The following is a 288,358-nucleotide window of genomic DNA, read 5'->3' on the forward strand; positions in this document are numbered from 1 at the left end:
CTATTGAGTGAACTGGGCTGTTATAAGTACAGTCATATCTCGGGGTAAATACGCTTCAGGATAAGTATTTTCGGGTTGCGCTCCGCGGTGATCCGAAGTAACGGAGCGCATTACTTCCGGGTTTCGCCACTCGCACATGTGCAGATGGTTAAAATGACATCACGCGCATGCGTGGAAGCGGTGAAACACAACCCGTGCACGCGCAGACGCGCTGTCGCATCTTACGTTCTGTTCAGGATGTGAACAGGGTTCCAGAACGGATCCCGAGGTACCACTGTACTCAAATGTATCTTCATCTCCTGAAATGATGGAGGGAAAGGTGACATCATGTGGTAACTTGCAGGTGGCGGGTTTGTACAAAGGTTTCTGAAGCAATCTATGGGCACCACATCAATCCCTTTTTCCTTGTCAGTCATAACCTGTTCCCATTATACCTTAATTCCCTGTTCTAAATCCCCCTCGTCATGGTTGTGCTTGTTCTGTTGGAAACAAAGCTGGAGAGACTTGTCAGGAGTAAGCATGGACCAATGGTACCAAATAGTATGGGAAACAGCCCTACTAGAAAAATTAACCAGTAAACTGAAACTGACACGGGGACAAACAGAAGAAGACGCCTTTACCCCGGTATGGCTCCCCTTTATCACATACACAGCCCAACAAGACAATGACAATAATTCACCAACAGCATACAAATCAATATGACTAACCTGATCCAAAACACCCACCCACCCCACTCACACACGAAAACAAAGATCACCACAGCCAATCACAACCAACCAACCACACCCTAGGCCAACCCCAACCTCTCACCACCAAAGAAACACAAATGAACAGCAGAGAACCTGCATGAGCAACGCTGACACCAAACCCTACATACATTAAGCAAAATAGAAACATTGCCACCCGACCCCACCCCCCATCTTCCCCCCTCCACCCCCTTCCCTTCCCAATGTCTCAACAAATGAAACTGATTTGTAAAAATGTTACATGGAAAAAATACGAGAGACATTACACATACTTCTGTAAAAGAAGAAAATATTTAATATGAAAAAAAATTAAAACAAAGATGGGGAAGCTGTGGCCCTCCAAATATAGTTCTGGGTCTAAACTCCCAGTGCCTCTGTCCCTTAGCTATGCTGGCTGGGACTAACAAGAGTCCTACCACATCTGGGAGGGTCACAGGTCCCCCAGGTTTAAAAGAAAAAAAATTCAGAAAAAAGGCAGGTAGGCAGACAGAATAACAACTCCATGGACAGTTGCATTTAGACTGTGTTGCCTTTCCTGACCCAGCTAAACTTTCAATCTGCCATTTGGATGAGAAGTGCAAGTTTAGTTGCTGTAAGGCTTGGGGGTGGTGTGTTTATACAATCACTGAGCCTCATGCCAAGCAGTTTCTCCAACCAGAGGGAAGGCTGATCAAATAAGGCTTAGGGTCTAACATGGCACCATAGTTGCTGTCAAGAGGAAATTTTCCTTCTTGTCAAATTGGCTGATAACCACGGAGGCTTAAAAAATCCCAACCCTTATGTTGTGAATGGCTTAATTGCTTTCAGTAACTAGGAACAAGCAGCTTGCATTGCCACGAAGAAGACACAGGTAAGATGGAGCTAACTCATAACCCTTTAGAAGTGCACTTTGTATGTGCCGAAGTGTGACTTTTACTATGAATGCACAACTCTGTTTAGATTCTATTTTATTTCCGAAAGTCAAACTGGCATGTCATCAAATCCACATGTCTGCTTATGAAAGAATTCTGTGCTTCAGTTCAAGTGAAAACAAGGTCATTTTTTTAAAATAAAGTTTTTGGCTCCTGTACTCTACGTTGGGGTCTATTCAGAGCACCAAAACTACTGCTTGGGACAGAGCCTTTTTTGAGCCATCTGAAAGCATTTTAATACAGTCCTTGTTTGTGCCGCAGGCTTTGATGATACAGTGTTCCTTGGTTGCTCCATCCTTCCTTTCTCTGTAGTTTATTATAATAAATATGAGAATTAAGATTGTTTCATTTTGGATATCTGGTCTTGACTGGATGAGGAATAATGCTGAAGGTGAGTCTTCAGGCAGGCACAACAAATACTCTGGGAAAGTTCTGGGGAACGAGATCAGACATCTGGCTGAGCAAAAAGGAATGCCAAGCTAAGAATGGCAAGTATATTGGAACAGACCCTCATGTTGTTTCTTTGCCTCCTGGGGGGTAATGATCAAGTCTGGGACCTAAGATTGTTCTGGGGTTGGGTAGCCAGCTGAGTGCAGATCTTCCAGCACTGTACAAACCGAGCAGGGCCCAGTTGATGTTCTTTTGCAGAAGGAAATAGAGTGGTTACTTAAGCGTGCAACAAAAAATTGGCAAAATCGTATTAGAGTATTATTGACTCTGATTCAAGACAACTGAGCTGACCCTTTACAAGGGCCCCTTTGGGCCAACCTAGTTTGGACTGTAGTTGAGTTCCTGGGTTTGCTGAACAACACCAACTGAAGGGGTGCACCACCGTTATATATAAGCCGTTCAGAGTCTGCATGTTGTGATTTATGATGAGTGATGGTGATGTTGCTCAAGCATCCTGTTTGATACATCCCCTTCTTTTAGCCAAGGATGTCCAAGGAAGGATTGTTTGTATGTGTTAGTGGTACTGTGCACGATGAAAACCGCACACAAATTGTTGTGTCTTTTATGTGGTGATGCATGACGAGCATGGCTCACCTAACTCAAGTGCTAATCTGGAAGAAGATGCTTCAGAAATGGTGGAGTCATTCTCTGAACTCTTCAGTATTGGTTTCTAAGTTAGGTAGCAAGATCATTAGTAAATTACCGGTAACAGCTGAAGATTCACAGTATTTGATCACTGCTCTTCCATGCTTGCTAGCTTCATCTTCAACCTATCTTGCTCATGCTTGCTCAGTGCTGATTTTCTTTACAGGAGGGTGGGAACAAGGGAGTTGGTTGTGTGTCATCATTAATACATCACAGAAAAGGACCACTTGAAGTACAAAGGCTCTCATGCTGGGTGGAATCAAGGAGGGGGGTCTGGTAGGTGGGGCTCTTCTTTTAAACTGGAAACAAATTGTCCCTCTGCGCCTAAGCTCTGTGACTCTAAAGTCATCACATGCTAGAGAAAAAAGAGGTCCCCTGGCATGCAACAAAAAGAGAGACAAAGAGTAGCTACCACTAAACATCCGTGGATTGAGACCTCACATTGTGCTTTTAGGCCAACTTTTAACCAAGTCTGCTAGAAATTAAGCTTCAAAATATAAATTTTCCTATGAGAAACAAAACTCTGCAAGCTACCTTTTGTTCTTTACTTTGGCACTCGGCTGTAAATACAGCATTGCCATACTGTTTTCATAGACTAACCCGAAACAATTAGTTCTAATTGACTTTTCAGGCTTTGTAATGTTGGATCTTGTGTATTTTTCCTGCTTCCAATAATAAGAAAATCCTGGCGGTCTGAGGAGCAAGAGAATGAAAACCAATATGAGAGTTGAAGGCATGCTTCAGTTGAAGGCCTTCTGTGGTCTTAGATGATAAAATGCAAAGCGTCATTAAAAGAGAAGGAAAGAGTATTAGCTTCCCTCCTTGCCTAATATATCTTGCTGGATACAGTATGAAATACTAGTGACAAGTTATGTGCTGTTTCACCGAGGAGCCCTTTTCGAATGAATAACACTTATTATTAGATGTCTAGTCTAGTTTGTTTGAATTGAGCTGCGGTCAGGGAGACGAATGCATACTCGACATTTCTCTGAAGTAAAATGTCTAAAGCGATGCCAGCTCAAATGTAGTTATGGGAAGCTAGTAAAATCAATTTGGTATGGTCATAATCAACAGTAGTAACTTTTAATAAAAGTACATGGATTCACATGCTCAATTTGAAAAAAAGATAAAGCTCCTGGACTTCTAAAAAAGGTGAAAAACACAGAATGGTTCATTTTCCATCCTTCAAGTTTACCCATGGCCATATTCCATGGGTGAAATAGCAAGTGCAGTTGCTGAGGAGGGGTGACCTTTCCCCAATTCCTTCCCAATTTGTGTGTGCTAGTTGGGATACAAAGTGGAAATGGCATCCCATCTTTTGTCATATTTGGTGAAATAACTCCAGCCTCAGCCCAACCATTAGGCAAAGTGGGGTGGTTGCCTCAGGCAGCTGATTTTGGGCACCATGAAAAAGCAGCAATTGTTAGTTATTCAATTTATCGCAGTTGTATTTTATTCCCAAGGAGAGACACTTTTGGTGTTTCCCACTTCATGTACCCAAATAAGATTGGGTTTGATGTGGTTACAGCACCCAAAAGGGCCCCTGCAATCTCTCATTAAAAAATGGAATGTTCCATGTTTTTTCCTGGAGCACTTGGCAGGTATGTCATAGACATAAAGTCGTGTGTTACGTGGGCATTCCTCATGGAGTGGGTAGACCTGGTGACTAAAATTACATTTTTGCAACTAAATTTACATTTTTGTTGCACCTTTCAGCTTTTTTCTTTTTTTAAAAAAAAACTTTGTAGACATAGGCTGAAATACAACCTGGGCACAGAATTCAGCAGCCCACTGAATGGGTTCATAGTTCATCAAATCACAGAGATCCATTCAACTTACGTTCTCAGCTTACCAATTTGATTACATGCAGTGGTTGGTTTTCTAAAGTGAAATTATTCTGTGTTAGAGGAAGAGAAGATTGGTCAGCAGAAGGGTTTAGAATCACTGCTCTTTGCCTGCTTGCCTGCCTGCCTGGTCTCACACATTTCACACATTTTCAGTCAACGGATGAAATGAAAATGTCACTGTAATTCTTATTATTGAAATAATATGATTCAAGCTGAAACTCAAATCCTGCAAGCTTTAAAGCCATTTCCTGAAATTGCATTGAGAAAGGATTTATAGCAAGTTCCTATTCGCTTTATTTTTTCTCATTATGATTTTTTATTATTTAATTTTTTCAACTGGCTGTATGATTTTCTTTTACATCCAATTGTCTTTTGAGTTTAATAATTAGCAAGGATGCATTTCTGATGCTGTGTTTTAGCACAGTCCCCCTGGGCCCTGTTGTTCATTACCCTAGTATTGATGTTATACCCTTAAGAGATCATTCCATTCATGTACCACAAATGGCTCTGTGTTTCTTTTCAATGCTAATTAATGAGGCAGCTGTCCGTCCTCTGTTTCTGCAATGCAAGAGCAACAAAGCTTAGATACAGAGCAATCAAGATGGATACTGGTTATTTCCATCATCTGGGCACTCTTTCACTGTGTTTTAGCTTTCAGTAACAATTTACTATATATCCATTACGGGTAGATTGCACCAAGAGCTCTTTGAGATCCTATAGCTTCTTCAGCATTTAATTCACTGGGGCCTTGCTTCTGAATGAGGCAGAGAACCAGATGGTGAATAAAATTTCCAAAACTGCTTTTAGGTGATCTCTTTTAAGTAGTATGTCATCCCTCCCTCATAGGCAGTTCAGTACATAAACATCCCACTGATGTTTGTAATTTTAGCTGTGCTATCTGATAGAAATGCCATGCAACCTATAGCCCAGGCATGGATGGATATACTTTGATCACTGTGCTCTGATTGTTAGGAGCAAAAATTCTGAATGGTTGCCACATAGCCAGTGAAGTGGAGAAGAGTGGGCAGAATGCATACCTGCTTCAGAGCATCTCTGCTCCTTTCTGTTCTTCGGCAAAGGAAGCAGGATGTGGTCTTGAAGGCAACTCAATGGAATCTGAAGCCATTCCTACTCATGACCTCTGGAAGTGAAGAACATTATATAACACAGCTGCAAACAGCCGGAATCTCCTGCGATAGTCCCTGAACAGTGATAGAGCCCTTCACTGAAAGTAGATATAATACATAATGGCCACTGCTGTATAATCCATCATATTGTCATTCCTATTGCCTTCTTTAAAAAAAATTATCAGCCTACATTTTTAAAGGAAAGGAGTCAAGGAAGTGATAATTGTTCTGTAATATTTAGTTGATGGTCTCTGATTTTATTTTTTTAATGTGTTCTGATTTTGTAATGATATTGCAGCTATATAAATAAATTTATAAATAAACGATAATTAATAAGTAACATATAGTTGACAAAGGTCCCCTTCACCCATTCTTGTCCTTTATCCTTGAGAGGACAATTTTCATTGACCATACTAGACTGAGTCTAGAAGCTGTTGTGTAGCCTCAGAGGCATTGGCCCTTTGCTGCATGAAATCTCTGGCAAAGCCTCCTTCAAGACCATGAACCTGGAAGCGTTATGAAGCTGCCCATTGCTAGTAGTCCCACAGAGACTACAGTGGTACCTCGGGTTACAGACACTTCAGGTTACAGATGCTTCAGGTTACAGACTCCACTAAACCAGAAAAAGTACCTCAGGTTAAGAACTTTGCTTCAGGAAGAGAACAGAAATCGCCCTGTGGTGGCGCGGTGGCAGTGGGAGGCCTCATTAGGTAATCATAATAATAAATAATAAATTTTATTTATATCCTGCCCTCCCCAGCCGAAGCCGGGCTCAGGGCGGCTAACAACAGTAAAGTGGTACCTCAGGTTAAGAACAGTTTCAAGTTAAGAACGGACCTCCAGAACGAATTAAGTTCTTAACCCGAGGTACCACTGTACTTCCAAGAGCAGAAATAGCAACAGTAAACTTTTGGAAGACAAACATCAGAACATAGACTAAGAAAGAGCAACAAGAATACTAGCAGAATTAATCATGATTGGCATCAGCACCTGCCATCCTTGGACAGCTACCAGAGCCCACCGCTGACATTACTCTCCCATTATTATTGTTTTTAAATAAAGGTTACAATCTGGGTTGAATTTTCCACAATGCACCTGATGCAGCATCATTCCTGGACATTGAGTTGCTTCTTGTGTCATTGTTTAGAGCACAGCTACCTGCTACCAACCAGGTAAGCTCAAGGGGAATATGCCAACAGAGGACAAGGCCCACCTGAAGCCCTACTTTGCCCAGGACTCCTTTAAACCTGAAACCAGCCTTGGGAAGAGAATTCCAAAGAGAATGGCTAATAGCAGAGAGGTGGTCAGCAGGAGGAAAAGCAGAAGTGAACTGCACAAGAAGAATGGAAGTAAACATACAATTTCCAATTAATATAGGAGATGAGCAGGAGCTAATGAAGTTCATGGACAGAAATGGAGTGCCATGTTCAAAAGAGATAACAACAGAAAATTAACAAGAAATTAACATTTTTAGAAAGCAGAGGTGAATGGAATCCACCCAACAGATTCTCAGATTGAATGGTGGGCCCCAGGCTGGCCATGCTTATGGGTGTAGCTAGGATTTTTGTTGGGGGGGCAGGCCTTTTGTTGGGGGGGGTGAACAGAACCTCAGTTAGCAATGTATTTAATTGATTTTTATTGATGAGGGACAGCTGCCCCTCCCCCTCCTTGGCTATGTCCATGGCCATGCTTAGTGCAATGTTTTGAGGGGGAGGTGTGAGGACTCCAAGACACTTCCAGAAGTTTGAAGTCTCACTTTTGAAAATGCAAGGACCCCTCCAGACTGGTGGTTTTTTGGGTTGTTGTTTTTTTGCAGGTGCATTCATACTATTGATGCACTAAAAGGACATTGGTAGTGGATTTATATTGGACCATCGGCACATCATTTCAGTTTATTAGTTCTGCAATGCTTCCCCAATGTGATTGCTGTTTGAAGGAGCAGCCTTGTGCTATAGCACAACACGAATAGGATGCAAAAGGGCATTCACTGTATAAAAAGCTACAGAATTTCGTCATGAAGCTACAGAACACGCACCAGTCGAAAACAAAGCTGCATGTCTGCCCTGAAACTTGCAGGCACAAACAGTACTGAAAATGGGACCCCGTATAACTAACTCCATAGTATTGTGAACACACATCATCATGAAGTAATAATAAAAATGACATCTGGAGTGGATAGAAAATGGCTGGTGCCCTTTGTCTTGGTAATGTGGTGACTGTGGTGAATTAATAATGTAGAGTGGGGTTCTTGGGAATTTTTCTGCTGGGCTCAAATCTTGCTCATTTCTGACCATTTTTACATTTGACACTTTACAGAAGAATGCACTTTATTGCCACATTCTTTGTGCTTTTTCAAAGCATGACGTGTAATGTTGGAAGCCACCTTCCCATATCCATCCCATCAGCCCCTTCCATATGCATTTCTCAGCTTCCCTGGTCAGCCCCTGAGCTCCAGTTGAGTAATGAGGCGCCACTGTCTTTGAGCCAATCTGGATAAGTACTACCCATGTTTTATTAGCGCTCCGAGTAGCAGAGATAGTGAATGCAGAGAGGGAAGCCGTCTTCTCCTACCCTGAGATCCTCTGAATGTACACTTAAAAGAACAAAAGAACAATAAGAAGCATCCCAAGTTGCTGTCGGAGAAAGACGTCAGATTAATATTCTTTTCACGTGGCTGCAGGAAGAAAGAACAGAGACTCCTGAGAAAAGAACTGCCTGCAAATTCTCCCCCCCTTTTTTTTGTTTAAAAGAATTTGCTCGAAGCCGCAATCCATTTTGGAAGGCAATGGGATAATATTTCAGTCTTGGAGTTCTGACACATGTTGTGACAGCCTGTGGCAGACATGCCAAGAGCTTCATTCCATAAATCACATATTGAAAAAAGGAGGCCTCTGTGCTCGGTAGTTGTGGTAGTAGTAGTAGCACAGGCAGAAGCAGCCGTTGTTGCTTCTTTTTTTTGGCTGCCTCGCTTGGATGGGGTAGAGAGAGACTTAACCTTTGATCAGGAGGACCAAGAACAGTGCATGTGAGAGCTCCAGCTCTTGCCTTGTTAAATGAAATGCAATCCATGTGAAGACCTCCATAATAGATACTGTACATATATTCTGGTAGTGCTGGAAATGTGGGAGACTATGTGTTATTCTATTGTTTAGTTTTCTGGAATCTTTTAAAATGTTTTGTACCTCTCAGACCAAGCAAATCACTGAAGATGGAAATAATATAAAAGGGGGGGCATGCCGAGGGAGTATTTACTTACTAGGCTGTTTTAGCGGGTGGGTTTCTCTGCTTTGAGCTGTGTTTGTTTGTTTGTTTAGTATTTCTGCAAAATTTAGGATTCCCTAATGCTGCCTGTTGATACCTCCCTCTTGTGAGTAGCTGGTGCCACTAAATAAGCTGCTTCCTTTAAAAAAAGTGAAATATAAAGAATTATATCTAATAGGAGTTTTTCTGGAAATGTTTTATTAGATATGCAGATAATAATGTATTCATTGGTGTTTCGTTTCATGCTGAGTGATGTTACTCCCATTTAAAATATTTCAGACATTTCAATCATTCTACGATGGGCCAGAACTTTTTGTCTGCGTGGAAGGCTTAAGTCTCTGACAAAACTCTTTTAAAGGAAGAGAAAATGGATAGGGTGGTCATTTATGTATTGCCAAAAGAAAGAAAAAAGAGGTAGATATGTATACAAACAAATAAATGAGGAGAAATTGGATAATTTAAGAAGCTATAAGTCATTTGATACATTTTGGAATAGCAACCTTTATGAGAAGATAGTAAATGAAATTTAACATTAGTAGAATTAACGTCTAACTCAGCTGGCAAAATTTTGTTGAATTATTTTGATTTCCTTGGGTCTACAATGTTGAGCGTAAACAACATTGGATATCACCCAATGACATTACAAAAATAATGATTTGTGCATAGGGTTGTATTTTATGCATAATATATTTTATACACGTGTGTGTGTGTGTGTGTGTGTGTGCGCGCGCGTTCTCTGGCCAGGGCAAATATTGTAGTGGCAAATAATGGGGCCAGTGTGGTAGGGCAGAGATGCAGAGCCCCCTTTGCACTTGCCAGCATCCCTGCCAGGGCAGGGGAGGAGCACAATTTGGGCTGTGTGGGTGGCCTGGAATCAGCGCTAGTTGATCCATGCATCCCCACCATGCACTTGCCCTGTGCCTCATCCCCATTCATGTAAGTTTTGGTGATATCTGTGTTGTGAGGCTGACTCCATAGCTCTGCCCCACTACGCAGACCACCACTCAAAATACCAAATGTCAGAGAGGCTGTGCTCTGGCAGGGTGAGATCAGAGTTGCTATTCCCTTAATACCCATTTCATAATTTTCTTACAGTGGAGAGGAGCAGGTAAATGAAAAAATGAGTGACATAAGCTTGGGTGGAAAATGGAGTTGCTGCTGTTGGTTTAAAAAGAACTGGGTCAGGTTTCCTCCGCAAGTTTCATTCAGCAAGGGAACACCCAAAATCTAACACTTTCTTAAAACAAAACAAAACAAAACAGAAAGAATGTAGATAATGGCATCCCTGTCTTCAGGCAGTTTTCAATAGCTGCCAGTGACATTTGTACAAGTGCACAGCAATCACAACGGTGTTGCTGAGCAAGTTGTGCTTTCCTCAGTATTGCTTGTCGACTGCTTAGAAAACGCAACCTGCCTGCACCCGAAGCAGCCTCTTCTTTAGTGAAGGCGCCTGGATCCCACGCACAAAATAAGTAGCAATTGTGCAGTTGCTGTCAGCAAGAGAAGACTGTCTTGTTCTGTGACGTGCATTTGCTCTCTGCCTCTTAAGGCACCCAGTGAGTTAACTTGGCCTTGTGATATCATTTTTCAGAGTTGCAAAGTCTCTGCTTCTTTGTAAGAATGCCACCCACATGACAGAGGAGAGCTGTCAAGCTGCAACATGCAGGAGCTACTTCGACACACCTATTCAAGCACCACTTTGTCTGCCCTCGTAGTGCCTCGTGCTCCTCAAGCCTCTGCGTACTGAATGGAGAAACAGAGACCAGGTAAAGTGACATTTATTTTTGAACTGTACTTAAATGGGCTCTGCGCTGCTGTGTACTAAGGTCCCCAGGCAGAGCCTCTTGATTGGACATTTCTATCAGGATGGAAACAGCTGCTGGCCACAGTATGCTGCTGCCTGCCTTTGTATTTTGACTCTGCTCTCGATGTAAAATTGCTTCTGCTGCTGCTTATTTGATTTTGTTTACCAAAGCGTGAGTCATGCAGGGACCATGTGGATGCCTTACTGAGCTGGCTAGGCAGGATGCAGAGGAAATGATCTTGCGGTTGGCTTACAGTGGTTTGGACTGAGAACCAGAGACTCCCTAGTTCTCATCATGCCTTGCTTTGTGCTTCTTGTTGAATATGTCATTCTTCTAAAGCAGTGGTGAGCATCCCTTCTCATTCAGGCATCTCTCCCTATCCAGGCAAGCAAGAAGCAGCATTGCATAGGTAAAAAATCCAGATAGGCAAGGGGAGCATTTGGTCTTCAAGCTGTTGCTGGACTACAACTCCCATCATCCCTCACCATTGGCCATGCTGGTTGGGGCTGATGAGAGTTGGAACCCAATAACAGCTGAGCAGCTACAGATTCCCTATTCCTGTGCTATGACCTGCTTCTCTGTATCTCATAACGTGATGTGAGGAAATATGGATGGGTATCCCAAGGGATTTGGGAGATTCTGCAAGGCAAAACCAGTTCAGGTAACATTAGGCCAGTGGTTGCCAACCTGCTATGCTCCAAAGGCTAGCCATCTAATTTGACTCAGGAGTCATGGAGTTGATATGACCTTTTAAAGTCTTGGCTCACATAAATCTTTCCTTGCTGATGAGAATGTTAAGTTAAAATGAAACATGCTTCTTTTATGAGACGGTATTTCCTGCCTTGCAACTTAACATTTCTCACAGAGCTTATTACAGTGGGCTTGTTGTTCGCTGACTAGACTGAACACAGGTATAAGCTGTCTCTGTGCATGTACAGGTGTTTGTGAGAAAGGCTGTCCATTGGTTGATTAGTATAGCTCAGTTGCCGTGTAAATAAGTGCACAGGTACATAGAGTGTACACTCACTGACTGTAACCTGCAGTGTTGTATCCGTGTTTATGTTCAGGTTTTCCAAAAAAATGGAACAGGTGTTAAAACACATGAATTACATGGGGATGGTATTCCAGGGTTAACCACCAGCATCTGCAGTAGCAGAGCTTGGAGATATTTTTACCTGATACCAGTGCTTTTTTTCTGGGGGGATGCAGGGGGACACATACCCCTAAACATTTTGTGAATCTAATGGGAGAAGAAACTAAAAAAAAAACAACTTTTAGTTTCTTCTCTAGCACTGTGAATCGCCAGTTTCGTTGCTACCCCTGATGGCGGCCTCATTTCCTGTCACAGTGTTTCCTGAGTCTCAGACGGAAGCGAACGTTTAATGTGTGAAGCAGTGTGGAATGTGGATGTGTGGTGTTTTACTGATGAAAGTTTGGCCTCATTGAGGGGCAGTATTTCAAAATGAGTAATGCATGTTCTTTGTACTTTTGTCCATTTACTGTATTTATTTTCCCCGATTTGAACTATAAAATGTTGATTTTCTTGAATCAAAATGAGAGTACCCTTAAAAAAATTTTAAAGAAAAAAAGCACTGCCTTATACCATGGGGACTTGTTTCCACTCTGAGGTGACTAAACTCGAATCATCTAAATCATCTAAGTACAACCAATATAATTAAGGCTCTGGTAACCTCTGGCTTTTGAGTACAGTGGTACCTCAGGTTATGAACTTAATTTGTTCTGGAGGTCCGTTCTTAACCTGAAACTGTTCTTAACCGGAGGCACGCTTTTGCTAATGGGGCCTCCTGCTGCCGCAGCCGCGCAACTTCCGCTCACATCCCAGGGCAAAGTTCGCTACCAGGAGCCCCTATTTCTGGGCTAGCGGAGCTTGTAACCCAAAGCGTGCGCAAGGAGCGTACGTAACCCAAGGTTCCACTGTGCTGTAGTGTATTGGTTGTGGGGCGGCCTTTGAAGACTTTTAGAAACTGTAGTTCAAAATACAGCTACCACGTTCTTGACTGAGATCTTGACCATCTGGTAGGAATATATTTTACCACTGGTTTCTGGTCCATATGTGAGCTTCATGAATGTTTAGGGAATAGGATTTGAACTCATATCACTCCTGCTCCAAACCACTTCCTAATTGGTTTTCTATTGTGATCTAAAGGCCTTTGGTCTGATTTCTGTGTCCATTTTTGTTTTCTCCTTCTGAAATACAGACCTTTTGTTTGCTACCCAGTCTTTCCTATGAGGAGAAGTTCCAACATTTGGGGCTTTTAATTTCAAGAAAATGTGAATAATAAGTGACACAATAAAAGTGTATAAAAAGGATGACTGGCGTGGAAAAGTGGCTAGAGAAAGGGCTTTCCCCTCTTTCTCGTAACAAGAGAGCTCATGGTTATCCAATGAATCTGAATGTTGGAAGATTCAGGGCAGATAAAAGAAAGTACTTCTTCACACTGTGCATAATTATGGAAGTCACTCACACAAGAGACAGGGATGACCAGAAACTTGGATAGTTTTGAAAGAGGGTTGGACAAATTCATGGTGGATAAGGCTATCCTTATCCTTAAGAGCCATCATGGCTAAGCTCTGCCTCCTTAGGTGGAGGCTGTATGCTTCTGAATATCAATTGCTGGAAACGGCAAGAGGAAAGAATGCTGTTCTGCTCAAATCCTGCTTGTGGGCAGAGTAGACGGGCCACTGGCCTGATCCAGCAGGCTCTTCCTAGGTTTATCTTACCGTGTTTTTTAATGGTTATGTTAATTATATGGTATGCTTTTATTTTAAGTTGCTGATGTTATCTGCCTGGAAAGCTTCACTTTGGAACGGAGGGGTGGGATGAAAAAATACTGAAAGAAATAGTGTGGCTGAGGTGATTAACAATGTTGATTAATAAGGCTTAAGGGAAATCATGAGGCTTAGAGGTTCCCCCTCACAGGGCTGCAATTTCTGGCCCTCTTAAACTACAGTACCCAGGATTCCTTGGGAAGAAGTCACAGCCTTTAAATGTGTGTTGGATGCACTTTAAATATATGATGTGGATATACAGGGACTATACGCCTTGGAGAGAACTTCCCTCCAAGCATTTCACTTGAAGAAAAGACATCTTGGCCCACTGGTGACTGGAAAGCTCACCGTACCGAGCCAAGAACAGAAGGGTCAGATGGCTGAGGCAACCTTTAGCGAAGACTTGTAATGCATTGTTTCCTCTGAGACTCCCTGAGCCTTTATTGCTCCTTTAAAATGGAATTTGCAGCCCTGAAAGGCAGAGGGATTTATTTTATTGTGAACATATTTTCCTACTGAAAATGGTCCATATGTTTAAGTATTTGATGAATGCTGCAGTACTTAATAATACTATTTACTACAAATATAGATAGATAGGGAGTAAGCAGGCAGTGTGTGTGTGTGTGTGTGTGTGTGTGTGTGTGTGTGTGTAGCATCCACACGCAAGCTTTCCAGTGTCCAGATGTTCATGCTCATTGTGATTCCTCCCATGTAAACATTTCCCCTGCAGACAAGCAACCTCTTAACGGTGACAGGAAGCAATGAATTGTTGTTGCTGCTAATTGTGAACTTCATTGGTTCTTGGGAGAAGATTTGAAGATTTGGGGTAGAGAATAAGGCTAAAACAAGGAAAGCCATTAAATGGACGCTTTTCTGATGGTAAAATCTATAAGTGATACAAATTACTTAGGAAAGTACTTTTGAGTGGATTGTAATTCTGCCACCACCAGAGCCATGAGTGGGCAGTCAAAAGTCTGAGATGAAGCGCCATCTATTTCCTTTTGTCTCGTGTGATGGGTTTGCAGGGGGCAAGGATCCCCTACCATTTCTGTGTTCTAGTATCCCCATAATTTATGAAATTAGGAAATGGTGGGGTTTGATCAATGGATTTAGCAAGGCCTAAAATTTTTTAAGTCAAGCCAGCTTCCTCAGGAGTTTGGTTAGAGAGGTGCTGTCAAAGAGCAAAGGCAGGTGATGACAAAGTCATTGCCCTGACAAAAGGTGAGACATTCAGCATCAGAAAAGAAAGGAGAAGGCTACCAGGGTTACACAGGGTGAGATGTCACTGCCTTTGAAATTAAGGTTGCCAGGGTGACAGGGGATGGATGCTGGAAGCAGAAGCGGAGGAGTTTTCTTGCAATGACTGTTGGGAAGAAGCAGGTGGAAGTAGGCAGAACTCCATGCAGGGACTGAAGGGCAGCAGCCATACTGGCTGGTTGGAGCAGGCTGTTACAGAGAGATGGGGCTTAGGATGCCTCTGAATCCAATGCTGGGCTGCTAGGAAAGGACGAGCCCCCCCCCCCCGGATTTAAATGCTGTGAACTCTCTCTACGCTAAAACAGGTTGTAGATATGTGCTGTCAAAGAACAAAGGCAGGTGATGACAAAGTCATTATCCTGACAAACCATATTTGTCAATCATATTTACCCTGATAAACCATATTTCATAAAGATGACAGTCCCCACTGTGTCTTGATTTTCCAACAGAAACACAATCCTAGTTAAGTACCAAGACCACTGGAATTTTGCTACTGCTCGGCAGGGATTGGGCTGGCCTGTAACACCTTTACCCCATTTGGTAGAGTATGCCTTACTGAAAGGGTCCCTTCCAGACATTACCATACTGCCAGGTCTACAATGCTATCTTGCAGATTTCATTATCCTTAACCATATCTCCTCTTGAATACCAGTTAGCTATTTGCATGCGTGTCAAGTTTTCCTTGACGATTGCTTTGACCTAGCAATTAGCATCAATTTTGCTGGTCTCCACATTTGCAAATCTGACATTCTCGCATTGAACTGAGAGCAACCCTTGGGGTGGGGAAGCATTTCATATAGATCCTAACTACTTATCAAGATAAATCACGCAGTGGAATGCCCCTCATAACAGATCAAGAATAGGGATCTTGCTCCCAGACCATTGCCTAAGGCATATGATCCTGTCCATGAGTCCAACAGGATTGCTGCAAATACTGCCTTTAAACCACCAAGCCTCTTGGGCTTGCCAATCGTAATTACAGCAGTTTGAATCCATGTGATGGAGTGAGCTCCTGTTGCCCTGTCCCAGCTCCTGCCAGCCTAGCAGTTCAAAAGCATACCAGTGCGAGTAGATAAATGGGTACTGCTATGGTGGGAAGGTAAATGGAGTTTCTGTGCACCTTGTCTTCTGTCACGGTGTCCCGTTGTGCCAGAAGCAGTTTAGTCTTGCTGGCCACATAACCCAGAAAGTTTTCTGGGGACAAACACCTGTTCCTTTGGCCTGAAAGTGGAGATGAGCACCACACCCCATAGTCAAATTTGACTGGACTTAACCTTTACCTACTGTGAATAACTTTATTTAAGTTTGATATAAATGTTGTGCTCACTTCTATTTTGTACAACTATATTTTAGTACATTTATTTATACATCAAGACTGACCATGAAAAGGAGGCAGTTGATTTTGACAGAGGTGGAATCTACACACATATAAAAAACATTCTGAAAATGCCTTTTTAAAATGCTTTTTAAAAAATATATTGAATTTCCATAAATTCACCATAGCCATCTAGTACCACATTGTATATTGCACTTGAAACACACTTAAAACATTTTATTTGCAGCTGTATAGCTGAGTCCTGAGTGAGTTGCCTGTTGCAGCTTTTATTAATGGTGGTACTGATTGAAAGCCCACCTGAGCCATAAGTTATCAAACTTAATTGGGCTATGTCTGTAAAGTACAAGCCTCTGAGTTGACTGCTTTATACCAAATTGGCAAATAAGTTGTTTTTTGCATTGTTAGTGTTGTTAGCGGCATTCCAGTTTCTCCCCCATTTCATTGCTTGTTTCATTAACCAGCAAAGAAATTGCCCCGCTAAATACTAAATTCTCTGGCTCTCCTTCATTCCTGATGTGATTTAAATGAATTACCAAGTACATTATAACTATTAATCTGTAAAGTTTTATAGGCATGAACATTAAAATTTTGGCTTATGATTTGTTTGAAGGAGAGCCAAAGTAGGAGTTGCCTATGGAACTATCCAAAAACAGTGTTCTGGATGACGACAATGACGTTTTACCCACCCTTCACCCTAAGGTCCCTGGGCGAGTTTCCACATTAACACACAACATTAAAAACAGTTTTTTTAAAAAAAACTTACACTCACAAAAATAATGTTTGTCCTTAAAATATACACCTCAAGTGTCAAAAACCAGTGCAAAGAGATGTGTCTTCAACATTTGCCAGAAACAGTGTAATGAAGGTGTCAGAAGTACCAGGGTGCTTTATGGAATTAAGACAATATGAATAAGAACATAAACATTTGATTTTTGAAAATCAAGAATGCATTCATTAAAAGCAGCAGAAAATTTCAATCAAGGGAGCAATTCTAATTTTTTGGGGGAGGCAGATTTGAGGTTGTTGGATGCTGTGGGCTTCCTTCTCTGCTGGTGGCAAGGGAGGTTCATGGGAGAAGCAGTAGAGGCTGGTCCATGCAGGCAAATGAGGTGCTGCCCCACCAGTCTGTCCTTAACCAGCACCTACCTGCCTGGCTTCTAACAACCAGTTGAGGTGGTAGCACTGGCTTCTCCTCCTCCTCCTCCTATAAGTGTTCCCCTTGTAGAACCTGTGGGGAGGAGGATGGGGACAAAACTAGAATCAGTTGGCTTTGCCTGTCACTGGCCATCTACTGTTAGAAGCCTCCTGTTGCAGCAGCAGAAAGCTCCACCGCCATAGCTGAACTGCCAAATGTTCATCTCTGTTTTATATAGTTGGACATTTTAGCAAGTGAGGAATAAGTGGAGTGGCTCTGCCAGTTTCTTGGAAATATTGGATTAGCCTTTATTAGAGTGAGGATCAGTAAAGTTGTTTTGGAAATGTGCTGATGAGTGGACCCTTCTGGCTTTCCTGCTGAGAGGAATCTCAAAGGGGTTATTTATTTTACCCATGGCATGCATGGGATAGATTAAGTCACTTAATTCTATTGGAGAGCTGGCTTTACTCCAAAGACAAGGAAGATGTGGGTTTTATTAGTCTCTGGTTTGAGATTCTACTGTTTAAAAATGGTTTAGTGGATCTGATTTCTGTATCTTAGTATTATCAATGGCCATTGTTTGTCTGTGAAATAAGAGCACCCAAGTTTGCTCAGTGACATCAGGAGGATTTCAGCACAGCCTAAATGTAAGGTGAGGCTAGGGGGGTGGGAAGCTGAATATATCTCTAAAGAATTTTCAACTGCTGGTCTGATCATGTACTCCGTTTGGTTTAAGCTCCATCAAACTCTTTGAGACAAAAGTGTGGCTAGCTGTACTTAGGAACTGCAACTTGGGTTTCTAACCCTTGAAATTGGTTTAAATCATTGGTAATTTAAGTACTTCTAAGGTAGCATTCATAAAAGCGGGGCAGAATTTCAAGGGACCACTGTGAACAAAACATGCTGGAACATTTGGTTTGTGCATGGGTGTTCTTGCAGAACTCTAGTAACCTAAATGATTATTGGTACTAGCATTAGCGTTAGCTGGACCACATTGAATTATATTGTGATGGCACACATTTAAATTGAGGTAGGTGATTAGCTGTGGGAGGAGCTTATCAGAGCTTGCAGTTTGAGCCATCTTTTAGATTTAGGGGAGCTAGTCTCAAACGTTTGTTGGGGGAGACCTAGGTTTTTTGGGGGGGATTTATTTGCCCTGTCTTCACGCTTTTTATGATGGAGGACCGCTGTAGTCACCCCCAACGACACATTCTCAAGATGGAGGGTGAGGGAACAGCTGCAGTCGCCTGTGGTTCCTGCGCAATGTTTGCCATCTTGCCAAAGGTTGCAGGCAGCTTTACCTGCAGCAATTGCATGTTGATTGCCCTCTTAAAAGACAAAGTCCAGCAACTGGAGGAACGTGTAGCTACGCTCCAAAGAATTAGAGAGCTGGAGCTCTTCTTGGAAGCAACAGAGCACACCGTCTCCACCAAGGAGGAGACAGGGGACTCCCCTGAGAAGGAGGCTAGTTCACCAACACAGGAGCCAGATATATGGAGAAACCTGACTCAAAGAAGTAGGAGGCCCAGGGTTCGCTCTGATTGTTTAGAAATACGCAATCGCTTTGAGGTCCTTTCCCCTAGCATGGAAGATGAAGAGCAGACTCCATTTGAGGATCTCTCCCTCATTACAGTCGATCAGGTATATGAAGACGAGCAGCAAAGGCAGTCCTCAGGGAATGTCCAGGCGACCTTGGAATGGACAGCTCACGGAAGAACCCCGACCAGACCTAAGAGGAGGCGTGTAGTGGTGATAGGGGATTCCCTACTGAGGGGAACAGAAGCAGTGATCTGTGGGCCTGACAAGATGTCTCGGGAAGTGTGCTGTCTCCCCGGGGCTAAGATCCAAGATGTAACTGAACGACTGCAAAGAATCATAAAACCCACTGACAAATACCCCTTCCTCTTGGTTCATGTGGGAACCAATGACACTGCAAGCAATAGCCTCCAGAAGATCAAAAGAGACTACGAGGCTCTGGGCAGGAAATTGAAGCAATTAAATGCACAAATTGTCATCTCATCTGTCCTCCCAGTGGCCGACGACGTGGCCCAGGGAGAGAGGGGAAAATAGTGGAAGTGAACAACTGGCTTCGCAAATGGTGTAAACAGGAACGGTTTGGATTCTTAGATCACAGAATGCAGTTTCTTGAAGATGGACTTCTGGCAAGCGATGGGCTGCACCTCACAACGGTTGGGAGGAATGTTTTTGCAAAAAATCTCAGAAACCTCATCAGGAGGGCTTTAAACTGACTAATGTGGGGGAGGGAGACAGTGCTCCTGAAGGTAGGAGTCTATCAATTGATGAAGATGATCATCCAAATGTCATAGACCGAATGGAGCAAACAGCACGCAGACCTAGTGGTGGGAGGAAAAAATCCTTAAATAAGAGACATGGGGGAATGATTAATGGACTTCAATGTCTGTACACTAATGCGCAAAGCATGGGAAATAAACAAGATGAGCTTGAGCTCTTGGTACAGCAAACTAAATATGACATAATAGGAATCACTGAAACCTGGTGGGATAAGTCCCACGATTGGAATGTAATAATGGAGGGATACAATCTATTTCAGAGAAACAGACCAGACAAGAAAGGAGGAGGAGTGGCGTTATATGTCAGGGATGTGTATACCTGTGAAGAGATCCAAGATTTAGAACCTCAAAGCCAAAGTGAGAGCATTTGGGTCAAAATTAAGGGAGAGAAGAATAACAGTGACCTCATTGTGGGAGTTTACTATAGATCCCCAAGCCAAACGGAGGACATAGATGATGCCTTCCTGGAACAGATGGCCAAGCATGCAAAAGGAAGGGAGATAGTAGTAATGGGGGACTTCAATTACCCGGATATTTGTTGGATGTCAAACTCAGCCAAGAGCATAAGGTCAAACAGATTCCTCACTGGCCTTGCAGACAACTTCATTGTCCAGAAAGTGGGAGAAGCAACAAGAGGAACAGCCATTTTAGATCTGGTCCTAACCAATGTTGATGACCTGGTTAGTGGGGTAGAAGTGGAAGGATCATTAGGCGCGAGTGATCATGCTCTTCTGAAGTTTACTATACAGCGGAAAGGAGCAGCCAAGCATACTAGGACTCAATTTCTCGACTTTAAGAAAGCCGACTTCATAAAACTTAGGGAAGTGCTGGGTGAGATCCCATGGACAGTAATACTAAAAGGAAAGGGAGTTCATGATGGCTGGGAGTTTGTTAAGAGGGAGATAGTAAAAGCACAACTTCAGGCAATACCAATGAGACGGAAACATGGAAGGTGCCTAAAGAAGCCAGGGTGGCTATCTAAAGAACTTTTAACTGAGTTAAGATTAAAAAAGGATGTGTACAAAAAATGGAAAAGGGGGGAAACCACCAAAGAGGAATTCAAACAAATAGCCAGCACGTGTAGACACAAAGTCAGAAAAGCTAAAGCACAGAATGAACTCAGGCTTGCTAGAGAGGTTAAAAGCAACAAAAAAGGCTTTTATGGGTATGTTCGTAGCAAAAGGAAGAACAAAGAAACAGTGGGGTCACTCAGAGGAGAAGATGGTGAAATGCAAACAGGGGACACAGAAAGGGCTGAACTCCTCAATGCCTTCTTTGCCTCAATCTTCTCTGATAAAGAAAACAATGCCCGACCTGAAGAATTTGGAGCAAAGGATTCAGCAGAGGAAACACAGCCCAGAATAACTAAGGAGATAGTACAAGAATACTTGGCTAGTCTAGATGTATTCAAGTCTCCAGGGTCAGATGAACTGCATCCAAGAGTATTAAGAGAACTGGCAGATGTGATTTCAGAACCACTGGCAGTCATCTTTAAGAATTCCTGGAGAACAGGCGAAGTCCTGGCAGACTGGAAGAGGGCAAATGTTGTCCCTATTTTCAAAAAGGGGAAAAGAGAGGACCCAAATAATTACCGCCCAGTCAGTCTGACATCAATACCAGGGAAGATTCTGGAGCAGATCATTAAGCAAACAGTCTGTGAGCACCTAGAAAGGAATGCTGTGATCACCAATAGTCAGCATGGATTTCTGAAAAATAAGTCATGTCAGACTAACCTGATCTCGTTTTTTGACAGAATTACAAGCCTGGTAGATGAAGGGAACGCAGTGGGTGTAGCCTACCTTGATTTCAGCAAGGCATTTGACAAGGTGCCCCATGATATTCTTGTAAAGAAGCTGGTAAAATGCGGTCTTGACTATGCTACCACTCAATGGATTTGTAACTGGCTGACTGACCGAACCCAAAGGGTGCTCATCAATGGTTCCTCTTCATCCTGGAGAAGAGTGACTAGTGGGGTGCCACAGGGTTCTGTCTTGGGCCCGGTCTTATTCAACATCTTTATCAACGACTTGGATGATGGACTCAAGGGCATCCTGATCAAATTTGCAGATGACACCAAACTGGGAGGGGTGGCTAACACCCCAGAGGACAGGATCACACTTCAAAACGACCTTGACAGATTAGAGAACTGGGCCAAAACAAACAAGATGAATTTTAACAGGGAGAAATGTAAAGTATTGCACTTGGGCAAAAAAAATGAGAGGCACAAATACAAGATGGGTGACACCTGGCTTGAGAGCAGTACATGTGAAAAGGATCTAGGAGTCTTGGTTGACCACAAACTTGACATGAGCCAACAGTGTGACGCGGCAGCTAAAAAAGCCAATGCAATTCTGGGCTGCATCAATAGGAGTATAGCATCTAGATCAAGGGAAGTAATAGTGCCACTGTATTCTGCTCTGGTCAGACCTCACCTGGAGTACTGTGTCCAGTTCTGGGCACCACAGTTCAAGAAGGACACTGACAAACTGGAACGTGTCCAGAGGAGGGCAACCAAAATGGTCAAAGGCCTGGAAACGATGCCTTATGAGGAACGGCTAAGGGAGCTGGGCATGTTTAGCCTGGAGAAAAGGAGGTTAAGGGGTGATATGATAGCCATGTTCAAATATATAAAAGGATGTCACATAGAGGAGGGAGAAAGGTTGTTTTCTGCTGCTCCAGAGAAGCGGACACGGAGCAATGGATCCAAACTACAAGAAAGAAGATTCCACCTAAACATTAGGAAGAACTTCCTGACAGTAAGAGCTGTTCGACAGTGGAATTTGCTGCCAAGGAGTGTTGTGGAGTCTCCTTCTTTGGAGGTCTTTAAGCAAAGGCTTGACAACCATATGTCAGGAGTGCTCTGATGGTGTTTCCTGCTTGGCAGGGGGTTGGACTCGATGGCCCTTGTGGTCTCTTCCAACTCTATGATTCTATGATTCTATGATTCTAAATTCTGCAGCCTGCTCTATATGGTCCTCTCTAAGTTTTAATTAAGACTCAAATCACAAACCTTCAGATTCTGCCATTTTGGATATTTTCCAATGCTATCTGGCCTTTGGTGTCTGCATAGGCTGCTCAGGCAGTTTCTGGCAAGATATGTGATACAGACACCTTGTTGAAGCTAAGCAGGTCTGGGTCTGGACAGTGCCTGGAGGACTGACTACCAGGTGACTTTCCCCCCAAGCAAACTCCCTTGAGTTCTATGATGGAAGAAAGGTGAGATATAAATAATTGTTTTTTAATCATATAGAAATAGTGGGGAGTAGTGAACATGGTTCAAAGCAGGAGTTATTTTCCTGCTACTGTCCCTGCCATGCAGCCCATTATCTGGCCTTATTGTTTGTGCATAATTTAACCATGATTGAGCTTCAATATATCTTTGTCCTCACTTGAGGAGGGGTGTTAGATGCTCAGCCAGCCATTGCTGCTTCACCTGAGGGGCAAGAATCCTGGAATGAAATCAATGCAAATAATAAATGACTGAATGAGCTACACTTTACATGTAGCTCCTCCTTGGGCTTCCCTTCCATGCAGCTAGCTGCTGGCTACCCGGGGCAGCATGGAGAGAAAGTGGCGGTCCCACTGTGCAAGGGCAATAAGACTGACTAGCTTCTAGAGACTCTGATTTTTCCACACAGAGTATTTGGTGTACCATCCAAAAATAGGTTTGAATGCCAGTGCCATGTTCTCTCTTCACGTCTCTCCTATTTGGAGGCTTAGGCTGGAACATACAGACCTGGATACACTTGTGTGACAGGCAGCAAGGAACAGCGCTATTGCAGACATCATTGTGCTCATGCAGACGTTGCGAATTTGGGAATGTGTCGTTTCCCTCCCTCTTGAAAAATCACAGCAAGTCATTTTTGACTGGCAAGAATGTTAGCTGTTAATAATACCTAGAGCTGATTTTCCAAGTCAATTATTTCAAATAAACAGATGATATGCAATCGGTTCAAATGCTTTCCTGTTCTCTACTTCCAGTTGCAAACTTGAACTAGCTTCAGAGTGACACTGAATAGTGAGTAATCACATTCTCTCCGCCCCCCCCTTCTAGTAACGTACACTACAATGGGGTTTGTTGATTTCCCCCAGGATCAGAGCCTTCCTTGTTTAGTTTGGCTGAATAGAGCAAAACAATAGGTTAAACTCTCATTCAGCGTTCCAGCGATAAGTTAGCTTTTTGTCCACTTCTTTGCTTTGTGACCTGAAATGCCACTAACATAATGTTCATATCACAACTCTGGGTTACATGTAAGAACACCAGCTCTATCCTAACACTTCCATAGTATATGACCATTCATAGCTGAGATGCCACTGGGCCATAAAATCTTTCCTACCTCCCCACTATTTTCAAAGTTGTGAGAGAAATGCAAAATGCAACCCCTTACAATGTGTAAGTTTTGCACATTCAGTTTTGCACATTCTGCATTTCTAGCATAAACTCCAGAGACAGTCTCACCACCCATTTTCAGGGGAGGAATAACACAAAGGCATAACGATGCAACATCCCGTGAAGATTGAGAAATCGTGATAAAATGTTGCATGGTGTAATTCCTGTTTGAAGTTCAAACACTTGCTCAACCCCATACACCGGCCTTCTAATCTAAGGTGTCTACATATTATTTTACAATATTGAAATGTGTTACATGCCTCTGAGATAGATGGCGCAACCGGGGGAGGCACGTGGGATCTATCATCAGGATCGGCTGTGAGTTTTTTAAAACTCGAAAGAGCAGCCACTATGATGAGGAGATAGTTTTTGACCCATTTCCCCATGCTGCTTTCATGATCTAATTGGAACACCACCTGCCAAAGCTGCTATTTGTGATGGAGGTGGGGAAGGGAAGAAACACACAACACCTACCAAACATTTGAAGCTTCACCATCAATGGGCTGGGGTCATTGAGGATTGGTGTCCATAAAACGTGAAGGGAGCCAGGTTGCGGAATAGGACATATTTAATAAATGGGCTATAGGGAACCAGCACACTGTCTGCATCTTCGACTGGACTGTGCATCCATTGCATATGCAAACTCTTTTCGGCGCTTCTGTGTATATTAGTGATTTGCTATACTAGCAGGCCAGAAGAATTTTTTTCCTTGTAGCTATCTGTGGCCTGATATTGGGAAAGGTGATATCATTTACCACCCAAGCGGTCCCTTGCCTCAGTGATTGAGACGGAGTCGAATATCACACTTTGTCAAAATGTTTAATTGCGCATTCCTAACTCGTGCAGCCTTGGGCTCCCCCCAAGGCAAGGATGCTAATCTAATTGCTATCTAAACCACCACCATAAGATCCTCCCCCGCACACTTGCTGCACGTTTGTTTCAGTCTGGTTTGGCAATCCCTTTGAAGCCTTAGAAGAGGTTATCTATGTTCTCTCCAGCAAACGCAGGCAGGGTGTGTCACTGCGGAGGTGCATGTGATAGCAGAATGAGTTATACAGGAATTTCTCCCAGAGGCCACAGTTGCCTCTCTGTTTGGTCTGAGTGCCAACAGATAGGATCATTGGATAAGTATCCAAAATGCAATTACAGAAGTTTTGAGACAAGGGGCTGCCTTCGTTCATATTAATGGCACAATTGAAAGCAAGCATTCTCCGGCTACAATCTTAAGTACCCTTACAAGAGAGCAAAGCCCCACCAAACATTGTGGGACGTATTTCAGACTAAAGACATGTAAGATTGCACTGTCAGGCTTTTTGGTAAGTGTGAAGTGTGCACTAAAGATTATCTTCTCAGTCTTATCTTCCTTTGTACGCTCATGCTGAACTCCTCTATCTATAGCTATCTGCATAGAGGGAAGGCTTTGATGGCTCGGGCTTAACTACGATTTGCAGGGAGGGGAAATCAACATACAGGATTTGTCCAAAAAGGGATCGGAAGGCACTCCAAAAGGACCTCTCCAAACTGAGTGAATGGATGGTGAAATGGCAAATGCAATTCAGTATAAACAAATATCAACTGAAGCATGTCATGACAATAAAATAAAATAAAATCTTAATTTCACCTATACACTAAAGAGTTTGAACTGGCGGTGACTAACCAGGAACGAGACCATGGGGTTGTAGTAGATAGCTCGATGAAGTTGTCAACCCAGTGTGTGGCAGCTGTGTAAAAAGCAAATTCCATGTTACGGATCATTAGAAAAGGAATTGAAAATAAAAGTGCCGGTATCATACCGCCATTATACAAATCTATTGTGCATCCACATATGGAAAACGATGTACAGTTCTGGCCACCTCACCTCAAAAAATGATATTGTAGAGTTGGAATGGTTCAGAAAAAAGCCACCGAAATGATCAAGGAGACAGAGCAACTCCCCACGAAGAAAGGTTGCACCGTTTAGGACTTTGTAGTTTACAGAGAAAAGGTGAGTATGGAACAGCATGATCGAAGGTTACGCATGGCACAGAGAAAGTGGATAAAGAAAAGTTTTTCCTCTCTCACACACATAATGCTGGAACTTATAGACACCCAATGAGGCTGAATGATGGAAGAGTCAGGGCAGACAGAAGAACTTCACACAGCGTGTTGCTAAACTGTGGATCTCGCTCCCCCAGGAGGCAGTGATGGTCCCCAACTTGGATGGTTTTAAAAAAAGGATTGGACAAGTTCACAGAAAAGAAGGCTATCAATGGCTACTAGCTATGCCCTGCTTCCATGGTCTTATAGAAATGTATGTCTATAATTCATAGCAGTTAATAATACTAATGTTCAGAGGCAGTAATGCTCTCTGAAGGGCAGAGGGCTCTTAGGCCCAGGTCCTGCTTACAGGTTTTCCATAGTCATCTGATCCAGTCCTGATCCAGGAGACTTGGCATAAGTCCCATGGTAAGCAGAAGGATGCTGGGTGATGGTGGCTGTCTCTTTAATGTTGTGTTATGCCACACCCCCATGTAATCCCACCCCCCATGAAATTCATTTTTGAGACTGGCACCCCAGCCTGCTCTCAAAATTTTAAATGCACCCCCACCCCACTCCAGGAATGTTGGTGACTCAAGCTTACTGGAACCATGCAACCATGTTAGCTCCTAGAAAGGATATTGTATCACTATTGCTCCTCCCTTGTCGTTTTAACACAGCATGGGATGGGAGCTAAGCAAATATTTGGCTTAGTAATATGTCATCTGAACCCAGGATCATTAGACCAATGATGACTAATTCACCTATTGCCACTCTTCTTTGTAGCCTTTCCCATCCTAGTGTCTTGTGGACGTTGTTGCAATACAATTCCCATCAGCCCTGACCATTGGATATGCTGACCACAAGAGCATCTGTTAGGGAAAGGCTGGCTTACTTGGTGAATGAGTCCTCTGAAACTATTGTTGAAAGTTTGTGTGTGTGTGTGTGTATTGCTAGGAGGTTTGGAGTGGTCATGTTTGTGACAAACAATTCAGATGGTCCACAAAATGGGATGGGGGAAGCTTGTAGCCCTATGAAAAATGGAGCCTTGAATTTCTGGCACAGCTGCCCTGTAGAGTTTTGCTTCATTGCATTTTCACACCATAGCATTGGAAGCTCAAGCTATCAGATGGACAGGAGAGAAAGATCCTGAGAAAGTGTTCAAAAGCTTTTAAACATGCCATTCATCCACTGGAAGTGAGGGAGGGAGAGTCAACAGGATCGGGAAGTTTTTTGGCAAACCACCTGCGGTCTGCAGATCACAGGGTGAGAACCAATAATTTAGAGCAAACAAATAAACAGATCAACCACAGGTTCACCACAGAAACCTCTCCCACATCCTCTGGAGGTAATCAAAATGTGTGTAGCTTTTTAAAAAGAGAAATTTATTTCTGTGTTGTTGTTTTTTTAAAAAATACAATCCTACTGCAGTGACCCAAATAGCTTGCTATCATTCAAAATCGTAATAGGCCTACATAGAAAAAAAACAAGAAGAAAACGGAATCTTTTGGATATGTTGAGATGACTAAAGTAGTGTAATTTCTGGGGATCATTGAAATTTTAAGAACATTTTTGTATCAAATAATTAAAAAGCACAGCAATGTGACTAGAAGCTTGATTGTAGCGGAATCTTCCTGCCATGTGATCCTGGAGATAATCGCCATAGGAATGATTGGTGAAAGTTCCATGGATTGACTTCTGCTTGTCCAAGGGAGCTTCCCCTCTCTCTCCTCTCTCCATTTGGCTTTTGAAACGGCTCCCTCTTCTGTTCTGGGGTTTCCTCCAACCACCTGGGTCAGATTCAGCGGAGGGGTGTTCCTGTAAGGAGGTGAGGGAGAGGAAGTTGTTGGAGTCAATCAAATGTCATCATTTACCTCTTTCTGGTTTAATACATGATTTCACCTGCATCCCTTTTTCTCTGAGCTGGAGAGCCTTTCTCTTCCCTGAACTTTATCACATAGTTCATCCACTTTAGCTTATGAAGGAAGCCAGACAACATTTGAATCAATAAACAGATTTTGTTGTAAGATTCGCCGCTATGTGATGGTCATCTTCTAGATTATACAAAATTCAAGTTAGGGGCTAAATTTTTATCTTTGTACCTTTTATTTGGAAAGTAATCTCAGCTGCCTAAAATGACCTTTACGGTGACAACACTGAAACTTTGGGATTTCCTATGTTAGGGAGGTCCCAGCACACACCCCCTTCCATCAGCAAGTGAAAACTTTTATCTTCTGGTCAAAATTTGACCTAGCGGGTTGTTCTATGTTTTAATTCTTCTTAGCTTGCTAACTTTGGGGAAATTATCCACCATCATTTCGTATTGCTTTATTGTGTTATTGATTGGTTTTTAATGTTGCGAGTAGCCTTGGGTATATTTCAAAGCTATTGAATAGCATAGGAAGCAGCTGTTACACATTATGGAGTGGATTCCATCTTTCTTTGCTTACCTGCCTGGATTTCTCTTCCCTGGCACCCTCACTTGTTGGCATGGTTGTTACTTTTGACTTTTGTGTCTGGAGTCCTCAGGTAAGGTATCTGTTAGGGATCTAGGCAGATACTGCTGGACTCCTACTCCCACCATGCTTGACTATTGACCATGCCAACTAGTGCTGATGGAGTTGAAATCCAACAAGAGCACCATTTTGGCTACCCCTGGCCATGGTTGCACCATGCTGCACAGCATACCATCTGAATTATGGTCTCCCTGTGTGAGGTTCATATCATCATGTGTTTTGGGGCTTAGTCTGGATTACATCTGAACAGGCCCTGATTAGTGGGTTGTGCCCAACTGGTTGCACCAGTAGAACTGCCAGAGACAATCACAGTGGCTCCGACTGTTTCCCTTGTTACAGAGATTACTCTCTACCTGGATTCCTTGGAGGGAGAATGGGAGAAGAGGGCTTAATCCTTTCTGTCTCCTTCCCTATAAGGAATGTGCTAATTTGGTCCTTATAAAACGAGAACAAAAGAGAATAGCTAAGAAGCTTCAGCTGTAAGACAAAATCAGAACTAAGCTAGGAGCACCTTTAGGGCACAGAGAAATCTTGAACTCTTAACAGGGAAGAGGAATCTGTTGGGAATGTTAATACTGTGAACCTTCCACTTCTGCTCAAGCCTCCTGAGACCACCTTTGAAAGGAAACTGAACTATGAATGAGTACCATTCTTTATCATGGTAATATGGGCGACGTAGAGGTGTCAAATTTTGGGAGGGAAATTCTGGGTATTGGGCCTGTGGCTGATGTAAAGCAATGCTGTCTATGGGGATGTGGCTGTCAACTGAAGTGGTATAGGATCTGGCATGAATGTACTCCTTGTGCCACCTACATCCTGCCCACAACTCCAGCCCATTTAGCTTGTCTGCCTGTATAGCTTTGCCAGTGAAATGGCTCATTTATGAAAGCATTCCACCAGTGTGTCTGAGGTGCTTCACCGGGGTAAATCTGTTATGATGGCAGTGGGACTATTTCAATGGTCTATCGGGGCTTCCACCAGTTTCTAATAATGACTATTGTTTGCCTGGATGGAAGCTACAGAAGAGTATGTGGAGAAATTTGCCCAGTGTACAATGATAAAATTTATATCCACTGCCTCCCCCTCACTTTTGTCTCTGGCCTTGTCCACCAGTGGCTTGTGGTCCCTGGCAGGTTACCCAAAAGGGAATGTGGCCCTTGGGAGCAAAGGATTGCTCACTCCTTCTAGCTTCTGAATGCCCTACATAAAAATTACTGGTTGAGTTCTGTAAAATCTGGCAATGCAAACTGATTCATCATAGGATTTCCATCATTTCCAAACTTCCACTTTAACCCTTGACAGTAATGGGGTGATATGATCCTTATTTTGTGACAAGTGAACATGAAAAGAGATGGAGATGCTTAGGAGAGAAAAAGAACAGTTAAAACAAATCAGAGAATAAGCCAATATTTTTTTGTAAATATGGCCAGTAACTTGTGCAGTCTGAACCTAATACCCACTGTTGTCTAGATTTGTGCTCTGTTCAGGGGTGCTGGGGAGGCATTGCAGCATTATATGAAGTACTTATCGAACAATTAACCTTTAGCTGATTACCCAGATATTGCTTAGTATTGATGACACTTTTGTTTAGGCAAAGGTTTTGTGACATCTTTGCATTGCTTGCGCCCCGTTACCTTCTCTCAACTTCATCAGGTTTAAACTTCTGAAGGATGGGGTGAGAATAGAAAGCTTTAGGTTCGTTCACAAAATACGGATCACACAGCCAGCTGCAAACTGCTTTCTCTCGCCCTTGCTGAAATAATTTAATTCTGACCTTCACTGGATGACTCTGTCCATTTTCACAGCTGGGAGTCACAGTTGTCCATATTCCATAAACACATCTGAAAAGTCCACATGGATTGCTTATTGTTACATTATTCTTGCAGTTTCTTTTGCTTCTTTAGATTCCAGGTATAAAAAGAGAAAGGGTGTAGTCTTCTGTTTGGCTGACTCTCTGGCTTAAGCCTTAACCATTCTGCTTGTCTCTTGACATTCCTCTTCTATTTTTCATTTTTCAATTATACCGTCCCTTTTAAGGAATTTGTCATCCTCATTCCTCCCTACTCGCTTGGAGAATGCAGCCATTTCTGTTCAAGATGTGTCAGCTTCTCTGTTTTCCAGAATGTAATTGGCAGCTTGTTTCTACATGCTGAGTAGGTGGGAAAACAGATTGCTGAATGTAAGGCTTTAGGGAATATAACTCACAAGCGAGAAATTGTCCTTTTCTGTGCTGCAGCTTTTTAAATTGCATAAATAGTGTGAACCTGCATATTCTTCTTTTCTCTGAAGAGCTAGATCGGTGAATAATGATATCGTGTGTGTACCAGCTTGGTGTTTATCATTTTTTGGTGCATTCCTATATTTTAAATTACATTCTTTAAATTTTTTATTTAAAAGGCATAGCAACTATTTTGGATCCTGCTGGCATTTTTATTAGTGAGAAATGGCTTTAAGTTTATTGTGAATGTATTTTAAAATGCGGCATGGTATTTAGAAATGGCAAGCTATTTAGAAATGCAGTCATAGTTTTTCTAGCAGATTTGATATTTACTTACGGTCCAAGAGCTTCCCTCTTTATTGCTTTTCAGAGCAAAATATTTTAAAAACTAGTGCATTGCTTGAAATTGCTCTCTCTCCCACCCATAATCATGCATTACAACTTAACAATGAAGACATACCCTCCAGTGAAAATAGGTACGTCCTATTCCTTATCCTCCAACATTTCTCTGATGAAGATAGGGACGCCCTAAGGAAAAGCGGACATTCCAGGATTAAATCAGAAACTGGGATGGCTTCTGTAAATCTGGGACTGTCCCTGGAAAATGGGGACACTTGGAGGGTCTGTGAGGTAAATGCTCTGAGCGTAGAATTTACAGCACACAACAGCCATACATTTAATAGAGGCTATGGCTGCATACGCACCATACATTGAAAGTGCATTGAAAACACAATGTTTTCCCCAACAAATCTTGAGAAATGTAGTTTACCTTCCCCAGAATTACAATCCCCAGCACTCTTAACAAACTACATTTTCCTGGATTCTTTTGGAGCGGGGGAAATAATGTGCTTTAATTGCATGGTGTGAATGCAGCCTATGCCCAGAATCCCTGGGACTTTTCCCTTTCGTTTCTTTGAGTGGCAGATCACCATGTCATGTTGCAAGGTACTTTGGGAAGATGTTATCTGTTATGTATTCAGTGGTCTGTGTTTGCCTGAGTTTGAGTCTGGACTAAGAATTCTGAGCTCCTGTGTTCTGATTCAATACATGATATCCAATCATAGAACATTTCAGGATTCGGGCCTCTGCCATTGGCCCTTAAACTCTGAGTCATGATTCGCAGCTTGGAAGTTTAGACAGCCAATCACATTGGGAGTGGGAGTGGCCCGGGCCTTCGGAAATGTATATAAGCAGTTGCTTTGCCGCTGTTATTCAGTTCTGTAGTTCAGTATAGGTTATTGCTGTTATCACTGTGCCTTGCCTTGTGGGAACCCACCTACACTTCATTCTCCATTCCAAAATAGAAGTGGTAAGTGGCATGAGGGGTTGTGGCATAAGAAATACAAGTCTAAAGTTCCTATCGGCATGTGGAACTAGGTGTGTGAGTCTTTGGATCCAGGGCCACTAAAATTTCCACTATGTCTTAAAAATAAAAGGACAGGTAAGAAAAAATGAATTCTACAATGTCCTATTTAAAGAGCTGGTATTCTATAGGTTACTGTTGGAAATTCCTTGGATTTATTATTTTACCCACAGTTTCAAACATCTGTATATATATATATTTATTCTGTAAAATTTAGGAGAAGAATTTATTCTTTCCCAGAAGGAAATCAACAGACCATTCTATTGTCATATTGCATGATGATGCCTTGGCTTACCAAGATGGACAGCTTGTTGTGCATACTCCATAAAACCTTGTGAAGCCCGCCAGGTTTCTTTTTTCCCCATTCAAAATATACATGCAGAACAAAAAAAAAACTAAGCACAGCAAACAACATACTCTTGATCATTCAGGTTGTGATGGGGCAGTGTTGTGATTTTTCAAAATGGATTGTAGGTTGCTTATGAGCAGTGCTATTTTCCTAGAAAAAGAGAACACCCTTGTTCTCTTATAATGGCAATGGTGCCCACCTGAGAGGTGCTGGAACTGAGTTCTGGTGAGTTCCAACTGAAAAAAGCCCTGCTTATGAGCAATATGAGGACTCTACCAGAAGACCTGCTCATATCACAGTATGTCATGGCTGATCCTGCTGTGGAGCCATTGTAGTGGTACACATCCAATCACAATGGGATGATATCCACCATAAGCAATCTTCAATTTGGGTGGTGGAGGAAATTTGGCTCACAATAATCACACTGTTGGGTGATTTGGCCTCTAACGCAGGCATGGGGAACCTCCAGATTTTCCTAGACTACAACTCCCATCATTCCTGGCTATTAGCTATGCTGGCTGGGACTGATGGAAGTTGTGACGCTTCAGCTGTTGTTAGACTCCCAAGTTCTCCCTCCCTGTTTGTGCACTTATATATTATATTATGCAGAGCTTGGAAATTTAGTACTCTTGCCCACAATCTCCTTTTAATACTCTCTTATTTCTGGCCAGTGGCAAAGATCCAAATAAACAGTTTCGCCATATTGATCACATTGATCTTATCCGTTGACTACTGTTGCTGGATTCAATGCTGGGCATTTTGCCACCAGCAGCCAGTGGGAATGAAAAAAATGCATGTAAATTGATGTAAACGTTTTGCCTGACCCACAAATCTATTGTACAATCAGCACTTGTCTCTTTCTTAGGACTTGGCAGGATTTTATATAGGTTACTGCTGGGAATTCCTTAGAGTTGACAGAGACTCTGAGGGGAAGAAACTATAGAAGTTGGATTGATTTCCAAAATTTACAATACAAAGCATTTTCTTTCTTTTTGCTGATTAATATTACACACAGACACAGACAGACAGACAGACAGACACACACGTATCTGAAAGACTTTCTTGCTTTGGTTAACATACAACTTTGACTCTAAACAACGCTGTAGTCCTTCGATGGAGGCCTGGTGGCTACAGAAACTGTTTTCTGATAAACAGGTCAATAAATGTCTACACACATGAACAGATCTGGCATATCCCTTCCACTAGAGGGCCATGTGAAGTGCTCTTATTAACAGATGAGTAGTGCAAAGACTTGAACACATCCAACCAGTTAATTCTGAGGCCAGTTAGTTTCTAGGCCCAGCACCAGGTTCAGGTGCTTAGCTTTAAACTCCTTCAAGGTCCGGGACCAACATCTATTAGAAACGTGCCGTCCCTATCTAAGTCCTTATGCCATGCACATTCAGCACAGACCATGAGCTTTACTCTGTGCAAAGGGAAAGCATCAGCCACAAGGAGAAGATTCTTTCCTATAATTGCCCTGAGGCTGTGGAATTCCAGCTCTAGTGAAGTTTGCACAGGGGTGTAGCATGGGGAGGACTGATTGGAAGGGTGTGTGCTTGCCCTGTTGCATCCTCCTCATGTCATCCTTCCAGCCTGCACTATATATGTTTGACTGGGGCAACCCAGTCAGATGGGCACGGTATGTATGTATGTATGTATGTATGTATGTAAAGGTAAAGGTACCCCTGACCATTAAGTCCAGTAGCGGACGACTCTGGGGTTGCGGCACTCATTTCGCTTTACTGGCCGAGGGAGCCAGCGTACAGCTTCGGGTCATGTGGCCAGCATGACTAAGCCACTTTTGGTGAACCAGAGCAGCGCACGGAAACGCCGTTTACTTTCCCGCTAGAGTGGTACCTATTTATCCACTCACACTTTGACGTGCTTTCGAACTGCTAAGTTGGCAGGAGCAGGAACTCAGCAACGGGAGCTCACCCCGTCGTGGGAATTCGAACTGCTGACTTTCTGATCGGCAAACTCTAGGCTCTGTGGTTTAACCCACAGCACCACCCACGTCCTTATGGATGGATGGATGGATGGATGATGTATGTATGTATGTATGTATGTATGTATGTATGAATAAATAAATAAATAAATAAATAAATAAATATTGAATAGGATGTCCCTATTTTAATCAGAGAAAAGTTGGAGGGTATGTCTATGTATTAAATCTGATACATAAATAGTGACCAAATAGACGGACTAACCACGGACAAAGTGAATCCATGGATCTGGAATGCCAGCGCCCTCCCCCTTTTTCATTTCTCCCCCCCCCCACATCCCTTTCTCACTTAGTCCATATGCTGAGAGGCAGCACTATTCCTTCTTTTGAAAGTTGTGGTGCAGAGGGGTAGTGGGGTCCTAATTTTCCTTATTCCCTCTTGATGTATCATTACCAGAATGAAAAAGGACGTCTCAAGAGCTTTTTTTAAACAGCGACTACTCGAGGCATTTTATAAAGGGGGAAGAAACAGCAAGATAATAGGGTTCGGTTGGGGGTAGCCAGTTTCTGAATGGGCGCCTTGTCTGCCTTTTCTTTGGCTTGAAACCTGGAGCTGTTGTTCCTATTTCAGTTCAAACTGTCACCTTTAGCTCTTGATGGCTTTACTGCCCTTGCTGCTGAACCTCGACAGATTGGGGCTTATTTACCTATTCACACTCCGCTGTGGAACCTCATTAATAGGCTTATTAGCCACACTATTCACGTGCAGAATTGACAAAAAGGATTCTGGCCACTTTGAGAAGAAGAGGGGCATGGTGATGATGATAATAATATATAAAAAAAACCCCCGTAAAGAGATTATTCCTTCATTCAGCATCCTAACTAGTGTGAAAAGCTTCCTGGGCTTTCTGAGATCACTTGAAGCCTAAATATGATGACAGCATTGATTTTTTTTTTTAACTGCCAAACATGTTTCTGCTTTTCTTCAACTGAGAGGGTTGTTGTGCCCAAGCTTGAAAATTGGCTCATTTAAATGAAGAGGGTGCTATTGATAAATTGTTGTCTTTTCATCACCCGAAAGAATAAATTCTGAAAACTGCTTCCAGACATAAAAATTAAGTATCTATATGTTGTCATCTTTGGGGGAGCTTTTTCTTTTTTTAGAGGAAGCCAACTTATTGATGAATGGAGTAAAGCTATTGCTACTTCCTGTGCTCTCCGGTAATTTATGTGAGAATGTGTTAACAATGTTTTCAATGGGAGAGAGACACACTTGGAGCTGTGAAATCTGTACCATGCTTGTGACATGTTAATTTCTGAATTAGAAAACTCAAAACTTGTACCAAGATGTGTGGTGATTAAAAAAAAAATGAAATAAAGGTGCAGTTCAGCAAAAGCTTTTTGTGCAAAAGGGGCATAAAGTTGCAGGAGTGGAATTCTGGAAATTTGTAAGGAAATTTGTGGTATCTGCAAGAATGCAAATATAGAGATGGAGTCTTACTAAGTTTAGTAGGAATCTGCATTGGCTTTATTTCAGTTGAGAGAACCAATCATTTTGCAGATTTGTTGTCCTTGAAAGTTGCATTTATCTGTTAGCATTGAAGACATGATACAAAATGTTCAATTGTATTAAATAGCTGCAGAATAAATTAAGGCTCTTGTTTAAATGTCACTTTGCTTTAATTTAATTGATTCATCTATGTCCTTTATTTCCAGATACACATTTTTTTTAAGTTGCAGTCTAGATTTGGATTACATTTTAAGATTATTCCTGATGGAGCATTTCTTTTTAGATAACTGTCTATCATGGCTCAATAAGATATGCAATTTGTTTCTGACATCGTAAATATTTTTCTTACTTCCCAAGATGTTTATAATTTATATTGCTGATGACATTATAATATATGCTATTATATACACTCATTTTTATCTCTTGACCAAAGTACAGTATTTTAGAATGTTAGACCTGGTAAAGATACAGATTCCAGAGTCATGGGTCATAAGGACATAACTGTGGAGGTAGAACATAGCCATCATGGCTAATAGCCACTGATCAATGTCTTTTCCATGAATTTGTCTAATCCTCCAAATTGTTGGCCATCACCTCATCTTCTGGGATCAGATAGCATAGTTACGTATGCACTGTTTAACCAAGCTGTTTAACCAAGATCCAGGACCTAAGAAGAATTAAGCCCTGAGCCCTGGCTTGCTTGTAGCCATTAGATAGTGGCCCTGTGATGAGCAGGTGTTGGGTTCAGTTCAGGAAGTCCCTTCACCTCCTGGGCACCACCTTGGCGTCCACTCTTAATATCACCTGTGGGTGCTGGGATGCTGCAGGCCAACTTGGTCACCGGTGGGGAACTTGGAAGCCTTGGCCAGTGGATAAGGGGCTGCAGGCACCTGATCAACTTCAGAACATGACTGGGACCAGTTGGCAGGCAAGGTGGGTGAGTGACAAATGGCTGAGTCAGGGAGAGACAGAAGGGGACAGGTGAACAGAACGAAAGAAGGAGAGACAGCGAGAGCAGGAGGGACAGCCAGGGTGGATGGAGGTGGGAAAAGGGAAGCTTTCCACAGGATGGAAGGAAGAGCCACAGAGACAGGAAAGGGAAAGACAGGAGGAGGATTAGGCGGCTGCAGTTCCCTGTAATTTAGTGTATGTTCACAGTACTGCTTACTCCACATCTATGCCCCCATTCTATTTTTTGAAATTGCATTTGCACAACATTAGCCACAATACATATCAGCCCTTGACAAATATGGCTGTTTGATCCCCCCCCACCGCCGCCCGCCACCAGACCAGCTTCAATCTGATTAGAAAACTGGATGTGGAGTAGGTGTTAATGTGAACATATATAGCCTAACAGCCAGCACACAGATGAGCACCCAAATGCAGATGATAGTTAGGTGGTGAAGGACTCTCCTCCATTGGAGGTTCTTAAACAGAGGTTGGCTGCCCATCTGTCAGGGTTTCTTCCGCTGTAATTCCTGCATTGCAAGATGACCCTTGGGATCCCATCCAGTCCTACAATTCAATCATTCTAATGAATAGTAGTTCTAGGTGGGTTGCAGGGGCTGGGAAACAAAAAAGGTCATGTGCATCTGGTGAAGACATCCCTGCTTCCCTCGCTGATGTGAACAGCTCCATACAATACTGGTTGAAATGCAGATGGGAGCAAGAAGCTCACTGCATTTTACATCCCTGGCACTGCTTGGTTCATCTTTATTTTTATATGCCTGAATTCATATCTCATTCTGTTTCTCCTGAATAAGTGTTCACCCTTTAAGGCAAATCTGGGGAACCAAATGCTTTTGAACTACAGCTCCTGTTATCTTGGACCATTGACCACATTGGCTGGGGCTGATGGAAGTTGGAGTTTAATAACATCTAGAGAGCCACAGATTCACCATCTTTGCTTTAGGCTTAAGGCAAACCAATTTTGTCATCGGCTACTCATCAGCTCTGCCCTGAACTCACCGCTGATGCCACTTGCATAATTTTCATAAAGTTTAGGGGATAGATAGTGGGATTGGAAAGCCTCTATTTGAGATGAAAGAGGTAACATAGACTTTATTGAAACGTGATTCCTGTTTGCCTTAACCTGTTATCGTTAACTATCTGAACATAAATATGGGCCAAAGCAGTGCAAGTTATCCCGAGTCAAAGTGAAAGCAGTTTAAGTTGCTTTTCTTTTTCTGTTATTGCAGAGCTGAGACTGAATTTGAGAAGGTTGTTGGCTCTGTTAATATGGTATGCACTTTTGTGACCATGTTTTATAAAGAAGTAAGAACAGCAGAATATGATGCCTACCTTTAAATAATATTGTAAGCACAAATGTCAAATCATGATTAGAAATATGTGTTGCCTTAATAGTGGGCTTCTGACTACCCAAAACAGCATTGCTGGTGAGGGTTTTGGAGGAAACCAATTCATATGTTTATCAACGCTGGGTATGTGCTTTTCCCCAATAAAGAAACTTATTGCCTTCCTTGTCTAGTATATTTATATGTGGAAGGCTATTTCTCTGCACGCGGATGAGTGAATATGTCAGGAAAAATTAAATAGATTTATTTCAGAACAGTCCATCTTAAATGTTCACACTGGACTCTGATATTCTTCTTGTTGAATTACAATTCATGAGCATGTGTAAACTGACACAATCTAACAATTCAGTCTTATGGACTTACTCTCACATAAATGTGTGGCTAAACTTCTCCATTTTTGTATTTAAATCATGCCAAACACTTATCTGGAATGATAAGAATTAGATTTAAAACAACAATTCTGAAATCCTCATGGTATCATTAAGGATTTCATCTGAAATTGAATATCCACCATTAACTCATGAAAGCAAACACTTTCTCAGGCTTTGTTTATCTTTTAGTGATGGCAATAAGGTTGTAGAAATAATTTAATTGAGATTGTTTAGTTAAAATCATTTCAAAATAGGTCATAAATAAAGAGGAGTTTAAAAATGATAAAATGTGGTTTTGATTTGCTGTGGTATGGGCAGATTTTATTTTTCCTCCTTGAAAATGTGTTTTTGCCAACTGCCTTCCAAAATGCGCATGTTCTGCTTTCAAAAGAAAAGTGGCTAACAGTGAAAGAATAAGTAAAGGTTGGAAATAAAGAAAGATTAAACCAAAATATTGAAAATAATTTAAAATGAAAAATTCTCCTCAAATGGCACAAAATAAACATCATTTTATTTATTTATTTTTTAGATTCTCCACCTCAGCAATCATTTTTGTGCTGTTAAGTGACGGAAAATAAAATAAAAAACAATGGGGGACTGGCAATAAACTTTCTTATTTTGGCCTTGGCCTTTTCTTGCTGCACCTATTCCCTATATTTGAAAACAGGGTACTTTCTATCCAAGGTGAATGTTTGGATTGTCTCCCCAAAACAATGTATTGTTTTACTGGTGAATATTCTCTAAGAAATGCTGTCAGCAGTTCAGCAGTGAAAAGATTTTGTAAAAATCTTGAACACGTTACAAAAGGGACAGTGACCTTTCCATTGTAATAATATATTTGGTAACAGTCTTCCCTTCATTCACACTTAAAATGTTCCCTGAGCAATATTGGCACATGTGTGTCAAATTGCCTCTATCAAAACTGATTATGCGTTTGGCACTCTGGAGAGCTCTTCTTGGTAAAAAAGAAACCGCACCACCATCACCCCACTGTCATGTAGAGACAATACTCTCAATAAAGTGCAATGCTCTCAATAAACATACTGATGTGTCTAACATTCTTTCTTATTTCACTTTTTAAAACATGCATCTTCTCCCCCTTTTTTCTTTATTGTTACCTCTACACAGACACCCACCCACACCAATTTTGCTATGTTTTGTTTATATTATATTTTCCTGCCATTTCAAAACATGAATGTTTTCTGGGTGTAAGCAACCTACTGTTTTGCCCCAACTTATTGTACAAAGTTTCTATAACCTGGTAAGTATGTAACACAAACCAAAAGTCACCTTGAGTCCCAGACTGGGAGACAGGTGGGATCTAAATAAACTTATAAACTTATAAACAAATCCTAAATAAAAAGATATAATAGTAATAGTAATGATAAATCATGGTTGAGCATGAATGTGTGGATTCCAGAAGAAGAGATTAAGTTGCTTTGCTCTACCTCTGGTCCTGATGCGGCTGCGCTGGAGTGAGGTAATCCATTTCTTAGCGCAGCATGGCACCCAAGTCCAGATGTATAGTTTGTTTTGCCCCAGATAAAGCATAAGCTGTAACCATGGTTTGTTCAGAGGACACCTTAAGACAAACCATGGCTTAGCACACAGCAGGAATATTAGTAGTAAAGTGTTCAGGGGTTCACACACTCGTACTATGATAGTAATATCTACTTTGTGTGACAACAGTTTCAGTCTATTTGAGAAATGTCCCTTCTTCCTATTCTTGTTGCCTTTCAAGTACAGTGGTTTTATCAGTATGCAGTGTCATAATTTTGCCCTCCCTCTCTCTCTTCCTTCCCCTATGGATGGCCAACTATCTCCTATCAGTTTCCTCCTAAATTCTTTCTACTCAGTCTCAGAAATTGGCCTGTGGTCCCATGGGTAACTCTCATTTTCCCCACCTCTCTTTCTCCAACAGCTCTCCATTGTTAGCTGCATTTTTCAGACCAACTATCTTTTTCTACTTTATTTGTATTTCCCAGCTATCAATAGCCTCCCTCCCATCTTCTCCTTATCATCACTTCATGACAGTTTCTATCTTTTTGTCCCTAGGAAAGGAATTTGCTCATATATAGCCCTTGTTGGGGAGGTTCTTTGGGTGTCTCTCCCCCCCCCCGACACACACACACACACACAGCAAATTCTCCATACCCTTGAATATGCATAAATCCCTATGTTGTGGGTGGGTGCTTCATTGCCCTACTAGTTCCTGCTGAGCTACCAAGGTTAATATTGGAGGGACTAGAGACTGAGAGTTTGGGGTACGGTTACAACGTGATTAATGCTTTCATAATATATACAGTGGTACCTCGGGTTAAGTACTTAATTAATTCCAGAGGTCTGTTCTTAACCTGAAACTGTTATTAACCTGAAGACCACTTTAGCTAATGGGGCCTCCTGCTGCCGCCGTGCCGCCGGAGCACATTTTCTGTTCTTATCTTGAAGCAAAGTTCTTAACCTGAAGCACTATTTCTGGGTTAGCGGAGTGTGTAACCTGAAGCGTATGTAACCTGAGGTACCACTGTACAAAGAAAGTTAAGCAATTCTGCAAGTTCTCATGATGTACCCCTCAAGTTACTGGCTTACTCAGGAGTAGACCCACCATGCACTGGTACTTGCAGTCTGCAGGATCATGGCAGCAATTCAATGTAGAGTTATGGACACTGAGGTCCATTGCTTTAAGTAGGTTTAAGTACACCTAATTCTGTGATGGATTGTGTTAGGTTTAATAGATGGTGACAATGAATGAATATGATGTGGTCATTTAGTGTTGCAACTTGGATTTAGAAGTGTCTGTTTCCATATGTATTATTCGTCCTGTCCCCCCCCCCCCCAGTGTTTTCATGTAGGAAACCTAAAATCTAAACTAGTCTTTCCCCAACTTGGCACCCTCCAGATGTTTTACCCAACAAATCTCAGCCCTAACCATTGACCTTGCTGGCTAGTGCGATTGGGAGTTGTAATCCAAAACATCTGGAGGGCACCAGGTTGGGGAAAACTGATCTAAGGCTGTTCTGACTTACTTCTGTGCAAATCCAACTGGAAGTTTTCCTTTAAACATTGAGATTGAAATTAACAGAAACACACTAATTTCAACAGACACATGAGAATTTCCCAATAGATTATGGACATATGGGACATACTGGGATAGCTCAGCCAGTGGAGCATGAGACTCTCATAATCTTGGGGTTGTGGGTTCAAGCCCCACATTGCTCAAAGATTCCTGCATTGCAAGGGGGTTGGGCTAGATGACCCTCATGGTCCCTTCCAGCTCTATGAACCTGTGGTCGGTGTGCCAATATTTTGGTAAAATTTGTTGGGGTGGGTGGGTGGGAGGCAGGGAGAGAGATTTATCTTTTCAAATCTGATTTTCCCCCCTTCCCCTGTTATCAGGAACCCTTTTTTCCTCTTCTCTGCTTTCTCCTTAACCCCCTCACATCTTGGCTTCTACAAGATGTTACTAAGCTATGCCATGCTAGCAGAATGCTGCATCCATTTCAGTATTTGTTCTGTGACCATTTATGCCCAGTGATGCTACAACAAGAAATTAATTACGGATTAGTCATCTTCCCAAAACGTTAAGATGTGTCCCTGCGGACTGGACAAAAGTGATCTTTGCTGCCACACAAAACATCTCTATTTGGTCTTGATGCGCATGTGTTTGTGTGTTGACATCTTCAGTGGGTCATCCTGCGCCCACCAGGTGGTGGAGATTCCAGAGGGCAAAAAGTGATGACTCAATTATCTGAAATCTCTTCTTTTTAAAGCATCTACAGCATAAGATGTTGGGCTGCAACATCATTTCCAAACTCCAGTCAAGGCTGTGAATATCAGCAATACATCAGGAGGCTGTGTGTGTGTGTGTGTATGTGCGCGCGCGCAGAGATGACATTTTATTTTACTTCTTTGCTTGCTGGTTTTGTGGTGCCGCTTGGAGGCGTTTTCCCCCTGAGTGCTTTCTATGAGGTTGCGGGAGAGAGAGGCAGAGAGAAAGAGAGAGAAAGAGAGCCCTATTCTCCTTAATGCATCTCCAGTGCGAGGGGAAGAGCCTACGGAGTTCAACTATTGCTGAACTGCTGTGATTGGCAGAGGAACTGTCCAGGAAATGGCTCAGGTTTCAACTTCGGGGGAGTGACCAGAGGAAGGAGGGGGAAGAAAGAGAGAGAGAGAGAGAGGGAGAGGGAGAGAGAGAAAGGGCTTGTAGACCTGATAAAGTTTTCGAGTTTGCTTGCAACAGGGATTCTGAATGGACTGGATCTGGACTTAAAGGCAGCTGTGCTTTTTCCTTTTTCTGAGCAACGACAACTTTTGGGAAAGTTCTCCCTAAACCTGGATCTTGAGAGAAGTGGAGAAGAGCAAAAGAAAAAGAAAAATCGCGACACACTGCTTGCCTCCTTTTTCCTCAACCCTTTTAGTTTTTCCTTCTCTAAATAAAAAGAGCAAACGCAGCCCCGTTCTGCTGCTCCGTCCAGCTTTTTTTAATTTTTGGAGAGGTTTGGGGGCGCCGGAAAAGAAGGCAGCCTTTGGCTCGCCAGCGGTGATGGGGGCGACGGTGGCCCAGTCTCCCCGCGCGGGTCCGGGGCTTCGCAGCGACGGGTTGGAGCGGCTGCGCGCGGAGTAAAGGCGGAGAGGCGAGATCGTGGGGCTTTTATTTTATTTTTTTTACGGAGAGGTGCTCCTCTCCTTCTCCTCCTCTCCCCGCTGCGGGGAAAAAGAAGGCTGCGGGCGCCGCCGGGCTTCATCCCGCACACACGCCTGCTGCAAAGGAAGAGCGGATCGCTTACGCGGAGCCTTTTCATACCAGGTAATTGGACCAGGCTTGGCTTGCAGTGGAGAGGAGAGGGGGGCCGGGGAGGAAAGGAAAGGAAAGGGGGGCGATCGGGGAAGAGAGAGAGAGAGGAATCCTCAGGATCTCCAGGAGTGAGGCTCCCTGGGCCACCTCCGTGCGATCGCTTTGTGCATTTGTGCAGCAACGTGTGTGCCGCTTGCGCGATCGAAATTCGCAAGAGCTTTCCCCCTTCAAAGCCGGGGCATCTCCCGGAGCGGCGTCGTTGCGCAGCCTGGCATTTGGGATGTTTTCGCCGAGCGACATGTGGCAACTACCGAGGCGTAGTAAGCGCACGCCCTCAATATTTTGCGTGGGTCTGATCGGTGGGCCCCCACAGGTGGCGTGGGACCTGGCGCGGGTTTGGATCCACCCGAAGGGCTGGGAGCGCGGGAGCTCCTTTTCGAAAGGGCGCCCGCAAGGATCCTTCCCGCTCCTCTTGCAGTTGACAGTTTGCACCCCGTCGTCAGCCTCTACTTTTTAGCCCTTCGCGAACGGCGCTTTTCGCTCAGAGGTCTTCCGTGGTGATGTGGTTTAGATGGCATGGCAGGCGAGGCTGCGGTTTAACACATGGATTTGGAAGTGCGTAAATTCCAAGGGTTCCTGGGGGCTTTGCGCCCAGGTGGAAGTGCTTAGGATGGCAAAGGTGGTGACAAGGTTGTTGCTTTCTTTCAAGAAGCAGGCGAAGTTCAGAACCACTTCTTCTCCCCTTCTACTCCATAGTAAAAAAAGTTTAAATAGTATTGTTATGCATATTTCATCCTCGTCTGGCGTGTTAGCCTATTGAGTTCAATAATCTGAGCAAAGGTGTACCTGCATAAAAAACTGTTGCCAGGGCTTGGGACATTGGAAAGATGACAAGATGAACTATTGAGCATGTGCAGAGTGCCTCCCCATGCTGGCTGAGCTGCCTTAAAGGACAGTTGTTCCTAGGTCAGAGGTTTTCACTTGGCAGCTTATTTTTTTTAGGCTCTAAACCCCGACTGAGCCCCCATCCCTGTTTAAATTTCCAGATAAGATGATATGCAGAATGTGTTCCATAAAGAAAAGGAATCATTGTGGATTTTTTACGGTTGTAACAGGACCCAAATTGTAGAGCTATGATTTAATTGGCGTGGCATTAAAGGGCTTTTGTTTGAAGAGGGGGGGAATTGGAGGGGATCTAGTTTATTCAGTTGCAGGAAGAAGGGGAACCGAGCTTTAGCGATGCTGAACACAGCAAAACCTGTAGCCTGTGCAGATTCTTTCACCAATAGTGCTGCGGAAGGACCTAGTTAGGCAAACCCCCCCCTCAAACCCCCTCCCAAAAACCCCCACATGGAATCCTTTAGTGACTGTTGCAACAATCTGTGCATATGGAGAGAAGTGATTTACATGGAGCTTAGGGGAAACGTGATGTACAAGTAACACAAACCAAAAGAACAGGAGGTTCTTCTCGTGGGGAGGTTGTGTGTGTTAGTGATGCGATCCAAATTTTTCCTTCTTCTAAAAAAAAAAAAAAAGACGAGACCATATATATATATATATATATATATATATATATATATATATATATTCTGTGTATAAAACTGCCCTTCAAACAGGGGCCCATTATGTGGCTGGTGTGAAGCGCCATCAACATTTCAAACCCCATTGTCTCTTTTGTACCAAATCCCTGTAAATCTTCTACTTGCCTTTACTCATTTTCATCTGAAAAGCCTGTTTGGTTTGAATAGACTGCAATAAGCGGCCTCTGGACCTCTGTGGAATGTCAATTAAAATGCAGATTTCCCCCTCTCTCTTTCTGATCCGCAGAAGACTTGGAGAAAAACAGGCTAGTCCCCAAGAAAAGTGAATGAAGGAAGTTCAGACAAAGCAAAACTATTGATGCTGCCAGGCTGTTTTCCCCGAATAACCGTCCAGAATTAATGTTTAATAGCCGATCCCTTTGAAGATGGCAGTGTGAAGGGGTTAGTGGGGCTTCACTCTCCTCCTGCTATCAGACCCAGTCTACTGTCACTTAATTGCTATACAGCTAATTTTCTATAAGCTGGTGGAGGACATTGATCCACACTTGCACAGATTTTTTTTTTTGGCTGTACTCTAAATGCCTAGGGAGGATACACAGGTCAGACTATTGATTTGGATGACATACTCTCTGCAAATTACAACCTCCCTGGGGAGTGATAAACACTGCCCACATAACAATGGAGCTAGATTAAAATGAATACTTAGGCTTGGATTTAATTACTGCCTCTCTAGAACAAGCACAACTTGTTTGTGTGCGCATTAAAAAAAAAAGTAAATAAATGTGGCAGCTTGAAGGAATTTGGTAGGGCTCCAACCTCAGGCTGTTTTTTCCCATGCTTGTCAGTTTGGCAAAGACATTTGGGCAGGTATGTGACTGAGGTGAAAATTGACTTGATGAGCGGGTGGCCAGGCAAGCCATCAATCATGGGTGGCTGACAACTCCTTCCCCAGTATAGGGCAGTATAGAAGAGAGAAAAGAGTTCCCTTTCAAGGGGAAAAATAAACACTACGTGTGGCTTTCACTGAGCCTCAGACTCCAGGAGGGATTATGCTATTGTAGTCAGGAAGCCAGAATTGTGAAGGCCAAGAAGCATGCTGGGACTGTGTGCCAAACATTGAGATAGGTACATAATTACCCCAGGGTAGGAGGTCTCCCTATAAAACCATCTAGCAGCGACTATAGCAAGTAAGATAAGGGAAAGAACTGGAGTCTGGGTCCCCGCCCCCTCCACCTTCTAGAGAGGCCCATATGCTTGGAGAGGTGGAAGTGGGACTCCGTAATTGGGGAGACTAATGTTCCCTGTGGAAATGATGTAGTGAGAATTATGTAATTCAAAGGCTTGCTGAGTTTGCTGTTGACGTGTAAGGGGTATATTGCTTCCAATGTCTTATAGGGAAAGAGTGAATTGTGCTCTTTAAAAATATGTCAAGTTGGACTTTCAAGTTCCTTGCCTGGTAGTTTTGTTGAAGTTAAGTGTGTTGTAAGATGTTAGTCTCACTTTTGTTACAGCTCCATAGAAGAAACTCTTCTGTCTCCTCTTCTCCCCCCCACCCCCCGAAAGCCTCATGTTATATCCCTTTTAAAAATTCTGACAGTGTATATTTCCATTAAGATAGAGTTATGGGTAACTTGTATACTCTTAGAGAGACTATGAATCCTGTAATAAGGCCTCAGTAGTCTGGGGAGGCACTGATGGGTTTAAGAGAAGCACTTTAGGTGGTTTGTAGGAGCAGAACAAATGGGTCTCCGTGGTTGGCTATAACCATTATGCAACTATAGAAATTAAATTTATTTAAAAGGATTGCATGCTTTTAAGCCTCCCATGCCCTTTATTGATAATATATTTCACCAGTTTCTTTAATATGTCATGTGAGGTTGACTCAGTCCCATTTTCTAGCTTTAAGTATCAAATCAACAGTGACCTTTCAAGAAAATATTGTGCACTGAAGGGTTTATTTCACCAAAGATCTTACTGGTAAAAGTTTTAAGGAATTGCATGTGCTGTTTCTGAAGCATGATGTACCTCGGGTTAAGAAATTAATTCGTTCTGGACGTCTGTTCTTAACCTGAAACTGTTCTTAACCTGAAGCACCACTTTAGCTAATGGGGCCTCCCGCTGCCGCCGGAGCACAAGTTCTGTTCTTATCCTGAAGCAAAGTTCTTAACCCGAGGTAATATTTCTGGGTTAGCGGAGTCTGTAACCTGAAGAGTATGTAACTTGAAATGTATGTAACCCGAGGTACCACTGTAATACATTAGAAAACCTAGATTGAATTTTCTCTATTGGGCAGCATACATTGTCTCAATAAGTGTCCAGTTTTGGCAATTTTATGTCAGATATTGAGCTGGAAGGATTTTGCCCATAACTACTTTTCCCTGGTATACTTTGAGATAACTAGTGTGGGCAGCATGATAACATACCACTTCTAGATCTTTGGGTGAGCAGAGCACTTTACATGTGCATCTTACCCCTATAGACTCACAGTACGTGATGTAGGTTAGGTTGAGAGAAAGAAAGAGCACAGGCTAAACAAAGAGTAGTAACTGGAATTTGGGTCTCTCGCATCCAAAGGGATGAAAGGTTCTTGAGTTATTGCTGTGCTCAGAGTGTAAGAGGGTAGCGCAGGAATGAGAGCAGAATAGGTAAAATGAGAATAGCTTTATCTGTTGTTCTTTCACAGTTGACAGATAACCTCTGGAAATCCATCACTGACCATATCACACAGAAGAGCATAATTGCTATGGCTGCTTGATTTATTTGCCTCCTGAAGTCTGGGTGCTGTGTTTGTGTGAGGGAACAAAAGAGGTTTTTGTTTGGCCCAGTTACTAAGGTGCTTCGTAAATGCTGTTCTCATCCAGACCAACTAGAGTTTTCATGGGAGCTGTCGCCTTGGCTGAATTGTGTATCTCATTGGCCCTCTGATTTATCAGATTGCAGCTACTTCTCTCACACTCTTGTGCATTGAAGGTGGGTGTGCACAACCCCTTCTCTTTCACAGTGCTTCTCTTTTCAAAGCGCTTTGCATACATTATCTCAATCAATCCTTACAAGCTCAGTTGGTTGGAGTGGGTGCTCCAAGGTCGCAGGTTAATCCCCAAATGGCACAATTGCATATTCCTGCATTAAAGGAGCTTGGACTAGATGATTCTCAGGGTCACTTCTAACTCTGCAACTATGATTCTCTAAGTGTCCTGCTAAGTTGGTGGAGGTACACGGGTAGCGCTGTGGGTTAAACCACAGAGCCTAGGACTTTCCGATCAGAAGGTCGGCGGTTCGAATCCCGGCGACAGGGTGAGCTCCCGTCGCTCGGTCCCTGCTCCTGCCAACCTAGCAGTTTGAAAGCACACCAGTGCAAGTAGATAAATAGGTACTGCTCCGGTGGGAAAGTAAACGGTGTTTCTGTGTGCAGCTCTGGTTCACCAGAAGTGGCTTATTCATGCTGTTCACATGACCTGGAAGCTGTACACCGGCTCCCTCGGCCAATAAAGCGAGATGAGCGCCGCAACCCCACAGTCGGTCATGACTGGACCTAATGGTCAGGGGTCCCTTTACCTTTAAGTTGGTGGAAGCACTGTTATGTCCATACTGCAGGTAGGGGAGTGGGGATGAAAGCATGGTGGATTGCTTGAGACCAAGGACTGAGTTTCATGGGTGAGGTGCTGCAGGTGCTCCAATAGATGTGAAAAGGAATCATGGGTAAAATTAACTCATGTTACCTGCTTCTCCTTTGACACCTGGCTCTCCTTTACTCCATTTCCACAGCATCACTTCTTCCCGGCTTCCCCTTGCCTGGTTTAGCTTGCAAGCCTCCTGGACTGGGACTCTATCCCTTGTATGGTCTGCGCCATATGAGTGTTGAGCAATAACAGTTACAGATGTCAGCAAGATGAATCCACAGTTCCCGATTTCAGGACAACTGCTTTTATAGACAAATGCGCATTTCAGCCCACAAATCACATACTCCAGAATGTTGAGTCTTGTAATCACTTGCTCCAGGACAGAATGCTCCGGAGTTGAATGTTTGGAAGATTTCAGACTTAATTGCATGAAAGGGCACTTTATTGTACACTTCCAAACCATGTAAGGCTAGCTCTCCCTGAACAGAGCTTTGAGTTGCTCTATCTTTATCTTGCATTGTCTGGCCGTGTGTACCTTGATAAAAAGAGAGAGAGAGAGTCTGCTCTAATTGATTCTTGGCCTTCTGCCATGCAAATTCATGGAAGGATTTGCACAGCGCAAAAATAGAATGTGGTAATTTTGTAAAACGAAACATGATGGGCCTGCACATGTATACAATTATGTTATTTGCTTAAAACAAACTTCATAGATATTTTTTGATTAAAGTAGCTCCCTTAAGCAATGTGCTGGCATCTGAAAACTCCTCAGCCCAAGAGCACGAAGAAATATTCATGTATCCTGGAGACATGGGTCCCATTAATACTTCTTTTTCTCCTCCCCAAACGAGCAACTCCTTCCCTGTCTTTGCTGCTGCATCTCTCCAGGCAAGAGGGACAACCACGCTGCTGCTTTTTCCTTCCTCTTCTTCTTAGAAACAGAGGAAGCTCCCTTCATGCTTCATAACAGATAGTCATACAACAGGTACATAGGCACATAGGAAGCTGCCTTTAACCCAGTGGTGTCCAAACTTTTTTCAAAGAGGGCCAGGTTTGATGAAGTGAAGGGCCAAAGTTGTTGACCTTTTTTTAGGGTTGAAGTTGTTGAGGTTTTTTAAAGATTTTACTCCAGGAAATAAACCAGTAAACCGGATTAAACCAACTAGCAGGCTGAATTAGGTCTCCAAAACAGACTTTATACTGTCTTTATACTGTTTAGGATAGGATGGTTATAAATAGCTTTTCTTACTTAAGTTTGTTTTTTTTAAAAAAAAAAAAACTGGGATACAATGAACAAAACAAAACATGGAACTATGCAAATGTTCATGGAACAGCACGGTGCAATTACCTTCTGTGCTTTACTAGTTCAATAAAGCTGCAGACCTAAACACACTGAGGAATAAGCCCCATTCAGCATAGTGGGACTTACTTCCTAGCAAATGTGCAAGATTGCTTTGCATGTATAGAATGAGTATTTTCAAATGTCAGGTGTATCTGTTCAAAACTGAGAATGGGCTTCCTTGTTTTAAATCCTAAAGAATATTGCATGGTTATTTGGGCCTTGAGCTGGTAATCTGCATTTTCAGGTTTAGAACTCTGCATTGTTGACGACTTAAGACTGGAGTCGGTGACTATTTCACATGGGGTTCCATTCCTGTGCTCCCCACCCATGTCCACCCCGTTCTGCTCCCGTTCTCCCGTGTTGGCGACTGAATGTCAATTGGACGCACCTAAAATGGTTACTGCCTGTACTTAATATTTGACTTTGGCTTTTAGAATGAAAACTGGAATATGTTGTATAATTCAAGCAGGGGGAAAGTATACTAAGCCATAGTGTTAGGAGTGTTTGAAGTTTAGATTGGTAGTTGCGTATTGCTGTTGCTTCTTGCTTATATCACATTAAATGTACTTTATTTTGTTTTCCCTTTGGAACAACCCTGGAGGCAGGTTCACAGACTGAGACCTGAGGCTGAGCGAGAGATTTTAGTTTTTTGTCTGTTTCTATGATATAAAAGAGGGAGCAACAAAAGCAATATGGCACATACGTAGTGAAACTCTTCCTTGATTATATCAGTTCAAGGTGCACGTGATTGATTGCATGTTCTATCACTTCTAGGCAACACAACTGTCTCCCTGAATACAGTAAACTAGCCCATCAGGGAGGAAATGATGGAATGGTATTATTTTCAGTGGCACACACAGTTTTCTGTGTGAGGGGAATTCTTTAGGTGTTGAAATATTCAAGCATGGTGGTCATCTACCTGCACTAAAGTAGTAACATCCAGTTATGTGTTATTTCTGTAGCTTTAAATTGGCTCAGTGAGTCAGTAGATGTAGAACTTGAATACAAATGTTCCAGAGCCTACTGATACTTATGTAGGCTTTGCCAAAAGAATGGACTTAGTATTTGACCACTATGACTATATTTCTTCAGCCTCAGATGATCCGTTTGAAAACGAAGCTAAAGCTTAATGATGTGTAATTTGTAGCAGTTTCTGATAGAGTGAAGGATTTCCAACAGAAGAGAAAGTTTATCAGCAAACACCCAGGCAATCCTGCTCTGAGCTTCCTTGTAATCCTTTCTGTGCTTCTCTAGCCTTTTGGCTCACACAGGCTTGCACCCGGTTCCTACCCAACCTGTTGCTTATGTTACTTCTCCCTCCAACTCATTTCGGGACTCCAAAGAACCTCCACTGTTGGAGTCCTCCTAAAATAATAATAAAAATAAATAAAAAATGGAGCAGGTCCTGGATTTGTCTGAACCATTGATGAAAACGGAGGCATGATTGGGGATTTTGCAATTTAAATGCAGAAATTCTGGTTTCCTTAACTCACCAAATGTCCTTCTCCTTTTCCCTTAGGAGAACCAGCAGCAATCGGGAGTAAGAAGGTACTTATTATCAAGGCTTAAGGTGCTCCTTTCAGCCCATGCTTGTGTAGAGGAGCTCAGATGGGAGTAAAGTCCACATGGAGGTATGGAAGAGAATCAGGGACTGGCATTGAGAAGATGGTCAGCTGGAATTCATGTTGCCTTATCTGCCTGGTGGTGATCACCATGGCTGGATTTTCGTTGGCTCGGCCATCATACAATTTAGTTGGTGAAGACACCACTTTGGAACCTGAAGGTGAGTCACTGTTGTTGTTTGTTTGTTTAAGTTTTGTTTTTTTGAATGGGGTCATTAATTTCCGAGGAAGTTCAGGCTCTGTATAAATAACCATTTACCACCAGCACCAAGGTGATCTCATCACTTGTGTGACTTGTGGAAACTCTTCCACACAGGAACTTAGTTTTCTGTCACCTGTGTTGTTATCATTGACACTGCTCTATTGGACCCAACAGAAGAATGATGCTGTGACTAATTCCAGGTGTGACTATTTTAGCTACAGTGCTAAGGGAGAAAATGTGGCTATGGACAAAATACAGGAGGATGTATTGGTAACATATATGTAACTACCATGTTGATTTCTGAAAGGTCATCATCTCCTGTACTCAGTCTTTAAACATGACATCAGTAACATGAAAAAAGACTGTAAGGGGCTCACACTGGGGTATCCATCGTCAAATAAGGCTTTAGTCATTTCTCAAGAGGAATAAGGCCTTCTAAACCATAGTATTTAACAGCAGTCTGTTGGGATTCAGTCCAAAATTTCATGCTGAGCTATTTCAGAGCAAAAAAGGCAACATTGTGCATAAAGATTGCTTCTCTTGTTTGAAAAAACAACAACCCCTTTCTGTTTGTTCATTGTAATTTTGTCCACAGGTAGTCTATTGAAAAGAGATGCATAGCTCAAAAATGACCACAAAAGCCATTTTATTACCACTTATCATTAATTGGGGGTGACCTTTAGCCACATGCAACACAATTAATGTTTATATATCTTAATTTACTTGACAGAGCAATGCCATGTTTATTGGACTCATAGATGTCTACATCACTAGATTTGCATTATCATTTATTACTATCTAAGCACCTGCTAAGGATTTCTCTGTTGCATTTCCTTTCATCCGCAGCCCCCTATTCCAATTATTATTAGCTCATGAAGGTGTAGTACTGGCATCTTTTGTGCCATTGGGGGGTGGAGAATCTGTGGATACCATTCCCAGATAGATGCAGTGTCTAAAGGTAGTTTTTAAGGCTGCGGAGGTGTGTTGGTACTGCCAAAAGGTGCACCCCAGAATTTGGGAAACTGTCCCAAAGGCTTGTGACTATTCAAAGACTGCAACTCTTGGACAGCACTGAGTTGATAAATGGTGCATGGTAGACATGAAGGGAATCCTTGGTGAGCCCCCAAAACAGACATGTGGGGCCGCATTTAGTCCATGAGTAGCATATTGTGTTGGGCTGTTAATGGAAAAATGGACCCTTTTTTGTGGGTATGTTTGGTTCTTGCTAGTTTTCTAGCGACTTTTCCCCTTATTGTTTCTAAGCCGCAGAAAAATCCTGCGGTGCAAACGCTACAGGGGGGGTTCTGAAATCCAAACAAAATCTGCATGCCGGTGCATGCCAAAGAAAACACAGAAGAATGACAACACTTCAAATTGCTATTGTGTCTTGTACAAATGAGGGTTTTTGCAGCCGTAATCGTTTGGAGCTCTTCTCTGGAGCTGATATTCGTTTAGGGACATCCAGACTCCCAAGTTCCTCAATCTGTGGTATTTTTGGAATTTTAAGATGATGTTTTTGATTACAGTGTATGTATTGGGAGTAAGAAAGTTTGCATTATGCTGAATGGAATAGAGGGCCCCTGTGCTCTATCCCCCCCACCTTCTGGGCCTCACAGTAAGGGGGCTAGTGCATTCTTAATATAGTTGCTGTTATCTTGTAATACAATGAGCTAACACATTTATATTAACTGAGCTGTCAAAACAATCTCATCAGTCTAATGTTCATGAAACGTGTCCTCTCCCAGATGCTTTGTGGAGGCGATTTGGCCTCTGTATATCATATAAGACTAGGGCTTGCTTTCTCCCTCTCCCACCCCTCTCCTCCATCTGTTGGAATGCATAATTGATTCTGTTTCTTTTTGTTTCATTTGTATATGAAATTATGCCTTCCTAGAGATACCCAGAAATTGAGAATCAGTTCTTAGAGTTTATTTACATTGGTGATCCAGTTGAATTATGCATTTCTAGAAAAAAAATTAATCTTAATGAAGTGTAGTGATAGTGCAGCCTGTCTTCAGCCAAGCCCACTAGAGATGGCTTTTTTGATTGGGTGAGATTAAAAGAGGCAGGACTCATTACATGTTTAAGGCATGCACCTGCAGCTTGCTTGCTGCCTTGGGAATGCATCCAACTAAAGCCCTGCTGTTTTAAGGGCAGCTGAATATCTTATAGGTCCTCTGTTCCCTCCAGAGAGGCCTTCCAGACCTTGTTGGACTCCAACTCCCATCAGCCCCAGCCAGCGTTCATGAGAGGAATTCAGGGATCAGGGATGAAGCCCTAGCATAATATGAAGAACAACTTATCCTGTGTCCTGATGTTACTAGGCTGTTCATTTCCCCTCCTCCATTACCAGCAGTTGCTGCTGCCATCAGTATAGACTAGAATAGTGGAGGGGGGAAAGTTGGAATGAAAAGGTGTGTAGCAATATTATGAGGTCGTTTTGGGAGAAGGTGCTGGGAAGGTAGAAACAGGATGGAGAAACAATGCATTTTCCATCTTGCTTCTGATAAATCACCAACATGTGTTCAAGATTTTCTCTGCAACCATGAGGGCTAGCAGCCTGCTATACTTGTTTTCCAAAGAAAGTTTAAGGTGTTTTTTTTAAAAAAAACCCATTTTGTGTACTTCTTGGTTTATGTTCAGTAATTTGCTTTGCTGGCTGTTTCCTATTCCAAGCCCCTTGATCATAGGCTTAAAGTGGCAGGGATGTTTCTACAGCACAGCGCAGAATGTTGTAGTAAAGGAAGAATCCACTCTTTGGGGTCATCATAGTAGTTCTTCGTTCTTTTTAGGGGTGGGGGTTATCTTCTGGTTAGCTCTTTGAAGGGAGTGTGCATTTTAAAAGCATCTTGCTTCTGGACTAGATATTCACTGTACAGAATCTGGATCTTATCAGCATGTGGCATTATTGAAAAACAACCAATTTTTTTTCCTTGCGGCAGAAATGTCGTTTACATATATGAAACAATTTCAGATGTGAGAACACTGGAGAATTACTAGCAGAGAGAAAACAGGCTTCCAAACCTAATGGCTTAAGAACTTTCATGTGGCAGAAGAGATGCAGGAGTGTGGGATGATAATGGAATTCAAACGCCATAATTTGCTCAGCTCCTTTTGCAAACACTACTTTTTTACGCTGTTGTCGTTTTTTCAATGGTACATTCTGCAGAGAAAAAAACCATGCTTATTCTCTGGGGAGGTCTAAAGACCCCTCAGCATCCCCCTAAGCCTAGCTACTTGAGTCAAGAATAGAATGTAAGACACTTCATGTGACTGTAAAGGAATTATTTAGTGAATTGGGTTAACATCAGAATCCAGCACATACTTACTTAGAAGCAACTCCCACCATGTAAAATGGGGCTTACTCCCAGGAAAGTTTGCCTGGGACTTCTTCTAAAAATGTGAGTGTAAGATCAGATTAAATTTGGATTAACTTCATCAAACAAAATTATTATAAAATGATTTTTAAACTGCAAAGAAATTGAACGTATTATTTATTTAACGAGAAAGTTCTCAGAATATCACATAGATATTATAGCATCTTAATACTTAACTGGTGAGCACACAGTCATATCCTCTGAGCATCTCTACTCCAAAGTAAGACCCATTGAGTTCAGTGAGGCAAGGCTTACTCCCAGGTAAGGGGGTACAGCAGCTTTTCTCCCCGTCATTTACTACACTTGGGACACATCCATATCATACATTTAAAGCACATTTATACCACCCTAACAGCCAAAAGAATGCTGGGAACTGTAGTTTGTTAAGGGTGCTGAGGGTTGTTAGGGGACCCCTCACAGAGTTACAATTTCTAGGACCCTTAATGAACTACAGTTCCCAGGAATGCCTCTGTGGTGTGGTTGTGACTATAGTGTGCCTCGTTTATAGAATATGAAGTCCAAAACCTATTACAGCAATTGAGCATTAACACATTTCAGGGACACTTTGGTGTTTGTGGTACTACACTTGGAAGAGCAGGTAGTGGTTATGGCCAAGGGCATTTTTGAGGTGCACCTTCATGTAGGCTCCATGATGATATGATATTTAAGATATTTCTCCTAAAATTCAAGGACAGACTCTAGTGAACTTCCAAGCATGGATTTTTAAATGAAGCAACACCGTTTATAAAAGAGTATACCTAGCAGACTCTCGTGAGTCCCGTTGGGGCTTCTGTCTTGGCACATCTTCAGGGACTTCAAATGCTTGGCATTTAGAGTATCTGATTGAATATGTGCTTTCATTCAAGAATGATGAATTATGAACAATTCAGTTAATTTGATTAGTAGATGATACTAAACCCACTATATGGCATTATTTTGATGGGAACATTTTCAAGGTGGTTAAGTAACTTTTACATGTGTCGATGATCAGTTCTTTGCTTGCCAGTTTCTCATAATGTTGTCTTAATTGCTGTTTGCATAGTAATGGATGAGACCCCAGTCTTGAGAGCAGCCTTCAGGCACTGCTGTTGTGCAAATAATAAACCATATTTGTACACCGGAATATGTTTGCTGTAAGCACGCCATTGCACCTTGTGGTATCAAGTTTGCTGCCAAGCATAGTCACGATGACAACCCAGTATTACCAGCACAGCCCCAGATGACTAAACAACTGCATTCTGTTGTGAAGTGCCGTAAAGTAGCATGAGTAACTGCAGAGCTAGGCTGCACGTAGTTAAGAAACACCAGCATGTAGCTCCCAGTTTTGGGGGCCTGTTATTAGAATCCCAAGTATCTAATCTCATCTAGAAAATATTAAAACATTGCCATCTGTGCTAGAATTTCTTCCAGGTGTAACAAGGCATGGAATGCTATGGAATTTCTGTATGTGAACTGAGCAAATGCCATTGCTGGAAAATTTAGATGGGCAAAATGTAAGCAAATTTAACAATAATAACAATCCTGGCTCAACAACCCAAAAGTATGCCACTGTGGTCTTTGCTATTGCGCAAGCAGCCCATGGCTGAACACTGAGGGTCTTCTGGTAGATTGTAACTGGGCATAAGCTCTTCCTGGCCATTGCCTTCAAAATCCTAGCATCAGCTCATTCTCCAACAGATGAGACCACAAAGTACCGTACTGACTGCTGTGTTGTATCCTCTGGTCCTGTCAGCTGATATAAGGCATTTTTCAGCAGAACAATGAGGGAAGCAATTTTGGTGATTCCCACAGCACTACCACAGCCCCTGCATCCTACTTAAATCTGCTCTGGAGGGTCCCTGAACCCACTGGAACATATTAGGAGTGGGGGCTGCAGGGGAGAGGGGACAATGGGAAACAGCAGAAACTGCTCCCCCCCTTTAATGGAAGCCTTATCCATCAGTTGAGTAACACTTTAGATACAAACTAGCAGGGGTTCTTTTTATTTGATCTAAAACAGGCTTCCTCAACCTCAGCCCTTCAGATGTTTTGAGACTATAATTCCCATCATCCCTGACCACTGGTCCTGCTAGCTAGGGATCATGGAAGTTGTAGACCAAAAACATCTGAAGGGCCAAGGTTGAGGAAGCCTGATCTAAAGCATAACTAATTCCCACCGCTTTTCCTTACAGCAACATGAGTTCTAATAATTATTACTCTCATGGTAGAATGCATATAACTGAACGAATGGCACTTTTGCTGGGCTGGGAGATGGTGCTTGAATTAGAGGGGACAAGGTTTTTAATTTTAAAAAAATCCTAGACACAATTATGATTTCAGATTCCTATACGCAGTTGCTTTTTTGAGCACAGGTTTGGGACATGGAGGGTTTTCCCAAGCCCCAATTTTGCAGTATAGCCACATATTAAATACAGACAACTGATGATGTACTAGTGCTTTTCTTACATTGTACGCTTTTGTACACATGCATTGTGTCAATAAAAGGAAAGAGAGTAGGCTTAGCGAAATATTGTTTATTTTCTTTATTTATTACATTTGTATTCCACCTTTCCTCCAACGAGCTCAAGGTGGCGTAAATGGTTCCCTCCCCACCATATTTTCTTAACAACAACCCTGTGAGGTAGGTTAGGCTGAGTGGGAAACCCAAGGTCACCCTTACAGCTTCATGGCTAAGTGGTACCATTCTACTTCCCCCCATTTTCTATTTATGACTTAGAATGGAAGCTAAGAGGTTAATTTTTTTGTATGTAAGTTTTCTTCTGCACAGCTATTTTTGAACATCTGTAAAATTTTACTTTCTGGGAAATGCGGTAAATCTTGATTGGTCCACATGAGGCTGTATTCTAAGGAATCTCCAACATGTCAATCATAGGGTAAATCACCCTGGAGTGACTCTTCCTGATAAAAAGTGAGACTTGAGCTGCAGTTTGCCTCCTACAGTTGCTTTTTGCTAGTTCCTTTAAAGCAGGAAATCTGTATTAATTCTGCATTGTGTAAGTGGAATGGCTTGTGTCTTGAGAGAGGCTTTTAAACCTGATCAACATTCTTGTCACAGAGTGAACCCTAATGAAGTTAACCCTTAAGGATGGGAGGTTTGACCGCACATACTGGTTGAAAGACAACTTCGTTGAATTGAATAATTAGTTTAGACATGTATTTGATAAATAGCAAGCTCACTCTTGACCTTCTCTCACTCACGTTGTCTGTTGAGAAACCTGCTGGGCTAGTTAATTTGGTCTCTCTTTGGCATTTAAATCCCTTTTCAGCTGGTGTGCAGACAAACTGTCACTGGGTTTTTAAATAAAACCATTGCTAAGTTAAACTTCTCTCTCATTTTTGAAAACAAAAGTATTTACAATCTTCCCAAGGTACAGTTTTTAAGCCAGGGACACCTTTTTGGCTCAAGGGCACAGCAAACTGTCATGGGGGCCTCAGAGGATCCATTTCACGGAAGAAAACTGGTGATGCTTAGAATTCCATCTTCAAACAAGCCCCGCCCCCAATAAAACAGAGGCAAAAAAAAAAAAAGTAGACAGCATCTCCCTTACAAAATGGGCAAAGTGCCCCTACTAAACAAAAAGAAAAACTGGGCAAAACACCCCAGTCTTAAAGAACAGACAAAAAACTTAAAAGCATGCAAAACCCAAGAGGCACACACATCTATGCAGGGGCCAAAGGCTTTATTGGGAAAGAGAGGGTTGGGATTAGAGTTAGGGTTAAGGTGGAGTGTTTGGATGACTGGTTTTCATTCTAGCCACTTAGGACCACCCTTGGTAAAAGCTCAGGTTTTTTTCCCCATTAAAAATTAGGGGGTCTTCACAGGTGCCAAGGTAATGTGTATCTGTGGGTGCTATGCCCCTGTTGGTGCCACAACATGGACCCCAAGATTAAGTTCTTGTCTTGGTTGCCTCCAAACTTCCATTATGTTTTTCAAAGAGGTTTATACTGTGAACAGAAGCATTCAGATGTTCACAGATTATGATCTTGTGAGTCTCCTCTCATGGATCTTACTAGGGAATGCTGTAGAAGTGAACAAGATCAAAGGGCTTTTATTAATTGCCGTATGTTAGAAGCAAAACTATTTGTGTGAAACAATTTTCTTTTCTTTTTTTTGAAATTTCAAAGTTTTGAACTTTACAATTCCTGCAGAGATTGGTAATTTTGGACCAAATTTCAGGATTTTGTGGAATGAGATGTGTATGCATTGAGACACCACTGGCATCTGAGTTCCTGCATACAGCCCTAGATTTTAATATAAGCCTTGCATTTCAGATTGAGCAGTTGTGCTTTTCATTTAAAATTGTACGTTGAATTCAGGAACTTAGTTACATTAACTAATTTTGGATAGATATATTTCAGATCTAACTCACTGGCTCACTTTTAGAGAATATGTTTTGTATGCAGGAGTGATTAGATTCAATCTCTTGCATTTCTAGGTAGGCATGGAAAACATCCTTGTCTGAAAACTCAGAGTGTCACTGTGAGTCAATAGAGAGATGGTCCTGAGTTAGATGGACCAATGATTTTTGTCTGTAGAGGGCAACTTCTTCTGTTTAAGGGAAGATAACCACCTCCTGTAGGGGAGAGTTGGGATCCATGATGTGGGTTGTCTCCACCCACTGGCAGGAAGTCTAAAAAAAAAAAAAAAAAGCTTTGAGGGATACTTCAGGGGAGAGACAACCCCCTTGGTCCAGTTCCATTTCCTGCCTTTGCCACTGGTAGGAGTTTGCTTGGCTGCTCTAGGCACATCAAAAGAAAAATTTGGTGCCTTCTAGAGGTTGCTGAACTCCCAATATCCCCAGGCAGCCTGGGCAATGGTTAGAGATAATAGGGAGCTAGAGATAATGGGGAAAGGATACGAGTGGCACTGTGGTCTAAACCACTGACCCTAGGGCTTGCTGATCAGAAGGTCGGCGGTTCAAATCCCCGCAACGGGGTGAGCTCCCGTTCCTTGGTCCCTGCTCCTGCCAACCTAGCAGTTCGAAAGCACGTCAAAGTGCAAGTAGATAAATAGGTACTGCTCTGGCGGGAAGGGAAACAGCGTTTCTGTGCACTGCTCTGGTTTGCCAGAAGCGGCTTAGTCATGCTGGCCACATGACCCGGAAGCTGTACGCTGGTTCCCTCGGCCAGTAAAGGGAGATGAGCGCTGGAACCCCAGAGTCGTTCGCGACTGGTCCTAATGGTCAGGGGTCCCTTTACCTTACAGATAATGGCAAGGGCACCAGGTTGGGGAAGCTGCTTCATGGAACCCTCACATGGCATCCTACATCCAACATCTTACATAGCCTCCTTAGAAACCCTTCACTCTTAGTTATTTTCCATAGACCAATGATTAAAATGGGAAATAGCCAAATTTTAAAATAGTTTATTGTGGCCTGAGAATTTGTAATTACATTTTACAAGTGACAAGAGAGTTTACCATGAAAATGCTGACAGGACCAGAGTTCTTAAGGGAAGTCATGGTTTTATAATGGATGAGGCAACAAATGGTCAATCTGAACCCGTAATAAGTACAGCGTGACACTTAATATTTTGTAGACCCCCTTTTCCAACTTTGCTAGAAACATTTTAATCTCCTTACTTTTAGTACCTCATTTAACCAGATATTTAATTCCTGCTTAAAGTAAATATTTTATTTGGAAATAGATTTATAAAGAAAAGGACTGTGTAATTTAAGTATAGGTAATAGAGCAAGATATCTGGAAATTGCTGTTTTGAAAATGGTGAAGGCCGTAGGAAAGATTTCTTGCTTTCTAAGTCTGAAACGATGCTGGAATACTGGCTGAGTGGCCATAGAAAGTCAGCGAAATTATCACGAGGCCAGTTAATTAAAATCAGTTCATTGGAAGTGAGAGTTTCAGGTTACAGTACTATAATTGAGAGAGCAATCCTACGCACACTTATGTGTGAGTAAACCCCATTGAACTTCCAAGTAAATACACATAGGATTGTACTGCACTAGTTCATGCTTCAACCCATTGTGTGTGTGTGTTTTTGCCCCCAAATGTGAGGTAGGCCACCTCAATAAGGAAGGGTGGCCTTGTTTAATTATGGCAATGTCTTCCCTTTATAATACTTAGGCTACAATGCTCAGACCACTTTCTGTGTTGTTGACGTTACTAAGTGGTTTGCGGGCTGCAGGCTTAGTTTGAGTCACATACACCATTCACAGGCATACAGTCAACACAGCCTACATAGTTTTTAAGCTTTTAAAAGACAAATGGCTCTAAAATGGTTTCTGGGGATGGAGGGAAAGCACAGTCCTGGGGAGGTTCCATTTCAACTTCCCTCACTTCAGCCTATGCTGCATTTTTAATTCCTTCTTGCTCTGTTCTTTGTAGGCACTCAGCAGCAACTGAACCTAAAACAAAAGGCTGCTCTTTTGTGACTAGTTTGGTCCTCAGCACAGAATATTAATCGGTTTTTAAAAGGCCAATAAAGGTTTTACATTTTGTGTGGGTCCCACTGTGCAGCTAAGTTGTGATTAATGTTGTGTGCACACATTTTCAGGTTTTCTTGTCACAAAGCAGGCCAAGGCAGAGATGATACCTTTGGGTTTTAAAACACTCAAAGTCATGCACCTCCATGTCAGCTAATTATCTTTAAATAAAGAGCCAAGACATGTCTCTGTCATTTAGCTTTATGATGCCCTTCAATCTCAATGTGTGTGCATGTGTAAGGTAATAGCTAGTCAGGCTCTCCAAATAGCAAGCCTGCTTAAGCAGTTTAAATGGCTAAGGTAGCTGAGTGTGTCTATCCTGGGGAAAATGAGAGACCTCATAGGTGCCTACTACTGATGGGGCAAATCTTGTCAAAATCATAATGGAATAGTGTGTGTGTGTGTGTGTGTGTGTGTGTGTGTGTGTGAGTGATTAGCTCTGACTTTTGTGGAGCAATTGTCCTGGCTGGCCACAACTTGCCACCCAAGCTCAATATTCTTTTCATATGACAGCATAGAAGAAAGTCATTGAAAGGCTTTAGTTAGGTTGAATGCCGGCTGCTTTTCACAATGTGAAAATACCGTGACTTGATACTCTTGAGTTAAGAGCAGTATGGTGCAGTATTGTTTTATTTTTATTGGAACTGGGCTTAGCTGGTTAAATTATTCAATGAAATTCACACCTTCTGAGTGAAATATTGTATTTTTCTATGCATGTTCATGCTTTGGCAACTAGGTTTGTTTCTGCTGCATCCATTTTGGCCCTGCAGTAAAGCTGGTGACAAGGTAATGGTAGACTTACGCGTGTTGGGGCCAAGATCATTGCAGTATAGTCCTGTGGAGTAATTTCCTACTACACTGCATTTTAGAACTGGGTCCTCTGTTTTGTCACTTTTTGTTCTTCGGATGGAATACTTGGATCTTGGTTGGTTTCTCTTGTTGGTTCCCCTTGTTGGATCCCTCGGGGGGGGGGAGACGAGACGAGACTCCTGTCATACAGAGTTTATTTATTTATTTATTTAGCAGATTTATACCCTGCTTTTTTACTAGGTTTCTTAAAGTGGCTAACATCGTTTATAAAACACAACAGATACACCAAGAACCACACACTCACAAAAGAAAACAACAGGCAAAGAAGCAAGAGCCAACACCACATGTCCTTTCCTACAGGGCAGATGGTGCCAGCTGGCCTTGTAGTGAGGAGGGGACAGCCTGTCTCCGGAGCAGGCCCTGGTGTGGTATTGTTTGTTTCCCCTTCTCTCTTCATCCTTCACACAGGGCAGATGGTATCAGTATAAAAGTCATACTTAGTATTTGTATGGCACTTTGGGATATTCAAAGCACTGAAGTGTGTGAGTAGTAGTGTTTAGAGCAGGGTTTGCCAACCTTTTTACGCCAGTGGACACATTTGGAATTTCAAGAAAGTGCAGTGAACACCAGTCAGAAAATGGCTACTGTGGTGGCATGGCACAAGACAACATGGCTGGCAAATTTAAATCAGCTAAAAAAGAGGTGGGACCCCAAAATCGTGTAAGGCAGGCATATTCCTCCCCATCAGCTGCCCCATATATAGTCAAACACCTGTTTCAGCTACCGCCACCCTTACTCACAATGAAGCTTTTCGCACTTCTCCTCTGCCCAGAATGGAGGGTGGGTGTCTTGGCTTGGCATCCAGTAAAATGTGGGCATTGTTTGAACGATATTTACGGAGACCTTTCTGGGCACAACGGTACATGTTGGTTTAGAGTGCTGAAATAGGACCTTGGAGACTTCAGATCCCCTCCCTCAACTACGGTTCTGATGGTGGTTTAACCAGCAATGCGTCTTTCCAGGGAACTCTGGGAATTGCAGCTCTGTGAGGGGAATAGGGGGCTCCTGACAACTCTCAGAGCACTAAGCAGCTCCCAGAATTCTTTGGGGGAAACCATGGCTGTTTAAAATGGTGTCATAGTGCTTTAAATGTGCGATGTAAATGTGGCCTAAGATGCAAGCACAGTTCATGCCGCAGTGAACTGTTACCCTGCTAGTTATATGGTTCGGAGTCTGAAAGAATAGGATCCCTCACCTATAGCAGAGTAGCGTGTCTGGTGAGGGAGCTCATTCCAGCTGACTCCAAAGGGGCCAGTTTCCCCTTTCCGGTCATGAGTAGTCAGTTCTGTTTTTCAGGCACACTATAACTTGAACCAGTTTTTACTGTGTTTGCTGCTTCGCATTATCTTTTTCCCTTCTGAAAACTCCTCAGCCATAACTTGAGCCTTGAAAGTCTGTGTGGCTGTAAATGGAAGCAGAGTCTCCATTTTCCCTTTTGCATTTATCTTAAATATCAGTAATAACGGAACAGCAGATTTCTTAAGTCTCAGTTTTGCATTTCCAGATTTAGGAGTCCTCCTATAAAAGTGTTGGAAAATGTGCTCTTTGTTTTGGATATATCTGCCTCAGAGTACAATGAGAGAAACAGCTTTGTTCCCATGCTCCCCCCCCCTCCCATGCACAAACAACAATCTCATATTTATCACACTTTCCTGCTTGTATATTATAATTAAAGTTCCCAGCGTATGAGTTTGGTAGTTTGTCAAAGAGTTCGAAAATTCAGCCAAATTCCTTTCCTTTGCATTGTTCTGCTACTGAAGTCTTTTTTTGTATTTAGAGGAGGGGGGGGCGGACTCGCTGCCTTTTTGTAGGGCTGTCCTTGGCAGAGGAGGACTTTCATCGTCCAAGAGGATGTTTATGATGGGCTTACTGAATATTCATCAGCACAGCTGGAAAAGTTGATAGTTGCTCAGAAAACCCCACATATGGACAATGTGGTTTCAAAGCTTTTTAATGCTGAGACCAGTTTGCTGAGCGGTGCACAGAAGTTTAGCGGGGGGTGGGTGGGGAATTGTCCATGGCTGTTTTTGATTTGATTTAATTTATTATTTATGATTTTTTCATTATTTAAAAAATGGTTAATCACACTGAGATATTTTCATGGGAAGCAATCCATAAATTCAATAAATAATAAAAAAGGATAATAGTTATATAGTGGACACTCGGGTTGTGAATGTGATCTGTGCGGGATGCACGTTCGCAACCTGCAGTATTCGCAACCCGCAGTGGCGCATCTGCGCATGCATGGGTTGCGATTCGGCGCTTCTGAGCATGGACGACCCCCGAAACCCAGAAGTAACCCGTTCTGGTACTTCTGGGTTTCGGCGGGTCCATAACCTGAAAAAAACGCAACCTGAAGCGTCTGTAACCCAAGGTATGACTATATTTTAAACTTATAAAGGTATGTGTGCCTGTTCATACATGGGGAAACCTCCAACTCCTCCTCCCATCATTCATGACCACTTGTTCTAGCTAAGGATGATGGGAGTTGTAGTCCAATAACAGCTGGGGACCCATGTTTGAGAAGCACAGTGTCTAACTCCTGCCCTGTCTCTCCCTTACACCAGACCAGCCTACATGCTCTGGCTTCTTTCTCCTAGATCTGGTTGCACCCCATCATCTCGCCTGCTAATAGGACAGGCAGCTGTCTGAAGTCAACCAGAAAATATACTCCTCCTTCCCCTGCCCCCCCAAACCCGATCAACAGAATGTACTCTAGGCTGGCAGAAAACTGGGTTCACGGGCGTTCTCTTCCATAATGTTGCTGCTTCATTGACTTCAGCATGGTTTTTAACCTCTCCGTTCAACACAGTAAAATTCGGAATCGAAGGAATCCTCTCGGTTTCTCACCGATACCAAAGTAAAAAGTTGGTGCATGCACAGTGGCAAAGTTTCTATGGTTTTATGCTCAGGTATGGAATACTGACCACGGGGCATCTTTGCCTGAGTAAGGTGAATTTTAGCTTTGAGTAAGGGGGAAAGGGGCACAGGTAGAAGATAAAGGCACAGATAAGCGCTTAGGCAAGCTTAATTATTTGTGACTTGCAGAGAAGTGGTTTGACCTATTCATTTATCAGGGCCGGTTCTACCATGAGGTGGAATGAAGCTGTCAGCTCCGTCAGCTGATCTTGATGTCACAAAAAGGCAACAAATTGTTAGATTTACTGAATTTCTTATTGCTTTGATTTTATTCCTGGGAAGATGGAAGAGACACTGGATTTTCTTTCTCAGGTGATAGAATAGCTTTGTAGGCCTTGGGAACTGCGCACTTTGCCTGAGGTGAGGTGAGTACCACCTGTTGCGCTTGCGCCTCAGGTAGGAAAATACCTTGGCTGGCCCTGACAGTAATGTAAAAATCTGTGTTATTTTTCTTGTTGTTGCTCAAATTACTAACAGGACAACATGAGAACAATGGCATTTATTTTTAAAATAAAATACTCCTCCCCCCCCCCCCGTAACTCTGCTCAGCATATTAAGTGCAGTGTCTAGGTCCCAATCCATTATTTAAAAACAAGAACAAAACCAAAAGAAGATATGCTGATATCAAACCATAGAGCAAACCTAAATGAATATTTTATTTATTTACTGCAAGAATTTTATAGGCTGCCCTCAAGAGTCATGCTCACTCCAGGTGACTTATACAAAATACAAATGATAATAGTGATACAATAAAATATAATAATTAATTTTCTGATTTCACAATAGTCTTTATGCTATTAAAATTTTGTAAGTCACTTGGAGACTAGTTATTCATCTAATAAATAGAATAAATAATTTTAAGATAATAAACATGAACAATATTTCACAACATTGAAAAAACATTTTTTTAAAAATACATATCCCTCCTCTGCCCCCCTTCCAAACCAGCCAACCAACAATCTGGCAGGTAAATCCATACAAAAGAAGTTCAAGCTTGTTTTCTCCTGCTCTGGAGAGTAGGACCCAAACCAATGGCTTCAAGTTATGAGAAAGGAGATTCCAACTAAACACAAGGAATAACTTTCTGAAGAATAACAGTGGAACGGACTCCCTCAGAAGGGGGCGGACTCTCCTTCACTGGTGGTTGAGATTCCTGCATTACAGGGAGTTGGACTAGATGAGCCTTAGGGTCCCTTCCACCTCTACAATTCTACAGTGCAGTGTAGGAAATCCCTCTTGAGTAGACTACTGGAAACAAGCGGGCTTCAAAGCTTTCCCGAAGGAGGAGCGACCATTTAAAAATGTGTAGTACTTCATTATTTTGTTAGGCCTGCAGTGTTAATATTTGAAGGATGAGAAGTTGTCTAGTAGTATGTCAATTGGCAACAACATCTATTCAGGGCCGATCTTTTATCGTTGCTGCTTCTGCAATCTCAAGCCCCATGCCAAACCAATAAATGTTTGACATGGGGAGGCTCTATGGTTTGGGAGGCATGGGAGTCTTATAGTGGGAGCAGTTCCCTCCCGAGTAACCATAATTCCTACATTATCAGCTTTCCTTTAAAAAGAGAGAGAGAGAGTAAGGTTGTTGTTTTTTAGCATTTGTAGAACCTGAGATACGAGGCAACACGTACAGGCATTATATTTATATTTGTGTGTGTGTGAAACAAGCCTGCTTGCCACTTTGAGTGTGGTTTTTTTTTTACTTTGCCTCACTCTGTAGACAAATTCCTGTAGATGCCCAACTTGGGAGAGCAGGATAAATGATTTCCCATGTCAGTGCCATTGGCTCTGGAAAGGTGTCCTTTGATGGATGTAGCCCCAAATCCCGCACAGCCTTCTCATTTCCCATGGTATCAGTACAGGGTAAGGCTCAGCTATGCCAGAGAAGCTAAGCAGGAACTGGCCATTAGTCGATCCAAGATGGAGAGAGATAACTTCAGAGGTTTACAATACACTTTGCACACAGCTAAAAACAGATGCACTTTTAAAATGGGGAAGCATTTACCATATGTATAAGGCAAGAATGATACTTTAGGGTTTTTTTAAATTGATGGTATTTGCCTAATATTTGTAGCCTGTGTTTACAAAACACAGATTAGATTCCATGGATGGATGATAAATAAGGAAACAGCTGTGAGCTGGTTGGCTGATTTTGTATTTTTATTATTATTTTAAAAGGCAGTCAGTGGTAGACTATTTCTGAGGTAGGGATTTTAAGAGAAGCCATTTTCTTTGATCCAAAGTGCTTGAGTAATTGTCTCTTAAAGCATGTTGCGGGGGGGGGGGGCTTTTTATACTTTCTGTAGGACTTTTAGTATGACAAAAACGGTTGTCTATACTTTGATTAGCAGCTAGTCTAAAGCTCAGTATCCTCTTAATTTTATTTTAGAGACACCTCGCAGTGGGAAACAATCTGTCTGTTGTAGGGTTGCCATGCTTCAAACAGTGAAAATCCAGACAAAATAGTTGTTGAGCTTTTTGGGCAAAAGCACAAAAATAAATGCCGCTTTTGAGCTATTTTTATGGGGGAAATGGCACTGCTGCCATGGGCTGCCATATGTCTGGATTTCCCCGGACATTTTTCCAGTTTCCGCCCAGACACTACTGCCAACTGGAAAATCTGAATGTATGGCAACCCTAGTTCGGTTGCAACATTTGGGGGGTGGGCAATAGCACATTCTTAGACTGGTCCATGAGAATTTTGCAATAACAACCCAGAAGTTAGTTCCAATTTTCTTTTTTACTTCAGCTACTTTTTACGGCACCAGTAAAAGACATGGGAAAGATCTGCAACATCCTGCTGAATTTTTTTATTTTTTTTTGACCTTCAATACCTGCTTCTTAGAACAAGCATGTAATATTTCTTGGTTGTAAAAAACTGGAATATGTTTTCATATTTCCTTAAAGAGAAGAACAGACTTTGAAAAAGAGCCCAAGGTTTGATCAGGAAACTAGGTTTGTGCCTGTGTCGCTACTTTTCATCCAAGTTTTGAATTGGATAAAGGGATAAATTATCTATAATGGGCAGCAGAACAAGCTTCCCATTGCTTCCAGGGTTCCACCTCCTCAGCCGAAAGAGATGAGCTCAGCCTCCTACAGTTCTAGGAGACACACTTGGCTACTTTTGAGTTTCTCCTACTGATGGGCAGTTCATATAGTAGAAAGAACTTGGTAAGCTTAGTAAGCTGCATGTCTTATTCAGGCGTTGAAATCCACATGCTCTTCATCAAGTGAGAGATTTGTGGGGATGTGTTCTTTGTCCCCACTGGTTCTCAACCTAGCTCTGCAGTGCTCCAGACAATGCAGTGTGACCGTCTGCAGAAGGGAGCCTTCTGTACTAGCTCAGGGGTTCTGAGTCATATGGAGAGCCTACACAAGGTTTTCCAAAATAGATTTCCCCTCCAGAAAAAATACCAGTGCCATATTTTCCCGTGGAAATTTTTTCCATTTCATGAGTTCATTAGCAAAAAGTAAATGGATGCCAGTTGCAAATAAAATATCAGGCAAGCACGGCAACTTCAAGATGTTGGCTTTGCTATACAAGTAATATAAACTTGCTAAGTTATATCACTTTCTAAGACATCAGAAAATTGCTTTTCATTAATTAAAAAATCAGTGGATGGGCTGTTCGGAATACTACAGAGGGGGCAGAGACATTGAGTTCATCTCCATGAAATGAATCTTGAACTCCTGAGTAGGACTTCTCATATCCTGCTGAGGGAAATTTTTGCCAAATATTAGCATCTGATCAGAAATCTGGTGAGCTGCGGTCTGGCAATATTTATTTATCACAGCAATTGGCAAGGCATTGCAGGTAACCAGTTCACCAAACTGTTGTTATGCAGCAGATATAAAAAAACCCAAAAGGAACGAGTAGCTTCTTTTAGTTCTTTCTGTTCCAGCCAGCTCTGAATAATTAGTTGCAGGTTAGACTGGGAAACTGAGGTTTACTTTGCTGCTTAAGGAATAAAGATGTTAGCTCCTTGGCTAGCACCAAGGGCCAAGGTATCTTGCTTGCTGTAGTGTTAAACTTGGAACGAGGGAGGCATCCCTTGGGAAGCAAGGTCTCTCTCCTTTAGGAGATGGAGAATTGCACAGACTGCAATGGCAGCTGCCAGTCAAGTCATGTGATGGGCTGAAAGACCCTACGGGGGTCTGAACCTCCTTTCTTCAGTCTTCACCCACCAGGACGCGTAAAGCAATGAGTTCACAATTTTGTTGTAAGTCAGTGCAGGAGCTTATCTTTCATAGTTTTTGTGTGTGTTAAGCTCCATGTAAGTGTAATAAGTATTTTTACAAGCTTGGCGGAGAGCACTACAGTGGGAGATGGGTTAATTCTGCAGAGCAGAGCAGTTTCCATGTTGGCTGGAACTCCTTAAGTGCTTAAACCTGTAGGACTTTTCACATGAAAGAATTGGACAGCACAATGCTGTAGTATCCCACCTGTTCTCTGTTTGCTTTTGGGCACATCGTCAAAAACTGTGCTGGGAGAGTTTATAGGCAAACATTATAAAAAGTGACAGTCTTTAAGTGCTGTTAGATTTGAATTTGGCAGAACAAAAAGCTTACCTGAAATAGATATTGATTTCCAAACTAATTTATATGTCATGAGGATTCTTGATATCCTATGTTTGCCATGGCATTCTTAGTCACAGGAGGAGCATCAGTTCCTTTTAATTTTGAAGTTCAAGGATGATGCTCATGTAGTTCATGTAATGGCAGCACCACTCTGGCTTGGTGGCGGCATTATCCAAGGTTAGCAGAAGTACAAACAAATCTTTAACGGAAATGAACGGCAAGGGGAGGAAACAGTAGCCCAATGTGGACTGAGCATGCTCAGTCACCACAGAATGATGACTGAGTGTTGGGCTGAAAAAGTGGAAAACTTGGTGTGAATAAGAATACTGTATTAAGGAGTATCCTGAAATCGCATTATACTGTAAATTATATGCCCAGTGCAAATCCTAAGAGAATTTTCTTTTCCTTTTTCTGAATCATTAGCAATTTCTTTCCTAACTACGGTCAAATTTGACTCTTCCCATCTCTTGAAAGTGGATTCAGTGGATGCTTATTAAAAAACAAAGTAAAAAAGAGTGGGGTTATTTGGCACACAAGCGCTGCCAGAATAATGGCTCAAGACATTCAGGCCTTTTCAACTGAAATGTTCCCAGATTCTTTAATTATGGTTTAGGAAGCTGGGAATGAGTGTTGTGCCTGCTTATTCCTCACCTCTCCCTTCACACACTGCTCTTTAGACTAACTTCCCATTTTGTCCAAACTAAGGAGCTCTGGTATAATGGTTGTTTACTGACCAGGAAATTAAACCATGATTTGATCCTGGTTAGTAAATAAACATTAAGCCACAGTTTTATGTTTCAGTTCTAACATGGGGGCTGTATTTTAAAGTAGTCTTCGCTAACTTGGTTCTTATCAGATGTATTGGACTGCAGTGTCCATCAACTCCATTTCTAGTCCAAAACATCTGAAGAACATACGGTCAGTGAAGGCTGCTTCTAAATGGTCTAGGATCTCCAAGTATGGAAGCTGGTGTGCAAGGGGAGGCAGGAAACATGCAGATCCAATGCTTCTTCCTGGCTTTATAATCACTGGATTATTAAATGGGGAATTTAACATCAACCTGCAGTGTTGTGGCTACATGTTTCATTTCTAGCCTTTTGGGGTGGGTTTTTTTTTTAATTAGTTGGTAAAGTCCCTCAGTGGGTTATTTAGACACTGTACAAAACTGGTATCTTAATAAAGTGATCTACATACAGTGGTACCTTGGGTTAAGAACTTAATTCGTTCCGGAGGTCTGTTCTCAACCTGAAACTGTTCTTAACCTGAATCACCACTTTAGCTAATGGGGCCTCTCACTGCTGCTGCGCCGCCACCGCACGATTTCTGTTCTCATCCTGAAGCAAAGTTCTTAACCCGAGGTACTATTTCTGGGTTAGCGGAGTCTGTAACCTGAAGCGTCTGTAACCTGAGGTACCACTGTACATACACTCTTTTTGAAGGTCAATTTCAAAGACTCTTGGGAAATGCTGGCCACAACCAAGCTCAATAAAACAAATTTACTACACCAGACAGAATGAGCTGCAGTGGTTACGGAGAGCAGTGAATGCAATTCTATAAAGTAAACCAGTCTTGCTTGTTCTGAAGTGTTAGCAAACCTAAAATCAATCATTCGTTCCGTGACATTTTTGCTACATTTCTTGGATTTAACCTTTTACTGATATAAAATATATATGCAGAAAACAGCTCATTCTCCATCTGGATAATGATTCCCCCCCGCCCTCCTAACAACCCTCGGTTGGTGCAAATTGTAACACCTGTATAATGGATTGATGGAATCCATAATTACCTCATCAAGTTTGTAAAAAAGAAGTGTAAAATTGTACGAGAGTTCATAGAATACTTGCTTGCCAAATAATTTCGATATGTTGAACATTTTGAGACCCAGTTGTAAAATCTAAACATGTAAAATGTTAACATTTGTATAAAAATATTGTTTAGGTCTCAGTTTCAGTATGTATAGCAGTCACACAATCTTATTCTGTGAAAATGAAGAATTGCTTTTCCTTGATGGTGCAAATTGGAGAAGAAGCTGTGAGGGGAACATTTTTTTCTGTGGAAAAATAATCAGTGGTTCTGCAGAGCTAATTTATGGAAGGATTAGTCACTGTCCTCATGTGTGAAATTCTACCAGCAGAGAAACAGGATGTAGCTCGAATCACACCTCTGATTTTGGTGAAGGTTACATGCTACTTAGCTCGTCCAGTTCAGGACACTGCAAGGACAATAAAAGAGTGAGAAGGCTACCTACCTTGCGCTTGGGTTTGTAAATTGCCAACACTTGCTCCCCCAAAGTGGGTATAAATTGTGAACACTGTTCCAAGAAATGAACATCTCTCACTTAAATGTATTCATAATTGTGTTGTATATGGCTTTCCCTCTAGAACAGAGTTGAGAACCTGTGGCTCACTGGACTCTCAATTCACATCCTCCTTGACTATTGGCCCTGCTGGCCAGGATTGATGAATGCTGGGAGTCCCAAAACATCCGAATGGCCACATGTTCCAAGTCCCTTTTCTAGAGCCAGAACTGATTAGCTATAATACTGAGAATTTGTTCGTACACCCGTCTCCTTGCATGCACTCCACAGCATGGGAGGCTGTAAATTATTAGCAAAGAAGACAGAGTGTCACATGGCACTTAAAAAAACTAATTTATTGCAACTTGAGCTTGCATAAGCCCTGGGCTTACTTCATCAGATGCGGTTATCAAGTTACTAGGATTCTTGTGTTGTAGCGTATAGTCAGACTGCACACTTCCCAGCCTGAGCATCACCACCTTCCTCGAACTTGTGGTTTTCTTATCCAAAGCCATGCCTTCTACTTTTTATACTCTGTCCTGTAAGCTTGCAGCACATCATGGATGAAGCTGCTTCATCAGTTTTGCTTGCCTTTCCGCAATTTTATGAAAACTCACACATTTTCAAAGAGGGCCTTCATTGACAATTGTTGGAAATTTTCTCTCCCCCCTTTGTCCCTTCTCCACCCTTCTTCTGTGCCCACCTACTTTCCACTTTTGCAGAGCCACCAACCAAATATCAAATCTCTCAGCCTGATGTATACTCTATACTTCCGGGAGACTCTTTGATGTTGCACTGTCAACTGAAAGATGCAATCAAGATCACTTGGACTAAAGATGGGGTCCATTTGATGCCCAGCAATCGAACAATCATGACTGGGGAATACTTGCGGATTAAAGATAGTTCGCCCAAAGATTCAGGCCTTTATGCTTGCACTGCTGTTAGGGCTGTAGACAGTGAGACCCTCTACTTCATTATAAATATTACAGGTGAGTTTGCTTTTTTACTACATGCAAATAGCTGTAACCTATATTTATTATATGCGTATGTCTTGCCAGTTTCTGCTCAAGCATTAAAGAGACATTCTGGTCGTATATAATATTCTTTATTTTGCCAGCTTGCTCATGCTCTTAGATCATTTCCCCTGTTGGATGGTAAAGTGGGTGGCATTTTTAGCTGTGGTACCCGGCAATTCGCCCTTTCAGGTGGCTCAATTACCGTAGGTGCCAGGGGAAAAAGCTTTTCCTTCTTTCAAGCACCTAATGTGTGTGTGTGTGTGTGTGTGTGTGGTGTGTGTGTGCACGCTATGTACTGCTATATATAAATGCTATGGACTGTTTAGCAAAGTTTTTAATGTTTGATGTGTCACTGTGTTTTTGGGTGGGGTAATAACAACAACAAGAAGAAGAACAAGAACAAGAACAACAACAACAACAACAACAATAATAATAATGTGGAATATCTTATTTGTTGCTTTATGCAATATATATATTTAAATACATTTTTCAAACATTTTCACAATAACCTTCAAATCAAATAATTACATTGTTTCACTAGTTGACTTCCCACCCTCACCTCCACAATGTTTTTACTCATACTTTTTCTGCTGCATTATATCATTATCTATTACAAAAAAGTTTCTCTATTACAATTATTTTATCACTTTTCTTCCTGCCCGTGATTTGACTATAATATTTTTTTTAATAGTCCACAGAAGTCCTCCATTCTATTAAAAAAATTTACCATTTCACTGTCAGTTTTGCCATTTCTGCATAGTCCCATTATTTTAAAAAGCCACCCCATACATTTGTATTAAATAAGCCACCTTGGAGTCAGCGTTGATGAAGGGTGGTAGAATAATGTTTCAATGAAATAATATAAAAGAAGTTTATAGTGATGTCAGTTTAAGAAAACTTCTGTTTGATAGTTCTACCCTCCCACTCTGGTACATACAGCCACAAACTTTATAAAGCAGTGATGGGGAACCTTTCTTCAGCTTAAGAGCTTCATTTCCTTCTGCATTTCTTTCCCCACCACATGTATATAACCTAAAATCTGATTCATTGGCAAAGAGATAATTTTTTTTTAAAAAACCTTAATTTGATTCAAATAAGCGGTAATTTATGTGGGCCTGTTTAGATGTATACTTGGGACTGGGGCAGAGTGTGTATGGATAATTAAGAGAACTGGGTAACCAATGTGGAGACAATACTTGGTTCTACTGCACAGTCATGTTAGAAAATAACAACACCCATCATTTGAAATTGTTCTCCAAATCTTCTCCATGATCAACTATACCAGAACTCCATTTTTTAAAAGTATCGAAACCTACACACACGCACTGTAAACCACATGCACTTGTTCAGGAACAAGTAAATAATCTTTTCTTGTTGTAATTTTTTTGTGTTTAATTTTCAAAGAGAGAAAATATCAGCAGCTCTTTAGAATAAGAAACTTTGCTTGGAAACATCTATGGCCATGACCCAACTAGACTATATGTACATGCAGGGATGAACAGTGCACTCAGTTGGAGGTTCCTTAGCAGCAGATACTTCAAAGAAGCCTCTGGCTGTGTACACAGTTTTTACCTACACAAACATATAGCTTCAGTGGATCATGGACTATATATATATATATATATATATATATATATATATATATATATGCACGCCATAAAGTGCGTGATGCTGCTTCTCTTAAAGAAGATCTGTTCCAGATGTGACATAAAAGAAACAACATGAGTCCAGAAAATAGGTGTGTTTGCTTGCAATGTGTAGTAGGTGAACAATGTTAAATTTTTAAACTTCAGATGTTCTTTCATCTGGAGATGATGAAGATGACAACGATGGCTCTGAGGATTTTGTGAATGACAACAACCAAATCAGTAAGTAACTCTCTGACTGCTGAAGGTGCCTGGCAGAATCCATATGGAAATATTTCCCCCACCTAATCTTCTGCACTCTCTTCAAGCACTTTCTTGGCTGTTAAACGCATGAGCAATCTATTAGCTGTAGATTTCAACTGGCTTGTTTCCTCTTTCTTTTTGTGTATTTCTGGTCTTCTGAAACATGGAAATAAACTATTATTATATTCTTGCCTGCTTGTTTATTCTTTCTTGTCTTAGTTGCCATTAACCTTTTAGCAGTTCTTCTTTTTTAACTCAACGTGTTCTGTACTGACACCTCCTCTTTCTTCATTTCTGGATCAGAGTTGTAATTTCCTGTAATGACAATATTCAAGTGATGGTTATGAAATTGAATTGTAATTAATTTTGTAGTGAAAAGAAAAATCTATGGAAAGAGAATGTAATGGCCCTTTCCAACTTAAGCTTTCCTAATGATGGTATGGTCTAGTCCCCAAGAATATACTCTACTTGGTTAGCTGTCTAGGCAGACGCTTATAAGTTGTTCCTACATTAGAAAGTCTTAAGGTTCAAGGCCCAGCAAGCTCATTGACATGGTCCTAGGTAAGAATTCACAAATCCTCCAAAGTACTAGATCAGCATTTGGAGAAATAGTTTGATTCATCTCTGATCCTAACAGGAGCACCACCCACCCCATCACCACTCACCCACAACAGTGTTGCTGCAATATATTTTGCCCAACATAGTATAAAATACTGTGGATTGAAGCTCAAGACTCAAAATACCAGCTCAACTGCTCAGCAGCCCCCAAGCAAGACATTTTTGCTGCTTGAAACAAAGGATGAGATCTTTCTGCCCCCTTTATTCCATATATTGAAAGATGGTGGGAAGGACAGCTGAATCTAATTTCAGTCCTGGTATCTTCCACTGCTCTTGACCAGCAGGCAGGCTTAGGGGCTGCAGGCAAGGCTCTGTGGGGCAGCCAAAGCCCTCTCCTCTAGCACCTCACCACCACACTCCTTCCCTCATCATCTGCCACATCAAGGCAGCTGCCCCACTCTGCCTAATGGTACTGCTGGCCCTGAATAGGTAGGGGATGGGACATCTGCCTAGGTTGATGCTTCTGGAGGGTCTTTTTAAGAAACCAGAGTCCCATAGAGGCAAATGCCTGCTGTGGCTAGAGTATTGAAAATGTTTCATGGAAAGAAAAGTCAACGAGTGTTTGTAAAGAACCCTGGTTGTTTAGAAGCTTTAACTTGGGGACAATTCATTTCCAATAAGCCATGGTGTTAAATTATACAAAGCACCCTCTAGCCTGAACATTTAGAACAGGGGTTGCTTACCTGTGACCCTCCAGATGTAAGAGTGCCTCTCCCTGGATAACTGAGCATCAGCAATGCTGGCAGGTGTTGAGGCAAGTTGATGTTCAGCAACACCTGGATGTCCACAGGCTCCCCATCCCTGATTTAGAACCTTTCATCTCCAGATGCTGAATTATTATGAGTTTTCTGGGAGGGGTGAGTATATTTTTGGGTAATGCTAGTGTGGGCTTATGTGATTTGTAGGTGGGCTTATTTGACTTGCAAATTAGAGCCGTGTTTATTCACAGGCGTAGGGTTGTTTATAGCTTTAGGGGGAAGCCCAGCTACGTGTGTGAGCTTTTAGATAGGCTTAGATGGCAGTTCTTGTAATGATCAGTGATAACAGGAGTGTTAGATTTATAATGTGAAAAGTAAGGAAAGGCTTTGCAGCTTGTTGCTTTAGGAGCAGACTCTGAACTTTACGTATATGTGTGTGGGTCATTTTCATGTCATTTTATGCTATGTTTATTTCTTCTGCAACTTTGTGATGGAGAGACACACTTATTAATATACGTTGTATATATAAATTCTTACCTCATCTGTGGGCAGATATCTTAACTGTGAGAAAACAATAGGTTAGATTAAATCCAAGCAGTATACTGAATGTGCTTTATATTACTTCCACCTATTGTTGGAATGTTATTTTTTTACCATGAGGTGCAAACATAGCAGCAGCAAAAAATGCAGATCTCTGGCTATAAAGCAGAGGAAAAAAACTGATTAAATAAATTAAATATTTTCACTCACCTAGTGGCTCACCTAGTCCATCATGCTGTTAATACGTTAGTGAACCAGATGCTCATGGGAAGCCTGCAAGTAATATTACAATGCAACAAGGTGAATGGGAATGCTTGTTATAATAATAATAATAATAATAATAATAATAATAATAATAATAATAATAATATACCACTCTTCATCCGAAGATCCCAGGGCTATTAACAACAGAGAAATTCAAAACAAGAATACAAAACACAAAAATCTATACCAACACTACTAATTAGTGTTAATTTAAAGGAAGCGTTCTTTAAATCGACCTATCACGAAAACATATTCTTTTGGAGGTGTAAGTGGATCAGATCTGATTCTATGCATGTTTTTTGCAGCTGCACCACACACACACACACACACACACACACAAATAACCCCAATTTGGGGCCACAGTATTGGATATAAAACAGGAAATTGCCGAGTACATATTATCCAGGAACTTGAAAACAATACTCCTGCATGTTACAATCAGAAGTGTAGTTCTCCAGTTGGAAACAGGCTTATTGACCGGTGCTAAACCTTGCATCACTCAACACTGAAGAAATAAAAACACTCCGGCTGCAGCAGACTAATGGGGTGGGGTAGGGGGACACTCTATCATTAGAATTAACATACAAAAGGAAAGCTTCAAGCAGTAACCAGTAAAGTAAATTTAACAAGAGATGGCCCTTGACCATCCAATATTGGAGTTCAAAAGCAACAGATAACAGTTCCCCATGAAACTCTTTCTCCTTAATATAGTATTCTATACCATGATGTAAATTTCCCCTTCCCACTTCGTTTTCACATTTTCCAGTTATTATCCTGTTCCCTTTCTTATTGTAAAAAGTATAAAAATATTAATAACCATTAATGTTACAGTATTACATAGCTGCCAATGTAATGGATCCTACAAGATCCAAGACTACAGAGAGGTTAATAGGAGTTTATGTAACACCTGGCCTAAATGCACCTTTGTATGGTCCTTAAATGCTGATGGTGAATACAGAGTAATAAATAAATAGACCCAAGATTGGCTGTGTTTCATCGATCTGCAACCTAATAGCAATAATGAAACTATCAGAAAATGCTATCGAAACAGTGCAGCATACAAAATGTTTCAGATCGTATTAGTAATATGTACAATAAACCAGAGAGTAGGTGACCATGGTAAAAAGGGACTCTCACACAGAGAGACGTTGCTTTGCCCAGGGCCAGCTTATGTGCTTCCTACTCTGCTTGTTCTCAGATTTATAATCATTATGGTGGTGGGAAATGACGAGAAACCAAGATGGCAGTGTGATGGAAAGGCCCAGTAACTAGAAATCGGGTAACCATTGTGCTCTTGCCAAAGTGCTTGTCACTGATAACGGAGTTCACAGCACTGAAAGAATCATCGCATCTGCTGGGTTCTTGTGATTATAGCAGCGCCGGCTGACTCCTGTGCTCTTTAGCACCAATCTTGTTCATGTGCCGTTTGGATTAACTTTATCAGGAATTTGGGATTTGTTCCAGCAGGGTTATTTGTCTGATCAAAAGAAACTGCTTTGTGGAACGTGCTAGCGCTAGAGCAAAAAAAGGAAAATGTACTCATGTATCAGTACTTAATAACATTCATGTTAGATGAACCCCCTTTTTTGTTGTGATCCTCGACTTAACTGCTTTATTTCCACATTCCCCTGTAGTGTTGTTGCAATTTTGTATCTAACAAATCATTTTAATGGCCCTTTCTCCTATGTATCTTTTGGAATAATTAAAATTTTGTTCGTTGTGCAGTTTAATTTTAAATATTTATAATATTCCTGGTGTTATGCTTGCAACTGCATGTTCCAAATATCCATTGATTTTTCCACTTAATTAATTTTTAAAGCTTCAGGCTAAAATGAAATTGTCAAGTATCATTTCTAGAATAATTTTAATGCTTAAATTTGAATATTTTCTTTCAGTGAGGAGGCTTGTTAAGGACTCTGTTGCTGTATTCTTCTCCAGCTGTATTTTTATTTTGGTTTGTTGGGGGAAGTGGAGTGGAGGAATTCTATGTGTGCTGATTTCAAGAACTGCCATAAACGTTTGACGAACGGAAGGGTTTGTTTGTTATGGAGCGGTAGCTTGTAATAAAGGAAATGAATTAAGGCTGAGAGAGGAATGGTTATGTTTCTGGACCCCTCTGGTCCTAAAAATGTCCATAGTAAATGGATTTATTTCAGGAAGGATCTGTTGTAAAATAATTAAAAGTCTTTACAGTTAAATAGATTTCCATCCTTAATTTTCAAACAGGTAAATGAGTGAACTGAATTAAGCACAGTCATTATATAACTGTGCAGTTAATCAGATTTCTTGTTATCTGCAGTAGAGGGCTCAGGTCACTACTGTACAGCAGGAGAATTATGGATAGATACGGAAAACCTATTGTAGTAATTTCAGCTAAGCCAATGCAGTTCTTATGCTTTCAGATTTGTTTTCAATTTTGTTAGTAATGATCCTGCTTTTGGGGGGAGGTGGCTTAGCTATGGTGCCCCTTTAAAAGCATTTATTTACCTTTGAAAATTCAGTCTTCTGCAGTTCATCACTGATGTGTTGACATCCAGTAACATCATTTTTTTGTCAAAACGTAACTTACCAGTGGGTGTTTTGTACAGTCTATTGGCCAACAGAGATGTCCAGATGCCATATGTTATATAATGTGGCTCTGCCCAATGAGCTGGGGCTCATGGCTATAAGAGAGGGCCTTTTCAGTGGTGGTGCCACAGTTGTAGAACACCCTTCCCAGAGAGACTCTCTTCACTCCCCCATTGTGATCCCTTTGGTGCCAGCTGAAGTCCTTGTTTATTTTTCCAGGCTTTTCAATCATAAAACCATTTAGTGGTTTACAGATATTTGCTTATTCTTGGAGTTTAAAGATGTATCAGATCTGTGAGCTCTGTTTATCTTATTTTCTGCTGTATTGCATTTTATGGTTTTAAGACAGGATTGGAGAACTTGTGGCTCTCCAGATGTCATTGGACTCTGAATCCCATCAGCTCCAGCCAGCAGGGCCAATGGCAAAGGATGATGGAAGTCATAGTCCAAAAACATCGAGAGGGGGGCACAGGTTTACCAGTCATTTTTAAACAGCTTGTTTTGTATTTATTTTATTTTTTCTTGGAGACTACTGAGAGGATTTATGCTATTGGGGATAAACAAATATATTATGTAACGTTTGTTTTCTTCATAGTATCGGACTGGCTGCATAAACCCACATAATATTATTAATGGGCATCGTTACCAAACTCTGGATGTCAAAGGAGCTATGGGGGGGGGCAAGATTTTTTAGGGTACTGCTTTGGAAAAATTCTGCATTCAGAAATGCTGATTTCAAAATGAAAATAAAACATTGCTAATGTTGGGGATGGTCATTTTGTAGGTTCTTAGCTAGGTGTTCTAATCCACCTGTTACAAGAATCTTCCTTGTTTGTTCCTGTGATTTTATACTTAGGCTGATTTTTCCTGGTATGTAAGATCAGTAAACACTGGACAGAATTGATCACTTGGCATGGATTAGTAGAAATATCTGGAACAGGCACATCTGTCTTCATTCTATCGTTATCTGTATTTACGAAATCTATATATAACTTTCACAAAACTTTTTGGACAGGAGAGGTTAGAAATAGTGTTCCTTTTCTATTGAAGTTAGTGCACTGGTTTTTGTTTTGTTTTTTTGGTGTGTGTTTTTTTGGAGAGGGAACATCAGGAATATTCCCCTGGGTGTGGAATAGCTTTTGAGTAGCTAGTTAGAGTGAGTGTCTGTTTTTCCTAGAATTAAACCATGGTGTTTTAACAAGCACTCTGGTCAGAGATTTGTTTGCTTCCCATCCAAACTCTGACATAGAATTTCATACCATGTTGTACTGCAAGTTGAGAGATCAGCAGCAGAGAGAGGACCTTGTTTTGCTGTTGGGTTGGGTTGGGGAAAATGCCAGATCCTTGTATGAAACAATTCCAGTGATTTTGTTCGTTATCATAGTTGTTCTCTCCTTTTTTAAAACAGCAGTTCTAAACACACACAGACACGTGTTATCTGAAAGGCAGTCATTGATTATTATAGTCCAAGCCAAAGGAAAATAAGACCAACATTTCAAATGAAGGCTCTGATTCTCCCTCACACAGGCAAACTTTCAAAGTTTCAAACATTCTGCATTTTAGTACAATTTTTATTTCTGCATTTTAAAATGGTTACCTCAAGCCTAAAGGCTATGGCAAGATGACAGGTGTCATTTTATTTTTATAGCTCTCTTTCTTGAAATAACTTTTCCTTACTTGCTGTAAGGCATGAATCGCAAGCAATAACTCTAGCTGAAGCAGGGTAGATCTTTGTCTTTAGGTACACACTGAAATTTCTAAGGTACTCAAGTGTCTTGTATGCTTTGCCAAAGGCAACATAAATCAACAACGTAGAACTTCAGTGCTCCCCCTAAAGTATGTTGTGTCATACTGGAAATCATGCAAATGACAAGTGATTACATTCTTCTTCTTCTTCTTCTTCTCTCTCTCTCTCTCTCTCTCTCTCTCTCTCTCTTTCATTTTTGGAAACAGAAGGACCTAAATGGACACAAACTGATAAAATGGAAAAGCGGTTACATGCAGTTCCAGCAGCTAACACTGTCAAGTTCCGTTGTCCAGCTACAGGAAACCCCCTACCAACCATGAGGTGGCTAAAAAATGGCAAAGAATTTAAGCAAGAGCATCGCATTGGTGGATACAAGGTAAGACACATCTTCCTTCCTCCACATGCCAATTGGAGTTGGTGTATTATACGTAGAAATGCCAGTAAGATTCAGATGCAGCAAGCTGTACAGACTTCCCTTATATCATGCTCATAACAGCCATGTAAAGCAATATGTAGAGCAGTCGTGAGAACCTGTGGCAGCCCATATGTTGTTGGACTACAACTCCCATCTGCCCCAGTCAGCATGGCCAATGCTTGGGAGTGGCGGCACTTGTAGTCTAATCAATGTCTGGAGGGCCACATGTTCCCCGTGGCTGTTGCAGAGGTATCACAGGATGTGGCTATTCTGTAGGAAAGTTATATTTCCATGTCATGTGACCTGGTTTACGTCAGTAGTTTATTTTCTCCAACTTATTCCCTATGTGAGTAACATGTGAATAGGGCTTTTTTGAGGGATGGGGAGCCTGAAACTTCAGTCAGTATGGAGAATACAGAGCTAGGTGGACCAGTGGTCTGGCTTTGTACAATGTGGGTTCCTATGTTCCTATTCACTGTGTTTATAATTAAACTCAGATTTGAAGCTCTGATATGCCCAGAAGCCTGCCTCTGCTGGACAATGCTGGCCCTAACTATAGTAAATTTCTGTAGAGTTTTGAGTAAATGGTAAAAGCACATGCAGTACCTTTAAAGGAGTCTGGTTCTGGCTCTCTTCATCTTCCCTAGAGCTTTTTTTCTTTTTCTTATTTTCTGTTTGTAAGGTCAAGTTATCAAAAGATCAGACATTGTGAATAGAGCTCTTACTGAGTAAGGGGTTAGTGGTGAAACAACAAGGGGGGAAACACTTTACGAAAAACCTTGTTTGTAGAAGTGTTCTTAACAGTCTGTGCTTTTGTGCTACGACAGCCTAGAATATTCCAACTTGCAGACATATAGTAAAACAAAGCAAAACAAAAATCTTATGGCTTGGTGACTGCACACTTAATGAGCAGGAAGACTATTTTTATGGATTTTATGGTCTGTGAAATAGATGCAGAAAGCAGTGTTTTGAGGGCAAGTAATTGCAATTACTTAAAATGGTTTGCTTGAATTGAAAGTAGCATCGGATTAGTTGTTTCCATTCAAACTGTGAGTTACTGATTAGAAAGGACATCTAGAGAGGTTAGCTAGAGTGCCAAGTTAGAGTTAATATTAAACCTTTTAGGTACCTACTGGGGTCAGGGAGGGGAAAAACACTAGGATTTGATAATTTTGCTTTTATTTGGTTATTTAAGCTGACATGTGGATGATCTTTATGTATGTAAAAACAAAACAAACACTTCCACAAAATAACCCTCATCAACTACGAAAAACAAAAACCCTCACACGAAAAGAGTCATCATTAAAGAAACCTATACTGTGAATAAAATATGCACAAAATCTAGTTGGACTTTTATGTACACCATTAGGCATGTTGAACTCTCCAAAAAACCACTGTCCCCTGCTTGTGGCAGCTCAGCCAACGGGAAAAGTGTAAGTGGCAGGAAACTCTCTGTATGTTGGGCACCATGCATGATAGGGTGAGAAGCATACAAAGTGCAAATGCTTCCTGCCTTTTGTATTTTGCAGAACGGGCAATTAGTGATAGAAGTGGGACTTGCTACAAAATGTTGCAGGTGCGCTCAGGAGGGTGTAATTTTGATAATGCACCTACAAATACCATAGCAGCTTTGTAGACCTGGAGAGGGAGCTTCAAATTGAGCCATGAAGCTCAAGCTCTCATAAGTATGGATGCAGTTTGTATATGCAAAAAAGAAAAAAGTGGCCTGGAAAATAAAAAAGGGACCAATCATGTCTAACTGGCCTAATCAGAGGAAACCAGGTGCACTTTGAGATGAAATTATAATGCGGCAGATGAAGACTTAGCTGTGGCAGCTATATGGGTCTCAGGGGATGCCAAGGTGCCCTCAAGGATGGCTGGTGAGGGCTATAGCATTAATACCCCTTAATGGCCTGTAAGGACTTTCTTAAAGCATCCAGTTAAGTGGTTTTTCATTATATGAATTCTGCAAATATGAATTCATATATTTGTTCAAGGGCGCAAATGCCTAACTTAAGTTTGTAAATCTACAATGGCCAATTTGTTCCAGCCCTTTACTGCTCTCCATGGTTTTCTTACCAGGATAGGTTATAAGTTTTACCATAATGTGTGAATAACCTCTGAAAATATGCCCGCTGCAAATGCTAAAGAAGACAGGCTTTAAAATCTTTTATTTTTTTCCTTTCTAGCCAGATTTCCTATAGAATGTGTCAGTTTTTCCAGAGATGGAGGCATGCTAATGTTCCAGATGAACATTAATTAATGAAGTAGACATTTCTAACTACATTTGCTTACCTCATAAAATATAAAGGTGCACCTGGCAACACCTCCTTGCTTTTCGTAATACCAAAACGCATAAATTAATTGGCTACCATTCAATGTTACACACTTGTCTTGGGGATGATAGAGTGAAATGAAGCCAATTAAGAAAGTCAGTCTAGTCTTGGAGCACAAGAGAAACTTTGTTCCAATCCTAATGAATGTTCTGCCTTTTAGGGGAGAAAGGTGTGCAGCTGTTTGTTTCAAAGAATAACAAACACATAAAACTGTAAGCTGATGTTCACTGATTAGAGTCACTTGGCCTGCTTCTAAAATGGAGGGCACTTGGAAAGCAGTCTGAACAGCAGATGCTCTCACTCCCTGCAATATTGCAAGGGGGCAAATCCCACTTGGCTTGCCCAAGAAGAGTAGTGCTCTTTGGATTGTGGCCTTTCACTAGCAGAAAGTCACAGGCTTATGCAATTCTTTGACTTGGGTCACCACTGTAGAGCATTTCCAGATTCAAGATTTTGGTAGGAAGGCAGTGGACCTCCAAAATAGCTTTTCTAATGCCAGAATGGTCTAGGACAAACAACCGCTAAAGAGCTAAAATAATAAAAAATAAGCCTCCAGACTTTACCTAGAGTCTTTAACTGGGTTGGTTTGCAGGTGTGAAACTGACAAGGGGCTACTTCAGAGGTTGCCAGTTCATCTTGGCAGCAAGCCCCACCAGAAGAAGGTAGCTATTAGAGGAGGTTGTCGGCTGGTCTTGTCATCAAGGTGAACATGCAAGCAGTTTCTCCAGAATATGCCTTGAGAATGTCTCACCTTGATCAAGAGAGCACAGCCTCAGCAATTATAAAAAATAGAAATTGAGCAACTCTTTGTTTCCCCTGCCAACACATACATGGTAGTGGGAGAGAGAGAGAATGTCATACCTGGGATAAGGAGAACACTTTTCAGTAACAAAAAATTGGAGTAAATGTTGAGAAAATGTGACACCCCCTTACCAGAAGCACACCCTTGAAGGGGCCGTGTGTGAATTGTCTGCCATAAATTAGAAGCAGGGGTATATTTGTTTGCCTTATTCAAAGTGTGTGTGGGGGGGGGTTAGATAATATATTTACCAAATTTAATGAGTACAGTCCATAGACATCCATTAGGTGTAGCAAAAGGTTTTCCTGTTTCTCACTGCACTTCTATCATTTTAAATGGTCATTTTTGTGAGCTTTTAAATGTGTATATACAGCCTCGTCAGTTGACCCTGGACTCTCACCAACCCCAGCCAAATAGCTAGCCAGGGTTTATAGGAGTTGTAGTTCAACAGCATCTGGAGGGTATTGGGTTGGGGAAGCCTAAACTACAGAGACCCCAAATGGCATGCTTAAAGTTCCATGAGTTTTTTCTCCCCATAATTATTACATGAGACCAATGGGTTTCATGGTTACCATTCCTTTCTCTTAAACTCTTTTGACCTCCATGGGTTGCTGTAGCAGAATAATAATTAAAAAAACTGGACAGGTCTGGGGTTTATTAGAGTCATTATAGGATCAGAACCAGTTATTTCAGGGAATCACTGTGAAGTCAATGGTTTTGCTTTAGCAGAATTATGAAGTCGGCGGATGGGGAAGACCCCTTGGTATTGGCTAATCTGTGCTTTAGGTTCCTCATGCTATCTATCTGTATGGATAGGCATAAAAAAAAGGTGAACCGTTGAGCTGCATTCAGCAAAACATGCCAAAGGATTAGGTTTTTGTAAATCAGATTTGTAGGAAATGGCTCTGATTTTATAGGTATAATATTTCCAACAGACATATTCATAATCCAGATCACCACTAGAAGACATTTTGTGTTACAGTGGAATATTGATATCTGCAACTGCAGTTGACCTCACATACACAGACTTTTGCATTATTGGGGGATGGAAATACAGCTTCTTTTTCTGACATAGCAAGCTAGACGAAGGAAAACCTGACATTACTTATGGCTCCTTGGTTCATCTTAGGGCTTATCCACACTGCTGTTTGCCCAACACTTTCCCCTGGGGAAACCCGATCTTTCGCACTGAATCAGAACAAGAAGCAAATAGGTTTTCTGTAGATTGCAGTTTGTTCCGATTTAGTGCTAAGGAGCAGGTTTTCAATGGGCAAAGGCATAACCACTTGGATCCATGCCCAGAAGACTCAAATCAAGTGAATAACAGCTGAGACCTTTGCTTTCTAGGCACTGGACAAGTGGAAGAGTGTGGACAAGCCCTTTGTTATCATTTCCCTTCTTGAACAGAAAGTGTGATATCCTTTAAAATAAACAAAAAAAAAACCCTGCCCATGGCTGTGTGTTTAGCAGTTTGTCCTTTTGTTCGATGAATGTACCATTTCATTTTTTTATTCAGGATGGAAGTTCACAAATGATACCAGTTCTCTAGGAAACTATAACTCAGAAGTTGATTCTTCTGTTGTGAGTGACTTTGTTTTTCAGACATTTGGAAACACTTGGGTTTTCCAAGATACGCAGAGGTCATATTTCAAAGAGCTGTTGGCTTCTTGTGTCTTTTCCAAGCTGAGTGTGGTTCTTCCGACTACCGTCCCCATCTCCTCCTCACACACATGGCTGTGGGTCTTTGGAAGAATTCCTGTATAATCTCCCCTTCCCCAAATGGGGAGCCTGTGTGGACCGTAGCAAGATAGTGCATGCCAATAAGATTGAACAAGGTTCTTTACTTTCTTTTTCACCTCCCAGAAAGTAAATCGAGTCCTATCAGTTTTTACTGCTTTAAGTATTAAAAGGGGTGTTTGTTTCCACAGCTGTGTTTTGATAAGCTACATTTACCACAGCCCTTTTTACACACTGTAGCTCAGCTTGGGTAAATATATGATAGTTTTCAATATATGGATGCAAATCTATAGGAGCCACGTAACCATTTGCCTTGTTTTGTGGAGATTGTGCAGAGTGCTGCACTTCATTCCTTTCTTTGCTGCTCAATTCATGATTTCAGTTTCTGATAACAGAACAGAACTCCATTGTGATTCAGAGGAGTTAAGAGGTATACAAAGTGTTGCCATCCTATGATCATTTTTTATTATGAAAACACAAGAAGAGAATCATAGAACTGTGGAGTAGGAAGGGACCACAGAGGTCATCTAGTCCAAACTCCTGCAATGCAGATATCTGTCGCCCAACATGGGGCTCGAACCCACAACCCTGAGATTAAGAGTCTCAGGCTCTGCCAACTGAGCTATTCCCACTGTGTACAGAAAATAATTAATACTAAGTAGTGGAGGGAGCGATTACCCTGCATCTCATTGAATTCACTGAGCCGTATCCTGGCAAATAGAAGGGAAAGAAATGGAGGCAGTGAGAGATTTCGCATTCTTGGGTTCCATGATCACTGCAGATGGTGACAGCAGTCATGAAATTAAAAGATGCCTGCTTCTTGGGAGGAAAGCGATGACAAACCTAGACAGCATCTTAAAAAGCAGAGAAATCATCTTGCCGACAAAGCTCCATATAGTTAAAACTATGGTTTTCCCAGTAGTGATGTATGGAAGTGAGAGCTGGACCATAAAGAAGGCTGATCGCCGAAGAATTGATGCTTTTGAATTATGGTGCTGGGGGAGACTCTTGAGAGTCCCATGGACTGCAAGAAGATCAAACCTATCCATTCTGAAGGAAATGAGTGCTCACTGGAAGGACAGATCCTGGAGCTGAGGCTCCAATACTTTGGCCACCTCATGAGAAGAGAAGACTCCCTGGAAAAGACCCTGATGTTGGGAAAGATAGAGGCCACAAGGAGAAGGGGATGACAGAGGATGAGATGGTTGGACAGTGTTTTCGAAGCTACCAACATGAGTTTGACCAAACTGCGGGAGGCAGTGGAAGACAGGAATGCCTGGCGTGCTCTGGTCCATGGCGTCACAAAGAGTCGGACAAGACTAAACAACAAGAAGTGGTGGAGGGAGACATGGACAGGATCAGGCTGTGAATATGTAGCAGTATTGTGTGCCCTGTTGTAGTATGGCTGAGAACATCTCTTTGTATAGGTTGGATGTGTCCTGTGTCTATTCTATCCCAGAGATCAAAACGCAGTTACTTCTTTTCTGTCACATAGAGAAGGTTAGTGACTCTCTTCCTCATTTGCATGCGTGGAGGAACTCGTGGAGATTTCACCATGACTATGGGGACTATGGTACCAAACTGGAAAAGGAAATGCCATGGATACCTCCATACTGGCATCATAAATTGTCTCCCACTGTTGTTTCTATATGCTGTAACAGAGGAAGATCTTAGAACAAGTCAGCTGAAGACAGGTGGGATTCAGAGCAACTGATCACTGCTTTAAAACCTGTTCACGTACTAGATCAGCAAGGCAAGTGAAAGGTGGCAGCTTGCATGTGACAGACTATTTTCCTAACTATGTCACTGCATTTTTAAAAAAACTTACTTTGGAGGCTCAAAGCTCTCGAAACATATGATCAGCAAAATCTATAGCTATAGCCACTGGCCTGGATCCTTAAAAAAGCTACCGTATTTTTCGCACCATAGGACGCACCAGACAATAGGACGCACCTTGTTTTAGAGGGGGGAGAACAAGGGAAAAAAATTCTTCCGCTCTCTGCCCAGCGCCCCTTCAGCGAAGCGGCAGGAAGCGCTGCGCAGAGAGTGGGAGAATTTCCCCCCTCTTGTTTTCCCGTTCTAAAACAAGGTGCCGTTTAAGGTGCGTTCAGGCGGCTACCTTGGAAGCCTGGAGAGCTAGAGGGGTCAGTGCACACCGACCCCTCTCGCTCTCCAGGCTTCAGGTTCCTTTCGACCTGCTCTTTGGGGCTAGCAGGGGGAAGCCCACCACCAGCCCCAAAGAGCAGGTCAGGGAGCAGCGGAAAGGCGCAGCGGAGAGGTTCCTGCCATAGCCGCGCGTCACCTCTCCAGCCGGGAGAGGGTTGCGGGGGGGCTGCTTTAGCTCCGCGCGCGCTCTCCCGGCTGGAGAGGTGACGCGCGGCTATGGAGGCTCCTGCCATAGCTGCGCGTCACCTCTCCAGCCGGGAGAGGGTTGCGGGGGGCTGCTTTAGCTCCGTGCGCGCTCTCCCGGCTGGAGAGGTGACGCGCGGCTATGGAGGCTCCTGCCATAGCCGCGCGTCACCTCTCCAGCCGGGAGAGGGCCGCGGGGCTATGGTGTCTTCGCTCCATAGGACGCACACACATTTCCCCTTCATTTTTGAAGGGGAAAAAGTGCGTCCTATAGAGCGAAAAATACGGTAACTAACAAACAAAAACCCGTCTAACAAAATGGAGTACAAAAGTTCTAGTGTATATTGACTTTTTTTGTTCTTTTTTTTTAATAAGGAAGCTAAATAACATGAAATGCACTCATCTAGAAGCATTCTGATTGGCTGTTACTATCCAGTAGTTGGGTCATGAGTTTTCCCTGAGACAAATGAAGGCAAGTAAGATACAACAAATCTAGGAGGAGATATCAAAAGACTCTGTTTCAGATGAAGAACTCATTGTAACAGCTGGCAGCGCAGATATTGTCTGCAAGTTGGGGGATGCGGAATCCATTAGCTGAGGTTTCTAGTTCTCGAACAACCTTGCTCAGTGAGTTGTCATTTTTAGCCCTGAGAAGGATTGTGTTCAGAGCTTGTCAAAACCTGCTTAGAGAAGCCAGGGTACTTTTTTCCCCTACCCTTGCTTCTTTTTAATTAGAACAACATTTGTCTGTTATCCCAGTCTGGCAGGCATAGGCCAAATGTCATGCTGCAGAACCATACGAAGGTTGGCTTTGTAAATAGGTTAATTGTGCTGTCACTGCTCATGGTCTTCTTCCCGTCCACTCATCCCCGTCACCCAGTCTAAAATTTAAAAGATTCTTCTTATTTATTTGGAGCCCAGTAGCTTCGCTTTCCTGGTACTTAGTTTTGCTCCAGCACACAGCTTTCTGGGACTATTCTTACTGTATTCCAGCAAGTGGATTCTCAAGGTTCCTCAGGCGGAACTGGTGCCCCTCACTGAAGAAGCTTGAATGTCTACCAAGCATAATTGTGCATATTTGATATGGCACTCTCTGAACTTCCATTAGACGGGTTTGGCGCAGGTAGCATATTGGAGTCCAAAACAGGATGCCTATAAAGTCAGCAGTTGGGTTGTTTATGCGATACTTCAAAGGTCTGTACCGGGATCTTTTTGTTAGTGGTTTTGCATAGTAAACATAACTGAACTCTAGTGACTTCTAAAAGCATAATTTCCATCTTTTTTGGCTGTCTCTTAAGTGGAATAACATTCTGTGACAGAACGTAGGTTTTCATATTATGGCATGTGCTGAAGCATAAATGGCTTGCCTAATATATAGAAGAGGTTGCCCACATGTCTATCTGAGGACTGTTTATTCCACTAGAAAGTCTCAGCTTCAGCCAGTTGTGTTCATACTTTGCATGAGCTAAATCTTCATTGAGTAGTGCAGAAGACTTACAAAATTTTGCTCCTCAGAACTAGTTTCATAAAGAGGAGAGAAGGACTCTAAAAAAAGAAATACGTGCTGTCTACATTAACAGTCTGCCCAGACTTTGTGAACTGATGAGGATTGATTAGCTGGTTAACAGCTTGATTCAGTAATCTCCCAACAGCTAACAGCCTCTTCAGCAAAGAAAAAGATAGATCTTGTTAGGTTTTTGCCTTGTCAACAAGATGAATAACTTGAGCCATTGTTAATGTAGTTTCTTGACACGGTGTCATAAACACTTTGTGCAACTAAAGTGATTATTTGGTATGACGTAGGTAGGCTTAAAAGTTGTGGGCTTAAAAGTAGACACAGTATCAATCTCACTTAGAATATTAGATGAATATTGTCAGTGTAGCAGGTTCTCCCCCCAGCTCTACCCACAAACCTGGCAATATCTTCATATTTCATATTATATGCAATGTAACTGATGGTGTTATCTTCCCAAATTAGACACTGGAATGGCCGTAGTCTCAGACAGTCTGCTTTTCATATTTTCAAACCAGATAGGGTAAAGAGACCAGGTTTATGTTGGCTAACTATAAAAAAATTGTGTGTGCGTGCATGTGTGTGTGCGTGCGTGCACACCCCCTCCCCTTACAAAAATCTGAACATATGAAGGTATTTCTCTTTTGTTGTAAAATGATGATGAGGAACTAGGTGTGTAAAATGTGAAGCAGCTGAGATGCAGGGGAATGTCATTCCTAAAACATTTTTGGACCTGGTTTCAGGCTTCTACTTGGGCAAATCTGAGGAGAATCTCTGCTTAATCTAAGGATAATAATTGACTGTGTTTGTATGATCATATCCCTGCTTAATAAGCTGAGATATAAGTGAGCCTTTTCACTCAGCATACAGAACATCTAAAAGATTGTCTCACCCATTATAATATGCTGCTGATCACAGCATTCTGCCAGATGGGGTCTCCTAAAGGTACTATCTCGTCGAGAGGTCTGTTCCATATGATGTAGGAATTGGGACTTAAGTGTGGGAACAGTTAACCTTTGGTATTCCTTTCTGTTGTGTATAAGACAGGTGGTGTCTATATTTTATTCTCCATGTCTGTTGAAGACCATCCTCTTTCAACGAGGCTTTTAAGTGGAAATCTTTGCCCCAATCTGTATCCCTCTTGGATTTGAAATTGTTTTTCTGTTGTTGTTTTTTAAATTGTTAAATCACTTCATGAAATGAATAAGTAAATGCAGCCCTTTGCTTCAGCCAAGCAAACAAACCAGTGAGACTTACATTACCTATTTTGCTGTGTCGTCCCAACCAGGAAACTGTGGTTAAAGGCTTAAGAACCAGCCAGACCATTATGTTGTCTTAATATCTGGACTTCTTCAAAAGCTGTTGTCTATAGTTTCCCCATTAAGATGATGATGATGAAGAGTTTGGATTTCATATCCCGCTTTATCACTACCCTAAGGAGTCTCAAAGCAGCTAACAATCTCTTTTCCCTTCCTCCCCCACAACAAACACTCTGTGAGGTGAGTGGGGCTGAGAGACTTCAAAGAAGTGTGACTGGCCCAAGGTTACCCAGCAGCTGCTTGCGGAGGAGCAGGGAAGCGAACCCTGTTCACAGATTACGAGTCCACTGCTCTTAACCACTACACCACACTGGCTCTATTAATTTGAATTAATTTGAAATTTCCTGGTTGGTTTGCCCGCTCATCTGAAGGAAGAAGCAAAGGAGCTGTGTATGTCACCAAAGGTCTCATTCATATATTAGTTTATTAAACTGAGATAATCTGGACTCACCCAGGACTCTTTCATGAGATACTAGCGAAAGGGGAAGCACAAATAAGGCTGCACTCCTAGGCTTGCATACTTGGGAGTATACCCCACAGAGCTCAATGGGACTTCCTTCTGGGTTAACAAACATAGGATTACACCGCAAGTCATATTTTTGCTTTGAAACGCAAAGAGGAACATCATACCTTCATCATGTGTGAGAGATGCATGGAATCCAGATGTGGATCAGCTCATACATATCCTATAATTTACACAATATTTTTTTTTACCACTTTCAGAAATACGAAAGAACCTTCATCTTCAATTCTTCATTAGTAAATGAGGGAAATAAAAGCAGTTCTACATTAGAGTGATTGGAAGGACATGTGAGATAAAGCCTTTAAGTACATTGTAGACTAACAGTGCTATAGTAATTGCTTCTATTGGTTACAATTACAGAATCATTTTTTTTAAAAAAAATTTTATTAAGGGTTTTCTTGTTTTACAGTGTAAGTGTAATGCCTCGTATTTTTTTTCCTTCCATGTAATATTTTTACAAATCCGTTTCATTTGATGAGGCATTAGGGAGAGAAGAAAAAAGAAAGAAAAAAAGAAAGGGGTGGAGGGAGGGGAGATGGATGGGGGTGGGGTCGGGTAGCGGTGTTTCTATTATGCTTAATGTATGTAGAGTTTGGTGTCAGCGTGCTTGTGTTGTTCACTTGTGTTCCTTTGGTGGTGAGAGAGGTTGGGGTTGGCCTAGGGTGTGATTGTTTGTTTGTGATTGGCTGTGGTGATCTTTGTTTTCGTGTGTGAGTGAGGTGGGTGGGTGTTTTGGATCAGGTTAGCCATATTGATTTGTATGCTGTTGGTGGATTATTGTCGTTGTCCTGTTGGGCTGTGTATGTGATAAAAGGGAGCCATACCGGGGTGAAGGTGTCTTCTTCTGTTTGTCCCCGTGTCAGTTTCAGTTTATTAGTTAATTTTTCTAGTAGGGCTGTTTCCCATACTATTTGGTACCATTGGTCCATGCTTACTCCTGACAGGTCTCTCCAGTGTCTGGTTATGGTGTTTCTGGCTGCTGAAAGTAGGTGGGTTATGAGTTCTTTGTGGTGTAAATGGGCATTGTTGTCTTGGAAGATGTTTAGTAGGGCCAATTCTGGGGTGAAGTCTAATACTTGTTTAGTTATTTTACATATTTCTTGTATGGATGTTGTCCAGAATAGTTGGATTTTGGGACACTCCCACCACATGTGGAGGTATGTGCCTGTGGAGGTACACCCTCTCCAGCATTTTGGTGAGGTTCCTGGGTGTATTAGCGCTAGTTTCCTTGGTGTTAGGTAACACCTGTAGGTGAGTTTCAGTGTGAGTTCTTTTCTTTTCGTTGATATGGATTTAAAGGGGGGTTTAGACCACATTCTGGTCCATTGAGTGGGGTTAATCTCATAGCCTATGTCATTCTCCCATTGTTTTTTGATTGCGTCTAGGGGATTTGCGGGGTTTTGGAGTAGTATTTTGTATATTGCGGATACCGCCCCTTTACCGTTTCCCTTTGTTGTTAGGAGGAGGTTTTCAAAGGTTGTCAGGGGTCTAGTTGCTGCTGATTTTACTGTTTGGTTGTTTAAGAGGGCATGTAGTTGGTGTTGTGTTAACCAGGGCATTTGGGTGTCTTCTAGTTTGTCTTGTATTTCTTGTGTTGACAAGGGTTTGCTATTTTTATAAAAGTCTATTAGGCAATATAAGCCTTTGGTTCACCAGGTTTTTATCTGGAGGTTTTGTGCTGCATGGTGGAATAATGGGTGGTACGCCAGGGGGATTAGTGGGGATGGGGTTGGGGATAGTTTGCCTATTTGTGTTTTCCAGAATCATTTTTTTAAAAAAAACTTTAGCTGCAGATATTGTAAAAGCTATTTACACACAGAGAGAAACAGAGTGCTTGCAAAAGTGTGAAATATGGTAAAGCAGTTCATAGCTATATAATCTGGGCGGCTCCCAATCAAGTGTTAAAAACAATACAGCATTAAATATTAAAAGCTTCCCTGAACAGGGCTGCCTTCAGATGTCTTTTAAAGATAGGATAGTTGCCTATTTCCTTCACATCTGAAGGGAGGGTGTTCCACAGGGTGGGCGCCACTACCGAGAAGGCCCTCTGTCTGGTTCCTTGTAACCTTACTTCTCGCAATGAGGGAACTGCCCAAAGGCCCTCGGATCTCAGTGTCCGGGCTGAACAATGGGGGTGGAGACGCTCCTACAGGTGACTGAGTGCTTGTCAAATTCATTAAAAAACCCTGCTTCATTCAGTGCTGACTGCTGTATGCACCTACACCATCTACATTCACAACCTACTAAGTTTAATCGGGAGAACTACTCCAAGCAGTTGCTGTGTAGGATGTGGGAACTGCTTTGGTTTCAAGTTCCTGTAGGGGCAAAGATGTATGCATTTTGGGTTCCCAGTATAAATCAGTAAACATCTTTTATCCTTTCAGTTAGCCCTCTTTTATATAACTGCTCTTTATAATTCTCTACCTATGCTGAGCTACTCCTGCCTGAGTCACAGTGAGGACGGGGGAATGGGACATTTCAGGAGCAGTGATTGTTAAGACCAAAACTTCGGCTCCTCACAGACTGTTTCCTGGTGTGTAATAGCTAACTGAATGTACAAAGCACACCCGAATTTTCATTCTGGAATTGATGCTTATCTTATATCACATTCCTGACCAGGAGGTTAGCATTGGGCTCATAAATGTGAAAAAGCAAGAGTTGAAAAGGGGAAAAAAATGCAGGCACAGAAAATCTTTTTTCTGATGCTTTAAAGTTCAAAGCCTGCATTCATAACATAGCAGTACCGGTGCCTTGCTGCCTAATGAGACTCTTAGGAAATAAAAGAGATTTTATGTTAACTATGGCCAGTAACCAAATAAGGGCACAAACGTGCATTACTTGTGTGCGGCAGGATCATTGCTGAGCTGAGAAGCTGCTCTTTTAAAAAGTGGGGATATCCATTTGTTGATGAAAGTTACTGCAGTGGAAATGGAAAGCTGCAACTGAAGTTCAGTGCGCGGTTCTCTCCTGTACGTTTATGTCCTGACCTACATACTACAGACTTTGTGTACTTGAAAGAGAACCATGACAGTGGTGACTTTGCCTTAGTATAAGGTGTTTCTGTTCTTTCAAGCCAGGACACCCATTTATTTATTTATTTATTTTTACCAATCTCTCCTATCCATGAAAAGCCTCCCCTCCCCCAGCTGCTTCAGAGGTCTGGAGGGTTTGAGGATCCTGCTGATCAGAATTGGAATTGGTTTTAGGCATTCCTGCATGGGGAGTGGGGAATGGGCAAAAATTCTGTGCCCTGACTTGTGCAAGCAGAAGCGTTTTCCCCTAAGAGTCACTGCTGAATAAACCCCATCACTTTTCACAAACAGCAGATGTGGAGGAACACCTGTTTCTAGGTGACATCATGTGTACCTGCAGGCTGAAACACACATGATGAAGTATTCCTCTGTCGAAACCAAAGCAAAATGCTAAAATCCTGTACATAGATAACCCAGTGTTGGGGCCACCCCTTTGCCTGACATGCTGGTTTTCTATGTACAAAGCTGTTGAGCAGTTGTTTTTGTATAAAATAGCATATAATCTATCTGAGCTTCACCCTTTACATTCCTCCTTTCAGGGCTAAGCCACGCAAGGCAGATCACAACATAATAAGAATTCATTATGACATAATTACAGTCCATAGAACTGTAATCTATAAAACACTAAAATATTATTTTTATTTTATTATTATTATTATTATTATTATTATTATTATTATTATTATACCAGCAACAACTGAAACAGGATCAGCAGGGTATAAAATCAGGCAGCTAAAAAATTGAAAGGTTAAAAAAACAGCAGCAGTTAAATATGAAGCACTAAAATGCTAATTGAAAGCTGCTTGGAATAGAAAAGTCTTCAGTGCCTTTAAGGCTGACAGCATACTGGTCACACATAAACTTTCTTAAGAAGAAAGTTCATGAACATGGAGCTACCACCCAAAAGGCCCTGTTTATAATACCTTCCCCTTTAATATTTCTTGATGGAAGACTCATGAGCAGAGCCCCAGAGGCTGTTCTTAAGGATTGGTCAGGTTTATGCAGAGGTCAGCACTCCTTCCCATAACTAGGTCCCAAGCTCAAAAGAGCAGCCACCAGCACCTATGACACAAAGCTCTGCAAACATTAAACATCTGTTGTTGTTTTAGAAACTCTGTCCCCAGAGGTAGTGTTCACATATTGTAGTCAATTAAAAGAATGAAAAAAGTTCCTAGCCTCTCTGCCACATCTCTGTATAAAATCTCTGATGTGCTATCAGGGATTTGCCAGAGAACGGACTATGTTGTTGTCCTTGAAATGGGAAAATGATATGTGTGAATTTCAACATGTAGCACTCCTCAGCACTGAAGAATATGGACTAGGCCATGTTTATTCAGAACTCCATGATCTATGTAGGGCTTTGGATTGCAGCTGTACCTCTTAAAATCTCAATAAACAACGGGAGCCATAGGTAGAGCGTTTAGTCATCTGGAAGTATATCCTCTGTGCTCATCACTGTTCTCCATCTCCTGTGACTTTTCATAACTCTTGTGAGCCAGTGTGGTGTAGTGGTTAGCGTATTGGCTGGAATCAGCGCCCTCACTTTGCCACAAAACCCACTGGGTGACCTGGGCTCACAGGGTGATCTACCCCACAGGGCTGTGAAGGTAAAATGCAGGTGGGGAAAATCATGTATGCCTCCTTGAAAGAAAGTGTGACATAGATTAATAAAGAGTAATTAAACAAATGCTTCACTTTTTGTTCTGTTCTTTCAGTTCAGAAAATTGCAGATGTCGGCACTTAGAATGAATTTGACCAGATAATTACATCCATGCAGAATTGCTAATTTTGTATCATTTGGGTTTTTGTTCCTGCTGTATTTGGAGTTTTGTGACACTGCCACCATGCTGACATAGTGATGCGGGTTATTCCACTATGGGTTTCTAAGCATCTGACTACTTTTCAGGGGTACTACAGCCATTGTGGTCCGTTAGAGTAGAAAAACAATGACTTATTTGAAGGGTTAAAATGGATCATCTTTGTGAGCCCATGATGAGGGTTGGTGTCAGCTAATTAAAACACTTTTGAAATTCTCTTAGGTCCGAAATCAGCATTGGAGTCTCATAATGGAGAGCGTAGTCCCATCAGACAAAGGAAATTATACCTGTATTGTGGAGAATATTCATGGATCCATCAACCACACGTACCACCTTGATGTTGTTGGTGAGTAAACTCTCAGTGGCTAAATGTTTTTTTTCCTTTCTTTAAGTGATGACTTAGATTTATTTTCCTCCTAATTATCTTTTTTTTTAAAGGTGAAAATAACTAAACGTAAAACTTAAAATGGACTTAGAATGGAGCATATGTGAAGCAGAATAGGCCATACCACGAAGCAGTGACCATTAGTTGCTTCAGATCAGGCCCTGTTTTTCTGTTAGTTTGAATTCCTGTTTTCATATTCTTTTCTGTTACTGTTGTGTTTTTGTTTTAATGATCATTATTGTTCCTGCTTAGAGATTTTAAAATACTAAACTGTTTATAAGTGCTTTTAAGTACAGTAAATTAACAAATGGAATGATGGGGTTTTTTAATTTAAAAATTTTAAAATGATAGGTTCTTGACATAATTCAGGGTTGATCTTAATCACTTTGATAGGTTTAATTTGTGGTGTGTGGCCTGATTCTTTAAGACCCAAAGAAACTTAGGATGTTGGAGAGCTATAGAAATCTCTCTTCCCCCTCCCCACAGCAAAATCTCCTTATTCAGCTGAGGTGAACTAACCTGGAGACTAAACCATATTTTTTTTGTTTGAACACTTGTTTAAACAATGTTTATTGAAGGTGCAGCTCCAACGGCTGCCAGGAATGGTAGTAAATTGCGTTCCACATGACTCCATCCTGTACAGACCAGCTGCTGAAAGGGTGCAGCTGAATTATGTTCCCTCACCAGGGAGTGGGTGTGTCCACAATATCTAGCAAAGGAGGAAACCAAGGGAATATATACACTTCTCTCCTAAGAGTATTTTCTCCTTTCCTGGACAGTACTTCAAAGAATTGTGTTGCAGAAAAGAAGTAGGGGAGTCTAGAAGGAAAGAACTTCTTTTAAAATACCAGGAATGAAACTGTCTGAAAAAGACACTGTCTTGAAATCCCCACAGTGTGTGCAGTTTTACTTTTTTGGGAAATTTTCTTTTGTTTTCTGAAAGTTAGGCAAATATTTACCAGAAGCCCCTAGCCTCTTCTTCCTCTTTAAGCTTTTCAATGCCTTACATTCAAGAATATTCTGCACAGTTTATTTTTCCTGGCAGAAAATATTGGTGACTTGCATGAATGAATGGAATGGTAATGAGAGTTATGTCATTTATTGCTATGTCTGCTACTTTCATAGAGAGAATCATAAAAGTAAACAGTAAGGCCAAGATTTTCCATCATGATTAGGGGTTTCTGAATGTGCTCAAGTGCCATCATGGGGTCTTGTTTCTTCTTCTGAGGGTCTAGAAATGCACTTTTTCTAAAAGCATGTACCTCTGTTTCTTAAAGGAAATCTATAGTATTTACAAACCCTTTTTGGAAAATGTAGTGTTTGTCTGTTAATTCTCTTTATATTTATTTGGCAATGGCATGTTAGAATTTGGGCTTTTTGGTTACATTTTGAAACATTTGGTACTGTTTTCAGTACTTATTGGTCTCAGCTGCAACCATGGTAAGCTTTGTTTCACCGTGTTTGGAAAATGATCCAGAAGTTGAAATTTAGCGCAGAGTAAGAGGAAACAGCAATGGTAATGATGGGAAAGGAACCCTAGGTTTCTTTATCCTTTAGTTTCTAACCTGCAGAAGTAAGAGAATTTTTCAGAGCTCAACACATTTTGGACTGTCCTATTTAGGGCTGGCATCAGTACCTAGCATCTTTGGGAAGCTGCCTGGGCCTTCCTTTAAATGCCCCTTCCCCACCACCCCAGTTCAGTGCTCTTGCAGTCCTAGTTGGCTGGGTCTAGCCACCATTTTGTTTTCTCACAATACGCCATAGTGATGCTGTATCAGAAGCATTGTGGGAAATAAAAATGATAGCTAGATTCAGGTGCCCAGTGCTGAAGTGTTAGACTCCACAAGGGATTCTTCCACTTGACTGTTTGGGTTTCAGTTTCTCCCACAGAGGTGGTTCTTTGGTCACTATTCATATTCCATTCATCTGTAAGAGCCAGAAAGGTACACTGTGAAGATTCTTGCCCCTTTAGTTAGGTGATTACTATAGCATAGAGTTGAATTATGTGGTAATGCAGAATATAATTTAGAAACGTGAAATAGCTATTTCCCTTGAATTCCCTAGTGTGTGGGTCTCTTCCTTCCCAAGATAAATAATATAGGTAAATAATATTTTTAAAAGTTTCCTTCTGTTACCCCAACACTGTATTCCTCATACTTCCCATTGCTAAACACAGCTCAGAATGGAACTGATTTGGTGCTACATTCGTTAACCAAACAGAGCAATCACATACTTAGATGGTGGTTAGATGACAGATCCAGGAAAAAGTGTGTAGAACTCTGCAGAGCAAATGTCCCTTCATATTTAATACACAACTGACCACAATCGGTTGCCCTGTGGTGAACCCATTTTGCTAAAACACATTGACACTCAATTAAATTTGAAACAATTGAGTAAATTGTGGAATAGAAACCAGATTTAAATTGGGCAGTATAAAATGAATTTCTCTTTGCTTGTTTTAGTTGTTTGCCCTTCTACATAAACTAATCTGCTGGAATTTATGTTTATTATTACTACTACTATTACTATTATTTTTACTATTTTCTTCACTGATGAGAGATTAACAGATTTTGAGTCAGGATTCTAGTTTGATGTGAAGCTCATATTAATGATCATTTTACCACACATCTTACCATAGATTTGCACGTTATGTGTAGTAAAATCTTCCTTAATACTTGGCTAGGATAATGCAGATGACCAAGCTTTTATAGAGCTGGAGAGTAATTTACCCAATGGTAATTTGACCAGGGAGGAGGGGGAGAGAAGGAAAGAGTAGCAGAGGCAAATTATGAAGCATGTCTCTTACTGCTCCAGTCCTGGCGAAGTTGATGCCAAACATGAAAAGCATAGAGAAGATGAATTGGGTGTAGGAAAGAGAAGTGGAAGTACTCAGGAAAGTTAATTAAATCTTCAAAAAAAATAAATGTTCATGAATAATCCAGTTACAGTGTGTGGATTTGTGATAAAAGTTCAGAGCATTAACCCAGAAATCTAAACCCTTTCCCCTTTATTACTCTTTCATCTCTTCTTGTACTTGCCCTTTTTATGTTCCAGGGATGAAGAGGAGGAAAAGCAGTATTAATAGTTGAGCTTCATGTGATAGATTAGTGCAGGGAAGGAAGCCTCTCAGACATTATTCGTTCCTTGTGCTTTCAGCTAAGCTAACCTGTGGGCTCCCTTCTTTTCTCTCTCTTTTCCATGGGTTCAGCTGATTTCAGAGCAGACCTGTTTGATATTAATGGTAATGAATAGTGTTAAAATATGGCAGTACGTTATAGTAATGTGTCTGTGTGACACGTTGTAGTGTAACCTCTTATTACCTCACAGATTTTGGAGTTTTCTCAGCAAGCCTGTTGCCAAATGGTGACACAATACTAAATTGGGAATAGCCATTATTAACTTGCCTGTAATAACTTTTGAAAGCCTGAATCTTTCCCCGTGCATGCACTAATAGCTAGCAGAATGTGAAGGGTTTCATTTGAAGTGCATATGCTAAATATTCTCAGCTGTTAGCTCAGATTTGTGAACGTAGGAAGTACATCACCATCTGATATTTTGCTGCAAATGTGAGAAGAACATTCAGCGGTAAGCAGAATTTTCTTAGTAGTCCAGTTATTTTCTGGCTGCACAGTAGAACTTGTCTGGAGACTCGGAAGTAAAACAGACACTGCCTTAGGTGGACATTTTAATGATTTGGTAATGTTCTCTACTTTTCGTGTTTCTTGTACTGAAATTATGACTTTGATTATTTGCAACAGAATGCTGTGTGCTTGTGCATGTGTCTGGCTTCCACATTGAGGAGCCAGAAAAGCTATAGAAGGGTGAAGTGATCCAAACTGGAAATAAGCCCACTCATTCCCTGGCAACCTGATAATGCACTCTTACCTTGCTCTTGTCATGCGCTTGGGATGACCCTGCAGAGAAGCAACTGCTGCAAACTCTAGATAGGAACATTGTTGATAGCAGAGAAAATGGAATAGAATTTGGGTACTAATCGGAAAGGCAGCGGTACAGTTTGGGCTGCAGATTACGGGAAAAGGCAGAGAACATTTTATTCTATTTTTTTAGAGGATAGAAATGTAAGATCCTTCTAGCTCAGCATCTTGGCTTCAGTGGTACATATACGGCTTTGATGAAATCAGCAATTAAATAAACTGCAAGTATTTTTCACTCTTGAGTTGTAAGTTACTGAAGGCTACCACATGCATTAAGGGTTTCTGCCTTAGCTATTTTAGCAGTAGATGATGAGCTCTACTGAAAATGACTGGCTCTGTCTAAACTCAGTAACTTTGTTGCCCATCATGTTCTTTTCAGTTCAACAGCATAATGTTGTAAAAACAAAAAACAAAACCTGGTCTGTTTAAAGTCTCTCTTGATCTTCATATGTCAGATAGCTACAGTTCTGGTGCTGTGAAAAAGGACAAACAACTGTTCCCTATTTACTTTTGCCAGTTCATTACATGTTTTATGTATCTGTTGTTCAGCAAATGTCCTTGGCGTTGTCCCGTTTTCAAGATGGGGCTCTTACTTAGTAGCTACGACATGCCAGTGTTTACATTTCGGCTTGTATAGTCTCTATTGAAGGAGAGAAGATGACATGTTTTTAAAGCATCTATAGTACAGTTTGCCACTTCTGTTTTTCTCTGAGTACATCTTCATCCCCCATATAAATTGGCAACTTGGCCAGTAATGACCTGCCTGCTCCGCATTCATGTAAGCCTCTCCCAACCCCTTTCTTTTAATTAGAATTTCAGGAATTTCAATATTGGTCAATTTTTTTAATGATCATACTCCAGGTATAAGATTGCCTTAATGCATATCCTTAAAACAGTGCCATTGTGGGTGTAATGTAGGTGGGAACCTAAAAGGGTGAGCAGGCACTGAGTAATATGTGTCTGTATTTTATGATTATGGCAATGAAAACATGAGTCTTAGCCTGTGGAAGTAATCCTTTCCCCACAAGAATTGTACCATATAAACTAAACTTGTTCAGAGCTTATATTGGGAGACGTTTGCCACGTTTATTATAAACAAAAGAGTTATGGACCATTTCACTCAACATGAATTTTCTGTATGATATCACTTCTGAATGCCATCATGTGCAGTGAACAGAAGTAGTTATTTTACTGAATCCCCTGCATGCTTCTTGCTGTGCATAAGTTCGTTACATGCAACATTGCATGCATGCATCGGGAATAACTGATTTCATAAATGGTAGTGACATATGTGCAGGAAACTGATCGTGTGTGAAGAGTGGAAGACAGGCTCCATCAATCTGGTGCCCTGCAGATGTTTTGGGCTACAATTCCAGGCAGCATGGCAAGTGGTAAAGAATGATGGGAGTTGTAGTCTAACGACTATGCATTAAGCAAGTCTGGTCTACAGCCATGTATTAATTTGGATAAGACACTCATACTAGGTGTGTGACGCATACTAGGTGTCGTGGCCAAACTATGGTTTGGGTGTTGGGAACATGCTGTACACTTTGCACATGTAGATTCTGTCCCACTGAGTGTAAGTTTGCGAAAGGATTGAACAGAGATTGAAAATGAGTCACTTACTTGGTCTTTGACATAAAGTATGGCTGATGATAGCCATAATTAAAAATGTTATGGTGTTACAACCAAGCAACAGGGTTTGTGTGTAATTATTACAGCAGTCAGAGGAAGGGTAAGTTACAAGTCTACAATGGTGAGCCTATGTCAGTCTGGAAGAAGCACTGTGAACTTGTGCATTATAGCTCAGTTGAGTCTATGTATGGCTGTTCTGAGGCACAATGGAATTTATGAACATAGGGAACAGCAGCCATATATTATGTCTGTGTAATAAATAGGTATTTGCAGTGGGCTTATGTAAGATTATTGTTGGGTAGGTTGTACTGCTGGAGTCCAAACACAAAACACAATAAAGGGTGTGAGAGTAATTGTCACGTACCTATTCACAGGTATTAGCAGAACTCTTTCTCCAAAGCAGTAGTGAGATATCACTAAAAATAAAACATAATAAAACATTTCATTTGTTTTCAGGAATTAATTAAGGGTAGCCTTCAGGCCTTTCCAAATGACTGCTCAAGCTCATGTTGATCTTTGTACAATATTCCACAACTCCTCTGACAATAGTGTTATATCCTTTGTGTAGTTGATGAGGGTGTAGGGAGAGCCTTTTTATCACAGGGGATATTCAAGTTGGTGTCCTTACAAGGTTTAGTTGAACCTTATTCTGCCACAGCAGTATAGAAAACTCCATCCTTAATACAAACGTTCAGGTGCTGCTTAATTAATTTCCAGCAAGAGTTAAATGTATATAGTCTACCCAAGTCACAACTTGCTTTCTGGCAGCGAGGTTTGCAGTTGTTGACTAACTCTTTACAGGAGCAAGGATAAGCCTGACATACTTACCTGAGCACTTGAGGGCTGGGACGTGCTGAGACAGGGGCAGAGGCAGGCAGGAATCCACACTGGTGCTTGCCTCTAGGTATTTGGATAAACTGAGAAGGAAGAAACTTTCTTTCAAAGCAAGAGAAAAGCCTGACTGTGGACTTTACACCTGGCATGGGCTTTTGGCAACACTTGAGCAACTAGCTCAGAGAGAGGGAGAGGAAAGAAACCCTACACAAATTGTTTAGAGCTAGAGGCTGTGTGCTTTGCTCTTAGCGAATGTCATTGCTTATCAAAGGGTTTAAAAAAAAAATCCAGGTGCTGTTACTCATTGGATCTGTCATACTTGCACTGCGTCTTTTGGATCACACAGCCCCTCACTTAACTTACTTCCTTGCCACTACATGCCCATATGCTCACCATCTATTTGCCCTGTCCTTCTTAATGCTGTGCCAAAAATGTATTATGCAATTTTGATAACCATTCTTCATGAATTAATGAGAAAAGAAATTTTCTTATCAAAGTGGAGATTTTTTTTCTCATGTCATTCTCATGAGTGGGGTGCTGGATATTCATTGCATGTGTTTTAATTTCATGGCAGCTGAAGTGTTTTGTAAGTGTCCTTTCTTTTATTCTGCAAACCATATCATCTAAGATATGTATTCTGCAGCCTCCCCAGATGCCTGCACTTTATAAAAACCTCATGTCATCATTGGCTGAACTTTCCCATGGACACTGTGCTTCTGTCAGCTATTCTTCTCCTTTTATTTTAAGTGAAGGCATTTTTGAAGAAGTCAGTGCAGAAATCATAGAATCATAGAACTGTAGAGTTGGAAGGGACCACGAGGGTCATCTAGTCCAACCCCCTGCAGTCTTTTGCCCAACGTGGGTCTAGAACCCACAACCCTGAGATTAAGAGTCTCATGCTCTTCCAACTGAACTATTAAGAAGGTAAAATGAAGAACTTATTGAATAAATTAAATTATTAAGCACAGCAGTCTCATGCATGCAGTAGCCAGTGTCCCCAGATTCCTGGGCTTCAGTTAAACCCAGGTGTCAATTCTCCCTTGAGGTTTTTTCAGATCAGGAAGTGTGAGCAGCCAGGGAGGCTGCAGAACTTTGCAGAAATAGAAAGAAAAGCACAGGGCTCTTTTGCAGGGGAAGAACACTTTTAAGGAAAATGGAGAACAGGTTTCAGAGTATAGAACTAGCCCTTTTCTACCATTTCCCCAGTTCTTACATATGCAACGCAGGGCACATGCACACCTACACACACCTTTTGTTTCTCTCTCAAGTCCAAAGCTGATGAGAACTCCGGAGCAGAATTCTTGCACTTTAAAGAATATCATCATTTTTAAATTTTGTAATCTTTCTCCAGGGCTGGAAACCAAATTGAGACATTTCTGGGGCAGGCAGCCTTCTAGCCCTGTGTTTTATTGAAAGGTCAATTGCTTTGCAATCAACATTACTAATTAGGACATATTGACATCTCATACTGCAGAGCAGCACTGTGTGGAGGCTGCATGGTTGGCATGCAAAGGTCCCTGGTCAATCCCTGCCAGGTACAACTGGCAGAGATCTGTATCTGAAACTCTGGAGAGCTTCTGCCACCCTGTGCATGCAATACTGAGCTAGATGCACTTAGGCTCTGGCAGCTTTTGACTTAAGTCAGGTTCCTATTTTCTTATCCTGTAGCTATGAAACAACATTCAGCTGCATTCTCTCTTCCTACGAAGTGTGTAGTTCATTACCATGCTTTCCTAGTAATGCTTTTAGTTGTATGTGCATTACAGTGGTAAGGACATGACATAAAGATGACTATGGCTTATACTCAGACAGCACTTCATTCCATTTCCCTGATGTTTCCTTACCTGATAATTTCTGCATGATACACACTCTTTCACATGACATAAAAGCCCCTTTTGCAAACCAAGTGGAATCGACCAGAAGTTTGGTGCTCATTTCTGTGTAAAATGCTTCCAGAAAAAAATCTGTTTGCAGCCCTGTTAACTCAGAGAACTGCATGGGTTTTGTGCTGTACTTTCCCAACCCTTTTCATGGATGCCAAGATTAGGGAAGGTAATCTTTCTGCCATTATCTTGGGTGAAAGCAAGCACTCATGTGCATAAAGGATGGCAACATGTCCAATGACGTCTGCAGTTGTGTCACAGCATTGCTGCTGGTGTAAATGAAATTTAGCATGACATAGTGTTATATCAATAAAAAAACCCCATAGTTCTATAACACAATTGGTAATTCGGTGTAAAAGGAATGTTGGAAACAAGGACAGAATGTTAGCATTACAGCCAGGAAAACGAATGCAATAATCCCAACATCTGAATGTACCCAGTGAACTAACCATTTATGTATCGTATCCTGGATGGAATGGGACTGGGGCCATAATGATAGCACAGTCCACCTACCCTTCCCTTTTACTCTGTATCAGATTTGGCATTTCAGAGTTATATTTCCAACCGCAATTACCAACCTCATGCAGCAGTACCATTGCAAGACTGTATTGTGATGGGGCTGACATAAATGATTTTCATCTCCAAGCATTCCTAACTGCTATCGAGCTCCAAAAAAATCTGATGATATATTGCCAAGAGATTCTAGAAGTGTCTCCCATTTGGCTGGTTCTATGTTTCAGCCGTGTGTGGGAGAAATTGCGTCTTGCATTTCACATTCCAGAGTAGTTCTGCTTTATTCTTTTCCAATCCAAAAATTTTTTATATATATAACAAAGTAAAAAAAATCAAAAACCCTTCAGTCACACTATTTCATTGTTATGCTTTCCATATTTTCCCTCACCCAAGCAAAGTTGTTCTTGGTAGTTCAGATGTTCTAAAACTTTGGCTTTTGCCTGTGCCGTAACAAGGATCATAGTGGTTAACCCCAAGATTAGCAGGGTAGACACGACAGCCTCTTCCTCTGGGGAAGCTCATGAAACACACACTGTGGCAGCCTAACAATGGGTTTCTCTGCATGAAGAGCAGACTGGTATTAACACCACTAGCCAGTGATGACAACTGAACATTTTAAAACAAGAACATTCATGTTGCATACTGCAGCTTCTGAGTGGCTGGAGGTGCATTGTATCACTTAAATCTTTGTAACAGATACATTTTCAAAGAGCATAGTTTGATTCTCATGTGGTAAAACTGGGTGCATAATTAGCAGAGAACATGAAGGATAAAAACATGGTTCTTCCTTACTCATTAAGATATTGGGTGAGGATGGCTAAGCGAAGCTACTTTGTCTGACACCCCCCCAATAGCTTTACCAAATTTGAATTATGTTTGTCGAAAACTCTGCTCAGTTTCCCCTGTAAGGAAAAGAAGCAGCAGCATCTGTTGCTTTGACATCCGTTGCTTTGACTTCCTACCAGCTGAGTGCACATGTTCAGTATTTGTGAAGCCTTTATTGCCAAGTGATGCCAGGTTTCCTATGGAGAATATGTGGGGAACCTTTGGTTCTTCAGATGTTGCTGAAGTACAACTCCCATCAGCCCAAAGAAGCATGGATGTCAGGGGTTGTTGTTCAGAAACATCTGGGGAACCAGAAGTTCCCCACACCTCCTAATGAGTCTGACCATCCATGAAGATATCTGGAGAATATAGTGGGCCACAAGATTAGCAATGGCTATTGCTCATTCTGGGCATATTTTCTTTGTCTGCAGTTTCAAGAACTGTGGTATCTGGAGCTGCATGGATGTGAGCCTAATTGAACTCATGAGTTCTAAAAAATCAGTAGCAACTGTTGAGAACGGAAAATTAAAAACATTCTAGTAGGCATAAGGCTCATACATGGACCTCTGGATCACAGCCATAGTCAACATACCTGAGAGTTTTGCAAAGATACAGATTCCTGAACACTGCTAAGGATTAAATCAGTGATGAAAACATAGACAGAGGTACGAGTTGAACTTGGCAGCAAATTTCTGTAAAGAGTAACAATGCTGTCTTTTTTCAGACTGTCCTAGATAAGAATACTTTGATGTTGAGGAACCAGGCTTCAGATAGGCGAAGGAATAAAAATTGTAAATGTTTTATTGTGCACATACACAACACTACATGTACTTCTGAACTCTGGCTCATTTGATTATTGTTGAATCTGCCAATGAATCTGCCAATGTTTCTTTATGATTCTAAAACTGGCTATTATCTAGTAATCTCATTCTGCTGCATTTCAACAATACATTGTTTCCCTAATAGTATTGTTTCACTGTTTCTTGTAAGTGCACATGACTGCTAATTTGTAAAGGAGCTTAAACAGTGAGAATACCTTTTGTCTACTGATTATTCAGTCAAATATGCTCCTAGTTGCAGTGAATAATCTAGGGTCTACAGTAACTGCCCTCACACTAACTCCACTGAAAGTCTTATTGGAATTGTACCATTAGGTGTCCCTGTTCACAAAAAGAGCCGAAATGCAGAACAGTATGTGCTTCATTTCCATGCAGGATTTGAAGCACATCTAAATGTGGATTGTATTGCAGTTAATGGCCACAATCCTCTTGTCATTTGCACAAAGTCCATGGATATTTTTTTGGATTTTCCAGAGACTCATGCCAGAAAGGGGGAGGGGAGCAACCCTCTTCTATCAGAAATTCACACTGTAAGAAAGCTAATGGCCCACTGTGGATCAGTGCAAACTTGTAACCAACATATAGCTCATTTTATCCTTTCTCATGGCAGCCTGCAAGTGAAAGAGGTATGGTATGAAGAGATGTGAATCTTGCTCTAGAAATCATTTTGCTCTTGAGCTTCATCTCACATATAAAACAGCTATGTAGCAATTTTCCTCACAGTTACAGCAGTATCGTGAGTGAATGCTTAAACACGTGAGCCAAGCATTGGAACAAGGCTGACCCCAGATAACATTCATTCAACACTTTCCACATTCTTTATCTGGCCTTTACCACAGCCAAAGATGCTGTACTTGATGTCTCTATAGATGAAATTATTGGATCATGAGAGTTCTTGTAGATGATGTGCTGAGTCACCTGATACTCTGGTATGTCAGCTGTCCATGGCTACATCACAGAGATTTTATCTAAGTTTTCTTAACTTCCCAAGAATTTTTCGTAACTTCCCTATAAACTTTGAACTCTAGTGATAGTGGAACTGTTTTACTTGCCTGTGTAGCAAGGGCAGTGTTTTAAGGATGTACATTGACTGTGTGGTTAATGTAGCGTTTTTACTTTGTCCACAAACTCACTACATGACCTTAGGCAAACCACTGTTCTCTTGGTCTCATCCCTCTGTCTGCTTATTCAATGAACATACAAGGATTTTATAAGGATTACTAGAATAATGTATGCAGATTTTGAGAACTTGAATTGCACCATGTCTTATTAAATACATTTTAGAAGGTGACTTCTCTGCAATTTGCAACCAGATCAGAAACATTCACTGGCTTATTTTCCAGACACTGATACAGCTATTTTCTAGGTGAAATGATACCCACCACCCTTTGCTTACAGTTCCTCTCCCGCATGGAATTGTTGGCATGGATTGCATTACTAGGAGTAATTTCCCCCCATTGAATCCTGAACTGAACTCAGGGTAACCAAACTCCATAGGATTTTGTTTAATATATATGAGTGCATATTTATTCTTTCAAAGATTATCAGTGACACTGTAGATTGAAGTGTCTAGGAACTTCCCCCCTTGTATGTAAAGGCCCCTTAAATAAAAATTACAGGGAAAGGTGTTGGCATGCTTTATACAACCCAACCATCTACATGTTCAAAATGGAAACTTTTGAAGTTTCAATTAGCAAAGATTTATTTCCCATGTGCCTATTTGACCTTTTTGTGCATGAGTAAATAAGAGAATACATATACTGAATACTGATGGATTTATAGCACTGGGAAAGCAAAGGCTCTGAAGTTGTGTGTGTGTTTTAAAATTTAACATTTATAGTTTGGAATGAAGAATTAATAAAGTTTTACTTTAACTGTTTTCAGATGTAGAACAAAATATAATTGGTCTCCAAAAGGCCAATATATTTATTTAGCATACTTTAGCAGTACTTTGTATTTTAGAGCTAGCCTTTGTCTTTAAGATATTTTCATAAACACAGCTTTTATTCTTCTTCAGGAATGTGTCATAGTCTCTTATCGCCCCTGCTACTTGCCCATATACCAACAGCTGCCTAACAATGTAATGTTTAATGTTTTAAATTACCATATTTAGTCAGAATGCACAGGCACGATCTGGATACCTAACAAATGAACTGCAGCAGATTTTATATTTTAATACACTGCTTCATGCAGGCGTAGTGAAAAGGCTTTGGTAAAAAAACCCCACAGAGCTATCAAATTAAAAGAGAACAATATGGCAACATTTGCCCACTTTTCCTCTCACCCTTATTTTGTCGCAATTGTGCATACTTTGCATATAATGATTATTAAATGCACCACTTCCCCAGCTCCAGCCAGCATGGCCAATGGTAAGGGATGAAGGGAATTGTGGTCCAAAACATCTGGAAAACACGTAAGGCTGAGCTTAGTAAATAGCTGGAGCCGCTCCATCAGTGGTGAGACTGCAGAGTCACTTAAATGAAAGAGAGAACAAGGAAAGGGAACCTGATATAAATTTGGGTCATACTAGTGTTGTAAAGCAGTCATTCCCCATGTATGTCTATCAAATATTTCATAGTGCTTGGGAACAGGGTCACAGTTTAAAGCCACTAGACTTCCATTAGATAGACTTACAGCATATCTAAAAACATAAAACATCAAGCGCCAAAAACTTCCCGATACAGGGCTGCCTTCAGATGTCTTCTAAAAGCTGTGCAGTTCTTTATCTCCTTGACACCTGAAGGGAGGGTGTTCCACAGGGAGGGCGCCACTACCAAAAGGCCCTCTGTCTGGTTCCCTGCAACTTCACTTCTCGCAGTGAGGGAACTAGCAGAAGACCCTCAGAGGAGGACCTCAGTGTCTGGGCTTAGCGATGGGGGTAGAGACGCTCCTTCAAGTATATAGGGCCATGGCCATTTAGGACTTTAAAGGTCAGCACCGACACTTTGAATTGTGCTCAGAAATGTACTGGGAGCCAGTGATGATCCTTTAGAACTGGTGTTGTATGGTCCTGGTGGCCACTCCCAGTCACCAGTGTAGCTGCCGCATTCTGGATTAGTTGTAGTTTCTGAGTCACCTCAAAGGTAGCCCCACATAGAGTGCAGTGTTTGTTTGTTTTTTTTGTGTGTGTGTGTGGTTGTGTATGTGTGTGTGTGTGTAATATCACTGAAAATTCAACAGTTTCTAAGGCAGAGGTTTCTAAACTGTGTGTTGCGACGTTAGTGTGTCAGCTGCAGTGCTTAGGTGTGTCGTGCGAATTCTCCATGCGCTCCTCCTGGTCTGGAAAGGGGTTAGTTTAACATCTAGTTTGCTAGTAAAACTGAATTACTGTGCCGCGAAATGATGCATGTCTAAAAAGTGTGTCACCAACATGAAAGGTTTGGAAAGCTCTGTTCTAAGGCAGTTAGATAGATGCCTGGATCTCTTTAGGCCAGATTACATGTTTGCTTTGTTACCTTGAAACAGCATCCTTCACTGTACCACTGTTGTTAGCAGCCAGCATACTCTGTATGATTAGGTAACCTGTATATGACAGCTTTATGCAGAATGCCTTATTCTTTCAGTGACAGTTGCTGCACTCAATTGGATTGCAATGGGCAGCAATCAAGTTCAAGATTTAATGTTGCAGTCAATGAAAGTCATTTATTATTAGATGAAGTACCTGAAGAAGCCAATTGCTTTGATATGCAGTGCTTTACTAAAATGCCTCAAACTTTGGTAACATTTTCTACTCTTAATCATCCACAGACAGTGCCTTACGTAAACACTTTTACACATCCCTTAAAATGTTAGAGCTAAAGATTCCAACCTCAGATCAGCTACATGTATTTCAGGCAAGCTAGCACATGTAGCTAAAAGTTAAAAAGTTTCAAGTGAAATAAACAAAACACATTGTGTGTTAATGTTAGTGGTGATTCTCCCCCCACCCCCCGCCAATGGTATTGGGGACTCCCCACCCCCATTTAAGAGCAAGAAGTAAGGTCGTGAAGGAAATCAAACCCTGATGTGGATAAATGAAACATGAGGCCTACTGACTTTCTAAAAACATTTTAAATAATATTCTCTAAGGTTTCATTTTATACTGAAGGCGATTGTAATATGTTTTGGAAGATGGTGTAAGGTTTCCATTAAAGCGAGATCATACTTGTTTTTTCTTTTTCTTTTTGTACCCAAACATGGGTAGGGGAGATGGAGTTAGAGCTTATTTAGTAAAGGGTGGAAAGCTTTATAAGTTTTCTCCAGGACTATAAAAATATTAACTGCTACATTAAACCACAATTTGCATTTCACTTTTTTTTTAAAGTATACCATTCCTACATCTGACAAGGCAACACACAGAGAGTGGCTTGTGCAAATATAAGAAGGTTGATGGAGTTGCGCTTTCTTGCATTTGTTCAGATCCTTCACTTCCAAAGAGGTCCATGAGTTCTCCCTGTTTTTCTTATGCATTTCTCCATGAGGGAATTGTTGGAGTCCCACTTTGGAACTGTTTGTTCAGCATAGCCTTCTCTGACGTTTGTGGATGTGATTCCTCTCACACTGCCCTTACATTGTTCATTTTTCCTAGTGATTTGTATTTTCTGTCACTGGAAACCAATTTGTGAGGTCATTGTCCTAAAAGAAGAAGTAAAACATTTTAAGAACGAAATAAGAAATACCTATACATTAGGAATATGTATCAATACAAAAGGTGAAATTCCCTCACCCTTGTAGTCTCTTCACCGAGTCTTGGTTAGACTACTGCAGTGCATTGTATGTGGAGCTACCATTGAAGATTGGTCAGAAACTGCAGTTTGGTCCAAAATGCAGCTGCTAGAATATGAATTTAGACTGGGCATTGGAAACACAACTCACCAGTGCTAAAAGAACTGTACTGCCCCATGGTCCATTACTGAGTGCTGTTCAGAATTAGTACTTAAAGCTCTGCATTGCTTGGGACCTGAAGGCCCACTTTCCCCATACAGTATTAACCTGCCCACACATCTTCTGCAGGGCTTCCACTGGGTGCCATCTTAAGTAAGGTGACAAGAGGGCCTTCTCAGTCATGATACCCTGTTTATGAAATTCTTTCCAAGGGAAGCTTTATAGGTGCTTAAATAGATGTCTTTTTGTCACCAAATGGAGGCCTTTTATGTTCCCAGACCTTAACTATAGCAGATATTTTATGTTGGATGAATTCAAGTCATACACACCGTCCAACATACAGCCATGAAGTAATTTAAAAACAGCACTGCAAGAGCTACAAGTTAAATAAGGCTTCTGCTTTGTAGTATGTTGCCAGCACTGCCTCAGTAAGTAAATTCCCCATAGGCATTTGCAGAGTGCCAAATATATGGCCTTTATTAAAGATCCTATTGTTTGGCAGTGTCATTATTTGCTGTTACACCCCAGTGTTGTGCTTTTCAGACAACTTTTTTTTTGGGGGGGGGGAAGCCAACATGTTAAAGGCTGCATTCATATGCAAACGTACCAGAGCTTAATCCCATTGTACTCAGTGAGCCTTACTTCTGAGCAGACATGTATAGGATTGCACTGCATGGCATACTATATGCTATTTGGAATTTGGGTGGTTTTTAATGTTTCCTCAAATCACTATAATTTAGTTTTAATAATTAATGTATCTCTGAAAAGGTAAAGGACCCCGACAGTTAAGTCCAGTCACGAACGACTCTGTGGTTGCGGCGCTCATCTTGCTTTACTGGCCGAGGGAGCCGGTGTTTGTCCGCAGACAGTTTTTCCAGGTCATGTGGCCAGCATGACTAAGCTGCTTCTGGTGAACCAGAGCAGCGCACGGAAACGTCGTTTACCTTCCCGCCGGAGCGGTATCTATTTATCTACTTGCACTTTGATGTGCTTTTGAACTGCTAGGTTGGCAGGAGCAGGGACCAAACAATGGGAGCTCACCCCGTCGCGGGGATTGGAACCGCTGACTGGATATGCTGACTGGAGCTGATGGAAGTTGTATTCCACTACATCAGGAAGGCGAAAAGTTCCCAACCCCAGTGGGTTCTTCAAAAGAAATGAACAGTCCAAAAGAAATTGTGTGTAATTTGTTTACACTTACAAAAAATAAAGCATTTAGTAAGTCTTTCATTTCAGGTGTCTAATTGTTTGGTTTATTTTCCTGTTTATTATAATTTGCCCTGAGATGAGAGGCAAAATAATATCAGATAAATAAACAAACATGTAATGAAACAGAACAAGAACAAAAAAGATTGCATTTCTTGACATGTGAGATACTCTTGAGTTCCAAATACCATCAAGGAAAATCATTAGCTTCTAATCCCTTAATGGCGTTTTCTTCCCAATGGCATAAAATTACTGCTGAGTCTTAATACTTCAAGATTGCTGTGAAATAATTCAAGCTGATGAATAAGAACATACAGATTTTGCCAAGAAGCCAATTCAGTATTCTCCCTGATGACCATCTTGGAAAAAGACCATTGTGCATCATTTCACGATGATGGATGATGGAACTTAATAAGCTGACCCTTTTACGTTTGGTACCAAGTCTTTCAAAGGCCCAAACCACAGAATGATCTCATGAGTTCAGAGCTTTGGAAAGCCCTTTGGAAAGCCCATTATTAAAAGAAATAATAGAAGTTGTTTTTTAGAACAGTAGTTGCCAGTTGTGATCATGACGCAGAAGGCCACACAGTGAGCTCCGGGCATACAGTGTGGCTTCAGAAGCATGTCTTCTAAAAGCAGTTCCTTAAAGCTGAGAGTTTCAAGAGCTACTACCTACAAACCAGGGTATGGATATGAGGTAGTAGGGGTTGCTGGTGAGAAACCACTGGTACTCTGGTTCATGTGAGGTAATGGTTCTATGCACTGATGGTACCCTTTGGGACAGACCCAATAGGCCTAATTGTGGAAAATCTATAATGGTTCCTTGACTGAGATTGTTACATAACCAACATGTTTATGAGATGATGCCATATATGTTCTTTGCAGTAATGTTATTATCAGTACTATTAATAGTTCATGATTATAGTTCACAATTAGTGAATGCCTTCTATAATAATATATATTAATTGATGCTCATTTTAGTCTTTTATTCTTTTTTTAAAAAAAAACTTGTTTTTGGTAGCATTTTTGTTTGGTCTTTGCTTCTCTTTTCCCCTTCTATGTTTATATTTTTGCCTAATTACACAATTTCCAATTACAATATACCTCAGTAAACCCTCACTCAAAGGATTTGGCAATACAGTGGTACCTCGAGTTAAGAACATAATTCGTTCTGGAGGTCCGTTCTTAATCTGAAACTGAAACTGTTCTTAACCTGAAGCACCACTTTAGCTAATGGGGCCTCCTGCTGCCACTGCACCGCCACTGCACAATTTCTGTTCTCATCCTGAAGCAAAGTCCTTAACCTGAGGTACTATTTCTGGGTTAGCGGAGTCTGTAACCTGAAGCGTATGTAACCTGAAGCGTATGTAACCCGAGGTACCACTGTAGATTTGACTTCAGATTAGGACACACTTAATTCTTTTTTATTAAGTTGGTGAATCATAATATTGTTTTCTAGTTTGACATTAATTAAAATCAATTACTGTACAACTGAAGACGATGATAGATAGATAGATGATAGATAGATGATAGATGATAGATAGATAGATGATAGATAGATAGATAGATGATAGATAGATAGATAGATGATAGATAGATAGATAGATACAGATAGATAGATGGTAAACATAGATAGATAGATGATAGATTTCCCTCACCCCATATAGTAGGGAACAACCCCAGAGAGTGGTGCTCTCATGTTTGATACCACATAAATAGAAGTTTCTGTGATTTAAAAGAAGTATCCTTAGTTAATTGTGCCCTATTTTCCCTTCCCCCACTTCATACAGTCTTCTGCTCTGTGCCATCTTTTTTCTTTTTCTTCTAAAAGGCTAGTCTTTAGACAGCACTCCAACTGGAGTATTCAAGCACCTCCTTTGAAGTGCAGTTTTTGTTCTACGTTTTGGTTACAGCGTTATTTCAGTGAAGTCAGCCAACAGGCTTACAGGGCTTTTTGGCTCATGTTCACTAACAGTTTTCTTGGCAGTGCTGCTTAATTCTGCTTCTTTATACGTTTCTTTCTCTCTCTCTTCTCCCCCCGCCCCATCTTTGCTTCCTGACAGAGCGATCGCCTCACAGGCCTATCCTACAAGCTGGCCTACCAGCAAATACTTCTGCAGTTGTTGGGGGTGATGCAGAATTTGTCTGCAAAGTCTACAGTGATGCTCAGCCTCATATCCAGTGGATAAAACACACAGAAAAGAATGGAAGTAAATATGGGCCTGATGGATTGCCGTACCTGAAAGTTTTAAAGGTGAGCTTTCCCCCTTATTTTCTTTTGAACAATAAGCAATTCTTTTTAGAATGTTATAAAGCTTTTTGAACAAGGTCAAGGGATAGATTTTTAAAATTGACTTTTATCCTTGCCAGCACACATAAATACAGTGGAATACTGAGTTGTTGGTATAAACAAAAGCAAAAATTCATTCCGCATTTCACCTTCCTTAAAGTCTTTTATCCATCAGCATGATTGTTTGCTTATTTTTCAGACATCATGGTTGTTTATTAAAAGAATTGCAGTGCCGCTATCTTGGCATCACTTGAGATTTGTGCATTGGCAAAGAGTATCCAAAATAAATCAAAGGAAATCTATGAAGAGGCTTGGACAACATTATAGGCCCTTCTGTAATGACCATATTTGTTGCCAAAGGATGTTGTCAGTGCTCATTTTCCTTATGATAAAGATACTGAGTGTGTCCCCCTCCCCCAAGTGTGAACTATTGACAGGGCAATCATTTTAGGGGTAGCAGCCATTTTAAAAATATGTCATTTTTGCCTGGCTTTGCTCCTAAGAACAGCTAATTTTATAGTAGTGATTTCCCATGAAGCTTAGCAGTAGAGCCAGAAATCAATGATTTCGCACAGCAAAGAAACAAAAAAGGTAGTTTATCTGGGCATAACCTTTCCTCCCCAATTTTGTAAGAAATCTTTCTTGCTGCTGCTGCTGCTGTTTTAAAAGTGCAATATTTCAATGCTAGCATTTGTAGTAACTGGAAGACTCCTTCAAGTGTTTTGGTGGCGGGACCATGGTGGTGTCTACATTTGGGGCAGTAGTTACATTGTTCTCCTGTGTTATTGGTCTGTTCTAGCATTCGGGGATAAATAGTTCCAATGCTGAAGTGCTGAAACTGTACAATGTGACAGAGGCGGATGCTGGAGAATATATTTGTAAGGTCTCCAATTATATAGGGGAGGCCAACCAGTCTGCCTGGCTTACGGTTCTGCTAAAAAAAGGTAACGACGTCTGTTAAAGAAAGCTGGATGTAGAAGCTGGAAAAAATTGGTGCTTTGGGACTCTGCAGGCAGCTTGTAGGATAACTCCATGACCTTGGTGTATTTATAATCCTCTCTTGGAGATGCAACTGGTATTACTCCAGTAGCCATGGAAAAATTCCCACAAATACTGTTTTAGTTACCTCTTCTGAAACCTTTTGTCTTTTCTGTTTTCTCTTTGATGTATCATTTGTCTTCGTATATATTTTCCCCCAGCAGAATCTGAAAGATTCTGAGTCTTCCTTACTTTTGCACTGTTGCCTTCTATTTCTTTGTATTATATATTGATCACTGTTCTGGAAATCGTAGCTACTCATTGAGGTTGGATAAAGTGATGAGGTGTTGCACATACCAGATTACCTCCAAGGCCACGTGTCTCAGTCTGGTAGAAGACTGAACATGAATTCATTGAGACCTATCCACTTGACGAGCCAGCATTTTATATCATTGTTTCCATCTTTACACAAGTGCTGTATAGCCATGTGATGGGTCTCATTTGGACCTTTTTAATAGTGTGGTATGCACTTTAGCTTTGAAAAAAGCTTCATGCTCTTTTAAAAATGCAAATGTGTTAAATCTTAATATTTGAATAGAACTAATTTTCTTCCATGGTCATTCGGCATACATATAGAGGTCTTGATTCCTTTTGTTTACTTCAAGACAGTGCAGCAATAGTTACCATCTTGTTAAGCAGGGATTGTTGAATTTTACATTCCCGTATTTGTAAATCCTATTGTATGCCTTATCAGTACACCTATTTCTCACCACATTGGGTGGCCCAATTTTTTTTTCTAGATAAGGTGAACTGTTCAGACCAACTTGTTTCCAGACTTTGGGTCATCATAATAGACCCAAATGTAAGCAAGTAAGCACATCTAGAAAATCTATTATCCATACATTTTATTTCTATGATCACTTGAAGCAGTAGTGGCCTGTTTACTTCTAGTAACTGTTTGTCTGGGCGTTCCTACCTGTGACAAACCTGCGTTTGGGTTCATGATGGATTCCTAAACTGCCCCATTATATTTAAATCTCAGGTTTGACTTAAGTCATTATTTGAGGCAGTGATAGCCTAGTTCTCCCTCAGCCCTTTGGTTACAAGGAACTCTTGGGGCTATATTTAATACAGGTTGTAATGAAAACACCTCTTTTTGAAGTCTTTTTGTCTCTTTATTTTCAGCCCTTCCCTGTATGTCTCTGAAATGTATGTCTTCATTAATCTGAAGGACATTTTAAGTGACATTACAGAACATCCTGTCCCCTGTTCTTCTATCTGTTTCATCTTTCTTTGTGTTTATGTCATTTTCTCCTCCAAACATTTTGTGGACAATTTTTTCCATGTTCTTTGATTGCATGCCTTCTTAGGTGGTGAGAGTAGGTTTGGTGAAGGGTGTTGATGATTCATTCCTCTCTGAGGTGAGCTGGGATCTGTTGGTAATTGCCTTTTGGTTGAGGGCTTTGTGGATGGGATCTCCCCCCACGGCTGTGCACCGGTCGTTTCTTCTGAAGTGCCAAGCTCCCCGTGGTTCCACTTCCCATCCACAAGAATTCCTAAAATGTCTAGCTTTTCTCTTGCTTCCCTTTTTTTTCTAGGCTGCCGGTGTTAACACCACGGACAAAGAGATTGAGGTTCTCTATTTACGGAATGTAACTTTTGAGGATGCGGGGGAGTATACATGCTTGGCGGGTAATTCTATTGGGATATCCTTTCACTCTGCATGGTTGACAGTTCTGCCAGGTATATTACTGCTATCTTTCAGTGGTTCCCCTACCCTTCCCCCTGCTTCATTGTTGATTGCTGCAAAATTAGCACAGCTTCTGTCTCAGAAGTGGACTTTTGGTTTCCTTTAAAATGTTCTTCGCCGCAGCAAAAGGCTGCACTTCAACTTAAAAAGATGAATTGTAATTTTTTCAAACTTCATTTGAACATCACCTCCCCCCAATTACCTTAATGTTCATTATAAATTTGGAAAAAAGAGGCTTTCTTTGACACTTGATTATATAACCAAAAGTCAACAATCATAAACTTCTCCCTGAGAGAAACTAAAAAATCCTCTCCTGGGAAGTTTTTAAAGGGAAATTTTAAAGTCGCATTTTATGAAATACCACAACCCAGTCAAATTGCCTGGGTTTACACTTGTATATATGAGAATTGGCTGTGCTGAAATGTGATTACAGAAGCGGTGTTTTTACATATCTTTGGAATCAACTTGGTGTATCTTTAAATGTTGCATGTTCTAAGCAAATGATAAGCTAGTTTGCTTTTTCTGCAAAGCATGTATTGCCATGCTTGGATTGATGTTGTTTCTGTTTTTAGCAGAAACACACATTAATGCGCTTCATTGCTTGAAATTGGTTGTCTGTCAGAAAATATAGTTTTAGATGTCTGCACTAATTAAACTTTCTTGCTTTATAACTGTTCAATGCAGAGCAACTGCCGAATTACTTGCACAGTTAATAATTTGCTGGTCAATATATATATTAAGTCTTAATGTTTTTAAAATATAGGTTTGGTAACTGCATGTGTTCATTAAGTACTGTGCTGCTATATGAGTTGTTCTCAAGGTTTCTATGTTATTTCTTCTCTCTTTATGTAAGAGATAGCTTACATTACTACCATCTTTAACTATTAACCTTTGTGGCTTCCGAGGTGCATTCACCACTAAACAGGTAGTCAGTGCTTAAAGTTGCAGTTGCTTCTGCTTGCAGTGTTCTTTCCATATTTGCAAGCGCTTAAGCACCACTTCTTAATCAGTTTGAGTGAATGCTTATATTAATACAAAATGAGACAGAAGAACATGTTGCAATGTGCATTGCTTGCATAATGACCAGATATTGCTGCAGAATGCTGATGGTGATGATTCAGAGTAATGAAGTAAAAGGATTAGGAACAGATTATAATAATAACAACAAAAAATATCTTGAGAAGTGCTTTGTCACAATTCTTATTTGCTGTCAAACCCCACATAATAAACTAAAGTGTTATCATTGCAATGTAAAAAATGGGAATACTTTCTTAATTAGTTAAATCATGACTGAAAAATAAATTCTGTGCAATTACTTAATGAAGAGAATAACTGTAAAACTAGCATTGCCATTTGATGCCATTCACAGACTAGGTGCTGTTAAGATTTGAGTGTGATCTTCCATCCGTAGACTTACCTATATATGTGAATATATACCAATATATGTAAATTTTATTATTATTATTTTAAAAAATGCATTCTCTTTTTGGTTCTGGAACTTAGTGATCTACCAATGTCAGAGTAGAATCTCATATTTTCCTCCTGCTATGGGACAGCCCAGTTTGAAGAATTCTTGAAGAATTTTGAAGAAAGCTGGATGAGTTCCTTTTTGAAGGGGGCAGGGAATATGCTGATACCTAAATCCGGTACTTGGGAACTGGCTTGGACCTAGTTAAGAGAAAGTGGTCATGGAGATCCACAGCAGTCTGCTGTTTTCAGAGTATTCAAAGATTAGTTAGCCACTCAATTCCTATGGACTTTTACAGACCAAATCCTGTGCCTATTAACTCAGAAGTAAACCCAACTATGTTCAATGGGCTTACTCCCAAGTAAGTGTGCATAGAGAGGTGCTGTTGATACAAATTCGCTGTCCAATACATTTCAACACTTTTTGTGAATCCTGATTTTCAGTAGAAGTATTTGGATACCTAAACCAGGCCAGTTCATGCCTGAGCTTTGTTATGCTTCGGCGTCCCATAAGCCTTGCTTTTCAGCTAGCTAATTCAGTGCTTGTTTGCCTTTCATTGTGTGTTCAGGTGGCCCACAGAGTTAAACACAATGCTCTTGAAAAATTATTTTACTAAACCTGTCATTTTCTTCAGGCCAGAGATTGGGAGATTGGGATAAATATTGATTCATCTGGAGTGAATTATGTGCCCACTTCCCTGTCTCAAGCAGCTTGGCTAAAAAGAAAAATAGAATGAAAAGAAAAGGTGATCACAGGCATAATTTAAGCATGTAGCCTTTCGTTGTGAAGTTAAATAAGATCAGCTATTCATACCAAAGTGATTTTATCCAGAAGTACCTCACTAAGCTCGCTTAGCAGGGTAGCAGCCAGCTTAAGCTGACACTTTGAAAAATGGCTGCGTGGAGACTCTCAGTGTAGCTGTTTCCACGCTGTGGAAATCGGCAGCGTTCTTTTATCTTGTGTAGTTCGTTGCAAACCAGACCACTTGGTTTGATGTGTATTGCCGATTTGTTTTCGCTACCTTGTAATTCTTCCTCATGACTCTTCCTCCTTCGTACTTGCACTCTAGGCCCTGTAGAAGACAAACCGTTTCCAACATCGCCAGACTACCTGGAGATAGCCATTTACTGTGTAGGGGTCTTCCTGATTGTCTGCATGGTGGTGACAGTCATTCTGTGCCACATGAGATCTTCCACCAAGAAGCCGGACTTCAGTAGCCAGCCGGCCGTGCACAAGCTGACTAAGCGCATTCCTCTGCGCAGACAGGTAACAGAAAGTAGATAAAGAGTTTAAAAAACCTATTATCCTATAAACAAAACAAGCCAGCAGATCATTTTTCATGAAACACGTGGGACTGAAGTGGCACTTGATTGCTAAGAAGAGGGGCTGTAGCACTCCATTTTGCTTTGAATCCATAATTCTCTGTCTCAAGCTTGGTGTCTCAAAGAATCCTGTAGTGGTTGAGTGGAGACGCAAGGGCTCTCTGCTTAAGCTCAGAGGCACCCTGCTCTTCCACCAGGTCTGAAGCTAGGGAGCACAGCTGTTACAGTTAATGTTGGATCAAGGTGATTTCACTTGTGTGGTTCCAGAACCTGTCTTGTGTTCCTGAATCTTGTACTGGGTTCTGACATCAATAAACCACTAGGCTAAATAAAGCAGGGCTGCTGAAAATTATTTAATCTCAGAGCAGGAACTTTGATGCTGTAAAGTTGAGGAAGCATGATTAAATTTCCAGTGGAAAATGAAAAAAAGCTTTTTGAGGATGTGGTAAATGTGAACACTTTTAAGAAACACAAGAGGTAAAATAGTATATGTTCAGGTGTGTCTTCCATTTGAGCTATTTATCAGATTAGCTGGTGCCACAGGCAGTGGAATAAAGGGGGAGGCACATGTTTTGCTAAAGCATCTAAACACAGGAACGCATCACTGGGAGGGAGTTGTGCTCCCCCCCCCCACTCCTCAGTATTTTCTCCCTTCCTTCCCTTCAAGTATTCTTGTGCAGAGACATTTCACATGATATATTTTTATAATATATGTTTGTTTCTAGAGAGGAATCATATTTTTAAAAATAATGAGCAGGTCACAAGTGTTGTTATCCAGCAAGGTTGTAAATTTGGACATGGATATATATCACTTCAACTGAGCTGAACATTTGGTTGTAAAATATATTCTATTGTTTCCTTTGTAAGAAGGCAGCTTTCCCAAAAGTATGTATATTCAACGCAAATAGGACTTTCAGGAGTTGAATGCTTTGTTTATATTCAGTTAGTGGATATAGTGATTTCTGAACATGTTGAAGTTGGGGGGGCAGGGGGAGCTCGAAATATTTCAGGAATTTTTTCGTGCAATGATTTAGGCCTGCTGTGTTAAGAAAGACAAACTGAATATTTTTTGGAAAAATTGTATTAAAAAAAATTCAGGTTATTTCCCATCAATAAGGATACCTGTTATTTCCTGTGTTTAATCAGATTTCAGTGGAATTGGATTGTGTACAATGATATGTTTTTGCTGAGTATAATTAACGAGTGCACATTTGGAACTTTATTGAATCGTGTCCTCTCCATGTGTCCTATTTCATGTCCTATTTCAATCTCACCTATATTAATGCTTGCCCATCAAATGGGTTTTGTTGTTTCAGCTTCTGCAAGTGGGAGGTATGTAGAAAAAGGCCAACTTAACTGCAAGTGTCATGAATTTGACCAATGAGGCTTTGCTGAAGTCTTATTTGGATTCTCTGCTCAGCCTCTTCCCCTTTCTCTAAGGCTTCAGGGACTGCACCACAGGATATAGAATGCCTGCTCCAATATTTTCTGGGAGCTGTTGGAAAACTCAGGGTTTGGGTTTTGCTCATTCTGAAGATCTAACTTACTGCTATGTGTGAGCCAAAGAGAATTTACTATCAGACCAATTAGTCTTTTTCTACAGGTCTTTTTCAGCTGTGCAGCTGTTCCATACTTGCAGCACACTGCTGCCTAGGTAGAGTGGTTTGAACAGGGAAACAAAAACTGCTGGTCATGCCAAGTAGGAGTAGGCTAGACTGAATGGACCTGTTTCCTTCTATGACTGATTCCTCAACCCAGCTGAGAAAAAGAGATAGTTTAAAGGTAAAGGTAAAGGGACCCCTGACCATTAGGTCCAGTCGTGGCCGACTCTGGGGTTGCGGCGCTCATCTTGCTTTATTGGCCGAGGGAGCCGGCGTACAGCTTCTGGGTCATGTGGCCAGCATGACTAAGCCGCTTCTAGCGAACCAGAGCAGCGCACGGAAACGCCGTTTACCTTCCCGCCAGAGCGGTACCTATTTATCTACTTGCACTTTGACGTGCTTTCGAACTGCTAGGTTGACAGGAGCAGGGACCGAGCAACGAGAGCTCACCCCGTCACGGGGATTTGAATCACCGACCTTCTGATCAGCAAGTCCTAGGCTCTGTGATTTAACTCACAGTGCCACCCGCATCCCTGGTTATAGTTTAGATACACGTAAATGCTAAGGCTTGCATGCCGTTGTAGTTTTGCACTAGTGGAAATTTCTGATTATGCAAGGTGACATTCCTGTTTTGTGCTGATCTCTCCTACTTATTACAGCTCTCTGTGCCATATGCCATGCTGTGGTTACTGTTAACTATAGTTTATTGAAGCAAGCCAGGATTGTTTACTAGCAAAATTGGCTTGTTTCAATAAACTACAGTTAGCACTAATCACAGTTCTCAACTGGAAGCGAACAACAAACTATGGTTAGCTGAAAATGGAAGCAGGTATTTCTGTGTTCCTTGTGGCTAGAGAGGAGCAGAAAAGGGAGTGCATGAACCTAAGGTTCATGTACTTTATATGTGAACCATGCCAATGTGTATCTGCCCCTGGAAAGTTGTCCAATTAATTTGCGCCCACAAGGTGTCACTTGAAATCCCATGGCATAGGACAATTATTCTCTGACTTAATTCTGCTTAAATTAAGAGTCTTAGAATTTAGACTCAAAGGCTTCCCAGTTGCCTCTATGTAGCTGACAGTGTGGCCAAAGTCTTGCAGGGAGCCGACTTAATCCACTTGTAGAATTAAAATGCTTTAAGCAATTGTATGAGAGACACTTATTTCATCTACTCTTATGGAGTACTAAACTTTGTGTGTGGGTGCCATGTACACGTGCATGCATTTGCACAAACAACGTATGCCAGGAAAATTTGAATGTTGTATTCTCTACTAAAGAGAGCTTTCAGTCTAAGCCCACTTAGAATAGGCTATTTGTATCAGCTCTGGAATAAAAGGAGATTATTGGGCTGTGACTGGAATGAAAGCAGCAAGATGACCTGATCATGTGGTGATGACAGAGAAAATACCATTGGTATATAATCCATCTGTCAGTGGTCAGACCATGGATTGTCATAAACTCACCATTTTCCAAAGGGCAGTTATCCCAGTCTGTTGGTTTGTTAAATACTCTTTCATCAATTGTCTCGTCCTTTGCCAACAGCAGACTTCACTGCCATCATTTGTCATGCAGTTGCACAATAAAACTCCTCTATAAACCACCTTTAAAACATTGTATTCTGCACGCTTATGGTAAACTTGATGCACTGTTGTTCATGTTCTGGTTTTGTTAAGTAGCTGACATTTCAGTTTTCTTACCTTTTTACCCATGTAAAGGAAATACTCCCCAACTGAATACTTTTCTGGTATCAACTTATAGTTTTAGAAATGCTTCTGTATGTTGTTCCAAGTTTATTCCATTCCATGTTTTCAGGTGCAGCCACTCCTAAGTTTTGGATTGTGAAAGTATCTGCTGTAAGCATTGCAAGGAAATGTGTTTCTATTTTCATAGTTCTCAACACATTTTTGCGCTGAAGTAATGCTCTCTACCAACAGCAGCAGTTAGAGAAATCATGGTTTCCAGAGGCAAAGACTAATATACTTAGATTTTCAGAAGTAACTGTTTAGTTTCTGTACATTAAAGGTTAGGGTTTCATACATTTGCTGTAAATCTGAAGGAGTTAGAAAAACAGAGGGTGTTTTGTTTAACAGGCGTGTGTTCCTGGATTAGTTGAATAGGCCTATTTTTTTGTTGCAGTGCACTGAGTCCCCGCAAGCCTTGGTTGTATTTTTGAGACTTGTTTCTTTTCCTTTTTAAAAACCTTTAAAAGAGTTGGCAGTAACCTATATATCAGTTCAGTCAAATAAAAAGTTGCAGAGGGTGTTCTTCCATACTTTTGTGCTCTGTAGCATTAGGAGTAAATAACCTGATTACCTTTGAACAGGATTTACGGATCAGTTAGTTTAGGTGACTTGGAAGTTGTAGAGAAGGTTGATGGCACTCTTACTTTTTAAAGCTGAGAAGCAGAGTCCCAAAGGAAATTATTTGTGTACACTTGGGGGCTTGCAAGAAGTGATGCCATAACACAGAGAGATCACCTTTCAGGTTTCTCAAAAGGATATAAGTCGCAGTCCTATGCCTACTTACCTGGAAATGCGTTCATGGGACGTAGCATTAGTTGTCAGTAAACATGTATAGGATTAAGCATCAAACTTTCCAAAATTACAGTTTGTGGTATGGGAATTTCAGGTATACTGAGTGTCATAAGGCACCCTCCATAAGGCTGAGGCTAACGGGAGTTGTCATCTAAAACAGCTTCAAGACACCAAGCTGGCAAAGGCAACCATGGGCTTTGTGGGCCTCACTGAAGTTGAAACATCATATTAAAAGAAATCAGTCTTCCAACGGATTAGTAATTTTTTTTTTTTACAGATTTGAGTACAGAGGTACCTCGGGTTAAGTACTTAATTCGTTCTGGAGGTCCGTTTGTAACCTGAAACTGTTCTTAACCTGAGGCACCACTTTAGCTAATGGGGCCTCCCGCTGCCACCGTGGAATTTCTGTTCTCATCCTGAAGCAAAGTTCTTAACCCGAGGTACTATTTCTGGGTTAGTGGAGTCTGTAACCTGAAGCGTATGTAACCTGAAGCGTATGTAACCTGAGGTACCACTGTAGTGATGTTGTCATTTTAACTTTATTAGAACAGTTATAGAAATGTGCAGCTCTGCCTGAAAATGTATAATTGCAACATAACATTCTAAAACTACAGTGGTACCTCGGGTTACATACGCTTCAGGTTACATACGCTTCAGGTTACAGACTCCGCTAACCCAGAAATAGTACCTCGGGTTAAGAACTTTGCTTCAGGATGAGAACAGAAATCGCACGGCAGTGGCGCGGTGGCAGCAAGTGGCCCCATTAGCTAACGTGGTGCTACAGGTTAAGAACAGTTTCAGGTTAAGAACGGACCTCCGGAAGGAATTAAGTACTCAACCTGAGGTACCACTGTATATAACTCTCTCTCTCTGTGTGTGTGTGTGTGTCTGTGTCTGGAAACAACGTCTCCTAAGAATGTGAGGTGAAGATCTCTGAAATATGGTGGTTTAGTTTAAGGAGCCATGGGGTTGTTCCTTCTGCTTGAATGGCTGAAGCCCTGAGCATGGTGTTGTAGGTTTTGTATGTATGAGGTTTGCACATAAAGCCCAGTGTGCTTTTCTTTCATTTTACTTGCCCTAGCTTTCACATTCCCCCACATCCCTTTTGCCATGTACTCTGGTGTGGTGAGAGTTAAATAATGGATGAATCAGGAAGGAAGAACTGATACCGGTAGTCTGATATTAAACATTGATGTTCAACTTGGGGTTGTAGACATGTTTTTCCTCCTTTAAATATTCTTATTTTAATCCAGAGGCCTGAAATGATCTGAAGGAGCACCTTCTACCATGTGAGACCTCTCAGTAGAATTTCACCCTGGTCCCATCCACCACTGAGTCCTGCAGAAGGTTGGCTTTGACGGAGTGCAACTCTAACTTGAGTTGAAAAAAGGCTCTAAGAAGCAAATCTGTGTAAAATGAAATAACCTATAGAAAGTGAAAATGCCCAAGCATTTTCCTTTTTTATTTCTCAGTGGAAGAACAAGGCTTTTAAAAGTGTGGGTTGGTCCCAGAACGCCTTCCTAGATCCTGGGCCAACTTGTGCTGCTATACTCTTCTTTTTCCAATGGACAATTTTTTTTAATAGTCCTTCAGCTTCCATAATACCATGCTCTGCTCCAATGAATCAATCAAAAATACATTACCTTTGAGACTGGCCCGATCCTTTTTTTAAAAAATAGCTAATGCTAAATATTTCTTCTAGAATGGAGTCATTTTTTTTGTACGCAGTCTTGGTATTTACACTGAGGACTTGTTTGATGTTACACTTACTGGTGAGTTTGCTCCCCTTCCCGCAAACATAGAATGAATTGGCAAAGTGTTCCTTCAAGCTTTTCCTGTAACATCATCATGTGCAACACAGTGTAGCTATGGATTTAAAGTTTAAACAGGCTTTCACCAGCAAAACTGCACACCACTCTTCTCTGTCTAGGAAAACAAATGATATGACCTTTGAGATAAATGTTGGTGAATTGATATGTGAGTGGTGAAATGAGCAGATTTCAGATCATTTCCCAATATGTATGATGTACCATGTAAGGAATCTATATTTACTTTAAAAACAGTCATAGTTCAGTACTCTGAAAAACAGCGTCTGGCTTTGGGCAGGCTGTCTAACATCATTCTGTAGTAGTACAGATTGCCTATTCTCTCACTCAACATAGAGTTGGGTTGGACTGATTTTGGCCAAGTTAGTGCTATACTGAATTTCTGCCAGGTTTGGATTCACATTAAAAAATTCCCAAGCAATTTTGTAGTGTCGTAAGGGCAACAACTACAGTTTGGCACATCACATAGTATATAAAAAAAACTGGTTTAATGTGGATGAGAAGTGTGTTGACATGTTGTTAGATAAATTATGGAAGGGATGGTTTTAAAAGATGGTTTTGAAATAAGATTAGGGAAATGCATCGGAGATTGAGACTGCCAATTCAGTGGCTGCCAGTCATCATGGGTGCGAACTGTCGCCATTGTTGGAAGCCATATGCCTTTAAATACCAGTTGCTAGGAAGCAGAGGTGGGAACAGTGCTGTTGCATTCACTTCCTACTTGTGGACTTCCCATTGGTGTATGGTCGGCCACTGTGAGTATAGGATGTTGGTGTAGGCTGGCCTGATCCAGCAGGGCCTTTCTTACACTGGCCCAAAGTTTACGCAATGCTCCTCCTATAGTCCTGTTGCTGCCACACTGCAGACAAAACATGTCAGAGTGTGACTTGTCATGTAGTCCAAGCTCGGGTTCTTGGCTTGTTTTTCGTGCAAACAAATCATCAGCAGTAAGCCCAGAACCAACCTTGGATTGTTCACATTAAATAATAGTTTGTTTTAAACTATGGTTTAGCATGGCATGCAAACCAGGCCTTTCCACCATGCTCAGATAGATATAGATAGATAATACTTTATTCGGCTATAAGCCCACAAGGTAAAACCAATCAATAAAAAAAAAAGCATTTTACATTCTAAAATATCAACTAAAATATTTCAACGCATAATCTCCTTCACGTTACATACAATCTCTAGATGTACCATATTGTGGCCTTGAATATAAAGATGGTGGATAGAGTTTACTAGATTTTTAATAGTCATGCAGCATTCCATGAAGTCTTTTATATGAAAGAACTGAATTCAGGAATCTGGCAACCTGTAATGTTCTATAAGAGTCAATGTCCTGGAGTAGATAGGCTAGATGTAATTCAGGTGGTTTAGCAACAGTTTCCAAAATGATTGAACTCAGAATCCTTGATCGGGGAACAATATATAAAGGACAATTAAACAAGATATGATAAAGGGATTCTATTGATTTGTTGTCACATGCGCATAAAACAGAGGTTTTACCGTTAGAAAATCTATTGCTCAGCACATTTGAGGGGAACACATTAAATCTGGCTCTAACAAAAGTGAATCTATGCGACGCAACCGATAAGGTAGACAGATATCGAGGTATCTGGGACATAAATGTAATGCCCTGATTTATCGGGGAACATGTACCTCCACCTGTAGTAAGATTTTGTTGCAAATCAACCTCCTCCAATCTTTGTTTGATGACCTTTTTTGCTGTAATTAGATCTAAATTTAGTATATCGGAAGGCGAGATTCCATAAGACAACAGTTTGGAATGGATTTTTGTTGCCCATGGGCTGGTAAATTCATCTCTCCAAAGGCACTGAATAAGATGGTAATTGGGCAATTTATGCCAAAGGTGAGTCGGCATCGTAAAGAAGCTAGTTAAATCTACAGAGAGGTGGGAGAACCACTCCAATATCCTATTTGGTTCAGACAACTCCGCCACTGAAACAATAAGGGGTTCGGAGATATTCCTCTGGAAGAATTCTGCGTATTTTTGGGCCTGTTTCATAGACCATTTAATGCTTCTTACTTGAGCTGCGGCATTTAAACCTACATGAATTGGGTGTGAACCGCTAACCGGGTGCCAGTCAAGCATTAGCTTGGCCGCTAGAGGTAGGTGGTCACTGGATTTTACATTGTCTACTTTAAAATAAAAGAAGTTTGAGAATAGGTCTTCTGAAACTAGAAGGTAGTCTAGGACACTATTTGATGTTGTGCCCAAATGAGTGAATTCTCCTGGCACGTCCAGAGGGCAATTGCCATTCAGAATGTTCAAATTCATTCGAATGGCCAATTGATAAAGAAGGACTCCCGCCTCATTCACTCTGATGTCCTTAGATCTTCTTGATGTAAAAGAGATTAAATCAGATTTTGGGTAGGGGGGAGGTACCCACCACTTGGCCTTGATTATCCCATCCCAATTGGCGGCTGTACGTGCATTAAAGTCACCACCCATTATCGATGGAATATTAGGGTACATAACATAGCATGCCAATAAATGATCTTCCAGAGAATCCCATCTATAATGGAGGTCCGATATAAGACTACCTGGAGGAAGATAAACATTGGTGATTAATAGGGAGAATTTTTCGCTTGAAATCAGACCTGTAAAGGCAAAAGGAGGAAAAGTCTGAACTAGCGAGAGTTTAGCGCTCATTTTAAGCGATATGGCGATTGCAAGACCACATCTGGACCGGCCACCTTTTTGGGAGGGACTAGCTGGAAGTGATATCAGTTCAAAGCCATTTATATCTATTTTATCTTCTTCCCATGTTTCTTGCAAAAGGATTATCTGAAAAGAGTTTATATAGGACAAAAATTCGGGATCTAATATTTTCCTTTTCCAGCCAGCAATATTCCAACTTAGGACTGCTAGCTGGGGACTTCTGTGTTGTTCTTTTAACAGTCAAAGCGAAGGAGGGGCAGACTCTCTGGAAGAGACAGAAGATGTAACAAAAAAATCAGTTATTTTACATTGGGAAGATGGTAACTGTGAGGAGCCCTCCAAATTAAAATCTTTAACAATTTGGTTCGACTGTTGGAACACCAAGGATGATCTACTAGAAATAGATCCCTGAACAGGAAGTCTCTTCATTTCGAAATTCTTTGTACAACTTGACAGAGAAATACCCAGAGAGAGAGAAATTAAGTCCGTCGGAGGAAACCCTCTAGCAGATTTATCATCAGGCATTAGGATGATTTTATTGATGCGTCCCATCGGGTCTTTAATCGTTTCCGACGACGGGTCCCGAAGTGTAACATTCACATTTTCCTTTAAAGAAGGTAGTTGAGGGGACATCACAGGGGCGGTGATTGCGGAAGACTCTCTCAGGGGCATCACTTGTGGACTACTTCTATATCTGGTCGAAACTGAAGAAGATTCTAGCTCTGGCATAGATGAGTGAGTTAAAGAGGGATTTGAGTCAGGCAGGGAAATCAGAGTTTCGTCCTTAAGTGTGTTGGTCGATGGATGTAGATGAAGGTTAAGTGAGGATGGCAGAACCTGGTCGTCTCGTGGAATAGCACTGGGGGCAGAAACAACTTGAAGATTTGAGTCTTGCAGGATGGTTTTTGTTTTCAAAGTGGGGTTGAGCTGAAGAAGGTCGACTACTTCTGTCCGGTGAACCCAAGTGGGGTTGTTTGAAGCATTGTTAGTATCTTCCCCTCTGTGTTGGACTTGCAAAAGCTGCAATTTAAGCGTGTCAAATCTTTGCATCATCACCGACTGTTCTTTCGGAGGGAGGGCTCTGAACGAATCAATAAGTTCCCTTTCATCAAGGGCAGTCTGCAGGTTTCCGTCCTCATATATGGCTGTTTGAGAGGGTATCGAGATTGGTCGAGAATGGCACGCTGCAGAATCATCGCAGTGGGGCCTGACAGTATTTTGAAGTACGGCAGAGTCTCTTGTCCTAATATCCTCACCGCCAGGGCACCTATTTAGAAGGGGGTTGATCTTGCTATCTGCAAAAACCCTCGTTGCTACAATATCGGCCATGGACAAAAGCGTTTTCCGCCTAACAATAATAGATGGTATCTTTTCAGAGTGGAACGCAAGTATCACCTTCAAGAAGTTGGCCTGTTGGAACAGGGGCATCACCGCATATAGGTCAATCTGGTGTTTCTTAATTTTTAAAAGTTTGCTTAAACAGTCTTTAGCCCCTTCTAGCGATGACCATCTTCCTATTTCTGACCTGACAGAAAGGCAACTTTTCTTGGGTTACAGAGTTAATATCTGATTATTCAATTGGGAATTTAAGATATATTTAATTTTAGTCTCCTTTCTTTTATCTGAATTGGGGTGAGGCAATAAGTTTTTGACCTCACAAACTGAAGATTGTGTTGTTGATTCAAGTTTTTCGACTTTCAGCAGGATATTGGATAATTGTGAAGATACCTCATCCAGCCTTTTAAAGATACAGTGAAGGGTCTTAATTACTAAGTGTAACTGCTCACAACTGGGGAACTCCCCCATGTCAGATGTTAAACCATCATCCTGTGTTGAGAGTTTTTCTTTCGTATTCTCCTTTACAGGCTTTACTTTTGAAAAATTTTGAGTCGTCAGAGTTGGAGTGGCTTCTAAATCAATTAGAGGTAGGAAGCGATTTTGGGTTTCCACCGCAAAGCAATGCTCAGCATTGTCACTCCCTCTTCTATTCCGGTGTGGCACCAACCTTGATAGTTTTGGTTTAGGGGATGATAGGGGCTCGTCAAAGTCTCTCAAGCGTTTGTTCTGACCCATACTTTCCTCAGGCCAAGGATTATACGATTCTTAAAATAACATAACATTTGACACACAAATAAGATAGTTAAGACCACCAGAAGATGGCACCATGGGTGAAAGCTCCTTGGATGGATAATAATAGTGAAGTATTCCTCTCCACTGCGGTAAAATCCACTTACAACATCAGTCTTTCGTGGACACCTCGGACTCAGTTTGCAGAAGCTTTTCACAAGGGGAAGTATTGACATGTGACAGCCTCAAGATGTAGGGGGTAGGGTGCCAAATGTCCTGGCTCCACTGGCCTCTCTCAACCCTCTATGACAGCAGCCTCCACCATGCTCAGTGCTCTCCTTTCTCACAGGAGTTTACACCGAGGTTATGTATCTATTTGCATTTCTCTACCAATTTCTCATAATCTGCCCTTTCTCTTGAGACTTCATGGTGAGATCTCAATACAGTTCAAAATGAAATTAAAATAAATGGAAAGATTTCAGAAAATAAAAAATTTGGAGCCAGTTAGCCATCCTGTCCATTGTAGCATGGTAGCCATTGTAGCATGTTAAGTAAGCATGTTTACATTGTTTACTTAAGCTGTAGATGTTTGAATTCAGGCTAGATTGGTTTTTGGCGTGTCATTGCAGCCGTTCAGAAAGCTATGTTGTACCAGGTCAGCAGGTTCTAAGTCACAGTGAATAGAAGATTCCAAAAATATATAGGAGGTGATATTTTCCTTTTTCTAGCACAGTTTTATTGAAAATAACTTCATTTGTTACTCTGGTGTTTGGAGCAAGTTTGAAACTCTTCAAGGTGCTTTTAAAACATGTAGAAATTGATAAAATAACTTGCATGCAAAGTCTTAATAAAATGTTATATCATGATTAAGGTCAGGTATCTTGTGTTAAAAGATGTGCAGTTTCTAGTTTGGGTTGGGACGTTGTAATCACCTGCTCTTCAAGTACTTCTTGTCAAGTGATAAAGAAAACGTTTGGCACGAGAACGTCCATCTATCCTTCTAACAAGATAGTAGGCTATGGGCTGCAAAACATTTCAACATCCATCTGGAAGGAAGAGGTAGAGGAGGAAAAAGCCTATTCATTTCAGAATTATCAACCACCAGATTGTGTTGCATGGAATGGCACTTCCATGTATTAAGTGGCATCATTGCTTGGTCTTATTCCAACAGTGTTTATGAAAACAAAGTTCCTTTGTCCAGTGTTGTTAAGTGGTAAGTATTATGAAGCCACTTCAGTTTCGGAACTGCATTGCACATTCAATGTGCTCTTTTGTGAAATGACTGCAGTAGGCGTAGGTGACCCAGCTGAAACTGCACCCAGACAAATATTGAAGCAGTGATCAGCAACTGAAGGCTTACAAGGTGTGTGGGGGGGGAGTAGAGACACCAGGATAGCAAATGCTCAGCCTCCCTGGCGCCCTTTTTCTAGTTTCAGATTTGAGGCGTTCCTGAACCTATTGCAAATGGAATTGCATGTTGCAACAGTGAGCAGGGAACTGTTTGTTTCGTCTTTCTACAACTAATGGGGAGGTTGTGGTGACCTCATACAGGTTCAGGCATGCTGACTGTTGTTTGTGCCTCTTAGAGTGTGCTGCATGTGCCCTGTACTTGTACACTCTCTGTAGGCTTGCATATTTCTAGTGTGTATCATTATGGCCATATGTTATGTCATTGGGATGAATCTTACTGCCAAGGCTTTCAGATGGCCGGTGTGCCACCAGCTCTATGGAGATTGATGGGATTGCATTGTAAGTCTCTACATCTGCCTCCATGCCTGGGGCTGGTTGGACACTGCTGTGCCATCCTGCTGATCCTTGGGAAAAAACTATTAAAATAGCATCCAGGAATCTTGACCCTATGGAATTGTTTTGTTTCTGCAAACACCCTGCCACTTTCATGTTTGAATCAGACATGAGCAGTCTTCATCCATGCAGTATTTTCTTTTAGCCCTCTGGACACAATTCATACTGGAGTTTTTAATCCGGCTGTGAAGATCTGAACTATTTGGATGCCAGACACCATAGAAACATTTTTCCTCTTCTGATACTTTGCAAACAGTGACCATATTCCAACAGTCAGATCTCGGCTTAATCAGCTGATATATGCATGAGCTTCATGCACCAGCACACAGCCCCCTTTGTTCCAGTTTCACTCTTCCTTTCACAGAAGTGGTGAAACAAGGCAGGAAGCCAGAGTTGATATGAACTTCCAGTTCCTGACTTGTTGGAATCTATTAACCATAGTTCCCTTTTTGGATGTAAGCAGAAGCTTACTGTGGCTTCCTTGGTCACTCAGATAAATGGGGAAGCAAAGGAACTGCCTGCAGGTGCATAGCTCTCAGGCATATCTCAGCTTACTAAGGGGAGCTGCGATCATTCAAAAGTGGCTGCTGTTTACTGACTGCAAACACACCTATCTGTAAGATTGACCAAGAAACTCTTATCAGTACTATTGGTGATATAGAAAAAGATATTGGTGTCCATCATTAGAAAGTCCAATAGTTCCTAAGGAACTTCCAAAAATTATGTGAGAACTTCGTATTCATATTGGCCTGTTGTCATTTTGATCTGTAGAGTAGTGGAGATTTAAATTTTGTTAGGATTTGACAGACTCTTATTATTCAAGTAGTAGTATTGGAGAGGTGCTATAACTTTCCCTGGCTGTCTGGATTAAAAGTTTACTAAGTAGATACATCAAGATCTGAACAGATATTTTGTTTGCTGTTAAATAGGAAATAATATTTGGATACCTAGGATAATTCAAGTGCTTTTTAGCAACATAGTAACAACACTGTTTTGGCTGAGTCACTCAAGTCATGACAAGTTCCTTGTATGTACTGATGAACATAATAAGCTTGCTTCAAATTTTAAAAACACATATGGATGGAAAACCACTTCTAGTTGTGCTTAATTTTTTAAGAGAAAAGTTATCATAAAGAGAGAGCAATAGAGAAAGAGCGTTCTCTTAAAAAAATATTCTCTTGCAGAGAGAGAGAGGAAGATGGTTACAAACAGTGACAGTAATGCAGTTATCCAATTATATCAGAATATTAAAAGTTTGGGTTTGTAGCCATAACTCATCTTAATATGTACCCAGTTAGCAGAAGTAAGGCAAAACTGATTGGAACCCTGAAGTCATGTTCATGTGCAGTGCCTTAGTGAGCGTTTCAGTAGCTGAGTGCCATTTATAACCTGGCTTGGTTGCTCTCTATTGCCAGTTTGCAGTAATTGGACCAAGATTACATCTTTGTTTTGCATCTTGTATTCTCATAACAGGTGTCTGCAGACTCTAGCTCCTCCATGAACTCCAACACACCTTTGGTGAGAATAACCACTCGTCTCTCCTCCAATGCTGATGCTCCAATGTTGGCAGGAGTCTCAGAGTATGAACTACCAGAAGATCCAAAATGGGAGTTCCCAAGAGATAAGTAAGCAAAATTTTGCCATTTATGGTATTTCAATAGCTCTGGTAACTGTGGAGCAAGGAGACCTCAGTCCATGCTTCCCATGCTCTTTTCATTTACAGTTCTTCCACTTACGTCATTTGCGTTTGCTGATGCTAAGGCAAACCACAGTAGTGGGGCCTAGGCAAATTATATATATTTAAATTTAAGACTTTCCTCTGAAGAACATAGTATTCCTTGAGGAAATTCTATCTTTATTATCAGCTTTCTGCCTGCATATTTGTATAAAACAGCCAAAAAAGAGAGAATGACCTTAATGGAGAAGTATATATATTTCTTCTCGTTTGAATGCTAGCTCCATTATTTATTGTTTGACAAAATGTTGTTCGGTTGAAAAATGGACAAAGAAACATTAAATTAATTCACAGAAATCAGTGGACACAATTTGCAGCCCATCATATTGACTTCCTTTCCCCCCCAGACTGGTACTTCCAGCAGCCATGACAGACTAAAAAAATTATTCTTTTTTTAATAATACAAACTGATATTTTGTGGATTCTCTTATGCATCCTATGTGTCATGTGCTACCTTTCGCTTTTGGAATGCCATCTGTGGTGTATCAATAGGACTAACATGATGGTGCATCAAGAAGGCTAAGGGGCTTTCAAGCAACATGAGCAAAGCTTTCCCCACTGCCACCAGGAGCTGATATGGAGTTGTATCCAACAGTAGCGCTCAGTTGACAGTACAGTTTCTGTCCAAAGAATGTATAGCAGGCATAGGCAAACTCCCATCATCCCTGACTATTGGGTCCTTTTAGCTAGGGATGATGGGAGTTGTAGTCCCAAAACATCTGGAGGGATGGGTTAGCCTATGCCTGATGTAGAGGGAAGCCATTTCCAGTAATTCCCCATTTCCCTTTCAGTCTTCTCTAAATCAGTTCCACAGGCCTGGGGGCACCCTCCAGAATGTATTTGGAGGGATACTGGGGGTCGTAGGGGAGAGGAAGAATCACTGAAAACTACTCCCCTGGATAAGCTTACTGTCAGCTGAACAACACTGTTGGATACAACCTCTGCTCTTTAGTGCCTGGTGTATGCTAAGCTTATAATATTGAAATGAAACAGGACACACATTAAAACTAGAATTAATTCTAATTATTGTTGAATTTACAGGAAAAAATAGAAACGTTTTAGAAACTGTGCTACTGTTTGAAAACTTAAAACCACTTTTTTTGAAATTTTACCTGTTGATTAAAAAAAAGGGAAAAAATCTTTTATGTGTATTTATGGAAATAGTCTTAATTATGTGGATGAAAGATGGTGCCATGCCTTTCACTTTCCCCCTGCAAGATTCTAGTCAACAGTGGGGGTCTGTCTATATAATTCTGTCAGCCCTTTCCCTTAGGGGAAACATTAATGCGGAAAATCTTAGAGCATTAAACCTTTGAAAACAGCATTCGGCATAAATGTGGGTGGAGAGGGTTTGTAATGAAAGAAGGCTCTTTAAGAGCAGTTTATTAGATTGGGGGCCGCAGAAACACAATGACAGAATTGTTGTGTTCATATTAGAAGCACAAGAGCACATAAATTAACCATTTTCCAATGCAAATGTTTGCTTTCTGCCAAGATCTTAAATTCAATTTTGGTTTTGGGGGGAGGGGGAATGCAGCATGATCTCAGCACGAAACATACAACTCTTTGGTCTTTGTGGATTGTCAAAGTAGCATGCGATTTTCATAACAGATATAGCCCAGTGTATACATTCACATTAGCATGATTAAACTGAGAGCTTTTTTCAATTAAAAGCCCCTGTTTAAACTCATCCCATTTGATTTTTAATCATGGCATTTTGCCAAGCCCACTTAATTTTCTCCAGGAGAGAATACAGTGGACTCCTCTTGCACCAGACACATTGCCAGAACTAGTGGAAGAGGTAGGCAGTAGAGCTCTGTTGTTAGTTTAACATATGGTCTGTGCTTAATTTCTAATCGGAGATTTTTAACAACAATAATTTCTATCTGTCTGCTGTGGAAAACTGAAAAAAACAAGTCAAAAACGCAAAGCAAATAGTAAAGAAAACAAACAAACAAAGCTGCATATGAAAAACAGGATCCCTTATCCCCGATTCATTTCAAGATAAATTCTTGCTCCAGGGAGGGCGCCTTTTACAATTAAGTAAGGCAGTTGGATCACCTTTGCAACATTGACAAACAAAGAGCTTCCTCTCAGAAATCTCTCTGAATTCACAGTGGTAAAATGTACGTCACAAATAATGATTCACTGTATCAATATAAAGGTTTTCTGCCTTCATTCGTACAGGAAGTTCTTTGGCCATTAGTATCAAGAGGGTGAGGAAATTCTAGTACCATTGTTGTAAAGTTTACAACACTTTGTGTCTAGATATCTTGGGAATAATGAATAGGCCTTATTTTCTTACACAGCCATGGAAGCCCTTCTGTCTGGTTGCAGCTGCAAATACAGGGTCTAGTTGTGATTACTTAGCAGTGAACAAAAAGATACTCTTCACATGCTCTGTGGTGGTTCATATGAAGCACTCCCCAAAGTTGGTAGCAAAGAGAAGCTTCTTCAATTAAGTTTCCTTGTCACTTTGTGGCCTTTCTGGAAAAGGAAGGAGGGGGGAATTAAACAAGGCCACATCCACACCGTACAAATTGTACCATGTTAACAATCAGGGCTTCCCACAAAGTATCCTGTGAGGGTGCTGAGAATTGTTAGGAGATCCCCTATTCCCCTCAGAGCTACAGTTCCCAAAGTTCCCTGGAAAGACAGATTGATCACTAAACTACTCTGGGAATTGCAGCTCCTCTTTCTGCAAGTACATGAAGAGGGTTTGTCATGTAAGTGATAAGTGCGCACACGCAGAATTTGTTCCTCAGAAAACTCGCTAGAGGCGCGTGCACAAGCCCTGAAATCTAGTAAGACCCTTGTTAGTTCTTTACAACAAATGCTCTGGTCAAAAGTGGTCTGCTGAAAGATTATTTTATTTTTCGCTCTTGAGTTTCACTGACTTCATCTCCTCATCAGATGCCAGGCGCTAATCCTCTGTTTACATCCCTAGGTTGACGCTAGGGAAGCCCCTTGGGGAAGGATGCTTTGGTCAAGTTGTTATGGCGGAAGCGGTGGGAATCGACAAAGACAGGCCGAAAGAAGCCGTTACTGTTGCAGTGAAAATGCTGAAAGGTAATATGGGGTGAAAGGGAGTATTGAGCGAGGTGGCAGGTTCTGTGAATAATGTTTCTTTTGTGGCGTCCAAACTCTCTAACTGTAGAAGGCCAAAGTTCATTTTGTTCACCTCAGGCTTCAGCAGTTTTCGGTATAAATCAGTGCCTTTGACAGCCTATTTATCTTTAGCAGCAGGTATTTACAAGCAAGTCAAAGTCTTGGTACAATTGTTTACTCCTCAACTCTTGATTTGATCCACAGGGAAGTCTACATGCTTTCGTTTGGTTGGCTAAAAGTTACTGAAAGGCAACTGTAGCATAAATGCCTTAGGTAAACAAATGACAGGACCTCACCTAGTCTCTTCTAACACATTTAAAAAATGTGCATGTGAGAAAGACAGAGTGCAAACATTTGTAAAAGGCAATATATAGAAATATGATGGTGATGATGATATTTATTCTGGGATTTAGTATATGTTTATGTGTATGGGATTTTATACAATTGTGGGCTTTTAAATTTTGTTATTTTATCTTGATGCTGGTCATTGACCGTAATAAAACAAATATACTATAGTCTGGGATCTTAATTTTAAAAATGCATATTTATACTTATGTCTGAATAATGGCTGACATTGTAAACAAAATAGGTAATTCTTCAAATGCCTTCTGCCCAAACAAAAGCCTCTAGCATGATAGGGAATGCATATAAACAAAGAAAAAGACCATTTAAGATAACTTCTGAGTGACATATGCATCACTAATTATGGAGCTAATCCATTATTTGGTGTGCTATCAGTGATCTTGTATAAGTAATCTAAACCATTGTATGTTTATTATATTAATATAATAATATTTTTTTAAACTACTGAACACTGGAAAAAATAAAAATATTTCGCATGAAAGTCTTGCCGGTAATTCTCTGATATGTTGTTTGCAACTGGGATATCTGCATTCAAGGTGCAGAGATGGGCAATTAAAGAGGTCTTGATTTAAAGTGTTACTGTTTTATATGGTTTGATATGACACAAGGCATATTCATCTCCGTATGGAAATCGGTTTTAAGTTTTATGGAGCTGGAGAACCACAGTAGGAAATTAAAGCTTTCCAAGGTTGGCCTGTTTTACAACCTCCCCCCACCCCATATATATATATAATGGTTTCTGAAGTTGCTTGAACTGGTAGAATTCCCAGACAAGAGACTGATAGGCATCACATTGAAATCGTAACATTTGGACTACATCATACAGTAGGACTTTTTGATGGTATATAATTTTCTTAAAATTATTTGTGATACAGTTTCCCTTTGTACTGTATGTGTGTGTTTTCCTAATTTTTGTTATATGTTCTTTTGTTTTCATGGAGGTTTACTCAATGAGAAGCAGAGCCACAGCTTAAACAACAGCTTAAACAACAAAGGACCAGTGGTTTACTTTGTTGCTGGCCTTGGGAATCAGGGTTGTAGGGAAACAAGTGTTACTATATCTGTAACTTAATGGCCTGTAAAGTACATCAAGCTAGTTGGAGAGCCTGCAAGGAAACATTGTAGCAGAAAAACACACTTGAGCTGGTGCGCTAGTTTAAAACTGTTGGTGGAACTCATTTTGTCTTGTGCAGATGATGCTACAGAAAAAGACCTCTCTGACCTAGTGTCCGAGATGGAGATGATGAAAATGATTGGGAAGCACAAAAATATCATCAATCTTCTTGGGGCCTGCACTCAGGACGGTGAGTGTCGTTTTGGTTTTACAGGCCGAAGGTGGTGATATAGTGCAGTTTTTAGTATGTGACATACTCTTGTCTGTTAATTCTGTGCAAGTGTAATAAAAATGATACTGTGGGAGAGTGGAGTGGATAGATGGATGCCATATTGAATTTGTTTTGAAAATCTGCAGGAACTTGAATCTCTGGCTAAAAGGAGAGGAATATCGAAGCAACATTTGTCAATTATTTTTACACAGTACTTTTCTCTGATTCAAATGCTGGGTGGATTAATTTATGTATTTATTATTTTTCAGCCTGCCCATCTGATTGCTAGGGCACGTTACAATAACAAGATTAATTAAGTTCGTTCTAGGGGTGGGCAGACTTCAAGCGTTTGGGATCTACTTTGTTTTTTTTTCACTGGAGCCAAGTGCAGAATACTGGCTAGGGAAAAGACAACACTCTCTCAGAATTAAGGAACAGGGCACCTTTGAGTGGATGCTCAGTGCAGGAATGTCTATAGGCCTGCCACTTCAAAATCCACAATCCACTCCTGATTCCCTCCACCCCAGCTTTCATCATCACAGCAGCCTTCCTTAGTTAGAAGGGAAACAAATATTTTTGTTGTTGCTATTGTTCAGCAATTTGGAGCCAGAAACCTTGCTGATCTACTGCAACTCTTGCACAGCTCCAGCAACAGAATGTGATCTGCATTCCTCCTTTATTACAGCCTATTCTAACTCTTTGGTAACTGAAAGCTAGTGCTGAAAACTGAAAGCTACTGTTGTGCTGAACACTAGTTTCACAGTGGTTTTTGTTCCTGTTCATTTGATGGAACTATGAAGAGCAAATAAGATTCCAAAAAGTAGTCGGGAATGAGTGGGTGGAACTTCATGATGAAATTCATGTGCACAAGTTAGCTCTTCAGTGGACCTTCTGCATTTCCTTGATGTCTGAAATACATGAGATGACTTTCACATGGTCATAAATGGAGAGGAATAAAAAGTAGAAGGCATGTACTTCCTGCTCCTTTTGTTTTACCTAAACATCTCGTGCCAATCTCAATAGCCCTGTTCATATGCTCTTTGCTTTCCACCCCCTCAGTTATTGTCACATGAAAGGGAGAGCAAGGGTGAACTCGTTTGGCTCACCACCTCCCTCACATCTCTGCCAGCATTGCTGCAAACCCCATATGTTGGTGCTGAACATTTGCAGCTGGGAGCCTGCTGTTTAGTAGAATCCCTGCCTGATTTAGTTTGCTAGACTTGCTCATGGAACCTACTTGGGTAGAAAAAGTTCCCTGCTGCAGAAGTTCAGACCCCAATATGTGTGGGACTGTACAAATGCTGAGAGAGATGGTGCATGTCAGGGGGTCAAGCCCATGGGTTCATCTCCTCCTCCCCCCCCACCCCAATGGAGGAGAGACCTGAATCTGGTTATTGAGCTTAAAGAATACAAAGCAGAAACTGCTCCACCTCCCTTCTGCTTTTGGTAAGACTGGGAGTTCTTATGATGAAGGCAAAATGTGGCAAGAGTGCATACTCTGCTTTGTGATCTTTTGTATGTTCGCCTGGAGTAGGTGGATGGGTAGGTATGGCGTCATAGGGGGGGGGGAGAGCGAACGTGAATGTTTGAAGGCAGCTGATTTGAACTGAATGTATTAAAGAGTTGGGTGTGTTTTGGACTCCAGTAACTTTTATTTTGTGACAATCACCTCTTTTATTGAATTTATACTATTCTGCTGTATTTGGAAATAGCTCTATTTGTTTTATCATTGCAATGGTTTTATCTCTTTTATAATTGTATATTATATTGTTGCAACCTGTGAAGGGCAGGTGAGAAGTCTAATTAAAAAATAAACATGCTACTTGTACTACAGACAGAATGAACTTATTTTCTAAATAAATACATGGCAGTAGCATTTTGAGAAAAATCATCCAATGAATCGGAAAAGATGCAAGCTACTACACTGCTATGGGTTAGTAGAATGGAATATATATATTTTTGCTCCTGGTTTTCATTCATTCATATACTGTCTGCTCACTTTGAAGGACCACTCTACGTGCTGGTTGAATATGCTTCGAAAGGGAATTTGCGGGAGTACCTGCGAGCACGGCGGCCACCAGGGATGGAATATTCATTTGATATTAACCGGGTTCCTGAAGAGCAGATGACATTCAAAGATTTAGTCTCATGTACATACCAGTTGGCAAGAGGCATGGAATACTTAGCATCACAAAAAGTAAGCCAGTGTTATTGAAAGATGACAGCTTTGTGTTACTAAATGAGCTTGCTCCTTCCTTCCTCCCTCCCTCCCTCCCTCCCTCCCTCCCTCCCTTCCTTCCATCTACAAATTGCATTTTTTAAGAAACAGATCTGAAACATGAGATTGGCATCCTGAATGTCACAACACATTCTGTGTTTTATACTCATCTGCCTGTCCCAGTGTTACATCAAGCTTATAGGCATTGCTCAGGCCCAGAGACAATAGCAGTGTTCTTAACTATTTGGGCAAATGGGTATTGCATTCTAAATTCCAGTGATGATTCCTCTGGTAGAAGGTGAGGGAGTCAACTCTGGAAATCTAGGGGAAATCCTGTTCCGGATGATGCAGGAAAGGTGGGACTGTAGGGGAATAGGAGGAGAAACCTCTCGTGGAATTGCAGAGCATTTCCAAATGCAGTTGGCAACAGTCATAGAATATTTTGCAAATTAGGTTGATTGGGGCTGCAAAATTAATAAATAAAAGCAAGTAACCCTTAGTGCTAAATAACTTGTCCACTCCTTCCTTTTCAAGATTTTCAGTTTGATCCATTTGAATGGCAGCTTCAGCTATTTTAATATTAATAGGCATTTTTACTAGCAGAATTGTTCATAGAGGCTCCAGTAAAGAGCTGCATTTAATTTGGAAGCAAATGTATGCGTAAGTAATCAAATGCCAGGTTATGCCGGCTAAGGTTTCTTTTAAAGACAGAACAAAGAAATCATTATTCGGCAAACAATATCAGAAAATGAACTTAGATATTCATGAATTCCAATATTGATGTGGATAAACTGTGAGCTGTTTAGCCAGGCAACAAAAGCATAACCTTGAGATTTGCCTTATTAAACTAAAGCCCAAACAGTTTACTAACTTACTGAATATGAAAGAGAGCGCCATTCATTTCCCAAGAGGTTTCAAGGGAATTCCATCTGCCGGCATTGGCTAATTGGTGAAAAGAAGCAGCAGCAATCCTGTGAGCAAATTAGTCATTTGTCTTCACTTAAAATATTTGCCTGCTGAGAAAACTAACTGTAATAGCATCATTTTGATATTCAGTCCTTGGAGATCCCTATTTGGCAGATTCCTCCACAGCTAAACCTTAAATTTTCCTGTGCTTGTAAATACAGTGCAGTCCTCTGCTTAATAGACTAAATAAGGACGATGGTGGAGGTGCAAGACCAGCTTTCTTAGTAACTGAGTCAGACAGAACATAATTGGCTTTGTTGTTGACTACAGCATTGTGCACTAGCACATGCTAATCAACGTTCCTTTATGTGAGTTGCTTGTTACACCAGAAGTGATATTTTCTAAATATTTTAGTCTGTATTTAAATTTTGCAGGCAGACATTCCATTTTTTGGATGCTGTGCTTGTGCACATAGTGCCAAACCATGGTTTAGCATCGTGTGGGAACATGGTCATTGTCTTTTTGGCATGCAAGCCAACTTCAGCTGTTTAAATAGAGAAATACAGCTGCACGTATCTTCTGCCCTAGAGAAGGAGAAACCACATCCTTGAATGAATGCCAACCCCCCCCAAAAGAACTGAAATGGACCAGCATAATGGAAGGTTTTGAGAGTGCAAGGCATTAAACAGATAGTAGTCACATCTGAGAAACACATTCTGATTCTTCAAACAGCTTAATATTGACATTTCACCAGCTTCCCCATACCCTTACTTGATTCTTAGGGCAGAAATAATAAGACTTAATATTTTCAGGATGTTCTTACCATCCAGGAACAGAAATACACTGAGAAATTCAGCGTGTTCAGTTGTCATCTTTATAACATGACATTAAATTTAAAAAATGCAAATGCAACAGATTTTATCAGGCAGTTAAACTTGTAATGAAATAATGTTTATTTCTTTATATCACCACGCAGCCTTGTGGGACTGGTAAGCGAAAGAAAAGTCCCTCTTCCTCCCCTTTAATACTTCTTCGGCTTGACTGTGGTGGATAGACAGAAATCATTGAAAAATGCTTCCTAGAATTGAAAAAAACTGTAAGGTTTAAAAGGGTCTTACTGCTTCTGTGAGTCATGTAATGTGCTGCACCAGCAAGACTGTGCAATCGAAAGGTGGATTTAGGGGAGCACGGCTGGTTTGATTGAACTGGGGCCACGGGGAAGGGGGATGCCACAGCTATGATTTAGAACGGAGCGTGAGAGGCAAGGAGATGCTGATTATGGCGTTGCCCAGGTTGCCACTGAAATTTGAGACCCCGAGATCTAGATCTGCCACTGTCATTTTGAAAATGATTTGTAGAATGAAAGAAAGGCCCATTCACAGTCTTGGCCACCTCAAAAGTAAGGTGACATAAACCCTCTGCACCCCACCATGTGAATTTCATTGACGTTTTTGAATGCAGGAAAAAAATGCTTAGCACAGCACTGGTTCTGACTTAACACTCGGCCAAGGTTCATAGTTTGTTCCTTCCCTGTGAGATTAAGGGGGAGCAAAACATTACCATAATGTGCAAACTGGACCACTGTTTTTGTTGTGATGTAACTATTCTTCTGCAATTTAATGGCATTCCAATAATTTCTAATATAGATCTTGATGTTGCTGGAATGTTTTATTTTATGGGTTTTTTTATTTTAGTGGCTCAAAGCCAGACCTGCACCTTGTGATTCGGATTTGGTTAAAAGAAATAACATGACAAAGAATACTTTCTGTTTAAAAAGTCCATCAATAAGAGCAGGTAGTGTTTGCTGTGGAAGTATGATATCCTGGACCAAAAGGAGAGAAGAAAAATCCAGTAGAAAGTTTCACAATATGTTTCTCCTGCTGCCTCTTATTACTAATGACAGAAAAGCTTAAAGCAAGCTATGGTTTCCATCAGCAGGCAGAACTTCCTTTCTGAGTCAAGAAAGGTCAATTGTGCATTTTCAAAAAGGTGCTGACGTGAAGGGAGGAAAGAAGGTTAAGGGTGTAGGAGACCACTTTCAAATTTCATTATTTACGTTTTCTACAAAATGTTAGTTTTTTAAAAGTCGGTAACTTGGTTTCAAAATGCCAGTCAGCTAGTATGCTGGATGTCTCAGAGGGCACAAATGTGCTACATTTCAGCCTTTTTTGGGGGTGGGGTAGAGAATATAGTTGTTTTTATTTTTATATACTTCTGCAAAAAGTAGCCACTCTGACTGCACATGTTAACTTGAAATCCTGTTCTGATGTAACTTAGAAGTTGTTAAGTCCATACGAACAGGGTTTATAGTGGAAGTCATTGAGAAGCTATTTCAGGAGCCGTATGATACAATTTAATGTACCGTTTTAAACATTTGATTCAGTTGAAGGATGGTCTCCTTTCGCAGCATAAAACAGAGTTGTGAGTTTTCAAGTGCATTTTCTTAGAGATTTCTCTAGTAGTCACTAAGGGAAAGATTTGATTGCTATCTTGCAGTATTTTAAACGCTCTCATAAAAGCAGTGGAAAATAATTACTTGGTATCACTGTATACTATTGCAGAGCTGTGCTTTAATGGCGAAAGATAAAATCAGCAGGTTTTAAGTGGCAGGAGACTTTAGACTGGCTTCCTAGGAGAAATGACAGTATTTCTGGAGCCTGTGGTACATGTTGCTTGACTATTTTTAGGGATGTTGAAACCATCTTCCCAGAAAGCTTTAACATGAGTGAATTGTCTTCTGACATATGTGTTTTAAGTATAGAAAGTTGGCCAATGGGAATTGTTTTCTATGCTTTAAAACAAAACCTGCCTTCAAGTGGTTGCCACATGTCATTTAGTTTCCACCTGCATTCCCTACCTCCTCACCCTTTCTGAAGTCTCCCAGTAATGTTTTTTTCCCAGCTGAGAGAAATAGTGGGGAGGGTCAGATTATAGCAGCAGGAATCAGATGGCCACAAAATTATGTTGTTCTGTGCTTCCTTCCACTCCCAATGCTTTGAGGCATAGTCCAGAGGACAGAAACAGATCCATCAACTACACCAAATGAAGGAAGATCACAATGGCAGTGCCCTCCAAGAGCCAGAAATGCGTCTTGCTCTTGCATTTTTGAGTTGTGTACTCTCAGTGTACAACTCAGGACTTGCTTGTCAGCAGCATAAACAAATTGTAGTGATCTGTGCATAATTTAATACAAAAGTCTTTGTGTTACACCATTTTAGTTTTGAGGGACTAAATATATGAACTCCTTGTCTTCTTTTGTTCATCATTTTAAAAGAAAACGTTTCATAATTCAAAAATGTTTTACATTTTTTGGGGGGTGTTGGAGAGAAGTGCTTTTTTAAAACGGGGGGAAACCCCTACTTTTTCTGGAATGATTCCATTTTTCTCTGAGCCTTCACATCTGTCTCTGACTGTGTGTACCTGAATGAAGCAGTGTGAATTCTGATGGCTGAAGGTTTATCAAGTTGAGAATCGGGTTGCAGATGGGATGCGTGTACTCACTTCTGTGAATTCAAATTTTAAATTTTATTTTCCAGTGCATCCATCGAGATTTAGCAGCAAGGAACGTTTTGGTAACTGAAAACAACGTCATGAAAATAGCTGACTTCGGGTTGGCCAGAGACATCAACAATATAGATTATTATAAAAAGACTACTAATGTAAGTGGATGGCAGTCTTATCACTTGATCCGGTATCTTTTTTCCTTGGTGCATTTAAGTATGGCAAATGTATTCCTAATGGACTTCTTGTACAGCAGCCTAACTTTTAATCAAAGAAATGAAAATAATAGGCAAGTGTGTTAGGATTCCTAACCCCTTTTTACTAGGAAAGGAAGGTTATCTGCTTACACCAGCTGGGAGAGTATGTGTTACATGATGCTTTCTAAAGGATAAGCTTTAGCCTTTTTCGTTTTATGGCCTCCATGAAACTTGCAGCACATTCTTTGACTGTTAGCTAGATACCGAATATGAATATAAATTTGGCTTTTTGTAATCAATGGATAATTTTGTGGAATGTATCCATTATGAAATTACTAACATTTGGTTTTAGTTTTGTAGAAGTCTTTTATTACCCACATTTCAGCAGAAGCTTATGACATTCTTGGCAATCCGCTGGTTAAATAACAAGCACTCCCCATTTAAATAGCATGCCTTCACTGTGGATAGCAGCTTATTCTGTTTTTTTTTTTTTAAAAAAGCAACAGGATCTCTTAGCATACAAAGTAGTGATTAAATCTATATAGAAAAGGCCTAACATGCAGGGCTTCTCTTGCACATTATACTAGATGCCCCTGCGTGGTCATTCACATGAATCATATTTCTGGGTCAGCTGTCATTTTAGTTAACTTATTTATTTAGTACATTTATATTGTATCTTTTTTCCAGCACAGAAATCAGGGTTCTTTAAATCGGTGGTCTCCCATTGGTCTCCCATTTAGGCATTGAACAGATCCAGTCTGTGGGCATGTGACACTGAGAAGGACTATTTGACTTTGGTTGAGGAGAGGAACTGCTAAACAGGCGGCGACCATTTTGTGTTTGTCCAACTGACACACAATCCTTTTGGACCTAGCAGAGGGCAGAACAGGGGCAGGCTAATGCAGTGTGTGCCTGCAAAATATTTTGCTGCCTGCACAAGGGCATATTCCAACATTTTGGTTTTTAATTTTTTTTACCCCCGAGTATGCTTGAATACAGCAAAGTAAAGCGTTCCCTGTATTAAACAGGTTCTGCAGAGTGCTGACGATTAGGGAATGGTGCCTTGGTAGGGTGGAAGCTGTGGCAGAGCTGGACTTTCTGATTCTTTCAATTCTGAATAAGACATTTTAAAATTCTCATTCTATAGAAGTTAATGAGAATCACAGCTATGTTAATGAGCCAGGAGACTAAGGAAAGAGGAGCTGCATTTTCTAATTTTTCATGGAACTGTTAATTTGCTTTAGCAAAATTTAGTATTGCAGCTTGACTTAATCTTTGCCAGATTCATTGCTGAAATTGACTAATGATCAGTAGATAACCAGTTGCTGCCTTTCTATTTTATGTCCAGGGTCGGCTGCCTGTGAAGTGGATGGCACCAGAAGCCCTATTTGACAGGGTTTACACACATCAAAGTGATGTGTAAGTAACTTTATCTTAGAACCTTACTTTTATCTTTTTATTCATTTATAGCTTCTTCCAGTGTACTTGAATTACATGTAATAGAAATATATATGCAACAGATTAAAATATGTCTCTCAACCTTTGATCCACCAAGGTAAATTAATTTACTACAAGCCAGACACCTTTATTCCGGCAGGTTAAAAAGCTGGAAAGAAAAGCTTTTTGTGCTTTGTTTTTTTGCAAAGGCTTTTTTGTTTTTTTAAAAAATTACCATGGAAAACTTCAGAACCAAAGAAAACAATGGATATTTTCAATCTCATTGCTGCCTCATGGACTCATTCTTTCAGCAATATTGTTGACCTCACTTTGGTAGATTTTATATTATTTTCCCCTCCTTTACTTCCTGAGACCTGTGGCTGCCGTTTTATTCCCCAGTAAGTGGTAGCCTTAGAAAGTGAGGATTTTCTGGAAGACTGCAGACCAGTGCTCTGTTACTAATCTGGCTGGCTTCAAAGCACATGAAAGGTAGAAAACACTGGCTTCCTCTTGCCAGTGCGGAAGTTTACTTCCCTTGAACCTTCTTTACAGATGTGCAGCTCTGAAGCATTGTTTTAAATGGTTTGGTTGGAGCATTTTCTGAACCAAAGCATGGAGACACTAAGACTTGAGTTGCTGTTAATTGTTCGTAAATCTGTGACTCCAAGGGCTTCCTCAGAATTGCAGATACATTTGGACAAGAAGCAAAATAGTCAAAACAGTCTGTTTCCCATGCTAGTCCTTGTCTGTTTCAGAATCCCATGCAAATGTCTGGTGCACATATTTGTTGTATTCATGCCACCTTTGGGCTGATCAGACTTATATAATGGGTCCACATCAGCCTCTGATAGCAGATCACACACAAATGCCATTGCCTTACGCAGTCCTGCCTTTATGGATTGTCAAGACGTATCTGCAAGCAAATATGGTTTGGATTGTAACCATGGAACAGGTTGCTTATATTTGGATCAGATTCAGCCGGACCCTACTTACATCCCATGATTCCGTGGTTCTGGCTGTGTCTCTTTGTCTCTCTCCTATGTGTGTGTTATTATGGGGCAGTCAACGTGGTTCCCTCCATATGTTGTTGGACTACTACTTCCATCATTCCTGCCTATTGGCCACATTGGCTGGGGCTGATGGGAGTTGTACTTCAACTGGCCCTGCCATCCTCTTCGCCCAAGGCACTCAGAGCAGTTTCTGTGTGATTCCCAGAGGTTTTCCATCCAGGTTGTTTGCAGAAGCAGATCTGCTCAATTTTTAGCAATAGAACTGAGTCACCCCCAACATTTCTCTGTTTTTGTTTGTTTTCATCATGAAGTACCGGTACTTCCTCAAACAAAATGATTTTTATATTTGGAGGGGGGTTAGATTATTGGTTTCTGTAGGATTGGTAAAAAATGGAAAGGTAGATGGATAGCTCTCATTATTCACCTGCCGCCAGAAAGAGGAAAACAAGCAAGGAAAGTAGCGTTAAACAACTTTGCTGCTCAGATCATAAGGTAGGTAGCTAAAAGTAGATGTCTCTATGCTGTCTTTAGTAAATCTGATTCATTACAATTTTTATTCCCTTTCTTGTTTTAGATGGTCATTTGGTGTGCTAATGTGGGAGATCTTCACTTTAGGAGGGTCACCGTATCCAGGAATTCCAGTGGAAGAGCTCTTCAAGTTGCTGAAAGAAGGACACAGAATGGACAAACCTGCCAATTGCACCAGTGAACTGTAAGAACTCTTTCTTGCTGGGCCATGGGCTGAAGAGGGATGTGCTGATATAATCAACAATATTTATATGATAAATATTGTCGTGTGCTATAATGTTATATGCATGTGCACACAGGGCAGGTTCAAAAATGAGTATTAAAAGAGATGAAACGAATCAGACACAGGAACAGGGAGGGTCCTGAAAATACACATCTCAGCTGTTAAAAGCCAGGATAAACATCACATGTCCGATACTGCATATTTTTAGCAATGTGAACAGGAAGCGTATGATTTGGGAAAGTTTTAATTATGCAGTCAATTGTGGACCTGCCAAAAGTACACCTCAATAAGTTGATCTTTTTGTTTGAGTTGCACTTAGACCAGGTCCAGCTGCAGACTTCAGGCGCCCTCAGCACAGTGCTGCTGATGCCCTCTCAACACGCATGTTCTACACATACCCAGGGTGGTCAACCATTTTTCTTCTAGGCCCTCAGATGGCTTTTTAGCAGTGGGTGGGGTAGTGGTACTGGCCTTGAATGGCTTGGTTTCGATCCACAGTGCTCACCTGCCATATTTAGACAAATTATTATATATTAGAATATTATATTAAATTATTGCAACCCAAGGATGTAGACAAGCTGCTTGAAGAAGTGTGGCTGACCACCTGCTTCCTTGACCCTTGCCCACTTTGGCTTCTTTGAACTGGCCATAGGGGGGTTGTCTAGGTGGATCTCAGGAGTGATTAATGATTCATTGGGGAGGGGTGGTGGTGGCACCATTTGTTTTAAGAAGACCTGACTTAGACAGTGCCCTAAGCAGAGGGACATGAAATAGATACCCTCAATCATCAATTTGCGTTTTGCCCAACCTTAGCTGGGCAAATGTATTCCGCCACATTTATGTAGGACTTTACAGTTAAGTACATGCTTGTCCTTTCCTAAGTTGGAACTCCTCACCCTAGTGATCTTTTTTCACCCACATCTAGCCAGAGAACCATCAACAGCAGGCCTTCTACCCACTATCTCACTTGAATCATGCAAGAGTATATCTTGTCTGAAGTATTTGTACAGGGTCTGAAAACCCTACAGGCTTTTTTTAAATTTAAAGTATTTACTTTACTCATGCACCTGTCTCATACATCCCAAAGTTGCTTTCCAGACCCGTTTTAAACACAGCATATGGTTCACAGATTCATCAAGTAACCTGCAGTGGAACTCGTGATTTCTGCTCACGAGTGTTTGCCTAGTGTATGCTTCACATAATGGTTACTCAAATTCTCCCCTGTGAGCTGCCTTGAGCTTCATTTCAAAAGACAGAACATAGGCTACTAAGGATGATGATGATGATGATGATGATGATGATGATGATGATAATAATTGTATATGCAGAATACGAATAAGCATCAATGGAAATCACCATCGTTCATAATGCATGCATCTTAAATACTCCAGACTGTAACATGTGAACACACCCTGACTTTAACTGAACAGCCCTGAAGTATTCTGAATATGGAAGATGCCTGACATAGACACATTGAGTTAATTAACACAATGAAATTCTGCTTTCCACAGCTACATGATGATGAGAGATTGCTGGCATGCTGTGCCTTCCCAGAGACCTACTTTTAAGCAGCTTGTGGAGGACTTGGATCGGATCCTCACTCTCACAACTAATGAGGTGAGTAAGGCGCTTGCTTTTTAAACTTCTGAAAGAACAAGCAAAATGCTTTCATTGTTATAAAGAGCATCTTAAATGAGAACATGCCTATTGCAAGGTATGTTAAGGAGAGTTTGTGCGTTGCAAGGCCCCTGACAATGAAGGGCACTTGCACAAGTTATGCACAATACACATTGCACACATATCCTGGTGGAATCCCTGTTCACAGAGTACAAAGCACTGAGCACTGGTTTTGCCCACACTACAACCATGTCCAAGTATCCAAAAAACAACCATTAATTTCTATGGATAAACTAAAAGAGGTGCATTCAGTGTATTAATCTCTTCCTATACTCCCAGCCAGTGAGAATCCTTTTTCAGTGTTAAAGTGCACTGCAGTTTGATTCTGATTTCCATATATGTAGAAATAGAAGTCTGAACACAGCACCAAGATCAGTTAAGTATTGTAGATGAGAAACAGTATTGGAGATTCTGTTGAACCCACAAATTATAAAATTTCTTAGGCTTGCATTTTAATTTGAAATGGAGTTTCTTCCCAGGTTGGTATTTATTTTTGAAGTAGTACACCCTTGAATACCAGCTATCATGGATTGTCTTCCATGGTAAATTGTGAGCTGCATGGACTTCCCCACATCTACGGGGGTCATACTATAGCAGCATATTGAAGCTAACAACCAAGTAAGGATTATCACATAAATTCGTCATCTGAACCATCCTTCACTGAATATATGGATCTGTTGAATATGTGTGAATCACATGGATAAAGTCTTTCACTGGGTATCCCAATAGCTTTCTCCTTCCATTTGTGGTAGAAATTTCCCACTCCATATTTTTCCTAAAAGCTGTCATGCTAATTTATATTGAGGAAATGACAACTTCTTTTGAAGTCAATGGGCTATTTGCCATTGATGGTAGAGGCGCCACAATTTTAGCCTGTGCATACCGATAGATTCATATTGTCTCTAAATAGACATGGAGATCACAGGGACCAGACATGAAAGAGTACTTACAAGATATGGAAGTAACATCAGATCAAAAGTGTACTATGAACTTTTTTTTTTTGCTGTGTGCCATGCTCCGGTTTATTTTACATTGAATTAACCACCACTGTCTTAATAGGAAAACATTCACTGTTGTTTTTTTTAAAAAAAGAAAAATCACATAATTTGTTAAAAACGCACGCACGCAGCCCAGCTTTTAAAAATTGATTTTTCACATCTTAGAATCGTAACTTGTGGTTTAGCAAATGAAGAGATTGGTATTTAAATGAATACAGCTGCTCTGCAGAAGTTGAAAGAGAAGCAGCATTTCAAGGAGAAAAAATAACTTTATTCTCCTGCCAAAACTGTTGTTTCAAGAACTTCTATAGCCCTGGCTTCAGATTCAGCTGACACTATAGCTCTTTTTCTCCTCTTCCTCTTCTTTTTAAAGATTTATTTTATTTTCATTAAACATTTACAAATGACAAATAAAACGACACAGAAATGTAGCTGTTACAAGACTGTACAAAACAAAGCACAATACAGTAGCAAGGAAAGTATCCACCAATGTAAGATTGTGAGCACTCTGCTCCCATGGACTTGGAAATTCATCTTAAGGCAAGGATCCTATGCCTTATATCCTATGCCCCACTTTCAAAAGGCCTTTCCATATAGAAGCTGGATAGACTGGGGGATACAAAGTATGTGTTTCCTTATATATGAAAGGGAAATAGAAAAAGCAAACTTTCTCAAACCTATCTCTTTTTGACACACCACGCACTTGATGGTCCTCTTCTGGCTAAGACAATCCAGATGTCATGTCTATGTCACAGACATAATTAATCCAGGTCTCCATTGGTGGCTCTGGTTCAGCTTTCCAGTGACAAGACAGAGTTGGTCACTCTGCTGTCAACAAGAAGAATTCTAGGTCCCTATGCTTAATCACTGGGTTTTATTTGTACCCCGCCCCCAGCTATGAAAATGTAGGACACAAGCGACTAGGAAGGTTTTCTGTGTTAGACTCATTGAATGAAAGTGCCATGCTCCTTCTGATTTCATTGGGGCTCGCTCAAAATCATTGCTAAGTTTATTGAGTTCCACAAATGCTGGTGGAAGCAACTACAGTGAGCAAAAATATATACTTAGAGTACTGTATTGCAGGGACTTGGGTATTGAGCACATGTAAATTGAAATATGATATTATAAAATACAAAATAGCCAAGCTTAACCAAATGGATATTGGAAAGAAAGGATCGTTCTCTCTGCAAATTGTTTCCATGTGCTGGGGGAAAAAAATAGTTCTGTGTAGTGTGAAATTTTGTTTTTATCATCGTAAGCAAAATGTTTGCTTTTGATGTGGCTACAGTATATGTCTCGACTGGTGTGGTTAAAGTTGATGTTGTTGGAACTGACACATCTGCCTCAGAATTCCCTTTTTTGTTGGTTTGGGTCCCCCGCTCCTTTTTCACACTCCTCTGGTGACTTCTAGTTTTATGAGTAGCTATTACCCTCCCCCCCCAACTCTCCGTCTAAAGAGCTTAAGGCCTTCTTTCCCTACAGTGTTATCCTCACATCTACTATATAAAGTTGAGTTAGCTGAGAAATGAAGCCAGCAACCCAAAAGAAATCATCATGGATGGGTAGGGATTGAACCCGAGTTTCTACAGTCTTAGTTCTGACACTGGCCCTGTGTGCACATCTTGAGTAAACCGTAGTTTGTACCATGCTTGCTCTCAAGAGGGCTCCTTCATGCTTGCATGCAGATGAAATGACCCACAATATATGGCTTTGCATTCCATCCAAACCCAAGTATCATGGTTTGTTTTGCTTCCAGCAAATCACAACCGGTAAGCCAAGAAAAACCCTTTGGGTACAGAGCACCAGTGAGATCAGGAAAAGTGAGAGAGCCCTCTTATGCATGTTTACAGTGAGCTATTAACCATGGTTTACTGTGATATGTGAACTGATTCAAGAAATCTACTTTTGAATGCTGAATGGTGCCAGCCTGTTTTTGTTTGTTTGTGTTTCTATATGAATGTGATATTATTCACACACACACACACACATTCACACACCCCACAGAAGTAAATGTGTACACTCCTAAAGTAAATACGTGTATGAATTTATCTTACAGGAGTACCTAGATCTTAGTGGACCACTGGAACAGTATTCACCTAGCTACCAAGACACGAGGAGTTCCTGTTCTTCAGGTGATGACTCTGTTTTTTCTGCCGATCCGATGCCTTATGAACCTTGCCTCCCTAAGTACCAGCACATAAACGGCAGTGTCAAAACATGAAAAGAACCCTTATTTTATTCCTCAAAGGAGTAAGAAAACAAGAATGTCTACCTACCATGTGAAAAAAAAGAGCCTTTCTTCAGACACACAGGATTTTTGTTTGTACATATGAATTGTAGGGACCAAAACAAAAGCAAAAAATTGGCAAAAGGTGTTATGATCACACCAGGGGAAAAAGTGGTGTACTTTGGAATGCCAAACAATTTTCAGAAGAAGAATTTTATGGGCCATATTTGGATGCCAGTTGACAGGTCTGGATGCCGCAACACACTTTCTACATTCAGTGGACCAGTTGGACTTGAGGCAAATGTTGGGTCAGCCTTCCTTGTTTATTTTGTAATATTTGGAGAAAATATATGTTGGCACACACTTACAGAGCACAAATGCAGTATATAGGTGCTGGATGTATGTAAATATAATCAAATATGTATAAATATATATTATATATATTTACAATGAATTATTTTTTTGTATTGATTTGAAAATGGATGTCTCACTTCACCAAGCAAAATTAGCCTTTTTTAAAAAAGAAACAGCTACCTGTAATTGCTGTTCATACATAAAACTTTTCTTTTTTAAAATATCACCACCTAAAGGTGAAAAATACTTTGCTTTCAGGGAAAATTGTTATCTCATTAATTTATTAATTAATTGGTAATGTACAAAACAATTAATCTTTTATAGGGTTGTGTTATTTTGTAATTTAAATGGCATTTCTATGCAGACAGCACAGAGAACTAGTAGATATATTGCTCAAACTTTACTAGTTGTCAGATCTTTTTTTAAAAAAAGAGAGAAATATTTACGGTATATAACTAATTTTGGGAATTAAGGTTTTAATTAATTTGGGTTGTTTTTTTAACAGTGACATGCTATACATGTCTACCCTTTGAGTTCAGCAGGTATAGGATTGCAGCCTAAAGTTACACGAGAGGTTATTGCTGTAACAAACCAAAACTCTCAGAAATAAAAAAAAGTATCCTTTAATGAGAAAGTATTTTGCTCCCTGTATTGCCAGGTGTGTAGCTGTTTTGGTTGTCACACTTTACAACTCAAATGCAAAAAAGTTAGATGGCCACCCCTGTTCATTACGACCCAAAAGTCTGAGACTTATTCCATAGTATTTAGCTTGTCTAAACTTCTACAATTTTTAAACGCCCTAAACCTCAATTCTTAGCTTTCTGTACATGCTTCAGATTAGCAACTATGTTTGCTGAACATCCAATAATGCTTTTAGATATTTTGATCAAACACACGCTTTTGAGGCTCCTCTTGTAGTACGAGAGCACCGAGGTTGTCATCATGGCAATTACAGAAATTCATGTTGGAATCTGACCATCTTTCTGAGGGGTTATTTTATTCTTGCTCCATTACAGCTTTCCAAACCATCCTGCTGTACCAGGTGTCAGCCCTGGTGCCTGGCCAAAAATATTACTGCATTTCTATAACTTGTCTTTCAGAATTTAAAGCATTATGTTTTCACATTCAAATCACCTTTCACGCTGGTGTAGCCATGCAATATGAATGCAATCCATACCAACTTTACATGTTTTTTAAAATGGGGGGGAGGGGGTAAAAAGTATTAAAATCTGTTAATTTTTGTACTGACAATAAAAATCTTTCTACGGATATTAATGTTAACATTACAAAATAAATGTCATGCATCTTATTTTTTAAAATCATTTGTGTCTTACAAAATGGCTTCGGGTTTTCTGCGATAATATAGCCAGAAATGGAATGAACACCCATTAGTTTGTGTTAGTTATTGTTAATGTATGACTGTTCACATTCAGCACAATCCATTACATGTCATTTCCAGACCATTCCCAATTTATTTCAGTACAGTGGTACCCCGGGTTACAGACGCTTCAGGTTACAGTTGCCGCTAACCCAGAAATAGTACCTCAGGTTAAGAACTTTGCTTCAGGATGAGCACAGAAATCGTGTGGTGACGGCAGCAGGAGGCCCCATTAGCTAAAGTGGTGCTTCAGGTTAAGAACAGTTTCAGGTTAAGAAGGAACCTCCAGAACGAATTAAGTTCTTAACCCGAGGTACCACTGTAGTTGGAAAAGGGCAACCAAGTATTGTTAATAATAATGCTAGTAGTAAGCAAAAAGACAAGCAAAGTTTGTCCCCATACAAAAAGGCCAAACTGCAAAAGATGATAAAGCTGCATTGTACCAGTGACCCTGCAATGGGGAGTGCTTTACACTGGGCTTAAAGAATTCAATTTTTTTTGTTCTCTCGGGAACAGAAAAGGTCATGAAGGGGTCATGGAAGGGCTAGAAGAGTGCTAAGTGCAGCACAAACTCCTTCACATGCCCCCCTTTTAGAGAATTCAATGGCATAATCTGTTCAAACAAGAAAAAGTGAGAATTTATGGAAAACTCCATCCTGCCAAGAACCACGTTTCAAAGAGGGTTGTGGCCAAGATACAATATTTCGTCTAGACATTTCTCTCTGGCGCAGTTTATTTTATTTTTTTTATTTTGTTAAAGGTCTATATTCAGTAGAATATAGTGCTTCCTTCTGCCCCAAATTCTGTTGCCACAGAGATGTACAAACTGGAAACTAAATACTGAGCTATGGACACTTACAAAAACAATAGCATCAATGTCACAATTCTATGTCATTATGTCCCAGAGTCAGTGTGTTCAAGGAAACTTCAAACATTTGCTATAGAGTCATCTTATGTTGGGAATCAATATGGTATGTTGCCTTTAAGCCAAATATGAAGCTATTGATTCACACAAAAGGTTTGCCACTGGGATCTATAACATGAAAATGTCCTCTCTCCCTTTCATTAACTCATGTGTGTGCATGCTTGCATAGAGTGTTAAAACCTTCAAAGTTACTAGTAGCATTTATTTTGATGCTAACTTACAGGCAGATAGTATCCCTGTTCAAGGTACCCATTGAACTTCATGACTGACATAGATTCTAATTTTTGCTTGGTCACTATCGGTTTAACCTAGCTCTCTTGGTTGTTGTGAAGATAGAGAACTTGACATGTACACAGCATTGAATTCACTGGACTAAGTGCAACATAAACATTTAAATGCACTTTATGAGTTATTCTGTGAATTACTTAATGTAATTCGACAACTGAATAGTATTTTTTCCAACATGAATGGCTATAGCTGCAATGGTTGTAAAACCAGAAAAACAAAACAAGTGATTTTTGCAAATTAGATTAAGTTTTTTTTAAAAAAAAATAACAAGATGTCCTTCCAGCATCTTAGAATACATTGTTTTTGGAGCGCTTTAGCAAAAAGATCAGAGGCTTTTGAGCTATGTCTAATCTGACTTCTGACAAGTTCATGCAGGCTGCTCCCATACATAACTTAGAAATAAGTTCCAGTAAGTTCAGTGGGACTAACTCCTTCATATGTGGGCATAGAACTGTAGCTTTTAAAAGTCACAGTAGTTCGTTTCGTTTTGAGTGTTAGCTGCGATAACCTTTTGCCTATCACTCACAACCACACCAAGGGATGGTGAAATCATACATTCCAGGCCTCCTTAAAAGTCAATAAACTTAGTTCTCACCCACACATGCCCTCATACAATACTTTGTATCCCAGATACAAAGCTCTCAAACACTTGACTGATTAAAATAGCCCTGCCTAATGATGCAAAAGAACAACAACTTTTGGATCATTTAAGGGAGTTTGCAATGTGTGCTTAGAAGAGTTTGTTCCGAAAGTGATGCACCAAATAATTTTTGGGCCAAATCATTCTGAAATGGGCCAAGAAATTTCACCTCAATGGAAGACATTTGTTTTAGGATCATTACATAGTTTTCCCCCATAGTGGGATCAGGTAGCATTTTATTATTTGTAGCCTGCTAGCTTCACCAAATGGTCCCAGGGTATTGTGGAAAGAGCTATGGGTTCAAGATTCAATGCCATCTGGATATCCTGCTATATAAACATGAAGGGAAAGGATAGTAGAAGTCTCGTCAGTTACAACTGAGAGCAAAGCCAGAGAAGAACATTTGGGAGGGAGTGAATTCAGTGTGATAGTGGCATATTGTTGTTTCAGCATTTGTTGGGACATGAGGAAGGAGCAGGGTAAGCATTTTGAAACAAGGAGATTTGAAATTCTCGTCAAACTTTCAACATAGACGGGTTCTTGCAGTTGTCCATGGCATTGCAATGCCTACAGCAGAAAATTTAAATCACAACCCTCCCAGCATGGTGGTAAAAATATAATGTGTCATTGAATTTTTTATGATAAATTTAATTATTAATTAAATTTAATGATAAGTTAAAATTTTAATGAAAATTATGGAGAAAGTGGTAGAGAGTTTTTCTCATAACAGCAGAACTGGACATCCAGTGAAACTAACGTACTTCAAACAGCATGTAAACTATGGAAATTGCTCCAACAGGAAGCTATGATGACCACCAATTTATATGATTTTTAAAGTAGATTGGAGAAATTCGTAGAGGTCAAGGCTATTAATGGCTACTAGCCATGATGGCTATGCTCTGCCTCAATGGTCACAGGTAGTAATGCTTATGAATGCCAGTTGTAGGAAACCACAGTGCAGAAGACCACTTGTACTCAGGTTCCGTTTACGGGTTTCCCACAGGCAACTGGTTGACAACAGAACAGGACGCTGGTCTCAACTGGCCATTGGGCTGCTCCAGCAGACTCATCTTTTCTTACATCTTAAAATTGGTGCTTGTGGCAAGTCACATTCTCTTTCCTAATGTCAGAGTTAACCCCAACCTCATCTTCCCATTCAGAATTGGTCTACTACACTTCATTTTTAATTATTGGGGATGATTTTTGTGCTTAAAGTGGGCGAGAGATTTGATCAAACTACACACATATGGCTCACATAGTTTATAACATCTTCAAAACATACTTGGCATCAAGTAGTATGGGAAACAGCCTTATTAGAAAAACTAACCAATAAATTGAAACTGACACCGGGGACAAATAGAAGACGCCTTCACCCCAGTATGGTTCCTCTTTGCCACATACACAGCCCAACAAGACAACAAGAATCCGCCAACAACATACGAATCAATCTGGCTAACCTGATCCAAAAACACACGCACCCCACTCACACACAAAAACAAATCTCATTACAGCCAATCAAAGACAAGAAAGACAACCAACCATACCCTAGGCCACTGCCAACCTCTCTCACCCCCAAAGAAATACAAGTGAATAGTAAGAGAACCCACACAAGTAACGCTGACACAACACCCCTCACGTACATTAAGCAGAAGAATAGAAACTTTGCCACCTAACCCCACATCACTCTCCCCTCCCCATCTTCCCCACTTTCCTTCCTAACCTAACACTGTATGTAACACTAATGTCTCACAACAAATGAAACTGATCTGTAGAAAATGAAACTTGAAACTTGAAAAAGACAATGCTCATATTTTTGTAAACTCAGAAATCATATTCACACACACACACACACACACACACACACGGCTATCAGGTTTTGAATTGATTTCAGTACCAGTCACAACATATTCTTTCTTATTTATGGCTAAGAAGCTGTCACTGCCCAAAAGCTATAGAGGCATGAGTGAAGGGGGAATCTTCCTGGCCAGTGTCTCCTTTTACAGGAGAACGAGGGGGATGAAATAAGCCAGGTTTTAAGTTTTCTGCCAGGTGCCTAAGCTTTAACCATAATTTGTTAGCTATTGTTGACATAGCTATGGATAATGTTAACCATGACTTAGCATTGTGTGCAAACCAGTACACTGAATGCTTCTCATGACTTTCTACAGTATATGAAGGAAGAGAAATGCATTATGTTTGCTATCTACTATATCTACTCTCAGGGCCCTTCCTCCTTCCAAACCTGCTGGCCCCAAGAGTCTCTTTGCCCTAGCATGAAGCATCAGTCGTTCGAACACATGTGTCCTCAAAGGCTTCCATATCTTCAAGATTTCTTTGTAACTCTAACTGCACACAGCCGCGGCCCCCATTAATCACCCTGTTCTCCATGACAATCAGTAGATTTACGGTATAGCATTTATGAAACACAGAATGCAATTAAGTGCCATCAGTCAGCTTGGCTATAGTTTCCAGATCCTCTTGAATCCTTTTCAAACTTCAGGGTGGTTTGGTCAAAGTGGGGCTACACAGGAGATGAGCTTTGCAAAGGGCTTTAACTTTCAGCTATTCCAGATGCAAAGCAAAGATCGATTCAAGATAATGAGGCTCATGCTTAAGAGTCACTGTGGAGTTCCTCACATGTATCATTCTGTTTCCGTGAGTATGGAGAACTGCGAAATGACACAGAGCAAGATCTCCATCTCTGCAGCAACAGGAGTAGATTTGATGCTGCCTTTTCAGTTTGAATGAAGCAGCTATTAATACAATATTCTGTCTTGGAAGAAGGCAGATTTCTGTTAATTCAGGCCAAGAAAGTGATATTTCGCAAGTTCTGCAAAGCCACATGGCTACATAAGTAAACAATTTTGTGCACCCTCTTTTTAGAAAGACACGTCTTTTGTTATTTTGATTGCAACAGCATTTCCCTCCTTCCCTCCATGGAAATGTATGTGTTTATATATGTGTGTGCCTGTGTTAGGCAAAAGGAATAGATAACTGCTTTGTCTGACATCTGAAGCAACACAGGGATATGCAACATCTGGCTACAGACGGAACTGATATTGGCTGAGGGACTCCTGGTAATATTGCAAGACTTCTCCCCACCCCCAGCCCTTCAACTATACCATTTTTGGAAAGGCAAGTTCAAAAAGAATACAAAAAATAATAAGGGAATTCAAAAACTTGTGAGGTTTTTTCATGGGAGCAGAGTGGTACCTCAGGTTACAGATGCTTCAGGTTACAGACTCCACTAGCCCAGAAATAGTACCTTGAGTTAAGAACTTTGCTTCAGGATGAGAACAGAAATTGTGTGGTGGCAGCACGGCGGCAGCAGCAGCAGCAGCAGCAGCGGGAGGCCCCATTAGCTCAAGTGGTACCTCAGGTTAAGAACAGTTTCAGGTTAAGAACGGACATCGAGAACAAATTAAGTTCTTAACCCGAGGTACTTAGTATTCAACTAAGGCTTGTTCATAGTAAACCCACTGAAATAAATGGATGGGACTAAGTTAGGTCCATTATTTTAAGCAAGTCTACTTTGAGTAAAACTTAGTGAAATTCAGTCACCCACCTCCCACTGCAGCGTCTCTACCAAATGGTTTCTTAGTGTGATTCCTCTTCCTTTTAGAGAGCTAGGCATGTGCAGCCCCAGCTGCTGAATCAGACCAAGGATTCATGCTCACAGAACCTGTTTGCACATCCATGATTTTAGCTAGGGACACATAGAGAGCAGAAACCTGAGGTTAGTGCTTGTCAACCTTGTTTTCTTTAAAAACAAACACACACACAGATAAAAATCCTAACATACAAATCTCACAGCCCACTTCAAACCTGGCTCCCCTAATTATTTTACTTGGATTTCCAAAAGGGTTGAAACATGACTTTTAACAAGCTTTACAACAAAAGCAAAGCACTGGTCATTTTAAAAGAAATTTTCAGATTTTCAAAAAATTAGCATGAAATTTTAAATTAGGATTCAGCTTTAATTATCAGTGCAAGCATTGATGCTGCATGCTTGTCATAAGCTTTTGGATTCTGGGCACATCCTAGGTCCCTTTCAACATCCAGTCTGTTGTGCTCCTTTGCTTTAATTGCCATAAGAACATAGGAACCAGCTTTGGGTGAAATCAGAATGATGATGTGCAGGCACTGATTTCCTGTTTTGGGGGTACACAGGGAGAAACTTCAACCAAAACATTTCAGAAGCAAATTGTTCAAAATCGTCTTTGGCATGTTGATTCAAACATCAGTTTCAAAAATGCCTCTTGGAGGACTGAATGCCAGTGATTAAAAGGCTTCCTTGTAAGCTTCCATGCTAATGGACATGAGATAATTTCAAACTACTGTTCATCCATGATGACATACAGATCACATAATAAGTTGTGTACGGTCTTGTCACCTTCCAAACATAACATTTCACACTACTATAGTAAAATATTGTCTGTTATGTACTTATATTGTACATCTTTTTTGGAACACAAGGTCTTTATACAGCCCTCTGGTTGAGAAACAGCCCTAGTGTCCTGAACCCCTGGCCTACCTGGTAGGAAAAATAGTCCAGGGTCAATCCAAGTAGCCAAGTCTGAAGTCCAGCAGTCAGCATACAGTCCAGAGTCAAATCCAAAGCACAGTCCCTTAGAGGTCCAGGAGTATCCAAGCCAAGGTCCCTCAACAGGGGCAGTTAAGCAGACACAGCACCTCTGCTTTGCTACTCTGCATGCTGATTGCAGCATCTGGGTTTGATGAGGCATGAGACCCTCACCTGCTCCAAACCTACTTCAGCTGAGGAATCACACACCTCCTCCCAGAGCTAGCGAGCCCCACCTGGCCAGCTAGGAATCTGGGCTGTGGGCCCTTGCCTGCCTCTGCCTCCTAGTGCATTCCTCCTGCTGCTCCCTATGCGTCAGAGCTTGCTGTGTTTGGGGAGACAGGGACCCCTCTGGCTCTGGTGGTGGGTCCTGCTGCTATGGTTCCTGAGCACTGGCCCCCGTCTCCTCGCCATCCTCCCTCACCCTGCGAGCACTACGTGAATCAGGACAAAAACTTTATTTCCTTACTGAAGTGAAAGTCACAAGAAGCTGTGCCTGAAAGAGAACATTTTCTTCTTCCTTCTTTTTGCCTGTAGGTCTGCAAAGTGCATTGTTTTTGTCATATCTGACCCTTAGACATTACCAGATTCAGCACTGACATCACTGCAGTATATTTACAGATGGAGGGACAGCGCATCCTTCTTTCCTGGATGCGCAGAACCTCACTCTGTTTCGCTAGGATGAGAAAAGGGTTCTAATCTGTGGGGAATTGTCATCACGCGCTCATATACCACAAGAAGCATGAGCATTTGGCTACAGTAACTTTTTGCGTGTGTGATTTAGTCTCAGACAAAAGCTGTGCATTGACCTTCTTAATTGCTCATCCACCCCAATGAAAACACGGCTCTAACAGCTGCTTGGCTGAGGGCTGGGATTGAAGCAGGTGTGCCAATTATGGCTTAAGTGCAGCCCAATGGCAGTTGAGGTAACACAAGGGGCTGGGCAGACAAGACTGTGCGTTATCCCCTCCTCCGCTCCCCAGTTACAGACATGAGGCAGGATAGGCAGGGAAAGGCCTGGTTTGTTTCTAGATCTGTGGCATGTTAAGAATTCAAATCTGAAGGCATTTGAAAGGTCTGGGAATTGGTACAGTCGTTGTCATGTGGAAAAGCGTGGAGTGAGGAACCAATTGCAGCCCAAGGGCCAAATTCAAACCTGACCAGGCCTCTTATGGTAGGCAGGGCCAGAGGAGAAAATGGGGTGGGCCCAAGTGGGCATGGCCAAAGCAAGAATAAGTGACAAGAAGAAAGCTGCTAAGCAAGTTAGGGGTTAAAAAAATATGCATCTTATGTACTTTACATAATTTAATGCATTCCATGTCTTGGGGAAATTGTATATGAAATATATAAAATGTTTACAAAATGTGTAAGGCATGTAAAATTGTAAGTCTTCCCTTGGGAATGCCACAGAAAATATCAGGGCAGATTGAAATGATTTATAAGTGATGATACTACATGATTAGTAAATGGGTGAAGTTTGCCAGTAACAGCCCCTTGGGCCATATTAGGTCCATGGGCTGAATTTATGTCGCCAGGTGATCAGCTTTTTCATTGACCCAGTCACTCAGGAGGGAAGGCAATCTCTTTGCCTGAGCCCCCATGGCATTTCTGCTGGTTTGATAGAGAGTCTGGCTTGATTACAAGTCATGTAGGAGGTTGGCTTTGCTGCTTAAACTGCTTCCCAGTTGGATGGAAGAGATGATTGACTAACCAGCTTCCAGGCTCTCCAAGTGTACCTATTTTCCAGCGACAGTCCCAAATTTACAGACGCCATCCCAGTTTCTGATTTGACCTTGGAATGTCCCATTTTTTCTGTAGAACGTCCCTATTTTCATCAGAGGAATATTGGAGGCTATGGAGTTATGTGATCTCCGAGCCAAAGACGTAAGCAACTATACAACCTTTAGAAGACAGTTGAGAGCAGCCCTGTATGGGGAAGTTTTTAAAAAAATGTTTAATGTTTCATTATGTTTTTATATATGTTGGAAGCTGCCCAGAGTGGCTGGGGCAACCTAGTCAGAGGGGCAGGGTATAAATAATAAAATTATTATTATTATTATTACTACAATTGAATACCACATCCCTATTTTCATCAGAGAAATGTTGGAGGGTATGAGCTTGAAGCAGTGTTTCCCAACCTTGGGTCTCCAGCTGTTTTGGGACTACAACTCCCATCATTTCTAGCTAGCAAGACTAGTGGTCAGGGATGATGGGAACTGTAGTCTGAAAACAGCTGGAGACCCAAGGTTGGGAAACACTGGCTTGAAGTACCTCACTCTCTATTCACAGGAGTAAGAGTTGTCCTGAGTCCTTGGGACACAAAAAACATGCCTGGAACAACAACAACAAAATGTGTACATTCCTTTTACCCCAAACACTGTGGGTGGAACAAAGCACTGAAACCCTGAAAATGTATGTGTGGAAATTACTAACTTCATATGACCATGAAAACACAAACTTAAGGTTTTAAGGCTATGATTCTGGTTCAACTGGTTTTTATTTTAAATGCTGTGTTTGAAGCCACTAATGATCTCTTACAAGGAAGATGAAAGAAAGAGCCAGAACTAATGTCATATATAAGGCAGATGATTCCATATTAATTCATCACCCTTTCTTGAAGTGGCAAAGCGTTCTTCTGAAGAATGATATGGGTAATCCAAAATCTATGTTTCATACTGTGCTTCAGATGTAATGTCAACAGGCACCATGCCTGCTGTTAAGCCAAGAAACTTGGGGCCTTGATGGATGATTCATGTGCAAAATGTTTATAGTGGGTAGGGCTCTGAGGAGATTGCTTAAACTGATCCTGTGGCAAAATGAACAATGAAGCATATCTGTACATGCTGCAGATATTCCTAATGCCTATTCTGGATGGCACTTTATTGACAATATGGGCAGAGCTGTAGTTTCAGCAGAATGGTGCACTGTAATATTTGTTGTCCCTAGGCATGACTTTTAACACCTAGCATTCCCGACAAGTGGTAGATGCCAGCGTCAAATGAAAAAATATTGGCTTATTTTGGTGGAAACACCATAAAATGCTTGTGTGCATTGATCCCGGAATTAAGATATGAGAATTCCAATATCAGAATCTGCACACTTTAAAAATGTTCACACATAACATCTACCATGAACTGAGAAGTGTTTCCAAGTTGATGGCCAAGAATTTGAACACTTACTGTAATTTACCCCCACAGCATGTGATTCCTAGACCACCCTGTATATATGGTCCTTATTAGTACCAGGTTTTTCAGTGGTTGCAACCATGTCCAAATAAAACAATCGGGTATTGTGAAGATGTTTTCTATGCCAATTTCTATAGGCATTAAGTTCATTCACTTAATAGAAGTACGTAATAAGCACTCGAGGCACAAGCATTTGGACTCTGATTCCAGGGTCATCATTGCCAAAAGCTTTATTATTGTTGTTGTTAAAATTTCTAGAGAAAGAAGCACATGTTAGGTCTAATTTTGTTTCCTTCACTCTGCCACTGTCTTTTCAATTAAGAGCAGAGTGACTCTGGTCTATTTCCATGGCCTCCCTGCAATGCATATGTCCCATTGCTGGCCCTCCTGCCATCATAACACATTGCCAGAACTTTCTGCCATTACACCATGGAGACTTCCAATTGCACACATCCCTCTAGTGGTAGACATCTGTCTCCATCAGGACAAGGGAGGTCTGCAGAATCCTGTGACCTCTCAGCTGCCCTCCCAGGAAATCCAGGAGATCTCCAGTGGTGGTCAGTTCAAACCTTTGTCCTTAAGCCTATGTATCTTTAACAAAAGCTATATTTTCTTGCCATCAGTCTTCACCATCTGCAACAGACTCACTATCACAGTGATTACTGAAATAGTATACTATATCATTATTAGATTATTTGGGTATATATTAATGTATAAGCATATTTTACTCAGCACTGTTCTTCTATATTGTGCCAGTGTATTTATTATTATTATTATTATTATTATTATTATTATTATTATTATTATTATATTAATTATTTCTGTGGTTGATATGACTGTGATGGTCAAAATAGCAACAATAAACAAATATTTGATTACTGATACTTTGAGTGCTCAAAAAGCATTATGCAAATACTACATATTACTACTCCTATCATTTCTGTTATTAATGACAACAAAACAACAGTTTATTTACATTTACATTTATCATCATAATTGGTGATTCTTAACTGCTTATATAATTATTGCAAACACAAAGAACAGCGAGGGAGATGGTATATTGCTATTATGCATCCTAAGAGTTGGAGTATATTTGACCGCACGGACAACTACCACTGAAGGAATTGTTTTCACTTTTAACCAATGAGAGAGACCGTTTATCATTCCTAAGTAAGCATATAAACTTACAGATAAAATGTTATTTTGGAGATGAAGTAGCTGTTGTGAGACAAGGGAAAGCTGAGACCCCACATACAGTACGTAAAGTTCACTTTCTCCACCGTTTTCATGAAACCAGAATCACACAGTTACGTCATTTGCACTTATGTCCCTTGGGAATCTCGGGGATTTAAGTTTAGCTTACAAGTTTAATTGGTTATGTATAACTTTCCATGTTAATCATTTCTCTCAAATGGGTCTCATTTATCACATGTTTGCACTGGCCTGATTTAAGCGGATGGGAGAGGGTAGTCTCTAAGCGCTTTTATCTCTCACACTGCTGTGTGTCCAAATGAGATAAAGCAAAACATTTGCTAAGCTAACTTCTTTGCATCATTAAAATGGATCAGATTTGTTATATTGTCACACTGCTCCCTGTATTAGCCGAGGTAAGTATAGAATGATAGACTGCTGTGGATCAAATTCTTTTTCTTCATTTTGTTATTTCCAGACAGCAGATACAACACAGAATATAAACCATGGTGCCTACCCAGTGAAAGGGTTTATGATCTAAGAACGACACACTTATCTAAAAGAAGAATTCTAGCGAAGTAGGCCAATGGCATTGTGGAAAGTATCAATCCCAACTCCTTATTTGCCTCCCACTTTGATACCACCCTGTGGGATGCGGGTGGCACTGTGGGTTAAACCACAGAGCCTAGGACTTGCCGATCAGAAGGTCAGTGGTTCGAATCCCCGCAGCGGGGTGAGCTCCTGTTGCTTGGTCCCTGCTCCTGCCCACCTAGCAGTCGAAAGCACGTCAAAGTGCAAGTAGATAAATAGATACCGCTCTGGTGGGAAGGTAAACGGCATTTCCGTGCGCCGCTCTGGTTCACCAGAAGTGGCTTAGTCATGCTGGCCACATGACCCGGAAGCTGTACACCGGCTCCCTCAGCCAGTAAAGCGAGATGAGCGCCGCAGCCCCAGAGTCGGCCATGACTGGACCTAATGGTCAGGGGTCCCTTTACCCTTACCTTTTGATACCACCCTGCTTCCTTTTCCCACACCAGGCATTGCCCAAGGTCCCTACTCAATACTGGATGCAAGTGAGCTGACTGGAACTCTCTCCAGAGAAGGCTGAAATCATCTTTATTGTTTACAACAGGGGTGTGGAACCTCAGGCCCCAGGGGAGAATGAGGTCCTCCAAGTTTCCCAGTCTGGCCCTTGGCACTCTCCCTAGGTGATGCTCCTCCCCAAGTCACAGCCTCTCTTCACTGGGCCCATTTCCACACACCCCACAAGTGCTTTTGCCTGTCCTTCATTTGGGATAATTCCTCTTGCATACCAGGACGGAGGATGGAAAGGGATTTGTCAGTGTAGAAACCTGACATTTTTGTAGCTGGGATGTAGTGTTCTGTACACAAGTAAGAGCCACATTCATTGCTCCACCCACTTTTGTCTCTGGCCCTGCTCACTCCTCGTATGTGGCCCCAGGAAGGTTGCGTGTCAGGCTGAAAAATGTTCCTCAATCCCTGGTTTACAGTAAACGTACTTTGAGGCAGTGATGGTGATTTTCCTGCTTGATACAGTTTGATTAATCTGGATACGATATTAAAATTAAACTTCAACTTCTTCTTCTTCTTCTGAGTAAAGGATGCCTGTATGCTCTTCTTCTCTTACTTCCAGAGTACTGCAAAAAGGATTGGGTAGTCATTATAGCTATTACTTGCAGCCATGAAACTACAACTAATGGTGTGCTATAATCTTGATTTTCTATTTCAGTTGCTACTTCTCAAACTCTGCATTCTCAGAAAAATCTTCCAGAAAAACAATAATATTTTGGATGGAAAGATATATTTTGCTTGACTTTAACCCTACTGAGCATTGTGGACTCAAAGAGCAGCCTTCATGGTTCCCAAATTCACATTGTGCCAATAAAATAAAAATAAAAATTCCTGGCTACAAGGCCTTCTTGTTGGTGGAGTGGTGTCCCACAGGAAGAGGTAAAATCACCATTGTGTGAGTCATTTTCAAAGTGGCACAAACAAAGAATGTGGAAATGTGTGTTTCAAAGACAAATCTGGTATCAGCGGTGCCTTTTTGCCATTTATGATTCCATGAGCAACCTACTGTGAGATGCTTCTTGGAACTGACTGATTATAAGAACATTTTCCAGGGATTGGTTCCAGAACTCAGGACCAAAAGTCAGCATGGGTCAAATGGCTTGTGGAGCAAGCTGTTGATTCAGGAGATGGAGCTGTCTGTCATGTCGTAATATTTGGTCATCTTCCTTTGAAGTATCTGCCTTTGCCTGTTGTTATGGAACACACCCAAAATAACTGTTGCATTACATACTATACCAAGTGATTAAAACTTTCTTCCATTTTAAAATGTAAAGGTCTGCCTTGTTTGCATAGGCTTATTTATTGTATGGAAAGGGGTAAACTGCATTGTAAAGTAGGGGTGGCTAAACTGTTGGACACAAACTTCCTGTCAGTCCAAGCCAGCATGGCTGATAGCCAGGGTTGATAGGTGTCCAAAACATCTGGAAGGCCCCAGATTGGGAATTACTGCTTTCAGACATGCTTGGTAAAATCAGGGTCTCCATCTGCTGTAAAATCTGTGGAATACTGGTTTTGACTTAGGACACGAGAATCTCAGTTTTGCCATGCATCTGTTTCAAAGGATCAGCCTTCCTAAATACCCACCTTTCTGCTCTTAAACTTGGGTATGCAGGGGGTCTTGAACTGCTAATATAAGAGATATCAAATGAGAATTCAGCCTCTGAGCTGAATCACTCATGGTGATGTCATCTGCATGGTGATTGGCTTCAGCAGCAAGAAAGGACCAGTGACTGACAGTTTTGGTTTCTCTCAGTTTATCTTTTTTCCATTATTTAATCCTTCTCTGCATCTCCACATCAGTTTTCTTTTTAAAAAGAAGTCCTCAAGGAAATTCATTAACATTCTAATGAGAATTTCTGCTAACAGACACGTTTTAGTATGCAATTTTGCCTAATACGTATTTCCCCTGGATATAATGCCTTTCTGTATGTCATTTTTGCTGGTGTATGCTTTTCTATGCACACTTTGTCTAGTAAATGCATTTGGAGAAATGAACTGCAAAATTCGAGGAAGTGCGAATTTCAAAGATTTGGCTGCCTTTCAGTTTGCCTATTGTTTTGAAAAGTGATATTTAGGTAGGGTCACTTTAATAGGAAACTGAACTGCATTTCTTCCCCATCCCTACCAGCAAGGAATCCTCCTTGCAGCAACAGGCCCAATCAGGTTAGGTGATATACCTTGACCTCTATAGCAAAGGGTTCTGGGTGAGCCTTGTTCACTGGCCATAGCACCTCAGAGACTTGGATCTTGCTCCCGGTGACCACTGTCTCTCTGCCTAAAACAGTAGTAAGTTCCTCAGGAGCCTGGCCATGCAGCAAAGCAAAGCATGGAAATATAGGCTGTTAGACACAGCCTTCCCAATCTGTACCAGCTGCAAATCTGATCCTCAGAACAGAATTTGATGGCAGTGCAGGTAGTACGCAAGGGAGAGTGAAGAAGGGAAGGTTCTGTTGAGTGAGAGGAAGTCATTCCACTCACACAATGACTTTCTTGGATACAACCCAATGATTACATTTAAGAACACATTGTTAATCTTGTTTATTGAAATAGCCTACAAGACAATTTGGCTACTCAGTATGTTTGTCATGTTCTTTCTATAATCAGATGTTTAAATAAATTGAAATACAGTCTCCACAATTATTAGGCACCTGGTAGATTTTGTACTGTCGTTGATGTCAAGAAATGATCAGCACATTATCATGTAGGTAATGTCTGTTTATTGATTTACTTCTAGCCATGAAATGGAAGGCTTATTTTGAGTTCCAGAATGCATTGCAACAAGCCCAGATAACTAGCTGAAATAAAAATGAAGTGAGTAATAGCGGTTAAATTTACCGTTCATGCCAAGTTCATTTGCGGTTCACATATTTCAGTCACCTTAGGTGGACAGTGTCTTAACAAGCCTTTAGTACACCAAACAAAAAGGAACAATGACTCAAACAGCAGAGAATGTTACACATAGAAACACAGATAGTGTCTGAAAGAGCGACAGACATTCCATTCTGCTGGCAAGGGCCTGGGTGGAGAAAACAAGATGGATTTGGAACATTTGCATTGATTCATAGTGTGATTAAGATTTCAGGTAAGCAACCTGATCTTATGCATGTCTGTCCAGACGTAAAATCTCCACTGAAATCTCACTAAATGGGAATTGTTTCCAAATGAGTAGGCATTGCCTTGCAACCTAAAAGCATGACCTGAAGCATTTTCACCTGGAAGTCAAGCTAATTGAAATAAATGGGGCTTACTTACATGTTTTATGTTTATTTTTTCCGGAGTGGGCCATAATGTGCTTACCTATCTGAGTAAACATGATTAAGGCCAAGATGCCAGCATTTTAAAAACTGAATTTTGGATAAACGCTACTTCCTCATTTAGCAACTTTGCTTCAAGCTCAGAGTTGTATATTTTCTATGTCTAATACATGTCAGTGTAGAACCAAAGTTGAGTAAGAACTTACTCATGCTTGTAACTTGGCAAAAAATGTTTATTCAGTTTTGATTGGTTTGCCCTTTTCCAATGCCCCTTCAAGGCTAATTAAAGTGTTTTTATTTTGTTTTACAAGTCTGGAAACCAGAGTAGTCTCTAGCTGAGGTGTCTATAGGTTTTTAAACCAAGCAATATAAATTCTGCAAGCAAACATATTTTCAGTGCTGCAGCCTAATATGACTAAGATCCCCTCTGAATGCTGGGACATCAGCTAGGATTGTAGAACAGTTTATGTGTCCCATAAGGCAATAAATGTTAGTTTTCAAATATGCATTTAATTTATTTTTTTAAACAAAAAAATTGCTATAAAACATTAAGCAAGCACCAATCTGCTCCTCTTTAGTATTCCCTAAAACTGATTGCCTTGCAGCCTGCAGATTTCACCATCTTTTCATTTCATTAGCGCTTGATGTTTTTACAAGTTTATACCTGAAACTACTCTTCTGTTTTCTGAGTTTAAGAAATCGAAAGGCATTAATCAGCTCAATGCCATTGCTACAGGCTGATGTTATGCAAGCTCTTTCAGTATACAGTTGCAAAGCAATAAACAAATCACAGCATTTCTTCCCCCTTTCTGCCACTTAAATATGCGTAGTATGCACTTTTCTTTCAATTTAATTTGCAGCATAATCCTAACCATGTTAACTCAGAAGTATTTCCCACCCACCCCCAATTTCAGCGAGACACAAGCAAATAAGTTTAGGGTTTGCAGTCTTAGTGGTCAGGTTCTCACTACGAGTTACAGGTGAAAATGCACCTGCATATATCTCCACCCCAACCCTTTGGAGCTGATTTGAGAAGGGTGTGGTGCCAGAGACACCAACTTCTGCTGCAGATGGGGTGTGTATGCATGTGTGACTTCATCCCATCATTCTGCCCAGACGCTGAGGTCCAGCGCCGAGGGCCTTCTGGCGGTTCCCTCACTGTGAGAAGCAAAGCTACAGGGAACCAGGCAGAGGGCCTTCTCAGTAGTGGCACCCGCCCTGTGGAACGCCCTCCCACCAGATGTCAAAGAGATAAACAACAACCTGACATTTAGAAAACATCTGAAGGCAGCCCTGTTTAGGGAAGTTTTTAATGTGTGACATTTTAAAGTATTTTAAATCTTTGTTGGAAGCCGCCCAGAGTGGCTGGGGAAACTCAGCCAGATGGGCGGGGTACAAATAATAAATTATGATGATGATGATGATGATGATGATGATGATGTTTGATGTCATGTTGCAATGTCAGGAGCAGCTGGGGCCTCTTTCCACAGCAGCAGCAGGAGTAGCCACCCACAGAAGCCATGGCACCATCAGTTCTGTGCTTTCCTCTGCACTCAGGCTCCACCGCCCCCTGATCATTAGGGCTATTTCCCCCCAAAAAATATTGGGAGTGGGGACATAGCCCTAAGTCCATTGCACAAGTGTACAGGGAACTCTGCAGCCATTGCTTTCTTCTCCATCACCTCTACTGTGTCACATTTTGCTTTATAAAACAATTCCCTTCTCCAGGTTTTCACAAAATCCCAGTTCACAGCACAGAGCAGGCAGAAAAAAACTGTTACAACATAGCTATTCTGCTGTATTCTCAGGCTTTTAAAAGAGTGGATCTTTCAAATGAACTTTGGTGTTTTCCTCCAGCAAAGGTGAGTCACAAACCACCACCAGCATCCAGATGCAAGTCATCACTCTGCCTTCTTAACTCCACATGACTACAGCTGGTTTAAATTTCTCCACCAGAACAAAAGTAGCCTGGTCCTATCCCATTAAAAAACCCAATTGATGCACCAGTTCTGGCTTACTTTTCTGCACTCATCTGGCAAGTTTTAGTTGTGAACACATATGCAAAGAAAACTTCCAGCGTAGAGTGGTATTCAGTCTGATCTCATAAATGTTTATTCATAAAACTTACTGACTTTAGTAGTACTTATTCCTAACTAAGGCCCCATCTGCACTATGTATGTAATGTAGCACCATACCAGTTTAAACCGTCATGGCTTCCCCCCCAAAAACCTGGTAACTGTAATTTGTTAAGGGTGTTGAGAGTTGTTAGGAGACCACTATCTTCCTTGCAGAGCTATGGCTTTCACAGTGGTTCAACAATGAGACCCTCTTCTGAGGGAACTCTGGGAACTGTAGTTCTATCAAGGGAATAGCTCTTTGAACCCTTAACAAACTACAGTCCTCATGATTGTTTGGGAGCCATGAACTGTCTAAAGTGGTACAATACTATTTTAAAATTATAGTGCGGATTAAGCCTGTGTGTAAGATAGCAGCTTACATCTGCTACTGAGAATTCCATCAATATCATACATATAGCAATTACTTTCACACAGGGCCACATTATGCCCTCTTGAGAGAAAAACAAGATGCCCCGTCCCATTACACATGGGAACGAGATAGAATCCTGACCACACTTGAGAGCAGCAAACTGGATTCGGAAGCACATGGTGGGCCATGTGGCACAGACTGTGTCCTCCAACCCAGAAGATGAGGCTATCAATGATTACCAGTCACGATGGCTCAGTATCAGAGGCAGTGTGCTTCTGAGTACCAGATGCTGGGGAACATGAGTGGGAAGGGTGTTCATGTTGTGCTCAAGTCCAGCTTGTGGGTTTCTCAGAAGAATCTGGTTGGCCACAGATTACTGAACAAGGTGGGCTTTTGATTTGATCCAGCAGGGCTCTCCTTGTGTTCTAAGAAGGGAATGGTTTGGAGGGAACTCAGGAAACAACATGGTAGAACTGGCACTGTTTCCACAAGTAATAGTTTGAGAAACATTCCATTGGAACTGACCCCAGATTAATGGGGTTTAGAGTGGGCCCATGACAAAGCATGCACTTTACACACCGGACAGTTCTGACTTTTCAAGACACTTCAAAATGGCCGATCCAATACTTCTCCTTGGGGTTGAGTCTTCATGAAGTTAAGCATCTGTTTAAATAACCTGAATAGCTTTTTAGTTTTAATGTTGTTAGGTAAAGGGACCCCTGACTGTTACGTCCAGTTGTGGACGACTCTGGGGTTGTGGCGCTCTTCTCGCTTTACTGGCAAGGAAGCCGGTGTTTGTCCGCAGACAGCTTTCGGGTCATGTGGCCAGCATGACTAATCCACTTCTGGTGAACCAGAGCAGTGCACGGAAACGCTGTTTACCTTCCCGCCGGAGCGGTACCTATTTATCTACTTGCACTTTGATGTGCTTTCGAACTGCTAGGTTGGCAGGAGCTGGGACCGAGCAACAGGAGCTCACCCCATCGTAGGGATTTGAGCCACCAACCTTCTGATCGGCAAGCCCTAGGCTCTGTGGTTTAGACCACAGTGCCACCGCGTCCCCTTAATATTGTAACTTGATGCTATAATCCTGTTGCTATGCTGATTATAACAGAGTTGTTTTTATTTAGATGTAAGGTTGTTTTGTTGGTGGATTGTGTTTTGAAATATTATGTGTCACTTTTCCACCACAGTGCTCAGCAGTTTTAAAAGCCAAGGCATGTCAAATTCACTTTGTAAACTCATACTGTTTGTGCAGATCTTTCTGTAACATAGTATACAACTTAGACTGAAATAAAAAATAAGAATACATGGCCCTTTTGACTTCACAGCTGCATTGCATAAATGGAATCAAAGATTTCTTTCATACAAATATGCATTCAGTGTTTTTTTAAAAGAAATTATTCTGTGAAGAAACAGTGGTCATATAGAGTAAATGCACTGTGTTTGTGATGGCGATTGATACCCTGCAACAACCAGAGTGAATGAATCTTTTTGAAACTTCAAAATATGTTTTATTATGACTAGACTAGAAGACTGTGTGAAATAAATCCCCTTTCTTTCTTTCTTTTAAAAAATAATAATCTAAATATGGTGCACTTTTAACTGTTGCTGGGCTGATGATCATAGATGTTTGGTGTGTGGAGCTGACCTAATACTATGGAATTAAAACTAGAGCTCTTTGAAAATATATTCTTTAAATCTGGGCCAAAATAGATGAGATCCAGGAGTCTTGTGAATACTTTCCTGGCAGGGTCCCCCCCCTAAAACAAAACACAAAACACCCTGAAAAAGGGGTTGTGAATTCAATTGGAGTAGCAGCAGTGGGCAAGGGTTGCTGAACTATTTCCCTGGAAGCCACTATTAAAATCAAGATTATACACAGTCCCTCTCTGCTCACAATCTGCACTGGAGGGAGAACTCTTTCAAATGAAGATCAAATGGATGCTCTTTGGGGAGCCTGGTGGCAGTGTGTGGAGCTAGCATGATTCTATAACCCACTCCTAAACATAGTTACTTGGAAGCAATGCCCTTTAATCCCACCAGAAAATGGTTTGGGGTAGAATCTTAAGCATTTGAAAGATCTGCATGTGGGATAGGGCCTCCAGATGTTATTAGAACCCAGATTTCAAGAGTTTCAGCTAGCATGACCAATGGTCAGGGCCAGTGAGAATTGTAGCCAATTATTATCTGAAGGATCACTGGTTCTACACACCTAATCTACACTTTTAAATTCTTCTTTCAAAGCTTTATTTCCTGGGCCTACCATAATTTTTCATACCTAGAAAGTAAACCTTTCCAATTGTTCCACTGTTTTCCAGGTCATCCTGGAAGCAAATCCCCAGCTTCTTTTCAGCCCAGCACTGTCAAATGGTTGAAAAATGTCAGATCCTGTGGATGCAAATATTAACACTGTATTGACAATAAATCAGGCAATGAATTCTGTATTTGTATATTTAATCTAAATTTGTTAGCACTGGCAAGGGAGAGGTCATTTTGACTCCATGCCGGCTCCTGAAACTGGGACGCTGTTCAGAAATTCTGGGTTTCTGTATCCAGCTGGGTACATATGTTCTGTTATCTAACATTTAATTGCGAAGAAAACAGGACCTGGCAGAATGTCTACTATACTGTGTCAATATTTAAATGGAACGATTATGTGGGGGCTCAGATGTGTTCATTATGATATGTAAGGAGAAAAGTCTTTGCTCTGGTTACTAAAATGCAGCTTAAATCCTGTGCATGCCTTCTTGGAAGGAAGCCCAACTGAACCCAATGGCAAGAACAGTGGATAGGATTGCATAGCATGCCTAGGCATTTGTGGAAATCTCAACAAGAAACCATCTTGCTCTGTGGAATCAGCTGTGACTACAGGGCTTGGGTGAGTGTGTCTGCTGTCTCTCTCCATACGCTCTCAACTGCATGGAGAGAAACATCTCATTGGTGGCAGGGCTTTTCTACACCAACTGCTTTCTATGCTGAATTCATGGAAAGTGCCTTTTCATTGTCTCAGCCTCCTCCACCCTCCGTCTGAACCAGGATCATTACATATGCAATTAGCTCCGTGACTCAGGATTGCATTTTCACAATCCCGACCTTTCCCAAAAGGCTTATGCACATTTTGCTTTACGTAGTTCCCGGGCCATCTACTCATCCTTTCCCTATACTTAAGAAAGTTAAATGTGGAGAACGACTGCATGATATAGCCAGATAATATAGCTGGTGTACGATATCCTTGTCCTCTCCCATAGCTGCTGGAAAACTTTCATGAATTCCAATAGCCAAGTGAAGCGTGACTCTCCCTTAAGAAATCCTTCTGGTTTTCTCTAATCAAGCTTTTCAAAGTGGACTCTCCCATTTCACCCCTTAAAATAGTCCCAAAGACTTTTATCCTGTAACTGATGGAAATCTGTCTTCGTTTTCCAGCATACCCTTTCGGCACTTCTGAAATTGACTCCTTTCTCAGTCCCTAGATATCTGTTTCCTACACAGGAGCAGTTTGTTGCTAAATGGAAGCCTGTGCTGAAGCTACCTCGAAATTCTTTCCAAATGTTCCTTGAAATGTTTGTGAGCATCAAACCGCTTGATGGCTGCTTATGGCTTTAATTGTTAAACAGCTCTTGCCACACCTGCTGTTACACTTTAGCCACACCCCTTCAACATTTGAACCACACCCAAGTTGCCATGTTGCCCCCAGAGAGTTCACTATGAGTTAATGTTGCCCTTAGCCCCTAAAAGCTTAGCCACCCCTGTTCTGCCAGAGCCTAATCCTAGTTTTGCAGAATAAATTCTATGCCAGGCTTGATTCTAATGTGATTGATTCAACATGTCTACATACCCAAAAAAGTGTACCAATCCATTTTGTACTGCCCATTTCTTATTTTCCTACAGTCCTGCGTACTCTGAATTTATAGAAAAGGGGGCTTTGCCTGCTGCACATTACGAATGTCAGATATCCAGATATGGAAGCTAAGAATTTGATATTGTGACTGGAAAATGTAAAAAGATTTTTGGCTCCAAGTCAGGCGCTCCATCCTTGTGGTCATTCCTGATTTTTTCGCAAGTGCTTTCACTGTAGATTCTTCTCCTGCTTTTTCCTACCAACATGCTCCCTCAGCCTTTCAACATCACTGGCTTTTGCTCTCAGTCAGGTTTTTCTCTGCCCAGCGCAATTCACATTCAATTAGTTGCAAAGAATTGCGAGCCTATTAGCTCCATTCTCTGACCAAAATCGGCTCGAGCACAGCATGGTACTAACATAAATCAGGAAACAAGACATTTGTCATAAATATCCAGAGCTGTTTTCCCATTCAGATGCTTGAAATGGCAGGCAGCAGCTATGCCAGCTCGTTATAAAGTGTGCTTTGTTTGCTGCTTGGCTTATCTCAAAGCACAATAGTATCTTAAGGCAACACACCCACCCTTTTCAGGTTTTTCTGGGTAGCCACCAAGTACCATGTGCTATAGAGCGTTTATGAGTTTACATGTAAAACTGAACAGTATATTATAAAGGCTGGGGGTGGCAGTCAAAATTATATTTAGACTGAGCTTTAATGGGCATGGGAGCCAGATTGCAAGCTGAGTTATAGCTTTTTTTTGTTTTTTTCTTCAAATTGTATAGTGGCAGTTTCAGGCTACACCTAGGTAATGGGAAAGTTATGTGTTGCCTTTATTTGATGAATGTCTTTCTAAGGCTGGGTACACCTTCAATTGCAAATAAATGGAGCCATTTAAAACTTCGCCAGCAAGTAAATGCTGCAAATGTATCTCTCTCATTGTGATCAAAGGGCGCTGGTGGCCCAGAATCAGAAAGAAAACATACAATGGGCTGATAGGTGCACAGAGCTGAGATGTGTCTTTTTCCAAAGAAGCAACAAAAATGCCTCTTTTTAAATGTGGGGGAAGTTTAAAAGCTCCTCATGAGAAGTGGGGCTTCAGGGCAGTGAAAAGGTGAAGAGCTGCTAGGAGGGAGAATTCAGAAACTAACTAAATATTGATAGTGTAAGATACAAACTTGGCAGTAGCCTATTTGTTACCATGATTTTGTGTTTAGCAGCAAAGTTGAATCATAGTCCTTTATTTATTTGTCACATTTATATACTGTTCACTCAACCAAGTTCTCTGGACAATAAAATAGTAAATATAATTTGCACTTAAAAACAACTGCATTTTTAAAAGTCACAAAACAGAAGGAACTGGCCTAACACCTGAACAAGGTTTTTCTCGCTGAGAAAACTGTGATAGGATTCTATGGGGTCCCAGCCTTCCTAAGAACACAGTCTGAAAAGCACCACTTTAACCAGGTAAGTGCAATTCCTTCCCCACTTTCCTGGGAGTAAGCCCCATTCAACTCAGTGGGACTCACCTCTGAGGAGATATGTATAAGGTTCACTGTTAGAGTCCAATCCCAAATATACTGACCAGGTAGTAAATCCCATTGGGCACAATGGGACTTCCTTTCTCTTACGAAACATGCATCAGGTCACACTGTCAAGGCTGCCGTCAGAGCAGTGCTATGAAATTCAGGAGTGGGGAAGAACAGAGTTTTCCTAATTTTCATAGAGAAATAAACCTGAGATGTCTGGCGGAAAACACACACATATGTGAAAACACACACTTTTTATATATATTTTTTAGTTTTATTTTTTTAAAGTTGTATTTATAGATTTTTAAACAAACAAACGAACCAACCCCAAACTCTATAAATTCCTTCACAATTTCTCATGGGGGGCAGAAGATGGTTAATATGCATCATAGCTGTTGCAGGGTTAAGTGGAAAATGACAAAATATTCAGTATATAGTTTGTAGCTAACAAACTGACAGATCTGAAAGGAGTCCCACAGGAACCCCCCCCCCCATTTTCTTGAATATTTAAGTATGCCAGGAGGCTCAAAATATTGCTACAGATGGGGTGGGGGGACGAAATTCACAGAGCGAGAGAGAAACCACTCCATTGCATTATGGCAGGTATTATCTCTTTCACACCCATCATGGTGACAGGTATTACACTGCTAGCACTGGACCCTGACTAATACTAGTCAGCACAGAAATAATGGCTGCCATAGACAACCCTTTCCATTGTGGAACAGAGACAAAGCATAAACATACATGTTGACCAATCTTTCCCACATTCTTTCCATCACTGGAATAAAAACCCGGTGCATATCTCATTCAGCAAACACCAAACAAGCATATGAAATAAATAGGGATATTGACTTTAATTTTTTGTTGGCAAAAGTCGGTGTTCATGGATGAGGTCAATTAACTGCTAAATGCATGTGGTATGAACAGTTCTTTCCATCAGTCTGTGAACTGCTTGACTGGATCAAAGCAGCATCCACTTGGCTTTCCGGCACAGTTCTGCAGTAATGTCACTTTAATTGGTGTTTTTTCTGGGGGCCGGGGAACAGAAGGAAGCTGGTCCTTTTCCAAAATTGTGTTCCTTTCACTCAGATTGTTTTCTTTCCTACTCTTTTTACTGTGTGCTCTAAAGTTTTGAGAAAGACATACAGTACGCTCTCAGTCCTCTAAGAAATGTATAATAGATGACTATCTGTTAAATTAAATAGACTGCGGGACGGCCTTGTCTGGCTCTTGAATTTCTTAACAGCATGAAACACACCCTTTCAAATCGCCTGAGACTTGTCATTCCTTAGTCTTAATCTAGGCATTGATTAGTGCTTAATGAACCTTGAAAAGCGCCTTTATTTTTTGCAGCCACGGTTTGCTGTTGTCTAGATAGCAACCTCTAGTTTTCTATTTCGTCTCCAGATGATAGACATCATAATGGGGTGCAAATCTGGAAGCCGCACTACATATAAGCTATGCCCCACCTTAAATTCATTTGTGAATGAAGTTGCATGTATTCAGTTTCTCTTAAATACTCAAAATCATCAATTTGCTTAAATCACAACACTACTGCAATCCAGCATTCTGTATGTATGCTGCAAAGCATCGACAAGTGCCCAGACTTGCACAAAAGGCTTGTTCACACATCACACACAGGTACAAGGTGTCTCTTCACGTTTACAAGTGTTTGTGTGAAAGGGGGTACACTGGTTGATTTCTGCTGCTCAGCTATTGTGTTAAATGTAATATGTGAACACCCTTATTGTGATGGAAAAGAGACAAGTGGCTCCCCAGTGGTTCCTTGAAATACTACGGCGCAGACAACTTGGCATATTATTTGTCAATCTAGAGGGTCATGAAATCCAACCCCCTGCAATGCAGGAATCTTTAGCCCAATGTGGGGTTCAAACCCATGACCCTGAGATTAAGAGTCTCTTACTGCAGCTGCTGAGCTAGGCTCATTGGCCATTACCTGGGTTGCTCTTTGCGTCACCTAGAATGAGGAACTATTGATAAAGGCCTCAGGGCCAAATTAGACATAAGTCACAGTTCAGTTGCAATATTGTAGAAAGGTAGGTGTAAGAGAGGGAAAGTAAATGGAAGAGAAGGAGAGCCAAGAGAGCAAGAGATTTTAAGAGGAAACGGGTCCCAGGTGAAGGAGATGGAAACTTCTGTATGCTTGCACTTCCCCTCTGCAAAGGTTCCTTGCTTCACTTTTTAAAAACTCTCAGGCTCACTTTAGTTATTTAATTATATTTGTACCCCAACTAGGGGTGTATGGGATGTTAGGGGAGTGGCAGTACCTCTGGTTGGGGAAATGTCATGCTCCTTCTGGGGGTAGTTTGTGCACCTTTGGCCCCCACCCTGCTCTCAGCTCTCACCTGTGGCTCCTAGAAGCTGTCAGCATGTGACAGCGGCCACACCCCAGGAATGGCTTCAACTGGCCAGCCAAACCAGGTGAGGGTAGCCAGTGGGTCTTGAACTTCCCCTGCATGCAAAGACAGGCTCTGGTGGATTGAGCAGATGAGACCAATAGTGGGCCCAGCAGACAAGAAGGCAGTTTCAACTCTGATCCTAAACTGCAGCAAACCCTACACAAATTCAGAGTGTAGCCCCTAAGATGATTAGATAGTGCTTGTATGCCTCCTTCCAGCCATTCCTGCAACCAAGCTGGTGCGAAACGTATTGCTCTGCTTTCCTTTGGACCACATCAGGGAGGCCAAGAGGTCTTGTTGTCTGGGCAGCCCAGGACCTCCATATACACTGCCCAGACTTGTGCTCCAGAAAGGTCACTTTGGTGCTGCTAACACAGTGGTTTGATTTCACTCCTGGAGGCGCATTCCACGGTTTCTCAAGACAGACGGATGCCAACAACAGTGAATCCCACTCCCCCCCCCCCAATCCAAGGATGTCAAGGTGGCATACATAGTTCCCCTCTTCCCCATTGTACCACCACAACACCTCTGTGAGGTATGTTAGGCTGAGAGTGAGTGACTGGCCCAAGGTCACCCAGAGAATGGGGATTTGAACACTGCTCTCCCAGGTTCTAGTCTGACACTCTAACCACTACACTACACTGCCTCTCACTGGTACGCTGGTGACCCTTCTGCTCCATTAACTGGGGTGTCATCTCCACACCCACAATACTTTCTGTTGGGTTTAAACCTACAGATTTACTGCTACCTTATTCAGTTTGTTGATGAGTTAAAGGGACTAATGTTAGGCTGCTTTACTCTCCTACGTTTGTACAGATATGTGCTTGTTGTTTCTTGTCACTCTTTTCAGTATTTACTAGTTATATTGGACAGGAAAATCTATGTATCATTGGACAAAATTCACTACAGAAATATTAGTGTGTTTCTGACGTTCGTAAAAGCCTCGCCCCTTTCCCTCACTCTGTGTGGCCAAGAAATACAAAGAAATGTCATGTCTTTGTGGAAGAAGCTACATCATTTGTACAGGATTTCCTGGATGAAGGGGGATCAAGGAACGTGCTATTGAAAAGAAACTACATGCATTTGAGAAAAATTCAGTGGAATAGCTCTGAATGTGATGAATTGGACATTTTGCCTGGCTATCTAATATTTCATGTTAAAATATTACATTTTGAGAATGCATTTTTTGAAAATAACATCTTCATGTTGTGGCATTCAAATGGGCAATTTTTAATTCAACATTTGTTTTCCTTCAATTGTTTTATTTCAAAAAGCAAAACCCATGACAAAGGTGAGCAATTAGATCTGGCTGGTGGGTTTGCAGGTCTGGGGGTTTGCAGTCTGTTTGGAGATTAGGTTTGGATTCAGACTGTACCTGCCAATGGACATTTTTCCCCTCTGCAGGCAGTGGGAGAATGAGGTTTGGTTCTGAGAGGAGTCCCAAGAAGTCTAGAGACATGAGGTTCTGGGATATGCCTCAGATCTCCTTTAGTGCAAACATTTCTTAGGATGGAGGCTGCTTCCTGTTCATTCTAATCTAGAGGCGAAACACATTTCCACAAAGGTACCACAAAACTTCTGAGGGCAGCCAATTAAATCCTAAGGAAGTTATTGGAAGGACAGTTTGTGGGTCCAGGGGCAGTGAAGCTGCAGGCAGTGGGGCCAAGGCATGGTGAACTTGCAGTAAACACAGGACAACCACTTGGGACTTAAACAGGCCACAACGTTATTGATTACAGATGTCAGCAGGTTTTGGTGCAGGCATTGGGTGTGTAGTCAGAATCAATTAACCTCTTCTGCTGGTTGATTATTTGGCAGGATTAAGCAAGGATATGAATTGCTTTATGATGTACATCAAACTAGGGCAACCCCCTCCTCTGAAATCACCATTTTGTGGGTGCTATGGCCCTGAATCCTTTTAATGGGGTATCCTGATTCCATGGACCAGGAGTAGGAGGAAGGTTCCTATCCCACTTTTCTACATAAAAAAAATTATAATTATCTAAATAATAAAAAATTATCATAAAACAGAAGCAATAAAATAAGAAAATAATAATGAAAGATAAGATGGCACAAGAGCCGTTCAAATAGTTTAAAAACTCCAATAATGAATGTCTGTCCTCATAGGCCATCTGAAAGTAGGAAGAGTAGAATCTGTTAGATTTTCTCACAGAGGATATTTCAGAGTTGTGGTACTGACTCTAAGGAGTCACTAGGCATGTCTACTTCCAATGAACCAAAGAGCAGGCCCACCATGGCCAGTTTTAAGGGTTGGGCTGGTCCAGACAGGTGAAGGTAATCCTTAAGGTATCATGGTCTCAGACTATAGAAAACATTAAAGGTCAATATTGGCTCCTTAGCCAATCCAGTTCATACAGATCTGGTGTTAGTTGCTCATTAAATTTAAAGTAGTGGAATGCCAAGTATCCCACCTTCATGCCATGGGCATGTGCTGAATCCTTCACAGACTAAACCCCAGTGATGTGCTGACAGATTGTTCCCCATATACAGTCACAAGGTCACACATGATGTCTAGCTCATAATTTCTTGCTGAAAGATCATCAAAGCTGAAAGGTAAAACGCCTCCCTGCATGCTTGCATTCCTCACCACTGGCAATTTCCAACACAATCACATTGCTTTTGGTGAGCAAAGCAGAATCTCTTCAGATACTGATCAGTTCTAGACACTTAGCAGTGTGCCATGTCATGCTTTCGTAGCAAAGCAAGGAGCCCTCGGAGCAGCCGCTCGTCTCCTTGGTGCCAAATTGAAAGCTCTCATCGTATCCAGGCAGAGGTGCAGAATCTGGGCAGCACGAGAGAGCTGTGTTAATAATAACATTAGCCCACTGAAAATGAAACACTAGCACGGGGTGGTGAAAGAGCTTGATTTTTATTTTGTTTTCACACATTAGGTTTTGCTTCGAGCAGACAAGTACCAGGGAGAGAGCATTCTGAAAAGAGGCTTTGTATAGGAGCTGGAGTTCTATCCATCAGATTTGTCATTTCAGGAATGCAGCCAGATGTATTGACTTACTAGCAATTGCACTGGTGCCATTTGGCCTGCTGGAGGCTGTATTAAAGATGGAAAAAATGGAACAGAAGAAATGAAATTTGTTCATCATGCCATTGCCCTCACTGCTTATTTTAAAGAGAGGAAAAAATGTAACTTCTTGGCAGGGGGCATGCTATTTGAAAATAAAAAAAGAGTATAAGGTTTGGAGGAACAAACGTTCCAAAACCCCAAATCGAGCAATTATGTTTATACATAGGCTTGAGAGCTGGCCTCTGCTGTTGTCATTCTGTATACTTTTCATTATGAAAGGCTTTTAGCTCCTACCGTTCTGAGCAGCAGAAGAAAAATAGTTTCCCCCTTTCCCCACAAGCCACCACACACTGAATCATTCTGGATTCATTGCAACCAGATATTTAGTTCAGCGTTCTTTCTGCAGTAGTGATCCTCTCTCCAGCCCATAGGCGGCTAACCTGTGGTCCTTCAGATGCTGACAAACTACAGCTCCCATCAACCTTGGTCCATGAGGCCGATGGTCAGGGGGGATTGGAGTCTGACAGCAGCTGGAGGGGGGGCAAGTTACCCATCCCTGCTGTCCAGCTTGTTACACTGCCTTCGGCATTTTGCTGTGTGATCATGAGTGTAGCTGTACATTTAACCCAAATGCATTTTAATATGCTGTTCCAAAAACTGGTTTGTGGGGATGAATTGGTGCCCCCACCCCACAAGAAGGGACGGCATTTGTTTCATGAAAACAGGACAAATTAGCAGATTCTGGAGAATGCTTGTCAATCGTCTAGAAACGGAGGGCCTGACCAATAAACTGTGGAGTTTCCTACCATAAAGTTGAATTAGAGGCAGTAAGTATAAATAATGCTCCTATGCAGCAAACAGGTTTATTACACAATAGTATTATTTTGAAGATGCTGTCGTGCCTAAGATGGAGGGGCCCCAGCATGCTTTGCATGGGTGTGACATCAGAAAATGTCTCTAGAACACACAACATTATGTAAAATGCAATTTTCCAGCATTTTTTGCCTCACTGTATTTATTGATTTATTTTTTGCTTTGGCAACCTTTGACCCCAGCCACTTTTGCCTGACCCCTTTTGCCTCTTGCCCCTGAAGGTTGGCCATGTTTGAATCTGGCCTCAGACTGAAAAGTGTTTCCCATCCCTGCTCTACACCATTCCCAACCCGTACAATTCCATAAAAACACAGGATCAGTTCTGTGACTGACAGATGCAGTGGCCTCTAGGAGAGTTAACTAATTCACATGCTTCCTTCAGTCAGCATGAGTCTCCAGCAGGACCCTACATTTAGGGAGAGTGAGGCTGCTGCCTCAGGCAGCAAGGCACTGTGTGTATGTGTGCATGTGAAGAAGTCAAGACCATTCTGCTTGAGCCTCTCTCCCTCTGTAGCAGTACAGACCTGTCTGTACCAGGTGGTCCACCCTCCACCCTTTCAGCTACCTTGCCACCCCTTGGTCCTATTGCCAGTGCTGGAGGTTCAAACTGGCAATCTGACAGGTTTCTGTACTTGAAATGGGCGATATACCATCTTATCCACTCGGCCCAGGCAGCAAAATGTAGTGGGTTGCCCTTGCCTTCAATAAGCAGAGAGGTGCTTTGCCTTGCTCTCAACTTCAAAGCAAAGGCAAACTAATAGAAGGCTACTGAGCTTCAGAAAGCTTGTAACTGGTCATTTTGGCTTTGCAATGAGTATATCCAATTGCCATGGCTTCTCTTGTGGGCAGCTTTGGATCTGAGACTGAAAACAGCTGTGTTCAGACTGATTTGGAAATTTTCTGAAGAAGCATGCCTAGACCCAGAATATAATGAGTATTTATATTGTTCTACTTTCTTGTACCTTGCCTTAGAAAGTGCTCTGTCTTGAGCGTGATAAATGAGTTTTATTCAATGTACGAATGATAAATAACACCTCTGCCCCGCAGTCAAAGTGCATGATATCCTAGGCTGGTCAAATTGTTCTGGTGCCTGAGACAGAAAGTCTAACAAACACCTTCACCCTCCTGGGGAGTAAAAATATAATCAAATAAATAGCAATTAGCTAGCCTTTTATGACACCCCAAATCAGCCACTCCACTCTTCCTAATAATAGGGCTGGCCCTGCATGGAATTACTACAGAACAGCATGTGTTTGTAGCCATGCTCTTGTGCAGCTCCTATTCATTTCAACAGAGAGGCATGCAGGAGAACTTACTTCTGCCCAGTCTTCCCCCCACCCCAATGAGTTGAGAAAGAATAACATTCCATTCCTTTACTTTAAATTCCATTCCCATTTAAATGCCATTTGGGCTGTTTGCTGTCATTAGAATGAAGCGGTTTCAGTTACAAATTGCATCCCACTTTTGCACTGGCATGAGTGGTACAGCATGAGATGATGCATGGGTTAGACCAGCAGTATAAATAATTTAACTCTTTCTTTCTTTCTTAGAACAAAACGTACAAATCACAAGTATGGAATCTGCAAAAAGAAAGCAACAACGCTATGCAACTTTCTTTTAAAGATAAAAGGTGTCAGCTAAAGAACACCAACCCTATCTGTTATGCTTATCAGAGGGACGCCAGCAACCAAACTTTAAATCAGGCTCAGTTTGGCAAGCAGTGACCAAGGCCTGAACTGACCCAGCATGGGCTCTCTTCAGCTATTTTGTCCCATTATCCAGAGCCAGTAACAGAGGTCCACATACAGAAGCAGGCTTTCTCATAAGAGAGAAAGAGGCGAGCGCTCAATTTGCTGCTGGTGGTGGTGGTGGGGAAAGAATATGACCCGCTTCTGGGGTCATCTATGGATTGAGCTTCAAAAAAAGGCCACAACTTTAGACCCCTTCATCTGCCAGATTCTCCCCTTCACAAAGGGGAGGGCAATCAGTGACAGAAGACAGAGGGCCTCACCACTGGCTGGCACAACCAACTCCAGAGGTTAAAATGACACTTCTGAGCATGATCTGAAATATTATCTAAAAATCTGGAGTCTGGTGGGCCAGACACTTGCTCCTTCTGTTGCCTTACCTCCCCACCTCCATGTGCAATGGAAAGGATGGGGAGTCCGTCACCTGGGTTTTGCAGTTGCAATCATTCCTTGTGAGTACTCACAAAACTCCTTGAGTTTCTTGCTGATTGCATGATCACAAAAATGAAGATGGTTTCCAAGGTGAAGAGGGAAGGTCTTGCCCTACCTTTAGCCACAGGCGATCTTGTTTCCTATATCAGATGCAGATATACATCTGCATTGACATGTGTATCCAGATTAATAGTATTTCATGCGATCTCAGTGGAACAATGCATGGTCATATCCATCTCTCCTACAATGTAGTTGTGCAACTGTATTTGCTGCAGTGGTGCGCAACATCTTATTACCCAGGGCATGTCCCGGGGTACTGGGAAACAGTGCTATTTATCTAGAAAAAGCAGTGTCAGAACTGACAATGAACACCTCCCTTGTTCTCTTATAATGGCAATGGTGCCCACCTGAGAGGTGCCAAAACAGAGTTCTGGCTGGAAAAAAGCCCTGCTGGGAAGTGTAGCTTTGTGAGGTCAGTGGTACCCTTGATAAGCACCTTTTACAAACTACAATTCCCAGGATTCTCCATGACTGTTCACGTGGTATAATAAGTGCTGAATGGTGTGGATGCTGCAATTGTGTTGGACACAAATTGATCCAGGGTTGGGCCAAACTGAGTCACACACCATCCAAACTGAAGTCCTGTGACATCAATATCTTAGACAATAGTGTTAATGTGATTACTGCATTTTTTTGTATGTTTACTGTTTGTACAACATCACAGTGTGAAGCTGAATTAATTCGACAGTAGCTAAACCTTTGGGGCAGCCCAGTTAGATGATTGGGGTACTATTATTATTATTATTATTATTATTATTATTATTAGCCAATTTGAACCCAGGGATTTCCCTGGGCCTTGAAAATGATGAACAAACAATTGGGACCTGTTTTGTTTAATACAACTAGGAACTTAAGGAATTTAAGGAATTTGTATTCGGGTTTACAGCCCTATTAAATGGTTCCCATCACTTTTAATAGTACTATTTCTAGTTCAGCTGAAGGGACCAGTTACTTGGATAAGTTCACTTTGCAGGAGGCCTGAAACACATTTTATCCAAAATTTCATCTTCTCAACAGAGCACAGCATCTCTATATACTTGGGTAAAATTAGGAATGTACTTTCTAATAGGAAACGTCTGTGAGATATGGTGTCTTTTTCAGTGTCCTTTAAACAAAAGCACTCATTGATACCTGAAATGCTTGCTGGACCTTTTGGCAGGCCAAATGTGTGCATCATATACCTTTCTGTTCTTAAAAGGATCTGCAAAATTAGAGTTCAGAAAAGGGAGTAGATATTATTGGCGTCTTCCTTGGTACGGATATCCTAGCTTGCGTGAAATCAGTTAAGTGGAAGATAAAAGAGTATGAAGTTGACTCGTTGCTGTTATGCTTAACAAACTTCTCTAATCCTGATAGTCAAGGAATAATCACCCTTACATTTTGCATTAAATAGTACAGTAAACTCACAGAAAGGATGCTTGCATTCACCTGCAAGGGAAAAGCACACTCAAGCACTCTGTGGCAGCCTGCATTTAACTCACTGCTCCATCAATAATTCTTATGTTACAAACACTACAGTCTATATCCAGTTACCCCCCAGTAGGTGATAATAACTCTGCATTTTAGTAAACATGATACAGGAAAGCAATTTTAGTAAACATGATACCTGAAAGCAATTTCCAAGCTATTTCCTGGTATTTGGAAGCATAATAATCCAAATGGCTAGATTATTCTTATTTTAATCTACTTTTCAGTTTCTTCTTTTGGTATTGACTCTGCAGATTCCATTACGTCAGCTGCTACAATTCTGCACACGGCTGTAAACTAACCAAGATGTCTGTTAATCCTGAGCTGTTTTATATCCAGTGTTCACAGTGTGTGTAGTTGGCCAGAGGGCCTTCTGTTCAAACAAGTTCCCTTCCTATGTTACAGAAGACAGTCGGTTCAGAGGGCTGTCAGAGGACAGTTGTCTGTTTGAAGGATCCTGTGCCAGGTTAAAGACAAAGAACTACAAGAAGGGAGAACCAAAGTCTTGAAGACGCCCATCAACAGTTATTTCTTTAGCACTCGGACAGCAGACACAGGTCACATGGCCACAGTCTTCCACACTATAGTGAGATGTCTCATATAATTATTTATAAATTTGCATGCATATATTATGGTTGCCATATGTCTGGACGTGTCCTCTTTTGGGGGGGCAGTATGCCCATCTGGGTGGATTTTTGCATTTTATACAAATGTCTGGGGTTTGGGAGCATTTCTAAAAAAAAATTTTTAATGGGGGGGTTGGAGGGCACACATATGCTCGGAAGAGCATGCTTGGAAGGGCACTGTGTCCCAGAAGCGGAAGCATTGCAGAGGGGTCTGGAGTGAGATCTGCATTGGCAGTGGCATCACATTGGCACTGGCATTGCCACCGCCAAGGAATTCTGGGAATTGTGGTGATAATTCTGGGAATTGTGGTGAGAAGAGTGCTGAGAATTGTAGCTCTGTTAGGGGCAAACTACAGTTACCACAATCCTTTGGGGGAAGTCATATACTTTAAATGTATAGTGTGTACACAGCCATATTTTTGAGCTGTTATTCTGAAGCATTAACCTGCACCTATTCATTAGGTTCCGTTCTGGCTCAGGTTCAGCACACTTGCAACTAATTGCTCATATTCTGTTCCAGTTCAAGAACAAAAAAATAATAATACATATTTAGCCCAGATTTCAGGACTGGTTCAGTTTTGACTCCCTCAGTGGGAGGTAGGAGCCCAAGAATATTGACAAGGGACGCACAGATAAACGGCATTGTTTCCCGTCTCCAAATGTCTTCTTCAGTGCTTGTAAGAAAAGCCTGCTCTTTCATTTTAGAAATTGCTACTATATCAGACAGTCAGAGAAGAAAGCGATATTTGTATCATTCTAAAAAAGGCACATTTATATGCTCCTGATATAAGGACCTAAGACTATCAAACCCCCTTTCTTTACCTCTGCCAGGAAAATAATTGAAAGCATATTGAGCTGTAGGAACATGGAAAACTAGAGGCATTCCTTGAGCCCTTGTGGTTAGTTAAAGACAAATACTGAGAGACATTGAAACCAGAGTTTGTATGAGGCAAATGCTCATGTCACTGAAATAGGAGCGAATACCTTTCACCGTGGTATCCTTTTGAAAAACAAGGTTTGAGGTTGTTTGGAATTGCTCTTGTGTGGAAAAGGGTGGGTTTTTGGCCACACTGGTAATCTTTTCTGCAGGGAAGCCTGTTTGGAGAAATTTTTTAAAATATTAGTTCCTTTTCTCTTCTGACCGTACACTGAATAGATTCTCAGCAATTTTTCCTGCTTGGTAAACGCTTCTATCCAAAAACGGGGCCTCTCCAAGTGTTGCGACTGATGTGCATTTTCCATTTAGATCAAAGACATCAGCTGCATGTTATCACCTTAAAAATACCAGACAGATGTTAAGGTAGCTGTCAGCAGCAGTAACTCCGAAGGCCTAATTTACTGAAGCTGGAGGAGACAGCTGCCTATCAGTCTTCAAGCTTTTCCATTACCTAAAATACTTCTCTGGTTTTGAATAGCTTCACTTCAGATTCTTAGTGTTCTTTCTGCTTGCCTTAAATCATGCCCAAACGTTATACTGTCACACTAGAGGTGGGAAGTTCCTTCAGCATGAACACCCAAACTTGTGTTAAAAGGAAGATGGTTTGTTGTACAGTGGTACCTCAGGTTACATACGCTTCAGGTTACGTATGCTTCAGGTTACAGACTCCGCTAACCCAGAAATAGTGCTTCAGGTTAAGAACTTTGCTTCAGGATGAGAACAGAAATTGTGTGGCAGCAGCGCAGCACCAGCGGGAGGCCCCATTAGCTAAAGTGGTGCTTCAGGTTAAGAACAGTTTCAGGTTAAGAATGGACCTCCGGAACGAATTAAGTACTTAACCCGAGGTACCACTGTATATGGTTTCACAAACATAGTCACTGCCTAGTCAGAGCAAGGTATTATTTTGAAACGGTTAATCCCACACAAGTGAGAGAAACTGACTGAGAATCTCAAAAGTCTTCAGCTGTGAGATTAGAAGCCACTTTTAAAAACTGCAATGATTTTATTTGGAGCAGGGCTAGGCGACTGCTTATAGGCCATGATGGTTTCAAACATGTCTTTGAGCTTTTTGGATTCTCCACACATTTCCTTCCTGCTGCCTCCCCGCCCCCCTTTCTGAGGGGAAAATAATTGTACGGCAAAACGCTTTCACACAACTGGGCATTTTCGCGGAGCACCTGCTTCACTATTAATATCAACTGCATGAAGGGAAAGCCCTGAATCAAGGCTTGGATGCAAAACACCTTTGATGTTTCAAAAATGCTTCAGAGGAATCAGTTCAGCAAAGTATGCTCCAAACTGTTTACAGCTGTGGTCTTATGAACAACAGTGATAGATTTGAAATTGCTAAAACAACAAAGTCTTGTGGCACCCTAAAGACTACCAGATTTATTATGGCATCTATTTATTTATTTAACCATTTCTGTCCCACTTTCTCCTATATGCCTTTTAAAAAGGCTGAAGGCCTTTTAATATATATTTGTTAAATATAATAAAACAGAATCACAAAACTCCTAGAAGCAGCAGCGTACCTTCCCCCTTCCTCAAAAAAACAAAAACAAAATACAAAGCAGCCATTAAAGCAATTGGCTGTCTTCCATCAGAAAAAGCTGGTCAATTTAGAAAGTTAAAACAGATCAGTACAGGAGCTTCAAAAGCAGCCATTGCCCCCAAGCCCTGCTAATCAGGAAGGTGTGGAGCACCGGTAGAAAGATGTTAAGAAACCTTAGAAACCAGGGTGGCACTGCAACTGTTTGTTCAGTGGCTCACACAGTTAATAATCCTGCTGACTACACATCTGGGGGCTTATTCTCTGCCAGCCATGCATGTACTTAGTAGCAGCTAGATACAAATTCCCCTTTGCATACAACACACCTTTCCCCAACATGTCCTTGCATGCATGGAAACACAAGCATGCCAACAGGTTCTGTCAGTGGCGTGCAGTGAATTTTCTTATAGGGGAACAGGGCTGTATGTAGAGCTGGGGACCCCAAGGGTCCTCTAGGCCAACCGCCTGCAAGACAGAAATCTCCACTCAAGCATCTCTGGCAGATACCTAAAAGCCTTCAATGAAGGAGAGTCCACAGCCTCCTAAGGAAGTCCATTCCCCAGCCGGTCAATTTGCCAGTTCCTAGCAGCTTGCAAAAAGAAGAAAAGTTTGGCTTGGCTTTGTTTGTTTTTTAAAAAGACAACCCCAGGTGGAAGCGTAGACCCCCCCCCTTAAAAAAACTCCTTTTTAACACAAACCCTTTCTTCATCATCTCCCTTTCTATGATCATGTTGTTGGTGGTTGTTGCATGTTGCTGCTGATCCTTCAGGTTCTGGCAGATTGGGGCTGGTGGTTTATGTTATTAAAACACCACGCTTTCAAAACGCACACACACAGTGGGTGAAGGAGAGGAGGGAAGAAGTGAGATACTAAGGTTGATCTTGTCTTCTACCACTACCCCATAGGCACTTCAGGCTTTCTGACTGCTCTTCCTTAAAAAATGAAGAAGGGGCTGCAGTTCTGCTTCAAGCAGCCACTTCCTACTCATGCGTGTGTGTTGTTATGATTACAGAGGTAATGAGAGAGAGAGAGAGAGAGAGAGAGAGAGAGAGATGTGCATGCACACATACACGGAGCCTGGAGACACTGGCTAAGCAGGTAATAATAGTAATAATAAATTTTATTTATACCCCGCCCTCCCCAGCCAAGACCAGGCTCAGGTATAACACCAGATATAAAACAATTGATTGAAATACAACTTAAAAAACAAGATTAAAATGCAACATTAAAATGCAGCCTCATTTCAGCAGAAACTTAAAAACTTTTTTGGGGAGGAAAACGTCAAGTCTTCACCAAGGCTAACTATCCAGACTGCTCCTACGTGGGCCAGAAAAAAGCCAGGGAAGTCCCCAAGTAGGAGTTCCATCACAGAAGGTACACGGAAAGGTCCTGCTGGGAACATTAAGGGGACTAGGCTAGTCCCACTAGTCCATGGACCGCACACCATTGAGTTCTGTATAGCTTGTTTCCCCTCTCCTTTGCTCCTGCCTATTGGATCTATGATGGTACACTAAGGATCAGCATTCCAAATGGTAACAGGGCCATTGCCCTAAGTTATTTAGTAAAACATCATTCAAAGTGGCACGGTTAGTTTTGAGGCATGTGTAGGGAACCCCTTGGCCTTCCAGATGTCGTTGGACTCCAACTCCCAGCAGCCCCAGGCCATGTGGTGAGTGGTCAGGGATGATGCAAGTTGTAGTTCAACAACATCTGGAAGGCTGAAGGTGCCCCACCCCTATTCTAGGGAGTTGATAGGCCTCAGCAGGGCTACAGAGTCCGGACAAGCAAACAGTAGGGTCTCAGGAAGGTCAGCAGCTACTGTGAGAATGAAGGGTGTCAAGAGGAAGCTCAAATTGGCAGGGGACTTCCGGGTTGGCGCCTCCGGCAATGGCGGAGCTCCTCCGATCGGGAGGAACTTGCTCCGTGGAAAGCAGGGTCTGACCGCCACGGCGAAGGCGGAGACCCTCTGAAATCACAAGCAGGAGAAGCTTGTGAACTTGGGATTCGGCTGGCACCTTCTGCGCCTCCCCTACTTGCGGGGAAACCCTGTTTTGGGGATCCGGAGCGACGTGGGGTGAGTGGCGCGGTGCTTCGAATTGATTGCTTCTTTCATGGAGTGAAGCCACATTGCTGTTGTCGGAGAGTGCTGACTTTTTCCTGTGGACAATTGGATTTTAAACAACTACCCGTGAGTAGAACGGAAAATTGGATCTTTAAATACCTTAATTTGGCACCGAAACGGGGAAGGTCTTAAACAGGAAGTCCGCCTTCCTCTTTTGTAAATAGATTGAAGCAAAGACGTTATAAGCTAAAGTCTTTGAAAGCTTTTGGCAAAGGATTAAATTTCCATCGGTTGAAATTACAAAACCCCCCTTGGAAGCAGGAGAAGAGGGGGGAAATTTTGGACTTAGCGAGCCTGCAGGAGAGAGTGAAAAACCAAATTACCACTGCTCTGAACCTGGAAAAGGGCTGCCAGAAAGAGTGAAGTTTTGGGAGAGTTCATTGACTGCGAACAGAACATTTTTGACAGCTAGTTAAGTAAGAGAAAGATACTGTTTCCATTGTCCTCTTCTGCGTTTAAAAAGGAGGAAAAGTAACTGAAAATTGAAACTATCTTTATGGCTTGAGTTGTGTTTGAAAGGATTGATACAAGTGGAGACTGTTTCCCTCTAGAGGGAGCCTTTGAAATTGTTACAGGAGTATAGCTGGGGAATCGCCAGCTGCGAGATAAGAAATTGTGAGAACCAGAGATTGACCTTGGACCATCTAAAATCTTGACAGGAGAAGCCATTGTGATGGTATTATGTAAGATAAGCTATTCACTGGAACAGCTTCATAAGAAGACGGATGACATGTCTTTTAAAACTGACAACTTGGAACAAAAAGTGACTAATTGGAGACAAAAAAGTGAGCATTAATACAGAAACAATTCAGGACTTGGTACAAGAATCTACTTTGGCAGGACAAATTGTGGAGGAGAAAGAGAAAGCTGTGGTTGTTGAGCCTAAAGGAATACAAGCGGGATCCTCAGTCTTACAGAAGCAAATTGAGGATTACAAGTTGAGGCCTTCTATGATTGAATCAAGAAAAAGCCAGATTTTGAGGATTGGATCCCGGCTTGGACGGAAGAAGGAAAGTTGGAAAGATCCCTCTGTGCAGGGATTAACTGACTTTTGGGACATGGACTTGGGTCTGGAGGAGATTGGAGTTCTGGGGGCCTTTGGATTTGGAGGAACTTTGAAACATGTCATGAAACACCTTAGCTTCAACCATGGAAATTTGGCTGACCTGTCCAGAAGGAATAAAAGCATGGTTAGGTTGGAGTCTTCCCGAGATCTGCTCTTTGGCATTAAAGAATATGAAGAAGACCTGCAGAAGGGACCTGGAAAAGAGTTAAGAGCCTCGGAAATAAGATCTCCAGGTTGATGGACTATATGGAATGGACGGAAAGGACTGGCAGAATCCGAAATTAGGGAGAGGAGATGGTGGAAGAAGATTGGAGAATTTAAAGTTTATATATAAAAATACTGTAAAATTAATGAGTGATAGAAAAATGGTGGAAAGAAATTTTATGGCCTTAGCAGAAATTTTATAAGGAGTTAAGCATATATAAGTATTTTAGTTTTAATGAAAAATAAGGTTTAAAAATATGTTAAGATATCTATAATATGATAGAAAAATAGAGAAAGATGGAAAGGATTTGCTGAAACAATTAATAGAAGTGGAATACAAAAAGGGAGGTGAGAGGAAGTCGAGGAAACAAGGGAATGTAAGATAGAGTATGGAAAAGGTGTGATGTATGTTTTTAAATGGTTTTTGTTTTGTTTTGTTTAGGGTTAGGGTGGGTTAGGGTTTAGTTTAGTTTAGTTTAATGTGTTTAGGTTGTGTTTTGTATTGTTTATACATTGTATTGTATTGTTTCTTTTCTTTTTTTGCTTTTTCTCTCTTGTCTTTTTTCTTTTTCTTTTCCTTTTCTGTAATATTTAAAAGTAATAAATATTACGGTATTAAAAAAAACACAACAAATTGGCAGGAGCCAAAGCTAAAAAGGAAGCGCTGGTTGTTGAGCCATGGTGGACATGTAATGACTGGTTTCCTAAGACTAGGTTCCGAGTAGATTATTATACTGGTTTGCTAACCAGCAGTTGGCCTAATAATAATAATAATAATAATAATAATAATAATAATAATAATATCTTTATTGTCATTGCCCCCTCTCAGGGACAACGAAATTACTCGACTGCTCCATAAAAACACTAATTAAAACAATACAGTATAGTACAGCAAGGAAGATTAAGAAAGAAATGATCAGCTAGCAGCAATAAAAGCATGATGATGATGATGATGATGATGCCACCATCTGACTAGGTTGCCCCAGACTAGGTTCTGGGCAGTTTCCAACGAAATATGATAACATTAAGTTCCATGCTTGCTGTATTGGGTATAGGGCACAATGGGTAACGTTAACATAATTAAAATTAGGTTTGCTTTAATATATAATTGTGTACTGGGTTTGATCTCCTCTGAGGCACTTTGCAAAACCACTTTCAGATACATTTCTCTTTTCCTGTAGTGCAGAAGCCTGATATGTACGACTTCACCATCACACTTAAATTTACTGAACTTTTAAAATATTTGCTTATAGATAAATCAGTACAAAAGTGAGCATTGTGTTTAAATCAGCAGCTGATTTGGGATGCCTTGAAAGGGAATTCACAACAGCTACAATAGTTGGCCATAAGTGGAAACAGAAAGAACCACCATCACTGAAAGAGAAGATTAGTAGGATCTGGGATGTGATATACATGTTGAAACTTACAGACATTATTAAATAGAGAAAAGACAGAAAGGGAAATAAAAGTTTCATTGAAAAATGGTCCATGTTTATTATGTACTGCACTAGAACAATAAGGTACGAGATGATGTTCAACCATATAACTTATTAGAAGCTTTGCAATAGGGACAGCTTGTTTTCTTTCCCCCCAATTGGAAATATATGAAATCAAAAGTTTATTCTCTGCTTAGTGTAAGTGTATCCATAGATACACACACACCTTTTTCTTTTGTGCATTTATGTGCTTGTAGATAAAATTTCTTAGCAATAAAAAGGATTGAAACATTTTGTGGGTTTTGTGTAAAATATATGGTATATATTACCTAGGTAAGGACGAATTGTTAATTTTGGTTACCCTCAGTTTTGCATTTTTTCCACTCTTCATTTCAGTTTGTCATATTTTTCACATCAGTTTGCATTAAAAAAAAAACCTCCAAAGAACATTTAGTGCATTTTTCTCCTAATATACACATTTTTGTATGAAATTTTGCCAAATGTACAGATATTTTAGAAACCATTTTCCCTAAGATGATACATCCCTAAGATGATATCACTACTGTGATATGCATTTTTTACAGGCACGTCCCCCTATTATGTGGATTTTGGTACACCTTGCTTGTTTAGAAAATGGCATCACAAAGTGTGGAGAAGTTGGGATTTTCAAACATTTCAGTTTAGTTCAGTTGTTTTGGAAAGTGCAAATTAGGCAGGCACAACCAAAGTGGAACCCCACCCCCCAAATGCTACTACAGCTTGAAGGGAGAAGGCCATATGGATTTTCTGGCTGAGGCACTAAAATATAGTTGGCTGCTGCTGTTCTTAGGCACTGGTTTGCCTTTCAATGGGGCTCATCTGGAGATTTTTTTTTTAAGGAACACAGTCTGCAGCAAGTCACTGGAGGGATTTGCAGGGATCTGTCAAGCAAATGTCATGCTGAAAGACTCTAATTGTACGGTAACAGGGTTAAGCACTTATCTCCTCTTGCATGTATAAATGTAAGAGTCTTTGCTGTTTTTGGCAACAGGTATGCATTAAAAACGATGTTTCTGAGTGTTTAAAGATAATGGCACAATGAGAAATGAAGAAGTGTTTTGTCTGAGGAAGTCAAAGAAGAAGTATGAAGCTGATAGTATTTATAAAATCCTGTTCATGGCAGAGTGTGTGCTAGAATGTAAAGAGGATTGGAAGTGATAAGTGATCTCAGGGGACCATTAAAAAAGTGTTTTAAGAGAACGCCTAGTGCCAGCCATTTGTTGTTAAGAGAGATAAAATTTCACATTTTCCCTAATCCCCGTATTTCACAGAAATTTGTTGAGAGAAAAAACCTAGGTGGCTTTGATAACCACACCAATAGTTGAATTTGGGCTTTCTGTGGGTCTAATATAATTCATGCACCTTATGCTTACATATCTCAAAATAGTTAAAATCTGTATACAGGCAAGGCTGTGGAAGTTCATTGCTTTTCTCGGATGTTTGTACAATCACTTAATTTACCTGAACTCGCGAAGAAACACAGCCAGTTTCCCCATTTTATTCTCATCAGGTAGATTGAAAGATAGAGACAAGTGTGAGGTCATCCAGTGAGATTCATAGCTGAGCCGTTCTCTTGGTCTAAGTCCACCCATATGCTTTAGGGGGTTGCATAGGTTTCAATTTGCATTGGTGTCTTCTGTAAATCTCATTCTCTTTCTGAGTTGCTGCATGTTCTCTGCACTTCAGTGTGTATTCTGAATCCCAAGTTGCTCTGCATAAAATGAAGCTCTGTGGTTTACATTCACTATAATGGAATTTTTTTTAAATGGTTCTGACCTTTTTTTCTTTTGGCCAAAGTAGATGGAATTAACTGGCACATGAGCCTCTCCAGATTAGAATAGGTATGCCAACTTGTAGACTATAGGCGATTCACCTTTCTCAATAATTTTTTATTTATGGGGGCAGGGCAGAATGGAGACTTCTCTTTTTCTTACCTTAAGGTCATTAAGACATGGCCAAGTATTCTTGCTTCTCTCTCCCTCTCCAGCCCCTGTGTCCTCCAATGGGACATAACATATGAGGCTGTCTAGAATGGTACCTGCAGAATTTGAAAACTTTTTCTTTCTTTCTTTTATTAAGCAGATCTACATAGGATTTTAACTTAAAAGAAAAATAATCCTCTGCTGCTGTGCTTTAACAGAATTCTTCAGTGTTCCACAGGCACCATTTTGCAGTCTCCTGTCTTCCAGGTTGAAGGTGGTCAAGAATTAATATATGAAAACTGTATTGTGCATTCAGAACAATTATTTTAAAGAAGCAAGACAAGGGGAGAGGACTTTGGACCTGTTGGCCTGCCAGACTGCACGCTAGCAACTGCCATGGGATCGTGCACTCCAGCGAGCTGCCAGGACTTTAAATTTTAAAAAGGAGATAGCACTGTGATGGATCTCCTCCAGACATTGTTTTATTGAATGCCACATAACAGACTGGAACAGGAGTGAAAGGAGCCTGTCAATTACTATAGCAGCAAGAAAACCCTTGTTCCCTACCATAGTGCAGAACTGCAGTTCTTTGAACAGCAGCAGCAGCAGCAATGGCCAAAGGATCTATTGATGCTCTGGGCAGGTCTGGTACTGAATGGAATCTAAGATGGTCCCTGTCAGGGAACTGCCATCGGAACGAGAGGAGGAGGAGGGGCTCCACGACGATGCTGGAGAGGGGCCAAGTAGGGAGAGAGGCAGGTCTCCTGTTGGGGAAGAAAATCAGCGCGACACATCAGCGCGACACCAGGGATGGAGGGAGGCCAATGGGGGAAGCGGAGAGCAGGCTCAGAGACTCTTCACTGGACACCAGCGGGGAGAGTACAGGTCCTCCGCTACCCAAGCCCACCCTGCGCAGAAGGCTTCCGCGCAGGGAGGCTAGGAGGAGACTGGGCGTCAAAGAACTTTTATGTTGGAAAAGGTTGAAGAAACGCCCACTGTCGGATTCTGCCAGTGACTGAACAGCCACGAAGTGAGGGGCTGTCCAGTCAGGAAAGGTTTAACCAGGCCACCTAGCCAGGAGTGACGGCAACTTACTCACGAGCAACCCCATAACCATTATAGTCCCCTATGTCACTATTTGAATTTTTGTAAATGGTGCCCAGAAGACATGTTGGTTGAAAGAAATGCTAGTTGGAATGCTTATTTTAAATGGGCCTGAAATGAAGGCCTCTGATGACTTCATAGTCATACTTGTGTGCTAAGACTAAACATTTTCTTTCATTTAGGCTGGCAGTGGAAATGTTTGTCATATCTAATACAGTGCTCTATTTGTAGATATTAATATTGCATTGGCTGGCTGCCAGTTTGTATGTTTCTTTTATTAGGTGTCCTCTGCATTAAGCCTGCCCCCTTTCAATTTATGTACATTCTGACCTGTGCATTAGTAACTTATTTCCATTACTCTGTATTAAACTTTCACAGGCCATCTATCATGTAAATTACAGTACTGATTTAAAAGGTATTTGATTCCTCCCCACCTTCGTTCTGTGACCATGTTGTATACATCGCTGGCTTAACTGTTCAACATGAAGATGTTTATATTTTCATCTTTGTTTTGTCCAGCTGAAAGTAATACGGAAGGGTTTGAAAAGAAATAGGCAAGATAAGAGGTGGGATCAAAAAATACTTCGTGAGAAAAGGGACTTCTACTGATGGAAGTGCTATTGTACAACTCTTTCTAGAGCTTGTGCAACCTCTTACAGAAGTAGAAGCACAAGAACTGCTCTCACATCTGCCTTTTATGGTATTGTACAAACTCTCGCATGAGACGACAGAGCGAAGGCTACCTGCTGATTTATTCTTCTCTGAATTGAACCCATAGTGAGCTACTGCAGGTTCATGCAATATAATCTAGCTCCTCCCCTTAACTATACAGCCATTTCTTGTGGCTGTGCAATGTCATCATAGCTTCAGACTGCCTGTGCTTTCAGTTGGTGCAACAGGGAGTTCTGCAATGGCAGAGCTGGGTGGAGGGACACCATCACCACATCCTAATCCCTTCCAGCTCAGCGGACCGGGGTTAGGGTTCTTCTGTTAATCAGATTTAAATACAATCTGGATTCTGGATTCTTCTGAAGAATAATCTATTTGGAGACAATCCTATGAAATAAAGCGGCTAGTGGGTGGTTGAATATATCCCCAAACTCTTTGTAAGGAAATACCATTACTTCATGGGCTTCTAGTTTTAATTTTAAACACACACATGTAGAATTCTCTTCCTTGTAACTTTCCTAAACCCATGCTCTTCCTAGTAGAATGTGGATATAAGAGTCATAGAATCATAGAATCATAGAGTTGGAAGAGACCACAAGGGCCATCAAGTCCAACCCCCTGCCAAGCAGGAAACACCATCAGAGCACTCCTGACATATGGTTGTCAAGCCTCTGCTTAAAGACCTCCAAAGAAGGAGACTCCACCACACTCCTTGGCAGCAAATTCCACTGTCGAACAGCTCTTACTGTCAGGAAGTTCTTCCTAATGTTTAGGTGGAATCTTCTTTCTTGTAGTTTGGATCCATTGCTCCGTGTCCGCTTCTCTGGAGCAGCAGAAAACAACCTTTCTCCCTCCTCTATGTGACATCCTTTTATATATTTGAACATGGCTATCATATCACCCCTTAACCTCCTCTTCTCCAGGCTAAACATGCCCAGCTCCCTTAGCCGTTCCTCATAAGGCATCGTTTCCAGGCCTTTGACCATTTTGGTTGCCCTCCTCTGGACACGTTCCAGTTTGTCAATGTCCTTCTTGAACTGTGGTGCCCAGAACTGGACACAGTACTCCAGGTGAGGTCTGACCAGAGCAGAATACAGTGGTACTATTACTTCCCTTGATCTAGATGCTATACTCCTATTGATGCAGCCCAGAATTGCATTGGCTTTTTTAGCTGCCGCGTCACACTGTTGGCTCATGTCAAGTTTGTGGTCAACCAAGACTCCTAGATCCTTTTCACATGTAGTGCTCTCAAGCCAGGTGTCACCCATCTTGTATTTGTGCCTCTCATTTTTTTTGCCCAAGTGCAATACTTTACATTTCTCCCTGTTAAAATTCATCTTGTTTGTTTTGGCCCAGTTCTCTAATCTGTCAAGGTCGTTTTGAAGTGTGTTCCTGTCCTCTGGGGTGTTAGCCACCCCTCCCAGTTTGGTGTCATCTGCAAATTTGATCAGGATGCCCTTGAGTCCATCATCCAAGTCGTTGATAAAGATGTTGAATAAGACCGGGCCCAAGACAGAACCCTGTGGCACCCCACTAGTCACTCTTCTCCAGGATGAAGAGGAACCATTGATGAGCACCCTTTGGGTTCGGTCAGTCAGCCAGTTACAAATCCACTGAGTGGTAGCATAGTCAAGACCGCATTTTACCAGCTTCTTTACAAGAATATCATGGGGCACCTTGTCAAATGCCTTGCTGAAATCAAGGTAGGCTACATCCACTGCGTTCCCTTCATCTACCAGGCTTGTAATTCTGTCAAAAAACGAGATCAGGTTAGTCTGACATGACTTATTTTTCAGAAATCCATGCTGACTATTGGTGATCACAGCATTCCTTTCTAGGTGCTCACAGACTGTTTGCTTAATGATCTGCTCCAGAATCTTCCCTGGTATTGATGTCAGACTGACTGGGCGGTAATTATTTGGGTCCTCTCTTTTCCCCTTTTTGAAAATAGGGACAACATTTGCCCTCCTCCAGTCTGCCGGGACTTCGCCTGTTCTCCAGGAATTCTCAAAGATGACTGCCAGTGGTTCTGAAATCACATCTGCCAGTTCTTTTAATACTCTTGGATGCAGTTCATCTGGCCCTGGAGACTTGAATACATCTAGACTAGCCAAGTATTCTTGTACTATCTCCTTAGTTATTCTGGGCTGTGTTTCCTCTGCTGAATCATTTGCTCCAAATTCTTCAGGTCGGGCATTGTTTTCTTTATCGGAGAAGACTGAGGCAAAGAAGGCATTGAGGAGTTCAGCCCTTTCTGTGTCCCCTGTTTGCATTTCACCATCTTCTCCTCTGAGTGGCCCCACTGTTTCTTTGTTCTTCCTTTTGCTACGAACATACCCATAAAAGCCTTTTTTGTTGCTTTTAACCTCTCTAGCAAGCCTGAGTTCATTCTGTGCTTTAGCTTTTCTGACTTTGTGTCTACACGTGCTGGCTATTTGTTTGAATTCCTCTTTGGTGGTTTCCCCCCTTTTCCATTTTTTGTACACATCCTTTTTTAATCTTAACTCAGTTAAAAGTTCTTTAGATAGCCACCCTGGCTTCTTTAGGCACCTTCCATGTTTCCGTCTCATTGGTATTGCCTGAAGTTGTGCTTTTACTATCTCCCTCTTAACAAACTCCCAGCCATCATGAACTCCCTTTCCTTTTAGTATTACTGTCCATGGGATCTCACCCAGCACTTCCCTAAGTTTTATGAAGTCGGCTTTCTCATTTTGGAAGTGTGTAATGGAGTGTAATAATCTGTAAAAGCGTCACCCTCTTATTCTCAGTTATAAATGAACCTTTCCACTGCTTTATCACTGTTATTGTTTGAGAGTTTAATTTACAGGGTAGCCTTCTCACCAAGAGTCTCCTACTTGCTTTTCCACCCCTCTCTCAGTAGCAGTTAGACCAAGACTGGAGTTACAGTTAGACCACATTGTCATGAATCTCACTGGCTGAGCTTAGATTAGTCACACTCTCTTGGCCTGACCTACCTTGCAGAGGAAAGGTGGGATATCTGTGTAATAAATAGATATGGAGTTAGTAAACCTTCTACCATATCCCTTTCCAGACTTTTGATAAAATGTTATAGGATATCCAAGCATGATCTGGCCACACACACACATGGTCCTGTCTCCTAATCCTGAAGTATAGGCCCTCCTAGGAGGGTGCTGTTCTTTGCACACATTATTCAGCGCACAACACTCAAAGAGATCCTATAGTTGAGTCTTCTTCCAAAGCTTTGCCAAAATGTGAAGTTTTGACTGTATTGATATGAGCATTTACCACACAATTAAATCACCTCAAATAATCCAATTTTCTGGGCAGAAGTTAGGGCAAGCTGTCAGAGAAAAGTCTGCAAGAATCCATTTTACAAATATGTACATACCTCCCTTTTGGATCTATGGTAACAAAAGAGTGTTTGTTTTTTAAGACTACAGCACCATGGCTCTCCTTGCTTTTGATAAGCCAGCAGCAACAGATTAATACAGGAGTCAATTAGATTTTAAAAGAGGGCTCTGACCATTTTTCGTATATGTTTCCTGGAGCAAAACAGTTGAGTTTTATTTTTAAAATGAAACAAGCAAACAAACAAAGAATAGCACCGAGAACTATGAGGAGATTCGGCAAAGACAAAACAGTAGATGGGGAAAATTGTGACTAGCCAGTAAGGCGAAAAGAAAATTACTTCTAATATTAGGTAAAATTGGAATATAGGTCCCTATAGGCTCCCAGCCAAAAGAAATTCAGCCCAGTTTTTGTCAAAGTGGTACACATAACTTGGAAGTGGTGGCATGTCAAAGTTCACAATGGGTCACTTTAGCTCCAAATAAAATATTATCTGACATGGTTGGCTTTAGTTTTCATGCACCAGTCAGTGCAACAGAGCTGGTCTAATTTGTGTTGTGAATCCAGTTTTTCATACAGTGCTTTCTTTATTGAAATCTATATAAAGCTTTCTTTAAGCAGCGTTTTTCACCGGAAAGCAACAAAGGGGTGTTTATACAGGACAATAGGAGAACCTTCATTTACTTTGTGGAGTTGGTTTTTTGGCTTATGCAATGAACACAAAAGGAAGTGAACACCCCCATGCAGTCTACCTTTTTGTTCCGTGTGTAGGAAGTGTGGAGATTTGTTATTATAAAGTCTGAAACTCCATATGAGCTTAAGTTTTTAGTTTAGCGAACCACCAACTATATAACATCTACTGTGAACACAGGGATAATGATTTCCTTGTGTGTTGTTAAGATTAGAGTGAATGAATGCAGAGCAAGTCAATTGCCACCTTTGCTTGAAAACTGTCTTGCAGTGAAAGAAACCTTGAACAGTGATTCATTGTTGCACAACACTCAAACTTCCTTGGCCTTGGGAGATGCAATGGACCACCTCACATATAACCAAATACCTCACTGTACTGGATCAGCAAGGAGTCTCTTCAGTTATGGTATGATCTCTTACGTTCGCATGTTGACACAGAAACTGGCTAGGCCAAGGGTGAGGAACCTTTAGCCCTCCAGTTCAGGTTGTTGGACTCCAGTTCCCATCAGTCCCAGTGAGCATGGCCAATGTCAGAGATGATGAGAGTTGTAGGCCAGTAACATCTAGAGGACCACAGTTTCCTTATACCTGGTTTAAGCCTTAGGTTGCTCCACCTGCTTGCAAAAGTAACCTCTAGCAGCCTCAATTTAAATATAGCAGGGATTCCCTACCTGCGGTCCAGGGGGCTTCATTCTGGTGGTCTGCGGCATGCCTGTAAAATACAATAATAATAAAAACATTCAGCATCTAGAACAGTGCTGAAAGGGCAGAAAAATCATTAGGTGGTCCACCGAGACTATCAGCAATTTTCAGTTGGTCTGTGGGGAATAAATAAAAGTTTGGGAACCACTAATATATAGATATCAAATCCTCCTGTAAGTGGATTGTTTTTGATATGATCTGCCTTGGATCTCCCCTGTTCCTGCTTCTCGTCATATTCCTAACAAGCTCCTCATCACAGTTTTTGAATTCGTGGTGCAGGTGCCAGGAATACAGGAAGCTGTCATTCATCAGGTCTACTGATGGCAACAAGGTTTCAGGCAGAGTTCTTTTCCGTCACCTGCCCCTTTTAGCTTGCGACCCTCATGCAAAAACATGTGATCCACCACTGCTCATTGATCTCTTTCTTGTTTAAGATTACCACAGTTGTTTTTGAGTTTTCTTATGCTGAAGAAGAAGGATGTAACACCAGATCAGGAAGTTCAGGTGGCCCAGCACCCGCAGTAGGAATAATTTGCAAAGACTCTAGACCAGGCTGCAAAATTTTAGCCCAAGCTACTTTATCAGAACTTTAACATGGTATAGTTCAAGGGCAGCCTAGAACATTATGGTTCTTTCCCACCCATTTTAGATTTCCTGAAATGTTCCATTTCCTTTACCAAAGTTGCCATAATCACCACCATTACACAAAGCCTTTAAAGCTGGTGTGTCTGCTATAATTGTAGTGTAAGACAGATGTAATTGTAGTGTAAGACAGATGTTCTTGGGACTCCAACTTCCATCATCCCTGACCATTGCCTATGCTGCCTGGGGATGATGGAAGTAGTAGCTCAACACCACATGGAAGGTCACCCAGTTGCCCACTCCTGGAAGAGATCAAGAAAAACTGTTGGGCTTTCTGCGCTTAGAATTGCTCATTAGTCCAGCACTGCCTTTTCAGCTGTTCTCCACCCCTCAGTCCCATATCCAGGGAAAGTGAAAATAATTTTATACTTAGCCAGGAGTAGATTGAAAGTTTCATTTTGAGGACTTCAAACAGAATATAAATCTAGATAGTGTAGTGATAAAAATGTTTGGCTGAAGTCTCCTATTGGCTTTTCAGCATGAAATATAGACATGAGGGATTTTTTATAGGCACAAATGTTATTTTTCACTGGCTGTCAGAAGAGGCCTATTATGGCTCCTTCTACAATTCTCTATTGTGATATGCTAGCAAGTTTATTCTTTGTTTCCATTAGACTGAATAAACATTGGGATTTGGTTCATCTTCTAATCCATTATATAGGATTTTCATTGTGAGGCACGTTTTTATTTTTTTGCCTGACAAATTCTTAAAATATAGCATTTGAAAACATTTTTTAAGTAAAGGCACCCACCACTCATTTGGTTTACGGTTACTGGCACATTTCCAATGTGAGAGGTCCTGGTTGATTTTTTAAAAGCAGGGCAAGAGTACTCAAATACCCCTATGACAATTGAGACCAGCTCTGCAGAACGAGTTTATAAATATTTATACATTTAAAAGACGAGCGTCTATAAGCCCCAATGTGGTGGAAAGGAATATATCTAATTCAGAGATCTTCACAGCGTTATAATGGAACTGCAGTACCAGTAATGCCATTTGACTGAATGCCACTGTTCTTCTCAACAGAATGAAAACATAACACAACGTACGCAAAATCAGCAAAGCATCATGATTTGGAGTTGGGGGGGGGGAGAATGAATAAATTCACAGGAAAGAACATCTTTACTATAAACAAGGAAAAAGTTCAACTTTTCCATCTGGCTCAGTGTGATGGCTTGTGAATGCTCTTCTCAATAAGTACCTCTGCTCACTCAGAGATATATACAGTTCTTTATTTTACATATGTACAGACAGCACATTACAATCGTGCATCTGAATCCTCTGGTTCAGATTCTGGGAGTGGCCTACGCCGGCTTCTCCTCCAACAGAAAAGTCGAAGAAGTTTCATGTTATGCCTCTCCCCCTTCTTCTTTAACTCTCTCCTCTCCCTGGCAGATGGAATAGGCATTGTCTCACTATCGGTGCCAGAACTTCCTGTGCGGTGCTGAGGCTCTGCTTCAACATCCGAGAGCCTTCCCGCCTCCTGGCTTTCCCCTCTTTCCTCAATCGCCACTTCCTGCCCACCTCCCTCTGCCTGTTCCTGCTCCTCCCCGGCATTCTCTGGCAGTACCATGACACTCAGCTTCTATCATTTCCAGGGAGAATTCTTCCTGCATTTCCTGTCCTCTTGGGCCTTAGTGACATGTGACATCAATAATCCTGTGTTTCTGAAAATTAAATATCAGGTGCCAGGCACCATAGTTATCAAGATTAAAGCATGCAGAGAGAGTGGCAGTTCAGGCAAGTGAAGGGCCGGGTGCTTCCCCACCCTCTCCTGCACCACTTTCCCCCAGAACCAGGAGAGAATTAAGGCATGAAGAACGGAGGCAGCTTCCCATAGCTGTCAACTTACAGATTTGAAAATAAGGGACCAGCAGCCTTGAAAATAAGGGACCAGCAGCCAAAATAAGGGACCTGCAGCCTCACCTGTTCCAGGCACTCCACTCTTCCTGTCCTCCTGCAGTCTGGTCAAACTCATGCTGGTAGCTTCGAGAACAGTGTCCAACCAACTTTGTAACTAGAGGTTCAACTGAATAGAATCTGAATCACATGCACCACAAGGCCTATGCAGCCTCAACTTAAGATGGCTCCCCGGCCTGGCTTTGCACTGCAAAGTTTGCAGCAGCATGTGCAACAAAATGGCGTCCAGCATTCAAAAACCTCCTCAGCTTGCATTAACTAGCCACACACAAGGCATGCAAGCTCCACCCCCCAGTCATTCTTAGACTTCTTATTGGGTGAGCAACACAGCCAAGCAACACAGTTGGAGCCTCCCTCCTCCCTGGCCGGCAGGGAGGGAGGGAGAGGAGCTGCTTCCTTTGAAATTTAAGGGACATCATTTAAGGGACATTTAAGGGACATCCATCAATAAGGGACAGCAGCAGGACATGGCGTTGGAATAAGGGACTGTCCCTTCAAATAAGGACACTTGACAGCTATGCAGCTTACACGCAGATATAGGGGGAATATACATAAGATGGTGGAGGAGGCATGGCCCCTGTTGCTGCAACTGCTCTGTAGAATACAGACCTGGGAATAGCTGCCTAGACGCTAAATTGGTGTGTGTGGTATTCAGAGTCATGGAAACTGCTGTGTTAGCTTTGGCAATAAAGAGTGAAGTATCTGCCGTGTGCATTCCTTTGCTGGGGAGCACCCCTGACACTACCCCTCCCAGTTTTGTGTCATCTGAAAATCTGATGAGCATCTCGTCAATTCTTTCCTCAAAGTCTTTTATAAAGGCATTGGATAACAACAGGCCCAGCGGCACTTCACTTGTCAGTTTTTCCCAGGACGATGAAACATTAATGAACACTTTTTGGATTGGGTTAGTCAACCAGCTACAAATCCACCTAACAGTTATGTTGTTCTTATGCAGCCACATCAGTTTCTTCACATGCCTCCCGCTTTTCTTTCTTGTTGGAATTGTCTGCTTTTCTGCCTTCAATATTCCACCTTTAAGAAACTCCCATCCAACTTGGACTCCACCTTCTGTTTGAGTATTTCTGACCAGGGGATCTCACCCAGAAGTCCCTTAAGCTTTTCAAAACCAGTCTTCTTCAAGTCCAGAGTGGATGTCCGACTACACTCAGCTTTCCAATGTGTTTTCCTTTGTAATTTCCCCTTGCTCTTGTGTTCGGACTGATTAAATCAAATTTTAAAATGATGATATTTTGACAATAATGATTTTAATTACTGTTCTACAAAAACCTCTAGTTCCCTATTTGATTTTGGTTTCCTTTACTCTGGAGTCCTTGGAATTCATTCTACAACTAATTGCCTGAGCAGACTACCCAGTATAGTGAGTTTGCTGAGCCCCTAAGCAAGTTACAGATATTAAAGGTCTGTTTACTGGGAGCAGCCATGGACGTAAGGTGCCCTCTTGGAGGCAAGAGTGATGGCCATGAGAAGGGTGGCTGGGTTTACTGATTGGCGTGTCTCTCCTCCCTCTCAAAGTGCAGGCTACATACACTACGTAATTTTCACACCATTTTCACACCTAGTATTAAAGTTTCTTTTTCCACTCTGTTGTCTGGACTACCTTAAGCCAGCACTTGGCTATCAAATCCACAGACTTAGGAACATGGAAGAAAGTCTATTGAACTCTCCTGCTGCTGATCATGCCCAAACGGGCTAAATATATGCAGCAAAAATATCTAGTGAGCCAAAGCAAATATTTAGATTCCCCTGAACTCATTAAGGAGGGAAATTCAGTTGAGCAGAATTCAGGTCCTTACATCCATCAAAAAGATGTAAAAAATCTAATTTTCATAGTGAATGATAGATTAAATAGCAGTGTATTTGCATTCTTCTACCTCTATAGGTGGGGGACAGGGAGGGTCACAGATTATATGAATTAAGTGTTGTGAACCTTGCAGAAAATAAGGGAAGTTCATTAGCAAGCTCTTATTTTACACCGAAGCAGGAGTGGTGGTAGCTATTCACTCTGCACAGCAGTAAGAGTCACAGGCAGCATGTAGAAAGTCAGGTAACTTCTCAAGTTTCAGGTTAAACCTAAAGGAAACTCAGAAGGCCCTCCCTCCCCTCCCTCCCAGTACATTTCTTTTCATTTTATGTGGAGTTAGCAGCATTCAGTGTCAATTAAGCTGCCAGGATTTTGAGATAATAACAGCAGGAAATTCTCTCGCAAGATAAATTCAAGATGGTAGCTACAACTTGTCTTTACTGAATGAGACCATATTCTGAAGTGTATATATAAACCCAAAGTAAAATGTATTCAGCATTTATATTGAAACAGCAAAATATCTCATTTCACTACCCTGCCATAGCTAATATATATATATTGCCTCGAACATATTCTGTTTATAGTCTGCAAAGGACAAGGTTTATTTGGATGGGGTGTGTTTTGAGTTCATGTGGGTTTTCTTCCTTGAACTGGAACATTATATATATATATATATATATATATATATCAGTGTCTTGTGTCGTTTTGCCCAGCTTTTCTGTCTGTAGCCTTGCCAAGGTTTATCACTGCTCACTTCTGGATAGTGTTAATGATGCGGTCACTTCCTGTCTGCAAAAGAATGGTAACATTCACCAGATTTCCCTGCATACTCCAGAGAAGCTAGGGAGCACTATCTGAATGGTAAAAAAGAAAAGAAAAGAAAAATGATAACAGTATATGTAGAGAAATTTGGATTATAATGTACTGAACACACTTTGTCAAATGGATGAGAAGGGAAGTCTTTTCTGCATGAATCTTTTGCCTGCTAAATGTGTTTTCTTCCACCCTGTTGTGATTTCTGAATTTGTCATGGAACTAAGCTTCTCGTTTTCATCACTTCACGCAACATATTGTGAATATTAGTGGGAAGTGGAAACCAGAAGAAAGAGAAGAAGTGATGAGAAGCGACGAAGGGGGTGCTGGCAATAAGTTATCCTTACTCACCTTTGTGACTACGCAAAGCCCAAAATTAGAACAGACATTGTTTTCAGTGGAACATATGCTTCAAAGTCCTGCTTTTTCCAATACACAGAGAAGAAGGGGGTTGCTTAGAAAAACAGGGTAATAAAACACAGCACTCAAGCTACCAGTGCAAATATAGGAAATGTGTTTAGATGAAGTCACTGTGCCTAAGTAATTCTGGGTATGCCATTTCCCCTCTATTTCCAGTGTTCAGGCTGTGAGACCATTGCAAAAAGAATGCTCCGTAGCCATAGACTATTTTTACATGCCACCCTAATCTCTACAGCAGTGTGAGATTAAGGGGTTCCAGGTATGCTTACCCAGGGTCTGTGATTCCTTTTGGAAAAATGAGGCACAGCAGACCCGGTAGTGTCTTTATGATGTATGGTTTATACAGCCCAAGTCTACAATGAAGGGGTGCACAGCATTCATACCCCAAGAGCTTCTTGCTTCTTCCATAGTTACAGAAGCATTTAACTCCTTACTTCACAACATTTCAATAAATATAAGATTTTGGGTATATCAATGTGAACAAGAGGAGAACTGTACTTTTCCTGGTGGTTATATTGCTTCTCTTTTCATTCTAACAAATGTTAGTTACATCTGGAGCTCTTATTTTTCTTCAATGTTGTCATATAATGGAGATCTTCAAATGGAGTGATGGATATCTCCAACAAGATTCATTCCACAGCTTCCACTCTGTGCTGGTAGAGCACTGTTAATCCTCTCTATGTCAAAAGTGGTTCCACCTACATAAATATACACTCTTAGTTATTGCTTCTCTTTGTCTGAAATTTGGTGCCATCAAATTAAACTCCAAAGGGGTCAGGTTTTAATATATTATATTTTAAATATATATTATATATATTAATATTAATATTAATATACACACTCAGGTTATATCTTTAAACTTTGTTCAGTTATATGCATGACCTAAACACGAGGCAGAACCAGCCCAAGACTTTAGACTGCCTGAGGCAAAGGACAAGATGTTCCTGTCCTCACCCAACCTACAAAACCTGATCAAATTGGCAGTCAAATCTTACTTTAACACTGGCAATGGACAATGTCCGTTAAGCGGGGCAGGGCAGGACACTCAGCACACCCAGCTCTGTCCTTCAACACCACTCTACCACTTCCTGCTCATCAGCATATTCTGCCTGAGTGTTAGTCTCTTCACATTGCCTAAAAATAGGGTCAGCTCTGGTAGGATGGGCTCTGTTTTTATTGTATCAGATATCTGCATGGACTTCACCAATAGATTTTGTGGAATGCTTCTTTGCCATTCGAAAGAAAAACTCTGTGTACAAGTTGATACATTCAACACATCTAATTCAGCATGTATCCGATGCTCTTTGTATTTTCTTTGCTGTTAGCGTGAAATAAGTCAGTCCTTTTATACAAGTATCAAATGTTTGAGAGTGGACTCTGGAGGAGGAGGAGGAATTGGATGGTGTGGATGAGAACGTTGAAAGGGGGACCTTCCAATGATTTGCCCAAGATCCTTACAATTATCGCTTTAAATCTCTCTCTCTCTGTCTCTCCCTGCCTTGTCCAGAGGCAAATCACAAGCCTCAGATTTCACTCACAATGTTCTGTTAGCATGTTCCTGGCACTTGAAAAAGTAGATAAGTTGCTGCAGGCAGATGCTTGAAGAAGGTGTGTGCTAGTTGGCTTCAGAGAGGGGAAATGCTCATCGTTAATTTATATTATTTTTAGTAGAGCACATTATATCATCCATGTGAGTGAACATTCAGACATCCATATTAAGCCCCAGGCAATGTTTGTTCTTTTTTTGGAAAAGATTCCCTCCTCCATTTCTTGCATAACTTGTTTATTCACAATTTGTTTTTTGTTTTTTTAAAAAATGCAATAAAAACAACTTGTTTTAGGAAGGTTGTGGTTTAGTAGTGGGAGGCTGAATGGTAGGATTTTGAGCTTCAGTTTGAATGTTGCCCCTTAATTGGGATTCCTGAATGTATTCAGTAATGTAAATATCAAATGGGTACCTCACTTACAGTGAAAACATGAAGAGATGGCCAGAAAAGCCAAACTCTCTCAAGTGATCAGTGGAAAATAGATATTTGATGCTAAGTGGCAAGAAAAAATTGTAGGAAGTTTCAACAAGGGGCTGGATTTAATCTTCACTGCTTGGGACCAGGTACCTGAGAGCACTTTCTTCCCCCACGGGAACTTGCTGGGATCTTATATTCTGCTGAAAGGTGCTTCTTCAGGTCTCCTTGCCATCTAAGATGAGGTGGATGATGAATGACGATAAAGAGTGGTATCCAACTAACATGTTCCATCAATGCAAGGAGTTTTGCTTGTGCAACACGACTTTCTTCCCTCTCCTCTTAATATGCATGTCCCAGGCCCATGCCAAGCTTACCTGAGGACTAGGCCGGGAGTCTTGTTGCAATAAGATTCTTGGCACAACAGTGCAAGTCCACTCAGTTTAGCCCTCCGAGGCCCAGGGCAAGTTTACCCAGCTGCCCCTCCCTCTGCCCAGGCCTGCCCAGGCCACCCCCAAATCTGCTCTGGAGGGTTGGGGTAACCCCAGAATAGGCTTATGGGGAAGAGGGGGGATGTTCTGTGAAGCAGGATTAATTCCTTGCACTGAGGAAACACATTACTTAGCCCAACATCAAATACAATTGGGGCTTTCTTTGTTGTGGTGCCCTGACCTTCCCATTTTCTCCCCTCGAGGTTTAATGGACACAAGTTTGTTTTCCTTTTGGCACAAAGTAAGAAGCTTTTCGCTTTGGATTTTAAAATTTGCTTTTAATGCTGGCTCATTGCTAATTGATTTTTATCGGCTCGGCTTTCCCTCCCTGCTTTTGTTGATTTGTTATTATTTTTATTGATTTTATGTAAGCTTGCCCAGGAATCTTGTCAGCTGAAGAGTGGAGTAAAATGCCTCTGATATACACATAAAAATAAATCTGTGGAATGGCTGCCTGCCATGCTGAAGACACATGTGTTTTGCCAGAAAGAAAAGAGGCACATGAGCTCTGTGAGGCTGTCTTAGGTTGTTTCTATTTCATCCAGTGACAACACTTTTGGTTATTCAAATAAAATCAATCTTTTACAATTCTGATATGAGTGCAGATCTGCAAATGTAACTTTTCTACTACCTTTTTCTGTCTCCTTAGAAATGAAACTACTTTTGACACCTTTTTAGTATGTGTATCAATTGCAATGCAGTGACAAATGGCAGCGACTCAGGCAGCACTGTCAGGTCTACTGTCATCTTGAGATGAAATGCATTTTTAGGCATGCACTATGTGCTTGTTACAGCATGCAGAGGAGGAGGAGGTAGGACAAGAGAACAGTGGAGGAGCTGGTCTGGAATAGCATCTCTCCCACACCATTAGGGCTTTTCCAAAGTATTGACGGCATATTTGTGTTACAATCTGTCAGCCTATTCTCAAATCTTTTTTTTAGGGGTGCCTATAACATTCTCCTCATCCAATATTTCCCCTGGGATTTCTGAATTACCCGGTCCTTTTTCCAAATTGATATATTAGAAATCCTAGAGTATTTTGTGTGTATACATTTACAAATTTGGTACTGAGCACTGTGCTTAGGAAGTTCTCTGTTCTTTTGGTTCAGTTATGTCTTCCCCACCAAGTCTACATTACTGTAGGCACGTTCTGGGGACAGTGCAACAGAGCAACCTTGATGGGATCATATGTAGAATTGCATCCAGGTCCATTTTGTGTGGTGTTTTACCAGGAGGTATGTTATGCATCATGTTATCCTGATGTAATCCAGGAGGATTACATCAGCATAACATGGCACAAAAAGAATTTAGATGGGAGACTAGTATGATCACATATTTACTCCCTTACTTCTCCCTCCCTCCCTCCCTCTTTCTTTCTTTCTTTCTTTCTTTCTTTCTTTCCCTTCTTTTATCACAGGCTGAGACTCTACTTGCCTGAAGACTGTCTTGCCAGAGTGGTGCTATCCAGTGCTTTTTTATATATATAAAAAAATGTTTAGGGGTACAGTGGTACCTCGGGTTAAGTACTTAATTCGTTCCGGAGGTCCATACGTAACCTAAAACTGTTCTTAATCTGAAGCACCACTTTAGCTAATGGGGCCTCCCACTGCTGCCGCGCCGCCGGAGCACAATTTCTGTTCTCATCCTGAAGCAAAGTTCTTAACCTGAAGCACTATTTCTGGGTTAGCGGAGTCTGTAACCTGAAGCGTATGTAACCTGAAGCGTATGTAACCCGAGGTACCACTGTACTCTCATTTTGACTCAGACTCCGTCTGAGACTCAGGACATGAAATGAGGCCATCGTGCCAGCTTCACAAAATGTTTAGGGGTACACATATCCCTGCGTCCCCCCAGAAGAAGAGCACTGGTGCTATCTCCTGCTTGGAGGGCCCTCTTGTTAGTGGCCCTGTGGAACGCCCTCCCTTCAGATGTCAAGGAGATAAAGAATTATACAACACGAACCCACCAACAGCATACGATTCAAAATGGCTAACTTAACCCAACAACACCCCCCCCCATGCGAACGAACAAATCTCACTGCAGCCAACCAAAGACAATCAACCACATCCTAGGCCACCCCAACCTCTCTCACCACCAAGGAAACATAACAAGAGAATAGAAAGAGACCCTACCAAAGTGATGCTGACACAAAACCCCCAGGCATCACTAAGCTGCCCAGAGTGGCTGGGGAAACCTAGCCAGATGAGTGGGATATAAATAATAAAATTATTATTCTTAATTATTATTATTATCAGTGCACAAATGCAGCACAATGGGTGGAAGGGGGGGGAGATGTAAATGAACTTAAGGAGCCAAAAGCTGTAGCAAATGCCACATGCTCAGCTGTAGAATTAACGTTAAAACTTCAATTGGTAAAACTGGAACTCAGGAGGATTGGAATGCCAGGTGGGTGAAACGAAACAATCTTAAGCAAGAAAACCGAGGGATACACATTCATTCATGTGGGCAATTTCACAGGAGATATTCACTATGTAAAACACATCAGGTACCATCACATTATTCTTATTCTTATTATCATCACATGTGAATGTGAATGTGAATGTGAATTGGTCCCGAATCCATCACACCCACACCACACATTTAACGAATACTTGGCTTCCCCAAAGAATCCTGGGAAGTGTAGTTTGCCAAGGGTGCCGGGAATGGTAGCTTTGCAAAGGGTAGACTACAGTTCCCAGGATTCTTTGGGAGAAGAAAAGTGCTTTAAATGCATGGTGTGGATGTAGGAAACATGCTCAGTAGGTCTTGAACTGGGGAATCACGTTGAAACCCTTCTTTGCTTCCTCGGTAGACCTGTTGCATTCCTTGTGCTCTGGGAGCAATGCCAAAATGATGGAACTGAATCTATGGGATGAATGGTAAATGTCCACCGAGAATAAGAAAGAACAATGACCAACCTCTTTTTAAAGTTTACTTATTTCATTCATGATCCATTCAGAATTTCTTGTGAAAACAGGATGCAGCGAAAGCCCTTTATATCAACAGTGGTTCTCCTTCTAAGGCTGGGAAGGTGGGGAAAAAATGTAAAGTATAAACCCCATGGTGAATGTCACAGATGGAAAGGGTCGGGGTAGAAGAAGACATAGCAAATGCGTACAGTTGCTTTCTTTCTTGACAGGGATATGACAGCTTCAAGAAATATGAGTGAAGAAATAAATCTTTTCATGAACGAGGCTGCATCTCAAGGATCACCCTGGTGTCTGTACAACCTCAGCAACAGGAAGCTGAATTGCCAGCTAGGTTAATATCCTGTGTCTGATCAGTGTGTCATAATCAGTCTCTGAAGAGTAAAGATCCATTGTGTCAAGAGGCCACATTTACACCAAACTAGCTTGCTAAGCGTCTTTAATGCTTTCAGGCAGTGCAGGGGTGGAGGAGATAGAAAGCAGGCAAGAAATACGATTGCAAGTGGATAGCCTCCTTCAAAATTGTCCTCCCTTTTGTTATGTTGCTGTATCGGCTGCACAGCTAAGATTAAGATTCCATAATAAAGCTCATTTTCCTAGGATGTCTATTAGTCACCCATAACAATTTGCCGAAGGTTGAAGCTTGGCAGACCAAGGCTTCAGAGCAGGAATTCATTTTGGTAACACTTTATCATAAGTGTTCTTTAATTAATGTTAAATGAAAATGAAATTCCAAAGAAATTACACACGGCCGTCAAGATCGGCATGCCGAGTTCATCATGATTAATGGCAGCTGAAATGAATATCAAGAGTAGAACTAATCAGGATTGGCCTTTCGTTAGAAAGTGTTGCCAGAAGCGTTTTGCCAGGGCTGGTGGTGAGACTATATTTAAAGAAACGCTGTCAGGTATGAGAATGAAGTGCTGAAAAGTTAAAAATAAAAATGAGAATCTAAAGGATTATTACTCAAACATACACAGCAGAAGCCCCGATACATGAACTCATTGTACACAAGAATGTTTTGTCTTCACAGGAGACAATCCCCTGTAGCTCTGTCAGTGGAATACGGGTATGCTAACAACTCTCAGCACACCTAACAACTACATTTCCCAGGATTCTCTGGAGGAAGCCATGACGGTTTCAAATAGTATGATACTACATTAAATGTATAGTGCACATGGGGCCCTATATGTCTTTTCCTCAATCTTCCCTTTTCAGCCACTCTATTTCATTCCCCTTCTACCTGGTTTTCATTTTCCCCCCTTTCGACAATCTGTCAGCATTACATGGGCATTAAGTGTGCTCAGTTCTCACTGGATTGTGTCTGGGGGTCCCCTCCCTTTAGGGTTTTCCCCCTGAATATTTTTTGTGGTTTTGCAGATCTCCAGGTTCCCCCAAGTCTGCTGATACCTCCTCTTTGTGTTACTATTGCTGTTTTGGCAACATAAGCAACGGCATTCAGAGAACTTAATTCAAATTAGATTATGAAATGGGACATTTTTGAATAGTGCCTACACACACACACACACACACACACACACACACCAGCTTAATAGCCTGCCTCCTGTAGTAAGTATTAATGAAAAGTCTTGACTATCTGAATACAAATTTTGTCCTAGATCATAGCAGTGGTTTCTTGACTATTCATATACACCCCTGTATCCCCATTTGCTATTATTTTCTTCAGCAGCGCCACAGGGCCCAATTTCCTCCCTGCAGACAAAAATGTGATAATTACTTTAAGCAACTTTCCAAATCTGGCAAAGAGATATAAAGTTAAACACAGACATACTGGTGCCAAAACAGAACAAGGAAGAAGAAGGGGTGGGAGGGAATCAGTGGATGGTTTGCAGGCATCACACTTGTACAGTACAGTTTCTTGTAGCTTAGCTATGTGGGGAAAACAACTTTTCCCCCCTAATGTGATTTATTTGTTTAAACCACATGTAGAAGAATCTAAAGCAATTTGATGCAGATGCAGAATCTGATTTTTTGGGGGGAGGGGGGAAGGTAAAAACAATTAACATGGAAAGAACTAAACAATATCCAGAACAAAAAGGGGGAAAATCTGACCCTCTTCGACTCAGCCACCTACATGTATGTGGTGGAAACTGAACCTAGGGACCAACAACCCTCAGGGATGGGGAAGTGTGCTCACCTCTTCTTCCTTCACTGGATGTTAATCGTGACGAGAGACAAATATCCAAATACGCATAATGGAGCGGCTCAAATTGGAACAGAGAAAGGTATTAGATCTTTGGGAGCAACAATGAAAGCAGGCTACTGGATAAAACAAGAATTCTAAAAAAAAACATAAATTCTAAAAACCCGGGTTTCAGAACTTTTTATTAAGAAGTGTTATACCTCGACTTATTAGTTCAGCTCTCTGGGCAGCTGCTATGAGTATGGGACCTTCAAAACAATCCTAAAACAAATTCTAAAAACAGGTTAAGGACTCCATTCAGTGTGAAGCCAGTTTGAGAAACAACACATCAAATTGTAGTATGTGGTAACAAAGTACAGGATACATATCCATTTTTGGATAACATGGATTGAAACTTTAAAAAAATTAAATAAAACAGAAACAGCAATATGATAGGATGCATTCCTAAATGACCTGCACTTTTCAGAAATGACTGAAGATTCTTTTTGTTTTGCTCTGACACACTTTCCTAGTTGAATGAATAGGTTTCTGCCATGGATGTTTTAAAATTTATCTGCTGTTGTTGTCTGTGTTGCTTTTAACTTTCTTAGATTTTTAAAATTGCATTTAGTACCTTGTCTTGAAGAGTGTGTGCGGAAGGTGATTAACAAACAAACAAACAAAAAACAAAACACACTTACTTGGAAGTAAGTACCACTGTGTATAGCGGTCTTACTTCTGAGTAAAAATAGCTTAATGAAAAGATTTATTTTAATAAAATATTCTAATAAGATATTATTCTAAATAAAGTATTTTAAGGGGATATTGTATGAGATGCTAAAGCATTACCAAAGAGTAGAACGTTTGAAATATGTTTTTCAGAGAAAGCTAGCTGAGCAATGAAATCAACTGATCAAATTAGTTGTGTCTCACAAAAATCCTATTAATTTCAAGGGGACTTGTGTGTGGCTTTCTCTGAATTGGATCCAAATGGGGGGAATTGTATTTCCTAAAATGGAAAACACAGTGGCTTATCTCAAAAATTATCCCAAGAAAAGAAAGAAATTAGATCTGTTTGTTCCTTGGTGGTGATCTCCAAAATGCCCCAGTTCTTTTTCCTTTTCATGGAAAAGGGAAACAGTATCCTAGTGAGACCTGTCATTATAATTTATTTTCTGGAACAGCCAACAACATCTAACTTCCATATTCTCTTTACCACAGTACCGCATTGCTGTATCTAATGTTATATGGTGTGGAAAAAAGAGGATGAATGAGGATGTGCAAAGAATAAAGGAAGTAAAAAAATAAATACAGACCAATGTCCCGTCTTATATTGCATGTAAGAGTGCCAAGAAGACCAGCAGGAATGAAAGAGGATGCTGGAGAAGCGGAGGCTGGTAGGAGAGAGGGGGAAATCATAGCACTGAGGGCTATAAGCTTCGCAGGAAGTAGGATCTGGGATGTGAAGAAGTAGGCACATCTGGCATAAGAAGAGAAAGGAAAGAAAGTGCTGCTGAGCTCAGCTCCTGCTTGAAGGCTTCCCACAAGTATTTGGCTGGCCAATGTGAGAACAGGAAGCTGGACTTGATGATGGGGCACTGGCCTGATCTAGTAGGCTTCTTCTTATGTTCTTAGATGTTTTGGCCAACAACTCCCATTCATTCCAGTCAACAACTCAAATAGGTGGGAGATATCTAGATAAATGATGGTGGACGTTTTCATCCAAAGCTTCTAGAGTGTACCAGGTGGGGGAAGACTGCTGCAGAGAGTGGTAGACTGACAAGACAAAGAGTGAAGGGAGGCCATTGTTTGTTGAAGGCGTGGAGAATGTTATCTGTGTAGGTATTTATCCACACAAACCTTGATGGCAGGCCTCTAGTTTAATCTTTTAAAAGCAATAATGTGTCACACCAGATCAACTTTTTTTCAGACTTTTATGTTCTGCAGTATCCCATGTGCCCTGGAAAAGCGTCATGTAATTAAAACAAGTGATATCAATGAATTTGGGAGGATTATCCCTAGTCTGCAGAAGTGTCAAGATAACTCCACTACAGCTTGAACCCTGAATCTAGATCTTGATGCATAGCAGCTTATAGGTTTGGGCAGGGATGGAGAATCTCCCAGATATTGTTGGACTTCAGTTCCCATCAGCCCCAACCAGCATGGCCAGTGGTCAGCATGATGAGAGTTGTAGTCCAGCAACCTTGGGGCAGTACTCCCCAGTATATTGTTCCCATTTATTCAATGAGATTTGCTTCTGAGTTGACATACATAGGATTGCACTACAGTGGTACCTCGGGATGCAAACGGGATCCGTTCTGGAGCCCCGTTCACATCCTGAACAGAACGTAAGACACAATGGTGCGTCTGCATGGGTCGCATTTTGCCGCTTTCACGCATGCGCGTGATGTCATTTTGAGCATCTGCGCATGCGCGAGTGGCAAAACCTGGAAGTAACGTGCTCCGTTACTTCCAGGTTGCCGCGGAGTGCAACCTGAAAGCGCTCAACCTGAAGCACATTCAACCCGAGGTATGACAGGCCACAGGCCACATGCTTGCAACTTCCATAAGTACAATTCTAGAGAATTATCTCACATTTCACCTCGAAGTAGGGCTTGCCATAACTTATAGAAGCAGTGGATTAAATATAATCATATTGAACAAGGAGTCCTTTTCCCCTGAAGGTCCAGAGGCTATAAGCCAAGTTATCAGTCATTTATTTATTTCCTTCTTTGCTGTTTTCAGAATAGCAAAGCATAACAAATTTGGAGACTCTGTCATCATTTTAGGAAGCATTGGGCCAAGGGGCTGCAAACACTTCTAAGGCTTTCAGTTTGCTTGCCAAAATAGTTCCATTTTTCTTCTTTCTTTACAAGCAGATTATTATTTGAGTTCCAAACGATAGGAAACATGAAAGGTAACAGCAATTATCACACGTCCCTGGATGCATCAAAACTGTGTTTCTCCCTCAATGCCGATATTATATAACACTGAATGACATCACAGTGCTGTTTCCCATTCATTCTTCCCTTACAAGGGCAATATTGTATGTTCAACAAGCTGTCAAAGATGCTAAAAATGGCCAGGGAGTAATTCTAACTGTAAGGTAGGTTCACCGTCCTGACTTGTCATAGGGGCTCAGCTGTTGGAAAGCAGCCTAAAAAAATAGCAATTTAAAAGGAGGGGGAGGGGGAATGAGGACCTCAGGCTTTTGGTGAGGGCAGACATTAGCTCCATTTAGGATTTAAAGCACCTCACACTTAATTCTAGGCTTGCTGCATTTGCTTGTAGGAGTAGTAAAAGCATGTAATTTGACCTAATCAGATCGGCACAGGAACTGGATGCTTAGTGCCAAGCAAGGCTGTGGAACCAAATAACAAATGTGATTGGGGGTGGGATGGGGTGGGGGAGAGAAAATGTGGATTTCATTGCTGAAAAGCACAGGGTTCAAATCAATTCTAAAACTGGACAGTTCTGAAAATGCAGAGAGCCAAGTGCACCTAGAAAAATATTCCGGACATTTTGAAGGGTGGAAGAATCCACAGACACGCGCTGATTCAAAATCCGGCAAATTTGCTGCATTTGTGGAAGCTATTGATTTTCACTGAGAACACTCTACAGTGGTTTTACTTTAAGGAACTGTTGTAATGTTCACAAACCATGTTATGTGAACAATTTTGATCAGCACATAGTAAAAGTGTTGTATTAACCCAAACTTGATCACATGATGCCGTCCAGATGTTGAACTACAACTCCCATCATCCCCAGCCAGTTTAGCCAATGATCAGGGATGGTGGCAGATGTAGTCCACCAACATCGGGAGGGCACCTCATTGGTTATACCTGTACTGAGTCTACATCCTAAACACAATAGGGAGTAAGTCCTATTGGACAAAGTGGAACTTACTTCTGAGTGCAGATGCACAGTTCTGTGATGTAAGCAGAATTTATTATTGTTGCTGCCATGTCTTGGCCCATGTTTACTGAACATATACATATGCGAAATATACTCCACAGTCTGGAATCTGTTCAGTGTTGGGTCACTTTCCTGACCCATGGAAATATACAAAGGAGAAAATGTGTTTCTGTGTGATCATGCTGTATTTTTCAAGACTCCCTTACTGGAACAAGTATAATTAACCATTCAACTATACTCTCTTCTGGGATTGACACTAGAACAGGCTCTGATTGTCCCGGTGCATGAAATGTGAACAGATTAAGCACCCTATTAGAGAGAGAGGAGATTTATCTGACAAAAAAACAATAATACTGTTTGTATAAGCAATGAATGCACTATGGCTGAACTACAAATTTGTTAAGTCTCAGTAGTTGTATAAACATTTGGCATCCTTTCTCGGTGGATTTAAAATGGAACTCTGCACCCCTCCAGCCTGTAATTCTTTTTAAAGCTTCAGCAAAGCAAGCCATAAAAGAAGCAGAATGACTTGATTGGCCCTGTCACTGATAAAGCAGATAACGACAGCAGTATGTCAAAAGTGAATACAGATTAATCATATCGTCTTGGCAGCAGTCCCCAAAGGGCTCACTCTAAAGTAGCCTGGTTATGAAAACCTATCAAATAATAAATCCCTCTTTTGTTTGGTTTCATGGAACTTAAATGGTTTTGGATCAGGCTAGCCAAATGGCTCCCTCCTCCAACATGAATCTGCTTGCCCCACTTCCTGTCTTCTTCTTCTGAGGTGTGGCTGGTGGCCATGAGAGAAGGGGCGGGGTTCTTAGTGATGAGTTCAGAGATCCCTGCCCTGGGAAATCAGGTTGACTCCTGCATTGTTTGCTTTTAGGTATTTGTTGTTGTTGTTGTTGTTTAGTCGTTTAGTCGTGTCCGACTCTTCGTGACCCCATGGACCAGAGCACGCCAGGCACCTCTGTCCTCCACTACCTCCCGCAGTTTGGTCAGACTCATGTTTGTGGCTTCGAGAACACTATCCAACCATCTCATCCTCTGTCGCCCCCTTCTCCTTGTGCCCTCCATCTTTCCCAGCATCAGTGTCTTCTCCAGGGAGTCTTCTCTTCTCATGAGGTGGCCAAAGTACTGGAGCCTCAGCTTCACGATCTGTCCTTCCAGTGAGCACTCAGGGCTGATTTCATTAAGAACGGATGCGTTTGATCTTCTTGCAGTCCATGGGACTCTCAAGAGTCTTCTCCAGCACCATAATTCAAAAGCATCAATTCTTCGGCGATCAGCCTTCTTTATGGTCCAGCTCTCACTTCCATACATCACTACTGGGAAAACCATGGCTTTAACTATACGGACCTTTGTTGGCAAGGTGACGTCTCTACTTCTCAAGATGCTGTCTAGGCCTGTCATTGCCCTTCTCCCAAGAAGCAGGCGTCTTTTAATTTCGTGGCTGCTGTCACCATCTGCAGTGATCATGGAGCCCAAGAAAGTAAAATCTCTCACTGCCTCCATTTCTTCCCCTTCTATTTGCCAGGAGGTGATGGGACCAGTGGCCATGATCTTCGTTTTTTTGATGTTGAGCCTCAGACCATATTTTGCGCTCTCCTCTTTCACCCTCATTAAAAGGTTCTTTAATTCCTCCTCACTTTCTGCCATCAAGGTTGTGTCATCTGCATATCTGAGGTTGTTGATATTTCTTTCGGCAATCTTAATTCCAGTTTGGGATTCATCCAGCCCAGCCTTTCGCATGATGTATTCTGCGTATAAATTAAATAAGCAGGGAGACAAAATACAGCCTTGTCGTACGCCTTTCCCAATTTTGAACCAATCAGTTGTTCCATATCCAGTTCTAACTGTAGCTTCTTGTCCCACATAGAGATTTGTGGTTCGAGGACCCGACCCCCGCGAAGTGAAATGAAGACACAAGGACAAGTGATATAAGGTTGATGGGCTAGAAAAGGCCACAACTTTATTGATTACAGCAATGAAAAGGTATTGGCTTAGGCATTGGATCAAAACAAGTGGGTTTATTCACCAGTAGGTGGAGCCTGTTGATGCTAATCCAACTATAGGCTCACCCCTGCTGTCACCGAGGGTCGTGCCATGGCCTCCCGCCAAGCAGGCATCGGACAGAATACACGACCGCCAGATTCCTTTAACGGAATACCCCTATAAATTGAAGGCATAGGCGATGGCCACACCTAGCACTTCGACACACAACACATTATTCCAATGCCTAACCTACCCACCAATACCACAAAAGTTGTGACGATTGCTACGAGGTAGGCGAAAAAACCAAAAAGCCTAATGCCAAATGGAAAAACTCCTACCAGGCCCCCCGGGCAACCAGGGCGACCAACCTAAGGTCCATAGCAAGGCCAATGACCTAAGCCCTAACTAAAAGGGAGTGGAGGGTGGGTGACTCGCGATGGGACAACGATGAGGAATGAGGCCAGGGAGAGGCTGGCACTGCAGCAAAAGGCTGCTGAACACGCCCCCTCCACGGCACCTGGTTGGGTGGCCATCGGGGGGGCGTGAGCGCCAGCCAGGTGAGCTGGAGGCAGGGGGCAACGCCCCCTGCTGGGCGGTGCTCGGGCTCCCGCCCACAACCACTCCCCTCTCTTTCAGGGAGGAGAGTCTTTGTGGTTCGAGGACCCGACCCCCGTGAAGTGAAATGAAGACACAAGGACAAGTGATATAAGGTTGATGGGCTAGAAAAGGCCACAACTTTATTGATTACAGCAATGAAAAGGTATTGGCTTAGGCATTGGATCAAAACAAGTGGGTTTATTCACCAGTAGGTGGAGCCTGTTGATGCTAATCCAACTATAGGCTCACCCCTGCTGTCACCGAGGGTCGTGCCATGGCCTCCCGCCAAGCAGGCATCGGACAGAATACACGACCGCCAGATTCCTTTAACGGAATACCCCTATAAATTGAAGGCATAGGCGATGGCCACACCTAGCACTTCGACACACAACACATTATTCCAATGCCTAACCGCCACCCGAGCCAAAGGCTCGCCGCCAATACCCTCAAAGCTGCAACCAATCCCAGATACTTTTGATGACACTAGCTAACCAAATGTCGTTCCCCAAATCCGATAGGTGGACACCGTCGTTCCGGTATAAAGCTTGGTCGCCGATCCGGATACGGTCATGATAAATGACTTGGCCATACATAAAGCGCACCCAACGGGCTACCGCCCGGTTTACGAGTTTCCTGTTTCTTTCAATGGCCATACAGCTTTGCGCACCGCGCCAAACAGTTCTTTTCAGGAAGGAGGACAAGAACACCGTCGTTCTGGGACACAAGGCTGCAAATGCATTCAAGTCTCTCTTTTTTTTGCTCCACAACAAGTCCACACTCCTTCTGTTAGCGAGGTCATTCTCCCCCAAATGAATCACAAGGATGTCGGGAGGGCCGAACTTGGCTACTTTCTCCCACAGCAATGGCATCAGCTCCTCCCAACGCATGCCTCTTATCGAAAACCAGGAAACTCGAACACCATGTGGAAGGCCAAGATTGGATGCAAGACCGCAGCTCACCGCTCGTACGCGGGCCCAATGAACTATACTGTGGCTGCAAATCCACACGCTTCTTCTGAGCATAACTGGGGGTAAAAGACAAAAAGAAAAGGCGGGTAAGTAGGGTAAAGCGGCAGGTCGCATACTAGCGAATATAAGACTTATAAGCATTGGATTTCCACCGGCCCATCTCTTTGATCCTGTCCGCCGGTAACCCCAGGTGTGCAGCCGTGGTTGCGGCGCCAATTCTAAAGGAGTGCGCAGCGTACTCCTGGGAGGATAGACCACAAGCCTCAATAGCCTTGCGAAGCACTCTGGTGAATTGGTGCCTCAACAAGGGTGACCCATCTTCGTGGACCAGAAACGGACCCGGGCCGGGCGGTCTGAGGTAGAGGTACCTCCTAGTGTCCTTTACCGGGCATGGGCCCTGCTGTGCCGACGCCGTGAGCTTAACTAGGACACCCTTACCCGCCTGATCAGTCTTGGACTGACGTATACACACTGTCACGGTAGTTTCGGACAACTGCACGTCCTCGCACAGGAGGCCGCGTGTTGAACCTCGTGCACCAACTTCAAACACCACCTCACCAACTCTGAGCGCGCCAAAAAAAGGCGATAGCGTATGCTGCAGAAAAGAGACGTGCCTCGAACCTGGACCAGCAAATTGACCTGAGTTTTATGTGTATCTGAGATAACAACCCGTAAGAAATCGGCTACGGCTCTCGGCCCTGGGAGGTTGCAACCTGCCCCAACCCTCAATGGCTCTACGGATCAAGAAGTCACTACACGGGTCATGAGCAAATGTAGCTTTTGAAAAGAAGCTGATGGCGGCTACGTGAATCTTTAAGGTTTTAGGAGCACGTCCCAGATCATCGAGATGGGAAAGGTACTGCAAGACATTGTCAGTGGTAGGAGGTACGTTATGTGAGAGCCCAGATAACCCAGACCTGAAACCAAGGAAATCACACCAGGCCTTCTTGTAGGACCTGAGAGTGGAAGGTGCCACGGGCGCTAATACTCCCTGTATCACTTTGCGTCTCCAACGTTCCACAGGTACTCCGGAAAGGGTTCGGGCAACAGTTGTGCTCCAGGTGCAAGCGACCGGAAGCGAGGTATCTGAAATCGAGACAAGGCATCGGCTATGTCATTATTGGCTCCGGGTAAGAATTTGGCTGAAAATATTATGTTGTACTCAAGGCACCGGAGGACGAACGCCCGCAGAAGGGAGGAGACCCACTCAGACCGAGATGACTGCCTGGCTAGAATGTTCACCACCGCCAGGTTGTCGGTCCTGAAGCACACGCGGTGATCTCGAAACTCTTCCGTCCAGATGTGAACGGCCACCACTATTGGAAAGAACTCAAGAAAGGTGAGATCCCACGTAACCTGCCCCAGCCCTCGATAGCTCTGCGGATCAGGAAGTCACTGCATGGATCGGAGGAGAACGTGGCCCTAGCGAAGAAGCTAATGGCAGCTAATGGCATGTATTTTAAGGTTTTAGGCGCACGTCCTAAGTCATCGAGGTGTGAAAGGTATTGCAGAACGTAGTCAGTGGTGGGCGGCACGTTAGGCGAAAGCCCAAATGTCCCAGACCTGAAGCCCAAGAAATCGCACCAGGCCCTCTTGTAAGACCTGAGAGTGGAGGGTGCGACAGACGCTAATACTCCCTTAATCACTTTGCGTCTCCAACGTTCCACAGGTGCTCCGGAAAAGGTTTGGGCAACAGCTGTGCTCCAGGTGCCAGCGACCGGAAGCGAGACATCGCAGAAGGGAGGAGACCCTCGCAGATCGGGATGACTGTCTCGCCAGTATGTTCACCACTGCCAGGTTGTCAGTTCTGAAGCACACCCGGCGATTTCGAAACTCCTCCGTCCAGATATGCACGGCCACTACTATTGGAAAAAACTCGAGAAAAGTGAGATCCCGCGTGATGCCCTTGCCCTGCCACCCCGTTGGCCAACGTTGCGCGCCCCATCGGCCCCTGAAATACAAGCCATAGCCCAGGGACCCTGCCGCATCTGAATGGACCTGAAAATCTGAGGACAAGTTAAGAACATCCTGCCATAGGGATACTCCATTGTAGTATTCCAAAAATGTCACCCAAACCTCTAGGTCGGCCTTAACTGTCTTTGGAAGACGGACCCTGTGGTGTGGGTGCTTGAGACCCACTGAAAGCCTGGCTAGGCGGGGGAAACCGCTCTACAAGCAAAGTTGAAATGACCTAACAGGGATTGTATCTGTCTGAGGGTGATTTTTGTTAGTGCAAGGGTAGTATGAATTATTTCCTTAAGGGTATCAATCTTCTCCTTAGGTAAGCGGGATGATTGGGCAACTGTGTCCAGCTCTATGCCCAAGTACGTGAGGCACACAGACTAACTGAATGTGGATGTTCATTATGCACTGTATCATAGTATAGTACAGTGATTATAAGAATATCTGCTTGAGTATACGTTTTCATGTGTAAAACTCATAAGGAATAAATAAATAGTTCTATATTGTGATCAAGTAACTCCTAGAACAAAATTGTACGTTTTAGCTTCAGAAAACCAATTGCTTCTAGCCAACATCCTGTTGCCAATGTAGCTAAAATTTTAGCATTTTTGATTCTTAGTTGATAACAAGATTGTTAGTATGACAAGAGATTGGTGGGATACTCTCCCACAGATTTCCAAAACTGTTGTACAACAGACACAGCCAGGACATTCCAGAACAATTCTATCTGATACTGAAATGTCAGGTTTCAGTTTCACTCTAGCTAGACAGAACTGCTACATATGCAACATGTTCTAGAAGATTCCCAAAAGTGAGCTCTTGGCCAAAGCATTATCCACTTCAGTGAAGTGTTATTTCTCACAAAACTAGCAATTTGTTTACTAACTATACATGTTCCCAATATGGTTAAAGCATTGAAATTATGTGATTCCGACTGTTGTGCTTAAAGGCTTACTAGATTCTAGGACTAAGGACTAAATCATTATTGTACTTGTTTGCAATTTTGTCCACAGCTGCCCTGCTCATTGGGAGAACAGGAAATGGATCTGGAACACTTCAAAGCAGTACCATTGCTCCCATGTGTCTTCCTGCTTGGGCTGTCATTTTGTTAAAGCTGTGGTCTTGCTCTTGTAGTTGATCTGGGCGGAAAAGGCAGGTTCCCCAGGAAAAAATAATTCCTGGATGAGGTGTTATGGAATGATACATTTGGTTGCCTAATTATCACAAAAGGGGGGTGGGTCTGGGAAGGGGTGCCTCTGTCCTGGAGACCAAGCAGGGGCTAAGTGGCGGCCCTGTTGGGTTCATCCCAATTAGCTGTATGCCATAGTGTCACTCCAGAGGCGGAGCTAGCTGCTCTGGCACCCGGAGTGGCACACGTGGTGTGCACCCAGGGGTGGGGCTAGCTACCCGTGGGGTGAGGCAAGCATCCTTTCCCTTACTGACTTCTGATTAGGAGAGTCCTTCGCGGTTAAGGAGCCACTACCGGGATTCTGAAACTCTCTGAGAAACCCTTCCAAAGATAGGATGCTGCACTTCTGTCCAGATGGATAGACAAGAGGTTGAGGAGAGGAGAAAGCTGAATTGGAGAAAATGCTAGACCCAGAAGGACTTTAACGATGGTTCCCTGCTGCGGGGGCTCATCTGGAACTAGAGTGGTAGAAGCCCTGACCTCCCTGAAAGGGCCGCTTCTCTTAGTAACACGCCGTGGCTGGGTGAGTCCCTGCACATCTCTCACACTCATGCGGGTACTTACAAGACTGCCTTTGGCATTGCCCTTTATTGAATTACCAGCACACCTTACGTTTTAAATCCTTTCTAAGGTCCAGCTTTCCAGTGTGATACACCTCTGATGGCTTCTTCCCGACATACGGGCTAACTGCCAGATGCTAAGAGCAGCGGCCTCCCCAGAAAGGGCGTAAGCCATTCTGACTCATCATCACTGGCTGATGAGGTGCCTGATTCTGGAAGCTGGACCCTGGGCTGCCTATTCTGCAAAGAACTAGAAGAACTGGAAGCAACGAGGCTATTGATACAGGCCGGAAGCCTCCCCGCAGGCGCCCCGATGCATTTCTGAAAGTCGCCGAGCAAGCCTGAGACCTAGTTTGCACAGCCGCCATTCCTGTCTGAGGGCTTGGGCCTGCCCCTGGGTAGTTTAAAGGCTGGCCACTGGTTTGCGAAACAAGGAAGTAAGAAACACAAGGCAAATAGAACTAAAGAATAGCTAGGAGAAAGTGCTGTTCATAGTCAACAATGAATGATCTGAAGGCATTGAGGAACTGCGAAATGGGTTTGGGTTTTTTATTACGACGGTTGCCATCTGCAGTGTGTGCTGGTACTGCACCCGTGCGCTTCCTCTTGGGCGCCATGAGCTGCTCTGTGCACTAGTAAAATGCGCCTACTATTTATTTCGTCACTAATTATTTTATTTTATTTTAAATTTAATTTTCATTTATTTATTTATTTATCTATATTTTTAATATTAATTATTATTATATTTTTTATTTTTTATAATTATTATTATTATTTATTATTATTATTTATTATTTATTTATTTTTCAAATTTATTTTATTTTATTATTTTATTTTATTATTGTTGTTGTTATTTTTAATTAGTACTAATATCACCAATCAATTAATAACTTGACTGTAATTAAATGTCAGTATACAATTATTGTGCATCAATAAAGTTCAGAGCACGGTTGATGAATTAATTATTAATCGATAGTATCTCAATTAATAGCCAATGGATTTATAGCTATGAGTAGAAATTACTATTATCAATTGCTCCACGTAACTGCTGACAAAAAAACAAGCTATACGTCACTTAACTGCACCGCTTGTATTTATTTATATTTATTAAATCACAACCCAGCAAGAGTTCAAGCAGCAGCGCTCAGCTACATATTAGCACCTGGCTCCAAGGAACAATCCCATACACAAAGCAACCCCAACTGCAGTCAAACAGAATTAGAAGATAATTGCCTACAATAAAAAGTTGCCCCTTTTAAATGATAGGCAAATCTAGGCGCAAAGCATTGCCAAGTAATCAAACAGAATTGAAAATAACTGCTTACAAGTAGATGCTCAGAAGCTGCAGCCAAATTAAGAGAAAAGGAAATCAATAAGATTCCAGGCCCACACCAGCGGCCCTCTGAAAAGGAGGGGTGAGGTTGCTCTTAAGGGGAATATCTGGGGAAACTTACAGCAAACAAAGGAAACTTTGCCAAACAAAGAAAGTAAATTTTTGCCCACAAGGTCGGCTCAAGACCAGTTGATGGAAATAAAGGTGCTTAAATAAACAAAAGACTGCAATTGGTCAAACTACTGGTTAGTTAAACTGACAATGCAACTAGAGCTGCTGAACTGCCATGTGCTTAAAGACAATGCCTCACAATCTGCCGGTCACTCAAAGAGCAATCAAGCAGTTGAAAAACCTGTCTGGTAACTGTGATGACTCAGGCAAGAAGCAAAGGGAAATCCAAAGACGCCTTTTTTTTTTTTTTTAAGGTTAATCTGATGTATCTCTTTCCTGAAAGGGTGGGGAGTGTAGGGAGGGAGGAGGGGTGGTGGAAGGAGGAGAAGGAAAGCGTGGGGGGGAGTTTGGAGGGAGGAGGGGTGGGGGGAGTAAAATGAAGATGCAGAGGCAAGGAAAAAGTTTGAAGAAAAAGGAAAATAGCTGTCCTTTACAGTGAGCCAAAATGAAGTGGAAATATAAACTGTGAGTTAACCTGGACTTTTTAGTAAGGTACTATAAGCCGAAACCTTTTTTGTTGTTGTTGTTTAAAAGCAGTTTTCTTTAGGGAGCCTGTACTGGCAAATGCAGCCAATGACAAGAACCAGGCAAAAGCACGCCTTCAAAGGTTCTAAACGTGCAGTGCTGAGGAATGGTTTCCTGATCATAAACCCTGAATTGTCCACCCCAAGCCCTGCCTTATTTCTTCCCCCAAACATCAAGCGATGGGGGGGTGGCTTAGAGAAACCAAGAGGGGTGAGGTTTAAGTGCACAATGTATTCCAAGCCCCAGCAGCCTTTAAATTTTACAGTGGGCTCCCGATTTAAGTGGTACCAATGGAAGGGATGGCAGGGTAAATTAAACCCACGCTAGAAGAGTAATAATCAATAAACGGCAGGCACAAACACACGCTGCAAGCACACACACACACACGACTTAAAATTGGAGAGGAGCCCTGGGGATCATCTAGTCCAACCCCAGCAATGCAGAAATATTTAGCTGTCCCATACAGGCTCTCAAGGACAATGGAGGGGGAAAACACATAAGCACCCTGGCCAACAAATTAAATGTAAGGCAAACCCTCTCAGTCACCCAGACCAGCCATGCAATTGGACAGGCAGGGGCAATAGAGGGGAAAACATACAAGCATCCTGGCCAAAATGGAAGGAAAGCGAGGAGACGAGGGAGAAAGAAAGATGGAGCCACACTCACACTCAGACCTCGCTGGGGGCACGTGCTGGGCACAAACAAATCAAGCACCAGGAGTGGGGGGAAATAGAAGGTTAAATGTAGGTTTTTACACGGAAAAGAGGGCACAGCAAGGCAAACCTGGATGCCTGGGTTTTTAAAAGCACTAAAGCAATGAGCGCACGCAAGCCTCTTAAAGTTAAAAGGCATGCAAGGAACCAGAACCCCCCCCCCCCGACTCCAAACCTCATGGCTCTTCTCTGTGATGACTCTCCTAGCTGATGGGACTCGCGATGGGACAACGATGAGGAATGAGGCCAGGGAGAGGCTGGCACTGCAGCAAAAGGCTGCTGAACACGCCCCCTCCACGGCACCTGGTTGGGTGGCCATCGGGGGGGCGTGAGCGCCAGCCAGGTGAGCTGGAGGCAGGGGGCAACGCCCCCTGCTGGGCGGTGCTCGGGCTCCCGCCCACAACCACTCCCCTCTCTTTCAGGGAGGAGAGTCTTTCTCAGGAGACAGATGAGGTGATCAGGCACTCCCATTTCTTTAAGAACTTGCCATAGTTTGCTGTGGTCGACACAGTCAAAGGCTTTTGCATAGTCAATGAAGCAGAAGTAGATGTCTTTCTGGAACTCTCTAGCTTTCTCCATAATCCAGCGCATGTTTGCAATTTGGTCTCTGGTTCCTCTGCCTCTTCTAAATCCAGCTTGCACTTCTGGGAGTTCTCGATCCACATACTGTTTGAGCCTTCCTTGTAGAATTTTAAGCATAACCTTGCTAGCGTGTGAAATGAGTGCAATTGTGCGGTAGTTGGAACATTCTTTGGCACTGCCCTTCTTTGGGATTGGGATGTAGACTGATCTTCTCCAATCTTCTGGCCACTGCTGAGTTTTCCAAATTTGCTGGCATATTGAATGTAGCACCTTAACAGCATCATCTTTTAAAATTTTAAATAGTTCAGCTGGAATACCATCACTTCCACTGGCCTTGTTATTTGCAGTGCTTTCTAAGGCCCATTTGACTTCACTTTCCAGGATGTCTGGCTCAAGGTCAGCAACCACACTACCTGGGGTGTACGAGACATCCATATCTTTCTGGTATAATTCCTCTGTGTATTCTTGCCACCTCTTCTTGATGTCTTCTGCTTCTGTTAGGTCCTTACCACTTTTGTCCTTTATTATGGTAATCTTTGTACGAAATGTTCCTTTCATATCTCCAATTTTCTTGAACAGATCTCTGGTTCTTCCTATTCTGTTGTTTTCCTCTATTTGTTTGCATTGCTCGTTTAAGAAGGCCTTCTTGTCTCTCCTTGCTATTCTTTGGAAATCTGCATTCAATTTCCTGTATCTTTCACTATCTCCCTCGCATTTTGCTTGCCTTCTCTCCTCCGCTATTTGTAAGGCCTCGTTGGACAGCCACTTTGCTTTCTTGCATTTCCTTTTCATTGGGATGGTTTTCGTTGCTGCCTCCTGTACAATGTTACGAGCCTCCATCCATAGTTCTTCAGGCACTCTGTCCACCAAATCTAAATCCTTAAACCTGTTCGTCACTTCCACTGTGTATTCATAAGGGATTTGACTTAGATTGTATCTTACCGGCCCAGTGGTTTTTCCTACTTTCTTCAGTTTAAGCTTGAATTTTGCTATAAGAAGCTGATGATCTGAGCCACAGTCAGCTCCAGGTCTTGTTTTTGCTGACTGTATAGAGCTTCTCCATCTTTGGCTGCAGAGAATATAATCAATCTGATTTCGATACTGCCCATCTGGTGATGTCCATGTGTAGAGTCGTCTCTTGTGTTGTTGGAAAAGCGTGTTTGTGATGACCAGCTTGTTCTCTTGACAGAACTCTATTAGCCTTTGCCCTGCTTCATTTTGATCTCCAAGGCCAAACTTGCCAGTTGTTCCTTTTATCTCTTGATTCCCTACTTTAGCATTCCAATCCCCTATAATGAGAAGAACATCCTTCTTTGGTGTCACTTCTATAAGGTCTTGTAAGTCTTCATAGAATTGGTCTATTTCAGTATTAGAGGGGGAAATTACTAGCCATGCATATTGGTACGGTGTCTTCTCTTCAAAAGGGCTAGCCTAAGTGGGAGAGCATCTAAGGTCCTTTCTCTCACTAGCACAGGCATCTCTCAGTAGGGCTGGGGGAAGACTTGTACAGTGGTACCTCGGGTTACATACGCTTCAGGTTACATACACTTCAGGATACAGACTCCGCTAACACAGAAATAGTGCTTCAGTTTAAGAACTTTGCTTCAGGATGAGAACAGAAATCGCGCTCCGGCGGCACGGCGGCAGCAGGAGGCCCCATTAGCTAAAGTGGTGCTTCAGGTTAAGAACCGTTTCAGGTTAAGAACGGACCTCCGGAACGAATTAAGTACTTAACCTGAGGTACCACTGTATATGAAACTCTCGAAAGCTGTTGCCAGTCAGTATAGACTATACTGAGCTAAATGAACTACAGTGGTACCTCGGGTTAAGTACTTACCGTAATTCGTTCCGGAGGTCCGTTCTTAACCTGAAACTGTTCTTAACCTGAAGCACCACTTTAGCTAATGGGGCCTCCTGCTGCCGCCGTGCCGCCGGAGCGCGATTTCTGTTCTCATCCTGAAGCAAAGTTCTTAAACTGAAGCACTATTTCTGTGTTAGCGGAGTCTGTATCCTGAAGCGTATGTAACCTGAGGTACCACTGTAATGGCTTGACTCAGTATATGGCAGCAGCCTCCTCTGTTCTTCATAATTAGGATTGTTTTTATAATGGTTGTTTTCTATCATAAGGGGTCCCCTCTTAGGAAAAGAATCCAAATATTTTTCTTTACTTAATTATTGATTGTTCCAGTTCAGTATGGGATAGCTTTTCAGGGTTGTTGTTTTTTAGGTCAGGATATTCTCCTCTCTCTATATATACATTTTGTTGATAATTGTGCATTTTTCCAATATCCATCAGTTACGTAACCTAGTCATAACCACTGTATAGCATCTGGTACCTGTAAGGGTGAAGGTAATCATAAGTAAGTTCCACGATGGTGAACATCTTACCTTCAACAGCTCCATCTCAACCATCAAGAAATGGTGAGAGCAAGGAATAGTTCCAGGCTAGCAATATTTCAAAGGCCAAGAGAACTTGATGGCCTGATTCATCATAGTAATGCATGTTGGTCTCAATAACACCTTTTGTTAAATAACATAAGTAATGTTTGAGTTATATTACATTTATTAGCTGAAGGCGCACATATAAAAGACTATTATCCTAGTAAAAGAAACACACTGGATTTCACTGTAATGTTTTGTTTTTGTTGGCTTACAACTTTCCAGACCCACTACACTTTTCCTCCAAAGAGGAATGGAAAAGTAGTTCAGAAAACTCTCAACTTTTTTGTAATATAGTTGCAACATTTTTCAATTGCATCGGAGTTCCATTGTCAAACTAGTTGAGCCCAGGCTACTTAAACTTAAATGGCCCGAATGTGTAAGCTGCTTTCCATAAAGATCCAGATTCAGAGTTCTAGGTGTAGTGGAGTTATTCTTACACTTCTATCTGCTATAGAATCAAGAGTCTGGTAGCAGACAAGAGCTACTTTAAGGGCTTCTACAGTGGCGTCTAGCAGGATTTGCATTGGGGCATAGTTCAAAAGAGTGCCTGTTGTGGAAAGCCCTAGCCTCCTTGTCATCTCTTTCTTCCTCTTCAAGTTTATATTTTCTTCCTCTTCCAGTTTAGTGCTTCACTGCTAAATCAACCACGGGCAAAGCTGCCATCTGGACACAGCCTTTATTTCCATACACTAATTTCTTCCAGGTGTAATATAGGAATTACATCAAAACTCATAACCCATCTCTGAACGATCAATTTATTTCTGTAGGATTAAGTTCAATAGGACCTACTCCCAAGTAGGTGTATATAGTAGTGCAGCCTTACAGAAGGTTCACCTGTCTGTTTTTGCTCACAAGCAAGTCCCACTAAACTCTGTGGGCTTTACTTGCATGGGGTTTTGGACATTAGATCATTGAAATGGTCCATGAACAAAACTTTGCTTTGAAATTTTTGGTTAGCCAACTGGCACACATGAGAATGTTAAAATAAAGTCATTCACACACATTAACTAGAGATGTCAGAGAATTCTGGCGAAAACAAAAACAGGAGCAGAAATTGCTGATTTGTTTCATGTCCAGGATGAAAATTATTGTGGTGAATACAATTAGTATTTGCTCTGGTTCGCCAGAAGTGGCTTAGTCATGCTGGCCACATGAACCGGAAGCTCCCTCGGCCAATAAAGCGAGATGAGCGCCGCAACCCCAGAATCGGTCACGACTGGACCTAACGGTCAGGGGTCCCTTTACCCTTTACCTTTATGTAGCTTTCACAATCAATATGTAATTGATTATGTTTTCCGCCATTTGCATGGTTTCCATAGCTTTGAGATGAATGGGGCAGAATAATGAATTACAATGTAGTTTACATAATTAATTACATAGGTACATATGTTATGTAACTGGCCACAATAGCCAGCATTTTGGGTGGAAGGCAAACTGAATAGTGGAATAGAAACAGTGATGCATGCAACAAATACAGAGTGGATTAGAAAGTGATGCTTTCTTACATCCCCACTCTTAAGATCATTAAAGGTCAGCATGTATTTGGAATCCATTTTTCATTGGGAAGGCTTTATTGTGGGCCAGACATGTGACAGTAGAAGACTTGCCTTTAAATATGGCTCTGTTTTCACTTGAGGGTACTGAAGACTGTCTGGTCCAGTGAAAGAGAAAATAGGATAGCCTATCTAAAGATTCAACCTATTCAGCATGAGCAGGCATTAAGGTTTGCAGTGGGGATTTGTTCAATAGACACAGGGCAGTGCTGCCTGGCCCTGAAAATGTGCAGAAAGGACAGCTTTAGATTTCATTTGTAGGAGCAAAGTTCCTTCTGAGAGAGAGGGGCAATACAGCGTATATGACAGACATGTGGTGTCAATTAAGAGCACCCACCTCCTATCACTTTTAGTTTTATTATTCCTTTTTATGGGCTCTTATAAGGATAGGGAAATGGGTACTCACAGAACAAATGATTGCCATATGGATAATATAAAGCACCACAGAGTGTCATATCTTACCTTATATATCATTCAAAAGCCACCATGAAACCATACTATAAAGCTCCCAGAGTTTCTTAGGATTAACTGTCGTATAGCATCCTCTCTATAATTCTAATTTAATGAAAATTATCTTATTTTTAGAAACTGATTTCCTGTGCAGCAGACCTATAATGCATAAAGGCACAGGAGTGTAGAACAGCTAGAAAGATAATTAATTTAAGGCTTTCTCCCTTCTTTAAAGGACTCCTTTCTGGATAAAACTTCAGTGCTATTATATGTGATTTATAACTAACAACCCCAGCCTATTAATGTGGTTTAGCTGCATAGCTCAAGCAATAGGCTGTCCTGCTGTAGACAGAGGGGGATGTTTTGCCTGGCAACCTGTTCACCCTGCTCCTTGCCACGTTAGAGCACTGAAGAAAGCCAGTCATAGAAATACCCTTTTATTTATTTGAATGCCACACACGAGGGTTATCCATAGTCTACTCACTTATACACTTCACTGCTATTAGCACAAACAAGCAAGCCTAAGTCACAGTTGGCCTGAGGTGAAGAACAAGAAGTCCTCCCGCTACACATACAGAAACACATACAGGAGCCCTCACACCAGATAACTCAACACTGGCCATGGGATAGTATCCTCCACCATTCCTATGAGGAGTGAAAAGCCTAAGTAGCATGCAGGAATAAAACAATCATACAGTGAATGTGGCCAATGTGGTGCCCTCCAGATACGGTGGACTACAGCTCCCATCATTCCTGGCCAATGGCCATGCTGCTTGGGGCTGATGGGAGTTGGAGTTCATCAACCTAAGGAGGGCACCCCGTTGCCTACCCTTGAAAGCTGTGGAACGAATGATCTAAAATCAACAGATGCATTCGAGCCAAAGAGAAAATCTCCAAACATAAATCATTCTCTACACCCGTTCCTTCAAACAAACAAATATAAATTCTGCGCCTGGCTTTGGCTGTGACAAAGTCATCATGAATGATGCCATTGTGATTCAGCGATCAGAGGATTTGCCTGTCATTGTTCCAGAGGGATAAAGCAGTGAAATGTTCTTGATTTATAGTGGATCAAGGCCATTCTGGTCCTTTTAGAAGGAATGTTCTCCACTGTTAGTGATTATCAGGGGCAAATACTGCCTCAGTGCAGTTTCAACATTTGAAAAACATCCATTTGCCTGAATGGCAATAGTTAAGAGGGGGCAAGGGCAAACACACATGCAAGCTCCACCTTCTCCCTCTCCCTCTCTCCATCCCTATGTCCATGTGCACCTTACCATCCTCTGCTAAGCAAGGAAGGTCTGCTGGGTAGGAGTGGATCTACTATGAAACCTACTGAAGCTTAAGCTGCAGGGCCTCTAATCCAGGAGGAGCCCCAGAAGTGATTTTAGCCCACATTTCTTAATTTTTTTGGATCTATTAGACCCAGTTTTGAGTCATACAACTCAAATTGATTATTATTTTTTGTATATATTTCAACAACCCTAAAGTTTAAAAATCAGGAGCTCAGATGTTGTCAAGGTATGGTGAGCTTCTTCTTCTTCATCATCATCATTGGTCATAAACGTATTAGTGACTTGTCACCCAAAGCTTCCCCAAGTGCCTTAATATATATAGTGTATGTATACGCATAAATACCCAGTGCTTTTTTTCTAAAAAAATGTTTAGGGGTATAGTGGTACCTCGGGTTACAAACACTTCGGGTTACAAACTCTGCTAACCTGGAAGTAGAACCTTGGGTTGCGAACTTTGCCCCAGGATGAGAACGGAAATTGTGCGGTGGTGGCAGGAAGCCCCATTAGCGAAAGTGCACCTCAGTAAGAACGGTTTCGGGTTAAGAACAGACCTCTGGAACGAATTAAGTTCGTAACCCAAGATACCACTGTACTCTCATTTTGACTCAAGAAAATCACCATTTTATATTTCAAATAGGGAAAAAGAAATACATTAAATGGACAAAAGTACAAAGATTCACAAAATGTTTAGAGGTATCCGTACCTCTGCATCCCCCCAGGAAAAAAAGCATTATATCATAGAAAAGAAGGGGGACTCATATAGTATATTAATATTCCATACAACATATAGGGGAAGCAAAACATACACATACCACTCTTACTTTGATGTAGACATAGGTTTAGGTGGTAAAAATAACCTATTTGCAGCGCTGAATGAATGTCATGAAAATACAACTTTAGCCCTTGAAACCTTATAGAGAATGACTGAACTCTACAGATAGTTTAATTCTGCAAAGTCTGTGGCCCACCTCTATTGAAGGAAGAGTCCAACGAAGGAGCAGAGCTCCCCGTGCATCTGCCAGAATCTCATTCAAGCAAGCCCTTTCCCCTTAAGCCTCTGTGAATCCTTACGGACGGCATTTGGATTTGCCTTGCATTTATCTTTCTATGAAGAACTCTCTGCCTGGTTGTTTATAAAGGGGGCTGTGGTGACACATGACGTAAACAGACATACATTTTCCAGGACAGGAAGACGGAATACTGAAGGAAATCAGAATCACACCAGAGCACCACAAATCATTTTAAGAAGTTATATGCCTTAAGGTGGATATATTTGGAGACTCCTTCCTAGACAAGCTTTTATTTGTGAGCTTAACTATACATTTCCTATTGGGAAGACTCCAACGAAGAGCCAAATTACATGGGATGCAGGAAACCTGTGATGGGAGCACCTCTTGTTTTTATTGCACTTTAAAGCAGCTGCAGGGGGCTCTGAATTTATTGTAGCATGCCCCTGAAGGAGGAAGGGGTTTACTCTTTTCACTGTGCCATTTTCCTGATCTAGATCCTCCATTGTCGGTATCAGCCCTGAGGAGTGGGCTATAGATATACAGATACCACTCTTTTGGTGATACAGACAAAACTCCTGCACCCAGGAGCTGGTAGCTTGCACAGGCATCTCATTTGCCATTGTGAGAACAGGATGAAAAACTAAAAGGTAAAGGTAAAGGACCCCTGGATGGTTAAGTCCAGTCAAAGGCGACTATGGGGTATGGCACTCATCTTGCTTCAGGCCAAGGGGTCTGGCGTTTGTCCACAGACAGCTTTCCAGGTTATGTGGCCAGCATGACGAAACCAATGGGACACCGTGACGAGTGACAGAGTGCACGGAAACACCATTTACCTTCCCATCGCAGTGGTACCTATTTATCTACTTGTACTTGTGTGCTTTCAGACTGCTAGGTTCACAGAAGCTGGGACAGAGTGACAGGAACTCATCACTGTTGCATGGATTTGAACTGCCAACCTTCTGATCGGCAAGCGCAAAAAGCTCAGTGGTTAGGCCTCAGCGCTGTTGGCCATTATGAGAACAGGATGAAGAACTAGGAGCAAGGCTCTTCTTATGTGCATTTCTTCCATCATGGAATTTTAGGTGATATATTCTTGAACCCAAAAGAGGTCTCACTGCAATAATTCTAGGCTGTCTGACTCAGAAGTCCTGGCTTTAACTATCTTTCTTCTGTACTCCTCCAGGTAAAGCCTTACTGTGGCCAAGGAAAGCTTGCTTCTACCTCCTTTTCGGATTTACCCTGATTTTAAGGATCCCATAGCCTCAATTTCAAGTTATTATGAGCTACAAAGAAGTCACCACAACAAATGTCTTCTTTCTTTCCTTCTTTCTTTCTTTCTTTCTTTCTTTCTTTCTTTCTTTCTTCATAAAGTCTTGAATACATCCATTAACAGGCTTTTAACCCTTTTCCGCAAATGAGTGAATACTCCCTGCCCCCCGTGAAAAACCCCCTGAAAGGGTACCCTGTCTCTCTCTCTGTCTATATATATATATATATATATATATAAAATTGGTTAGGACTATCTAAGCATATATATGTGCGTAGGTCATGAGTTTCTTTTTTAGAAATGACACTGTATGTAATTTTTTCCTTAGCTCTTAGCAGATTCCTGACAACTTTATTTTTGTAGCCGACTTTCAGCAGATTCAATGCACTGCAGTCTCCCTAAGTGTCAGGCTGTGGGTGGTCTGCTTCATTTTGAGTATCTCTAGCCAAATGTGAATAGAAAACAGGTTTTTGTTCCACAGACTTTTGGACTTTAACCTTAACTACTTACCAGGATATAATCACCCGCACATTCCCTATTGCCAGTACATAAGCTATTAGGCTGCCCAGTCTTGGAGTTGGAAAGAAGCAAGTCTCTCCCTGGTGGCTAATTTAATCGGCAACATCAGAGCACAAAGGTAGCTCATCATTTTTTTATTCTGATGATGACTTGCATCTTTCGCATGGATAGAACAGCCACAGATTGTTTCTTTTACTGCAATGAGATTGTTATAGGAAGAGTCATTTCCGTGTAGCTAGAAGGCCAACTCTTCTTCCGTTTTACAGAGCATTAAGCAAACAGAAAATAGTTTAATGGGTTTAGCACGGGCGTATTATGAAACTTTTGCATATTATGGGAGTGTTTAGAAAACACAAAGAGGAAGACTAAATCCTAAAAAGACTCCTTTTGGACCTGAAGATTTGAGAGATAGGAAGATTCTGGTTTAGGCAGTTCTGGGGGGGGCGGGTTCGATTAAAAATGAGGTGCCGGTGATCATATATTCATAAAAGTGTCATAGATGCCAGCACAGTATGGCTGCCATGGACAGCAAAAAAGAGGCACCAGTACTCTGTATTGATGAGCACTGTCATAAAATGCAAAAGCCCTGGTTTATGAAGAAGTGGGACCAAGAATAGAGGCATCTGGTGCCTCTCAAAAGAACTAAAATGTTATGACCCCATGGTTGTTCCAAGCTCCAACCGTGTGTCGCTTGCATTCCCTTTCACTTGCTATGCCTCCCATTCTGGCCACTCAAGCTTCTGTAGTAATTCAAGGGGACTGTGGAACTGCCCCATATGGACATTTCACAACATTTTTCAACAGATTTCTTCTGTTCTCATTCAAAGTTGATTTATGGGGGAAGGGGCCCCAGGGTGATTCCATGCTCTGTTGTTCTGATTTTACAATTTGTTCTACAAATGAATCTGGGTTATGGTGTCTCAATCATTTTGCAGTTCCATCCTCTGTTCTACAATGTGATGAGATTCAGCCAGTCGTAACCTCACACATTGCCAGAGAATAATGAATATATAACGTCTACCTCTTTTTGTAATGTATTGGGAACTAGTAAATGCTAAACATGGATTTATTTGTTTTTACAAATTCCCCCAAAGGTGATCAAAATGAGTGTTAACATTTTCCTGTTTGTATGTTAAAAAGAACAAGAGGATGAAAATCAATTTTACCATTGCGATATTGATGGTTTTCTTGACTGAGCCTCCAAGTCAATGAAACAACAACAAAATCTACCGTAACTTGGCTAAATGATAGGAACGTCTCCCATTTGATCCCAGTATTTCTGTTCCCCTGTGGTGTACCCTGTTTGCAGTACACCAGGGTACTCGGTTTCTCATAATTACATAGATGCAATTTGTAGCCCCCCAAGGAGCTCTGAGAAGGAGATGAAGGGCAGTGGGTTAAATCCTGTTTTACTAGGCAACCTGGTTTCTGTTATAAAGAATTGGGGCACATGAGATTTGGATAGAAACTGGCCTAGTACCTAAGGCAAGAGGCTTGGCATTAAAAAGCCTCCAGCTTCTACTTTGCTTCGTAACAGACACACTGTAGCTCCTGTTTCCCCTGTCTGCCTTTAAGTTTCAGCCCTCTGTGTTTTCAGAGACCAAGGGAAATGACATTTATACTGCAATCTCATGCAGGTTTACTTGGAAATAGGTTTATTAGGTTTCTAGGGTGACCAGCCTGGGGGGGGGGGAGTACCATTGGATTTTGCACGGAGGAAAAGGCCAGGTCTTTTGTGTTTCCTTTACAGCTCTATTCCCAAGACTTGGTAGTTTGTTTTTTTTCTCTTTCACACATGCTGATGACTAGGGGAGAAGATATTCTCCTTTCTGTTCACCTTCCCAAAGGTTCTTTAGATCTGATGGCAACATATCATTTGTACTTGGTGATCTCTTTATTATTGTTGTTGTTTATTATTTATTAAATTTGTATACTACCTTTTATCCATAGATCGCAGGGCAGTTCGCAACATAAAATTACAAAATGAAAAAAGAACAAAAACAAACCAATGATCCTCCATCCCACAACACATTTAAAAACACATTGAATATCAATCAGCCCAAGGCCTGGTAATAATAATAATAATAATAATAATAATAATAATAATAATAATAATATCTTTATTGTCATTGCCCCCTCTCAGGGACAACGAAGAGGAATGTTTTCACCTTGTGCCTAAAGGTGTATAATGAAGGTGCCAGGCAAACCTCCCTGGGGAGAGCATTCCACAAATGGGGAACCACTGCATAAAAGGCCCAGTCTTACATTGCCACCCTCCAGATCTCCCATGGAAGAGACACATGAAGAAGGACCTCAGAGGATGATCTCAGCGTCTGGGTAGTTTCATATGGAGAGAGGCAGTCCTTGAGGTATATCGGTACTAATGCGTTTAAGGCTTTATTGGCCAAAAACAGCACTTTGAATTGGGCCCAGAAACTAACTGGCAGCTGGTACAGTGAGACCAGGATCAGTGCATTATGCTTAAACTGTCTTGCCCCTGTGAGCAATCTGGTCACTGAATTCTGCAATAGCTGAAGTTTATGAACCATCTTCTTCAGTAGCCCTGTATTATGAAAAGTCCCAAAGAAGCAGAATCTGCCCCAAGCTAAATTTCCTACCTAGTTTGACCACTTCATCAATCCCTTTAATTTCTACAGAATCCACTCTTACAGCTATAAAATCACAGAATTGAAAGCAACCCCCAAAACTCATTTAGCCTAACCACAAACTTATTACAATACCTTTTAGATCAATGACAAATTATTGCATATGAACAGCATTTTTATGGTTGGATCAATTTTAAAATGTTGGCTTTTATCTTTTAGGACACTTTGAGTAACATCTTTGTGGAAGGGGAGAGTGGGGTGATTTAAATATATATATACATATCATGGGTTGGTTCATCTGTTGACAAAATCAGCATGGTTGCAACTGTTAAACCAAATTTTCACTCTCATTTCCTCTGTTTCAGCAAGAACATTAGGACAGGCATTTCTGAGCATCTTTGTCATCTGGTTCCAAATTTTAGAAACCTTTCGAGAAACCTTGCATTTTAAGAGGGCTAATTCACACCTTGTTGAAATGAACAACTTTGGCGGCCTCTGAATAAGCCCTACCCTGTGTGCATGCTGGAGAAATGGAAACATTTTGTAAAGGCAGATATTTTGCCATTCATAACAACCTTCTGTTTCCAGTTTAATTAAAGTGGTGGGGCAGCACCAGAAACATACATAACCCACATGCAAGATGACGCATAACTGCGCGTTCTGCGTCCAGGGATCAAGTGCGCATTCTTCAAGGCTCTGCATCACACAGAGCCATAAAGTATGTTTTCCTTTCGCTCTCATATCTGAATGTTGTTAAGGGCAGGAAAGCCAAATAGCCATCTATGGAGTTAGTAACATAAACCTCCAATCTGGAAATTAGAAAGCAATTTCTCAAGGAGGGCGCCTGGGAGGGACTATATTTCATAGGCACAGCTTGGGCTCTTTTGAACTGTCCCATTGTCTGGGCAAAGCAGTACTGGAAAGTGTCACTCACAACAGCGTAAATCACTTCTGGATAACTCCGCTCCTAGTTGGGTTAAGAAAGCTGTTTATTGTTTTCTAGGGAATGCTTTTGGGACCTACCGTAGCTAAATCAAAGGAAATGTATGGCGTTCAGTTCAATGTTATCGTTAAACAAAAATTCTGTTTAAAGCAAAACTATAAATTTGTAACTGCTTTGCAAGAGGTCGACATTTACACTTGTGGCCTTAGAGCACTTAAAAACAATTTCAAGGTTAGCTTACAGAGGCAGGGAAAAGAGACTGTGTCTATATGCCTGTTTGGGTCTCATCTGTCCCTCATCTGGGTCTGTTTTCAAAACTATCCTGCCATTCGTTTTTGGCTTTGAAAAATTCCATCTGGTTGTGGCTTTCCTTCCCTCATGAAAAGGCTTAGTTGAGACTGTGACTTAAACTTGGACTCAGCCCTGGATCAGGGAGAGCCGCCGACTCCACCCCTCCATCTAGAAGAAGTCTCTGCAGAAGAAGAGCAACCCTTTATGTCCTGAGCAGAGCCTGTTTCTGAGCAGTGAGCTGATCTGCCAACATAAAGCACCAGAGTAATTTGTACAATGATCGATATCCACAGCGATAGATATGTTACTACCCTATAAAATGTTTGCGGAAATCAGACATGCACAGGCAAAACTGCAACTGGTATCACCAGTGACAGATACATTGCAACATAAATGAGTTGGTTTGCAAGGCCACTAGGACCCCCTCAGACTATACAGTCAAAGTACAGGAGGTGCATGATGTCAGTGGCATTAAGGTTGATGAAGTTTTAGTCAATATAAGTGGTCTTGCATTTAATCAGCTTACTAGCCAATTAAAAAGAAAGAAAGAAATTAAGTTAAGTAAGTAATCCTGTCTTTATACAAATAATGGCTTCTTGGAGATGCAGAACCAGTAAATTTATAGGCATCCCCCATTAGATTGTTTATTTATTTGCACCCCAAAGTTTTCTTTCGACAAACTGATTTTATAGATTTTTGAAGTGCTTCCGTCTGTAGTCCAGAAATACTGAAATAAGCACTCGAAGCATGACTTGATATTAATATTGAAGGGTGAGGTATAAATTCAAAAAACAAACTAGTATTTCCTATTTTCCATTACATTTATTTCAATTAGCAAGCTACAAGGTCAGGAGTTTTTACAGAAATACAAATCCAGTATTTCCTCAATAAACATGTATACTTCTCCCACCCCTTTTGTGGTATCTTTTTTAAAAAATGCATTTCCTTCATTACTCTAATTATTAATTACTCCCTAGTTTTCCTCTAGTTTTCCCAGTAGTGGTGTATGGAAGTGAGAGCTGGACCATAAAGAAGGCTGATTGCTGAAGAATTGATGCTTTTGAATTATGGTACTGGAGGAGACTCTTGAGAGTCCCATGGACTGCAAGAAGATCAAACCTATCCATTCTGAAAGAAATCAGCCCTGAGTGCTCACTGGAAGGACAGATCCTGAAGCTGAGGCTCCAATACTTTGGCTACCTCATGAGAAGAGAAGACTTCCTGGAAAAGATCCTGATGTTGGGAAAGATGGAGGGCACAAGGAGAAGGGGACGACAGAGGACGAGATGGTTGGACAGTGTTCTCAAAGCTACCAACGTGAGTCTGACCAAACTGTGGGAGGCAGTGGAAGACAGGAGTGCCTGGCGTGCTCTAGTCCATGGGGTCACGAAGAGTCGGACACGACTAAATGACTAAACAACATCAACAGTTTTCCTCTAACATTTATTTTAACTGCTTGGTTTTAAGTTAATCCTGCTAATGAACTTATATGTGTACAAAAACATTTCAAATAGTCCACACATTTTGCCCAGTCTTTGATAAAGCCCCCCCCCCCCCGGGCTTGGTTTCTTATTGCTCCTGTAAGTTTTGTCATTTCAGCATAGTCCATCAATTTAGTCTACCACTCCTCCTTGGCTGGTACAGAAACTTCTTTCCAGATTCTGAATAAATTCCAGAATAATAAATAAATTTCTGCCTTTCTCTAATATATATATAGTAGAAGTGAATATTTACAGAGACCTCCTGATGTATACAGTACTCCCAAATTAAGAGATAGTGTACTTATTTGTGCTTTTACCATGGAACATTCATACAGAGCAACAAAGTATTAAATTAGAAATTAGGTTCCATCACTTGAGGAAGTCTTAAGGGGAGTAGCAGCACATTGCAGGACCTTCTCTTTGGTGGCCCCCTCTCTGAAAAAACCTCCTCTCTGGTGTGCCTCCAGTGTCATCAGTGTCATTGGCAGTTGAAGACTCTTTAACTCAGCCTTTGGGAGGCGAGTGAGGTTTTATGAACTATTTGGATAGGTTTATATATCGCCTATATAGTGTTTTCGTTGCACATTTTACTGAAATGTTGGGTTTATTGTACTTTTTTTAAAAAAACCTAATGCTTTCCCACCCTGGGACCATTAGGTATATGGCAAATTATAAATATGACAAATGAATCAAATAAGTACAAAGCTATGAGGAAACTTGTTCACACCTTACATTGAAAGCATGCCTGTGTGGATACTTATCAATTTATGGGCTGCAGGACCAGAGATGGCTGATTGGGAATTGCTCTGAATTTGGTGAATGGGGAATAAATGCCTCTCCACTTAAGGATACGTAACAGCTGGGCAGCATGAAACTCATCTGTACCCACTGCTGCAGCCCAAGAGGGGAGGAAGGCTTGTATTCTGCCAAGTCAACAAACTGCCTCCCCCACCTTTCCCTGCAAGCTGCATTGCACCCAGGGATAGGGGGGAAATTTAATTTTGTTTGCATTTTTAACAGGAAACTACACTTCTTGAGCAAATGCACAGCTCTAGCCCCAACTGTTCTTCACAGTTCACACTTTTAGTGGTGCAGTTCTCCAACCAAAATGTGTGTACAAAAGTGCACATATTAGGGGGCGTGTGCATTAAAATGTCTATATTCATGAAAATGACATATAAAAAAGCATTGCCTTATGGGGACAGGGCTTGCAAAAATGATAATCAGAACTGCATGGGGAAAATGTGTTTATAAGGAGAAATTGATACTAAATGCTGATGAATTATCATGAGGGTTTGTGGGGATGGGGTTGTGGAGAGAATCACAAATTGCAGCAGAAATGTGGAGAACTGAATATTAGAGAAATGAGAAATTGAGAGGGATGGAAATTGACAGGTGGTTCCAACTCCAGTTGCACCTGCTATAGCTCACTCCTTATTACAGATCACAGAGGAACCCCACTTTGTTCTTTTCACAGGACTATGAACACTTAGTTGAGATCTATCATTGTTTTGCAGCCCCAGTTACATGCCTCTCATTTAATATGGCGAAGGAGGAGGTTGAGACTGTTAAGTTGTGGGTGAACATATCAGACGACACAGCGATTCTTCAAACAGCTCTTGTTTATTCACAGGCCAGGACAGAACTGAACTGAAGGGTTCAGTCAGCCTGCTTATATAGAGCTCCAGTACAATGTAACTGTAACAATTTTCTAAAACTATCCAATCACTGAACGTCACTTTCGATCCCTTTTTTGCATAACTATCTACAGTATCTCCCTGCTGGCCCAGGGTGAGAACTTCAGTACATAACAGAGACTGTCCAGCCTGTTCATTCTGTTGTGCCTCCCTGTTGCCATCCACATATTGGGTGCAGAATGTCTTCAGGGGATACTCATTCCATACACATGGAATCAGAGTTCTAAATCTACATCATCAGGGTTCTATGTTGCACAGGGAGCCTGCACAAGAAGAGAAAATTCCCTGATGTGAACATTCAGCACCCTACATGTGGACAGTGAAAGGGGACAAGACCCTTGGACAACTAATGGTAACGAATGGTAATCTGTGAATTAAGGAAATGGGTAATAATAGTAATTTATATATTAATTTTTGTTCAAAAGTGCAGAAATCTGTATTCAACTATAAAAATTCCAATCTTGTCTTACCCTCCCTCATACCATACATTTTGATTCCTGAGCTTGTAAGAATGACAGTGAGGACGGCAAGAATTAGGAGCTTATAAATTCATTACAAGCACTAGCATATTCAATCCCATAAGGCTCTTCCAGCAATGAAAGGAATAAAGTTGTTCCACAAATTCAAAATCAAATATGCTAACAGAGAAGACCCGGCACAGTTTAATTACAGTTGTTAAGAAAACCGCAAATCAATAATGCGCTGGAAGGTATATGAAATATTTTTCTCTCATCCCACATGAGAAGCAGAGATGACAAGACTGTACAGGCCTACCAAAGGCATTACATTTTATATGCATCAGAAATGAAAGGGCTTAAAACATTTTTAAAAAATATTACCTACTCCTTTTGAAAAAAAAGAGGCAGAGCAATAAAAGGGTTTGTCCAAACAAGCCTTGAATAATGAGATACTGCTCCAAAAATCTTTCAGCAGACCTGTAATGTGAATGAAAATATGAAGCACTTTGGAGCAAAGCGCAAGCTGAAAACTGAACCACAAACACGAGAATTCTAATATCGCAAGAATGTGTTTGCATGGGTGAAATGGATCAGGAACGAAAAATGGTCTTAAATCACCTGAAATGACAGTTCTGGAAACATCACATAATGTTCCCTGGGAATAAGTCCCACTTGAACTCAATGGGGCTTACTTCTAAGTAGACATGGACAGGACTGAACTGCATGTGGGTTCCCTCCATGTGACCCATCCTGCTGTAAAATGACCACATGGAGGAAGTACATCCAAACCTGCAGATCCTTCTGCTTTTTTGGTGAGGGAAGTTGAACAGTGAGATTCTTCCTTAAGGAAGAAGGCACCACGTGGAAGCTTGACTCTGGAGGAAGGTCAAAGAAGAGTAGTCCTGCCAGCTTTTCAACCAACCATTGTGGAAGGCGATATTGCTTATTTCCATTGTGTAAAAAGCATCCAAACTCTTGTAAAATGTGCCAAGAGCAGGGTGAACCACTTGCTTTGGTCTGTTAGCAACCTTAGCAGGCAGATGAGGAAAGGGTGGTGCAGTGGAAATCCTGCCAAGGCTGCAGAAGCATCTCCTCAAAGTTTCATGCAGTAGTTGCTTTCACTGCTTCCAGCTTGGGACACAAGCCAGAGTCCTAACTCACTTGATATCTCCAGACATCAAGATCATCACAGAGATCCTATCACATTTTCCTGGAATACGAATTTGGGTTTCACTTGTTGCAAGGTCAGTTCTAGGTTTCATTATCTGTGGGCCCTAATGGGCTTACCTAGCAAAGTTGGTAGTGCTTCCAGTGGATTTGGGTGTCCGGGGCTACAGCTACTACATACATTTAAAGCACTATGTATGCCACAAAGAATCCTGGGAGCTGTCATTTGTTAAGGGTGCAGAGAGTATTTGGGAGATCTTTATCCCTGCCTCCAAAAAGAGCTAGAATCCCCAAAGTTCCCTCAGAAGAGGGACTAATTGTTAAACCACCCTCAGAAAACAGTGAAGGAACTAGGTATCTAATTACTCTTAGCACCCATAACAAACAACATTTCCCAGGATTCATTAGGGGGAAGCCATGACTGTTGAAGTGTTATAACTCTGAGTACAACTTAGCTGGATATAAACTGAAATATTTAGGGATTAAAGACTTGGGCTGCCTTGTGTTAAAAAAGAGAGAGAGTCCATCTTATTTTTTAGAAAAATGACAAAGGACCCGTTGTTTGTACAATCTGTGTGGATTCCAAAGCTTAGAATATAATTTTTAGAAACATGGTCGTTTCCAGTGGTTAATGACCTGCTAGTCTGCGAACCATCAGGAGGGGAAGCCAAAGGTTGTTAACACTTTAGGAAGCACAGCCGTTGCTAATAACTGTAATGAGCCATATCTAAAGCTTGCTATTGCCAAACCGTAGATAAGGGCAACACAGTGAGACCATTTGACCCAGGGTGGACAATTAAAATGGACTCAAGAAAAAGTACTGAGGAGGGCCACAACCATTTCAGGAATGGTGTTCATGCCTCACAAGCTGCAGATAAGCCAACCTTCATGGCAATGTTCCTCACTTAGAAAACAAAGAAAAATGCTGGGGAAGCAGAACAGAATAATACACACAATCTGAGAAGGAAAAATGAGCTGACACTGACTGCAGTATATGGACATTTGGAACAGGGACAACCAACTTTTGTATTGTTCTCCAAGCAGTGCTCTGGAAATGTATATACTTTGGCACTGAAACTGGCCATGTGGTCAAGCCCGATAAGAAAGCCATTGCTGTCTGCCAGATAGGGCTTCCCAACTGTGGAGCATGTGTGCATTTACGCATTTCCGACAAAGTCAAAAAGAGAGTTCAAGATTAAAAGTGTGAAATTTCTCTAGTTCGTGCCATTTTCCCTTAGAATGAAACTGTGGTCACACTGCTTATCATACAATGATTACAAGATAGGAGAGCAATGCCAAGTAAATATCTCTTGATTTACCACATCGGGACTTTGGTTTGGGTGTTTCCAGACCCAAAAACTCATGATGAAAAAAACCAATTGTATACTTCCTCTTTTCACATTCTTTTAGTACTGTATCTGTCTCCATTCCCTTCCTATTTAATTGAAGCCCAGTTTTTGACTTTTTTCTCTTGTGCACCTCCTCTATAATTGTGTGTGTATTAATGTTTGTGTGTTTTTAAATGTGATTGCACCTGTGAACCTATTCATGAAACCACTGAGCTTCTTCGAATGCAGTCACCAGTTGCGTGAGGGAAATGGAATCACACTCCTTGCCCGCACCCCTGGACACAAATGCACTTGCTGCCTACATTCCTAGTGGCAGAACACACAGACCCAGTTTGGTCTGAAGAGGCATTATTCATAGATAAGTGCTAACAAGGGACCCTAACTGGCCAAAATGACCACTCCATTTGAATTTCTATGTGTGCACATTTGTATGTGGATAGGGAATGTGCATCTTGTCACTGGGAGCATGGCTAGTGGGTACAATCCCATTGTCCACCATAGGTTCTGTGAATATTGTGGGGGGCGTTTTCAGGATGCCAGCCGTTTTAATTTCATCAGCAAATTAGTTTTGGTGGAAGCTAATCTTAGCTCATCCACAATCCTGGCACTATCTCCTCTATTTCATGTCACCACTGCTTTACATAAAGAGCCTCTATGTAGCTATTGTGGGAAAGCATGAACGGTTGCATGGTCCCACCACATTTACAACTTAGATGTGTCACAGCGGTTAAAAAATAAGTGGGTAAGTTATGCAGAGCACCCATGCTTGGAGCCATGTCACAATGTATTGTGTCGTTGTGGTGGAGTATGCCAGCATTCATTTTCTCCACCCTTACCTATAAAGTAAAGGTAAAGGGACCCCTGACCATTAGGTCCAGTCGTGGCCGACTATGGGGTTGCAGCGCTCATCTCACTTTATTGGCAGAGGGAGCCGGCGTACAGCTTCCGGGTCATGTGGCCAGCATGACTGAGCCGCTTCTGGAGAAACAGAGCAACGCACGGAAACGCCGTTTACCTTCCCACCGGAGTGGTACCTATTTATCTACTTGCACTTTGAGGTGCTTTTGAACTGCTAGGTAGGCAGAAGCAGGGACCGGGCAACAAGAGCTCACCCCGTCGCAGGGATTCAAGCCGCCGACCCTCTGATCGGCAAATCCTAGGCTCTGTGGTTTAACCCACAGCACCACCCGCGTCTCACCCTTACCTATAGAGGGTGCCATATTAAAGTGTGCGAAGTAGCATTTCTCTAATAAATTCTTGTCAAGTTGCATTTCCTAATGGATGATGTTATCAAATTTACAGGGATATTCATGAATAGAAGTGCACAGGTGCAACGTCTAAGATTCAGCACGGATGAATTAAAAACGCTAAACTTGGAGACTACAAGGAACCAGCACAAAAATAACAATCACAAAGATTAGCCCAAGGACAGTGGGAGACAAAAGTTAAACGAATCGCAAGGCAAATGTGTGTCCCTCATGTTTAGGTGGGGAACACTTTGATTAATTGCATGGAATGGCTAAGCAGCTTGGTGCCTCCTTTGTTCCTACAAATGATAGCTATTCCAGAGGTCATGGCTGTCTAATTACCAAGTGTTTTGTTGAGAAAAAGAATATATTTTTAAGCACCAAGAAACGCCATCCAGCCTTCCACTGCCATATTGTTGTTATCTACAGGGTTTTTTTGTTGACTGTCACCAAATGGTCTCTTTTGTCTTGCCCCCCCCATGCCCAAACATGGCTATGCTCTTCACTAACTCCTAATGATTTTCACTCCGTGATCATCTAGTGCACATGAAGTAAAAGAGCCCATAAATGCTCACTGATTAAAATCAATACAATCTGCTTCCTCATGTTCAAACTGCACCCCACTTTTTATCTTATGTTGACACACCTACCTTTTCACCCCTAGATTTCCACCTCTCCACCCTCCCTTGAACCCCTGCAGGGACGTGGGTGGTCCTGTGGTCTAAACCACTGAGCCTCTTGGGCTTGCTGATCGGAAGGTCAGCTGTTCAAATCCCCACGATGGGGTGAGCTCCTGTTGCTCTGTCCCAGCTCCTGCCAGCCTAGCAGTTTGAAAGCACGCCAGTGCAAGTAGATAAATAGGTACTGTTGCGGTGGGAAGGTACTGTATTTTTCGCTCCATAAGGCGCACCTAACCGTAAGGCGCACCTACTTTTTTTTTGGGGGGGGGAATTCAAGAAAAAATATATTATTTAAAGGGAGCGCTGAGCAGAGCCTGTATGCATCCCAGGCTCTGCTCAGCACTCCCTTTAAAGAGCTGCGTGGAGTGAGTGTGTGGCTCTTGGGGACTTTTACCTGAGGAGGGAGAAGGGCAGCCCGTCACTGACAGCAAACAGCAGCGCAGCCTTCCCGCTGCTCCCAGAGCTTGTCGGGGCTGGTGGAGGAAGCCCAGGTTTCCCCCACCCCCAGCCCCAGGGACCACACATTCGCTCCATAAGACGCACAGACACTTCCCCTTAGATTTTAAGAGGGGGAAAGTGCATCTTATGGAGCGAAAAATATGGTAATTGGCATTTCCGTGCGCTCTGGTTTCCGTCACAGTGTTTTGTTGTACCAGAAGCAGTTTAGTCATGCTGGCCACATGACCTGGAAAGCTGCCTGTGGACAAACGCCGGCTCCCTCAACCTGAAAGTGAGATGAGCGCTGCAACCCCATAGTCGCCTTTGACTGGACTTAACCGTCTAGGGGTCCTTTACCTTTACCTTTTACCTGAACCCCTTCACCTCCCCCAAATCCACTTTGGAGTGCACAGGGGGAAGAAAGAGAAGACTGTTCCCCTTGGCAAGCAGTAATGCTTAGGCTGATGGAACTCTCTTCTTAGCACTGTGTGAAATTCTACCCTGAATATTTACTATTGCTCTGCTTTTTGTTTTCTGTGTTTTGCAACTTGAATGGCTCTCTTTTCTTTTCTTTTCTTTTTTAATTTAGAGACAGCCCAGAGCAAAGTTCTGCCGGGTTGGGAATAAATGTCTTTTTTAACCCCCCCTTTTGCTTTAAAGGGCAATCAGACTTTGTGCATTGTTTTAATTTGAGAACTACTCTTCAGCAAATGGAAAATAGATGCTCTTGACTGTATAGAATTAGAACCAACATTTTAAAAGACAGGATGCCAAAAAGAGTTTTTCAGTTTAAAACTGACAATTGGTGACTATAAATATAGCTTTTAAAAAATAAGGGAAAAGATAATTTTATATAGTTATTTTTTAAAAAACGTTTACTACATTGAGCTGAAAAACAAACATTTTGTTGCTGTTGATGCAGAAAGCAACATTCAGCATTTAGATGAAAATAAAGCATATTTTTCCCCTGACTGTGCATCTTTGAGGTTTGTATAACTACACATTCCTGCATTTTTCATTCTTTTATTGTGTGGAAAGTTACAACTCCAGACATGGAAAAAGCAACAATATTTAGAGCTTTCGGAACTTGTTCCAGCTTTATTGCTTCAGCTTTTGTCGTAATAGGATTATGCACCATATAAAAACAAAATAAAGAACAGATTACTGAATATAATACAAAGAGATACAGTATTATATTAATATGCATTATATGGCATCCTATTATCCCACAAGATGCATGCATTCACCGCTCAATGAAGCAAGCATGGAACCAATGGGAACTCAGCAAACATCATAATAAGACGTTTATTATCCAATATTATCTGGCATCAGAATCCAGAAATGCTACTGAAATGTCCAAAGTGTGTTTTCCTCATACAGAATTTATCAGGCCTACTGACAATGTGAAATAGAGGTTACTGAAGTACAGGATGGCTTATTTTTGCTCTCCCTGCCCACCATCCCCCCCACCCCCGCAACAACAACCACTATGTATAAGTCCACAGGAAAGATTCAGGTCTTGTATTGTGGAACATTAGTTTATTTGAAATGAAAAAAACACCTTATAATTCCTATGTACCCCATTTTATGCTTCTATCCAGTACTCCATACTGGTGAGTACTCCAATACACCTTGTGACAATACTCACCAGTATGGAATACTGTCACCTCATTCTGTGTGTGTGTGTGTGCTCATGGCAGCCATTTTGTGCTGCTACCCAGAGACACATTTACCAATATATTAATATCAGCACTTCCTCTTCCTCCTCCTCCTCTTCTTCTTCTTCTTCTTCTTCTTCTTCTTCTTCTTCTTCTTCTTCCCAAAACTGGCACTGTTCGAATCTTCATTGCAGCATTGATTCTGCCACTACTGACTCTGCACCCCATTCTCCTCTCATTGCCTCAATGCTATCACTGATCTCAGGTATGTGACTACTTACAACTGCTCTAATCCACTTTGCCTGACAAGATAGAATTACCAAGCATATTGAAATCAATGCTTGCTGAACAGGACCAACATGGTTTCTGCAAGAGTAAGTCCTGTCTCACTAACTGCATAGAGTTCTTGAAGATTGTCACAGGTGATCCAGCTGACATTATGTGAAGCCTTTTGACAAAGTAGCTCCCCGGAGTCCCTGGAGCACTCATGGAATAAGAGGAGAGGTCCTCTTATTGATCAGTAACTAGTTAAGGAACTGGAGGCAAAGCACAGAAATAAATTGACAATTCTCCTAATGGAGGGATGTAGACAGTAGAGTCTCTCCCAATTATCAGTATTGAGACCAGTGCTTTCTGACTTGTTCAGAAATGACCTAGAATTAAAGGTGAACACTGAGGTAGCCAAGGTTGCAGGTGATTGTTCAATGTGGTGAAAACAAAAAGGGATTCTGAGGAGCACAAAAATGTTCTAACCCAACTGGGTGAACAGGCAGTAAAATAACAAATGCATAATGCAAGGACTTGGGTTCATCCAGGAAAATTGAATGCTGGAAAATTCAGGATTTTTATTTTTATTTTTTTTATTTATTTATTTATTTATTTATTTATTTATTTTGCATTGTGCATCATTAAACTGTGGAATTTATTCGCTGAAGATGAAGAGACAGCCACCAACTGGGAAAGCAGTCCTGGGAAGAAAGCTAATTTGGAAGCCATTTCCCATGGCCTGAAAGCCCCCCCCCCACACCATATTTACAAGCATATGAGAATGGACTACAGTTCCTCAGTGGTGCATCCTTGACATGATGTTGAGGTTTGATAAGGCTCAGAGGACTCTCACAAACTGGATTTGAGTATGAGTTGGCTTGGTTCCCCTCACCTCCTGAAATTAAGGCTGATACAAGTGAGAGACATTCACATAGTTTCAGAGATGGATGGCTTAGTGCAAGCACACACACACACACACACACACACACACACACACACACACACACCCAAGATACCCAAGCCAATGGTCATCTTGGCTAGCTAATGTACGTCAAGGTTATGTCGCTTCAGAAGCTCTCCACTGGAATTTTTTGAAAGGGATGGGGGAAGGAAAATGTGTTCAATGAAGAACACCATCAGAAATGTTGTGGAGATTAAAACTCAAGAGTTGTTGTTTTTTTGGGAAATGAGTTCAACATGATCCATATGGAGCTGTTCAGGCTAACCATATTGGAAATGATCTTCCACATTAATGTTTGTCTGTCATCGCAAACAGTGGGGGGTTCCAGCTTTCAGTTAAAAGCCCCTCTATGCTTTCCAAAGGAGCACCCAAGTGCTTAGAGTTTTATTAATGTGATTCCAAATGTGGCGTGAAAGCTGAGTCTGAATGTCTGAAATAAGTTGCTTCATTAGGTTTCATGGCTTCTCTCTCTCTCTCTCCCCCCCTCTCTCTCTCTCTCTCTCTGTGTGTGTGTGTGTGTTTCTGTTGAGATTTAACAATTCTAATGCAGGACTGAAATTATATTCGGGTTATACAAGATTCCAGGATTAGTTCCACGGCACGTCATGTGTTATTAAAAAAAAAGAAAGAACCAGAGAGAGAATATGCACTATTCTGCACGCTTGGAAACCGAGAAGAGCCAAATGAATCTGCATTACAGTCATTATGCCTGCAATTTCATTCTTTTTTCTACTGTTTTTGTGTTTTCTGCCAGGCTGTCTGAGACATTTTCAGGCTGATTGGTCCCTCAAAATAATAATCCATAAAACACTAGGAGGTAGTCTGTGAACATACCCAGCAAACTCAATATTATGAGAGAAGGTCAGTCTTTCATATTGTAACCTGAAGCATTCTTTGTCTGAAGCTGTGTCATGGACGTTACGGCCTCAGCTCCAGCATTTTCTGGTTATGACCTTCAAGTTAGTTTAAATTTATTGCTCACTAGGAGCAGTTAATACAATGCTGTTGTAGTTCTGACTTGCGGCTGCTTATGCAGCTGACTTTTTTAAGAAGCAAAAAAGCCCAACTCCTCCTCCCCAACAACTCCCATGCTTAGCTTAACTGCCTCCTTTATCCTTGCAAGCGTTTGGGGAGTTTTATAAGGACAAAGGCAAATGTCAACAGTGTAAAGTTACTTTAATAAAAACTGACCAAGATTGAGTTTCCTCCTTGGCTGCCTGCCACTGGCCATCCCTTTGTCAGTGCTGTAAAATTTCCTGCGACAAATAGAACTCCTTTTATTTCTCCCTCTTTCTCTCATTGAGCACAGTTTAATTAAAAGGTGAAGAGTGTGATAGCAAATGCTGAAATCCACAAGCCACACATTGCAGGGGGCAACAGTCACATGGGCTGGCAGAGGCCTTTTGTAAGAGGAGGGAGTTTGTGAATTGAAGCTGCATTTATCTTAACAGGGGAAAAAGCCCTAGGGAGGGCGGCACTGTGCACCTGCCTTTTGAACTCTGCCCAAAGCCTTGGACCTCATCATTTATTTCAATGTCGTTGGCATTTAAAGGCGAGCCTCCCTAATCTGAACTTTCCCAAACAATACGCGAAGCAAAACACAGCCAGCTTTTGAAATGCACACTTCTCTGAATTTTGCAGTGTATTTCTCCAGCCAAGTAACGTGTATAAAAAATACCTATACTGAGTTAAAGTGTACATAAAGCACAGTTTGTAAACGGACAAGGAAATGTGGAGAACTGTATTTAATACTGGAAAAATGATGAACTGAGGGAAACCAAAAAGAACATATCTGCCTATCGCTAAGTGTAGGTTTAAAGAACCTCACTCATACATCCTGTGTGAAACATGAAGAAAAAATACTTTTGTTGACAAGTTAGGTAATTTTAGTGACAGAGCTCTCAAAGACAAGTATTACATTTGAAGGCCACTGTAACCAAAATTGCCTAATTTGGAAGTAATAGTTTTAAATCTGGGTTTATCAGGAACCTTTTGAATAAATGGTTTCAGGAGTTCAATCTATCCTCGCCTCTTATATTAGTATAAACAGATGTGATTGTCTCTCTCTCTCTCTCTCTCTCTCTCACACACACACACACACTTACTATCTATGTATCTATCTAGCTGTGGTCATAAGATGAAAAAGTATAGTAACGCTGAACGTTAGAACACAATGAATTGATTAAACAAATGAAAAGAACACAGTATAGCTGCAACAAAAATTGAAACATTGTGAGTGTCCTGGCTCCAGCTAATGCTAACTTTACTCTATTATGTGAACATAAAAAGAACAAGGAAGTAAGAATGTGAAACCTAAGAAACCATATTTAAGGACGGTTGCTTTTCGGTTTAAAAAATGTACACTTCTGATAGGGAAAAGGGAGGCAATCCAGAATGACTTTTTGGTTGCTTCCAGACAGAGGGTTCGATAGTGTAAACAGATGACTGAGATACCAGAAATGGGTAAAGGGCAACAGATTTTTATAATTTACTGGGAAGGGTCAATCCAGATTAATCTAGTGTGTATGTGATACAGTCTGGCATTTAGATAACAATGTGGGTGTTGCGAGAAAGCTCGCATGTGTAAAGAGCACCAATCCCACAATAAACACCATTCTGGCAGAAGCTTCTGCCTCTGGAAGCTCTATTTCGCACCATCCCACTGCAATGTGTATCCAAAACCCATTGGAATTCCTCACCACAAACTAATGCATATTTGCCACTGTATCTCTAGCCAGACATTCTGTCCAACGGCCTTGGAATCGCCAGCCAAATTTCAAACTTCATCACAAACATTCTACTCAATTTTAGGCAGCTTCGATATGTAATTACTGTGCCAAAGTTTATCCAACTGAACTTCCTAGTCATTTCTGGTAATATATGATTCTTTATTGGAGTTGTTGACTAACCTTCATCAGAAGAATGCCAGTGTGGGATACAATAACTCTGCAGCAAGTACTGTGGTCACATATAAAATATGATTGACTATAATCCTAAAAATACATCAAAATTGAACACTGAATATTTTTGCAGCAGCTCAAAAAGGGTCTAATTGATTTGGTTACTTCCAAATGGTTTCATATTAGAGAAACAAGTTTTCAGACAGTGGCAAAAACCATTCAGTAAGAGGACTCTGGGGGAGTGTATGGCATGCATAAAAGTGGTGTTCCATTTGTACAAAATGGACTATACATAAAATGCCCTTGAAATACAAAGAAAAGTTTTTTTGTTTTTATTTTTAAGAAACCACATGGTGGTATCTTTACTATGAAGCTTTCCTCATTCTACTGAAACAAACTGGAGCTAATACATCCATCCCATATTAATGCTGGCTATTTGCCATAATAATAATCACTGATTGATTGACCCATCTATCCAACATTGAATGCTATCTTTATTTGAATACATGGTGCTTTGCTTCGCACCAAACATACAAATGACGACAAGAAAAAGAAGAACTGGCTGCCAATTTACTCTGGGCCAAGTGTAAGGTTCTGTATTAGCTTCTAAGTCCCTAAGCAAGTTGTGGCAAGGTTATCTAAGAGAACACCTTTTCCCATACAGACCTGCCCATCAGTAAATATCTTCTACAGAGGCCCTTCTGGTGAGCCATACAGTCTGCAGGCATCCATCTGGCATTAACCAGCGGGAAGGGCTTCTCCGTGGTGGCACCCGCTCTATGGAATAGTTTCCCCCTAGATACATGGTATGAACCAACAGTGATGCAATTCCAGCACATGCTGAAAACATTTTGGTATACCGTGGCTTTTTCTGGCTATTGATGCCAGCTGTTAAGATAATCTTATATTCTTACTGTGTGCTTGATTTTACAGTATTATATCGTTAGTATATTCATGCTGGGTGGTATTCAGCAACGTTTTGCTCACAGTAGACCTATTGAAATTAATGGACAATACTCATAGTCATGAAGTTCAGTTAGTCTGCTCCGAGTAATACTTAGTTGAATACCATATATTTTCTCATACACAGCTTAGATATGCCTGCATAACAGTTAGTATAAAGAAAGAATAGCCTCTGAAGCACTTAACATGCATGGTCTTCTCATCCTTAACAACAACCTTATAAGGCAAGTCTATATTTTATTAATACCCCACTCTAATGCAGAGAGAGGATGGAGGATGGTTTGCCTAAGTCTACCAATGGGGTTCGTGGCCCATCTATCCCACATTGAATGCTACCTTTATTTGAATACATGGTGTTTATATTATATTATATTATATTATATTATATTATATTATATTATATTGTTATTATATATTATTTATTTTAGGCAACTGCAAGGAGGGAAACACTGGGGGCTTTCATGCTGAGATGACAGGTTTGCTATTATATTATTATATTATATTATAAATTATAATGTATTCTATTTATGCCACAATTTCCCAGTACATGGTCTCTAAGCTGAACCCTTTGGCACCTAAGACAGAAAATTCCTGTGGTGCCTCTTCCCCTCTGTGGAAGCAAAAAGACAACAATGAGAAATTAAAAATAACTAACAATTTGCTGCCCTTTCACAACACCCCAAGCCAGCTGCCTGAGGTGGACGCCTCATTACGGTAGGGCTGGTCCTGTTTTCTGACTTATAGTCCGTTCTCTTAGCCACTGCTCTAGATGTTCAGAGAGCTACTTGAGATACGATGGGCAATGGTGCCAGATCAACAACAAGCAAGAGCGCAGTGGCTTTTTAATAACATGCATACATCTTGCCTGAAGTGACCTTTTGGGCATGCACCTATACAAGAGCAAAATAATTGGCATTTAACATGGCAGAGGTGCAAGCAAACCCGTCATCTCAGCATGAAAGCCCCCAGTGTTTCCCTCCTTGCAGATGCCTAAAATAAGTGCGCTCAAAGCTGGTTGGGCACATCACTATTTTCATTTGACCAGCGTTCACTGATGACCTGCCAAAGAAACATCATTTGCTAAGTATTTATTTTGTCTGGGCTGTGTTTCGACAATTTTTTCCCTTTGGCCCCAGGCAGCTAATGCCCTCCTGTCACTTCTAGATGCTTTACTAAGACATCTGTTCAGTTATTCCACTTTGTATGTTTCACATAGCAAATTTGAGCCTCCTTGTTGTATGCTTGGAGGGAAAAGCAGTCATCGTAATTGGTGGAACCCCGCCGTGAAGTGCCTCTAATGTTCACTACAAGGAAGTCAATGTGGCTCCTACTTGGACTTTCCTGACACATAAGCAGATATATAATGCATGGTCACTGGGTGAATACAAAGCCATAATTCTACTGAAAAGTGCTTTCTCTGGTGTTTTGAACAGTAGGGAGGCCGTCTGAATAGCTAGTAATATAAACCATCCATTCACTTATCTGTTTCCAACACCAAGTACTATTAGAGCTTACGCATTATCAGCTACAATAAATATACATGCTACAAATATGCGGAGCTCTGTTTAGTTAGCTATTTCTGAGCTTCACAGTTTCTCAGAGTTGCTGTTTAATCCTCATGTCACAATTTCCCCATTCCCACATATAATGGTATAGAGAGAAACATGCATTGATTTTAGTATACAAGAATCCTAGCCCTTTATTATTAATATATTAGTTTCTGGCCTGATGGAGAGAAATCATAATGTAAGCTTTAACTCTAAAGGAGTTTTTCTTTTCCTTTAATTTCCAGACAGTAAAAATCATGGCTAACACATATACATGATCATGCACACAGACCACTATCAAATTATGTCAGTTTCAGTGTCATGCCACTGATGAGACACATGGAGATGTGTTCTTCACACATGACAACAGCTTTCTTCATGGCACCAACATAGATATATCAAACACATGGAAGAGGGGGCAAGGTCCATTGTTTTCTGTTCTGCACATAGCATTTGTACATGCCACACACAGTCAGGTTCTGTGCCAAAGAGCTGATGACTGTATGGATGTCAGAGGTACTGCCAGCCACCATGATTCTCTTCCCTGCTCCATAAATTCAGTATACCCACATTGGTCATGGAAGCATCCTAATGCATGCTTCCTAATGCATTCTCTTATCTCTGGAGTTGACCAACATCACAAATTAACCAACACAAAACAGCATGCATGTGAACACATAGGCTACATTTGGATGTAATGCTGATCCAGCACTATAGAAACAATCTTGGGCAAGCGTTAGGCTTATGAGTTCCCCTCTATTTCTCTTGAGCAGCTATAAATAAGAAACCTTTGCTTCTATTATCAACTAACCACAGTTGATTGGTCTGAACTGAGAGCCATGGTTAACATTACCGATGGTTTAGGCAAACAAGCCAGGATTGTAAACCATGGTTTGAAGATGCTTCGTTTCCCTCAACCATTATTAAGACTAATCATAGTTTGTTAAATTGTAGAAATGGCAGTTAGTTCAAAATAGAAGTGAAAACTCATGTGCATGCTAAAAGATGAGAGGGGAAATGGGAACATGTGAGCCCAAAGGCTCATGCATGTCACAGAGAACCATAAATTTACATCTGTAGCCGACCACACACTCATGGAACTTCACTGTTTGACCAAATGTTTCTTCTTTTATGTAAACTGGGTAGCTTTATGTTTCATATTCATAATAGATGGTTTATGATAAACCACTGGAACCATTTTTGGTTGGTTTCACCAATTTGTCCTCAGTGTAATTTATTTTTAACTTGGCCTCTTATTTGTAGCAATATATACAGAACGCTTGAATTCAGCATTGACATAGAGCTCAAGCCTGAACTACACAATCAGAAGCAGACCTTGATCTGGGAAACCAAATGACCAGCCAACAGCTGCAAAGTGACAGCTAGGGGAATGTGAGCATGTCATTTGCATCAAAGGAGCTCATTATTTTATCTATGCACCACCACCACCCCGTCTCCCAGGGGATTCTGCTACAGCCAATCTTCTTGAACTGAACTGGAACATTTTGTCAATTTCACTTCTTTTGGTTTCTCACCTTTCCAATGTTAAACTCAGTTCTCTGCATTGTGCAGCAGTTCGTTTAAAAAAGAATCCTCATGAAAATTCATCAACATTTTAGTGCAAATTTCTGCTAATAAACACATTTTTATATGTAGTTTTCACACACACACGCGTGCGCGCATGAAAGCAATTCCCTAATATAATGCATTTTCACTTATAGCTTCATTTTTAAGCACATGCTTTACCTAATATGTGAATTTTTGAAAATACCGTTTGGTTGGAGAACTGCATTGCTAAATCTGGTTAAGTGCGAATTTGGGAGGATAGCTGTGTTTTGGTTTGCATATTGATTTGGAAAGTGTGGTTTTGAAATGAATTTCTCCTCTATCCCTACTGCTGTATCACGACAAAGGGTCACCAGGGGAAAAGCAATTAGTAGGAGGGAAAGTTGACAAATGAAATATATGCACCTGAAAAGCAGAAAATCACAGATCCTACTTCATTTTCTATTAGCATCTACATTTTGATTTACTTGTCATTCAATAAATTATTATTTCTTACTGTTGGGTCATTCTTCCTCTGAAGTACTGCACAATTCAAAGACATGGAATATTTTCCTGAGTACTTGACTGTTCTGTAATAATGAGCTGATAATATTTCCCCAACTTATTCTTTAGGGAAACTGGCCATCTACAGAAATAAATATATCTACAACTATGCTGTAAGTCATTATCTTTATTCTATAGTTGCTTTTGATTTCCCTCGAGCACAGCACTAATATGTGTTAATAATAGACAGTTGACTGGGGATTTCATTAGGAAAGAATCGCACAGCATTTTAATCATAATGAAACCACCTCCCCACAATAAGTTTTGCCTTTGCTCTAACAGACAAGGAAGAAGTTGTTGAGTAGTGAGCAGTATTCCTACACATCAACTGGGAGCAGGAAATGAGGAAGACGGTTGTGCATTTAATCATAAGTTTAAAAAGTACTAAGCTGGGCAAAAGTTGCTTCCCCAACCTGGAAAATAACCAAAATGCAAATTAACACCATTGATCCTGTGAGGTGCAGCCTAAGGGCAGAAATTTTCCATTCTCTTTCCACTTATGGCTGTAAATGGTGGTGAGGTATCCCATCTCAATCAAGGCAACATGCTTCCATATACCAATAAATTGCCAGGCCATTGGTTTGATACAAGTTCAGAGGTAAGACTGTGGCCACACGCTGGTCCAACACTCTCAGATACTAGTGATTTGTCCAAGTGCCTGAAGCCTGTTACAATTTATATCCAAACCCAGGATCATATAACAGCTTAGCAAAACCTATTGTTGGGAACAGCTTTAGCATAGGATGGAAATACTTCGATCCTCTGGATTTGATGTAAATTGTAAGAAACATACCAGCCAGAAAAAGCCAAGATTCAGCTTTGGTCTGGATGGGATAAACTGAAATCTCAACACCTGCCTGAACATTTGGAATAATAACCACCATGTCAAAAATATCAAATCAGATGCCCAGCTGAATTATGTAGGAGAGGCCAGTGGAACAGTGGGGGCACCGCTTCCATCCATTCCTCACCCAGATGATGTAATAGGCAGTTGCATGGAATCCCTGCTTGCATAGATTTCCTCTGGCCAACCTACATTTATCTGCTCAACGGAACTGCTGTGCATGACTGGGTGTTGGATGGAGGGCTCAGCTCTTGCACTGCATCCTTTGTATGCTAGAGGGGAGGTGGTGCCCCCACTTTTCCATCACACGAATATGAGCACTGCCCTAAGTTATGTGGGAACTGTATCACAAACAGATTAAATATGACCCTATGAAAAGAGTGGCTGAAACTCAAACATATAAGGACTTTTACACCAGCAATCACTTAAATTGTCAGACAGATACCAGAATCAGGAGGTGTCTTTATAAAATAGGAGGTCGTAAAAACAGAATATGCTGTGTGGTGTGAATTTTTAGTCTCCACTCACCTGTCCCCTAAGTTTTTGATCACAGTCTCAGAACTTCCCTTATTAAAGCTTCAAATATCTCAGCCTTATGTACTGATTTTTGGCTTAAAACACATTAGTGGCTTAAAATGCAGTGGTTGTTTACATTTTAAAATGAAATTAAAATGCAGAGGTTGTTTCCATTTTTACTTTGCTGTACATACCAGAGAAGGGACTCAGGTGGTGCTGTGGTCTAAACCACAGAGTCAAGGGCTTGCTGATCAGAAGGTTGGCGGTTCGAATCCCCGAGATGGGGTGAGCTCCCGTTGCTCGGTCCCAGCTCCTGCCCACCTACAAGTTCAAAAGCACGTCAAAGTGCAAGTAGATAAATTAGTGCTGTTCCGGCGGGAAGGTAAGTGGCATTTCCGTGCGCTGCTCTGGTTCACCAGAAGCAGCTTAGTCATGCTGGCCACATGACCCGGAAGCTGTACGCCGGCTCCCTCGGCCAGTAAAGCAAGATGAGCGCCGCAACCCCAGAGTCATCCGTGACTGGACCTAATGGTCAGGGGTCCCTTTACCTTTACCTTTACATCCCAGAGAAGAGGCTTTACCTGAAGCATATTACCTGATTTTTTTACCCATTCCTCTAACCTCCTGTATGTCCTGAAGTTATCACTGAGAGGGGAAAACATCAAACAAGAAAACTACAGGTTACATTATGTGTACTCAGCCTCAAACACCAGCAGAAGGAGTGCATTGGAGCTGAAGGTAATGTGCACACAGTCTCTCTCATACTTTGAAGCTAATGTGATTTAGAGCTTGAGATAGATCTGGCTTCAAATTTCCCAAAAGTTATAAACTCATTGTATGAACTTGGCTAAGCAATTTTCTCTCATGCTATATCTATCATCTATCTATCATCTATCTATCTATCTATCTATCTATCTATCTATCTATCTATCATCATCTATATCTATCTATCTATCTATCTATCATCTATCTATCTATCTATCTATCTATCATCTATCTATCATCTATCTATTATCTATCATCTATCATCTATCATCTATCATCTATCATCTATCATCTATCATCTATCATCTATCTATCTATCTATCTATCTATCTATCTATCAATCATCTATCCTTAACTTTGACTCTTGCTGGCACTTGTAATTCAAGACAGAGCTTGCAATATTTCTGTTGAAACAGGATATTTGTTGCTATTAAAGTAGTTAGGAAGTGGTAAGACTGAACATCCAAGAAAGTGGTTTTGAAGCAAAGTTTGGACCTGTATCTAAATTTTATTGGTTTTGGGGTGGCCTTGAATCATATATTCCAATAAAAAGTGTCAATGTAAAATAAGGTAATGCCCCTCAAATATAAATTGAAATTCCATGACAAGGAATAAGCTAGGGTACAATGTTTGAAGCTGAAAGTAGAGTGAGTGAATTTAGCATGACGGGGAGAGGAGGACATTCTCTTTAATCCAAGGTACAAAAAAATATTGTAAATGTGCTAAAAATTAGGAGTAATATTTTTGCTACAAAATGAAATCTGTATGTGAATGTCTTATTTGCCAGATGCTGTGTTTAATCAAGTCCACACAGAAAGTCCTTTTATTTTTCCAATTAGAGGTTAGTGGTTAAATGTCTACCCAGAATGTGGAATTGAAGTGTTGCAGAATGCAGGACTGTTGCTGGTGTTTAATTTAAAGGATGACCCAATTGATCAGTTCTCTATGCAAGGTTAAAGATGATCAATTGATGTCCCAGGATCTATTAAGGTCATTCCAATCAAGATCATTAAGGTGACTTTATGTGCCAGCTTGTTTTCAGTAAACATTCACATTTTTAAAATGGAATCTTTATAGCTAAATAGTTTGCATGGAAGTAAGAGAATAACGGTGTGCTATTTCTAATTTTCACTAGGCTTGGGCCAAAAAGACTCATAATTTATCAAGAACATTTCCAGAAGTGCCTAAAAAGGCCTCTCCTTTTCAACATCTTTGTCTTTTATGATTACTGTTCATTGACATTGCCCTCTCTTGCTCTTGTTCTAACTCTCAAATTGCTCCATTTCGGCTCCACTTGACATTATCAGATACTGTAGTCAAATATGTCTGGCCTTATAATGTCATGACATCAATCTGTTCATTGTAAGATCCACGATTGGCTGGGATCACACATATATTTAAGTCAGGAACTAGTGTCCATGTTAGGTGTTGTTGTGACATCATCCGATTCACTAAATGATCCCTGATTGGTTGTGACCAACTCAGGCATGATTAAGAAGTTGAAGCCAAGGGGGAAATGATTATCAAGCTGCTGCAACCATAAAAAAAGTGAATAGCCACACAAACTAATTGGGGTGGTGGTGTTGGGAAAACATTGCGTGGACAGGCGGAGTCCCCAGATCCCCCGCGGTCCCCCCGTCATGCGGAATAACGACTCGAGACAACGTGCTATGGGATTAAATTGGCCACAACTTTATTGAATTTCAAATGTGGGTAGACCTTGGCTCAGGCATTGGGCGTTCTCCCTCCCCAGTCCCCAGCCGGGGATCTAGGGAGCATCAGGGTTTTTCAGTGTGTGTGTGGGGGATGGGCCGGCTCTGGAGAACATATGTTCAAGCAGAGACAGCCGCCCCCGTTACGCCGCCGCCGCAGGGGAGAGCAATGACAACCTTTCGGCGCACGGCCAAAGCCTCCCTTCAGAAACCCCTTTAACGGGGAACCCTGGTATCGCCGCCGCAAAGAGGAAGATGGACTAAAGGATTCCGCCCAAGGCCTGATACCGCCAAAGTTGTGACGTTTTGCTACGGGAAAGGCGAAACCTGCCAATGCAGGGAAATTCCTTTCCGGCCCTTTAACAGCGACCTTACGTAGCAGCGCCCGCATACCTGTGAAGAAAAGTTAACCTGCGAAACCTGTGAAGAAAAGTTAACCTGCAAAATAAGGCATTAACTGAGGGTGGGTAGGGTGGGAGAAGCTCTGGAGCCAAGTGAGGATTCCCAGGTAAGATCCTCCCTCTATTGTGTGGGCAGGTAATCCCTCCCCTACCTGGACTGGTCTCCTTGGCAACGCTTCCCCCAGGTGGGATTGGGCAAATGACTGAGGTAGGCGGAGACCTCCAGGTACCCCACCTGAGGAAGGCAAGGCCAAGCCTAAGCTATTGGAGCCGCTCGAGATCCAGGGGCTGCACGCGTCCACGCAAAGGGCGCCCCCCGTTTTTAAGCGGGGAGCGGTCATTCCTACCCTGCCAAAAACCCACTATTTATGACCAGAATATTCACTAAAAACCCTGATTGGTTAGGACTAAGACAGGAAGCAGAAACTGTGAGTGCAGGTAGGAGGTGGTTCCCAAACTACAACAGCCGAAAGAAAAAGATAAAAACTCAAACATTTTAGGGAAAATATTTTTACCCTACCAAAATCAGCATCTGTTACCTGAAAACTGAACCTGGAGAATGTTTGGCACAGCCTAGTTTATACTAATGTAGAGTCATTTGAGGCTATACCTCAAGCAACCCCTAGAAAATAGTTATGTGAAGGTGCTAAGAATTCACTGTTAAAAACCCATTAATTCCCATGCTATGCTACATAAAGTTAAGCTTGCTGGAGTTTTCATGGAGTTTTCATTTGGGCCAAAACTCCACTTGTAGCAATTCTTTTTTATGAATTCAGAACTTAATTCGTTCTGGAGGTCCATTCTTAACCTGAGGTACCACTTTAGCTAATGGGGCCTCCTGCTGTCACTACACAACTTCTGTTCTCATCCTGAAGCAAAGTTCTTAACCCAACGTACTATTTCTGGGTTAGCAGACTCTGTAACCTGAAGCGTCTGTAACCTGAAGTGTCTGTAACCTGAGGTACCACTGTACTTCTTCATGCAGTATACAGTCAGACTATGGAACTCTGCCCAGAGTCATTGATGGCCACTTGGATGGCTTTAAAAGATGATTAGGCAAATTCCTGGAGGAGAGACCTATCAATAGCTACAAGCCATGATGGGCATGCCCTATCCCCACAGTTGGAGGCAGCAGTGCTTCCGGATACCATTTGCTGGAAACCACAGAAAGGGAGAGTGTTTTGTTCTCATGCTCTGCTCACTAGTTGTCAGGTGGCAGAGGAACCCACAGCAGGTTGCCAGGAACAGATCAGACAAGGAAAAGTCCTTACCACCTGCTTTTTATTCAATATTTTCAGAGAGAGGCTTGGGAATGCAGCCTCTTGGAATAATGGCGTTGTCCCGAGAGAATCTCCACCCCCCTTCTCTACCACTTCCTCATTCATCAACAGCACGGCCCACTCTATGGTTGCCGCTTGCTTAGGACCGTCTGTCTTTGAGCTCTTTGCTCTCCTACTTTTAAGGCTTGCCGGGTTCTGGAAGATGGTGGGTCTGGAATGCTTTCTAGTGATAACATGCCAGTCAGCTGCTCCGGCTCTGCCTCCTCTTCCTCTCCCATTATTTCCCAGCTTTCCCCCTCATCTTCCTCTGAGCTGTGGCCTCCCTCTACCCCCTGTTGTAATTCTGAACTGTCTTCTTCTTCTCTGGAAGGGTCAGGCTGGGGAGCTGGTCTCCACCATTCCTCCTCTGCCCAGTCCCTGACACTAGTTTCCCTCAGGCAACTGGCTCGCCACTGTGAGAACATGATGCTGGACTAGATGGGTTACTGGCCTGGTGCAGCAGGCTATTCTTATGCTCTTAGGTTAATTGTTTGAATTGACTTTGGAGGCTCTGCCTTTAATAAGTCTTTAGGCGCAACTGCTTGCAATGTGGTAGCCACTAGCTGAATCAACATGAGTCTCAAGTAGCCATGTGCCAACTGACATTTCCGACGGGTTGCTTGGACCTCTCCACATGTCTGGATGCTACAGGTGATTGGTTGCACACTGTAATTTGCCCTGAAGTGAGTCGACTGGTCCACAAGTGGTTACCTGCATCCATCCTACAGTAAGCTATTACACCACAAGCAGCATGAATATATTTATACAGTGGTACCTCGGGTTACATACGCTTCAGGTTACATACGCTTCAGGTTACAGACTCCGCTAACCCAGAAATAGTGCTTCAGGTTAAGAACTTTGCTTCAGGATGAGAACAGAAATCGGGCTCCAGTGGCGCAGCAGCAGCAGGAGACCCCATTAGCTAAAGTGGTGCTTCAGGTTAAAAACAGTTTCAGGTTAAGAACGGACCTCCGGAACGAATTAAGTACTTAACCTGAGGTACCACTGTATGGGATTTTTACTAGGGTGCAGATGATAGAGTTAAGTTTTTAGGTATATAATAGATTATTAGTAAATTAGATGTCAGACTTTTAACTCCCTACCCCAGTGTGCATAAACAGCAATATACTTTATTTAGAAAACACTGTTAGTATTGCCGAGGGAGCCACCATGTACATTTCATATACCGCTTGCTTAAAAGAAAACTTCATAGGGAGGAATGAACAAGTTGCTTCTTTTGGTCATCTGTTAACATCAAAGGGGGGGAGAGAGATGGATTTGCTGAGGAGATTGTGGAAAGGAGAAGGAGAATGATTGTTTGTATCTCTAGTAATAATTTATCTTGCAGAGAGAGGAAACAGGCAACTTCTACCCTAAACCCCATTCATTCATTACACCTTTCAAGGCTTGTCTTTCTAAAGTCAACAGTGCTCACTTATTTCAGAGGGGTCTGTATTTGTAGAAACAGGTGTCCGTTAGTACAAAAATTCCTTAATGTTTCAGAGCTTGTGTCATTGGCTTGTTTCTTATATTCTGTGAAATTGTGATGCTTGGAAACCTACAACAGAGTCATGTTCAAAAATATAGTAGGTGTCTCTCTTAAACAACCACCACAAAACTCTCTCTATTTGCCATAAAATGCAGTGTTGTATATGCGAATGGTTTGAAGGTATCCAGCAAGTTTGAATAACTGAGATTTTGATAAAGGCATATGTTCTTTCTCCAAGTATGTGAGTAGAAAAGAAGGCAGCATGGCTAGTTCTGGCATGAATAGAGCAATTCTTTTCTCCAGATGCATATATTAAATATGTGCCTCAAAGGTATCTGTGAGATGAACTTCAAGGATTGCAAACATTTTGTATAATACAGATGCCAGAGTGAATTGGTCGAAAACAGAAGCAACACATCAGGAGCATGAGCTAGAGAAGTTTCATTGGAAACCACTCTGAGTGCCATTGAAGTTCCTCAAAAGTATATATGCCAAGTTCAATACAGGTTGTGCTTCAAATTACCTCCAGAGCTTTTGCATGCTTCTACATACCAGCTTACTCTTCAGGTATGAAGAATGAAATACGATCCTTGGAGACCATCATGGAATGTAGTGCCAGAAAATATAGATTAAAAAAAAGAATAGAAAGAGAAGGGTGGGGAAGCCAGTGTAGCGGTTAGAGTCTTGGACCTGGGAGCTAAAGATAAAGGTAAAGGACCCCTGGACCGTTAAGTCCAGTCAAAGGCGACTATGGGGTGCAGCACTCATTTTGCTTCAGGCTGAGGGAGCCGGCGTTTGTCCACAGACAGCTTTCCAGGTCGTGTGGCCAGCATGACAGAACACCGTGATGAATGCCAGAGCGCACAGGGATGCCGGTTACCCCCCTGCCACATGCCGGTTACTCCCCCCGCCACAGCGGTACCTATTTATCTACTTGTACTGGTGTGCTTTCAAACTGCTAGGTTGACAGGAGCTGGGACAGAGCAACGGGAGCTCACCCCTTCACGGGGATTCGAACCGCCAACCTTCTGATCGGCAAGCTCAAGAGGCTTAGTGGTTTAGACTGCAGTGCCACCCCAACTTGGCACTAAAGTTCACTGGTTGACCTTGGGCGAGTTGCTTCCTCTCAGCCTAACCTACTTCACAGGGTTGTTGTGGAGAACCATGTATGCCACCTTGGAGAAAAAAGGTCAGATATAAATGCAATAAAAAAATAAATAAAATAAGAAAAAGGAAGTGCTCATAAACCATTTTTTATCTACTTCACAGTTTGTATGGATGTCTATGTATGTGTACCCATAAGTAAGTCCCCCTGAGTTTAATGGGAATTGCTTGTTTTCAAATGTTTCGCCACCTCATATTTATATTCCACTAAATGAAGTCTCCAAGCAGTGACCCAACTAGGCATTAACCAGATCCAGGCTTGCTTAGCTTCAGCAAAACTTGAGCAGGAAACAAACCATCCTGTAAAGCAAGGGTGGGAAACCTTTTCAGCCTAAGGGCTGAAACTTCCCGGGAGAGGCCGGGGCAAAAGCAAGCCAAGCAACAAATGGAAAGTTTACCTTTGTACGTTAGGCTAATTCCAGCACACATACCCTGGTATCCTCTATCCATACCAGCAAGAGCTATTATCAGAGTTCAATGATATATTCCACTCAGGCAAAAACTTTCAAAGTACAAAGGCAACCAATGAGGGGTGTGGCCTGGTGAGCATTCTAAGGGCCAGGTAGTGAGGCCTGGGGGGCCACATCCAGCTCCTGGGCAGTAATGAGTCAGCCATTTTCTGAGGGGCTAGCAGGCTTGTGTGAGGAAGGGGATATGAGTTGAAAGCAGGCTTGAAAACTGAGTATGCTCTCCTTTAATGAAAGAAAAGCAGAACCACAAGTTTTGGATGGCAAGTCAAATTCCATTGGATGTTTTGTAGCTTTTTGTTTTGCTTAATTTCTCTGCCGCCGAAGGTACTTGAAACCTGCATGCTGCACTTAGCTAGATGACTTTTTTGTGGGGGGTGGGGTGGGGAAAATAACATGATTTCAGGTCTCAACTATTGTTAGTTCCATTTAAGATATTCTTGGCAATACAAAAATTGCTTTTCTTGGAACACCTTGAGGTTCTTCAACTGGCTCCAGGATTCTCCATTTATCTGGGGCATCAGTGAAGTTGTGTGAATTTATGTGCAATGAACCTCAAACTCCGGCCAAATGTGGGCTGGATTTGGTTTGGTACTTAGTACAAATGTAAACCTCAGCCCGGCTTGGAGCAAAGTTTATAAGCTTATGCTGAATGTACAAGTTTGCAAAACCTTCTTTGACGTGCCAATTCCTCTGAACCTGCATTCCCAACAATCCCCAGATCTCTTTAAAGCATTAGCTGAGGGTTTCAAAAATCAGTAGCCTGCACTTTCCAGTGCATTTCAGGGGCACCCCTCAGATAATTCAAACTCCCATCGTTCCTGACCAATAGCCTTGCTGGCTGGTGCTGATGGACATTGTAGCTCAATAGATCTGGAGGGCAGCAGGTTGGAGAAGGCTGCTGTGGAGATGAATAGGGGATCTTTTCTCCCCTTTTGGTACTATGAGAGAACTCAACTGGTCAACAGGACTACTGCACTCATTTTCTCCCACCAGTTGAGTTCATCAAGTGCAGTTTAATACAGGAGATGCCATAAAGGAGAGGGAAAGTTCCAAACGGTGCTAAACAGTATTTTGACTCTTTAAAGTAGGGAATGGGACTGATCTGTTGGCAAAGGGTGTTGACACGGCTCTCTCTGAAAAGCTAATGCAACATACATGGATTGTTGTTATTGTTTCACAGCCATATTTGATTCCTGTCAGTCTGTGCCCACCCTCACCCACCCCCATTAAGCATGATTCCTTATGGAGAGGCTGGATAAGACAAATGGACAGTGGGGCATAACCTATTTTCCTGAAACATCTTTAATCTTTCTTTTAGCCTACAGTTCACAGATGGTACTTTCACTGATACTTCTCTAAGGATCTTGTATTGTACTCAGTTTTTGTTGACTGCTTGTGTGTTGTATATGCATTTGTTGCTCAGTGGTAAGAGCATCTGGGTTGAATCCTCAACATCTCCAGGTAGGGCTGGGAGAGATCCCTATCTGAAACCCTGGACAATCACTATGTAGACTAGGGCAGGGCTCAGCAAATTTTCCAGCAGGGGGCCGGTCCACTGTCCTTCAGACCTTGTGGGGGGCCGGACTATATTTTGTATAAAAAGAAGAAGAAGAAGAACGAATTCCTATGCCCCACAAATAACCCAGAGATGCATTTTAAATAAAAGGACACATCCTAGTCATGTAAAAACACGCTGATTCCTGGACCATCTGCGGGCTGGATTGAGAAGGCGATTGGGCCACATCCAGCTCCTGGGCCTTAGTTTGCCTACCCATGGACTAGGGTTTCCCAAACTTGGGTCTCCAGCCGTTTTTGGACTACAATCCCCATCATCCCCAACCACTGGTCCTGCTAGCTAGGGATGATAGGAGCTGTAGTCCAAAAACAGCTGGAGACCCAATTTTGGGAAACCCTGGTGTAGACAATACTGAACTAGATGGGCCAGGTGGCTTCCTATGTCCCTATAAAAGTTAATAAAATATAATTTGCAAAAAGAAAATGGGGGAGTAGATATGGGGAACATAAGGTAAAGGTAAAGGTACCCCTGCCTGTACGGGCCAGTCTTGACAGACTCTAGGGTTGTGCGCTCATCTCACTCTATAGGCCGGGAGCCAGCGCTGTCCGCAGACACTTCCGGGTCACGTGGCCAGCGTGACAAGCTGCATCTGGCGAGCCAGCGCAGCACACAGAACGCCGTTTACCTTCCCGCTAGTAAGCGGTCCCTATTTATCTACTTGCACCTGGGGGTGCTTTCGAACTTATGGGCTTCTAAATGTTGCTGGGCTGCTCCTCCCACCATCCCTGACCCCTTGGATATGCTGACTGGGACTGATAAGTATTGGAGTCAAACAACATCTGAAGGTTACAGGTTGTCCATCACTGTTTTAAAACTGGGTGCGGTTGCTGGGAGTTGGAGTCTTCCTGAATTTGCATGCCTAGTCAGGAAAAGGAGGTGGGCATACTTGTCTTCTGATGTCCCACCCCTTCTCTATCTTCTTTGTCTTCCCCTCCACACCTTTGTTACAGATTACAGCCATCCAACAAAAAACCCCAGAAAATTTACTGAGGGAACACTGAATCCCAACTTGGGTGAAAGGCGAGATATAAAATAGAATAAACCTTCACCAGACTCCCTTGAAAAGTGGCCCTCTGGCAAAATTATATGCTGACACAGGCCCTAAATCCTCCTTGTGCCTGGATTTCTATTTTTCTTGACACACTTCCTTAACATGGTGCGATACTGCCAGCAAAATAATAGAAACATCTAGAGATTACTGCCTAGTGTAGGTGGAGGAGTTTATTACCTTCTGTGAGAAGTTTGAAAAGCACTTTGCCACCTCAAAAATACATGCTGTTATATAGTGTAATGCAGTCATACCCCATCCATTGCCACTGGAATGGGTGCAATGCAGAACTCTGTAACAAGGCAGTAAAACACCAGGCTTAACACTGTCAAAGCCTGCTGTGGAGTTTTTTTTTTTTTTTTTTTACCCTTTCTGCTTTTGATATATTTTGATATATTTGTTGCAGCTTGGGTAAGTAGAGAAAGATTGACCAGGTTCATTAGACATGCTTTTAAAACATTTAAAATGCTTCTTGGATTCATACCGAGAGCTGCCATGGCTTCTACCGCTTGACGCAAAAGGCCAAGCAGTGGTTTCATGATAACTCTTCATTAGAAGACACCCCCAAGAACATGGGGTAAATTACCTCCTTTAGCGATTGCTCCTTCAACAGAACATGGAGCATACCAGCCATGATAAACCTCCTCTTTCTGCTGCTTGGCGTTGAAAACAGGGCTGAGAAGCACTTGGCAGCTTATTATACTTGGCTGGTGGGCCGTGTTTGGTATGGTGGGGCACCAGTTGTGCTGGTCAAGGATAGACACAGTCACGTCTGAGGAACGATCGCCAGCGCCCACACACTGGGTTAGAGATTTTCCAGACATCTTTAGACCCAGCATGTGTAAAGGAAATGAAATGCTGCAACAACATACTTTGAGAACATGAGGTGTTGTCCAAATTATTACAGGAGAACAAGTTTGGTTGAAATAAATGAGATCTGAAAGCCTTGGCCTGAACTTACAGGAACCCATGCTTGCATACAAAGTGCTTCTGCATGTGTGCAAAGACTGGGCAATCTTTTGCTTTCAGTGCGTCTCTCCAGATCCTTGGGATGCTTCTCCAGAGGGACCCAGACCATCAAGCCAGGTCTTTTGGGGTATGTGTGTTGGTGTGTGTGTGTGTGAAGCGCTGCCACAGGGAAGCTGTGAAAAATCATCATGTATGTGCAGAGCACTGCACATACCACTTTGGATTCCTATCCTTGTCCCTAGAGTTCAGAACAGGAATCTTTTTCAAAATGGCTTTTCCTCCCTCTCTTGGCCTGAGGCCGAGGAGAAAGAGAATAAGGGGGAAATAAAAATAAAATGGCAATTAATGTTGGTGTAATGGTATACCATTTAGTAACTCAGCGGTTCAACCTACAGCATGTTGTCCTTGGATCTTGTAACACTTCCCTTTGCAGAAAAACAGCCAAAGTGAGCAGTTTAACCTGATCATTGGTGGTTTTAATAAAATCTGGGACTTTCATTTAAATTGATTAGAAATGTCCTCTCCAAATATTTTTACTTTGTTAAGGAGTATGGAAAACTTCCAATGCACTGTACTATTCCAGGACTTTTCCTTGAAAGGCTGGATAATGAAGTATTTTCTAACTAACCTCTGACTAACAGTGGCCTAAAAAGAAAGAGCACAACTGCTGGAGGGCATTCAAAACACTGAGAAGATCAAAGGTCTGGATGAACCAGAGGCTTACATAAATGGTTGCATTAAAAACTTTACATGGAGAGTAAATTGGGCAAGCAGTGATCTTATTCCAAGAGTTGCTGTGCCAGTTCATATATGGTTGGGATGGGGGTGCCTTTGCAACACAACAAATACAGCTGTGTATGGTCCTATAGGCAAGCAAGGTGGCAAAGGCATTTAAGTATGTTGATTACATGGCAGTCAGGGCTAGCCCTACTATTAGGCAGAGGGAGGCAGCTGCCTTAGGTGGCAATGCCGATAAGCAGGAAGGAAGGGTTGTGTGTGCCATGGGGGCTGTTCTGCACCTCCTAAGGAGGTAGGCTGCTACCCACAGGGGTAGCAGAAGACAATGTCCTGTTACCAGAGTTGAAGCAGGACTCTGATTCCAATCTGATTGGCTTTTTTATGTGGAATAGAGAAGGCACCATCTGATGACAACGATCAACTTCACATGTGACATCTCACATTTTGCTTACTAGGGTCACATCCACACCACACATCTAAAGGACTATCATACTGCTTTCACAGTCATGGAAAACCCTGCAACCTGTAGTTTGTCAAGGGTGCTGGGAATGGCAGCTCCCATATAGACCACTATAGAAGGGGTCCTCCTGCCAATACTACAGCCTGCCGCGGTCCAACTGGTGGGGTACGGAAGAGAGCTATCTCTGGTCTGACACCTACCATGTGGAATTCTTTTCCCATTGAGTTCAGGTGAGCACCAACCATGAGGTCTTTTTGCTACCATTTGTAGACATACCTGTTCACTCAGGCTTTACCTGACCCTTAATATTATCAATACTGGTTACTACAATTTTTACTGATTTTATTGATCACTGTTTGTACGGGCTTGTTATGTTTTATTGCTGTGTGAACTGCTTCAATACTTCTTTATGCAAATGAAAAGCTGTATAGAAATCTTTTAATTAATCAACAGAATATTCAGAGCCTGTGATTGCTATCTGTTGACATGCTGAGTTTTCTTTTTTTTTTTACACTGCTGTTTCAGTGCTAGGATTGTTTTAAATTTGTTGGGTGTGTGTGTGTGTGTGTGTGTGAGCACTATCCTGCACCTGATTGGGATACAAAGGTGGGATATAAATGTAAAATAAGGCAAGCTTTTACAAAGAAAGCTCAGTTTCAAAGAGATTTCTCAACATAACCCCCCCCCCACTTTGAATCAGCACATTGCGTACTAATGAAGGGTTTCAAGTTAGCAACTGCAGAGCACACTGTGCATTTCTTTTTAGTGTTTTGGCACTAATTTGATGTGGCTTTAGGGTGAAGAATGCTGCAGGGGAAGATTTGCATAAGATTGTAGCTCCTCCCCCATGGTTAGAAATAGACTACTTATGTCAGCATTTCCTCGTGAGAGTCTTAACTAATGCAATATTGCCCGAACCAATTCCAAATTAATTAATTTCATTGTATTTCATTGTATTTGTATACTGCTCTTCATGCAGATATGTTCCAGGACAGTTTATGATTAGAATTTACAGTAAAATGCAATTACATAATTGTAAGCACATTTTCAGATTTGTCACCACTTCAGAATCAATTCACACAGCAGAATGGGTGATTACATTACCAGGTTTGAAATGCAGCTTCCTTTACCATCACAACGTTTGACATTCATTTTATGGAAAAACGCCTGTGAGAATAAAAATGTCTTAACCTGGTAACTAAAAGGCAGCAGTGTCATTGTCAACCTTTGCTGTGAAGTGAATCTGACAACCGGGGCACTCTCTTGTGTTTTATCATTGCCAGCAGAACTTTGGTGCAACGTTGTAAAGACGGGGATTCTCAATTATAAATGGAGAATGAAACAGGATAATGGAGAACCAACTGAAATAAGGGCAGCTAGAGGTGTTTCCCTCCCCTCCCTCTCTCCTCATTGAACTGAGGCGCAGAAAAAAAAGTTCACTAACTTGCTCAAGGATACTCCCAAAAGGCACTCAGTTTCAAGCATGGGATCTCTGTTGTGGTGCATCCAACACATAAAGCTACTGACATGATTGGTTATAATGGAACAGGACAGGGGTGGGGAACCTGAGGCTCAAATGTGGCCCTCCAAGCCTCTATCTGGCCCATCACACCCCTTCCTCAGACACAGCCTCTCTCTGCAAGCCACATCACAAACTGTCCCCGCTTGAGAGTTTTTGCATTGCTGGATTGTATCTTCAAACTATGAAAATGCCTCTTGCTTGCTTGGCTATAGGATAGAGGGCCGTGTGAGAGAATATGCAGAAGCTATCCTAATGCACAGAGGTAAAATCTACCCACTTCTGCCTCTGGCCCTGCCCACCACTGGGATGTTGGACCTGGAAGGCACAGGGTCCTTGGACCAAGAAACATTCCCTACCATGGCTTATGATTTCTGCACACAGAACTAGTGAACTTACCTGGACATTATTGGCCATCTGTTGAGAACCTAGACCTGCACTGATACATGCTTATAGAACCACATGAGCAGTCCATGGCTGTAAGCATTGCAGCTCTGGACAGAAAATCAACTTTCTCTGTTAGCTGAAATCTACATGGGGGTCTTATTGAAAGCATATCAGATTCAATACCCTGAAACTATTTTCAATTAATGTTACATGCATGAAAAAAGCACCCTGAGGACTTCAATTACGCATAAATATTTTCTTGCAGCAGCTTTATAATCTGCCCCGCCAGCAAAAGACACCACGGTTCTGATTTCTTGCATCACTTAGATGGCAATTTTAGGAGCTGCCAATAAGTTTTTCAACACATTTAATTAGACTTCACAACAATTATCTCCTTAACATGTTTGCAGGATCCTATAAAGCTCCCAGGCTTGCATGTTCAGACAAAACCAAACCAACCAAGCTATGCAAATAGTTTTGGTTCAATTAGAATTATATCAGGACCAAAGAAGACACGGTGGCAGCATATCCATCTCTTTAAAAGTGGGTCTGCTTCAGTCCTGTAGAAGGAGGTGTGGATATTAATTTTAGGAGCCGTGTGAGTGCGTGAGATAGAGAGAGAGAGGGTGGAGCGTGCATGCTCCTGGCCCCTCTGTTAACTATTGCATGTTCAGTCAAATGTTCCCCAAATATTGAAACTGAACTGAGGCAGTATTTGCCCCTGATCAGTGGTGGAGGAAGGGTTGGGGTGGGGTGCGGGTCGCCCCAGGTGTCATCACTGCAGGGGGGGTAACAAAATGACAAAAATAGGAGTATAAAATAAAAATTGGGCTCACTAAACTTTTTAGTTCAGTCAACAAATGCAACGAAACGTGACTGGCACTGGGCGCCACACCGCAGGGCCTAGCACTCTCCTGAAACAGCAGCATGGGACTTGAGTCTGCCCTCAGCCACCCTACAGCTGAGGGGCAGGCGGTGGAGAGGCTCCACCCAGCGTGCAGCACCCCCCACTGCAGGATGCACTTGCTGCACCAGGCACCCGAGCGGCTAGTTATGCTACTGCCCCGATACTCACTAAGACTGGAGAACATTCCTTCTGTCTTCTAAAAGGGCTCAGAATGGCATCCAATCCACCACGTATCAAGAACATTTCAATGCTTTATCCCTCTGAAACAATGAAAGGCAATTTCTCTGATCGCTGTTCGCTGAATCACAATGGGATCATCTGCAATGACTTTGTCACAGTACAGTCAAAACCAGGCACAGAGTTTATTTTTGTCTGCTTGAAGAGATGAGTGTAGAGAATGATTTATATTTGGAGATTTTTTCTTTGGTTCAAAAGCATTTGTTAATTTCTCCCATAGTTTTCAGGGTAGCCAATGGGGTGTCCTCCTGAGGTTGATGGACTCCAACTTCCATCAGCCCCAGGCAGCATGGCCATTGGCCAGGGATGATGGGAGCTGTAGTCCACAGCATCTGGAGGGCTCCACATTGGCTACCTTATGCTACTTAGGCTCTTCACTCCTCTTCACTCCAGAGGATGTCCTCCTATTGCCGCTGTCGAGTCATCTGGTGAGAGGGCTCCTGTATGTGTTTCTGTATGTGCAATGGGACTGTTCTTAACCTCTGAGAAATGGGACTGTTGTACTTGCCCCCAAAGAACACTGGGAACTGTAGTTTACTCCTCACAGATCTGCAACCTCCACCAACCTTAACAAACTACAGTTTCTATGATTTTTCGATGGAAGCTATATACCTTGAATGTGCCTTAAATGTAGGGTGTTTATACAAGCAACCTCTATAAAGAAATGTAGGCAGCTTTTGAAAATACCAATATCAGTAAGAGTAACAGAAGCAACTTTTAACCTTTTGACATACTGTAACCAGATTTACTGTGCAAAGCTATGGGAAATAATTAAAGACCAGTCATAATAACCAATGAATAATGTCAATGTTAACAGAGAAACCTGCACATTTTCTCCTATAAAAGCACAATTTGTTATAGGCAAAATGTAGTTTGTTATTTTATACCTTTCTCTAGTTTCCTCTCATGTAAAATATACAACATGTCAAAATTTTAAATGGGTCATGTCCTGTAAAACTCCCTGAAAGAAAACTATGTTGCTGGATGACTGATGCAAAGACAAATATTTGTGCTGCTCCCCCCTTTGCATTACTGCAATTTGGTGACCAAATTTTGATAGTACTCTCTCTGTAAATGACAACCCCCCCCAAAAAAGCAATTGCTGTGGTGACCAAGCATTCTGCAGCACATGGGGAAAGTGCTTACATTTCTTTTGTGTCTGTATTATTGCCACAGATTATCTTCTAAATGTAAGTAAATAACGACAAGCCTTTATTACCATTCGTCTAATACCAACAGTGTACTAATTGCTGATGAGAGCACCAGTCCTATACTCACTTAAGTCCCACTGAACTCAACAGGACTTCCTTCTGAATAGACACAGATAGCATTGTACCATAAGACCACTTTCAATGACATATGAAAAAGCAGAGTGAATGTTTGGTATCGTGTAACTGGGATGTTTGGACAATCAGATGGCCCATGGCAGGTGAGGTGGATCTTTGGGGATTGGTGAAGGGACACAGAATTGCCAGCAGCTCCTTTCAACATGTTTGGATCTGATGCTCACTTTTCCCCCAGCAGCATTGAAGCCATTTTCACGCTGCTGCTTCCTATGGGTTACATGACAAGCCATGCTGCAACTCCTCCACACACCAGTATTATCTCCAATATTATCTCCAATAATATCTCCAATATTAACATGAATACAGGGATGAGTCAAAATCTGCCTTTCTCCCAGGTGATTTGGTACTACTTAAGTTAACTAACAATGTAGGTAAAACTTATTTCTTTTCTTCTTCCAATCTCTCCTGGTTTAGATTAAATCCAAGCAACTGCATTCCTGGCAAAGACAATTAAATTCTTTTATTTTTTGCAAGTAAACGCCCAAGGATAAGAGAAAAACAATTATATCTCCCCTCAAGTGACAGGGGTGGGGACTCTCTAATTTAGAACTTTATTATACTGCATATCAAATAAGGCACCTTGTTCTTTTTATTTCAGAAGAAGGTTTCAAACCATTGATTCAAAATGAAATGAAAGTAGTCCATGGTCTCCAAATATCAGTGCTTTCTTTTGTGAAAAAGAAAAAAAAGCTGGCCAGGGGTCTTTATTACTTTTATGATAATGATATCCAACTGAATGAACAGGAACTTCAACTTAAATTAGATACAGTGGTACCTCGGGTTAAGTACTTAATTCGTTCCGGAGGTCTGTTCTTAACCTGAAGCACCACTTTAGCTAATGGAGCCTCCTGCTGCCACTGCGCCACCATAGCAAGATTTCTGTTCTCATCCTGAAGCAAAGTTCTTAACCTGAGGTAATATTTCTGGGTTAGCGGAGTCTGTAACCTGAAGCGTATGTAACCTGAAGCGTATGTAACCCAAGGTACCACTGTACTATGCAAATATCATGGTTGTTGCTTTGACAAATCTGATCATTTTTAGGAAAGCCTTCCATAAAACCTCCCATCCTCCTCCCAAACCATCAGCCATGCTGGCTGGGCCTGATGGGAGTTGGAGTTCAGCAACGTCTGAAAGGCCACAGGTTCCTCATAGCTGTGCAGCTCTATCAGCAGGAGTGCAGTAAATGAAACTTTCTAGAGGTGAACAAAACTCTACAGCTGGAAGAACAAAGGTCAAAATCCCTTCTAGCATGAAACCCAGATATCTGTCTACTTCACTTGAACGTGAGGGTGGGATACAGCTTGGCTTACTCTCTCTCAAGCATGGACAGAGAAACCAAAAGCAGTCATTCCTGCAGCTTCGATGAAGGCTTTCCTTTTTTTCACAACAACGCTCTGCTAATTCGCACACATCATACCAACGAAGGGTTTTGAATTACTGCCTACAGAACACTTTGTATATTTGTCAGTGTTTTGGCATTCGGTTGACATGGCCTTATGATGGAGAACGTTCCTATTAGCCTTGGGCATGTTTCTTTCCTCCCACCCCCGGGAAAGGTTTGTGCCAACTTCTGTTCTAATTATTTCACTAACAAATAGACAATTTCTTTTTCTCTGAGGAAAAAAATGTAGGATTGTTGAGGTTTCCCAGCAGAAACACAAGACGGGTTGCTTAATTGATACCAGCAAAACAGCTGGCACCATAGAATGACATACGCCACACAATGACATTGAAAACACAGCCATATTCCTCCCTCTTGGCGCATGAGATGTTGCTCATTGTCATTTGATTAGATCTGCTGAATCGGAAAGCTAGCATTTCACCCACCCAGTATATATGTATATATGTGTGAGTGTGTGTTCTTCCTTCTGAAAGGCTGCCAAAGGTAACAAACTAGTTTGTAGAAGTCTAGCTTGTGTATGCGGAAATGTCATTTCTTCCAAACAATCAAAATACATATATAAGCATCACTGCATGTACCCCAAATTGAAAAGTTAAAATTCAGTGCAAATGAATCCCAGACTTACATTGGCGCTTGGGGTGACATACGCAAATTAAGCAAATTTCTATGACTAGACTATGTTACATAATATATTCTAATGCATGGAATGTGAAACTTGACTGAATCCATATTCATAAAAGGACTGTGATACTGTCTCCCTGGCACTGTACTACTTCAGAAGGCACTGGACAAGGGCACAATGGACTGAGATTCCTCCAGGGTTGAATACTACCATGTGTTTCAGTTCTAGTCTATGCTTCTTTCTTTCCTGCAGATGTGCAGAGAACACTTAATGTGGGGCATCATTCAGTTGTGACTTCCTAATGATTGTGATGCTTCAGAATTTGTCTCAGCTTCCTCTTCAATCTTTGCAGACAAACCAGGTGCAGCCTACCTGCTGTGTCAGGTCCAGCCCCAAGGCCAGCCCTGCGTCCAAGCCTGCCTGCCATTGGCCAATGGCACAGGCAGGCTTGGATCCAGCTCCTCACCTTTTCAGGCACGATTCCAGTGACTTGAGCCCCCTCATTGGGTCCAAGGGAGGCCACCGCTGGCACACAATGCCGCCACACCAGGGAAGGTGAATGGACTTGCGTGAAAGTTCATGGATAGAGTTTGTGAAGCTTCCAGATTTGTCTCTGTTTCACCTTCAGTCTTTGCAGACTGTCAGTAGGACCGTATATGGGTAGATAAATGCAGCCTCTTGTTAGGGATTCTCAGCTGTGTCAGAAATGTACAATAATCTAGAAAGCTGTTGCTGATTAGTTTGAGTTCAAATGCTCCGTTGCCTCTAATGAGAATGCTGACATCTCGGATTTCATCTTGGTGGAGTTGTTTGCTTGGAAGTGCAACGTAAGTACAATTAGCACAACATGTACGTAATTTTTGCAGTCATGGCAGAACTAAGCTGCAGCTGATTGGATCTGTTGCACTGTGTTTCCGTTATCCCTTTCTGAATGTTGAAACATAATGCAAAAAATCTGGATTTCCTTTGTTTTGATTCTTTACCCTCCCCCGCCCCTTTTGTCATTACACTTGTTTTTTCCTTGCAACCATGAGGGCTAGACACTTTATATATATAAAATTTAAAAATGTATGCTCACATTCTTATGATTCCAATAGTCTCTGGCAAGCTGACTAAAAGAATGCATTGAGGGACACCTGCTGCCCCTCGGGCGATATGTTAGCTGTCCAGTGGTTAGGTTTACCATATATGGATTGATGACTCATTCCTATTGTGTTTTGAAGTAGCTAGGCTGAAAGGAGAAGTCCTGCTGAGTCACCTGTGCCACATTATCTCTGAAGTGTTGAGCTTTACAAACACTCTCTTCCCACAAATTCAAATCAGCTGTGGCTAAATATACCCTGATATACCTATGCAGTGACCAGCCATTCAGTGACTTTTGAGAGGCATTTGCAAAATACAATGTTCATACGCATCACACAACTCTCCTTTTCCTCCGGTTTCCCTCTTCTTTCAACTTCAGGCTATGTAAATCAAAGGGAGATGATTAACTGCTCCCTTTTATACTCAACAGGGGCTAATTTCATGTTAAAAGCTTGTTATAGTATGAGCTCTGATATGCAAATAAAACAAACAGCCTAGAAAAGGATCCCGCCACATTTTCCTTTACAAGTCTAAATATAGAGCCAGTTTCCTTTTAACTTTAAAATAATTACTAAAATTTGAAATAGTATCAGAAGCATCTTTGCCCTAGGAAAGAAGAGAAAGTCGTTGCCCAAAGGGCCATTAATTGGGACAGTTCCCAGGAGACATCAGGCTTCTGTAATGTATGTAGCAAGCAGTTACATAAACTAGCTTAGATTTGAGGAGGTGAGGAGTTAGACCACTGAAAAAATTGAGCATCTTCATGGATGTTAGCTGTGTCAGTTCCATGACAGCTCAGTTGGTTAGAGTGTGGTGCCTGTAATGCCAAGGCTGCAGGTTCAATCCCTGTATGGGACGGCTGCATATTCCTGCATGGCCTAGATGATCCTTAGGATCCCTTCCAACTCCATGATTCTATAATCTATAATCATCATGTATAGGCTCATTGTGAGGGCCTGGCTGGCTGCTGCTAAAAAACTGCCAGACTACCCCAAGGATGGGGAAGCTGTGACCCTCCCAACATAGCTGGTCTCCAACTCCCATCAGCTCCACCCAGTGTGGCTAATAGCCATTAATCATCAGATCTGTAATCCAATTAAATCTGGAAGGCAACAGGTTCACAACCCAGATGACCCAGCAAGGTCTTAAATTCTTATATAGCTTTCT

At 41.6% G+C, this 288,358-nt stretch overlaps 1 protein-coding gene across 8 annotated transcripts; it reads left to right on the top strand.

Annotated features, from left to right (window-relative positions):
- The first annotated feature begins 10,631 nt into the window (after positions 1-10,631).
- Positions 10,632-156,253, top strand: FGFR2 (fibroblast growth factor receptor 2). 8 transcript variants are annotated; one of them, XM_053389026.1, is made up of 18 exons: positions 10,632-10,753; positions 51,430-51,693; positions 72,939-73,205; positions 75,026-75,100; positions 81,763-81,932; positions 97,619-97,742; positions 116,378-116,568; positions 119,181-119,325; positions 121,870-122,072; positions 136,110-136,261; positions 139,319-139,440; positions 141,036-141,146; positions 143,174-143,364; positions 147,828-147,950; positions 149,338-149,408; positions 151,011-151,148; positions 152,699-152,804; positions 155,919-156,253. In XM_053389026.1, the coding sequence occupies exons 2-18, from the start codon at positions 51,519-51,521 to the stop codon at positions 156,081-156,083; spliced, it is 2,529 nt and encodes an 842-aa protein (XP_053245001.1). In that variant the 5' UTR covers positions 10,632-10,753; positions 51,430-51,518; the 3' UTR covers positions 156,084-156,253. The 8 variants fall into 8 exon arrangements, with proteins under 8 accessions (XP_053245001.1, XP_053245000.1, XP_053245005.1 ...); XM_053389025.1 differs by lacking the exons at positions 10,632-10,753; positions 119,181-119,325 and adding exons at positions 42,770-43,422; positions 117,404-117,548; XM_053389028.1 differs by lacking the exons at positions 10,632-10,753; positions 119,181-119,325 and adding exons at positions 42,771-43,422; positions 117,404-117,548 and having other exon boundaries at positions 121,870-122,066.
- Positions 156,254-288,358: the final 132,105 nt, after the last annotated feature.

This window comes from Podarcis raffonei, chromosome 5, assembly GCF_027172205.1.
Source record: "Podarcis raffonei isolate rPodRaf1 chromosome 5, rPodRaf1.pri, whole genome shotgun sequence".
Taxonomy (NCBI): Eukaryota; Metazoa; Chordata; class Lepidosauria; order Squamata; family Lacertidae; genus Podarcis; species Podarcis raffonei.

What these genes read in the sequence shown, in the direction of transcription:
- FGFR2 (XM_053389026.1), top strand. Translation starts at nt 51,519, where the DNA reads ATGGGAGTAAAGTCCACATGGAGGTATGGAAGAGAATCAGGGACTGGC. An exon ending in GAATGACAACAACCAAATCA is followed by an intron (nt 75,101 to 81,762) that starts GTAAGTAACTCT and finishes TTTTGGAAACAG; the next exon opens with AAGGACCTAAATGGACACAA. An exon ending in AATACTTAGCATCACAAAAA is followed by an intron (nt 143,365 to 147,827) that starts GTAAGCCAGTGT and finishes TTTATTTTCCAG; the next exon opens with TGCATCCATCGAGATTTAGC.